Raw genomic sequence first — 232,937 nt, forward strand, 5'->3', positions numbered from 1 at the left:
TTGCCAATGATGCCACAGGATTTGGGGCCATGGTGTTGGAGACTGTGGGAGCTGAGGCTGTGGGGCAGGAGACCACAGGAACTGGTCTCCACAGGAGACCACTGGAGACCACAGGAACTGACAGCAGGAGACCAGAGGGCATTGGAGCAGATTCCACAGGAGGGAGCAGAGGCCATGGAAGATGCTGCTGTGGAGGTGGAGGGGAAGCTGTTGATGTGAGAGGGGAGGCCAAGAGGGTCCCCAGGTTTACTGGGATGTAGGGAAGGTTTGGAAGTTGGGAGACCCATCCACTGTGGAAGCTGGAAGAGTGGGAGGTGACCAGAGTGAGAGGCTCAACCTCCCAGATGATGCCTTTTAATGATAAGAAAGTATTTACATTTAAAGAGATATATAATGTAGAAGGGACAGAATCTGTTAGAACTCTGCTTGTGTTTTCTCCAGCTGTCTGCTTTCCCAGCACAAATTTGTGCATGTATTGACTTATGTTTATTCTTCCAAGTTTGAAGCTCTAGTCTGAGACAGTAGAGGGGATGGGCTCCTACCAGGAGCAATTCCTTACCAAACAAAAAATTCCTACAGTCTCCTTTAGTGGAAATGAGAACCTCAAGTTACACATTGAAACCCCTATTTTTCCATGGTAGCTTTCAAAGCCAGGTCAGATAAAAATATACTCTCAAAGCAGCTTTATCTCCAGCTGATTCCTCACTTTTACCAGCTCTTCAGGATAACCCAGGTCAGATATACATAAATCCAGTTTTGTAGAAAGATCGCAGCCTTGGATGAGTTTTCATATTTAAACCCAATTCCATTGAGGATTTTGGTGCCTGTCCCAGCTCCTCGTGTGCAGCATCATGCCCTGTCATGAGGCAAAGCCTCACCATCACCCCTGGCTGTGCTGGAAGCTGACAGTGGAGCTTCCCACACTGGGTCCTTATAAGTTTCACCAGTGAATCCTTGGGTCCAGTTCCATGTTTGAGATGTTTACAGAGCTGCTGCAACTTGTTCTGGTATGCAATGGAATCTCCAAGCAGGGAGAGGTGAGCTCTCCATGGGGACCAGTGAGCAGCAGGCACCACAGCCTGTTCCTTTGCAGGGATGCTGGGGGTGGAACCAGGATGAAAAGCCCCCATGAGACGTCCCCGATGGCTGGGATGCACTGAGGTCAAGTTGGAGGATGAAGTCAGATGCTGCTACATGGGAAGAGACTTCTTTCACTGGGAGTGCACAAGAACAATGGGAATTTAATTTCCTGAGTGGAAGCAAACAGCTCTGTGCAACCTCCAGCCCTGTCTGTATCCTACAGCCCTTGGCACAGCCGGGGCTGGGTAGAGGCTGTTCCAGTCACTGGCAACAAGAGGGTGAAGCAGCTTTGGTTTGGAGGCAGAGGGAGCATCCCTCCATTGTGATCCCGTGCTGGAACATCCACTGTGGTCACACCATGGGTGTCTTCTCCTGGGAAGGAGAACAGATGATTTTGAAGTGGCCGTCGTCAGGGCTGGGAATGGCCCCAGCGCTTCCCGTGCTGCAGATGCCGGTAAAGGAGGGAGCAGCCCTTTCCCCAGCTTGACAGGAGGTGCTGTGACAGGACTTGGTCTCTTGTACAGCAGAGCTGTGTCCAAGGAAGCAGAAGCCACAGGTTTCCACTGGCTCTGGGATTCTGATGCTGGTGAATCCATCACCAACGCTGCCAGCTTCCACCAGCCGATCTGCAAATAAACAGTGCGGCAGCTGAGGGGGTTTAGAGCAGCTTTTACCTGAGGAATGCTCTGAAGTGCTGCACTAGAGCCTGTGAAAAGCTGGTCCTGGAACAGGAGAGGACATCCAGCTCCCAGCATGGATTTGCTGCATCACCTAGAACACCCAGAAAATCTCTCCAAACCTGGTGGCTTCCCTTAAAAATGACCCTTTGATCCCCATGTCCTTCAGCAAAGCAGACAGGAATGGCTTGAGTGACAGTCCTGGGAGTGACTCCAGGTGTGACATGGCTCATGGGCTCTTCCTCTGTGATTTTTGATATTCATGGCTTTGAGGTGGATGTATGTAAACAAGGATGTGTGTGATGTGTGTGCAGAAATAGGTAAGTAGGCAATTTTTCTTTGGAAAGGCAGGAGAGAATAAAAGGAGGAAGAATAAAAACACCTTTTCCATGTTGAATTTCTCCACATTATCCTTTCTCCTTTTCTCCTTAACACATGGACTTGTGAAGCTCCTCCGGCTCCAGAACTAAAACTGGGGTTTTCTGGGACAGGTGTTTATTTTGGAGGAGGATTGGCTTTTTGCCCCTCAGCCTCTGGATGGAGACTGGAGAGGTGCTGGCTATAGAGCCTTGCCTGGCAGCGGGAAGCTGTGCCTGGGGCTTTGCAAGGAGTGACTGAGGAGGGGGTTATGGTGGAGAATCGGGCACAAGGGTCCAGTCCTGCCCCTCTTCCAGGCTCAGACTGAACCACATCATTGTCTTTGCTTTTCCTCCCTCCCCTGTTCAGACCTGGCTTTGCTTTCTGCCCCTCCAGCAGTGCCTGCCAGCATGAGCCTGCCCCCCACAAGCTCCCCACCCTCTCCCAGTGCCCCCAGTGCTGCCAGCACCCACCTTTGGCAGGGTCCTCCTTGCAGTGGCAGGTCCCAGCGCTGGCTTGGCAGGAGACCCCCTCTCCCTTCCTGCGCAGGTGAGTCCAGCCCAGGAGCAGGGAGCAGATGAGGGTGCAGAGGCAGAGCCCCAGCAGCAGGTACAGCACCAGCCACGGGTCCTGCTCCGCACACGCCTTCTGCTCCAGCACGGCCGCCGGCCCCGGAGGGGTGGCTGTGGGGCAGGAGAGATGGGGGAGCTCAGACACCTCCGGGGTGGCTTTCTGATAGGGAAAGAGCTGATAGCACCTGTGCCCTCCCCTGGGAAAGAATTTCACAGCAGCTCTGTATCCCTTCTGTTCACCTGCACTTCTCTTCCGTGGTGAGGTAGAGGAGATCCCTTCCCACACCCCATTCACACCCTCCCCTATCTCCAGGGATCGTCTCAACCCCAGTGTAGGACTTGTAGATCTTGAGGATCTACCTGTCCCCTTGTATTCCCCCTCCCCGAGGGCTGGGGGCAGCTCAGCCAGGTGGGATCCACAGCTGCCAATTCTGCCCTGGCTGGGGGAGCTGCCCAACCTGTAAAACACCAGCACACAACAGGGAAAAGCCACTCTAGGATGGAGAAAATGGGAAAGAGATGCCCTAGCTGCTTTTCCCCAGCCCCAGTGAAATGGCAGCCTTCAAAAGTGCAGGCCCCTGGGACGAAGGGGTTGGGTTTGGTGGCCCTTCCCCAACTCACGCTCGCAGGACAGGGCGCATTCCTTGGGGTGCTGCCCACACACCGAGCTGCACTTGATGCAGTTCTTCACAAGATCATCGTAGTAAAATCCGGGTCTCTTGTTGCAATCCATGGACTCTGCAGGAGGTGAGGGAGATGAACACGGTGTCCTCAGCACATCCCTCCACCACCCCAGCGCCCGGATTCATGAGAGGATGAGCCCAGCTCTCTGCTCTGACAGGCAGAGGGTGAGACCTGCCCACTGCTGTAGGCACTGACAGCCTCTGCAGGGCTGGCAGGATGACAGATCCACGGGATTTGGGGTGGCGTTTGGCTGGAGAGCTGGGAAAAGGCATCTGCTGGCAGCTGCTCAGGGAGGGGACGGTCTCTGCCAGCCAGAGGCAGCTGTACTCACCTGGGAGCTCCTGGCTGCTGCTCTCAGAGCTGCTGCTGCCGCCCTGGGGCTTGCACGGCTCTTTGCGACACACCAAAACCTGCCTCAGCAGCAGCTCGGGATGCCAGGAATGGCATCGCCTGTCCTCAAGGAGGAGATGCTCCCTTGTGGCTACTGAATGAACCCTGGGACGGCGTTAAGTCAACCTCAGCCTGTGACTCATGGCAGGGCACTAGCACGGGGTTTGGGTGCAAAGTTTCTCTCTCCCTTTTCCTTTTCCCCACCTGTTTTCAGGACATCTCAGTGCCTGTCCCACGTCGGGGGTTTATCATTACCCACATCCACTGAACGTGGTGGCTCCCCAGCCCTGCCTTTGGAGGGTGGGGTGGCCCCAACAGGGGACGTGAGTGCTGGTGTAGCCTTGTGACCCCAGAAGGGAGCACTGCAGAGATGCAAGCGCTTGATCCTGGTCTCGCTCCTGAGCTGTTCCCAGCCCCAGCCTATCCATGGGAAGCTGTCAGGAATCCCCCTGTGTTTTTTGCTTGAAGCTCTGCAAAGCTGAGCTGGCTCAGAGCCTGCCCTTGGGCTCATCCCGGGGTCTGATCCTCCCTCCCAGCTTTGCCCCATCCCTGACTCTTCCGTCCAGGGACACCCCAGCACTCACCACACACAGCATCACACCTCCTGGCCGGGCGCTGGCTGCACACGAGGCTGCAGGGGATGCACTGGGAAACGAGGGTGTCCCAGTACTCCTGGTCGGTGCAGTTGTTCATGGCATCCTGCCCCACACGTGTCCCATCCATGGCTGCAGAGCAGAGGCACAGGTAGGTACGGGGTGGCCACCACGGGGCTGCTCTGCAGCCGCCTCATCCCTTTCTAGGGCTGGGACCCCTTGCAGGGAGATCCCAGCTGTGCCTCAGCCCCCTCTGATCCCAGGCTTGGGCAAGAGCCCAGGGCCAAATCTGCTCTTCAAACTGTGTGTGTGTCCTGTGCCACTCTCAGGGGACACACGGGGAGCCCACCCTGGCTTAGAGGTGCCCCGAGGGCATCCCTGCACCTGCCAGTGGGAGCACAAGCACCGGGGACCAGTCCTGTCTTTACAGTCTTTTCTGAAAATACCAGAAACACGACCTTGTGTGTCATTCCTGACATCTCTCTTGGGTGTTCTGGTGTCATAGTGAAACCCGAGCTGATGTATAAGACACGTCAAAGCAACAGAAGGAGGGAAATCTCCCCGGGAGACTTTAGGCACCAGTTTAACCAGTGCCAGCTGGAGGTGGACGTGCTCTTGTCCCTGTCATGGGCTGCTTGTCCCATCCTCTGCTGCCCCAGCGCTCCCAGTGCCCGTGTGCACAGGAGCAGTCCTCAGCAGCACAAAAATCTGCTCCAAAACTACAGTTTGAAGAATTAGCTGGCTAATAAGAGCTCCTGTGTTGTGCCACACGTGGTGTCTGCGGCCAGCGCGACGGAGCAGCTGCAGGAGGCTGTAACCCAGCACGAGGGTGGCCGTGGTGGAAACGTGCCCTTTGCTGCCTGAGAAGGCTCCCGGGAGCCACATCCCTCCCCAGAGCCGTGCCTGGAGCCGCAGCTGTTTCCTGCACGGGTGGGAGATGCTGGTGCTGACGGGAACCAAAGGTTTAAAACTCCCTGAAGCCGCAGCGCCGGCCTCTGTGTGCCCAAAGGCTGAGCTGCTGCTTTGGCAAAGCCAAACCCTTGATTTTTATCCAGAATATCCCCTGCACTCTGCCAGGATCTCTCCTCTCTCTCCAGGACTTGGGAGTGTGCAGAGATTGGGTACTTTGCACGTTGGTCGTGCCACTGCCCACCCAGCACCTTCCCTGCAGAGCGGCTGAGGATGGGCTGGGTCCTACCTGGGGCAGCACACGTGAAACTCTCCCATTCCCGGGGAAAAATCCTCTCTGCACTGGGATGCTGGCCTGACACTCCCAGTTGTTCAATGAACATTGCTGTAAAATTAAATAATTACTTTCTGTCGAGCTGACTGGAGACATCCCCAGGGCAGAGCGAGGCTCAGGCCATCGCTCTCCTCAAACGCTCTTGGAAGAATCTTTGTACCCAGAGAAGCCCCCCGGGGGGGGGCAGGAAGCCCCTGGGGGTTACTGCAAGCCCTGGGGGTGGCAGGGAGCTGAGCCATCCTTGACCAGGGTGGGGTTTCCCATGGGATAATTGTATGGGAAGCAGAGATCTGGGGCTGTGTTAAAGCCAAGGCTGCAGCCTAGGGACCTCCTTCCCTGATGCTGTGAGGGCACGTCCAAGGAAATGTTTGGCCTCATCTAGGCCAGATCCTCCCCTCCTCGGGGAGCCCAAGGTACGTGTGGTGCTCCCAGCACAGGGCAGCCGGACTTCCCAGCCGAGGGTTTTCCAGCAGAAACAGGTGAGTCTTCCTCTGCCTCTCACCCACCAGGACCAGCACCCCGAATTCCCCCACTGACCCCTCACACCAAGCTTTAAGTGACCATAGGACAAGGGAGGATGGCTTTAAGCTGGAGGAGAGTAGATTTAGATTAGTTATCAGGAAAAAATCCTTTCCTGTGAGGGTGGGGAGGCCCTGGCACAGGTTGCCCTGAGAAGCTGTGGCTGCCTCATCCCGGGAAGTGTCCAAGGCCAGGTTGGATGAGGCTTGGACCAACCTGGTCCAGTGGAAGGTGTCTCTGCCCATGGCAGGGGGTTGGAACTGGATGAGAATTAAGCTCCCTACCAACCCAAACCATTCTGTAATTCCCTCTCCAGTCCCACAGCACTGACCACCAGCAACAGGGTGGGAGCCCTGAGCAGACCCTCCACTCCCTGCTGGCACTGGGAGAGTGACCAAGCCCCAAGCCCTTGCACAGACAAGCCCCTCACCCCATCTCCCCCTGCAGCCTCTCCATGGGGTAACTCACGTCTGACTCTCCGTCGGTGTCTACTCCCCCTCAGCTCCTGCCATGGCCCCACGAGCTGTGGCCCCGAGCCCCTGCATGGCTCAGGGGTTTATTATTAGAGAGATTTGATTAATGCCTGAGCTGTGCATTTCCTGGGGTTTCCCCTTGTCCCTTCTATGCAAATCAGCTGCACACTCAGCACCTTGCATTGGCTCATGGGTCCCTGGGCTGCTGGGGACAGGGTGGGAGGGACACTGCAGGGTGATGTGTCACCGGGACCAGGGACAGGTGTCCTGGGCAAGGCGGCCACATTTGAGAGGTTCTTGCTGGAGTGGAGGCTCTGCAGCACCTGCCCTTGCATCACAGGACTGCAGCAGAATCCCAGAATCATAAAGGTTGGACAAGCCCTCTAAGATCATTGAGTCCAACCATTCCTGCAGCACTGCCATGTTCACTGCTGAACCACGTCCCCAAGTGCCACACCTAAACGCCTTTTAAATCCCTCCAGGGATGGTGATTCCACCACTGCTCTGGGCAGCCTGTGCCAGTGGGATGTTTTCTTCTGCAGAGAAAGATGTTTCACTCTGTACTGGAACCAGCTGCCAGGACCAAGCATCACTCAGAGCACCCATCCTTTCCCTGTTCTCAGGACGGTCGGCACAAGCCGCTGTCCTGTCTCCTGCTCACAACTCATAGAACCTCTCGTGGAGCGCAATAAGGTGCCTTAAACACTGACTTTCTCTGGTGCATCCATGTCTGGGAGGCAGGAGGGCTGTGCTATGTCCTGCGTGGGCGACTGAGTCCCGGCTGGGCTCAGGGCACGAAGCATTAATAACACATTAATAGCACAGTCATAACGCAGCTTGTTTTCACAGAGGGAAAGAGCCACCTCTGAGCTGCTGGCTCATCATGCAGAGATGCTGGGCATGGCTGTGGCCATGGTGCCAGGAAGAGGCACGAGGTGCTGGGAGCATGGCAGAACAGTGACTCAGCTCAGTCCAGAGGGACCTTTCTGCAGAAACAGCTGAAGGAGGAAGGAAGCAGCAATACCTGATACTAAAAACCTCAGTGGAGCAGCGTCAAGGGTTTTTCTGTTTGGTTCAAAAACTCCTGTTTTGTGCTTGCCATGTGGAGCTGGAATGGAGAGACCAGAGGATGTTTTGTTACTGTGTCCATTGCAGGGATACTGGAGGCTGATCCTGATCGTGGGGAGCAGAGCCCAAAGCAGAGGAACCCAGAATCTTGTGATTGGATGTGGCCCATCACATCCCAGATCCTGAAGGAGAGTGGGAAGCAGCACTGGTACCATCCAATGGACCACAGGGCTTGGTTCAAAGACCAGGAGAGGAGGCACCATGGCCACAGGGACACTGCAACTGCAGCACTGTGCCACGTGTCGTGTATCTGGTACAAAGGATGGGATCAGTGCTGTGCTTGAGGCTCCCGTTGGGAAGGAAATCATGATTTTGGCATTGCCAGAGCTCTTGAGTGTGGCAGAGTGGAGCGATGGCCCTGGAGAGATGGCCCCAGCCCTCTGGCTCTTGGGGTTTTGCAGGGGAAACTCACCTCTGTAAATAGCACCAGAGACTTGCAGTTTCCACCCTGCTGAACCCTCAAGAGGGAAGTGAGAAGCACTTGGGGGTGGTTTGTCCCTCCTCGCTGAGCAGGGATCAGGCAGTGTGGTTTCGGCTGTAAAATTCTGGGGCTGTGTGGATTGGAGCCCGATTTCCTTGGCTGTGTGGCCTCACCCTCTGTGCCCCAAACCTCATCACCCCTCTGACAGCTTCCAAGGATGCTCTGTGCCTCTCCAACACCTCCAGACGTGGTCCCCCGTGAGCTCCTGTCTCACAGCCAAGGCAGTGGCTGCCACCCTGCCCTGCCTGGGGTTGTTCCTGTGGTTTTGGCAGCTGCCACCAGCCCCCTGTTCTGGATTTCTGGATCAAACCCTTCCTTTGCTGTGTTCACTGGTTCCCCAGAGCATCAACCAGCAGCTCCCCACGCATCCTCCCAGTGCAATCCATCCCTCTGCATGGCTTTGCATCCATCTGCATCCCCCCCATATAGTTTTGCATCCTTCAGTGCCCATCTGCACCTAGCTCCAGAGGTGCCATGCTCTATTTGGGTGACAGAGCCCGGCTTTGTCCTGACAATAAAATCTATTTTTCTGCTGGACTCTTGCCCCAGTGGCCTTGCTGCAAGGAGAGCTGCAGGTAACAGGCAGACAGGGTGGATAATGTTTGGCTCTGAAAACCTTTAGGGGGTGCTTTGCCTTCCCCTTGAGCGGCTTTCCTGGGATATTTTCCTCCCCTCAGCCCATCTGCTTTGTGCAGTCCCTGAGCCTTGGCCAGGACATTTGCTCACACATGTGTTCCCTTTAGGACCTGAGGAAAGGGGCCTTGGTGGTGATGCCTTTTCTTGGTCTTAAAATTAACACGGTTAGAAGGGAAAAGGGGATTTTACTTTGGTATTTATTTTAAGGATCTTTAGGTGCACTACATCTAGGTTGAATGTACTGAAATGCCCCCCACAATGCCCCTGCAATGCACACCCCCAAAAGACCTGGTATAACATTATAGGTCTTACTAATTAGCATATCTATCCAAAAATCCCCAATGAGAGGCTTGAATGAGCCCCCCTCCCCAAGGAACTTTCCCCTGGATGGTTCTATTTTAGTTTGCAGAATGTGTTCTGGAGAGGACCTTGGGGTCTGGGGCACACTAACCCCTCCCTATGAAGCTTCTAAAATGTTTAGTCTCCTAACTTAACAAACAAGTCCAAGAATGTAGGCAAAAAGCACTAAGAATACAGAAGTTGTAAAAAGGTATAACAGGGGTACAAAAGAAAAGGCAAAAAATCTTCATGGCGCCAGTGGGAGGAAGGGGCAGGGGAGCCCTTTTGGGTCGAAACTGCCAACTGCGGAGCCGGGCTGAGCGCAGACGGCTCCGAGCGCGGCTGCCGAGGGCTCATTTCTGTCACCCCAATTCCCTGCGGAGGCGCTGGGGCCAGGATGTGCCTGTCCCCTGCCTGGGCGTCCGCCTGGCAAACCACAGAGTCACCGCAGGCTGAACCCCAGGGCTGCGGCCGCACAGCGCCCACCGCCGCCGCCTGGCTTTGGGTGCGCGGCCCTGGGGACCCTGCGAGGCTGCAGAGCCGCGGCCACGCCGGGGCGATCCCACTCGTGAAGAGCCATCACCGTGTGCCTGTGGCCGCGTCCCCATCCGCCCGGGCTGGCCCCCCGGGGCCGGGGAGCCTCGGCGCGCAGCTCCTGCTCCCCGCTGCTGCCCCGGAGCGGCGGGGCCCGGCTGGGCCCGGCGGGGCCCGGCTGTGTGGATGTGTCCCCAGGAGATGGCACCCTCGGCCAGCCCAGCCCGGCTCCCGCTGCGCCCCGGGGCTCCGGCTGCCTCCGCAGCCCGAAAATCCTCCAAACCGCCCGCTCCAGCCCTGTTTTCGCCAGACGGGCCAAGGCGGGGGGTAACAACGTATGGAATGGTTCGGGTTGGAGGGACCTTAAAGCTCATCCAGTTCCACCCCGTGACGGGGGCAGGGACACCTTCCACTATCCCAGGTTGCTCCAAGCCCCGTCCAGCCTGGCCTGGGACACTTCCATGTGGGGATCCAGCCCCCCAGGCTGGCTCCTGCCCCTCCCTGGCACCTCCGTTTGCACCAGCCCCCAGAGCCTGGTGGGTTCAGGGCTCCCCGTACACCCCGCACTGCTCCATTCCTCCCTTTGCTCCTCATCCTGTCACCATCTTGTCACCCGGGGCTGCAGTGGGGCATCATCCATGGATGTCCAGCACGCACCGGTGTCTGAGCACTGTGACAGCCCCTGTGCCGAGGGTCTGTCCCTCACAGAGGCTGTGCCAGGGCTGTGGGTGAGCCCTGAGTGGTCCAGGCATCATCAGGGTGATGCTGCAACAGCCTCCTTGCCAAAACCTGGCACAGATCAGGAAAAGGAAAGCTTTTTACCAAAACCCAGGCTGTGCTCAGGGCTGGCTCCCCAAACCCAGCAGCCAGCTGGAGACCGAGGATGGCCAGATGGGAAAAGACCTGGGTTGGCTGTGGTCTGGCATGGAAATGAGCAAAAAGCCCTAGAAATGCGTAGGGAAGGAGCAGGGAAAGGAGGGTTCAGTGCCAGGGCTGTGAGCTGAGGTGTAAAGCGTGGGTGGCAGATAAGGGAGATGAGTCAAAGAACAATCTTTGGCCAGAACAGCTGATCTGATTACGTGGAGTTTTGACCTGGTGGGAACAACTCCTTGTCCTCATCGCTGAATTCTCTCAGGAGAGGCATTTTCCTGGCAGGACCCTCATGGGAAGGGCTTTGCAGCCTGCCCAGGAGCTCTGCTGTTAATTTTTAACACTAAAACCCTGGGGAAATTCCAGAGGACTGGAGGTTGGCCAGTGGGAGTCAATTTAATATTTAAAAGGGATAAAAGGGCTGATCCTGGGAATTACAGGCCAGGTGAGGCTGATCGCCCTCCCTGCACAAATTATGGGCTGGGTAATTGAGGATACTGTCAGCCAAAAATTAGAAGCTAAAAATATAATTAAGGTCGTTAGCTTGGTTTCATGGATGGCAGCTCCTGTCAAGTGAGTCGGCTTTGGTTTTTGGCATGACTCTGGGCTGGCTGATAAAGCTAATTGTGCTGCTGCTTTATAATGGGTTTCTCCAAAGTATTTAATTTAGGGCCATGTGACAATTTCATTTGTAAAACTTGCATTATACGGAGTCAGCAGAGCAGACATCCGACGGCTGCGCTGGCAGCTCTGGGGCGGTGGCCAAGGGGGCGAGTGATGGAGGAGGCTGAGAGCACTGGCTTTTGCACAGGGTGACGTTTTTAGGCAGGGATGCTGAGGAGAGATGGGGTTGGCAGGGCAGGCAGCCTCACAGGGGGATCCCCTCTGCTCTGCCCAGCAGCCAAAATGAGGGGAAATACAGGTGGGGACGAAAGATATGGATTTTCCTGCTAAAGCAGAGTGAGATCCCATTGCAGCAGCAGCCATGGGACTCAGCTACTGATAACCCATCCAGCAGTGTAATTAATCAATTTTAGGAGAAAGGTATGAACTTGCAGACATTTGGCATCTCTGGACAAGAGGAAGGCTCTGCTTGGTGGGACAGGATTTATTGTGGCTTCTGGGACAAGCTCAAGCCTCTGCATGCGTGTGCAGCCTGCTCTGGACCATCCTTGTGGGCTTTTCCACACCATGGAAGCTGCAGCCTCCTCTTTGGGCTGCATCAGCTGCAGCTGAGTGCTGTGGATTTCATCCAGGGGATAATTTGGGCCCTTTTATTTCTCCCAGTGGGAAAAATGGGTTTGAATGGAGCTTGGAGCAACCTGGTCTAGTGGAAGGTGTCCCTGCCCATGGCAAGGGGTGGAACAAGATGGTCTTTAAGGTCTCTTGCCACTTAAACCACTCTCTGATTCTGCGAAAATTTGGCACAGGCAGGGCAGGGCACAGAGACAGTTCCCAGAGCAGCCTAGGAGCCTTTCTCTCCATCCAGGAGGGTGTTTTTCACCCCATATGGATTTCCAGCCTGGGGGTCTCACCCCTGTAAGACACACGGTGGCACGAGGGGCATCCAAGCCTCCCTCGGTCAGTGTTTCCCCAGCCAGATGTTCCCCAGGCAGGGCTGTGGGGGGCTCTGGATCCCTTCACAGCCAGGGACTGCATCCAGCATCCCACACTGGGACTCCACTTGGAGCAGGGCACAAGGAGGGGAGCCCTCACAGGCGCCACTCAGTCCAAGCCTGGATCCAGTGTGGATCCCAGGGCTTGCCAGCTTCGAGCCATGACTCCTGCCCTCTCCCCTGGGCATCCATCTGTCTGGCTCCACGGTAATGACGGCGAGCTGGCGGCACAGAAGGATTAAATGACTTGCCCAAGGTCCTGTGGGGAGTGATGGCCACCCGGGAGGAGCACCCGGCTGTCCTGCTCCTGCTCTGGCAGCACCCGGCCCTGTGAAAAAATGTGCTGCATCAGAGCCGGAAAAACATGGCACAGCCACACGGCACAGCCACACGGAGCACGTCACATCCCGGTGACATCCTGGCGGGCAGAGCCGATGGATGGTCCTGGTGGGATCTCCACACCATGACAGAAGCAGGTGCTGCTCTCCTGTCACCGGTGGGGTTTGATGCCACTGAACCCTTTCCCAGAGCTGGAGGGTTTTGCCGATGCCCTCCCCAGGCTGGGCCAGCGCAGCCCAAGCCAGTGACTAACACCTCCTGGTTTGCAGCTTGTTTACCTGGCGCTGGGGCTTCTTTGGAAGGCTGACTCACCACAGCACCTTCCCCCTCTGCCACTGCAGCTCCCTGACAAAAACTTTCCATTTTCCCATTGTTTTAATTGCCCTCATTTAAGAAAACTGCTCCAGCAAAAACTGGCTCTGGGTTGAAGAGACCTGTGTTACACATGGCAGCCCCAACTGGTCATTCCCACAGCGGTGGCAATGGCGGGATGATGGGGTGGGACATCCACTCCCATGGCACATGTTGGGGACCTCAGTGCTATGGCTGCGCCAGCATCTGGGGCATGCAGGGAATATCATGGGCAGTGAGCTTCCAGCAGCCACCGAACGTGGCACACGGACAGCCGGCAGCAGGCAAACGCCGGCTCCATGTGGCTGAATGCGGCCCGACAGGTTTGTGGAGAAGCCTGTCCCGTTCAGCTGGATTTTTGGAGAGGCTGGAGCCAGCCCCGGCACCAGCCACTTCCCGCGAGCTGCTGCCGGCTCCGGCAGAGCCGTGCGTGGCGCCAGGTCGTGGCCCCCAGCTCACGGGGCAGGCACAGCCCGCAGATGGGACACGCAGGGCCTGCTCCCTGCTCCATGCTCTGTGCCAACACCGTGGCCTTTTTTGGGGGAACGGTGCCCCGTGAACTAGGGAAAGAGCAGCCCCTTCTCTCCTGGAGGGATCCTCTAGTCTGTGGGGTCCATGACCTGAGGAAGTGGAGAAGGGACCATGAGGACAACACTCAGAGGTGTCCATGGAACTGCAGAGGGGCTTTTTGCTGGAAAAAAAAGCTGGGCATCTGTAGGAACTGTGGGGTGCAGTGCACACCAGGTCCTCAGCAAGCAGTGTGGCAGGGAGTAATCCAACACTGGGGATGGAAGCAGGGAGGAAGGAAAGGGAATCAGGGAAGGACAAGAGCTGGTTGAGAAAATCATCCACCCTTCTCCAAGGAGCAGGATTTCTGCAGTCGTGTGCCAGGTGAACCCTGGACCCGCGGTGAGGGTGGCAGGGTCTGTAAATTCCAGAGGGAAAATCATCTCTTCCTGGGGTAGGGTCATGCTGCATTTATAGGATCAAGGAAAAGGTGGGAAATACCAAAATGGTGATGAGTGGGGGTCTGGTGGCCGCTCTCAGCCTGGGAGCATCGTGTGGGCTCAGGGCCAGGTGAGGATGTACTGGGGTCACTGGTGCCCAATCCATGGCACACGGTGTGCGCTGTGAGTGGCCCTGGCGGGAGGGAGAGAGATGATTAAAGCTGCCTTTGATGAAGCAAAAATTAATAAACAAGCAGGCAATTGTGCTGGGCTTTATTTACTTGGGATGACAGCGTGGAGCCAGCGTGGCGGGGCCGCTGAGGCCGGGTCCCACATCAAACAGCGGGACAGCGCCGGGCACAAGGGGACCACGCCGTCGCCTCCTCTCTGACGGGTTTTTCCTGGTCCCAAAAATCCAGGAAGGTCCATGCATCTGTTCCTCATAGCAGGGCCCCATCCCACGCCGGCAGGGAACACTGGAATGAGCAGGAGATGCTCTGTGCTGTGGTGATATCTGACTGTGGTAGGATGTGCCAGTCTTGGGTGCATTTTGGAGGTGCTACTTGGCACCTTGCCCTGCCCCCCTGCTCCAGGGTCAGCATTCCCACCTCTCTCCTGACCCAGTGATGCTCCACAAGCACTGAGGTCCCTTCCCTGGTGCTTCTGTGCAGAACTGGGGCTCCCAAGGGCACAGCTGGGAGGCCAAACCCATGGCCTCACACCGGGTCCTTATCAGCTGGTCAGGAATATTTACCTGCCGGTTTCCACCGGATAAAAATTTGCTGGACAAACAGGAGTCCCCAGCTGGCCCCAGGGCGGTGGCACAGCAGGGACATGGCTGAGGTGGGACATGCACCCCTGTCCCTGCTTCATCCCCACTCGGTCCCACGCGCTGCAGGTCACCGAGGTGTGACAGGAGTGTGAGGGACATTATCCCCACCAAATCTGTGTGTCCAGGGGCTGGTGACCCTCAAGCCCAGCTGTGCCAAGCTAAGCCGAGCCCAGCTTATCTGTGCCAGGCTGAGCCAAGTCAGGTTGAACTGACTTGGGCTGAAGGAAGCTGGGCTGGGCTGAGCAAAGCCGAGCTGAGCCAAAACACGCCAAGTTGCGGTGGGCTGAGCTGAGCCAATCTGCGCCAAGCTGGGCTGAGCCAAACCGGGCCGAGCCAGGCCGAACCGAGCCGAGCCCAGCCGAACCGAGCCGAGCCCAGCCGAACCGAGCCGAGCCCAGCCGATCCCGCCCCAGCTGTCAGCGCACCGCCCCTCCCCCGCGGCCGAGGCGGCCCCGCCGCGCCCGCCCCTTTCCTTGCCCTCCCATTGGTCAGCGCGGCCACTCGGTCGCGGCGGAGGCGCGTCCCCATTGGCGGGCGGGCCCGTCCGTCCGCGCCGCGGCCTCGCCCCTTTTCTGCCTGGCTCCGCGGCGTTGGAAAGTTTGCGGGCGGCGCAGTCGGGAGCGGCTCCCGCAGCGTCCGCACGCCCGGCCCGCCCTGCGCCGGTCCCCGGTCCCGCACCGCACCGACCCCCGCGCCGCCCCTCACCGTCCGGCCCGGCCCCGCAGGGCGCGGGCAGCGCCGCCCCTCCGCGCTCCGCCGCCGCCCGGCCATGCGCGCCCGCTGAGCCGCAGTGGAGGCGGCCGCCCTGCGCTTCGCTCCCTCTTTTGATTTTTTCTGCTGTATTCGTTGGGGTTCTGTGTTGGTTTTTGCGTTCGCGTGACGCCCCCCGCGGGCGCGGGGCGGCGGCGATGGGCGCGGCGGCGGGCGGGCGCTCCGCGGGGCGCTGAGCGGGCGCTGAGCGGGCGCGGGCCGCGCCATGGCCGCCAAGGACAATCCCTGCAGGAAGTTCCAGGCCAACATCTTCAACAAGAGCAAGTGCCAGAACTGCTTCAAGCCCCGCGAGTCCCACCTGCTCAACGACGAGGATCTCAACCAGGTGGGATCTTACCCCAAAACCCGCTGTTTTCCCCCCCAAAATCCGCTCCGGGGTCCCGCCCCCTGCCCGCCCCCAGGGTGCCCTGGGTCTCCGCGGGGTGTTCGCTGGCCCCGTGGGTAGCCTGGCGTCGCACAGGTATCTTGGGAGTCCCCTGCGTAGCTTAGAGTCCCGTGGGTGTCCCCATGGATAGCTCAGGATCCGATGGGTAGTGTAGGGTCCCATGGATGTCCTGGGGTCCCACGGGTAGAACAGGTTGCCATGGGTGCCTGCTGTCCCCATGGTTCGCACAGGATCCCATGGGATCCCCAGGAGTCCCACAGAGTGCGTGCTGGACACAGATACTGTAGGGTCCTGTGGGTGCCTGCTGCTCCCACAGATACCGTGGGCTGTCAGGGATGCTGTGGGGTCCCATGGATAGCACAGGGACCTATAGGTATCCCTGTATTCCATAGGGTGTTTTGGAGCTCCAAGGATACTCCCTGGTCCCATAGGGTATCTAGGGGCCCCATGGGGTGTTCGCTGATCCTACAAATAGCACAGGGACCCACAGGTATCCATGGATCCTATGGGGTGTTCAGGAGCCTCACGCATGCACTCTGGTCCCATAGAGTGTGCAGGAGTCCCATGGGGTGCCTGCTGACCCCATGGGTGATGTGTGGTCCCATGGGGTGCCTGCTGACCCTACGGATAGCACAGGGATCCACATATATTTGTGGATCCTATGGGGTGTTCAGGAGCCCCATGGTTGCTCTCTGGTGCCATACAGTATCCAGTGATTCTAGCGGGTGCCTGCTGGTCCCGTGTGTGTGGTCCCTTGGGGTGCCTGCTGACCCCACAGACAGCACAGGGAATCACAGGTATTTGTGAAGCTCGTGGGATGTCCAGGAGCGCATTGGGTGCTCTCTGGTCCCACAGGGTGTCCAGCGATCCCATGGGATACCTGCTGGCCCCACCGATTTCCAGGTGTCTCACGGGGCACCCACAGTGCCCACTGGTCCCTTAGGCCATGGCTCACCCCACTGCCACCTCCCCTGGGGCCCCACCCCCTGAGGCCGTGTGGGGCCCCGCACCAGCACTTGGGGTGATCCTGTCCCCTCTTGGGGTGCACAGCAGCAGGTGGGAGATACCCTGTGAGCTCCATCAGACGATCCTGAAAGTCTTGGAAAAAACTCAGTTGAAAACAAAACGTCCCCTCCTGGACGTGCCGGACATGACCCCCCTGCCTTACAGCCCCCCGCTTTTCCGGGGACATGGGAAGGGGACCCCAGCCCCTTTCTGGAGAGGGTTCAGCGCTGGGGGGCTGCCAGGGCTGGGCCTTCCTCCTCTTCCTCCTCTTCCTCCCAGGCCTGACGCAGGCCCAAGGCAGCCCTGACGCGCTCCCATGGCAGGGGGTGTTTGGGGCATGGGGGGCGTTTTTGGGGTGCGGGAGCCCGTCCGTGGTATTTGGGTGAGGGGAACAGGGCCGCCCTCCCTCCTCCCACACCTTTCTGGGACAGGGCTGCCATCCCCGCTCCCGATCCTATTATGGCAATGAGATCAGACATATTGCTGCGCTCGCTGGGGGGGCGGCGGGGGGGGGGGGGGGGGGCATAATGAAATCTGAGGGCTAATATGGAAAAAATGTCACTGGAAAAAATGCCGTGGTGTGTGCGGGAAAGGGGCGGGCGGCGCGGAGCGTCGCGGCCGTGCCCAGACAAAGGAGCCGTCCCGGAGGGGGCTCGGGAAGAGCCCCCTGCTCCCGGCCGGCCCCTTCCCGCTGCCCGGGGGTTGCGCTGCCTCCTGGTACAAAGCTTATTTGCTTTTGTTGGGGGGCTCAAAGCATGGTATGCAGCCCGCCATAGTGCCTGCCTGCCCTGCCACGGGGGCCACCCACCTCCCTGGGGACCCAGGGCCGTGTTTCGGGCAGCCCCTCGTTGGCTTTGTTCCCGTCAGGGTGGTGGGTGGCCCTGGGGGGCTGCCCCTGCGTCCGGTTCCCATGGGGTCGGGGTCAGCCCCGTGGCCGGATCCAGGCCCTGCGCGGGGGGCTCCGGTTGGGAAAACGGCGCAGTCCTGCTCGGCTTCTCCCTTGCAGCTGGGGTGAAGTAATCCCGCTTCCCAGATAAGATGGTGGCTGTGGTAGCGTGTGATGCACGCACGCACCTCCCGCCCTGCCCGCAGCTCCCTGTGCCTAGGAGCCCCCCGGCCGTGGCCACCCCGGCGCTTCCCCGCCACCCTGCCTACCTCCCCTCCCAGGCTGTGCCCCGTATCGCAGCCTGGATGGATGTGGGGGTGTGCTCACTCCGAAGCACACCCAGGAATAACGGTTCATTTAACAGCTCTGAATGTCTCTGCCTTTTGAACTCATTCTTTTTAAGCTTGGGTTGGTTTGGGGGGTCCCACTCCGCAGCGTGGGGGCTCTGTGCCCAGCACGTCCTGCTCACCCTGTGGACAGGGACAGTGTTGGTGATTACCTAGAGTCAGGCTAGAAAAGTCTTTTGGAGTCATCTGACCTTTGTACTTGGCTTGACGGAAAGGTGAAGGTACTTCACGCTTACGCACTTGTGTCTCTTTTGGATTTTTATTAGATAAAAATACCTGTGTGGGTGTCAGGAGCTGCCCCTGCTGCTTCCCGGGGTGCTGCAGGGTGCTGGAGCCGCTCAGGGCAGAGACCCAGAGTATGTTTGCAAAGAGTTACAAATATTTAGTGGTAGTAGTGGATTTCCATCGTACTCGGGAACCGGCTTAGGAATGGGGCTGGGAGGGGGGAAATCCAGCCCCAAACATCAGGATTAATGAGCTGGAGCTCTCTAATAATAATCAGACTTAGCGCTTCCAACTTCAAAGGGCTGTGCGGACGCTAAGTCCCTAATCCTGGGAGCGCTGCCTTCACGAGTTGTTTTTGTGCGTGACTGTGCTGCTGGACAGGGCTCAGTGTGATTTGGGGCAGCTACATGCAGTCCCAGCACCTGCTGGAGATGTGACTGTCCCCTCCCAGGGCTGCAGGTGAGAGGTGATGTGCCTTTGCCCCCCCGCCCCAAATCCGTGTTTGACCTTCTGGGGTGCCCACACAGCATGGGAAAAACTGGGTCAGTCAGTGTGGCTGTTCTCCCTTCGGGAAAATCTGTTGCTGTGGGTCGTGGGCTGTCAGATCCCTTGATCCTGTGTGGTGGCAGGATCTGGTTGCTGGCAGACACAATGCTGTTGGTGGCTCTGTCCTGGCTGTGCCACCCACCCGTTGCCAGCTCGTCTTACGCTGCTCCTTTCCCATCCAGGGAGAAATTCCCTTTTTGTGGGAATTTCCACTTTCCTGGCGAGATGTGCCTATGCTGGCACTGCACAGTCCCCTGTAACCACCTGCAAATCTCATACGGAACTCAGCTTTCCAGAACCTGCCCTGAGAAGATGGATGGTTCCCAGGGACCCCTGGCCTTCTGTCTCCAAGAAAAAGTCAGCCTGTACAGTGGGACCCTTACCCCAAGCAGCCACCCAAGGTTCTCGTGGCGTTGTCCCCGTCGGGTCCCTGTTCTCCACGCTGGCTGCTCCGGGTCAGTCCATGTCTGCACACACATGCCTTTGGTCTGTAAGATAAAGCCCCCAACAACGTGGGACAAGCTGGGAATTAACCTAAAAATTTCGTCTGGCCTGAATTGGAAGAAGAGCAGAGTGTAAAGCAGTTGCTTTTAATTTTCTCCATGCATTTGCTCTCTTGGGGCGTGGGGACTGGCACAGATAGAGGAATTTGAGGACGTCTTTCCAGCTACCAGTGTCTTTTTTTTTTCCTTTTTTTCTTTTTATTTGAGATCATGGCATAGATGCCCAGAGGACCACCCAGTTAGAAAACAGAGCTTGCAGACTTTTCCCACTGCCTCTTCCCGTGACACCCCTGCTCAGACAGGGGGTGGTTATTTCCATCTCTTCTCCATTGGACATTATCACTTTCCTACTGTTCTGGATGCTGAGCAGCTGGTGGCCAGCAGCCCTGAGGCTGGAGTGTGTCAGCGTTGGGTCACAGGCTTGGCTTTGCTCTCGGACATTGCATCCAGGCGCTGGGATGCCCTGTGCTGCAGGGGTCTTGTCCTGACTCTTTGCATTGTCCAAAGGGTGACAGGGTGAGGGATCATGTCCCGGCCACACTTTTCCCTCCAGCCCTGCTCTTTTCAGGAGGAAAAGCCCCCATTTTCCTGGAAAGCAGCCCCTGCGCTTGCATTCCCTGCTCCCTGCTGCTTGTATCATGCTGCAAAAATCCGCCTCTACTTGACTAATTATTAGCACTGAACAGGGGGAGATTTCTTTGCAAATGTCAAATTTGCCTCTGTCAGTGGCTGTGGAGGGCAGGGACTTCGGGGGCACAGCCAGAAGGGCTGGGGGGGCAGGGTCATGGTGGCTCTGTCCCATGGGCAGCATCCCATCCTTGGAGAGTGATGTGCAGGCAGGGAGGGCAGTGGGCACTCGGAAGCTGTGTTGGATGCTGGGGTTGATTTGGGGTGCACTTGAACCTCTGCCTGGCCCAAGGGAAGGGACATGGCGGCGCCTTTGGGTGCTGGAGAACCGTCCCGTTTGCTCACTGACTTGCTGCTGGGTTTTTGCATGGCGCCGCACCTTATCTGCGCTGGCACCCGACGAAGTGATAAATCCCCTCTACAGCACTGTGGAGAGATGTTGTGGCTTCTCCCAGGCGCTGAGGAAGGCCAGTGGTGGGAAGTGGTTAGATACGCCTGCTCGCTGCCAGGTACACCAGCTTTGGGGCTGCTCAAGGAGGAGCTGGAATTGCAAAGTCCATTCTGTCCCGCTTCATTTTGCTGCTGCTTGACAAATTCCCCATGCATGCCGCAGCCGGCCTCAGCCAGCTCTTGCTCCGACTGCCCCAGGCAATGGCAGCACTCGGACCCAAGCACAGCCCTGAGACCAGGGGTATTTGCAGAAGGAGGCCGGCTGTTTGCATGAAGGGTGAATTCAGCCTTTCCCCTTCCTGTTCCTCTGGTTGGTTGGTCACTCCCAGTGCCCACACAGCAAACTGTCCAGGCAGCTCCGTCCTTTGGGGTTTGCCGATGCCTGGGTCAGTGCTAGCGATGTGCAAGGAGGGCTGTGCCATGCACAGTGCCCAACAGCTGGCCCATGGCAGCGGCACCTGGTGCTTCTCGTGCTCCAAGTCCAGTTTGTCCAGTCTGATTTGGCCTCGTACTGCATGTGGAGATGTGTTGGTGGTGAAATCCTGGCTGGGGATTTGCAGCTCTGGCAGTGGCCGACTCATGCCTGCCTTGTGCGAATGTGTTTTGGCAGAAGAGCAGGATATGGATGGAGAGGGGACTCTCCTCATCATCCAGGGTGGCCCCCAGGAGTTGCCCAGGTCTTGTCCTGGAAAAAGCCCTGTTTGGGCTGAACCCAGGAGCAGTGAGCAGCCACTTGGATGAGGAACTGGGGGATAGGAGAGTGTTTGTGCTCTGGGAATGGTTGTGGATGCTCAGAGGCAGCACTGTAGCCTCCGTGCTGGGGTTTGGCGTCGCCAGGTGACAGACAGCAGAGGGGAAATGCTGTACAGGCAGGGAAACAGGGATGTAAGCAGCTTAACTGCTGAGGCTGGGCTTCATCCTGGCTCTTGGGATTGCTGCCGGAGCGCAGGTTTGCACAGCAGTGTTTGTGGAGCCTCCTGACAGCCATGGTCACGGGTCTCCAGTGGGTCTCCATCTGCCATCCCACTGGGAGCGCACAGAATGTCAAGTGACGCCTGTCTCAGTTCCTAGAAGCCGTGCTGTGGGCAGGAACGCCTGCTTGGGTATCACATCCCATGCCCTCCCCGAACACCGTGTCACCTTCCCCATTCCTGCTGAGTGACGGCTGCTCCGACTCATCCATCAGCGATGTTCTCTTGGCTCCAAGGTGTGCAAAACTGAGAGCAGAGCGGAGCTGAAACCACCCATATTTCCTATTTTGAGGTTGCAACCAGTGTTTGTGGTGACTTTCTCCTTGAAATGTGCCAGAAAAGGGTCCCTGCCTCTGGGGAGCTCTGAGTGGATCAGGAGACAGGGGATGATGACCTTACTCTCCCCTCTCTCTGGATCTGGATGACAGCTGTGACCCCGTTGTGTTCCCATGGGTGTGGAGAGCAGCAGGCACTGCTGTCAGAGAGGCTCCTTTGGTGAATATTGGGCTGACCCATAAAGGTGATGAAACAAGTTCCACCATAGATTCAGCCACAGCCTGGGTCAAGCTGGGTACATTGTTCTTTTGTGGGGCTGCTGGAAGCCCTGGCATCACTTCTGTGGTGCACAGGGCTCCCTGCTTCCAGTGCTGGAGGCAGAGCCTAAAGCTCCAATGCAACAATCCATTTTTCTTCCCCTTCCCGCTCAGTTGCCAAGCCTGAACAAAACAAGCCCTGCCTCCACCCGAGACAGGCTGATTACGTCTGCCGGCAGCCTAAACAGATTATCCCTCCCACCACGCGCTTGGAGCCAGGAGTCTCTCCCGGCGATGGATTCGGACTTCCCTCAGAACGTGTGGGGGTGGGTGGGCAGGCACTGGCTGTGGGGGCATCCCACTCCACTTGGCTGTCCAGCACCCCAGCAGGGATGTGGGTACTCTGCTGTGGGGTTGAGTCTACACCCTAAGAGGGGGATGTGGATGTTGGTACAGCTCTTCTGTTCTACCTTGTGCAATGAGCTCCTGCAGCATTGTGGGGCCAGCACAGTGTGGCTCTGCTGGGTCCTGCATGCCTGGCTGGTTTGCATGGGGAGGGAAGAGGTGAAGGTACCAAAACCACAGGAGGTGTGAAAGCCTGTCCAACAGGCAGCTGGTTGGTGTCACAGCCCACCTCCAACCCCGTGACCTGGTGCTCCATGTGCTGCCACAATCCTGTGACCCATCCTGCCCTCCGGAAGTGGGTGCCCTGCAGCCCTGGGGGTGTGCAAGGGTTCCTGTATCACCCTAGGCTTCGGGTAGTGCTGAGTGGCTCTGCACGTCCTTCAAGCCCAGTTCCCCATCTGCTGGGAATCATGTTGCCAGTGCTGGTGGAGCTGGTTGGGGTGGTTTGTCCATGCCTGGGCAGCATCAGCACAGCAGCCTGACAGCTTTGTGTAAACCCAGCTGGGGCCACTTCCTTCTCCGCTTCCTCCCACCCGCTGTGCTGCCGGCGCTGGGCTGGAGGCAGCGTCCTCCCCCTGGATGCATTGTGGGCCTGTGGGCTGAGGGGATGGATGCAGTAGCTGGAACAGCGACCTCAGAGGCAGGTGAGGTGCTGCAGGTGCCCCACAGCCCAGCTCCAGTGTCGGATCAAAGGTGGGATGTGATACCTGGACACTCCCAGAGGTGTGACAGGAAGGGGAGTGGTGACGTGGGGGTGTTTCTGCCTGAGTCAGCCTCCAGCAGTCCCACGGGATCGGATGGAACTGGGCTCTGTGGGCCTGCAAACCGGCCTCACCTCCCACGCAGTGGTGGGGTGAGCATCACCCCACCCCACCCCAGCTCCATCAGCAGCCACTCTCCACTCTGCTTTCCACGGCATTTTGTGGCTAACCCTCCAGCCAGGTACCTTCTGGATAAAAGCAAAGCCACCCACCCAGTGCCTGAGCACCCAATGTGGCTGCTACCTGTGTAGAAACTACGTGGAACTGCCCTTTGGATATCACCGGAGCTGCCAGGAAGCGGACAGAGCCCTGCATCAGAAGGCATCCTGGGAACTCTGGGGTTGCTTTAACACCATCCCTGCATGTGAATTTGGACAAATCTGCTTGGAAGAGGGAATTTTTGGTCTGAGCTCTTGCTCAGTGCTGGTTGTTGCATTTTCCTCCTCTTGACGAGCTCTCCAGAGGAAGCCGAGCCAGTGGAAACGACGTGTGATTCCAGCTCCATCCTGGTGCTCCAACACCCTCCTGGACCTGCCTCCCACATCGGGTTTATTTTAAACCTTGCTTCAGCAGGGCTATTCCGATGCAGGTGTGATGAGTTTATTTCAGACACTTTGTGTGCTAATTCATATCCCTTTCATTTAGGCTTGTACCTCTCTGGGCATTTGCTTGGTTTTAGCAGGAGCTTGTTTTGGTTTGTCTTTAAAAAGCGCTGCTGCGTGTTTATTTGTTGATGGGTGGAACCAGGCTGCCCATGCTGCCTGGCTCTAATTCGTACCTTTCAGCTATTTTGGTTTCAATATCTGAAATTGGATGCTTCTGCCAAAACGAGTGTAGCCCACTGGTGGTTTTTTGTGATGCCGCTACAGAAATGACCATGCTCTATGTTAAGGGTGTGTATTTCAGGTGCTCAGTGTTTATTTACAGACAGTTTGAACTAAAATTGGAGTAGCTGAGGGCAAAATAATGTCTGCTGGGGGTTGTGAGCCAGACTGAGATAGGGCAGGACTTCATGCCTGTAATGCTGGGTTAAGGCTGCTCGCTGCTGGCCCTGGTGATGATGTCCCCTGTTGGTTCCATTATTACTCTGTCCCTGATGTGGCCCTGGGACCTGCCTGCTGCCTGTCACATGGGCTGGGTGCTGTGGGTTGCTCAGAGTGGGTTGGGATAGTGCTCTGGGATGGCTGCAGTGCTGTGGCTTGTGTCAGGGGAGTTTTTGCTCATAGGGCTTTGCTGGGTTGAGCAGTCGGTCTTATTCAGGAGCTGTGCTGGGGCACGGAGGGGAGAATTGAGGTATGGAAAAATTGGGGGGTGGAGGAGGGCTGAGCCCTGCAAGCAGCTTGGCTGTCCAGAGGATCACCAGGGTGCTGCCTTGGTGGGATGGTGCCAATTGTTGGGATGTCACATTCTGTTGTCACTGTCATCCTCTTGTTCTTGTATGGTGGAGGCCACTCGTAAGACCTTCTCAAGCCCCGGCTGCTCAGCGCTCACCCCAGCTTCTCTCATGGGAATTTGGGGACCCCATTTCCTGTCACAGTGACCCATTGAAGGATTTCTGACGGGTCATCATTAGTCATTTGCAATTCTACTTTTCCCCTGTAAAACACGACAGAAATTTGGGACGTTTGGCCCTTCCCAGGCCATGCAGGTAGTCGTGGCCACATCCCAGCGTGGCGGGGAGCAGCGTGATCCCCTGCTCTGGAGTCCTCCCATCGCGTGGGCATGGATGCGTCACGGGCGGCTTTGGGTGGGGGCGCGGGGCGGGGTGTGCCGGGGGAGTGGCAGAGTGTGGCTCACCTGCGGGGCGCTGGCAGCGTGGGTGGCACTGAGCCGGGCACGGAGCGGTGCTGGGCGGCTGGAGGTGGCATGGGGGCCACAGGCGAGCAGGGCACCAGCATCCAGGTGAGCTGGACGGGGGTGACGGGGGCTCTGGGCCCTTTGCCAAGCTCAGGGAGGGTTGTGGTGTCCATAGGTGCCTTTCTGTGCCCCCACTGTGGTCATGGGAATAGGTGTAGGGGTGCCCTGGGCCCCCTTATCTCCCCCAAATTGGATCCCAGTCCCAGCGCTTCATTTTCATTGGTTTAAATCTCATTTAAAGGGGGAAGGAAGGAAGGTCTTCTCAAATCATGTTTTCCCAGCTGCTGGGAGAGCAACACCTCGAGCTGGTATGTCATATTTTGGAGGGGATAAGAGATTTTGTTATTTCTTTTCACTTTATAAACAGTAAAAGGTCTCCTCCGGCGTGTTTCCAGTTTGCTTACTCAGTGCTTCATGCATTTGACAGTTTCTGGTGCATAGGCAGTTTCTTCTATTGTTTGCAGGGATTTTTCCAGAGGGGAAACTTTTTTTTAACATTACAAAACCATAGAAACTGGCAGGAGGAATCTAGAGGAGGTACTGAACTGGATACAGTTTTAAACTTTAAGGAACAGAAAAGAATGAAAGCAACAAGATAAATCGAATCAGTTAGAGGGGAGCTGGGAAAGTGTGTCCTTGTCACTTTTTGACTGGGCTGGGATGGACATGCAAGGGTGTTCTGTGGTGGAAAGCAGTGTTCCCAGACCCAGGGTCTCCTGGAGCTGGATCTGCTCTGGGTTTCCTCCCTCCTGGTTTGTCCTGGTATCTGTGGAGCCGCCTTGCTGGTGTGGCAATGCCTTGCCACTCTTGCAGCAGAATTTGGCCCCAGCCCTTGCCAGGTGTTGGCTCATCGTTTACAGCTTGACAGGCAGCAGGAGCGGTGCCCACAGGACTTTGTGTGGGAGGACATGCCCAGTGCCCATCCCCATCGCACTGCTTGCCGTGGCATGGGTCAGCTTCACCCTGGCTACTTCTGCATCCAAGCCAGCGGTGGAAAGAGCCTGGATTTTTTTTTTCCACTGACATGCAGCAGTGCTGCAGGGTTCTTTCTGAGTATTCTTTCCCTTTCTCTTCCCGGCTGGCTGAATGAGCTGTTTTCCCTCCTCCCGGCTCTGACCTTCCTGTGTGCTCGGCCGTGGGCTGCTGGACACCGCTGGCGGGGGGAGTGGGCTGGCAGGGGCTGCCCCTGCAGGAAAGCGGGAGTTGGATGTGCGCGGCACGGGAAGCGGCTGGGAGCTGGAGAACTGCCAGCGCTGGGTAGTTTTTCCTCTCTTAATTAACGAACGGAAAACATCGAGCTCTCCTTTGGAGTGTGTTTTTGCTTTGGAGTAGAGGCACGCTGCCGATGCCGATGGGAAGAGCCGTTGGTGGGGATGGGCTCTGCTGCTCGGCAGTACCCGGGAGGTTGGTGCTCTGGGCACGGTGCCATGCAAGAGCAGCTGTGTTTGGAGTTTGTGGCTGGGGTTTTGCCTCCTCCTGCGTCCTCGTCTTAGTCCCATTGGCACACAGTGTGTGTCACACCACGGGTTGCCATCAGACACCATGTTTTCTGCACTGGGAAGGCTGAGTTTGCCTGCATGCAGGACGCTGAGCTCACACAACTGCCTTTGTGCTGGGGCTGCTGCAGTTTCCCGTGGTTCCTGACCATCGATTCCCCATGGTGCTGATCCATGTTAAGCCATTTTCCACTGTGCCTGAGTGTTTCTCTGCTGTTTCTTTGCAGGCCAAACCCATTTATGGTGGCTGGCTGCTGCTGGCCCCGGAAGGAACGGACTTTGACAACCCCGTCCACCGCTCCCGGGTAAGTGAAGCTGAGACATCCCCTCCCTGTGACATGGGTGGGGGTGGCAGGAGGAGCAGCAAGGGCCTGTCCCTGCCCATGGGGGTGGCTGTGACCCTGGGAGTGCCACAGGCACCTCCATGCCTCATCCCCTTGTGCAAACCAGGAAGCTGGGAGATGTTTCCTGCAGCAAGGCTGGAATGCCTTCTCTGCGATACAAGGTTTCCCATGCTGGGCAGCAGCCTGGGGCACTGCAGGTGTGGGTCAGGCTTAGTCTGTGCAATTTTACTGCTTGTTGCTTTTGCGTTTTGATGCTGCTCTGGTTTGCCTGACACGTGCTGTGCTGTCAGGAAGGCCAGTGGAGTGTGGGCTCTGTGACTCTGAGATGTGCTGCGACCATCAGAAAGGCTCCCAGTTTTCCTTCAGGGCTTGGAAACAACTACTTTATTTTCTGCAGCTCGTCATGAGTGTGCCCAGAGCTCTAGAGGGAGGCTGCATCCCATCCCCTAGTGTGGATATGCCAATGTCAGGCAATTCCTGCAGCAAGGAAGGGACTGAGAGGTGGTTCCCATCTGCTATAACCCTGCAGAGCCCTGAAGCCAAGTGTTGGCAGTGGAGACCTACAGACAGAACAGGACACACTCAGCTCCTTCTCAAAGGGGTTTGCTTATGCCTGGCAGAAACAGCAGCATTGTGTGGGGTTGGAGCATCCCCCACTTTCCTGTCCTGGGGGGTGTGAAGCTCAGAAGGATGTGGCCAGGCGACGTCCTTTCACTGCTGGCTTGTGATGAGGACTTTCAGCCTGTCCCCAAGCTTGTCTTGCAGGGAACTTGCTGCTGAGGCTGCCAGGATGGGGCTGTTCTGTGTGTGGGAGGGATGGCAGTGGTCCATGAACCCCCTGTCATGGCGCCAAAATGCTCTCAGAGCTGTTTGTAATAAAAAAATCACTCCCGAGTGAGCAAGAATTGGGTTCTGAGTTCGGCTTGGGGTATATGGATCATTATTTGGAGTCACAGCTCATCATAGGCTTGCTGGCCTGACATAAAGGGGACATGGGACCTGTGTCTCGTCAGAACCCAGGCTTGCTGCTAAGCTGGGGCTTGTGGAGTCCTCTGTAGTTCTGCTTGTCCCTGAGTACCCTGGACTTTGCCCGAAGGGTTGAGAAAAGTGAGATAAGAATTGCTGCACTGGGGCTATGAATCCAGGACCTTTTTTATTTCAGCCTGTTCAACCAGTTTTTGCTCTTGGCTGAAAACAACCTGGCACACATGAAAAAAAAAGGCAGTTTTCCAGCCAGATCAGTTCTCCAATCTGATTTGCCGTGCAGCTGCAGAGGCAGCAGTGCCAGTGTGGTGCCAGGATTGCCTGAGCAGTGCCATGCCAGAAGTGCAGCCACCATCCAGACTGAGCTCATGTGCTGCTGGGGGACATCTGACATGACATCCTGTCACCCTCCACCACTGGATGCTGGAGTAGATGATGTAGGATGAAGCTGAGGGCTCAGAGCATTTAGTTTGGGGATCCTTCTGGTGTCCCCAGTATTTGTGGCATGAACCTGAGTCAGGAGAGGTTTAGTTTGGATATTAGGAAAAGGTTCTTCCCCCAGAGGATGGTCAGGCACTGAACAGGCTCCCCAGGGAATGGTCATGGTCCCAAGGCTGCCAGAGCTCAGGGCACTCAGCACTGGGCAATGTGGGCTGGTGCACACAGATCCTCGGCAGAGCCCTGCCAGCTGATGTGCAGCTCTAGTGCTCCCAGCCAGGCCCAGGGACTGGTGGGCACTGCCATGACCTACCTCGATGTCTTCTCTTGCAGAAATGGCAACGTCGGTTCTTCATCCTCTACGAGCACGGGCTGCTGCGCTACGCCCTCGACGAGATGGTGAGTGGCCCAGCTGTGTCCAGGCAGGGGATCAGCTGGGTTATCTGCTGCCCTTGGAATGCTCTGCCAAGCTGGAGGAGAGTTGTGCTGTCTGGGTTTGACTGCGTGCCAGGCTGGGTTTGTGTGGGAGCTCTGTGGACACTCTGCAGAGGATGGTGGGTGTTCTGGAGGCGTGTGGGTCCCACCTGGCATGGGATTCATCAGTTGCTGACAGATCCCACACTGGCAGGAAGTGCTGAAATGGGTCCCCAAGGTCATTCCCCCTCCTTTTTGCCCAGTTTCCCAGTGCCAGCTGGGTTTTGGTTGTGGTGAATCACCTTGGCAGTGTCCAAGAAGGAGGCCCTGCCTAGCGATGCCCGTGGAAAGTAGGTCAGCTGGAATGCCTTCCCACTGCTTGCCTGCCCTGGAGCTGCAGCTTGTCACCAGCACTGTTCCCATTGGTAAAAGGGGATCAAAGGAAGGGAAACCCATCTGCTGTGAGCTGCAGAGTGGGGCTGAAGAGCCCAGTAGGTCAATCCCAGGAGCACCCAGGACTGCTGATTTATCCTGCTGGCTACAGCAAGCTCATGGGAGGGTGCCCAAGGCTGAGCAGGCCGGCACAGTGGACACCTACGTGCTGGGATCTGCCTGGGCAGGAAGCTCAGGAAGCCAGCGGGGGACAGCACACCTGTGGGACAGGGACACACGGGGACCTGTGTCTGTGGCAGGGAGGCTCCCTGTGAGGTCAGTGTGCCTTGGTCCTCCTCCAGTGCCTCCTATGAGAGCACTGTGGGATGAGGCACTGTTAGTGTGGCTCAGATTTCATGCTGTGTTTGTTTGTATTTTTACTTGGGGTTGGTCCAAGTGCCCTAAGTAATTTAAATGTCTTCGGTAGGAGCAGTGGAGTCTTTAATACATTTTCAGTGTCAGCAGCCTGGCTCTGCACTGGGCTGGTGTTTCCTGTCCTACACTGACAGGAGGGTGGTTTGTGTCTGTGTGGAGCAGGGAGATTCCCCAGTCTGAGGTAGAGGTGCAAGAATAGTGGGGAACACAATCTGGATTTTTTTTTTGCATCCTGAGGAGGTTGACATGCCCCAGCTTCTGCTGCATCTGGGCAGAAGCTGACAGGCAGTGCCCCAGCCCCGTGCCACAGGGGCCGTTTCCAGAGAACACCCAGACAACAGCAGGAGCATCCCGCATTCTTCAGGCACCTGTTGGGCTTTTTCCCCTTGAGAAGGGAGAAGGTGGAAACATACAAACAAAAAGGGAAGGTACACATGTGCAGCGCGGGATGGTGTCCCAGGCAGTGTGACACCACTGTGCTGGCTCCTGGACTTGCTGCCCCATGGCCACTTGTGGTGTGATGGATCCCAGGAGGGTCTGGCCTTGTCACAGTCATAGATAGAGGAGACTGTCATGGATCCATCCTCCTCACTGGGGTTTGACACATGGTGTAGAAATACCCTCCTGACCTTTCCACCCCTCCAGCTGTGCCGGCCCCTTGCCCTGTCCCCACCACCTCCGTGGCCTGGTGAGGAGTAACAGGGCTGGGGCCTCATCCAGGGGGTGCCAGCAGAGACACTGTTTTTATAATGTGGGATCCACTTTGCAGTCCACTCAGGGATGATCTACCCCCAGTGTGCCCCAGTTTCTCCCCAGGAGCTGGATGGAGGTCCTGTGGGAGACTCAGTGCAGAGCAGCCTCTGGAGTGTGCGGGAGCCGGGTGGCAGCTGCCCAGAGACCTCCCAGGCAGTTACAGTCTGGGATTGAATGGCTCTGCCTGAACCTTTCAGACAATAATTTTGTGGGTTTGGCGATTTTTACTCTTATTAAAAGAGGAATTGGAGGGAGGGGTGAGCCTGGGAGGGGAGTCCTGGGCTGGTGATGGTGATGGAGACATTCCTGTGCCTGGCCAGGGAGGCTCTGCTCCTGGCTCCCAGCAGGTTGGAGAGCAGTGGGGTGTGGAGGGGCAGCTCAAAGCCCAACCCCAGGTTGGGGAGACCTCAGGGAGTCCCCAGAGATGTTGCTGCTCAGAGGCTGTGGGATGGGGCAGCATTGGGCACAGGAGCCTTTTACCATGCGATGGGTCAAGTTTGGTGTTGGATTGGAGCATGTTACTAATGGAAGGTGGAACAAGCAGGCACCAGCTGCCCTGCTGGCATCCAGCTCTCTCCTGAGACCTGCCCAGAGATATCCCAGAGCTGATCCTGAGTCTGTACTCCTGCTTGGTCACCTTCTTTCTGTGTGTCCATTGTTCTGTCTATCCTTTCTCTGCCATAGTTCCAGTCTGAAAACAAAATGAGTTCAGCACGATGGCTGCGGTGGGGAGAATTTGCACAGGCTATGGACCTTCACCCCCTCAGACCAGGCTGAGCTGCCAGACTCTCTCCCTGGTGTCTCCCTCTTTCACACTGGCTGCAGCTGGTGGCATCCAGAACCAGCCTGGCCACTGGGAATGCCCAGCAGATCCCACCCCCTTCCCCTCTGTGGGGATCATGCCAGCAGCCGTTCCCAGCTCTGCCGAGCCCTGGCTAAGCTGAGCCTGCTCAGACGTGCAGAAATTCCTGCCTCCCAACTGTGGGTGGATGTGAAGGTTGTGTTATCACTTGGGGTTGCCTTCCCATGCTGAACATCCATGACTGCACCCCAATGGTGGCTTGCTCCTGCTGTTTGATAAACCTTCGTGCTGGAACTGATGATGACAGGGGTTGATGCTTCTCTGCAGCAGCTGGAGGATGACAAAGCCACTCTTACTGAGGGAAGGCAGGAAAGAAGTTGGGGACAGGCTTGGGACTGAGCTGCTGTGTTGTCAGTGTCCAAGGAGAAGTTTCAGTTCTCCTGGTAAAACACCCTGTGGTCTCCAGTGAAACCACTGCTGTGAGAGAGCAGCCCAGCACCGTGGTGCTGGGGCAGTCCAAGAGGTTTTGGTTGGGATATGGGAGCTGCCACAAGAACAGTGCCGGGCTCAGGGGCCAGAGCCAGCGAGTGGCAAGTGCAGAGCTTTTGCCTCCTTTGTTTTGATTGCTGTGATCTATAATTAGCGGCTGAGGTCTCTATAAATAGAGCCCGTCTGCGTGGGAATGGAAAGGCAGGAGGGGTTTTGTAGGGATGGAGAGCGCTGCCATGTCCCTCCCTGGGCCTGCAGGTGGGCCCACGGCCTCAAGCAGTGCCTGGGGATGGATCCAGCCCTGTGGCTGGGGCAGGTCAGAGGAGAGGGTCTGGATCTCCAGGCCAGCTTCGTAATGACTCACTGCATGTTCAGGGCCAGGCCTTGTCTCCGTGCCTCAGTTTACCCCTCTGCCACTTCTCTTGAGCTGAGATTTATACTAGGTTGGCATTTTGCATCTTCCCTGGGGGTATTCTCGTGTCACATCAGGCTTCCTTTTGATAGCTGAGACTATTAATTTAAGAGGTTTTTTTTCTTTGTGCATATGCTGGTTTGAAAACAGGACAAAATTCAGGCTTGTCTGGGAGCATCTCAAACTCGCTGATGCTGTGAATGAGAGCCAAGGTGAGAGCATCTTCTGGATGGGCTCTTTTAGTTTCCTTGCAGGGATTCAGGAGGAGCATCCCTGGGCATGACATGCCCTTTTCCCAGCAAACTGACTTCAGTGTGTCTGGCACTTCTCAGCTTGATGAAGTGTGAGGGTGGGCTGTGAGCCCTAACTCTACCCTACCTCTTACTTGCTGGAGTCAAATTGCTTTCTGAATTTGGGAAAGGGTCTAAGAGGATGCTTAAAGCAATAGTCAGCCACCTCAATACCAGAGTTTGCTGGGGTGGTCCTGCTCCTAAATCAGGAACTCTGATGGATCATAGTATCATTAACCTCAGTACAATGGAGCAGACATCCCTGCTCCAGCTTGTGAGGGCAGAGAGGGAGGTCAAGAGGGAGCTGGGAGCTGATGGGACTGGGGTGGGATGAAGAGCGAGGCCAGCCTGGCATCTGGGAATGGTTAAGGGAGCAGTGGGACCCCTGGGCTGGGTGTATAAATAGGAGAAGAGAGGCCAGCTCAGAGGTGGGAGGTCTGGCACTGCACAGCAGGGCTGCGGTGTCACATCTGGAGACCTGCTTGGCCCCAGGCCCCACTCCTGGCCACAGAAACCTGAAGAACTGATAAATGGGTAAAAAGGAGAATGGAGGGGGATCAGAGGGAGGGATGCGTGCTCAGTGATGTTGTGATCCACAAACCTGTGTTAATTATTGTTTCCTAATTCACCCCCCTCCAAAATCCTCTTTATTTGAAGGAAAGGAGCATCTTAAAGTGTCACTGTCAGCAGAGCTGCGCCACGTTAATTTTCATTGTAGTTCCCTCCTTTGTCATCTGTATTGTTTTAAGAAGCCAAGAACCCGTGTGTGTGTTTTTCTTCCTTTTCAGATCAAAGCAGTTTACTTCAGTTTTGGCACAGAATTGAAATTCATTGGCAGGGATTAAAACAAACCTTAAACATCCTGGCCTCTCTGTCCTTACTTTTTCCACACGTTTTGCCACTTAAGTGTTTCCAAGCTCTCCCTGCCCCCTCGTCCATGGGAGCACCAGGCTTTACAAACCCCATTCCCCTCATCCCCTGTGGTTTCCCCTCATGGACACAATTTTGCCAGTGCCTCTGTTTGCCAGATCAAGACTTTCAGTTTCTGTTTAGCATAAAAAGCTTTTGGCTTGAATCAAAGCGTGTTTGAAATTTAAAGCAAGCAGAGACAGGAAGGCTGGGTGGAAGTGACTGTGTGAGGCTCAGATGGTGACAGGGACCCCCATCACAGTTTTTTTTCCAAGACTGGATGTAGTCAAGTCAGGGTGGACAATGATCTGTAAGGAGGTTTTATGTGGGATGTTTGGTGCATATCTCAAAGACGGTGCAGTAGCAATAAGGAAATGATGGGAAAATTGGGAAGCAGAGATCCTTTCTCCTCCAGGGAGGCTGGGCAGGAAAGGGACATCCAAAGAGAGAGGGGACAAGCACATCCTTGTGACTGCTCTAGAGGAGATGCAGAGACAGCACAAGTGCTGGTGACTCTGAACAGAGCTTAGAGATCTTTGATGAATTTGTTGTGTTTAATTTTCAGTACTGATTTGGGGGAAAAAAAAATACATGAACCTGCAGGGAGCCCCGGGAACTCATTCCCTGGGACATTGCTGAAGCCAGGACCAAGCAGACTTGAAGGGGTTGAAAGGAGGATGCACAGCTCTTCACTTGTGGTTTTATATTAATGTCTGTCTTGATGCTTATCCAAGTGTCATTACTGGGATTGGGTGTGGGGATCCCATAATGGTGACTTTGGGGGATTCATGTCTTCCCATTTCTCTCTGCTCCAAGTGTCTGGCCCCAGTTGCTGCTGGAGGTGGGTCCTGCTTTCAGGACACCTGTGGGCTTCTCCAGGAATGATTCCCTACACTGCTGACCCCTCTGTTTTATGTCTTTTAGTTTGGCTTAGTGTGTTCGGGAAGGTAAAACTGCTGAGCTGCAGAAGGGCAGTTTGGGGGAACAGGGAGGTCTCCTCCAGGGATGGCTCCCACATGAGTCCTGGTGACTGACAATGGCCAGGGACCATCACTGGGGCCCCAAAATGGCCTGTGTTTATTGTGAGCTTTGGAGAACACTTGTCCACATCCAAGCCCCCTGAGAAGGACGTTTTGTGGCTGCAGGACCCTCTCAGGAGAGGCCCCAGTGTGAAACAGTCCGTGGTGGGAGGTTTGGGAGTTAACAGGCAGAGAGAGGATGAAAGCAGAGTTGGGAAAGCTTGATGCAGCCAGCGACCTCCTAACACAAGCTGCTTTGATGACCTGGCCCAGGTGCTTCCTTCCTGGAAACAACACAGCCCCTATTGTCTTCTGCAGGGCGAGCCACAAAGCTGGAATTGCTCTTAGGCTGAGCGGCCTAAGTGCAAGGACAGGTTCAAGTGGCTCCATCCTTCTGCTTTTTCCCCACTCCTCATCCCTCGGGACCTAACAAAGACATTTGTGTAGAAGATGTGTGCCAGAGCAGTGAGGGAAGTGAGCTGGAGTTTAGATTGCATTTGTCTTGTTCATGGGGGGCAGAGTGAAGCAGGCACTTGTAGCAGCTGGAGTTCCTTTGTGACTCCTGGACCTGTGGCTTCCAGCCTGGCTGCGGGCTCTTGGTGAAGGAAAAGTTGTATCTACTGTAAAAGGTTAATGTGGAAATCAAGCTCTGATGGCATTTAGGAGGGAAGATGTCAGGCATGGCAGTGAAATGACACAGCTAAGGCTGAGCAGTTACCCTCACTCAGGCCCCCTGATCCCCCCAGGCACCCGGGGAAGGGGCTGCAGCAGTGGGTGCCTGATCCCAGCTCTTTCCAAGCCAGGACAGTGCTGGGCTCCCAAGCATCCCCCAGCCCCTGGGTGGCCGTGCCAGTCCACAGACACATGAATGACTAAACCATCCAAGGAACCAACAAAACCACCATTTTTTTCTGTTGCCTGGTGCTGGGGAGGGGGGTGTGAAACGAGGTGCCTGCAGAACAACCCTGAGCCCCCCAGCTGCAGCCATGTGGTGGGGATGGGGTTGGGTTTAATTCTTTCCAGCCCTGTTGTAGGCCACTGGATCAGGTCAGTGAGGACCACCAGTGGGCTGTGGGCTACAGGTTGGGTGACACTGGGCAGCATCCCTTTCCCTGCTCCTAGAAGAAGCAGCATCCCAGCAGCTGGCACATCCCTGTTCCTGCTGAGGGTCATGAGGTATCCTGGTGTTGACTGGTGGGATTCAGTGCTGCATACCCCTCAGTGACAGCTCAGAGAGGAGGACAAGGATGTGAATGGAACAAGGCAACAAAGCTGCTCCAAAAATCAAAGCGCATTCCCCCTTTTTTCCCCCGGCAGAGATCCTGCATTCATTGATTGTTGACATGACATATGTGGGTTGGAGAAAGGCAGCGGCAGCTTCTGGCAGGGGAGGAAGGGGCTGGGGGGGCCGGAGGGGCTCTGCAAGCTGAGATGCTGATTACCAGGGGCAGCAAATAGCTTGCAGCTGCCTCCGCTCAACACGCTCTTTGTGGCGCTTGCAGCCACTCTTTGGACGCAGCTATTTTTAATTTCCCCAAGCGCGCACAAAGCAAAGGGGGTGGGCGATGCCGCCGGCGTCCCCCCTTTCTGCCCCCGCTCCCACCCCTTTCCCAGCCAGCCCTGCGCTTCCCGGCTTCCTCCCACCCTCCGGGGAATGTGGGGAGCTGCACTCCCTCTTTTTTGGTTTTCTTTTTTTTTGGGTCCGCGTTGGGAGCCGGCCTTGGCTTCCCCCCCACCCTGCACCAGTGTGTGCGGGGAGCTGGGAAAATGCAGAAATAAATAAATACGCAATTAGGCAGGCGTCCAGCCATGGAGGGGGGTGTGCTGCAAAAAGAGACTCTGGCCAAATTTTGGAATGCCTGAGAAAGCGGCTGGAGCCGTGGGCGAGTGCGGGGTTGTGGGCTTCCCACCGCCGCTCCCCTCCCGACGGAGAAGGGGCGGCTGCAACCCCTGAAGAGGAGGAGGAGGAGGGAGGGTGGCAGCTCCCAGCCTTGCTCTCGGGGGGCTTTCCACCCGCTGGCATCTCACTGAGTCCAGGACAAGGCGTGTTTGTGCTGGAGCTGTGATGAGAGTGGGGGGTCTCAGCCCCCAGTGCCTTGGCTCAGGAGCGATTTTTCCACCGAAAGCCGAGGTGTGCCCTCTGTTCAAGCAGCAGCACAGTTTGGGGTTAATAAGTTACTTATTTGCAGCCCTTGTTTCTCTGTTAGGTAAGCATTGGTGAATATGATATTTCTGCTTTATCCCAGGCATGAATTATTCATCAGGTTTGGAGGCTGTAAAAGGGATGTCAGGTTAAAACTTGCGTGGAGACAAGCAGAGGTCTTCAGTGAGGTTTTGTAAACAGCTTTTCTCAGGGTTACCAAATGCAGGGTTTTTGCAGGAACCTTCCCCCTTTTGCCTTTGCTGTTTTGAGGCATTTCTGGTGAAGTATGAGAATTTCCAGGCAGGTTTGATTATTTGTCTTGCTTATTGAGTTATCATGAGCTGCAAGATACAAAAGTAGGAAAAAAAAAATGCTGTAGAAATACTGTTTTTCCTTTATGATGGACCAGGTAACAGCATGTGAATGCTCTCTTGGCAATACGTATTTTGTAAGACCTTTTTATTTTGCCCTGTTTCTTCAAAGCTTCAGAGGAGGCTCTTCCCTGGAGTCACTGAAGTCTGACTGCAAGTAGGTAATGAGATAAAACAGCCAGACAGCCTTGCTGAAAGTTGAAATTACCATAGGTAAATCACGTGTGCGGCAACTTCGCTTACCCTTCACCTCCTTCCTGCAGGATCTGATCCAGGAGCTGGTTTGTGGGAGTGTGTTAACAGGCTTGTGCTCTGCCGCCTGCCGCAGGCAGCTCAGCTCCTCTTGTGCTGCTATAGGAGAGCAGGTCTGGGGACAGAGGTGCTGGGAGGGGGGATTGGGTGCTCCAGGAGCTGGGGAAAGCTGGGAAGGTCCCGCCTTCCATGGAGGTTTTCCCCTCCATGTTTTCCTGGCATGCACCCCACCGCCATGCCCTGTCTCTGCTGTTCTGGCACCCCTAGCCACGGGGCTGCAGGGAGGAAATCCTTCCCTGTGAGGGTGGGGAGGCCCTGGCACAGGGTGCCCAGAGAAGCTGTGGCTGTCCCTGGATCCCTGGAAGCATCCAAGGCCAGGTTGGATGGGGCTTGGAGCAACCTGGGAGAGTGGAAGGTGTCCCTGCCCATGGCAGGGGATGGTACAGGATGGGCTTTAAGGTCTCTTCCAACCCAATCCATTTTGGGATTTTGTGACGTGATTCAGGGGGTCTTGGCTTTTGCACTCTCCAAGCCTTGGGCGCTGTGGCTTCAGGTGCCGTAGCTGTGGCTCTCCATGATTTTGTGGCCAAACAGAGCCCTGGTAACCTGCAGTGAGGCTGTGGGCTGCTCTCTCACTGTGACCCATGGCTGTCACCACTCTCCTCCCAGTTCCCTTTGCTCTGGGTGACAGTCCTTGGGCGGAGGAGACACAGGGAACAGGCACACAGGATCATTTTAGCAGTGTCCTGAGCTCGTACGGGATTTCCACCTGTTGTGATGGTGTGACTGGGGAGAAAAGGTGGGGTTTTGAAGCACACTCAGCCTTGGCCCTTTCCTCCATATTTCATCAGCCCTGTTGTGATGGCATTGATAAAGTCACAGGGATCACCAGGGCGCTGGGGAGCTACTGGGATATAATTAGGGTTTTGGTTCACTTTCCTGGCTGCTTTCCCGTTAGGGGAGGGACAGCAGGGATTATGGATGGAGCAGATGTGTGGAGGGAGGGGACATTTGGCTTGCATGGGTGGTTAATGTCATGTACAGTCCAATGCTGGGGGGGGGGTGAAGTCTGTCATTCCAGGCATGAGGGATGGAGAAACCTCTTGGGCTCATCCCCCTCACATGCACTAGCACCAGATTGCTCCTCTCTGCTGGGATTGCACAGCTGCTCCCAAAGGAGGGGTTGGGAGCAGCTCATGGCTGTGAACTCCCTCCTCTCCCTGTACACCTCTAGAGGAGCCAGATGTGAGCAGCAGGTTTAGGGAGAAAATGCTGCTACCCTGGGACAGTTCCAGCAGCCTCGTGTGTTGTTCCTGATTTTTTTCCAGGCATTTAAAGCACTTTTTACCCCAGGTGCCACTTGCCTGTGAACCTGGTGGTGCCTGCCTGGCCAAGACAGCTCTTTGCCATCAGTGTTGGTGCCTCCACCACATCATGCCTGTGGCACCAAAGCCCAGCTCGAGGTGCTGCTGGGTGGTCTCCTTGCCCTACAACAACCGTGTGAGCCTGTTGGGAACTTTTTTCCTTGGAACTGGCCAAAAAGCTCACATTTTGTGCCATTTGGTGGGATGGTCAGTGGTCAAAATTTGGAAAACCCTCTCCAGCCATCACCTTGGCTTTTGGGAAGGTCTGCAGGGTCCAAGCTTGTCTGGAAGCTTCTGGAAGGAATGCAGAGTGGGTGTGGGGTTTTCTGTAGGGGTGTGGGGTGCAGGATGTGGATGCTGCTTGGTTGGCCAAGCCAACCTCTTTGGCTTGGGTTGGCCCTCACACCTCCAGCTGCAGACCCCCGAGTGCCCTGGGAGCCCGGCCTCCTGGTATTCCCAGCCCGGCAGGAAGCTCTGCAAAGCTCATAAGACGGGTGCTGGGGAATAATGAGATTTCCAGACTAATTTGGCCGGATTCAAGAACTTCCACTGAAGCATCTGCACCCGTGGGAGTTGGCTGAGCCTCTGGCGGATCTGGTGCTGCTGATCCCCAAGGTTGTCCTCTCCTCCTCTGCAGTCACTGAGTGCCAGTACAAGACCCTGTATTGACAGTCCTGGGGAGTGAAGCTGGGAAACCCCACCACAGTGGCCACAGGGCAGTGCAGGGCCTGAAATTATCCAGAGCTCCAGACGATGGCTGTTGGAGGTGGCTCTTCATGGCTGTGATGGTGCTCACGGCTTGGTCTGTCTTTGCACTGGTTCCTCTGCTCAGCTGCATTTGCAGGAGAGGTTGTGGGATAGCTGGGGACAAGGACACCTGCCCCTGCTTCCCCTCTAGGCTGGAAGGGAAATGGGTTTACTTAGTGGGAGGTACAGGGATTTGATTGATCTAATTTGCTGCTTTGCTTGGATGACAATTACCTTGGTCATGTTCCCTCACCCAGGGAGGTGAGGGAAGCAGAAGATTTCTGAAGCAGAAATCCAGGTCTAGCTGTGATGAAACAGGGCTGGCCAACATGGGTAGAGGTCATCCTGCCTCTATCCAAGCTTTGCTCTTCCTGAGCTGTGTCCAAAACTGGCATCACTGTGTGTATGACCATCTCACCTGTGTGGGTGGTTGCTGGTGTTTGGTGAAGCCCCTTGCTGCTAGGGAGGGCCGTGCGAGCCAGTGTGCACAGAGGTGGTGGTGAGCTCCTGCACATGTGTGCCTGGCACGCAGTGCAGGGACCACCTGGGACTCATCTCCTACACTGAGGGGGTGGAGGATAAAGTTGACAAGGCCAATTTGGAGCAGTGCAATTTAAGATTCAAGTATCAAGATGCAAATGAAGCCCGTTTTTCCTTCCCACCGCCAAGTGACTGCGGTTCCCTCTCCAGGAGACTCCTGCCATGATCCCTGCACAAAGCTCTGGTCCCTCCGTGGTCTTGCTGGGTTTTTGCCATTGGGCTGATTACCATGACAACTTGCTGCAAGGCTGCAGATATTTGCTTCCCCTTTGGTTGTCGTGCCTGTGCATCAGGGAGCAGGGAAGATGCCACGCTGGCAGCTGTGAGCAGATGGGGTCGGATCTGTTATCATGTATTCCTCCCACCCCCCTCCTCAGAGGGGAGGAGGACATTTTGCATTTTAAATGCATCTAAATCCTGTAGAGCAAGGGGAAGGAATAACTATTGGGTTTGCAGGGCTGCAAGGTGGTGCCTTTGGTACTGCAGGGCTGGCAAGTGCCTGTGCATTGCTGGGCTTCTGCTTTGGTCCCCAGAGAGTTGGGATAGGGGTTGAGCGGATGCTCCAAACTCTTTGTGCAACGTTTGGCTTTTGCTTTGGTCTGCAAACAGCTGGGATGGCAGCTCAGAGCACCCTCTGGATCCCCCATCCTGGTGGGACCTTGCTGTCCTTCCCGTCATGGTACCGATGTTTTCTGCATCTCTCTCCCTCTTCCTCTCCAGTGGCATTGGAAGTGGAATGCGTGTATCCATGGGTGCAAGCTTCTCTGAAAGGCTCCCTGGATTTGTTGATGCTGCTGTGGACCTAGAGGGTCAGATACCAGTGCTGAGGGTGGTTGAACCCACTTGGTGACCACCACTGGATTTGCTGACCCTCCCTGCCCAGCATGAGTGGTTGTGCCAGGACTGGATACGGCTGTTCCCACCATGCACAGACCCCTCGGAGGCCGTTCAGCAGGAAAGAGGTTAACAGGAAGGAGGAAGGCTAGGCTCTGGCTGCCAGCTCCGACCCTGCTTTGGAGTGGGGAGCAGCTGGGAGCTGCAAGAGCAGTGTGAAAATAGCCTTATAAGGCCAAGACACGCCGGCTCCAGCCTCCGCACAGCCCCGGCTGGGCTCGCTCCGCTCCAGCACCCGCTCACCGGATGGGTGCCCATGGGGACGGGGCTATACATGGGATGTGTGGCCCCAAACTTGCTGCCTGGGCTCCCCTGGGGTGGGTGCTGCCCATGTCCAGGTGAGGTGGCACTGGGTGGGAGAGGAGCCCGAGGGTGCTCCCAGCCAGTTTGCAGGCAGCTCCCAGCCTCGCTCAGTGTTTAGACTCGCTGTCTGTGGACATAAACACCGACTCTGCTGAAAAGTGGCCCCTGGCTGAACTCTCCTGCACTTCACCCCCTTCTCAAACTGCTCCTGGGGAAGAAAATTCCTTCCCACTGGCAAAAGGGGAGCTGATCTTGTTTTATGTCCTGGTGGAGGCTCAGGAGGGCTCTTCAGGGGCTGGCATGCAAGGACAGGTGTGTGTGGCACTTGCTAACCCATCCCACCTCCTTGGGGTGGGTGACCCGGGGCTGTGGAGAATTCCTTCAGCAAAACAAATCTCAGGAGCTGACTGTCGGCACCTGTGATGAACTAGCCAGGGTCAACAGTGGGGAAATCTGTAGTGGGGCAGGGGGAAGTGGCATTTGTGGCATTTATCCATCTGGGGGATGTTTTGCATTGCTGGCTGGATTACACCAGGGCAAGTGTCGTGTCCTGTCCTCTCCTTGTGCTGGCACAGGTTTGTTGCCAGTACAGAGGCACATTGGCATGTGCCAAGGCCACAGCTGCAGAGCACTGCTTGTGCCTCCATTTGTGAAAGGCATAATGGCTTCTGGCAGGCTGGTGAATCCAGGCAGTGGTGACATATGGGGGCATCTTCCCCAGTTTCTTGCACAGGGCCACAAGGTGTGAGTACTGAAGTGCAGGGGACGTGTTGCTTGATACTTCAATGTGAATGTGGCACTTGAGGACATGGTTTAATGGTGAACATGGTGGTGATGCTGGGTTGGTGGTTGGACGGGATGATAAAGGTCTTTTCCAACCTTTATGATTCTGTGATTCCCCTGCCAGTGGTAAAAAGCTGTTTTTCCATTCCCTGGTGCATGGCCAGAGGTTTCTCAGTAGCTTTCACTGAGCAATGGATGCTGATACAGGAGGTTTGCAGGTGGGAAAGGTGTGCTCAGGTGGCCAAGAAAAGATACCTCCCTCTTGCCTGGATGGCACAGGGAAAGCAGTGCTGCCATGGGCGTGTGGGAGCACAACCTTCTGCTGCCCTTTGGTGGATGACTGCTCCAGTTCATCCTTTTGCAGAGCCTGCAGAGGTTGTTTTCAAGAGCCTTTGTCTAATTTAATAAATCCAGGATGCTCAGCCTGCCAGCTGATCTATAAGTGTAATAAGATCCGCCCACCGCAGCGCTCCGGCCCCATTGTGGCCCTATCGATAGCCTCGTGCCTGGTGGCAGGAAGCCCAAAAGGCTCATTAAAGCCCTGCTGCCACGCCAGCCTTACTTGCCTGGCGCCTGGGCAGCTCGGGGCAGGCTGAGCCAGCCCTGTGTGTGTGCACAGAGCATCCCCAGCTGGGATTTGGGAGCTGTATCCCCAGCTGGGATTTAGGAGGTCATGCCTCCCCTTGCATGGCTGAAAAGGGGTGGCTCTACATCTGAAAAAGGATCCTCTGCAACCACCTGAAGGGTGGTAGCCGGCTGTGGGTCAGTCTCTTCTCACAGCTAACAAGTGATAGGAAAAGAGGAAACAGCCTCAAGTTGCTCCAGAGGAGGTTTAGATTGGATATTAGGAGAAATTTCTTTACTGAAAGGGTGGTCAGGCATTGGAATAGGCTGCCCAGAAAAGTGGTGGAGTCACCATCCCTGGAAGTGTTCAAAAAACATGTACATGTGGTGCTTAGGAACATGGTTTAGTGGAGGATTTGGTAGTGCCCTGGGTTAATGATTGGAGGTGTTTCTATGATTCTGTAACTTTTCAAGGAGTTGGTGCTTTCTTGATGGCCTCCAGGTGGGAATGGTGGATGTGGCTGTGGTTTGGGCTCCCAGTGCCGTGCTGGTGCTGGGAGCTGCGTGTCCAAGCTGTGTCTGTGCCCTTGCTCAAGCTGTGGTTGTCTCCACGTTGCCCTGATGTGCCCGTGACAATGCGACAGCGGGGTCTTGCTCCCTTCTGTTTGCATCCTGCCTGGAGCACCGTGATCAGCTGAGCCTGGGCACTGGGACAGGGGAAGCTTTTAGCAAGCACAGGAGCTGCCTTTGCAGAGCACTCGGGAGTGCTGTGAGTGAGCTGCGCTCGGCAGCCACCCTCATGAATATTTTAGCTGGGAGAATTAACATTTGTCAAGACAGATTTAAGGAGGCAGCGTGGATGTCTCTTCCCCAGGCGCTGCAGGCTTGCTGCTGCTCAGGGCAGTGCTGGGAGCCAGGGCAGAGCCAGCCAGATCCTGGATGCTGAGCCCAGAGTGGGACAGCAGAGCCATGATCTCCCCTGGGACAGCCAGGCCCGGGTGCCAAGGCAACCAGCCCGCCATGCGAGATAGACAAATGGTTGTGGGTTTTTTTTTTTTTCTCTTCCCCTCCTGGTTCTTGGCAGAAAGTAAAATGTCCCTTTTGTTTGGTTTCCTCCTCCCCCTGCCCCATCGCCTTTCTTTAAAGGTTGTGTTCCAGATTTCATCAACCCACGTTGTGTAATAGCCCCGGAGAACGGGTTGGGCATTGGCCATGTCCCATGGAGGCCGTGGCAGAGCCTCTCCTCGGGAGCTTGACCATGGGGTTACCTGCTCCAAAACATACTGTGTACAGCTCCTGAGCAAAGCTCCCTTGTATTTTGTATCAAGCTGCCATGATTCCCACGTGTTAGAAATGACAGGGAAGGTCCTTGGAAAAAAATTCAGAAATTTTTGAATCTAAATAATCCTGTTTTTCTACCTCAAATAATCCTGTTTTTCTTCCTCAGCCCTGCAATGCCTTATGGAAATGAGGGACTTTGCAGATAAACCCTTTTGATTTACAGCATCAACTCCTGTACCTGGGAGTTCATCACCCGTGGAGCATCCAGCACTGTGCAGGAGGATGCAGTAATGCCCTGCTTGGGATTCTTCCTTCAAACTTCTAAGAGGTCCCCGTTCTTTCTGTCCCTCCTTTCCACTGCCCAAGTAGGGGGCTGCTGCAGTTGCTAAGCTCTGCATCCTAGGAGCATCCATCCAAAGATCCCTGCATCTCATCCAGAGGCTGCTGGTATTGTTGATGTGGAGGGCATGGCATGACTCACGCCCTGGGCACCCAGGGAGGGAGAGGAGGAGGAGGAGGAGGAGGAGGAGAGCACTCTATAGGCTTTGTGTGTTATGGAGAGGGATGCTGTGAGCACGTGTGTGTGTCAGTAGGGATCTGTCATTCCAGAGGGAAACAGCAATGCAATTGTTTCTTGTCTCCGGTTCCTCTGCTGGCACTGGCAGCGTGGAGAGCTGGAGCTGCTCCTGTGATGCAAGTGCTCCCTTTCCTGGGAGCTGGTGAGGGGCAGGGACTGCTCAAGTGACTGGGCTGGAGGCACCTGGTGGCCTCAAGGAGAGCTGGTGATGGTGGCCATAATGGTGTCCTCTGCTTCCACAGAGGTGCACCTTGCGGCACTTCCACTCCTACCCCCAGTTAAATGACACACCCAGCCACCAGATCCAGTTCTGGGATAGCTATGGGCTCCATCCCATTTGCAGCAACATGGGAGATGGCAAAGGCAGGGCCAGTGCCTGGGGATGGGGCTGTCCCTGAGCTGGGGACTGGCAGCAACCAGCAGCTGGAGCAGGAGCTGAGCCTGAGCATCCACTCCTGCCTCACCCAGACACGAAGCCACCCTGGGGCCTGATGCTGGGTTCAGCCCTGTACCAAAGCATCTGCTCTTCCAAGGGCTGGTTGAAATCCCAGCCTTGTTTTGGTGTCTCTGCCATGCAACACCTCTCTGCTTCTGCATTTATTTATTCCCTTCCAACTGCTGGAGCCACAAAGTCCTCACTTGGCCAGTGACCAGCTTTGCTCATCCTTCTCCAAGGTTCCCCAGCCTTGAGAAATCCCCCAGCCCAGAAACAGGTGCTCAGAGGCAGAGAAGGGGTCCAAGCCATCTCCTTTACCTTGGTGGAGTTTGTGTGCACACACGCGTTCCACCAGGCACCATTTGCATTTTGATTCACTTCAAAGTGCCTGCACTGCCTCCAAGGAAGGAAACAAATGGTGTAAAGGAATTTACATCCCAAGCAAGCGAGGCTGCTGGTCTGTCAGGTTTCATCTACTGCTGAGGGGTGCAGGGGTGCAGGGGAGCTGCTGTGGGATGGAGGGTTCATCCCTGGGGCCGCAGGTGGAAGAGGGTCATTCCCAGCTTTGCTCCTAGCCCGTTCGTGGTGTCTGGCTCAGAGATGCAGTGCTGGATGGAGACCCATGTGTCAGGCTGTGCAAGATGCCAGCATTCACCCTTCACAGGGAGGGCTGAGCGGCAAAACCACTTTGCAGGGCCAGCCTGGCTGTGGGGGGGCCCCAAACCGGCTCCTCTGCTCCTGGCATGCTTTGGTCAGGGCTGGGTGTGAGCAGCAGGAGCAGCTGCCCTGAACTGCCATGGGGTTGGAGGATGTTGGTTCTTCCTCTCCTCCTGCGTGCCAGCTCCCTGCCAAATCCCTCAGGGGCCTTACAGGGAGTCAAGGGACTGAGTGGCCCAGGATCTCCCTATGGGACTGGGGCTCCCTCCCTGCTCACCCCTCTGTCCTTGTTGAATTCCCTGGTGCAAAACTGCTCTGGGAGGTGAAGGAGGTTGGACCCAGACCTTACAGTCCTGGAGGCCTTGGCTGTGCCGGAGGCCAGCGAGACAAAAACTTTTCTGAGATTGCACTTGGAACAGGAGAAAGTTTTTCCGTTGGGTTTTTATAGCTCCCGGAAAGCGGGGTTTTATTTTTGTTGTCTAAGACAAAAAATCCTCTTAGGAGCTGACTACCCGCGGCGGTGCAGGGCGGGAGGCTGGACATGTGCCATGCTGGGGGTCTGGGCTGGGCTTTGCTTTCCCTCCCTCCATCCTGGGGGTTGTCTGGATGCTGATTTCCACAAGGAAAAGAGGAGGGTTTGTTGTCCCTGATGTACAGCTGGTCCCGTTCATGTACCCAGTGCTGCAGCCCCTGTGACAGCTCCTTGCCACCCCTGGGCTGCCATAGGATGCTCCCACCCAGGGAGACAGCTGCAGGGAAAGCCCTTTCCTGGGGAAAGGGGCTATTTCCTACTGCCTGCAGTTGGTAAAACTTGGAGCTGTGGCGGTCTGATATGAATTCTCTGGGTTTATAGGCTGGGGCCATTGAGCTCTCCCAGTCACCCTTTCTTTGCATGGCACAGGCTGCTTTTGGAGGGGTTTTGCTGGCAGGGGAGCTGGTTTCCATGGTAAAAACCTTAACAGCATCTGCCAGAAATCCGTCTCCTTGTTGGCCCGGCCATCTGGAGGGCACAAGGAGGCTTTGGCAGGTTGGGGAGGTGTCCGCAGGCTGCTTTAGGTCCTTCTTTGGTGCCACTGGCAGCTTGGAGGGATCTCTCCTTGGTCGTTTATGTCCCAGGTGCAGGTTTGCCCTGGGATGCTGGAAGGACCCCGGTGTCACCGAGCCTGGTGGGGACAGGCAGGCTGGGAGCCATGGAATTGCACGGGGGGGAGGGCTGCGGGCACTGGGAAGGAGTGGATACACTGTAATCGGATGAGCCAGCGCTGCTCCAGATGGACCTGTCAGCTCTTGTCAGTGCTGACACCCCTCTGGGTGTCCGTCAATGTCCCCTTGGGCCACAGGGGCCACCACCTGTCCCACTTCACCAGCTCTGCTTGTAGCAAAGGGGCCGAGAGGTGACACTGTTCACAAAACCCACCAAGCAAGGTCCTTTCCATGCTGTAGTCCCTTCCTAGCAAACTTCATGGGTTTTTTTAATTTTAATGAGGAAAACCTGGCACTTGTGTCTGTCTGTTTGTCCCTGAGCCATCCTGTGCTGAGGGCAGTGGGACTTGCTGCTTTGCCACTCTCGTCCCCAGGTGCCACCCCACCAGCCCAGATGGTTTGCAGCTGCAGACCCAAAGCTGGCCACTCAGTGCCTTTCCTTGGTGTCTGGGTGCCACAGCAGGGCAGCCATCCTTCTCTGGATACTTGGCATAGGAGAAGCACCTTACTGGCAGCAGTGGGCCAGACTGGTATGGCAGGAGTTTAGCTGTTGGTCTGTGTCCCCAGATGTGCGGCACAGAGCTTTGGATGGATCTGGATACTGGGGGGCAAAGCATCCTGGTGTCCACCAGGAGAGGTTTTAGGGCTCAGCTCTGCACTCCTCTGCTCTTCTCTCCTTAATGTTGCTCCTTTCTCCTTTCCCTCGCAGCCAACCACCCTTCCGCAGGGCACCATCAACATGAACCAGTGCACGGATGTGGTGGATGGGGAGAGCCGGACAGGGCAGAAATTCTCCTTGTGCATCCTGACACCAGAGAAGGAGCATTTCATCCGGGCCGAGAACAAGGAGATCATCAGTGGGTGAGTGCAGATCTGGGGCTGAGCCACTCCCAGGCTCTTCCATTAGCCAGGAGGAAGAGGAGGGTGCCCAAGGCTGGGTGCTATGGCTGTGCATACCCAGGCTGATCCTGGGTGCTGGGGATCCTGATGGGTGCTGCGGAGACCCTACAGTGCTTTTAGGGATCCCATTAGGTACCCGGCCCATTGGCACAGGTCCTGTCCCCACACCAGTGGCAGGTCCCATAATTCTGGGGCTGGCATGTCCGACCCTGAGTGCCGTACACCGTCTGGTCCTCATCCATCCCTGGGCAGACATGGAATCCTAGGGTGGATGCTTCTCCCCAGGGATGGAAGCTCCTTTGTCCCAGGGGAGCATCTGACCTCCAAGGATGATTAAAGTATCGCAGGTATGCAGTGGTTCGCTGACACCAAAGATTAGACTGCTAAAACGAGCAAATCGGGGTGAATTTCCCAACTCCAGGTGTTGGATGGTGACCTAGAAACATCCTCTTCCATCACTCACATACCAGCTGGGATTGAAGCCAGCACTGGTGAAGGTGCAGAGCTCTGGGAGAGCCGAGCTGCCAGCACACAGTGACAGAGTGTGGCTGTGCTGCTGCTCACCTGAGAGCCTTTCCCACATGGAGTGCCCAGAGCTCAATGCCTCCCTCCCAAAATGTGTTGACATTTGAAGCTTGAGCAGGAAGCTGAAGGGATGAGCACTTGCTGTTTCCCACTGTTCCTGAGGCACGGCATCTCCTGCCTCCCCCAGCCCTGGCAGCAGCAGAGTCAGCACTTTCTGCTGAGATTTCTGTTTCCAAGCCTTATCTTTGGTTGTGACTCCCCTCATTTTGTAAATACTTGTTGAAATAGACATTTTTCTACCAAGAGCTTGGAATTTTGACCAGATGAGTGTTTCCATGCATTGAAATTTCCCTGCCCTACTGAGACAAATGAGCACAGGTGAACCTGGGGTTGGCAAACGTGTCCCCCCAGCCCCGTTCACGGCAACGCGTTGCAGTGGCTGCAGGTCTGAGATGCAGAGCCATGTGGGAATCACGGCACACGGGAGCCAGCTCTTTTCCTCCCTGGCAGGAGCAGTGACTATGCCCCAAGTCGTGGCCAGCCCCCATGCCCTGCTCTCTCCACCCTGTCCACACGCTCCAGTTCCCAGCTCAGCCTTTGTTGCTGGTCCTGCCTGCTGCGGGAGGGAGAGGCATTGCGGAGCGAGGTGGGGCTGATTTATTGCTCATCGGCCCAGCGATGGGTTTTGAAGCAGTGCGTTTGCTCCTGACTGCAGGCATTAATCATCCCCGAGCAGTCCCACTCTGGGGCTGAGCCAGGCTGGTTTCGTTTGCAGTTGCAGCACGACAGGAAGATTTCCCTGGCTGGGGGGGAATTTGTTTTACATTCATTCTGTGCTTCTGGCATTTATTGCTTAACCAAACCCCATTTGATGTGGTCATCTCCGAACGCTTTACAGCAGCACCATGCAAAGTGGGGGGAGAAGGAAACGGGAGCAGGGACATTTGAAGCAGGAATGTTTCCCAGTGGTCCAGGGATCCCTGTGGAGTTCTCAGAGATGCGGGGGCAGGTTGTCAGGCCACGGTGGGAGGACACAGGACTTCTCAATGCCGAGTTCACGCTGCTCTTCCTAGGACAAAAGCGCTTTGTCTGCAGTATGAGGGTGTTGGCATCACTCAAGGGGGATGGTCCTGCTGAAGGCTCTGTCCCTCTCCACTGTCTTTCAGAATCCTTGAATCCCTGCCCTGTGTCAGCCCTGGCCGTAGCTTCACTTTAGCAGAGAGCAGGGTTTGAGCCAAAAAACCCTGGGGTCATCCCTCTTCTCCTGCCCTATTTTCCCCGCGGGACTTGGGTAGGATGGTTTCTGGGTATTATTCACCAAGCTGACCCTGACCAAGTCAGTGTCACTCCTGTCCCTGTGGCACAGACCTCACCTTCTGCTTTCTCTGCCTGCAGGTGGCTGGAGATGCTGATTGTCTATCCCAGGACAAACAAGCAGAATCAGAAGAAGAAGAGGAAGGTAGAGCCCCCAACTCCCCAGGTAACCCAGGGGGACACACACGCTGTTACCCAGTCCCTTGCCTCCTTCTCAGGGCCATGGCCTTGCTCTGCTCCCTGGAGAGATCCCCCCAAACCATTGGGATCAGCAGCCCTCTGATGCTGCCTGTGTGGAGGGTGAGAGCTGGGGCAAACCAAGGCAGCAGATCGGTGCAAATTAATTCCTGGTCATCACTTCCAGGGTCACACACTCCTGCTTTCCTGGCTGCTTTGGGACCATGTTTTGCCCCCTGGGTGCTGTTTTGTGGTGCCACCCCTGCACACAGTCCTGGGAGTGACCACAAAGCCACATGGTCCCCATGGGGGACCGGGGAGAGGTGCTGTTCATGGGCCATTTCGTCAGAAGCAGGATGAAATTCCATCGGGCTCCAGTTACTCCCTGTGAGATGACCCCAGAGATAATGGGAATGAAAGGAAAATACTAAAGGCCAGGGCCAGGCTGGGAGCTCCGGGGGCCGGAGCCGGGCTCTCCAGGGACCCAGCAGTGGCTTCGTGCTCACTTTGACTATAAATGGTAAAAAGTGGGGCCGGCTGTGACTCACTTGTTCCTGCCGGGCTCCCATGTGGCCAGAATGGGGGAGAATCCCACAGATGGGGAACGTGACCCCAAGGCCACCCTCATCTCTCGCCGGGGCTGAGAACAGCCGTGTCCCTGAGGCCGCCTGACCTCCAGGCACACGTCCCACTGCCACAGGGGACTGGCTGGGAGGGCTCCTCCGGCCCTGCTGGGGCACCAAAACCAGCATCAGGGTTCCCCTGAGCCTTGGTCAGGGCTCCCCTGAGCCTTGGTTTTCAGGTCCTCTTTAATGAAGTTCCAAGGATGGCCCTGGTGCAAACTGGGCCATGGGTGGGTTTTGTACAGTGTTTGTTTGAGTAAGTTTTCATCACTCCACTGGATAAAGATGTTCTGGGCAATGGGAAAGAAGTTAGTGGGGAGACAATCCTTTTTTGAACACCAAGCTATAAGTCTGAGCCACCCCTTGTCAAGGTCTAGGGTCCTCGCAGCCTGAACAACCCCTCAAGTGCTGGCTCCGGTGATGCTCCAGGGAAGATGCCTCCTCCCTCTGTGTTACGAGCTGTCAATCCTCAATTCCCAAGAAGAGGACTGCTGCATTTGGGGCACCGCAGGGAGTGGATGTAGCAGGGCAGGGATGCTCACCTTGGCTGGGGTGCAACACTAAACCCAGGCTGGCTTCAAGAGGGGGACGGGGTGGAGATGAGAAGAGGCACAGAGCCAGAAGAACATCATTCTGGGTTACATTTCGTCACCATGGCAACTTCTTGGAAACTGTACAGGATCCGAGCTCCTGAGCACCAAATAAGGGAAGCGGCTGTGGGAAGGATGCCGGCTCCCTGTGGGCAGATGGGCTCCCCAGGTGCATGGGGATGGGGAGCACGGACCCTTGTGGCACATTATCCCCTTGTCTTGGGACAGACCACCCTGTCTTGCTTGCTACCCTCCTTCCACTCTCTCCATTACGTGGCTTCCAGCCCCATAGTGCTGGAAAAAGGCTCAAATTCACTTTGCAAAGCCAACCTCCATGTGGGAACTGCTGCTGGACGGAGGCTGTGCTGTGTCAGGCGCTTAGGAGCAACCTGCAAAGGCAGAAGCAGCATTTTTCCTCTGCCTCCCAAATCCTGCTGATGCAGGTGGCTGGTCCAGAGAAGGAAAGAGGATGCTGAGGAGAAAATCAGCATGAAATTCTCCTCTGTGAAATGGCCTCTCCTGAAATTGGCTGCTGTTCAGCTTGTTCTCCGTGTGCTGGTGGAGAAAGCTTGCGCTCTTCTTAAAGATGGCCACACACTAATCAGGCAGTAGATCATGTCTTAGAGCTGCTTAGGGAGGGGTGGACACCTTTGTGATATAAAAAATGAATTTTATATTCTTGGTTTTTCTCACTCTCACAAAGTTCTTGCTTGTCTGTGGCAGAGCAGAGCTTGGTTACAGCTGGATGCTCTTGGAGCATCAAGGTCATTTCCAACTCTCCCCATCATTTTGCATCATCCCTCTGCAAAATCACCAGGGTAGGAGCAATGCAGGGAATACCACTCCTGCTGCAGATTTTGACAGGGAGTGTTAGGTGTTTTCACTTCGCTTTGCAAGTAGGTTGCAGTTTTAGGAGGAAAAAGGCAGGTTTCTCCTGCAGCTTTTGCCGTGCTCTGGTGAAGTGCAGGCAGCAGGAGAGACTGCGATGTCCATGCCTGCCTGCTGCCCATGGGAACTCGAGGCAGGGTTTGGGGCTGAAATGTGGGATTTGAGGCTCTGCCCTGGGTTTGCACAGGGGTGTGGCAGGCTCGGGTAAGCAGAGCATGCCCAGACACACCTCATGCAACTGGAGGCCGGTTTTGCCGATTTTGGTGCATTCTGCCTTTTGGAGTTGTTCATACCCCTGAGCAGCAAAGAGTTAATGTCTCTGCTCCCTCTCAGACTTCTTTTTGGCCCACATCTCTACCTCATTAAATACATGTCTACAAATAATTACGTGGGGGTGTGTGTAGGAGATACATAAAGATATATATCCTGAGCTGGTGATTAGCTTTGGGCTTGGATCAATGAAGGAGAGCGTTTGGTGGACCTTGGAGGTTGGCCCGATCCTCTGCTTGAGCAGGGTCCCCTTGAGCAGATGCCCGTGAACTCTGGATCATTTACCTCCAACACTGCATTCCTTTAGTGTGAAATTCCCCAGGGGTATTTTTTTTTAAACTGAGGTCATTTGCTGCTTGTCATGTCTGTGCATGGAGCCAGGACCCACTCCCTGGGAGATCCCTGGTGGCTCCAGCACAGCCCTGCAACTGCCAATGGAGATGCAGGGCTAAAGCCCACCTGATGTGGGAGGAGGGGATGGAGAGGATGCTCTTTGCAGCCCTTGTTCCCAGCTTTCAGTTGCCGGTTCGTGCACTCCTGTATTCCCCCCTGCTCCGTGGAAAGGGAACAAGCAGCTGGAAAACGTCCCACAATCGGAAGGGCAGTTAATTGTCATTGATTTATTGGTGGCTTTAAGAAGAATAATCTGTGAATGCAGAAGCTTAATAGGACAACAGCAAAACATCTGCTAATGAACAAAGCCAAGGAAGGAGTTGGAAAAGCTGCTGCCTCTTCTGGGTCACACTCTGAACGTGGGCTGGCCGGGCTGTGGCCACCAAAGTGGCATCATCCATCATCTGATGGACTCCAGAGCTCCTTGTTAGCAGAGAAGCACTGAAGATGATGGGGAATGTTTAAAAAAGTGTAAAGCACTGACACATGTCACTGTCTCATCCCTGTCCCATTGTGATGTGTCATTGGCAGCACCAATGTGGAACTGACACCTTGGGGTCAAGCCCTTGGGGACCCTGAATGTGGAGTTGGGGCAAAGTCTCTAAAAAAAACTTCCTGTGTCTCCTGTTTTTTTTAGGAGCCTGGTCCTGCTAAGATGGCTGTGACCAGCAGCAACATTCCCAGTGCTGAGAAGGTCCCTGCCACCAAGTCCACACTCTGGCAGGAAGAAATGAGAGGCAAAGACCAAGCAGATGGGGGCAGTGGCATTGGCCCAGCCCAGAGCCCCATGCAAGGCCAGGCTGGGGCTGCCAGCTCCATGAAGGATCCTGTGCTGGACAGCAAGGAAGGTGAGGGATGAGGATGCCAGCACTGGTTGTGATGGTTGTGCCATTGTTCTCCGTGGAACAATGGGGGCTGGGGACAGGTCGCAGTGCTGGGGACATTTCCCTTATCTTCCCACTCAGCTGGGGAATGTTTTCTGCAGTGAGGCGTCCCTTGCCTTGCACCCATGGAGCTGTGGTTGCTGCCGGACTGGGAAGGACAGGGATGGAAATGGATGCAGAGCAGTGACTGCAGTTGCCTATTTGTTGGTTTGAAAGTTCAGATCTTTAACCTGTACAAACCTGACCCAAGGGTTGGATGGGCATCCCCAGTTCCCTGCAGACTATCCCACCATCTCCATGGGCATTTGGGCTGGTCAGGGTGGAAAAGCCAAGGGTGCAGGAGGTAGCACAGCATGGGACTGGTGCCCAGACCAACTTTGCTCTCATACCTGCCCCTGTCCTGGGTGGAAAAAGGGTGTTTCTTAAAAGCAGAACTTGGACTTGAAACCAAGCACGGTGACTTCTCTGTCCCTTAGAGGAGAGCTCCATGAACGGAGACCGGATAGACTGCGGGCGGAAGACACGTGTGGAGAGCGGGTACTTCTCCTTGGAGAAGACCAAACAAGACTCAAAGCTGGAAGAGCAGCAACTGCCACCCCCGCCAAGCCCGCCCAGCCCCAGCACCCCAAACAACAGGTACAGTTATCCCAAATCGCCCTCACAGGAGCATGCCCAGCCCTTTCCTTCCCCAGGTATCCGATCAGGCGACCGAATGATTCACAGCTTCTCTCTGAACTCCTTGGACTCGAAGAGCAGTTGCCCCATGCACAAGGACTCCAGCAACAGAGATGTAGGAAGGGGAGCTGAAAAATCGGGGCGTCCCCTTTCTTTTAAAGCCAGCCGGCAGTACACCACCCTGGCCGACGTTCCCAAGGCCATTAGGATCAGTAATCGTGAGGCCTTCCAGGTGGAGAGGAAGCGGCTAGAGCGGAGAACCCGGGCTCGTAGCCCTGGGAGAGAAGAAGTGGCCCGGCTCTTTGGGAATGAGAGAAGGTAAGGGATGAGTGGCTCATCTGCTTGCATGCTTCCAGCAGCAGTGAGGTTGCGTCCCCAGCACAGCCTGGATGGAGCAGGTGGAGTTTGCTGGGTAGAGCCTCTTTGTTTTTCAGTGCTCCTGGGTTTAAGGGTGCCCATCCACGCTGACCAGGTGGTGGGATGTCTTTGATAGTGGTAGTGGGCAGGTGTCATCCTGCTGGGCTGCTCTGGGGATATAGAATGATTTGGGTTGGATCAGTTCCATCCTCTGCCATGTGCAGGGACACCTTCCACTATCCCAGGTTGCTCCAAGCCCTGTCCAACCTGGCCTGGGACACTTCCAGAGATGGGGCAGCCTCAGCTTCTCTGGGCAACGCCTGCCGGTGCCTCACCACCCTCACAGGGAAGAATTTCTTCCTGCTATCTAATCTAAACCTACCCTGGTGTTGGGTGGTGGTGGATGCCCACACTGCCATCAAGCCCACCCTGCCGGCCCCTCCCGGCGCGGCACACGCTGGCAGCCGGCACCATTAATTAGGTTAGCTCTCCTAATGGCGTTAGTGCCAGGTGCCTTACGCAGCTGCCTAATGAGCTGAGAGAGGTTTCAAAATGTCACAGCATTAATCTGGGAGAGGAGGGAGAGGCGGGTGCAGTGCCAAGGCAGGGCTCAGCAGGCTGCAAAACAGCTTAGTGCGGAGGAGGACAGGGAGGGCGTCGGCAGCGCGCGCCGGGTGCGCTCCCTGCGAGGCCAAGGACGGGCCACTCACCCTGGGAGAGACATATTTGTGCAGTGAGGGCAGTGGAGCAAACTGGGAGACAGGCTCCAGGCGAGAGGGCCGCCTGCCAGTCTGATTTTCCTGCCCTGGTTCTCCTCCGGGCATGTTCTCTCTCGCACAGTTTCAGTAGGAGCTTCTCCTCTGTTTCTTCCCAGCCCCTAAAGGACTGTTTTCCAGACCGGCTTCCGAGAGCTGGGAGCAGGTCTGGGATGTGCAGCACAGCCTTGTGCTGGTGCCATCAGTCGGCAGGAGGATCCCAAGCCTGGCCCAGAGCGTGTGCAGGGAGTGCTGGACTGGGAATAAACGAGGAGAGCTTGGGTTTGGCTTTGTCTGCCTTGGGAATTGGCTTTTCCCCAGGATGGAGGAGGAGAATCCCACCTTGGCCACCCTAGCTGAGAAAAGGCTGGTGGCTCTGGTTTTCAGGCTGAGCTGGTGCTGCCTGTGGGTGACATTGTGTCCCTGCTGTGTTCGCTTGCACAGGATGCCTTGGCCAGTGCCTGTCCCCAGTGTGACAGGACAGTGCATTTCTCCAGTGCCAACAGTCCCTTGCTCCAACCCTGGGGTATCCTGCAACACTGGGATCATCCTGCACGGAGCTGGGAAACAGATTTATAACAGATAACAGGGCCTGGGAGAGGACATTGCTGCCAGAGTCTGTCCTTTTTTAATGTCAGCCCCCCTCACTGCCTGCTGGTGGGTGCCTTTTCCCAGGGAAAGTCTGTTTTTCCCAGCCTAGCTGGGGCTGTTAACAGTTTTCTTTGCTTTATCAGTATTGGCAGCAGTTCCCCTGTATCAGCCCAGGGCTTTTATCAGAGCAGAACGGGTGTAGGGAGGGGAGCAGGAGCTGCACCAGGCACTGGGATCTTGCTGCCCGTGGGGCTGAGCCTGGTCCAGCTTTTGGGAGGCAGGTGATGGCAGAGAGCAGGGGGAGGGGTCCCCACCTGCCAGAGGGTTTGGCCATGGATCACAGCCCCATGGTGCTGAAGGAATGTGCCATGAGTAGGGATGGCTCAGTGGGTGTTTAAGGATGGGCACATTTTCTCCTCCAGTAACCTGGGAATTGGCCAGTGCAGATGGTGTGGGCAGAGAGGCCGTGTGTCTTGGAGCTGGGACAGCCATGTTGGAGCTCAGTGGACTCAACAGGGCACAGAGATACTGTCCAGTGTCGCACCAGAGAATTAACATTCCTCAGCACCCTGCACAGCTTGGCTTGGCTGCTTTTTAAACTTGAGTTTACTTAGTCCCCATATCCCTCTCATTTTTCTCCTCTGAGCTCAGACTGTGCTGTTTGAGGTTGGGCAGATACAATAACTCACTTCCATGCTGTGGGGTTGGCTTTTTCCCCCTGGTATAACACCATTTGTAACAATCCTTCTCAGTAACCCACTAACATGTCTGGGAACACTTGTCCCATGCCAACCCCACAGGCACCAGCTGAGCATCGTGCAGATCTGCTCTTCAGTTATTTTCAGCTCTTCCTCCCATTTTTTTGTGTAAATCAGTGCGAGTGTCAGAGCTGTGGATGGAAAAGAATTATTTTAGGTACCCAGTGTTGCATCCTGAGTGCCACACCTGATGGCTTAGCTCCAGATAAAGCAGTTTGTCAAGGCTTCTTGCCCTGTTTCCTTATCGTGAGAAATATTACGTGATTTAAGTCCAGGAATTTTCCGTGTTGACCATTTGTACCTGGTGCTACCTCCATGCCCCATGCAGACGTCTGAGCTCGCAGCCACTCAGAACCAGGAGTCAGGAAACAGGAGATAATCTCCACGATTTTGGCGGAGCGGCAGAGTGCGAGTTCCCTCTGCTGGCATGTGGCAGGATGGGGCTATGGCACCCACCAGCATGTCCCACTGGGCTGGGGGGCAGGGATTGAGGCCAGAGAGGTCGAGCCATCTCCAATCTCCCCTCTTAGACCCATCCCTAGGGCAGAAGGGCAGGGGCAGCTCTTTGGAAACCCCATGGATGAATCTCGAAGTGTTGCACACAAAATCACAGCTGAAAAGAGCTGCAGGAATGTCCTTAGACAGCAGTCCGCATGTCCCAGAGGATCTCTACAGCTGCAGGGATAAATCCCTGCACATCTCAGGATTTCTGTTTGACAAACTTGGCTTTTTGTGCACAGTTCCAGGGGTGCCTGTAAAACCACAGCATTCCCAGTTGACCCCATGTTCTTCTCACACTGGAAAGAGTTCACTGTGGTGTCAGCCAGTTCTGCTGTAGGAGTGTGGTATGGGGCTGAGGTGTATTTCTAGCAGCAATTAAAAGCAGAAGTGCCTGAAATTGCTTAAAAGACTTTTCTCACTCAAATTCCTTCTCTGGAGTTTCTTGAGGTGTAAAGCTCTGCTCTGAATTCTGCTTCTCCCCATACAGAGGAGTGCCTGCTCTCCCAAATACAGGTTTTCCTTGTAAAACTATCCTCATCATTCTTGTGGACCTCTTGGGAAATTCCTCTTCCTTTTCCTGACACTCACTATCTTTCTTGATGCTAAATAATGAATGAATCCAATAAAAACAAAGCCCTTTCTTCCAATCAGAGAAAATGACTTTAATGACAGCTCGTGCTGGTCTTTTGAGCTTTCCTTCCCACTGCACACCCCCTCCACTAACAGCTGAGATCTGCAGCCCGGGTTTAGTGGCCTGGAAAAGATTAACAGCCTGCATGGCCGAGGAATTCCTTGGGATGAGCTTTTGTAGTTGAAAAGCACTAAATAGCACCGCAGCTTTTAAAAAGCATCTTCATACCTGTCCCAGCCTTGTTTTGTCCACACAGAGCTGCTGTGCGGAGGGAGCAGCTCTATCCAACACGTGTGGAGGGGAGGAGAGCCCTTCCCTCCCCGTCCCTCCAGGATCTCTGGCAGTAACTTCTCTGAAATGTTGATCTAATGGGAAAAAAAAAAAGATTCTTTCCTGTAATCCAGATGATATTAACCCTTGGGGCTGTGATTTGGTTGCAGTGATTTATTTTTCTCCTTCCTTTTTCGATGACGAATGACTGGAATGATTTTGATTTTGTTTTGAATGTAGATGCAGATATATAATTTCCTCTTCTGTTCATTCATTTTCCAGCCTTGTTTTCTTCCAGGTCTTGTTGCTCTCCACCTTCTCCTGCTGTGTTGCTGTGTGACGTGTCCACCTTTACTTCGCCTGCTTCGCTACCATCTCATCTCAATCTCAAGCCGTAGAACAACCTGGTGGTGCAGCCCCTTTCATGAGAAATCAACCTGCTTTTGATTTTGTTTTTATGTTTTTTTGGTTGGGTTTTTGTTCTTTTTTTTTCTCTTGATTTGTTTTTCTTCAGACCTTCACCTAACAGGGCACAGATAATGTTAATTCATGGACCTTTTCCTCCCTCCTGAATGAGACTCAGAGAAGGCTGGGCCAGTATAAAAAGGGTTAAAAAAATGTGACTCCAAAAAATTCCCTATCTGTCAGTGAACACAGAACATGGATTTATGCTTCACAGCCTGGCTCATGTCGGGCATCTCATGTGCAGAACATCCCAGGGAAATTGAGAGCTCTGCATGAGCCCAGGATCTGCCCACTCCCAGTTTGCAAACTGGGAGGCAGCAGAGTCTGAACAGATGTCCCCTAAAAGCATCAAAAATCTTTAAATTTACATAGCAAAGTCTTCCCCACCGATTTTGTCCTTTCCTCTTTGGTTGTGTCCTGGCAGCCTGACTCTGAGCAGCAGTGGGGGGCCCCAGCCCCCCCAGGGGATGGGATGTGCTCAGACTGGTTGTCTCATTTATGGAATTTGGTGCAAATGTTGGTTGAAAACTGAACATGTCATGGTTTTTGAACCCTTAAGCTGCTGTTCCTCTTCGTGGGAAGTGTTAAAAATGTTTTTATTTTGGATAACCTGTTCCCCCTCATGTGGTTGCCATTGTGATTTTCATGCACATCAGAGGCTCACACAGAGCAGGCAGCCCCAAGTTTGGATGTGGCACACATGGGTCCAAATTTTGTGTCAAGAAACCACCTGGATAGAGCTTTTTTGGGGGAGGTTTGAAACGGAACTTTGAGCCTCACAGCTTGGAGCACAGCTGGCATGTGCTGGTGGCGGGTTATTGCTTTATATTCCCAGGTTGTGATTAAAGACATGAGACTGATACTTGCCCGAACCCCCAGGAATGCACACTTACACACCAGCAGGTTCTTTGGAAATGCCTCTCCTGTGGGTCAGCGAGCAGCTTTTCATGCTGAAGCAGCATTTCTAATTCCACCTGTTTGCTCATCCTTAGGAGAATTGGCTCCTGCTCCATCCACATTTCTTCATAGTTCTCTGTCCTCAGAGACACAAGTGCCATGGTGCAATGGGCCACCAAGGCAGTGTCTGAGAGCCCAGGTTGTGCCCCCTGATGTCCAGACTGGATTTTCAGCCCAATTAAGAGGAGAGGAAGGCCCCAGGTTCTTCAAGGAGTGCCCTGCCATGGCACAGGGTGCTCCTCATCTCCTCACGCCCCTTCAGCTGGTGCATCCTGTGAGCCAGAACCGTGGTCTGGGGGCACCTATGGACACCCCTTGCTCCATGCAGTCCTGTGGCTGTTCCCTGTGTGAGGCTGAGTTGTCAGAGGGTTCCTGTTGCAGTGAACACACTGGGGGACCCAGAGCCACCCGTTACCTCTGCACCCCAGCTTGGTCTGATGTGTCAGTGCTCTGGGTGGCCATTGACAGCCCCAGTGCTAAAGGGTAGAGGCAAAGCTTAAGCCAAAGCTGCTCCATAATCCCTGCTTCCCAAGGAGTTGTAAAATTCACAAATAAAAAATGATTGCTGGTTTTGTGAGGGGTTTCTAGTTACTGAAGAAGATGCTACCTGCAGAGCTGAATAATGTGAGGTCTTTCCCCACTTTGTGGGTAAAATGATGTCAGATCGGGGTTTTTACCCTGGATTTGGCCATGCTGGAGCTCACAGAGAAACAGGGACCAAAAGCCAGGTGTGCATGAACTCTGGGTTGAGTAATTCTGCAACCTTAAATTTGTGGGGTTGTACAGCTCTGCACAGTTCCTGCTCTTGTGTTTAAACCATCTCTGGTTTCCCTTTTGTCTGTTTTCCAGGAGATCCCAGGTAATTGAGAAATTTGAGGCACTAGATATTGAGAATGCAGAGCACATGGAAACGAACATGTCGGGAGGCGCCGCCCTTTCCAGTGAGACGCGGCAGGGCAGGAGCGAGAAGAGGCTTTTCCCACGGAAACGGGTAAGATGCTCACCCAAGGTCTCCTGGAAGATGAAACCTGGAGTCCTGCAGCCCAGAATAGAGGGTTTAGCTCCAGGGTTTGTCCCTGGGTGTGAATCTGGAGTCGTAGGCAGCTCCTGTAGGAGCTGAGCTGTTGTGTGTGCTTTGTGCAAATTTTCCTGCTCTGCTCCTTTGGCCCAGGTGTAGATCAGAGTGGAAAATAAGGCTGTCTCTTCTCCTTTCTCCAAAATACAAAGGGAAGCTTCAGATCTGGCATGGCAGGATACATCAGGATAGGGTGAAGTTACAAAAGAAACAGGTTTGAGAGTCCCAGATATGCTTGGATATAATGGGAACAAATTAATGCCTGAAAGGACAAAAAAATGTATTGCCAAGGAAATGACACTTGTTCTGAGCCTGAGATGCCCCTTAAAGCAGATTTTTATGCCGTGAGCCAAGAGAGCAGGACTCTGTCCTAGTTCCTGCACTGATCTGGGCTAATGCTGTTCACACAGGACTTCACTTGTGAAGGAGCAGCTGTGGGCTCCATCCTGGACGTGTCTGCATCACCTCTGTCTCCACACCGCCGGGCAAAGTCGCTGGACAGAAGGTCCACAGAGTCGTCTATGACGGTGAGCCACCAGGGCCATGTCCCCTGCCTTGGGGGAGGACGTGAGAGGCCCTTCCCAGCAGGTCCCATGGAAACGGGACTGTTGCTGCTTTCCTCGCAGCCAGCACATAGGATATGAGATACACCCAGATCTGCAGCAGGTTCAGGAACCTGAATCAGTTGTGACCAGGTGCTTAGTTGGAGAAGGGCCACACTTTTTGCCTGCTGCAGGAGTTAAAACTCAGAGTCTTGCAAGGAGCACTTTTCCTTAAAGCACAGCAGCAGCTGGGGAAGCAGACCCCATTTTGCTGGTTATTTTCCCCTGGAATACCCCATTTCCTCGGTGCTTTGTGTGATGTGTCAGATACTCATGCTGTAGGTCATCCTAGAAGTGCTGGAGTCACCTCACCTGACCAGAGCTGCTCTTTGCCCCATGGTGTCCCCCAGCAGAGGCTGCAGCAGGGCATTTCCAACTCAGCAGGGAGTCGGTCCAGTTTCTGGACTGGGACCAGCCTCATGACTGAGGTATTTTCATAGGATCACAGAATCCCAGAATGGTTTGGGATGGAAGGGACCTTAAAGATCATCTTGTTCCAACTCCCCTGCTAGGGGCAGGGACACTATCCACTAGACCAGGCTGAGCAAGCACATGTCCCAGTTTTCTAATGCCATTGCCTTGATGTTTATGCAGTTGGAAGTGGGTGTGAGTGGGATGAAGGTTGCAAGGAGGAGCTGAACCTTCCCTCCTGGGTTTTCCTCCCTTTGCATATTTCAAATGCTCACCAGACCTGGAGGCAAACAATACAGAACAAACACAAAGTGCTCTCCTCTCCCTCACCACCCTTCTGTAGGGACAAAATAAATACACTTGCTAATCTCTCAAATAGATTACAGAGCTACTGTAAATACAGTTTGCATTTTATGTGGATAGACAGCTTCTATTCAAGGACTTAACAGAAAAATGCAGTAGTTGGTGTTTCTGGAGCTTTTCCTGTAGACTTGTACAGCCACAAGAGGGATTTTTAAATTCTTGGTGGGAATAAAAAGTGCAAGAAGTGCATATGAAGTGGCAATGCACATTATCTAGTGAGGGGAAGAAAGTCATGGAGGTTTAGATTAGATATTAGGAAGAAATTCTTCCCTGTGAGGGTGCTGAGGCCCTGGCACAGGGTGCCCAGAGAAGCTGTGGCTGCCCCATTCCTGGAAGTGTCCAAGGCCAGGTTGGATGGGGTTTGGAGCAACCTGGGATAGTGGAAGGTGTTCTTGCCCATGGCAGGGGCTGGGACTGGATGATTTTACAGTTCCTTCCTACCCAAAACATTCTATAATTCAATGTTTTACTTTCCCCTGTGTTTTTTGTGGAGCAGGACTGGGTTCCCACCACCATGGGATCACTCAAGTGTGGGATGTGCTGCCCCACAGGTTTGACTGAATAGGCTTCCAGACCCAGTTTCCATTGCTGCCCTTGCTGTAGCCCATTTCAGATGCTGCAGCTGGATTTCACACACTGCTGTCCTTTCCTCCTCCACTCTGCAGCGCGTGGAGCAGCTGGAGGAGCTCAGCCTCGGGGGAGTGAAAGCATTTCCACCACATCCTTCCCTGCACACGGGCAGGGCTGGGAGGAAGGGCTGGCAGCAGTTATCCCACGCTGTCTTGCTTGCTTTTTTCAGGAATTCAACATCCCCATGCACCCACATTGGAGGAAAAAGCAGGTGTCGTTTGGGTGGTGAAGGGCTCGGATTCCCTGTATTTCCAGCCTTGGGAACTCAGCCTGTTTTGAACCCTGCAGCCTTGCATCAATAGCACATAGTTTTTCTTTCATAATATATAATAGAGGGTAAAACTGCCTGAAGTCTTGCTAATTCCTTGTTTATCCTTTCTCTGGAATGCTGGTGTAGCAGTAGGAAATTGCAGGAGAAATGGTAGGAAGGGAACAGCCTGAATAAACCGTGCAGCAGGTCTCTGCTCCTCCTGGGAGCAAACATTTAGCCACCACGCAGTGTAATGATTCAGTTTGGGCTAGATGACCTTTAAAGGTCCATTCCAGCCCAAACTGGTCTATGATTCTATGAATTTAACTGTTGATGGTCTCTTTTATTGCTCTGCTGGGTTTTATCAAGTCGCTGCTGTTGCCTTCTGGGTGCAGACACTTCTTTCTTCTCCTGATCCCTCTCTCCTTTCTTCCAGCCCGACCTGCTGAACTTCAAGAAGGGCTGGTTGACAAAACAATATGAGGATGGGCAGGTGAGTCAGGAGAAAGCTCTGCCCTTCGTGTCAGTGTTTGGTGCTGTGGTTAGTCCTGGTTTCTGGCAGCTCACTTCAACATCCTGGCTGTACTGGCTGCGCATGGAGTAGCTCTTGGTGCTGATGGAGCCCCAATGTCCTGGGTGGATCAGTACTGGGCTATCTTGAAGTGGGAGTTCCCGCTGCTGTGTCTGGGGGAGGTTTCAAAGGTGGATATCATATAATGGGTTTCTAGGGATCCAGGGCAGCTTGAATGGCAGCACAGGTTTCATGTTCCTGTTCCCTATTTATTAGTCTCATCTCCCTTGTGACCCAGCGACCTCTTTGGTGTCAGAAATGAGGCTCAGGTAAAGTCTCCTGAGTGCCAGGGAAATGGCAAGGCCAATAAATAAATAAATGGCACTGAGAGAAGCAGCTGGTGCCACTTTCCTGCTGCCAGTTGCCAAAGGGATGCAGGATGTTCTGCCCTATTGGAGCCTTAGGAGTGGGCACTGGTGCCGAGGCAGCATGGATAGCCCTGGCTGTTAGCAAACCACCCCTTCCCTGGATTTCCTTCCCTCCTGCTCAGCTGTCAAGGGCAACTGAGGGCAATTTGCCTGTGGCTGTGGGTGGCCCAGGCTCTACTGTGGGTACCCCTGGTCCAAGGACACATCCATAGACAGCCAAAGGGGAGCTGGCAGCTGGAGCGAGTGCTGTATTGACTGAAAGCTGCCTTGGGTGAGCCTGTGCTGGAAGCATGCAGGAGGCAGATTTGTATAGAGCAAGGGCCAGGAATAGACTCCCAGCTCAATTTCTAGGTACTGCAGATAAAACATGAATGTTTTACTGCTTTTTTTTTGTGCTAAAAAGGCTTTAAGTGCAATCCCTAAAAGCCTCATCTTGCAGTGGAGCTAATGGGGAGGCTGTGACTGCCCTGTGGCTCTCACCGTGTCGCTGTCACGTGCAGGGTCTGGTGCTCTGCACCGGGGAATTCGGGGTCCTGGTGGTGCAAACCATCACTGTCCCCTGCCTTGCTGCCTGTTTGGGTCTCCCCTTTCTCATGGAGGGGCCTTGATGAAGTCAGGTGTGGAGCTGGGAGGGACGGGCATCAAGCTGCCTCCTGCAGGGTGACTCTGCCGGGTGACCTGTGACGAGCAGCCATGAATACAGTGGTGGGGAAGGAGCAGGATTGTAACTGCTCCATCTTGGTTGTTTCCTAGTGGAAGAAGCACTGGTTTGTGCTGACTGACCAGAGCCTGAGATACTACCGGGATTCAGTGGCAGAGGAGGTAAGTGTCTTCTGTCAGTGTTCAACCCATTACAGGGCAGCTCCTGGTGCTCCCAAACAGACCCTGGGCAGGTCACTGCTTCCCTCAGGGCCCCCATTGCCAGATACCGAAGTCCTGGAGCCCCTTCAGGCCCTTTGTGCTTCTCAGGGACCTGCTGTGTCTCGCTGCGAGCCCACCATGCTTTGGGGCTGCAAAGCTTTGTGGCTTATTTTACCTCTTCCCTCTGCAGGCAGCTGACCTGGATGGAGAAATTGATTTATCCACGTGCTATGATGTCACTGAGTACCCAGTTCAGCGGAACTACGGCTTCCAGATCCATGTAAGGAAAACATGGGGAGGAGGATGAGTCCAGCTGGTGGGGATGCTTGTCCGTGACAAGGGGAACATCTCCCCAAACACCCAAGAGAGGCCGCTCAGCACCCCCCACAGTGCTCCAGAGAGCTCTGGCCTTGGGTTTGAGAGCCAGTTTTTTGGCTGTCAGAAAAGGAAGGAGGGGAAAGGGAAGGTTTTGTCACAGCCTTAGGGTCTCACCTGTGGCAGAATCAGTCTGATTGCTGAGAAATGCTAATTCCTACTGGGAGTGTGCTAGGGGACAGAGGGGCTGGGTTTGACCTCTGTGTGGCCAGCAAGCAGTACCCCAGCACTGGGGGCTTGGGGATAGGTGCAGGGTGGTCTTGGGGAGTTGGGAAGCTGCTGCTAGGTGCAGTCACCTGCTCTGAGCTGTTCCTTCTCTCTCTGTAGACAAAGGAAGGGGAGTTCACCCTCTCTGCCATGACGTCGGGCATTCGCCGCAACTGGATCCAGACCATCATGAAGCACGTTCGCCCCACCACTGCTCCCGATGTAACAAGGTAAGGGGGGACTGCAGCAGCCCCTGCAGTTGTGTGGTTTGCAGGAGTAACTCGTCCCTTATCCCTTTTCTTTCCTCTTTCTGAGCCTGTCTGTTCCTGGAAGCTGCAGCTCTTTCTCACGTCTCTCTGAGCTTAATTTGGATACACTTTGTGGGGACACTGAGTTACTCTTATGCGTGCAGATTTCAAAGAGGGTTGAAAATGTGGTTTTAATTTGTGCATAGGAATATGAAATACTGTTCCTATATCAAGGCTCCTCTGGATTCCCACCAGGTATTGTGAAAACACTTGGATTTAGTTGTGCTGGGTTCACCCTTTCCTCTGGCTACTGTTCAGCACGAGCTGCCCAGCCTCTCTATGGGTCACAGCAGCAGGAGCCCAGGGTTCAGTTTAGAAGCTGTTTGGCTCTGATCTGTTTTAAACTTCAGCCAGCAAATCGTCTTCCCTCCTCTTTTGATCTTCCAGAAAGCTGCTGCTGGTCTCTCCTTGTGCATCAGTGCCAGAGGAAGGGAACCCCCTGCGTCACAGAGTACTTTCTGTAGGCGCTTTTGGCTGTGGGTACAGGGTGTTTGGCCTCCTCACAGCTGTCTGTGCTGGCCACACTTGTACAGGCCACCTCTTACAGGCTGTGTGGACACGGCCTCACCACTAACTCCATCTCCTGTCCTTACTGTAGCTGCAGCCAGCAGGTTTTTGCCAGGTTTGTCCCTGTGTTGATGGAATGGCTCTTCTCACCCAGTGCCGTTGACCTGGAGGTGCTCCAGCCTCTCCTTCCCTATCCTGCTTAGCCCTCAGCCACTTGTTTCCCAGCCCTGCCCGAGCTCTGCTGGATCTCGCGGGGGTCTCGGGGAAGTCGCCTCTCTCCTCACTCCTATGTATGTTTGATTTCCATGCAATCCCAGGAAAAACTTCTCTTTGAAACTATCCGTGCTGAAGCCCAGGTTGGAAAACTGTGTTCTCTCCTGTATTAACGTTCTGTGGTTTGTATATCTCGTGATTCACTGCATGCTCCTCCTTTTCTGCACCTCAGATGGGAAGTCCTGCAGTTTCCATTTATTTTTCTTTCTTTTCTTCCCCCCTTTCCTTTTTTTTTTTCCTTTAAATAAAAGCCAGAGAGAAGGAAAGAAGCAACCTGGTCTTGACCCTTGATTTCCCCACACTGGTATCTTCCGATGTGACTAGATATGAAGATGAAGACCAAGGATATTTGAGGGGACCTCTCTGCCTTTAAAGAGCCAGATGTATTTATGGTTGCTCACAGGTTACTGCAGCACGATAGCCCTGTGCTCACTGTCTGCACCTGCTCCAAGCCCACACAAAGTGGTTTCACTTGGCTTTCCCTCTGCGAGGGTCCAGGCGCAGGTCCCGGTTGGGCAGTCACTTGTTACGCTGCACAAACAGACCATGAATCAATCCTGAGCTGGGGAAAGGGAATGATGTGTGTGCTTCTGTTGTTTCCCACCGAGCTGGTGTCGGCCGGGGTCGAGGCTGGTGTGGGTTAGTCACGTTGCTGAGGAGTCCTGTGCTGTGTGTGGAGCAGGGCTGTGTTCACTGGTGCCTGCCTGGCAGCCCTTTGCAGCAGCGTGGGGTATCCCAGCCCATCCCACCTGGCTTTGGGATGTCCTTACATTCTGCACCCGGGGAGCAGCTGGTGAAGGGGGCTGCTGGAAGGCCAAAGGACAGACTGCCCAAGGCTCAGCATGAAGGGGTGCGCCAAGCATTGGCACAATGTGGCCAGGGGGCAGGCAGGACGTTGTGCTCGGTGTGCTGGGATGGCAGCAGTGCTCACCCATCCCCAGGGATGGTCCCACCCCGCACACTCCTGCAGCCCTGGCCATGTCTCATGAGCCTGCTGCCGTGGCTCCACCCAGCCAAACACACCTTGTCTTGGTTTCTTGAGCCCTAGTGATGGTTTACATTGCTGCATGTGTCAGCAGCCGGCATGGGGAGCAGATGCTGCACTGCTCCCTGCCCTCAGCAGTGCCCTGCAATCTGCAGAGGCACTAATTGTAGGCTGCTAATGATGATGGGGCAAATAGAAAATACCCCCATGAATGAAGTTGCTGCTTCAGAACTGGATCCATGTTCAGCTCACAGCCCTTATGAGGCTGGGTTCTCCAGTGCTCCCCAGTTCCCTGCAACCTTTGTGCGCTTCTTGCCACAGTGTGCTCAGCTCGCAGCTTGCACCACTCCCACACCCATCCCTATTAGAAAAAACCCTTTTTATTTTGACCTATAAATATCATTGGGAGGCAAAGACCCCCCCCACCCCCCCTTTCCTGTGTGATATGAATTAATTTCTCTGTGGTGGAGGAGATGTGAAATGTTTGAGCAGAGTTAATAGCCATGGGGCACTTGCAGGAGATGAAACGAGAGACTTTGGGTCAACGTTCTGAGTGTCTTCACTTCATTCCCAGCAGCCGTCCCTCCGCTCCCTGACACACATCCTGTGCCCTTTGGAAAGCAGCAGAGGAGAAATGAGCTCGTGAGAGATGTCACCTCTAGAAATGCCAAGATTCTTCCACGTGGGATTTAGAGCAGTATAATTTTTGTGTCCCAACACCATCTGGGGGGCCCCAGGACCCCCATTTTTTTCCTAACACTCTTCTCCATTTTAAGACTCAATCTCATCCTCTCTTTACTTTAAAATGCAGCTGTAATCACTAACTGACTCCAGATTGAGAGCCTGGCTTTGGAATTGTGCAGTATCATGGATGAGGAGCAGTGACATTTCATCGTCGTGCTTTCTGGGTTTATTTTATTAGCTGCAAGTGACAGCACTGAAGAAGGAATTATCTTTGAGCTGGTTTTAGCCTGTAACTGCCAGAGTCTCTCGAAACCCAGCTCTACTGAGCCTGTGGTTTTCTGGTGGATGACAGTGCATCGGAAGATACTAGCCCACGCAGAGCCATCTCTTCTGCTCCATCCTTTTTTTGGGCGTATGCACATCCATGAGGTTCTTGGCTGGGGGCTGGGGTGTGTTTCTGAGGTGGGAGAAGCCGTGATGCTGCTGTTGCTGCTGGTGCTGCTGCTGCTCCTCCCAGTCACAGTGGTCCCCATGCATGTGGTCCCATGGGTCAGAGCCTGCAGTGAAGGGCCCAGTGAGCTGCTTTCCAGCTCTTCCAGGAAGCTTGTTGAGTCCCTGCTGGAAGCTGGGGATGCTATGGTTGTACTGGAAGCAGGGAGAGCCAGGAGTCAGCCTGAGCAGCAGGACTGTGCCTCGGGAGGCAGCTCGGGAGCTTTGGGTAGGAAAGAGGGTTCAGCAAGTGCCCGCCACTCCCTTGGGACAGGCTTCCTCCACAGACTTAGCATACTGCTGTTTTCTGGTTTAATTTTGATCTGCATGTTGCAGGGCTGGCATGTCTGTATTTAATAAGCTAATATTGCATTATGGATTATCTGTAGGTTGGAAATGGTATTGCCTTCCCTGCTTGATGAGTATGTCTCCCCCCTCAACCTACCACCCTCTAACTCAGCACTAAAAATCATTCCTTGCTTGAGAAATTGGCGTTTTCAGTGATTTCCATGATGTGTTGAATTACTCACTCCCCTTGCTGCACTGACCTGCCCAAACTGGGGACTGCCCAGTGCCAGGGGGGGTGCCCGTGCTGCCTGTGGGGCTGGGTGCCCCGGGGACATCTGTGCCTTCAGTGCAGATAGTGGCACAGAGAAGTTTTCGACCCATTAATACTTTCCCAAGCTGAAGGGAAACCTTCCCCTTGTTGCCCAAGACTCTTAGAGCTGCTTTGTGCTTCTCCACCCCACAGCTCCAAAGCCAGCCAGGCTTTGGTGGGATTGGTGGCATCCTTCCGACTAGCACGTGACTATGGCCGTGCCAGCCAGGGTGTGCATGGAGCCCCACAGCCAGGGGGCTGGAGGAGCTGTTGGAACCTCTCACAGCACAGTTTGGGGTTGCTGCTTCAGCCGTAGGTTGCTGCTTGGTCATTGTGACTGGCCCCAGTGTGGCAGCCAAGGAGGAACGAGGTTGGGATCAGCCGCTCTCCAGGTGCCAGAGTGTCCCAGGAGCAGCCGGGGCCGCTTGCACCAAGGCTTTGCACACCAGCACAACCTGGGGAAGGGCAGCAGCAGCTCCTGTGCCCGAGAGGCAAGGGGAGATGGAGGGATGGGGGCACCCACGTGGCATTGGCTTGGGCTTCCAGCAGCCCTTTTCCACCTGGCTCTTCGAGGCATGCATGGGAGCGCCCAGCCATATCCAGCACCCACTGACACTTCCCTTCACCCTCTCTCTGTCCTCGCAGCTCACTGCCGGAAGAGAAAAGCAAAACAAGCTCTTCCTTCGAGACTGGTCCAAAGCCGAGCGAGAAGCTGGATGCGGAACAAGCCGAGCTGGACACAGAGCAGAAGCGGAGCCGTGCCCGGGAACGCCGACGAGAGGGACGGTCCAAGACCTTTGACTGGGCTGAATTTCGCCCCATCCAGCAGGCCCTGGTGCAGGAGCGTGCAAACGCTTCAGACTCCTCCAGTAGTGGCTCGGCCGCCTTCCCCAGGGACAGCGGAGCCGCCGACGCCGACCCGGGAGAGCTGGAGCGGGAGCGGGCCCGGCGGCGGGAGGAGCGGCGCAAGCGCTTCGAGATGATCGATGCCGTGGATGGGGCAGGGTCGGAAGAGGCACTGAGGATGGAGGTGGACCGGATCCTGCCTGTCCCTGCAGACATCAAATCACAGAACGTCCACGTGGAGATTGAGCAGCGCTGGCACCAGGTGGAGACCACCCCGCTGCGGGAGGAGAAGCAGATCCCCATCACACCCCTGCACCTCGCCCACGCCGAGGACCGGGAAGAGGGGCTGACGAAGCAGCACCTGACCACACTGCTGGAGAAGGAGGTAAAGGGGTGTGTAGGGTACAGGCTGCCTGCCAGAAAGGCTTTCAGGCCACTGGGGTGACTGTAGGAAGCCTGAAATAGGCTTAAAAATAGCTATATTTATTCCTCCTTCATAATAGCGACTAGTAGGGATGCTGTAGGCTCCTTGAGGAGCTGGCAGGGCACAGATCTGCTGAACATTCCTGTTTGGCCCTGCCAACAGCTTTCATGTTTCCCACAGCTACAGAAAGGGCTGTTCTTATGGCCTGGTACTTCCTTACCTCTCCCAGCCAGTGCAGCCTGATTTATGTTGGTTGTAGCCAGCCTGTCTCTGATGAAATGGGTACAATCGAGGTGTATCAACCAGACTACAAATTCAAGCTCCTAATCCTCTGTGCCTCTGCAGCTGTAGAGATTTGTGTCTGCAGTTATAAACTGCCTTGAGTTGCAGCACACACCACAAAGGTTCCCTTTTTGTGGAGCCTACCTCAAATAGTCTTAAGATATTTGGAAAAGAATGGAGGAGACTCAGCTTACTTGGAAGAGTTCCGTGCCTGGGATAACAAAGGTTGTTGCTAGCTGGGATTAAGGTGAATTAGTGGGAATGAAAGGGGTAACCTTTTCTCATGGAGTAACCAGGAATATCACCAAGCTGAACTGGGCTGGGATTTGCCAGGGTCGTGCCTGGCACGAGCTGGTGCCATTCATCCTTTGCCACAGTGAGCTTTACGAATTACACTATTGCATAAATAAGTTCTTTCAGAGGGGAGGGATTTTCCTGGCAAAATGAAATCCAGGTCCCAGAGCAGAGCAGGGCAGTGGTGCCATCAAAAGCTCCGTTCATTCTGCTCTGTGCCCTGTCCAAGCCACTTGTTCCTCATGGCTGACCCCCTTCCCACTCCCTGGACGCTGTGTCTGTTCGTGTCTCTCCAGCTGGAGCAGAAGCAGAAGGAGGCCCTGGAGCTCCTGGAGCAGAACCGGCACCTGCAGGATCAGCTGAAAGTGGCTCTGGGCCGGGAGCAGAGCGCCCGGGAGGGCTACGTGTTGCAGGTAGGAGAGCAGGGAGGAGAGGGAGCTCCATCTTCCCTGTGCCCGGGGGGGTCCCTGGTGGGCTTCTGTCTGCGGTGTTCATGGGGACATCCTGGGTGACCACCACTGAGCTCCCAGAGATTTGACCTTCTTGCAGACATGGCTAATTCTGTAGCATTAGATGACCAGAGTCATCTGTTTACGGAAACCTCTGATCCGGGATGGAATAGAAGGTATTCTATTAGCATTCCCAAGGGAAAACAAAACAGAGCCAGACAGATGGGACCTCAGCAAAGTCCACCTCTGATCCATCCCATACTGTGTTTGCCTTTGCAACAGCTGTTTCCCCCTTTCTGTGCCCGAGATGTTCCCCATAGACAGTGGGGTGCACACAAGGCTTTCCAAGCATCCTATAGCCCACCAGTTGCTCCTGGCTGGGGATTTTGTGTGCCCGTTACATGGGCAAACACAGGACACTCAGATGTATTTCCCAGGCACGTTTCCCTCCAGCCAGAGTGGGATTTGCACTGGGATGACCTGTTAACTTGGATCACTTTGGTGGTTTCTGCTGTCACAAGATGCCATTCCTAGCAAAGCCTAGAAATGAGTTTTGGAGGATCTAGCAGAAGAGACAGGATGGTCTTGGGGAAACCTTTCCTCCCCTCCTCCAAACAAAGTGAGTTTTTCCTAGTCCTTCCTCTGGGAATGTCCATGCCTGGAGAAAGTCGTGGCACTGGCAGGGCAGCTTCTGGCTACTCTCATGGGTCCATAGTCTTGTTCTGTGCAGGGGCAGCTTTTTGATCTGCTCAAATTTACTTGACCAAACCGGCTGTGGATCAAGGTGGCCGTGCATGGCATGCTGCGCTCCTGTGGCAGCAAACCCAGTGTCAATGCCAAACCTTGCATCCTTATTTCTCACAGGAAGATTTTCCCTGAAGAAGTTGCAAAGGCAGTGGAGCCAGCCCAGGGAAGGGGACATCTTGCCTTCCTTGCCCATGATCTCCCAGGAGGAGTAATTAATTCATTTCTGGAGTCTCCGAGCTGACAGTGCCTGCTTGGAGGAGTTTCATTTTCACTTGGCAGTGCTGGAAGAGTAACTTAACTCCCACTTCCCTGGGGCAGAGGCGTCCGACCTCCCTTTGCCTGGAGCCTGGAAAAATCAGGGAATGGGGATAAAAACTGGATGCTGAATCCACCATCAGATTGAAGTTGGCCACAGTGCCTCAATATGCGGAGGGGTGGCAGGAGGGGAAGCCTGCAGAGAGGCTGAGCTGCAGTGAGCAGTGACCCAAACTTGGACCTCGAAGTTGGAGAGAGTTTTTGGAAAGGTTGGAGGCTTTTGCCTGCTCCAGTCTGATTGTTCTGGGGATTTCCCTTGTGTTTCCTGAGAGCCAGAGGGATTAAAGTCCTATTGTAGAAGGGAGTAACCCCACCAAACCCTGCTGGGGTGGAGGGAGTGGAGCCGCTGGGGAAATTCTGCAGCCCCAGACTGCAGACAAACATCACAGCATTTTTTTCGACAAATCCTCTGAATTCCATGTGCCCCCCCACCTCCATCATGCCTAATTTTGGGGAGGTTCCTGCATTGTCTATGGAAAGAGCTGATGGAGAAGCCTGACTGCCGCCAAGCCCATCCCTCCTGAGCTGCCTGGGAGGCACCAACCCCTCCTTGGCAGCCTGACCAGCCCTGCATGGACACCCAGGCACTGCCTGTTCCGTGAGGCAGCGCTGAGCCACCCCTCCGATGCATGTGCCATGCACCGAAGCCTCTCTGGCCTCGTGTAACCCCTCTCTTGCTCTGAGCTTCCTCGGGATGGGGCATCCTAACCTTGATCCCTACTGGGAGAAAAATCCAGGAGCTCCTGCTCCTGGCCGATGGGCTGGAGACATCCCCCAGCTCCAGCCACTGTGGGTGGGAGGGGGCACATACTAACCTGTCCCGGGCGGATGTTCTTGCATGTTTTTGGTGTAAAGCATGAAATTTAACTTAACATAACTGAGTGTCACATCTGTGGGCTTTCCTTAATCAGCAACCAGAGTACAGCAAGGCAGGCCAAATTCCTAGGCTTAACACTGTGCTTCTCTCGCCTCTTCCTGTCTGTGTATTTTTTGTTTTTGAAGATACATAATTTCTGTCGCCTTTTGCATGACGCTTTCTGTGAGTTTTCTCTTTGCATGCTCCATTGCTTTGGTTTGAATCTCAAAAAGGTTGGTTTCCTTCATTTTTACATTCTCATCACACCTTTTCCCTCCCTCCACTTGTCGGGCTTTTTATTTTTTCTTTTGTTGGTTTATTTTATTTTGCAGGTAGAGAAATTAGATCCTCCCTAGCCCTAAGCTTTAGCATAACAGCGTCTCTCTAATGCGATGAGCAGCCACTCAGTCCTGTTTGGCAGGCACAGAAATGACATCGCCACCACGGCTGGCCCGTCGCCCTGCGTTTGGGTGGGATATGATGTCATTTGCTGTCACCTTGCTTTCTGTTGTTGCTTTTGGTCGGTAGGACTGTGTTACCTGAACTGTGCACTTTTTGTTTCACAACCAAACAAACAAACTCGCTAAAAAAAAACCAGTTCCTTCCTCCTTCACCTTGTTCCATCTCCTCCTCCTCCTCATCCTTCGCATTTTTATCTTGTCTGTCTGTCTCCGTTTTACTGCTGGTGTTTCTTTTTCATTGTTTTTTTTTGGTTCTGTTTGAGTTTGGGTTTATTTTTTTTTCCATTTAGCCTGTTACTGTACAGCTGTTTTGATGTTGTGGTCAGTGTTTTCTGTTACTGGAAAGCAGTTGTCGCTCATTTAAAAAAAAAAAAAGTTGGTTAAACAAACCAAATTGTGCCAAGAACAAATCATCCCAATTGGAGCAGTGGGTAGCAGCCAAGTCGCTGCGAGGAGCTTTTCTGTGGCCTGCCTGGCCAGAGGTGTGACACTCAGAAGGGAGAGCCAAGAGTGTTACTAATCTAGTATTTAATCAATTTTTTTAAGACCGAGGTGGCCGCCTCGCCATCAGGTGCCTGGCAGAGGCTCCACAAAGTCAACCAAGACCTCCAAAGCGAGCTGGAAGCCCAATGCCAGCGTCAAGAGGTGATCAATCAGCAGATTCAGTCGCTGAAGCGCAGCTACGCCGAGGCCAAGGACGTGATCCGGCACCATGAGGCCGAGATTCAGAGCCTGCAGGCGAGGCTCAGTAATGCGGCAGCCGAGCTTGCCATCAAGGAGCAGACCCTGGCCAAGCTCAAGAGCGACCTGAGGAGTGAGAAGGAGAAAGCCAAAGAGCAGCTGGAGGAGTGGCAGCACGGCGAGGCCACGCTCAGCTCCCAGCTGAAGGCCAGCGAGCAGAAGCTGAAGAGTGCGGAGGCTCTGCTGCTGGAGAAGACCCAGGAGCTGCGGGACCTGGAGATGCAGCAGGCTCTGCAGCGGGACCACCAGAAGGAAGTGCAGCGGCTCCAGGACAGGATCGCAGACCTCAGCGGGCAGCTGAATGCCAGCGAGCAGGCGCGGGTCCTCATGGAGGAGAAGCTGCAGAAGAACTACGAGGCTTTGCTGGAGAGCTGTGAGAGGGAAAAGCAGGTTTTGATACGGAGCCTGAAGGAGGTGGAGGACAAGGCCAATGAGTACGAGAACCAGCTGCAGAACAGCGAGCAGCAAATGGAGATTCTGCAGAAGGAGAAGCTGAGTGCCAAGTTTGAAGGCAGCGAGCTCGTCCACCAGCTGGAGGAGCAGCTGGCCATGAAGGAGGCCAGCATCCAGAAGCTCGCTGAGCACATTAGGGAGCTCGAAAGAGAGAGGGATCAGATCAAGTGCCGGTTCCATGAGCTCATGAATCAGGTGGCCGAGTCAGATAATGAAGTTGCAAAGCTACAAGCAAAGTTGAAAATGGAAGAGACCAACTACCACAATCTGGAGCAGTCGTTTGAGGAGGTGTCGGATCAGTTCCGGGGGGTGCAGGAGGTGCTGAAAGAGAAAGAAGAAGAGCTGAGACACGTTAAGGAAATGCACTTGAGAATTGTGGAGAAGAAAGATCAAGATCTCAGTGAGGCTTTGGTTAAAATGGTTGCTTTAGATAGCAGTTTAGAGGAGACTAAAGTAAAGCTAAAGGCCAAGGAGGAGGCTTTAAAGAAATTAGCTAGTGTGGGCACAGGTCCATGTGCTGAGGAGGCAGAAGACCTTGGCCCCAGTCTTGAGGCTGACGAAAGTCAACCATCCCAACTGGGGCAGGCTCTGCAAACTCAGGATGTCCTCCCAGCTCTGACTTATGCACTGAAGGAGGAGGAGGATGAGGTTCTTGAGACCACCCGGAAGCAAGTGGAGGAATTTGGCTCCCCATCTAAAGTTGTAGAGCTCCAGGACCAAGAGTTAGTTCAGAAAGCCTTAGCAAAGCCTGATGTAGGAATCATGGGGGCCAAGAGGCAAAGGATCCGTTTCTCGAGCATCCAGTGTCAAAAATACATCCATCCAGACGGATCAGAGAAAAACTGGACAAGCAGTACCTCTTCAGACACAAGCCAGGACAGATCTCTGTCTGAAGAAAGCATGTCCTCAGAGCCAGCTCTGGGTTACCCCTCATCGGGGACGAGCGATTCTGAGACTTACCTCTCCATCATCCATTCCCTGGAAACCAAACTGTACATCACAGAGGAAAAGCTCAAAGATGTGACGATGAAGCTTGAAAGCCAGCACGGCCATAACCAGGAGACGCTCATTGCCCTTCATCATCAGTGGGCCAGCACGGAGTCCCAGCTGCGGGAACAGCTTCAGACCAGCCTGTCCCAAGTCAATGCTTTGATCTCGCAGCTGGAGAGCGAGAGGCAGGAAAAGTTCAAGCTCGTAGAAAGTCACGTCAGCGAGCTGGGTGGTTTCCAGATGAAAAACGATCAAGCGCTGACTTGCTTGGAGAAGTGCAGGGAGCAGCTAAGATCCTTGCCCAAATCAGACAAGGAAAAAGAGGGTGATTTGTTCCTTGTTACTCTGTCCAGCATGGAAACAACCTTATCAAACGCAATCCAAGCCTTGAGCGGGGCGCCAGTCCCATCGGAGTATCAGCAGAGTGAAAGCCTCACCACGGAAAGCCCCACTCCAGAAGGAGGGGATTTTGGAGAAGAGGAGTACATCTCAAAGGAGCAGCGAGTGGATGTGTTTGACGCCAGCCAGCTGAGGTGGCTTTCTGAGAAGGTGGCATTTGAGGCCTCTCTCATCAACCAAATAGCAGAGTCTTTGAAAAATGCAAGCTCTGAGATAGCCCAGCTTCTGAGAGAGATCCAGGGAACGGCCAAGGTGGTTTTGTTGGAGCCAACAAGTGTTTCTCACACAGCCAATGATTTGGCCAGCGTCCTATCTAAAAAGCTGCTGCTGGAAGGGGAGTTCTGGAGCCAGGTGGAGGAGCTGAGAGCACACTTGAACACTAGAGAAGGAGAAGCTGAGGGTAAAACAGAAACAAGTTTGGGCTTTTCCCCATGTTTTCTCAGTGCTGTAGCAGATGCTACATTGATCAAGGCAGAACTTGGGTTTGTTGCAGAGAAAATGAGAGAATCTTTTCATCAGAGGTTAAAAACAATTGAAGAAGAGCTCCATAATACCAAAACAGCTCTCCAGCAGCACAAATGCATGTTGGAGGAGATCATCAAAGCGTACGGGACTCCTGAGTTTGACAGCGTTATGCACCAGATTTCTGAAGCACTTGAAATACAAAAAGATGCTTCAGAAAGAACCCAGATCTCCTGGGATGGGAGCCGTCTCCAAATGATGCCATGCCAGGAATTAGCCAAGGTGGAGGAGACTGGCAGCACACCAGACCATAGTAGTGAAGCTCTTGTTTCCATTCAGGAAGATCTTGCCCAGCAACTAAAGGACAAATCCAGTGTTCTGAAGGAGATATCTGTTGCCTTACTCTCTCTGCCTCCTGAGGAGGCCATGAGAGACTGTCAGAAGCTCCTGAAGATATCCCAGAGTCTTTCCTACCATTCGTGCATGGGAGACCTGGAGCGGTATTCGTCTTTGTTAGTCCACGATGCCATTGTTCAGGCTCAGGTTTGTTACGCCGCTTGCAAAGTCCAGCTGGAGCACGAGAGGGAGATGAAGTCCTACAAGGAATCCTTGCAGAGCATGGATGCGCTGTGCCAGGAGCGCGTGAAGACGGTGTCTCTCCTGCGGGACGAGTACGAGGAGCTGCTCAGGAAGCAGCAGGGCGAGTACAGCGAGGTGATCGCCGTGCTGGAGAGGGAGAACGCCGACCTCAAGGCAAAAGTGTCCCAGCTGGACAACCAGCGGAGGCTCTTGGAGGAGGAAGGGCATAAACACAGCAAGAGCCTGAGTGAGCTGCAGGGGCGGTACGAGGAGGAGATCCGGAATGTGATCGAGCAGCTCAACAGGACAGAGGACGCCCTGAAGGCTGAGAGGACAGAGGGGCTCAACCAGCTGGATGCCATTGTCCGCGACAAGCAGAACATGGAGCGGTATCACCTGGAGCAGATGCAAACGCTGGAGGAAAAGTTCCAGGCCAAGATCAAGGAGCTGCAGGTCATCCACAGCGAGGAGCTGCAGGCGCTGCAGGAGCACTACAGCCAGAACCTGCAGCGCCTGCAAGAGACCCTCGACGAGTACCAGAGGCAGCACCCGGAGGTGTCACCCACGGTGGCCCCGGGCACTGGGGACACCTGGGCGGCCGGCGAGGTGGGTGGCACCGGGCAGGACCCCGGCAGTGACCCGGACTCCATGCACGGCCTGAGGGAACGCATCCAGGAGCTGGAGGCCCAGATGAACGTCATGAGGGATGAGCTGGAGAACAAACATCTGGAGGGGAATGCTTCCACTTTGAGGGAAAAATACCAGAAAGACTTTGAAAACCTAAAGGTCTTGATATGTTTAACACTTCCTGCTTTCTGCTGCTGAGTGTGTGGGAGGGCGTGTGTAGTCCCGGAGTTCGCTTGCCGAACCAAGGGACATACTCTAGAAGAGCCAGCGTGCCAAAACAAGTCCCAAAGTATTAGCCAGGCCTCTGTAAAGCATGGTGTTCCTTTTTCTCCATGCTGGGGTATTCTAAATGCATTGCTGAGGGCTTGGGAGGGTGGATTTCTGAAGGTGGTCTTTGCGTGGAGAGGGAAAGAGTTTCAAAGTAGCTCGATAACATCACTCTCTCCTTCAACACGAAGACCTCAGTGTTCCTCCTTGTACCCAACACGTACATTTTGTTTGTGACTTCCCTTTAAAAGCATTCCTCAACTCTGCCTATCCCAGTCTGATCAAATCTCCAGTCTGTCTCTACTGCCTTCAAAAATGCAGGATGAAGTGGAAACTTGATGCTCTCAAAATGTACGTTCCTAGGGAAAGTAGCTGCAAACAGATGCCAAATTCCATAGCAAAGCAGAGCTCCTCTGCAGGAGGCTGCAAGGACCACGCTGGTGTTGGACACAGTAATTCTGTATACAAAAAAGAGTGCACAGTTGTGGAACACCCAGGTGAGGTGCAGAGAAACCCACTGGCAATGAAATGCCACTGATCAAATTGCCCCACCAGTCAAACTGGCTGTAACACTGGTTTGAGATCATCCAGCATCTAAAAAAAAAAGGGGGTTGGTGGTTTGCTTTTCCTAGGAGAGCATTCCCAGTCCAGAAGTGAGTTTAGGGTGGTAGAGGACTCTGGCAACACCTAGGGAGGCTGCCAGGTTGAAAAGGAAGCCAGAAGGGCAGCGATGCAGAGACTGTGTTGGTGAGGCTTTCACAGACCAGTTGCTCTTAAGAATCAGCAAAAATGTGGGAGAGCTTGCTTCCAGCCACAAGATCCACACACATTTCAGCTGGGGGTGAAGTGTGGCTCAACTCCAGCCGAAAGAAAACCGGTTTTAGGTTGGGGAGAGCAGTAGTTTTGCTGAATCCCATTGGAATTAAGCAGTGGTGGTCAGAAAGCCATCCAGGTGATTGGAAACCTGCCCAAATTAGAGGCTTAAATGTGCTCCATTCTTCCCTTAAGAACTTGATGGAGAATGTAACATCAGTAGCATGAGAGTAACAACCTGGAGAAGAGAAGGCTCCACGAAGACCTTGGAGCTCTTTCCAGTGCCTCCAGTGCCAGAGGGACTCCCAAGAGAGCTGGAAGGGACTTTTGACAAAGGCATGGAGTGACAGGACAAGGGGGAACGGTCTTAAGATGAAGGATGGTAGATTGAGATTTAATACTAGGAAGGAATTCTTCCCTGTGAGGGTGGGGAGGCCCTGGAACAGGGTGCCCAGAGAAGCTGTGGCTGCCCCTGGATCCCTGGAAGTGTTCAAGGCCAGGTTCAAGGCTTGGAGCAACCAGGGAAAGTGGAAGGTGTCCCTGCCCATGGCAGGGGGTTGGAACAGGATGGGCTTTAAGGTCCCTTCCAGCCCAAACCATTCTGGGATTCTGTGAGATACGGGTTTGTACACGTGGATTTGTGGCAATGCATTTACAATACATTAAATAGAGCATCTACAGCCTCCCACGGAGGAGTGTAATTCCAAAATTAGAGGTGTTTCAGGAGTGGGACTTGATGATCCTTGCGGATCCCTTCCAACTCGGCATATTCTATGATTCTGGGTGTAATGAAGAATCCTGCAGGGCTGCTCTGTGCCACAGCCAAGTCCAGGCAGGTACTGGCACTGAGTTAGGAGTTTAAAAACAAACAAACAAACAAACAAACAAGGCTGGGAAAGTGAAGAATGCCTTGGGATTAAAAATTAAATGGGAGGGGAAAAAAACCACCAAAGCTGAAAATTGGAAATGAGGATTAGGCGTAGGTAACAGAGCATTAGCCAACAAAGTGATGCTGAGGGGTGTATGTTAGTGAGGGTCAGTGGTGTTGGACTGTCTTGAGCACTTTTGCCACTGGTGGAGTGAATTTGTCCCCCTAAAATTTCCCATGGGGTCCCAGAGGTCCCTAGGGGACAGTTCTCACTTTCCACAGAAAACACTGGTGTTAATCAAGGGGAGCTCCACTGAAATCAGGGAATAAAGCCAGCCTGTGTCGTTAAGAGGAAAAGCCCTGTGCAGTGCTTGGCATCAGGTTTGTCCCAAGCTGCCTGACGGGGCTCAGCACTTTGTCCCCAGTGTGTGCCCCTTCTTCCCTCGTGGCTTGGGCCTGCCTGTGGCTTTGCTGGTCCTGTCTGTGTCCCGCAGGCGTGTGTCCATCCGGGATCCCAATGTGCTTGGGCTGGCAGCTGAGCTGGGAACAGGCGTTTGCATTTGTCTGCTGCAAAGGCAGGAGTGGGGGCTGTGCCAGGGGCAGAAGGATCAGGCAGGAATTCAGGACCTCACCCCTGATGAATCCCAACTCCCCAAATTGCTGCTCCTGTGTCCTGGCCGGAGTTCTTTCCTAGTAATTCAGTTAGCAAGTAATCGTCCCTGCAGCATTTGTAGCAATACTCGGTTGGGAATTAAGGTCCTCTTGCTGTCACGTCATCTTCCTTCCACCCAGAGGTTGAAAAAAACAGGCATTGAAAAGAGCAGGAGGGGTGCAGAAGGTGCACAAAAGGGTTTTTTTGGTTATTTTTTTGACATATATTTGCATTCCCCAACCGGGTCTGCCCCTAAACCAGGTCTGCCCCTAAACCAGGTCTGCTCCTGTGTGTCCCTTTCCCTGGAGCTGTCAGGGGTCAAGTGACTGCAGGACAAGCCTTGACCTTTGCAAGGTCCATCCTGCTCCATGGCTGGGGAAGCAGAAGATCCATGCTGGACCTGGGGAGCTGAGCTGCCCGCTGGCGTGTGGCTCCTGGTGGGCTCCCCACTGCCGTGGCACCGGCCCTGTGCTCCTGGGCCAACCCTTTCCCCTCCTCCCTTCGCAGGCAACATGTGAGAGGGGCTTTGCAGCCATGGAGGAGACGCACCAGAAGAAGATCGAGGACCTGCAGCGGCAGCACCAGCGGGAGCTGGAGAAGCTGCGGGAGGAGAAGGATCGCCTGCTGGCAGAGGAGACGGCTGCCACCATCTCAGGTACCAGAGGGGTCCCCCATGGTGGGGCAGCTCTGTGGTGATGGGGATGTGGGGGTGGCGTTGGCTTCACTGAGGAGCAGGGCAGGGATGGGATGAGGGTTGGGTAGGCTGCACAGGGAATGGGAAAGGGCTTTTGGGAAAGATGTTTTGGATGGAGGACCATCTGGTCCTCCAAGTTTGGTGCCCATCTCCTGGTCTTTCTCCAGGCTTGGTACCCCTATCTTTGGGTGTTACATAGTTTGATTTGTTTTCCATTCCAAGTCAGAAAGGCATTAGTCATTCCTGTGGTTAAATTATTGTCAATTCCACATTGAATTCATTCTTCAGTGCTCCAGGAAATGTTAAAACACTGCACTTCAGGGGCTCTGCCTTAGGAGTCTCACAGTCCAGGAAACAATGTTTGAAGTGGACAATCATTTGGACTTGTTAAAAAGCGGGATTTGCAGAAGCCCCTTTGCAGCTGGGGCACAGACTGAAGGGGCTGTGAAGCAGTGTGAGGTTTGCAGGGGTGACTTCGGTTTTGTTCCTTTAAGAAATGAACAAAAACTCAAAAGAACCACCCATGGGTGGAGCATGCTGGGTGCTAACACTGTGCTGCCCCTCACAGCCATCGAAGCCATGAAGAACGCACACAGGGAGGAGCTGGAGCGGGAGCTGGAGAAGTCCCAGCGCTCCCAGATCAGCAGCGTCAACGCCGACATCGAGGCCCTCCGAAGGCAGTACCTGTAAGACCATTACCATTCTCTGTCTCCTGCCATCTTGCAGGGAAATCATGTGTGGGAGACCCCTCTCTCCCATTTGATTTTGGCGTTGAGTTCGGGGCAAACCTGTTGTTGCAGGGGCCTTTTCCCTTGGTCCCGACCCAGCTGCATCCATCAGAGCCTCCTGGTTGCCCATAATCTTTCAGGCTCCAGGTCAATGTCCCCACATTACCCAAAATAGCTGCTTTTTGGTCTCCAGAAGTAGCAGATGTGCAGCCAGTGCTGCCTTTCATGCAGCTGCAGCAACGGGGTTGTTCAAAAGGCGAGGAGGAAGCGCTGAGCTTTTTCCATGTCCTCCTGTGGGAACTGAGCAGAGCTGCCTGCCAGCTTTATCAACCTTGATACATCTATATAAGATGGGGAGGTGTGCAAATACACCTGGTCCCGAGTGCCCAGAGCAAACTTAGAATCCTGGAATGGTTTGGTTGGAAGGGACCTTAAAGCTCACCTCATTCCAGGGTACCTTCCACTATCCCAGGTTGCCCCAAGTCCTGTCCAACGTGGCCCTGGACACTTCCAGGGATGGAGCAGCCACAGCTTCCCTGTGAAACCTGTGCCAAAGCCTCACCACCCTCACAGGGAAGAATTTCTCATAGGTAGATTTTGATAGATCTCAGCTCAGTTTTTGGAAACCTGAGAAAGTTCTGCTACTTAACCTCTGAGAGAATGGCTTCCTGTCCCCTTTGGTGCCCAAGCATTGGCTCTGCCAGGAGAGGGAAGAGTTGACTTGCTCTGGGCTTGAGTTTTTCCCCAAAAGGAATATGCACTCCTCATCCTTAGCTCCCTGTTGGGTTTTCCTGGGATGCTGAAGGAAGGATGGGCATGGGGGGGGGGGGGGTGTGGAGAGGGCACTACCCCGGTGTGTGTTCCGCAGGGAGGAGCTGCAGTCGGTGCAGCGGGAGCTGGAGGTGCTTTCGGAGCAGTATTCCCAGAAGTGTTTGGAGAATGCCCACCTGGCGCAGGCGCTGGAGGCTGAGAGGCAGGCCCTCCGCCAGTGCCAGCGGGAGAACCAGGAGCTCAACGCCCACAACCAGGTGAGGGTCCCTGCCCAGGTGATGGTGGGCTCCGTGCTGAGCCGTGGCTGTGCTCCCCCTTCCCACAACGGCTCTCCCCCTCTTCCCAGGAGCTGAATAACCGCCTGGCTGCGGAGATCACGCGATTGCGGACCCTGCTGACCGGGGAGGGCGGGGGAGAGGCTGCTGGGTCGCCTCTCACGCAGGGCAAGGACGCCTACGAGCTGGAGGTGAGTTCTGCAGAGGGGCATGTGGGTGGGCACAAGTGCTGTGTACCCCAGGAGTGTGTCACAGCTGGGAGGTGTCACAGCCATCTGTCCCCCAGTCAGCTCTCATGGCTGGTCAGCGCTGTCATCATGGGCTGCGTGAGGCCAGGAGATTCTGGGGTCCTAATCTTCCCTTCTCACCATGTCGAGCCAGACACTCAACTCTTCCTTCTGCAGTCCCTGCTTGTCCCCAGGATCCAATCCATGCAGAGCAGTGGGGACAGAAACTGGGGTGTGCAGGGAGCGCATCAGCACTGCAAGCTTGGGCAAGTTCCCAAGAGATTCAGGAGGACTTTTCCTGTGAGAAGCAGAAGACGGGTGGACCAGAGACTTTGTGGTGCTGGCATGGGGCTGAGTGTCTAGCCCTTGGCTTGATTGTCACTGGGTACAGCAGGTGTCACACTGTGTCTGCTCAGGTGCAAAGATGCTGGTTTTTGTTCCCACAGGTCCTGCTCCGGGTCAAAGAATCCGAAATCCAGTACCTGAAGCAGGAGATCAGCTCCCTCAAAGACGAGCTGCAGACAGCACTAAGGGTAATGCCAGGGGTGGTTCTGCAAATCCTCTTACTGTGCTCTGCTCCTGAGTGTCTGTGCTTAGATTTCAGCCCATTTACACCCAGATTTGAAACCATATTTAATTTTTCCCCTGAATGTAATTCAATACCCATTTTGGTGTCATCAGTAAAACACTCCATGTATCAATTTAAGACTTACCCCACAAAGGACACAGTGTGGGAAAACATTCCTTTCAGCATGATTTCCCCATTTTCTGTCACATCAGATCAGATTTAAATGGCACAAACAATCAGTGTTAGAGATCTGCCCAGCCTCACAGCAGTGGAACTGGTTTGCTCTGGACAAGCCAAGGCCATTTCTGGGAATTCTGCTTGAATTCTGTGTCTTGGCTAAAACGAAAAGCCACAAACAGCCCTGTAGCCGAGGGGCTGCACGCACGGGCAGCACTGTGTGCTCGCCCTTGGCTCTCAGCTCTCCGCCTGTCTCCGTTCCCGCAGTCCCATATCGCTGTTGGAAGCAGCTCCGAGGGTGTGTGTTGCCCTGGCCAAGCCTTTCTCCTGCTGCCGGCTCTTCTTCCGCCGGCATTTGCCAAGCTCCTCTTCAGTGCATCCACAAACCCCTCGGCTCCAGCTGTCTGTCTGGCTCCATCGGGTTGTTCTTGTTCCCTTGCCAGGATAAGAAATACGCCAGCGACAAGTACAAAGACATCTACACGGAGCTGAGCATCGTGAAGGCCAAGGCAGACTGTGATATCAGCAGGTTGAAAGAGCAGCTGAAAGCAGCCACAGAAGCTCAGGGAGAGAAATCCCCTGTGAACACCACTGTATCGGGATATGGTCAGTCCTCCTCCAGCAGCTCTAAGCAGTCCTGGGTGTCCTGAGCTAACAGGGAATCCCAGAGTACAAACCCTTGTGCAGTAATGGGTCTGAGTGTAGGACTTGGCCTTCCAACCCAAAGCTGATGGGCTTTGAAAGCCTTCTGGCATTTTGCATCAGGAAAACCTTGTGATGCGGGGATGCCCAAAAGCCCTCTCTGCCCTTAGGGCAGCACTAAGAGTCGGGTTCATCGGGGCACTTTCCTGGGCTGGGAGGGCAGAGCCCCAGCCCTGTCCTTGCAGGAAGGCAGTGGGCACCAGGCTAATCCCACTTCTTTTGCTTCTTCCCAGATATTATGAAATCAAAAAGCAACCCTGATTTCTTGAAGAAAGACAGATCCAGTGTTAGCCGGCAACTAAGGAATATCAGGTCAAAGGTGAGCTCAGATGTCCTGCCCCGTGGGATGGGAGTGAGGAATGCCCAGCATTTCTCTTCGGTGGGGATCCCAAGTGGGAAGAAGTGGGCAGGGGAAGAAAACTAAGAATTTCCCAGCCACTAGTGCTAGCTTGGATGGCTTTTTACTGCAAAAGGACAGACTGTGCAGCCAGGCAGGGCCCACTCCCTCACTCTGACCCTGCTCAGATGGAGGCATGAAGCTGCTCCCTGGTTGGAAAAAAGGCTGGAGTTTACCCTGTTCTTTGGTCTTTCACAGGAGGACTATCCCAGTATCTGCTCCCTCTTTTCAGCTGAAATTTAGGTGGAAATGTGCACATCATTCTAGTTTTAATGTTCATCACTGCAAGATTTTTGTCTTCCTGTGTATCAGCAGTGCCTGAGTCCTGGGCATATTTAACACACACTTTGCATGTGTGTTAACATGGTGCAGATGGCCCTGTGCTTCTGTGGTCCTTCTGTGCTTGCTGTTGATCCCGAAGCCCAGTGATGCTGTGCCAAGCTCTCCTTGGCAGCCAGTTACATCACGTGTGACCACAAGGGATAAGGAAGGGCAAATATTGCTGATCAGGAGTCAGCATTAAACACAGGGCAGTTGGGAGGAAGCTCAGCATGAGCAAAGCTGCTTTGCCTCTCACCTGGTGTCTCATGCTGATGTTTGAAGTGGTTGGGCCCTTGCAGGGCAGGCAGAATGCTTCGAGCTCGCTGCCCATGTGGGGAAACACTCGGAGCTCTGCGAGCAGCAGCTCCTCAGCGTGGGGTGTCTGCGCTGCACCCAGTGAACACAGAGAGCCCAGACCTGCTGGGCCACTCCAGTGTTGAGTTTCCCTTCACCACTTCAACTCAGATCACTTTCTGTGTGGTCCCCATGTGTGTTGCTTGGTGAGGAAGGAGAGGAGAGGAAGCAGGGGCTGTGCCAGTGCATCACTGTGGGTCGGGGGGCTGGGGCGGCGCCAGCGCCAATTCATTTGGGATTTATGAGCTTCTTCTTTTGTTTTTGTTTTTTTGTTTTATTTTGCTTTTTCCTTCAACAGTCCGTTATTGAGCAGGTCTCATGGGATAACTGAAATGAACCCGAGTCCAGGTTCCCTGCCACATAGGTAAACACACCGGCACCCGCCCAGCGCCGCAGCCGCCTCCAGAGCGGCCCAACCTCTGCATGCACTGCTCACACCTCCCTGCCAAACCAGAGCCCTCCTTCTCTTAATGACTGACTGACGGGTTTATTCACTGCTAATTCTTTTCCTGGGGGAAGGGAAGGGAAGGGGAGAAGTCGGTGCACCCAAGATCTGTGTGAAACGCAGTTTCTCTGCCTCTTCCCTGGGGAATATGGCTTTTTCCTGCTCTTCCCACCCTCACCAACACAGCTCATCGTGACGGAGAGGATTTGGACGTGGTGGGGCATGTTTTCCTGTTTGCTGTGTTGGGAGTGTGGGACACTGAGTGTGCATGCCTGAATGACTCTGCATGCCTCAGACTAAACTCAGCACCGTCCAGGTCTCGTAGGAAAACACCTGTTTTGCTGTTAGCCAGATGCAGGAATAGTCAGAGATGCCTTTAAGTATACTTCCCATGACAGCCTGGAGCATGGAAAATGGTCTCAGCCACCTCAGCTGCAGAGGGGATGTCCTGGACTGCCCTAATTTCCTTTATCCACAAGTGCTGCTTCTTCAGGTTGATCCATGCCTGAGCAAGAGTCTTCCCTGCCCAGTAACCTTCTCGTCCTGTTCTCCATCCCTGAGCCTCCAAGGCTTCCAAACTCATCCAGCAAAAGGAGGGAGATGATGAGAAATGAGGCTGACCCTAATGAGCCAGGTATCTCCATTAATTGGAGCAATAGTGAATTTCCTGGCCCATGGCAAAGACTGAGGTGGGAGCACCTGCAGAGGCAGATTAGGAGAGGGGAGCTCCCAGCACGATGGCTGGAGAGCCCCAGGAAGTCTGTAGGAAGATCCCTTTATCACAGATATCATCCTACATTAGTCTCACTTCATCAGGCTCTCCTCATCAGCAACTGAAATGGGTTGTGGGACTGCCCTGGGGCTGACTTTGCTGGAATTTGTGCCATCAGGCAGAACAGTCTGATGATTCCTGGTGTCTCCTTCCATCCACTGAGAAATCAGATGCGAGAACTGGAATGCACGAGCTGCTCCCATTTAAAGAGGCCCAAAGTAAACTTCCCTTAGGAAGTGTGTGCTCAGAGACTCACATCCCAGGTGACTCTGCTGCCTGTTGGAAGGAGAGCGCACGGCGTTTGGAAATTCAATCCAATTTAGTGCTTTCATTTCCGTGCTGCCTGGCAAAGCCCTTCTGTGTTTGTGGGCCTGTGGGAGGAAAAACATTTCCAGAAATACAGTAACCATAGGAATCTGCACAGCCTTGGGGCAAGTTTATCATGGAGTCCTGCCTTGATAAACACATGGGAAGGAAAACTCAGCCCAGAAGTCCAGCCTGCTGCTGTGATAGAACAGTCCTCTGGCACCATGGCTGGGGAAGGGAAATGAAAAGGGGAGGTGGCTGCCTGATAGTAGGATCATGGAATCAAAGAATGGGTTGGGTTGGGTTGGAAGGGACCTTAAAAATCATCTTGTTTCCAACCCCCTGCCATGAGCAGGGACACCTTCCACTGGATCAAGTTGCTCCAAGCCCCATCCAGCCTGGCCTTGGACACTTCCAAGGAAAGGGCAGCCACAGCTTCTCTGGGCACCTGTGCCAGGGCCTCCCCACCCTCACAGGGAAGAATTTCTTCCCAGTATCCCATCTAACCCTGCTCTCTGTCAGTGTGAAGCCATTCCCCCTTGTCCTGTCACTCCATGCCTTGTCCAAAGTCCCTCTCCATCTCTCTTGGAGCCCCTTTAGGCACTGGAAGGTGTTCTAAGGTCTCCTTGAGCCTTCTCTTCTCCAGGCTGAATCCCAGTTCCCTCAGACTTTCCTCACAGGAGCTGATTTCCATCCCTCCAGTCTATGCCTTTGAAGGTGCCAAGTCTTATTTGTAAAGCATTTGTTGCTATTTGTAAAGCAAATAATGTTCCAGCTGCAGCATAAATTCCTTGCAAGTTCCAAGGAGTGGGCTGGCAGACAGAGCTGTGGGGTGGGGACGGGCAGTGGGGCACAGAGGGGCAGAGCCCTGGCTATGGGGGCTGTTTTAGGGTTGGGAGGTGGCTGTGCCTCCTCATCCACAGGGACAACTCACCACCCAATGCTTTGCTCTCCTCAGTCTCTCACACCACAGGTTTGGGGCTGCAGGAACGAGGGAGGCTGGCATTAGGCTAGTGCATCCCCTCAGGCTGGTTTCAGTTTAAATCTGTCCTGCAGGAGGCAGGCAATTTATTTCTGGGTTTCTGCCCCTCTCAGTGCTGTGCTGCTGAGTCCCCATGTGTAGGTAATGGATTTCACAATTCCAAATGCCAGGGGGCTGCTGTCCAGCTGAGAGTTGTGCCTTGAAATCTGGATGCTGCATCTGAAATGGATCAGCCATCAGGGCCTGCCAGACCTGAACAGCATTTAGGAGTCCTATGTCTAACCGTGGGCAGTCGAGGCAGCTTTGGTTTGGGAGAGTCCCAGAGTGGGGTGAGAGAAGGGGTGTGATGGTTGCTGGCAGCAAACACCACTTTCCAGGGTTTCTTGAGCGAATCCTGCATGGAGTGGAGCCAGGACTGTCCCCACGAGTGCCACAGCTGTGCAGGAGGCAGGGGGGGAACCAGCCTGCAGGTCCTGCTCAGCATCCTGGGGCTTCAGCGTAGCAGATCCGAGATGGCCTGCCCAGGGCTCCCTCCGCTGGAATTGCCCCATCCAGCAGTGTCCTGTGAGCTCCGGGGGTCATTCCCAAGTCAGCTAATCCCGCTTGCAGCATGATGTGCCTCTCATTTGCTTCTGGTTCGTCGCCTGGTTCATTGCAATCTCACCCTGTCTCAAGGCAGTAACCACCCTCCATAACCGTGTGTTCTCTCTCAGCATGTCCCACTAATCCTCCGCCAAGGAGCCCATTCCTCGCTGCCACGTCTCCTTTGCCTGAGCATCGCTGCCTCTCCGCACGCCAGGCGCCCGCCCGTGCCCCAACGCTCTCTGTCTTTTGTCTCTCCCAGAGTCTGAAGGAAGGCCTGACTGTGCAAGAACGCCTGAAGCTTTTTGAATCCAGGGACTTGAAGAAAGACTAGTTCTCCCCGCTCCGCTTGACCACGCGCACCTCCCAGCTTGAGGCAGCACAGCACCAGCACCGTTTGTCTCTCGTTCCTTACGATGTCCTCGCTGTCGTTCGTCCTGATGCCCCAACGGGACCCAGCGCCGCGGTGGCGGTGCCCCCCCCTCGCCTCCCTGGCTCCTTTCCCTGCTTGTGAGATGCTCCAGAGACTCTGAGAGGGAGAGGAAGGGATTGGAGTGGGGTTTTTCCCCCCCTCTCTTTGGCGCTTTGTAGGAGAATCCTTTCTTTACTGTAAACCATTACACTAAGTGTCAGTATTAAGGCTCAGTAGCCTGTTAATAAGCTATAGCTCTGTCGGGAAGAGCGAGCAGGGCCTGGGTGGTGTCAGCCAGACCGAGCTCTTACTGCTGTCTAGAGACCCCGTGCTCAGAGCACACCAGGAGCCTGATCTAACCATTGATCTCGACTGCATTACTTGCACCTACAAGGGGGAAGGCCCGGGGGAAGCTGCTGGGGAGCGTGAGTCCGTGCCAGCATCCGCAGCCTGGAGGTACAACACTGACATCTCGCTGGAGAAGGATGCAAGAAGTGATTCTCCTGCCCCGTGACTGTGCCGTATCCTGAATGTAGGTGCCACTGAAGCTCACTGGGCTTCGGTGGCTGCCCAGGTGGTTATGGATGGGGAGCTGCAGCTACTGAAGTGCACCATCGACTCGGCCCTGTCGGCGCGTCCTCGCTCCCGTCTCGCTGGTGGTCGGAGTTGGTGTTCCAGGGGCCGAGCTGTAAGATCACTTTCTTGCCTCTGTTAGATCAAGCCCAGCACTCTTTTTTTTTTTGCTGTTACTCCCTTCCTCTCATTGAATCCCGTGTATCCCAGGGTCTGTGCGCATGTGAAACTCCCTTTTCCTAGTCAAAGGAAAGTAGAGTAGAAAGTAGAGCCAATATTGACTGAAAATGCACAGTGCTCAATGCATATAATGCTCCTTTTTTACCAGCTTCTTGAATTCAACTCTTCTTGTCAGCAGGGCAGCTCCTATTTTAATTCTTTAATCTTTTCCTGAAATAAAAATCTCAAAACCAGTATGTGCTTCAGACCTTCTCAGTCCTAATAGCTTTTGTATTTAAAACATACAGTTGAGCACCATGAGGCTGATAAATGGATACAAACGAAGGGATGAGGAGCTGGTAGCACTTAGATGGTAACAGCCAGCTGAGCAGAGGCTTCTTAGCAGAAGCCTGTGCTGCTTTGCAGGTGTGGGCTTCATCCCAGGCTAAATCTCAAGATGCCACTTGGAAAGATCCCAAGTCCTGCCTCTCCAGTCACCAGGGCTGAAGGAGACTCCGGCACATTGGCTTCCCAGTCTGGTTGGGTGCTGAGTGACCACATGGCTTCAGGCTGGGATGTGGAAGATACCGTGGCCTTCATGTGGAGCAGAGCTTCCTCTTCCTTCGGGCACTCAGCTGAGGTTGAGGCCAGCAGCCCCCAGTACTTCCCTGCTGGTTTTGGGTCAGGTGGGTGGCACAGGCGCAGCTCTCAGAGCCCTGCGGGGCTGGTGAAGCCACCCCCAGTTGTACCAGGCTGGACTATGGCAGCTGCCAGAGTTACCTTCATCCTCCTGGGAGCAGCATCTCTGTTCCAGCCACCAGACCCTCAGCAGGACACGGTGTCATTGAACCACAGTGTGAATCAGCTCGTCCAGCTTGTGTGGCCTTGCCGTGGCCAAGTGTCCGGCTTGGCACCTCCTGGGGCACTCATGGCAGCACTTGGCAGCCGGTCCTGCCCAGAGGAGCCCCGCTTGTCCCCAGCCAGGATGCCAGCACCTTGCAGGGGGCAGAACACCTGTTCCTGCTGGAAAGCTCTGCGTGCCTCGGTGTGCATGGAAGTCCTGGAGATGGGAGCAGGGTAGGAAAGAGGCTCAACCTGTTGGATACAAAGCCTTTCCCTCGTCAGCAGCACATGCCCTCGGATGTGTGGATGTGCAGCCAGTCACTGCATCCAAGCTCACCACAGCACTTCCATAATCTGGGCACTGGAGAACCTGGGAACCTTCCTACCCTGACCTGCCTGGATCACTTCTCCGACCAGTTCATCCCTGGCTGCTCCAGGTCCGTGGTGAGCTCTGATCTCCTGGCAGAGGCCATGGGAGGCAGCATGGATTTTGGATGGCACGTAGGCCTTATTGTCATTGCTTTTCCCTTGCAAAATGTCACTGCCTCTAGAACACCCTCCTCCTCCTCTTCTCTTTAGACTTACGATGGCACTTTGTTCTTTTTAGCCAACCAAGCAGAACGTTCTGGTCTCCTTCTTGCCATGTGGACCTTACCTTTCTTAGATTCCCCAGCAAATCCTGTTCACATGCTCTAGCTTGTAGGAGCAGACATTTTCCATGGGGAAGTTGGGCTCCTCTGGAAAAATGAATGGAAGATCTTGGTCTTCTGTACAGACAGGGCTGAGCAGTGGCCTTGACATTGTTGGGATCAGCTGCAACCTCTGTGGCAGTGTGTGGGAAGGATGTTTTGGGGTGTCTTTAGGGTGGGAGCTCTGGGTTCTGGGGGTCACCAAGAGGAAGAGGAGGAGGGAAGGTGCCTTATGCAGCCAGATGTTCTTGAACCACTGCCGAGGGTTCTGGGCTCACTGTGGTGACTCTGAGCATCTCTCCAAGGCAAGAAGGCAGCACTTTACCTGCCTTTACAGTAAAGAGAAAGAACCTGCAGCACCAATAAACAGCTCCAAACTGAAATATTCCTGCAGAGCACAGTGCTTGAGAATAAAGGGAGAAGTCCTTTTACTCATAGCAGTGGTCCTTAGTTATCCTCCTGCTTCTTCCTGCTCCAGGCTTCATCCACCTTTTGGGATTAATCAGTGGCTATTTAAATTAGAAAGTGTGTGGGCAAGCTGCTGCATTCTGCATCACTCCACACTATTGATAGCAACCAAAAAGGGAGGTTTAGGAAAACTCAAGTGCAATGAAGGCACAGGTGTCTTCTTGTCGGCTCCAAGTAATCTTATTTTTCCTGAGTAAAATTTTCCTCCCATTTGCACCATCTCCCCTGAGCCAGACTGAATCCTTCTTTAAATGTCACCTTTTCTTTGCCCACATATTAAAAAAAGAAGCAAATTGTGTTCATTTGCTTCAAAAATACAATTGCTTAGAATTGGTGCTGACTTGCAAACCAGAAAATTCCTTTTTTTTTTTGGTACCAGAGAACTGGGCTGCAGAAAAAGTGCTCACACTGCAAAATATGTCACTTTGGTACCAACTCTATTTGATGGCACTTCCACATGACCTCTGCATTTTTGTCCTGGTTTGGATACTCAGTTTGTTGTGGACACTCAAGCACACACACACTCGCTGTGGTTTGCCTTTGCTCTGTAATTTTTTCCATTTTTTTAGGTAAAAAAGCTTTCTTATTCCTTTTTTTTTAAAAACAAAAGTAATTTAAAGCCTGTATAGTATTCCAAGCACGCAGTGTAAATATTTATTCCTCAGCATTTTGCAGAGGGTTCTCTTTTGTGACTGAGTTGTGGGTTTGATTTTTAAGTCTCATTGTAGCACAGAGGCCCCACGTGTGGGTTGGGAGAGGAGCAACAAGTGTGATGTGTCCAACCCACCCCATCTGCCCTGATAAACTGCTTTTTGGGGGTTTGAGGACTGTTACAAATATCTTTTCAAACCTCTTCTGCTGATCTATGCCTTTAGCTTTGAAGGTGCCTGTCCAAAGATTGTGTACAGTCTGTTTGACCACTGTAACCGACTTTGCTATAAATTTGGGATATTTTTTTCCAGTCAGAGGACCCAATAATCTTGTGTTTGATAGTGGCATCAACGCTGTGCATGTGCAAACTGTGACCTGTTGTTACAAAGAACAGCAACAGCTCCCTGCTGAGCCACAGCTCTCCTTGCACAGCCACCTGGGGCTGTCGCAGTGAGCACAGCGAGCCCCCGGATTTGGGAGGCACCAGGAACGCTGTGCAGCACATTTGGGATGCTCTTGGGCTGCCCAAGGGAGCCACAGCCCCCACGGCACAGACACCCCTCCCACAGCAGCGCAGCCACGAGCTGTAACTCACTGTGTAACTTCAAATGCAGTGTAACTACAACAAGGAGATCCAAGGAACTGCTGCAGGCACAGGGAGCACCAGGCTGGGAACAACCTCAGTGTGAGGCTGCTGAGGAAACAGGGTGTGGGATTTACTAGAGAAACGTGACAAGTTGGTACCAATTGAACTAACCCAGCTGGCCCTGAACTCATAAATAATGGGTGCAATTAGCATTATTTTCTTCATGCTTTCTTCACCCTGTGTGCAGGACAAGAACACTCACTGTTCTCACCTAGAGAGCGCAAAGCATGTAAAATACTAGAGACTGTGGTAAGTAGAAAGCAGGAATGCTCTGGCTTGGCCTGTGACCACCCCCCTGGAGTTTGGGATGACTTGAGAGTTTAATCATTTGGAAGGATGGAGGTTTGGTTTAGGGGGAGGGAAGGAAGCTCTGCGAGGCTGTGGGTGGTGTCTGATGTGGCTGTTCAGGTATTGTTAATGGTCAGTCTTCCTCCAGTGCCCTCAGAACAGCTTGGCCTTGGTTTGGCTCTGAGCAGAGCTTCACCCGACTGACTAATGATGGGGACTTGTTCTGGGTCAAATCTGGGCACTGTGCTCTGCCACGTGTGTCTGGGAACAACCATGGGGGACTGTGAGCACTGAGGGTGAAGGAGTCATTTCCCAGGGTCGTTTCTGTGATGATGTGACACAGCAGCCAGTCCTCAGCTCCAGCTGTGGCGTGGCCGAGCAGCATCGGAGCGGGGCCAGTGGGACCCGGGCAGCGCTGGGATGCTGCAGCCTCAGGTCTCTCACACATCATTTTTTTCCCCCTGCAAAGGGGAAGGGCGTGGGAGGCTCCTGTTTCTCCATGTGTGTGAGTTCCTGTCTCCTTCCCTTCTCCCTTCCACTCCCAGTTTATTCCAGTGCTTTTTTAAGAGCCGCCGTTCCTGATCAACTGCTCGCTGTAATAGAAATGTCACTTTTTCTCACTGTATTGATTCCTTACAAACCTTGTGTGACATGCTAGGCTCCCCTGGATGTAGCTGATCATTTTTACTTTGTAAATATAATTACCTAACTTTACATTAACTATATGGTAATAAACTATTTTTGCACCACCCTTTGCATGCCGTGTGTGACAGGTTTACTTCTAAAAAGAAGGAAGAACAGGGCAGAGGTCAGAGCCTGAAAAGGGAGATGTTTGCCTTTAGTCTCACTTCACAAAGGACATGCAACAGGCAGCATTTTGACAGCAATAATATATTTTAAGTAGTTTAAATCTAGTGCTGCTGAATGGGATTTACTGGAGAATGACCTTCCCCAGGTGCTTCCACAGAGGCAATATAATTTTCTTTCCCCCATGCAACCTTTCTCAGAACTGAACAAATCTAAAATCTGGGGATGTCCATGTATCATAAATATCTCAGTAAGGATCTATAGGAATTGGAATGCCAAAGTCAGATGAGGATATTGATGTTTTCTGTGAAAATGCTTTATTTAACAGTGCCAATCGCAGCACTACTAGTAACAAAACTGGTAACAGAATATCAATTTGGAGAACTATTAAGGCACTTTCTATTTAGTATAAAACAATTATTACACAGACATTATTTAGAGTTTGAAATACTCAGGTTTACATCATCTTTGTTCCACCCTGAGTTGCAGGGATGGAGATGCCGCCTCCCTCCCCTCACTGTCCCCAGCCTGGTGCTGCCAGGAGAGGGCACAGACCATGGCATGGCATCCCAACACCTGAAAGAACCAGGGTTTCCAGACCTCTCCTGAAGTGGATGACCCAACTGCAGCCATGTCTGCTCTCCAGACAAACACTTATCCCAAAGAACTGTTTCTCTCATTTTCTTCCAGACTTCCCTACACTTCCTTGCTGGAAGAGAAGCTGTCATTACTATCTGTGCTCATGCTTTTACACTGGAGCTCTGCTAGCCTTTAACCAAAGGAAACATGCACAATCAAAACTTTAACATTTTTGCTATTTCCCACAAATTTCCTTTGACAAACTTTCAACAATTAATGCCAACAGGGAATATAACTGAGGCACTTAATCTATAGAAGCTCGTAACTGCTGTAGCCCTTTTATCTCTCCTTTAGTTACTGGTGTAGAGGAGCCCTTGGGCTACAATTCCATTTGGCATTGGCTACAATTCCATTCCATATCCCACGCTGGAAAACTTTCCTTTTACCACTGAAACACGTGCCCAGCACTGTGTGAACACACCTGGTCTGCACCAGGACTCAGCAACGAGCCTGCCCAAAGTTTTAATGCCTGTGAATGCAGCTCTATGCCTGTAACCCTCACAACCAAACAGTTGTGTCATTCCCTCTAGCACAGGAATGACCCACAGCAAGGGATCTGTGGCATTTTAGGGCAGAGAACACTTCTCTGGAGATGTTTACCAAAGTTACACCCAGATGGACAAAACAATGATGTCTATACATAATAATAAAATCTGTGGGTGTTACCATGCTCCACTAGCCCTGTAAGGCAGCTCAATCATTTATTGCCTTTGAGAAAAAAACTGTAATTGGTGGGATTGTACTCTTCCCAAATCCTTTCAAACTCATCCTGAAAAGCCTTGACATACTCGGCGTCCTCCACGACCAGCACATTCTCCCGGTTGCTCTGGATGGCCTGCGTGGTCCAGTTGAGGGAGCCTGTGATGAGCATCCTCCGGTCCACGATGGCGAACTTGTGGTGCATGTACCCGCTGTGCTGGTCGTGGCGCACCTGGATCCCTGCAGAGACAGACACCTTCTCAGGGGTCACCGAGCCCCGCAGTGGGCCCCGGCCACGCCGGGTGCCGGGCTCCATGCCCGTGCCGCGATCGATGCCCGGCTGCACCGCGCTCACCCGCGTGGCGCAGGCGGCCGATCTGGGAGCCGTGCAGCCCCATGTACTGCGCGTCCGTGACGAGGCGGACGCGGACCCCGCGGCGGTGCAGCAGCTGCACGGCGCGGGCGAGCTGCGGGCAGGAGAAGCAGAAGAGGCAGAGGTCGAGCGAGCGGCGGGCGGAGAGGAGGCGGCGCACGAGGCGGCTCAGGGCGGTGTCGCCGCTCGGCAGCGGGCACGGGCAGGGCCGGGCGGGCGCCCCGGGCTCGGCCGCCTCGGCCAGCAGCGCCTCGATGCAGCAGGGCCGCGAAGGGAAGAACAACACCTCCCGCACGGGCCGGGCCCGCCGCCAGGCCAACACCGCCAGCGCCACCGCGGTCACCGCCACCGCCGCCGCCGCCGCCAGCGCCGCGCCCCGCGCACCCCCCACAGCCCCCAGAGCCCACATGGCCCGGCCCGGCCCGGCCCGGCCCGCGCAGCCGCGGCAGAGGCGGGAGCGGCCTGTGGGGAGGAGTGGCCGCCACAAGGGGCTGGGCCGGGCTGCGAAATCCCGGCACCGACCCTGCCCTCCCTTCCCCAAACGCCGACCCCTTCCCAGGCAGCGAAACCCTGACACCGAATCCTTCACCACACACCGACCGTGGACGCTGCAGACACACAACACATCCTTTAATCCGAGAATGGCTTGGGTTCGAAGGGATCTCAAACTCTCATCCAGTTCCAACCCCCTGCCATGGGCAGGGACACCTTCCACTATCCCAGGGTGCTCCAAGCCCCATCCGGCCTGGCCTTGGACACTTCCAGGGATGGGGCAGCCACAGCTTCTCTGGGCACCCTGTGCCAGGGGCTCAGCACCCTCAGGGTGGAATTCCTTCCCAATATCCCATCCATCCCTGCCCTCTGGCACTGGGAAGCCATTCCCTGTGTCCTGTCACCCCAGTCCCTCTCCAGCTCTCCTGGCGCCCTTTTAGGCCCTGGAAGGGGCTCTTAGGTCTCCCTGGAGCCTTCTCTTCTCCAAGTGAACACCCCCAGCTCTCCCAGCCTCTCTCCAGAGCAGAGGGGCTCCATCCCTTGGAGCATCTTTGTGGCCTCCTCAGGACTCGCTCCAGCAGCTCCACATCCTTGTGATGTTGTTGGCCCCAGAGCTGGAGGCAGCTCTGCAGGTGGGAGTCTCATGAGGGCAGAATAGAGGGGGACAATGACCTGCTGGACCCTGCCTGGCTGAGGAGACAGGGGTGGCAAAACCAGTACAAAAAGGCTTTGTCTGTAACTGCAGCCAGCAGTCACCCAGCACTGGGTCCATCACCCGGCAGCTGCAGCACTCACCGCTCCCACCTCGCTCCCAGGTACACGCTGCTCAGCCAGGCAGAAATCACACTGGAATATTTATCCAGCATCAATCAGTTTGTCTCTAAGGCGTATCATTTGGAGGGAAGGAGGGTGGTGAAAGATGTCTGCAGACATGATGCTTTTGTTAATTAAGTTGTGCACATTCCAGCTCTTGTTGATGGCAAAGGGAGCACCCGCGGCCTCACCTGCGAGCTGCAGGAACCTGCCCAGGCAATCATTTGGTAATCCCACATATAGATGTGTTTTGGCAGGCAAGCACAGCTGGGGTGTAGGTTCACTCACTTGGCAGCTCTCCCCCTTCTTTCCTGTGGGCATTTTATAAGTGTTAAGTTAGTGGTTTCCTTGCCCTGGCTCAAAACTGAGTCTGGTTGTCCATGACAGCCTTGGTTCAGGTCAGGATGGAGAGGGATCAACATCGTGCACGACTCACCAAGAGCAAGGGAGAAGCAGCAGCCTCGGGCTCGATCTCGTGACCAACCAACCTTTTGTTGTTTTGGAACAAACCACTGGAGTAGGTTTGTTGGATTGCTTGGGAGAGCTGAATTTTTTAAAAGACAAAACCAGTTCAGCAATCAAAAAGGTCTCAATGTCAAATGATGCCAAACTCACCTGCTCTGTTACGCAGCTCTGGACTGGACCAGAATAGTTTTAAAATAAAGAGTACTAGGTCAGTCTACAAGAAACTAATACAAAGATAAGCAGAAAAGAACTATATTAAATCCTCTACATTAGATTTTGGCTATGGATGCAGGAATTTTGTGGATCAATTGCTGCTTCCCCCCCCACAACACACACACACATTGAAAATGAACATAAAACCAGGCTTTGTTCATTTTACAAAAATAGCTCTTATGAGATTTAATGCCTGTCTCCATTTTACAGATGTTCCAGACAAAAATCAACCTGCATATTTTATATATAAGAACAGAACTTGTGACAAGCTGGAACATCCTCTCTGAGCTTGAGTGAGTGTAGAAGGTCACCTGGGTAAAACCTGCCTTTAGCTTGTTCAAAATATCTGTGGTAATGTCAAGTGTTCCCAATAATGATCCAGAAAAACAAAAAAAAGACATAAATCCCAGACTTCACAACAGAAACAGTGATTCCTTACAGTACAGATAAGGAATATCTGGTTAGGTAATTAAAAAATGCACCAAGGTTTTCATCAACTATTAAGCAAAAATGGCTACTATAGAGTTATATAAGGGAGCACCTACAGGTTGAATCTCTTCTGCTTAACTTAATTAGGAAGCTAAAAAAGACAGAAGAGAACCTTATCCTGGCGAGGTTATCTTAATTACCTGGAAGTTCTGCAACCACAGGCAAAACAAGGCGAGTATTTTCCCCTCTGAGAGGCAAGCAGGCTGCATTTTGAGACTTGTTATTTTACAATTCACCCTCCCAGACAAGATTTCCAAAGCAAATGCTAAAACCGTCTCAAGTTAAGATATAAATAAATAAAGAGGAGTGACAGGACTCCCGTGGGATATCCTGACTTATGCTACAGCAGAAAATAGTCTCTTAAATCTGAGCACAAAGTCGTTTGAAATAATTTACATGTGATCCATACCCTGTGACGTGTCTCTTATTTTTGGTTCTTGTTCTCTCAGGCATTTAGGAGATTTATGAGGGATTTCAGTGAGATTAACCATATGCACTCCCAGGAGTTCTGGATGTTGTCACAGGCCTGCCAAGGAATCCAAAGGTGAGGCCTGCTGCCACACCATGATGCTTAATGAGGACAGGATGGGATTTTAATTAATTTAGCTGGTTCTTTGAGCATTGCTGTGTTTTAGTCTCGAGTGTGCACATCTAGATTGAGCTGAGTTCCAGGAGAGACAGAAGCACTGTGGATTAGCACTTATTAGTCCAGTCTCACAGCAAGTAGAAAAGACTCAAGTCACTCTTCAAGTTGGTTTGAGGACGAGGAGAATAGTGATGAAGCCTCACTATCCACCTAAAGCACATGCTGCAGGCTCAGCAGAGGTAACCAGGGTTCCCTGCTCTTCTCTGAAGGCAGCAGGGGAGGTTGGGCACCCTTTAATTCCGGGACTCTGAGGACGTTGGGCTGCGAACTGTTGACATCAGGTGGGACTTGTACGTCTTGCTCAGGCCGGTCATCCAGAACTTGAGAAGCTTGACATTGTCCTCCTCTGCAGCTCCCAGAATGCTCAGCAGTTTTTGGGTATCCTCCTTGGGTCTGCTGTCCACTTTAGTGAATTTAAAGAGGACTTTCACTTTACTGCAGGAACAAGAGATTCCTGTCATTATCAAATGGACTCGCACGCATCAAACAGGGAACAAGGAGGAACTGGAGCTTCTCTTGGGACCTACTGCAACTAAATGTTAATAAATCCTTCAACCAGTGTTTCATGGAAACTATTCTCATGCTTTGATGAAGGAGGGGGATTAGTTAGGGAGATGACTCATTTGCAGTAATAATGGGCATATTTCTAGTTTGGTTTTTTCACTCTAGCAGAAAGTAGAACAATTAATAGTGACAACTGGGAATCTTCCCTGGGAGACAAATCCAGGGCCCATCTGGCCTTCAGGTAAATTCACAAACTCGTGATATTCCATCAATTATTTCACATGACTGACTGGTCTTCCTTTACAGCTACCTGCACCTCTGAAATGCAGTGCCTGAAGGCAGAACCTGGGCATGTGTTTGGGTGTTACCTGTGCTGGGGTATGGCCACGCTGACAGGCAGAGAGGGATTTGCACATTTAATCCTCCTAACCAAGGTGAGGCAGACAGGTGTTGTCATGCAGGTAACCTACAGATGTGTGTACTGAAGCATAAAGGTTAAGAACTGCTGAAAGCCAAAAAGAGATTTAGGACTAGAGTAGAAAATTCTTAACTCCTGACTTAATTTGTTCTGTAAATCCAACTACTGCTGAACTGCAGCAGAAGTCACCTGACTTAAGTGTGTCCTGCACTCTGCTGTAACTGTTCCAGGAGCAGTGCCAAAGCTGCTCCCCTGAAAGCAAGGTAGCTCTACTTACTTCATCCACTCCTCCTTCAGGCAAACAAGGCACTGATCCACAACATCCACGGAGAGGTTCTGGTTGGTCAGGGCAGCTTCGATCTTGTTCAAGATTGTTGGGCCAACTGCAGGAGCAGAAAAAGGGGGAAAGGGTGAGAAAGAGGACACACAAGCCAAAGGTTACTGCTTACACCCTTACTACTACTTCTTAAATATATCCCCCAGTGACCTGCTGGGATTTCATTTCCATGGAAGAGGAGCTGAAGATCATCCCATTAGAAAACCATCTGATCCAAGATGCAACATGGAATTCAGTGAAGGACCCTGGGACATCAAAACAGGTTCAGGGGCCTTTGTTTTCTTCAGCCCCACTTCTTAACTGCTGCTTATCTTTTGTTGTGCCCTTATCAAAAGATCCTTAAAAACAAAAGGTTATGAAAAAGCCTTCATGCTTTGTACATACATATAAAAATATGAACCCTCAACTTACTCTTGATTTAATGTTCCTCTTGTTAAGGGCAGTTCCAGGATACTTAGAGAAAAAATAAACCAGCAACCAACCCAAGGCATTCCTGGACCACTTTTTGGAAGTCCCTAGGAGACTTTTTTCCCTAGTAAGTTTGATGGTGTGGTGGAGAAAAGACCTTCCAGTGATTATTTTTGTCCAGAAGTTTCTGGACATGCCACTGATTGGATGGAAAATAGACTGGTGTATTCATACATGTGCAATAGGAAGAGCACTACGTAGAGAGAAGTCTCTGCTTTGCTTCTCTATCTTCAGGGACAGAGAGGAAGGATGAGTCATCTGCCATGTCTTTTGAGACACTCAGTGAGGCCAATTCATCTAAATTAAGACTTCACAGAAAACATGAGACTGATGGACCTTACTCAAATCACACCTTAAGTGCACATGTTCAACTGCTGGAAGGAAGTAGGTAAAATTACATAAAAAAGTCTGGGTATTTCTGTATCAGTCATATTTGGCTATCAAGTGGAATGTGGAAAATTAGTGATGTTGTGGTCCTTACAAGTTAGTCTTACTCAAAATAAATACTCAAGTATTCCAGGATTGAAAGTGTAGGCTACAGAATTTCCCTACAATTTTTCTTACACGTATGTTACCGAATCCATTTCTCATTTATGAAAATTAATAGGCAAAATGCTGATCTGGTAGAACAAATCTTTTATAATTGAACAATCTGTGGTGAACCTCACCTCAAACAGCTAAACCCCAGCTGAATATTGACCCAGCTTCTACTCCAACCTCCTTAAGGGCCAGTACATGAAAACCAGTTAAAGATCAAGATGCTCTTTGAATCTCAGTGACAGAGGTTCTTTCTGCTTTCAAATCACCCACCTCGATCTGCTGCAACAGGGCTCCCACTGGTGACAATGAACTCATACTTGTTGAGGGACTGCTCATCATCAAACAGGGTTGGGTAGAGGCTGGAGCGGGTGGCAGCGCGGACTTCCACGAGGACAGCAAACTCTGGAGCAACAAGAGTCCAAAAGAACGTGAGCTGTGCTAGGGCAGATTCCAAAACACAGCTACAGACCCTGCTATGGTCAGTGCCTAGAGAAGGTGTCACATCTTTTAGTCACTGACCAGGCAAAGACATGGGGAAAACAAAATGAAGCAGTTCAGGCTTTATTTCATGCAGGCAATACTTATTTAAAAAAAATTAAAAATCTGGTGTCCTTTAACATGAGATGACAGCGAGAGGAGAAGGTTCTGCAAGAGGTTCTTACCAGATGACAGGATGTGGGGTGGGATTTGGACATGTGGGCTCAGGCCTAGGAAGTTGCACCGATAGGCCTCCTCATACTGGTCACTGTAGGGGATGATCCGCACACACCCGATGGGCAGCATCGTCTGCAGGGGGAAGGAAACCAGTCAAGAGAAACTCTGGAAGTAAAACTAAAGGACAATTGTCTCCCTGACTTCAGGGCTGACCAAGAGCTGGAGCACTGCTTAGGCAGATGCTCCTGATTTGGAGGATCGAAGTAACCTACTCAGCTTGAGAGCCCATGCAGTCGCTGAGGACAAGCAAGACACCCAAAGGTTGTGCATGTTTTTTTGGGCCTTTTAATTGTTGTTTTTCTCAAAAACCACATAATTTAGAACACACTCTTCACAAGATTACATATCAGGGGCAGATCATTATAAAGGCTGGAGCAGTAGAGAAATACATGTAAAAATATGCAGCCAAGAAATAAATGTTTCTACCCGTAGCACATCAAAGGCAGACTGGACAAGATCCATATCTTGAGCTTTCCAGATGACCTGGTTCCCCATCAGAACATGCCAAGCTAGCATTCGGAATGCTGATGCCCCAAGAACCTGGAAAAAAAAAAACCCAAAGCATTCTGCATTGGTTACAAAAATGAGTGAAATGTCCAGTTTGCCCCGTTAAAAACATGAGTGACAGGTAGGAAAATGGCTAGAACTGAACAGCAGGAACAAACATGGAAATTTAGCACATGAACCTTCCCCCTCAGCCAGGTCACTGGGAGCACTGGAGAAAAGCAAGATCTGCACAGAGTAATTTATTCTATTTGTAAATTATTTTTCCTCTCTGAAACACTTTTTTTAAAGGCAAATATTACTTGGCTTTAAAGATGCTGCACAACCTCTGTATTAAATTACTGCTCTTGGGAAGAAGAGAAGTGCAGAATTTGAGAGAAATCATCTGACTCCACCCCACATGACTGATGATCACCAGAGGCCCACATGAGGAAGGGAGCATGCCTGGAGATGCAGTTCACATCATGTTCCTGGCTGGGCAGGCACTGTGCTGAACACAGCACCAGGACATGTGCAGATTGCAGGAAATAAATGTATCTTTTAAAAAAAAAGACATTATCAGGAGAAAAGAGCTTGTGGATTCAGCACCCTTTCTTACCTGTCTCATGTGCCTGAGAGAGCGAAAGACAGACAACCTTCTGTGAGCTATGTTCCAGCTGTTGCAATCTGGCATCAGAGATGTTTCAGGGGAGCTTTTGGACAGCTCCTGCCCTTCTACAACATCTGGCTGGGAAGAAGGCTTCTCTTCTTCCTCAGAACCATCCCAGCCTTCTGACTCTTCTTTCAGATCTAGCGGAAAAAAAAAAAAAGCCAGAGTGGTCATAAAAATTGCTGCTGTCTAGGAATGGAAACTGGAAAGTGCCCACATGGGTGTATGTGGGAAGAGAGAGCTCAGAACACAGTAACTGAAAGTACTGGCAGCAGCACAGACACACCGAAGTGTTAATGACGTGTTAATTCAGATAAAAATAACTATTCAAGGGTCAAGAAGGAATTTTTCATCTTCTACAGAACAGAAAGTCATATTTTTTTATCAGCTATGTTCTCTATTCTTGTTTTAAAAGTTATAGCCAAAGCTTTGTAGACTCTAGTCTAAATGGGTTGATAAAATAATTCAATGCAGGAAAAAAAACCCTATGATCCTTTACTTTTAGAAAGTTTGTAGAAAAAGAAGCAAGAAATGCATATGTTGTGACTGCAAATCCTCCTGGCTATAGAGATTCATTGGGAGGGCCAGCCCAGCCAGAGAGAACAATCTTGATGATGCAACACTGCTACTCAAGTGACAAACACCACGTGCAGAGAGCCTCTGAGGTGCCTGGATTTCACATTCCTGTCAGAGCCATCTCCAGATGGGAGAGTGGATCAGCTGCTTCAGGGACTACCATGAAGGTAAAGGAGATGAGCAATGTTTGTGCTTAAGATGCTGATCAAAGGACCCAGGGTTTCACCATCTAAAGCATTCTCAGAGGGTCTTTGCAGCTCTGGAAACTTCTAGCTCACCTGCAAGTTTCTCCATCTGAACAAGGGTGTCTTCTGTGGGTGCTCCCTCCAGAAGCTTCTCTGTAAGCCGGCTACCACAAGCTTTCAGAAGCCTGGAGACATTGAAAGGAAGAGTAGCAGGGTTCATGCAGCTTGCCAGGTGCAAAAATCCAGTAAGACACTTGGTGCCATGATGTCAATAAAAAATCCAGCACTAACCAGCACATCCCTGTGCTTTCATCAGTGTGGGACTATCGGCCCATCTTACAATCCCTGCCATGCAAAGTCACCCACATCCCACTGCTCTGCAATTTCTTTGTGCAGCATGCTTATCCCCCATCCAAATCACATGCCAGTGTTGCAACCCTCCCTGTGGCATCTTTCCAGGGAAGTTTAATGAACCAGTCAGGCACTGGAGCAACTGGACTCTCTCAGAGCCCAATGGCTGCATGTCCCACGCTGCTGATCCCAACACAGAGGCACTCCCAGGTGAACCACCACGGTCTGTCACATGTGAATTCGGGGTGCAACACACTGGGGGTAGGAGCATCTTTTATCCTTCTTCCACACTTCCACACTGCAAAACCTTTCCATCTGCACAGCCATGGCCTCTATTAGCTGCCACATTAGTTTTACTTCACAGTAAAAAGACATTTATTTGTCCTAAAGGCATCAGTGTTGGCTCTTTCCAGTTCAGATGCTACTCAGCAAAGTCTAAGTATTACCTCAAAAAAAAAAAAAATACCCAAACACTCAAATCACATTCCCAGTCTTTCAGGATATGGCAATATCCTCCTCAGGAAGGAGCTGTACAAGCTGAGAACAGCAGCGCATTACCAAGCAAAGGAGGTGTGCAGACAGGCCCAGAGGTTCTCGTCGTTGGTCAGGGATGTCAGGGAGCGGGCGGCGTTCCCGTTGCGCTGGTGCAGGAAGGGGGTGAAGGCTGTGTTCATGCGCTGGGCACGCTGGGGGCACCCAAACTGCTCTGCTTCAAACACCTGCACACACAACAAGGGCAGCGTCACAGACTGAAAGAGATTCAGTGTTTGCACAGAGCTCAGCCAAATAATCACAACAAAAATACCAAGTGAAAAGGGTGCGTCACACAGACCCATCCAGTTACAGGAAAACAGAGAGAAGGGACATCTTATTCTTAGATGGACTAAAATTATCACTAGGTAACATCTGTGCTCCAAAATCACTGTCCTCCCCAGATTTACTTACTTGCATTTGTAACAGAGCTGTTGTCTACCAGGCCTGTAAAAAGCATCAAGTGTTTCAAGTGACAAAAATACCCTGTTCCTTCCCTCCTACATGCCAAACACAGAATCCTGGAATGGTTTGGGTTGGAAAGGACCTTAAAATTCAACTTGTTCCAACCACCCTGCCACATGCAGGGACATCTTCCACTAGACCAGGTTGCTCCAAGCCCTGTCCAACCTGGCTGTGAAGACTTCCAGGGATGGGGATACACACCATTCTCCTTGTGTCAATCTTAACAATTACCCTGGCATGAGCTGGATCAGCTTTTTGACTCAGCTGTCAATCAGGGATCGTGATGCTGCACTAACATTGAGCCACAGGAACTCTGCACTGACCCACCTTCAGCGCTTTGCCCTGGAGCTCATCAATGATGCCTCGGATTTTCCCCAGCAAGAAAGGCCAGGAGTTGATGAGGTAAATCCGGTCCATCATGATGGTGATGATGCTGTACCAGCGCTGGAAACCTCGAGCCAGGCTGTCTTTGATAAAGAAGGTGTGGCTGAACACAAAACCATGCTGTTCATCTCCGAAAAAAATTGGGCCTTCACGTCCTGGGCAGACCTGAAGGGAAGGGACACACACCAAAGTCATTAAATACATCACAGAGTAACCAACTAAACAGCTTCCTGCACTTTAACACCCACTTGGTAAATAAATGAAGCCTTTTTACGCTACTACCCCAAAAGTGTGGTCCAACAGCCCTCCAGAGGTATCCTACAAACACTCCAAATCCTTACATTTAACTGTATTTTAAGAATTCAGCTCCATTCAACTACAATACTGAGAATCCAGAAGGAATTTTGCTGATCCTGACACACAATTGCTCATTAATCTGTAAGGTTTTTCCTTCATATCTGTTAGAGGATGAATATTAATGGTCTACAAAGGGCACTCAACAACAGATTCGGAGGTTTTTACAAGAATAGGTTATCTTACAATGAAAATTAATAAGCACAAGGAATGAAACCAAGAAGGGGATATTTTTAGCCTCACAACATGAGAGGAAGGAACCCTCAAGGTTATCAAAGATCAAGCTTAAAAAATACCACCAATTCTGGAATAAACAGACTTCTGCGCCTGTCTTTCCACCTCGTTCCCTCAGTGTTTCAGTCCGCACAGAGCAGCCAGGATCAGCTAAGGAATATCTTGGATCTGAAGTGATACAGGAGCCATAAATAGTGTTTCCCTGTCCTCCAAGGCAGGTACCTCACAGCTGAGGCTGCGGACGCAGGCCTGGCGCACGATGCTGAACAGCTGGGGGTGGTTTGGGTGCTGGTGGCTGACGTACTTGATCGAGGTCTCTTTGTCATGGCTGACGTACCCCGGGTGTCCTCCTGCAAGAGAGCGGCAGCCCTGAAGGCAGAAAAGCACATCCAGCCATAAATGAGAGTGCAGTTATCTCAGGTTTCCAAAGAGTTCTGAAGCTTTGTTCCCTCCAAAACACCGTAAAATGTTATTCACACACACAGACAGGAACACAAAGACTCAGAACACAAGGAATGTGAATCAGGGTCAGGATTTGAGCTCAGCTCCTCACACAAAACTCTGATATACTTCCTCTGTTCTTATGCTCATTTTCCACTATTTAATTTCATTGTGAACTTGGTGCTGGCTCTACAGCTGGTAAAGTTCAGTTACAGCAGCTGTGAAACCAACTGGCCAAACAAAACTGGCTCTACAGCTGAAGGGAAAGTAAATAATAAATATGTCAGAGCAAGTACTGATAGAAGACAAGTATGAGAATCATAGAATCATGGAATGGTTTGGGTTGGAAGGGACCTTAAAGATCACCTCGTTCCACCCCCTGCCATGGGCAGGGACACCTCCCACTGTCCCAGGTTGCCCTAAGCCCGGTCCAACCTGGCCTTGGACACTTCCAGGGATGGGGCAACCTGTGCCAGGGCCTCACCACCCTGACAGGGAAAAATTTCTTTAGTATATCCAACCTAAATTCCCCCTCTTTCAGTTTCAACACACTGCTCCTTGTCCTATCACTGCAGTTTCTGATGAAGAGTCCCTCTCTGGATTCCCTACAGGCCCCTTCAGACACTGGAAGGTTGCTGTGAGGTCTCCACACAAACTTCTGTTCTCCAGGCTGAACAGCCCTGAACGACTGAGAATATACATTTTTCCTATTGTTTTAATTGATTTTGCTTTTTATATGTTTCCTAACCAATACTGCTCTTAAAATTATTATTAATAAATGATCTGACCTAATCTAACAAAGTAAATGCTCTTTGAGGATTAGGAAAGCATTTCTTATCCACAAGAGAATCACAGAATCACAGAGCTTAAAGACCTCAAGGTCCTGTCAAGGTGTATGTATTCAACAACAGCTCCTCCATCCTCTTGTGATGGATCATTAGGATTAGACTTAGGGCTAGCTTGCAGTTCATGAGGACTTGGAGATCTTCTGGCACTGACACATACAAAACAAGTTCTGTTCACATTTTTTTCTCTCTAAACAATTGAATTTACATCAGAGAATCCCAGAGCCCTTTAGCCAAGCCAAGGACACCAATGCCCATACACAGATTTTCACACTTGCCTCACACATGTCTGATTTCTTTGGCCCTGGGCTGCTGGAGTCGGCGCTGGCCCCTTCAGCCGGGCTGTGTGAGCGGATCCGGCTGCTCATCTGAATCCCACCTTCCTCCTCTTCTGCCTGTTCATTCTGCCCGGAGATGTCCCCGCTGCCGGCGCCCTGCGGGAGTGGTGAATGCAGGACCTCGGTGCAGAACAGGGTGCGAGGGCCGTGGAGCTCACAGAAATGGCACAGAGCAACGATAGCGTTCATAGTGAGGGCTCAGCACACCTGCCAGGCTTCCTGCAGCCAGGGAGAGAGCACACGGTCAGCACACGGGGTATCATAGCATCTCTCAGGCCTCACTGGTGCCAGTCCTGTTCTGCATCCCTCCAGGAACAGCTGGCCTTAAGCTCAGCCTGAGCCTGGGAACTCCAAGACCATCGAGTCCAACTTGAGATCCCCACCTTGACACCCAGACCAGAACACTGAGTGACACATCCAGTCTTTCCTTAAACCCCTCCAGGGATGGTGACTCCAACACCCTCCTGGGCATTCCACTAATCCAGGACCAACCTTCTGTGTACTGATGGGACGGGCTCGAGCAACCCAACCTGTTGTGCCCATATCCTGGACACTGAGCCAGGACACCTCAAGCCCCACGGGGGTGAATGAGGCTGGACCAACCCCTCATGCCCAGACACCTCCAGTCTTACAGGGACAGGTTCAGGGAGTCCCGGAATGGTTTGGGTTGGAAGGGACCTTGAAAATCATCCAGTACAACCTCCTGCCATGGGCAGGGACACGTTCCATTATCCCAGGTTGCTCCAAGCCCTGTCCAACCTGGCTTGAACACTTCCAGGGATGGGGTAGCCACAGGTTCTCCGGCCAACCTGTGCCAGGGCCTCACCACCCTCACAGCGCAAATTTCTTCCCAATATCCCATCTAGCCCCGCTGTCAGTTTGAAGCTTGTCCTGTCACTCCAGACCCCTGTAAAGTCTTGCCCCATCTTTCCTGTAAGTTCCTTTAGGTACTGGAAGGCCACAATTAGGTCACCCCCAAGGCTTCTGTTTTCTAGGCTGAACAATCCTTATTCTTCCAGCCTTTCCTCAAAGGAGAGGTGCTCCTCTCCTCTGACCAACTTGGTGGCCTCCTCTGGATCAAGGCTGAGGTCACACAGACCCGACCCCCGTGCCCGGAGCCTCAGGCCGGAACGGTCCGGCCCTGCTGAGCGCCCGCGGATCCGAACGCCTCAGGCCCTGCCGGACCTGCCGGCCCCGTGTCCGGTTCCCCGTGCCCCGTCACCCCCGGCCCAGTCCCGGCTCCCCGTGCCCGGAGACCCCGCTCACCGCGGCTCCCCCGGCCCGTCCCGTGTCCGCGGGCTCCTGACACCGACTGACCCACCGGCCGTACCACCCTCACTGCCAGCTGAGGGGGGGGACAGGGGCAGACAGCTCCTCGCCCGCGCGCCCGTCGACGCCGCGGAGAAGCGCGAAGATGGAGAAAAAAGTAGGAGAGAGAGAGATGAGAAGCCCGTTCGTACCGTGGGACTGAGCTGGCCGTCCCGCCGTTCTCCTGGGGAACAGCTACCTCCCCGGCTGCAGCAGTGGCTCGGCCCAGGGCCGCACTGTCCGCATGGGCCGGGCGGAGCCATTACCTCAAGGGAGAGGGGACATGAGGAGGTATAGAAGGCGCCTCCTCCCCTCGCGCCGCTACACCCGTCCAGCTGTCACAGCGCAGAGTGGGAACAGTGGTGTTTGATCACCGGGAACACGAGAAGGGACGAGCGGCAGCCTGCGACCCGCGGGGGCCGCCCCGGGAGCGGGCCGCGCTCCCCCCGCGGGGTGGTACGGTCCTCACTGTGGGTCACGTGAGCAGCGGGCGCTGGGAGGGAACCCCGGGCGGCCGCGGGCGGAGCCCCCAAAGGAGCCGGGACGGGAACCGGGAGCGGGGGGACGCGGCGGGGCCGGGGCCGGGGGCAGAGGCTGCCGCGTTAGCGAGCTTCGCCATCGGCTGCCGCAGGGCCTCTTTCCGGCACTGCCCCCCGCCTCAGGGCGGTGCCGTGTTCTCCGCAGGCTCGGCGCGACTTCTCCACTGGAGACTCAGCACCCACTGTCTGTCTTAATTCTTTAAAGTGCTTAGAATGTAAGATTATGGCAGATGAAGGCTTCGAAGTATTGTCGTTTCCCGATTTATAAAGCAGCTCTATGGTGTTTACTCAGGTACAGCCCGGGAAGACCAGGGAGCAAATGCCAAAGTTAAATCTGTTCAGGCTCTTCATTTCCATTAAACTACTACAGTTTCTCTTCAGGGTATCAAGTTTAAGTATTAAAAGATTATATACCTCTAGGAATCTATGACAGAAAGCTAAACCAAATTCCATGTGAACTATTAGGCTTCAAAATAACAAAGTACCGGATTCTTCCCTGCCCCTTGGAGTTGCCCCTTACAGAGTTTTAAATACCCGAATCTGAATGAAAATAGTAAATTTTCAAGAATATAACAGCATAGATTATTTAACTGAGTAAAACTTGTACTTCAATCCCAAGAAAAGAGCAGCTGATACCACTATAAGACATGCCTCTGGATCCAAGCAGCCACACATGGACTAATAATTACAGCTCTGATAAAAACAATACCCAGATGGCCTGCAAGATGGATTATTACAGAAACACAGAGGTCAGACATGAATCCCAGAATGGTTTGGGTTGGAAAGACCTTATGGACCATCCCATTCCAACCCCCTGCCATGGGCAGGGACATCTTCACTAGACCAGATTGCTCAGAGTAAGTGTTCCATCCAAAATCCCAAAGCCCATCTAGACAAGGACCTGCAGCAGCACTTCTCAAGAAAGACACAAAAGAAAGACTATTTCTACTCAGAATTGCTCAGGAGAGCACCGAGGAGTCACCAGCAGGGCTTGAACACCTCCGGAGCAGAGGGCACTGCCACACAGAGCAGGCAACCAGCAGCCTCCCCAGTCAGCCAAAATCATCTCCTGAAAAGCAACCAGAACAAGAGATCCCCCCCAAAAATCTAAGGAAAACCCAAATACAGAAGACCTACAATCTCATTTAAGACAAACTAAGAATGCCTCGTTTGTTATCTTTATTTTCCAATAGTACATTTAAACAACTTCTCAGGACTAACCTCCTGGGCCAGCAGGGCCACGCAGAGAACATTTCCTAGGTTATACAGATTGCCTATGACAACACAAACACGGGGCTGTGGCTGTGCTGTGGGACACAGAGGGAAGTTGTGGAGAGGAGGCAGCTGGAGTTACTCAGTGGAGCGATGGTTCAGCGGAGGTCACACACTGGGGCTCCTTGGTGGCACAAAAACAGGAGTGGGGGTTGTACACAAACAGCTTCCAAACATTCCTTCTTAGAAACATTTCAAAATCTCACAGTAACTGGCCTAGAGACCCCTCCTGTGGCTATGAACTGCAGTTGCACATCTAACGCTGCCTTCAGAAGTGTATTTTGCATCTTTGCTAATTAAAATGTATCAAAATCAGAGTCAGATATCAAAGCATGCACTCAGTATTCCCTGGACACATCTTGTGACCATGCACGATGGGAAGAAACAGCCACGGGACCTCTGAGAGTCCAAGTTGGGAGCAGCACAGCACGCAGTGTTCCTAGATTTGAGCAGAAGTCCTTCCTTGCAGTAAATACAAATTAAAACCAGAAAGCCCAAGTGTTCTCAAAGCCTCTCGGTTGACCACAGCCCATGCCATTAGTTCCAAGACTTGGAAGGAGCTGCTTCATTAAAAATCTGACTTAATTTCAGTGCTATCTCAAGACATGCAGATGCCAGACCATGTGTGTTTATCAAACTAGGACTTAAAAGCCCTTCCCTGGAGCACTTTTGGTGAATGCTTTATCTACTGATACTACAGGTAAGACCTGACTTTGAATTTCTAACAGAATTCAGACATTAACAGCACAACTATCCACGCCAGAAAAAGAACCTCAGCCGTTTTCTAACTTTAAAAGCATTTGCCCTCTTAAAAATCAGATATATAATGGAATATATCACTTGAAACTATTACACAGCTATTTTTGCCATCCTGTTGACGTGAGCATGGATTTGTTTTATCTACTTTAGGCAAGAAAAAAGAGAAAAATCTAGAGCTATTTGCCAGCTGCATAGATTAGTTTGCTTCCAATTTCACAGCTGGGAAACCATCCTGCAGCTCTCAGCAGGTAAATCCACGCTCATTACTAGGAACTAGTAGTGTAAAAGTGGATATTCCTGTTTTTTCTCCAACTCTATGACAGCATCCTGAATACATTCTCCTCTGACAAGGGAGCCACTGGCAAGGAGAGTTGAGCCAGGCACATTTCTGGATGGGTGGGGTTTGGGGTCAGTTGTTTGCAGCCCCTTCTGGGAGTGCCACCCGTGGTTGTAACAATCACCCTGCTTTGGGCTCCAGCATCACTAATTACTCATTTAACACTTCCATGGGACCAGAGAGGAAAATGGTGTATGTTCAGCATTGAAATGACTGCAGGATTAATTAGGATAAAAACCTTCAAAATCATAAATCTCTTCTAGTTCCAAGGTTGGTAATGCAAGTTATGAAAAACCCAGGATTTTGCTTAAAGATCAGGTATAAAAGTTGTCCCAATGGAATTCTCTCTGTTAGGAAGTGATGAGCTGCTCACACTGTGGACCTCCACTGTGTTCAATAGTGAACTGCTATTTTATACTTTCAGAAACATCCTTCACCACCAACCACAATCTGGGACACCTCTTCACCAGAAAGCAGCACCCTGCTGTCACAGAGGCTCTGCTAGACATGGGACACCAGTTTTAAGTGAAAACCCCAACACTTCTGTATCAGCACTGGAAGCACAAATGGAGCATTTTCAACCACAGGTGACCTCAATACATACAAACTTCACACAGCAAGAGCCAGGAATGCTCAGCTCCTGCCTGGAAACAAGCTGGCAGGGTAGCAGGAGCAAGCAGCTCCTGGTCAGGTGTTTCAGTAGGAAGCAGTGGCTTCTCATTTTCTGACTTGATGACGGGTTTGTATCTGCCTGACAGGAAGGTGTTGGAACAGTGAGAATCTTCAGATACACGAGAACAACAGAAAATTAAACAGCTCAATGATTTAAGGGGTGAAGCACTTTAAAGAATCCAGTAACAAAGTTTTAAAGTCTAAAATAGTAAATTAAAAACCAGGTATCATTCCAACATGTTATCTCAGAAAAAATCCTGCATTTTGAGAGCTGTATAGAATTCTATTTATATTCCATGCAGAAATACTGGTTTCCACCAAAGAAACTATCAGCCTGTTGAAAACCTTCATGCCAGTTGCACAGGAACAAACATTTAAATTTCTTTCAGTGTAAACAACTTCCTACCTAGAATCCTCCAGGACACCAACGTTTTCCAAATATCCTTTTGTTTAGGTCTAGTAAGTTTCATCTAAGAGCAAATAATATTAGCAGATATTTTGTACCAGAAACTTAAAATCATAAACAGCTGTCATGTATGTTTTCCATATATGATTCCTACTTTGCAGCAAACTTCCTTACAAGGACACGTTGACATCCTCATCCTTTGGGGAAGAACAGTTCTCATTTCCTCCTTTACAGACAGCACCAGCTACATTGGGCATATGCAAATTCTCTACATTATGATTTGCTTCAACTCTACCCCTCTGCCCCCACCACACATACGATAAATCTGCACTTCGAGCCAACTTTAAATACAGAATAATGAACCAGTAATTATCTTGTTAGTGAACCAACACTAGTTTGTATTCTTCCCTGAATAACACTTTTTTTTTTGCAGAAGAGAAGGACTGCTACAGAAACACGGCAACATTCAAACCCTTTAAAACAAAAGGTAGATTATTTAATGCATTAACGATGTTAATCTGAAGATAAATAAATCCACAACAGACTTTTAAGTTTCTTTTGAGATTTCCTTTTTCTTTGCAGAGAATATTTCTGATATTATACAGTACTGAGAGGGTGTTCTTTTATTTTCTTAATGTCCAGGTGAAAAGCAAAGCTCAGTTCTCTCTGCTCTCTTTGTGGAACTCCTCAATGCCCTGTTCCAGGCGTGATTCTTTCATAAGCTTTTACTTGAAAGCGGAGTGGTGAGCAACATTAATTTCAAGAATAACTGGATGGTTTGGTCCCTGAGTCATCTTCTTGAGAGCCCATACTCTGAAAGGGAGAGAGTTAGTTCTGTTCAGAAACAGGTCTGCAGGCTTGAGAAAGACAGTTCTTTGAAGTGAACAGGCAGGAAAATAAAGTGCCTATGAAATAACATGCACTTCATTTTCTGGTTGAAATCACTACAGGATTAATTAGGAAAAAACACCTTCAAAAATAATAAATTATCTTTCTGATGTGTCATGATGTTTATGCACATATTATTAATAAAGTATAATAACAACACTGTAAATACTGACATTCAGTACAACACAGTCACTGCACTGAATGAATCTCTCACATACCCTTACTAGACATTGTATCAATTACCTTCTGCACAAACTGAGGGTTCACAGTGATCTCTTGATCCATGGCTTTCAGTCGTTCATCAAGCTCTATACATTTCAGCATCTTAAAAATATGTACGAAATTGATTACTTTGACCAGCTTGCACCTGATCTTCAAGACGTTTCATGGCTGTGCCATGTAGAACCAATAACTTTTGCCATCACTGAAGTTCCACATCAAATTGTTCTCATCCCTCACCTCCCAAACAGAAGTGTCAGACCATTTTTTATTCCCTTCATTTGATCCATGTCTTCCTAACAGCCCTTTTTAAGGCCATTGATAAGACAGTCCCATAAGGGTCAAACACCTTAACCTACAGGCAGGTTATTGAGAGCCAATGGAAGTGATCCTTGAAGATTAAAACTCTAAAAACAATCTTTCTAATCCATTCAAGAATCTTCCCATCACCAACAGCAAGCAGTCAGTCTCCTGAAACAGCTCAAGCTGTGCAGGACACAATGGGGAACACGTTGACAGAGAGTATTAATCTAAAATCTGTGAAAATACTGTAAAGCAGTCAAATAATGATTCACAGTCCTCACTCTCTGTATCTAAGTTACTACACTGGCCTCTGCCAGCAGCTCTCTGATTACAGACTAAGGTTCTTTGGTAAGAATTCCAAAAGCAGTTGAGATTTACCTCCTGATCAATGTTATGAAGCATAGCTGGATTGTTATATTTTTCAGGATTATCATGGAAACAGACCATACCATCTTTCTGATTAATACTTGCAAAGATTTCACCATCTTCTATCTGAAATGACAGAGGGTTTAATAGAAGTTACCACCAAGAACAGAATTTCAGGTAACTGCAACACACAGACTCTTTGTGGAATTGTCTTAACTTGGTTGCTTTTATTTCCCACAGGTTCCCAAAAACACATGATTCCTGCCTTATCCTACGAGGAGAACAGCTTTTGACATTTTTTGAGAACAGTCTAAACACCACAGCAGACTGACAGCATTTCCTCCACCACGAAAAAGAACTGTTCAGAATGTGCACTGCCAATCCAAACACTAATTATGGGGTAGTTTAACCAAGTCAGAGGTCTTACCATGTGGAGGACGTATTTTTCTGCTTCTTGGGGCCCTGACAGCTGCACTCGACTTGCCATGTCTTGTAATGACAATGTTAAAAACGTCTGAAATTTAGAAAGTATCAAAGTGTTAAAACTGGATGTTAAGGATTTTCCCTGTTGATGCTTCATGGCCTGTGTAACCTGACTGTGGAAGTCTGATGGGAAGAAACAAGTGGAACACACAGTTATTAAAGGGATCATGAGAGTGAGTCAGTTCTTTCTCCTGACATTAATTTGTTACACTGAGCACGTATGGAGTCATTACTCATTCCTGCAATTTCATTTCATGTCCAACCTCTTCTTTCACCTTTCTACCCAAAAAACATGACTCTCCATCCCTTGAATTTCCTTCAAGAGATGAATATAAAAACCTCATTATGAGATTTCTTTTCTACTGCAACAAATATCATATAAGCTTGCCAAAAACCAGCTTTCCCCAATCACCTTTCAGAATTAATCTGATCTCTCAGCTGATGGGGTAAATCACTTCAGTGCTTCTGTTTTTCCTTTTATTTCAAGCACTTCCAAAATCTGTCCTATTCACTAACTCTTTTCTAATGAAGTGGCCTGTAAAGTTCAGTTTTTCTATTTTTTGAATAGGGATGAAGGTCACTGGGTTAAAGTGCTCACTTTTTTGATTATCTACGAAAACCTCGTGGGCAAACCCCCTTGACAGACAGACTGAATCACCTTTTAAGTAATGCATAAGCAGGCAACTGAATTGTTTTCCTATACAGGGCATTTTAGTCTCCTTTGTTTCAGACACCAATCTCAGTTATAGTAATTTCTGTCACATCACTGTGTTATCATTTAGCTCTAAATTGAATATATTTCAGAAATACACTCTTAGAGGAAAACTGCTCACAGTTTCTCTTACCTTGGTTAGCCTCTGAATATTCTTTTTGTAGAGAGATGACAAGCACTGCTTAACCAGCCCCATATTGTTATCCCTTGTGAAAGTTTCACTGTGTTTGTTCACCAGATTACGAAGCTCCGAGGGTTTATTGGTTGAATAAACTTGTGCTAATTCATGGTAAGCATTGCTAAGAGGCTGCAATTAGAAAAATGAGAACCCTTCTTAAAGAACACAGTGTTCAACCAGCCTCACAAAATCTGTTCAGTGCTCCAACATTAGAAGCCATGCAGGCATGGAAGTAAATTTAAGTAGCTCAGGCGTTTCTCATAAAAGGACAAGATACCCATACATGGCTTTATGGCAAGGACAGACCCTCATACACTAAATCTGTGTTACTGCAGTGTAACATTTAATCAACATCATTCCAGGACCTCTGTGTGACAGTTTTACTTACAGCAGTGTGAAAAAACTCTCTCAGTTGACCAGCTGAGTTGGAGGTAAGTAGGGTAAGTAGGGTATTGCCTGGTCATTGTATTTGTTCTGCCCTCTAAGACAGCCATCCCTGACCACATCGGGTCACAGCATCAACAGCAGAGACTCAGAGGGGGAAATCAGTTCACCTAAATTACCTTAACATGTTTTGAGCTTGTTTATTAGTCTCTGAAGCTAGAAGAATTTTGGAACTCTCTGGTCACAAATCAACAAACTCAGTGTTAAATAGGAACTAACCTTTAAAATTATGTTACTTAGCATCAGACCTCTCTCAGCAGCAGTTTTGTCTCCCACTCTACACCTCCTATCTGAATGCTTACAGACTCCAAACTTGGCCTTTTTTTCAGAAGCTTTTATTCTTAAAAAACCCTGGGGTTTGGGAATAAACTGTTTAGCATTTTGTACTTCAATCAGATGAAGTTACAGGTCAAATCTTTTCACAAGGACACTGCAGCTTGAAAGCCAAGTGAAATCTGAATATTTTTTAAATTCTAACATAAAAAGCTGTAAAAGAATGTGCAGTATCAGCAAAAGGAATATTGATTGGTATTACTCAACCCTGAAGTTTTCCCAAATTTTAAAAACCTTTATCACCAATATCATACAATCATAGAATGGTTTGGGTTGGAAAGGACCTTCATCTCACTCCAAACCCCTGCCATGGACAGGGACACCTTCCATTTTTACACATTTACAAATTCAGATTTGTTGATCTATTATTTAGATGTATTTGCAATACTTACCTTAATGAATCTACCAACTATCTGGGAAGTGTATTTTGGTAGCTGCTGAACTTTGCCAAGTAGTATCAAAGAAACTAGGATATACTTTTTATATGATTCCAACATAATATGACTGACTGCCATGGCTGGAGTAGTTATTGCCTAAGCAAGAGAGAAAGAAATGGAACAGAAATTTAGTCTGCTTACTGGTAGATCCTGGTAGCTACTCCATGAACAAAAAACTCAATTTCCAGCTGCATGCAAAAAGGATACAGTGACATATGAAATTCTCCTTTGAGCGCTGAAGCTTAACTAACTTCTGTCAAAATTAATTATCCAGAAATACACGGAAAAAGGAAATTTTATACAAGCTACTCAAAACATATCACGTTACAGCAGTGCCTGTCTTAAAACAGCCCTGCTCAGATACAATCAGAACTTCCTTCCTTGGAATATATCTAAAGTACCAGAAGTCACCTGTAGCTACTTGTGAACCTGGATTTACACGGACCCTCAAAGAGGTTTTATAAAGCTGTTACATTATCAGATGTCTGCAGAATAGGGAAAAAGGAATTTAGTTTACTGTGATACTGGAATTACTCAAGAGCTGACCCTTGTTTACAAAAAGGAAAAATGCTGCACCAATTTGTTTGGCACATTTCACAGCATTTCCCTCACATACAAAGTTTTCCCAGTTTTGCTATTTCCTTTTCTTTCCCAGATAAAGCAAAACCAGAAAATATTGTAACAGCCTTGAAGAAGCATAACTCCTCTCATAAAAGTAGCCAAGGCCTTAGCAAAATCACTGGCCTATTTATTAAGGACGCACAACCGTGTGTCAGCCTGTGACCTGTTTCTGTGCTGCAGTTTCAAGCAGGCAACTGAAAAATATTTATAGTGAGATAAATTTAACATCACCCTTTGAGCTGCACAGCTTTACAGTGCAATAAGGCTGTAAGAGACTTTCTTAAAGGAAAACACCTCCAAAGACAGTTTGCTTGTGACAGTTCAAAGGTGCTGTGTTTTCTCAGCACTGTTACACATCTACTTTTGCCTTTCCAGAGATCACACTACGGACTTATAATTTCATTTCATGTTACCTGTTCATAAAAGTAGAGTGCTCTTTCAAAGTTCTTTAGCCCAGTGTATATCATCCCACCATAGTAGTAGTAACATAAAAAGTGCTTCGCATCATATGCCCCATTCTCTTTACAAATATCCATCATGTCCACATCTAGATACGGGAGGGCAGGTTTAAAGCATTTTGCTAACAAACAGAGCTACAAGAAAATAAATCAAGTTTTCATAAATTAGCCATTTCCATTCAAATTTCCATGAGAAGGAATTAAAACTACATTAATTAATACTACTGCATAAATATCACTCTCCCACAAGTAAAAAAACCAGAGCATGTCAGTAGTGGAGTAACACAGGCTGAAAACCCTTAACAGAGATTATGAACTGTTATAAAATTATCTGACTCGTAGAAATTAAACTTTGACAAAGCTGTTTGAAACTCCAGGCCTGTCAGCACTAAATATTCCTCTGAACGTTCCTGTCAACTAAATCCCAGGAGCCATGAGACAGAAGCACAAACCCAGGCCAAAGACACTGAGACAAACATGTCTTTTGTCAGACTTGAGCAGACAGTAGCTGGATATTACACTGATATCACCCCAGATAAGCTTTGTGTGACTTTCAGCCCACAGAGAAGGGATGTCAAAGGACTTTCTGAAGTCATAAACAAAATCAAAGACCTGAGGACATGCACTGAACATTTAAAATTAGTAATTAATCTGTATATCAGATTCAGATTTTATTTCAGTATATCATCTTATTTACTACTGGGAAAAAAACCAAACAAAACAAAAAACCAATTGAAAATCCATTCTTACACTGCAATATGTGAACACGCATTTCCTTGAAGGTTTATCGGTATTTTATAAGCTTTTATTCTCACAAAAAAAGCCCTTCTGACCCCCTTACCTGGCAGAGATCTGCGTGTATTGAGGTCAGCTGGTTTGTGTTCATCTGCATCTTGTCTATGGCTTGTCTGAGAATGCTAATTCCTCGCAGGGGCTGTCAGAAATTACATCTCTTTCAGATAATTTCTCATAGATGGCAGCACATTGGATCTTATGTTGACACTTACAAATGAAAAATAACACTAATTGACAGGTTCCATTAAGTAATAGTTAACTTGAGGTTCCCTTTTTGTAGGATATCGCAGTCTCTTGGAAAATAAAATTAACCTTGGCTACACAACTTCTCCTGATAAAGTCATCAATTCTGCTCCACAAAGCCAAGCTCATCAGGAATACAGTAATCTCTATCAATAAGAAAACCGTTCTTGACTGCATGACTCCATCTAAACTCCCACCAAATACTAAAGACAAGGCTCTCACTTCACTCCACTTTGAAGTAGAGATCAAATCTTGTCTATCTCAAGCTAGATTTCACCAAAGTGGCCTGAAAAGTCAGGATTTTAGCAACAAAACCACTGGGCAAATATTTCTTAATCAAGTTTCCTGCACACTGTAAGGCATTTCATATAAGAACATGATATAACACCAGTGAGAATAACACTGAAACTAAAATCACTGGCTCAGCAGTGCTAATAACCTTTGCAGCTCTCTCCTCTATTCATGTACACATTGTCTGAAGAACATTCTTGGTACTGCATATTTCCTACTTTGTGTGGGAGAGCATGTTTTTAGGTGACTCTTTTCCCCAAAAAATTATCTTCCTTAGGTTTTCCCTAAAGAAATCTTAGGATTTTGAATTTGGTTCATTACCTTTCAGTAAGCTTAACAACTAAGGAGCTGCACAGAAACACCGCATGTGAAGTTAGTGGCAAATCTTTATGGAGTAAGAGGCTGGTAACATCCCCTTTAAGCCTTGGGTATGTAATGGCTTATTTGTACTAGATGATACTTGCTCACCTGTTTTCTCTCCACAAGGGCATTTGTTAACTGGTGGCACAGGCCAGCAACTAAACATAGTAAAAAACAAACAAGAAAACACCCCAGTGAAAAAGCAGTATTACCAAACTATCCAAAAATATATCAAGTCTGAAATTAAGCTTAACTTACAAGTGTCTGTTGCATATCTAATGTGTTCTCCATTACAAGTGCTGATAAAAAGCTGCACCTGTGAGAATAACGTTTCGAAGTCAGGGATGCTGGGCATAGAAAACTTCACAAACCTGAAACAAAGAAACAAAAGGTTTAGCATTTATTGCTTGGGGTTCATAAAAAAGATTAATCTTCACTCGTAAGTCTTTACATGCAGGTGCTTGCAAACAAATCCAGAGTGTTTATGAGACATGGCATAGGATTTCCCCAGTAGCTGCACAACAACATTTGAAAATACCTTTCTCTGCACAACGTAATTCTCAATTTAGTGCAAACTACAATGGCAAACAAATATCATTTTCAGTACTATCAGTATTTTGTTTCAAAAGTGTAGTAGAATCAGCACTAGAATTCTGGTCTTTCCCTTAAAAGATAATTTTAAAATAGCTGTGGAACCTGCAGATAGTTCCCTTGAAATCAGATACAGCCAGTTTGAACTTCAAGACTAAGTATCTTAACCTTAGTTCAGCATCCCCAAGGCAACTCAGGTTTTATCTTAAACTCCAGACAGCAGCAAGAGCCTCAGTGCTGTCTAAAGACAAACACCCAAGACCCACGATAAAAGACCATTTTTTAGTGGAACAAAACGTCTTGCTCCATGCTTACAGTTCAGTGCATTAACGGCCTGAAAATAAAGTTTAAAAAGCTCATTTTATATGTTTTTGCTGAACACATATGGAAAAACACTTATCATGGAATCCCAGAATGGGCTGGGTTGGAAGGGACCTTCAAGCCCATCCAGTTCCAATCCCTGCCACGTGCAGGGACACCTTCCACTATCCCAGGTTGCTCCAAGCCCCGTCCAACCTGGGCTTGGACACTTCCAGGGATGGGGCAGACACAGATTCTTCAGGCAACTTGTGCCAGTGCCAGAACGAAACACGTTTCTTGGCTGACAGTTCGGCTCATTGCCTGAAGTTTTAATATTTAGTTAAAAGCAAGCAACACTTACAAGACAGCAAGAACACCTAGTGAGTGTTCCTGTACATCCAGGGCACCGAGCACTGTATCCAGATGGGAAAGATTTTTTGCTAGCAGCTCTCCACTTTTATTGATCAGTTCACAAAGCTGGGTCATTTGCCCTGAAAAACAAAAAGCATTGTTGTCAAAGCCTAATTAGAGAACATTCACCCATTCCCATACCTCATTATAACCTGCTTCCCTATGTAACCTCAGGAAATAGTAGTATCACCCCAAGTTTTAATTTTCTTTAATAAAATAGGCATTCATTTTCTACCCACCACATGGTTTTTTTTTTTATAAAACAAATACCAGAGCTTCTTCCTTGCTGGTCCTCAAGCCCTACCCACCCTTCAGGTCTGCTCATAAGCATTTTTTTGAAGTAGACATTAAAGTTACAACTAAGTACCTACAACAAAAGTATTTAAAAACCTGTCCTTAAATTTACTTTGTACAATTAAAACGACAATGTTATTCTATATGGTGTGAGCTATGAACACAGCATGAAAAGTGACTCCTTTGATTTAGGAAGGTATGGTAAGCCCCAAAACCCTTATAAAGAAAGCAGATCCATTCCCATGAACTGCTTTCAAGCTCTTCCTCCCCCACAATTAATTGAATTAATTAAAACTACGCCCTTCTGAAGCAGAGTATTGTTTCAATGTTCAATCCTTGCAGATTAGAGAGAAAAAACAGAGGTTCTCTCACCCTTAACAAAAGTCTCCATAAAATGAGGAATAGTGCCTCCATTCAGAGAGATTTACACTACCCTCAGGTCTCTGGCCTTTTCCTTTGAGAAAGGAAAACTTTGGAAGTTCTAGCAATGAAATGTTAGTTTTGAAGTGACAGAGGGATCAAAAATTCCAGATGGGGGACCAGAGCCCAGAAACTCCAGAAACTCTCCTCCAAAACTGCTCTCCTCCATATGGAGTTAAAAAAAAGATATAATACATGGGAAGGAATGGGCTTGTAAAACTCTCTGTGTTTTGATAATGGAGTTCAGGCACTGCAAAACCCTAGTTCTGGTGTCCTCCTTATTCCAGAAATCCACCCCTTCTACAGTTCTATCACCTAGCATTCCCCTGAAAAAACAAAGCCAACTCCCCAAACAGACTCTGAGCAAAGTGGTCTAGTGGAGGGTGCCCCTGCCCATGGCACAGGCTGGAAAGAGATGACCTTTAAGGTTCCTTCCAACCCAAACCATTCTGGGATTCTGTGATCTAACCCTCTACCCACACCCATACACTGAACAACTTATAGTCTAAGTAGAAACTCCCATACCAGGCCCAGCTAAATGTCCCTTTATGTCACCTCCCAGGCAGCCAAATGACAGTCAGAAACCACCAGAAGTACACCCATTTCTCCTGAGTGCTCTCACGTCCAGCTGCCCGTCTGGCTCTGGATTAACTTTCACAGAATCCCAGAATGGTTTGGATAAGAAGGGACTTTAAGGATCATCACATCCCAAACCTCGGCCATGGGCAGGGACACCTTCCACTAGACCAGGGTGCTCCAAGCCCTGTCCAACCCGGCTTGAACACTTCCAGGGATGGAGCAGCCACAGCTTCCCTGGGCAACCTGTGCCAGGGCCTCAGCACCCTCACAGGGAAGAATTCTTTCCTAATATCCAATCTAGCCCTACCCTCTTGTCAGTTTGAAGCCATTCCCCTTTTCCTGTCCCTCCAGGCCCTTAAAAATAGTCTCTCTTCCATCTTTTTTGCAGCTCCCTTCAGATACTGGAAGGCCACAATTAAGCCACCCCAGAACCTTCCCTTTTCCAGAACAATCCAGATCATCTCAGCCTTTCCTCATAGCTCCATCCCTCCAATGATCTTGGTGGCCTCATCCGGACTTGCTCCAACAGGTCCATGTCCTTATTGTGCTGGGGACTTTCTCACAGAGAACATCTCCCTAGCTCATGCCTCATGGAGAACTTCCATAAAGCCAACCAGTCTCCCCCTTGAGCCTTCTGCACCCCCAAAAACTTGTGATAGAAAGTTCTCCAGCTCAACTACAGGAGAACAAAGATCCATCTTCTATCTGGTTTGCACCCACACCTTGCAGGTATAAACTGTCTCTAGAGTAAAAATACTTTGTGTTTAATAAGCGAAACCAGAGTAAGAGAAAGCTGGAGCTCAACCCAAGGACTGCCAGAGATAAAACCTGGGGCCACGTTGGGAAACACCAATTTTTGATCAGCTTCTGGAGGAAACATCTTAGGCAGAGACCAGTCAGAACACATTTCACAGAGCATCAGCACAGAGGGAAAGTTCAAGAACCAGGAAACGCTGCGCCCACACACAGTAAAATTAGGAGTTTGGCAGGGAAACTAAGAAATTCGAACCGTGATTATTAAAACCCTTTGTGAACACGTGTTTACAGTCTCAGATCTGTCACAGAGTTCGGTGGCGGGGCAGGACTCTCTGACCCTCTGTCCATGCTCTGCTTGGAAATGTAGAGCACGGAAACTTGGACAGTTCAGAAATATATTTTAAACCACACTTATCACAACCGGCCCGTTCATTACAGAAGTGACAGGCTGGACCACACAATCCCAGTTAAAGCCCTAGCGATGCTCGCTCCTCCATTTCAAAGGCTCATATTTTGTCAGGATCACTGGTGCGGGCTCCGCTACCGAAACCACCCCACGGGAGAATCACGGAGCTCCGTGAGAGCACCGCCGGCCTCTCGTGCCCTGTCACACCGCTGGGATCCCGCCGGGGCCGCCCCAAATTGACCCGGGCACGGGGCCCGCAGCCCCCGAATTAACCCGGGTTGGGCCCCGCAGCCCCGGGGGTGCAGCAGCCCGGACCCGCGCCTGAAGGAGCGGCGTGCGAACGGGCAGGCCCCGGCCCGCCCCCCCGTCACCCGCGCGGTTTGACGAACTCCTTCGGTATTCGCCGTCCTCCCTCGGCCCCGCGGGCTCGCCCCGTCCTCCCGGTCGCCCCGGCCGGCCCCGTCCCCCTCACCCTGGGCCGAGAGCTGCCGGACGCTGTTGACGAACTGCTCCAGGGCCGACGCCATCTTGGCGGCTCGCGCCGCGGCCGCGCGCGCTGAGGGGCGGGGCGGGGGAACGGCGCGCGCCGGGAGCCGCCGCCCGCCGTCCGCCAATGAGGGGCCGCCGCGGGGTCCGCGCGACGCCCGCCGCCGCGCGCCACTTCCGCCGCCTCTCGCGAGAAGCGCGGTCGCTATGGCAACCGCCGGCCCCGCGTCAGGCGCGCGGGAGGGGCCGTGACTCAGCAGCGCTGGGGGGGGGGGGGCAGTTGTGACGTCATGGCGCGTCACCACTCCGCGACATGAGGTGTTCCGCGACACCGGGACCCCCGCGACACGAGGGCCCACGTGATAAGGGACCCCTGCGACATGGAGACCCCAGCCGCACCGCGCCATCCGTGACAGCGGGCCCTCCCCAAAACGGGTGGCCGGTCCCTCCCGCTGCCCGCGGGGCGGGGGGTAAAGCCCCCCCGAATGGCTGCACTGCACCAGCAGAGGTTTAATCCCTTTTGTCCCCTCTGACGGAGACCGAATGTGGTGCTTGTCGTCTGATTGCGTGCAATATTCGCCTTGGTATCAGGGAATAGGGTTTGAATGCCTCAGGTTAATACATGGATGTGTATTTTCCATCCGTGGGGAGCTGAAGCAACGTGTCCCTAAGCTGTTGCAAGCAGGGAATGTGTCTGTCGTTCAGTATCCATGAAGATGATGGAAGCCTGAGTGGAGATCACAGAATCGTAAAATATCCAGAGCTGAAAGGGACCCACAGGGATCATCCAGTCCAACTCCTGGCCCTGCACAGGACAGCTCCGAAATCCCACCGTGTGCCTGAGAGCGTTATCCCAATGCTCCTTGAACTCTTGACAGGCTCGGTGCCCTGACCACTGCCCTGGAGAGCCATAAATTTGCATGTATTCCCTCCCTGCTTAGTCAGGAACATCCAGCTGTGTTGAAATCTCATTCCTTGCAGGAAGCAAAACGCCTTCGGTACAAGTGAAAGCACAACACAGACCTGAACTTCACACATTCCTCTCCCAGCCTCAGCTGAGATCACCATCGTGTCCCGCCAGTTCTTCCTTCCTTCCCTCCGTGACCTTCCCCAGGTCACCGGATCCCAGCAGTGAATTTGCCCTTTCTAGGACACAAGGACACTGCATTCCACTGGGAAACATTCTGGACTTGAAAAATTAAGTATTTTGGAACCTTGTTATTGCTGTCGAGGGAAATCTTTTATTTCTCAGCTCAGTGGTTGCCTAATCCTGTCAATACCACTCGGAGAACTCCCTCTTCTTCATCAGTCTTAACTCCCAAAGTGTTTTTTGAACAGATCTTTGGTCTCTCTGGTCAGAACATCGAGCCCTTCGTGGTGCAGTGGGTGCTTCTTTGGGGTCCTGAGGTTGGCTTTTAAGGGTTCCTGTCACGCGTGGGGACAGAGTTGTCACACGGAGCAAGAACTGGCAGAAACGGCTGCATTCTATGCAAAAAAACCACCACCTTACGTGTGCCTCCAAATGTACCCACCACCCCTGCAGGCAGGGACGGGCATGGGGAGGGAGTGGGAGGGGGACTGGGCATCCCGAAGACTGAGGGCGAAGGAAACTGAGGCAGGGAGGGACGCAGGGGAAGAGCGGCGGGGCTGGGGCAGCCTTAAGGCGGCCGGGCGGCGCGGAGCCACCGCGCTGTCGCAGGGCGCTTGTGCCGCTTTAAGGCGGTGCCGGCGCTCCGGGCTCGGCAAGCACTGGGAAGAGGAACTGGGCTTTGCACTGCCGGGTCGAGGCGAGCTCCGCGCCGGGCGCCGGGCACCGGGCACCGGCCCCGCTGCCGCCGCTCCCCTCCCGCCGCCGCCGCCGCCGCTCCACGCTCGCTGCCAGGGAGGGATGGGGCGGGGAGGGAGAGGACGCGCTGGGGGCCAGGACGGGCCTTTGCATTCCCCCCGCGCCCCCCGATATCCCCTCTGCTCCCCCTTGCACCCCCCCGCCGCTCCTTGCTCCTGCTGCAAAGGGATGCTCTTGACAGGGCTGCCCGCTGGCTTGGTGCGGGCTTGAAATAGCGGCCCCCCCCCTTTGCTTGGAGAGCCCCCCATCCCCTGCTCTGAGCCCCCTATCCCCTGCCTCAAGCCTCCCATCCCCTGCCTCAAGCCCCCATCCCCTTCCCTGCGCCCCTTTCTCTGAGCCCCCCATCCCCTTCTTCAAGCCCCCTATTCCTTTCCTCTAACCCCCATCTGCTTCCTCAAGCTCCCCACTCCCTTTCTCAAGCCTCTCCTCAACCCCTGCCCCAAAGCCCCTTCCCCGAGCCCCCATTCCCTGCCCCGAGCCCCCTCCACCATGATTTTGCTGAGCTGCTTCCTGCACCTGCGGCCCCGGCGCTGCGGCCCCTTGGCCGGGCTGGGCAGGGGGCTCGGCCCCACGGCGGGGTCCCGCAGGGCTCTGCGGGTGCTGGTGGACATGGACGGGGTGCTGGCCGACTTCGAGGGAGGCTTCCTCAAGAAATTCAGGGCCAGGTACCCCGACAAGCCCTACATTGCCCTGGAGGACCGGAGGGGCTTCTGGGTGTCGGAGCAGTACGGGCGCCTGGAACCCGAGCTGAGTGTGAGTTGTGCTTCCCCCGGCTCCGCGTGTGGGTTACTTGTGGCCAGAGCTTGGCCCTGAGGGACCCTCTGACCCCCAGGTTGTGGGTGCAGTGCTTGGGAGGGCTGTGGAGGCCACCACAGAGCTCCCAGCAAAACACAGGAACACAGGAAAGCTTCTAGCAGTGCCTTTTTTCCCCCAGAAATCTTTTTTCGTGCACATCTGTGTCTTTCGTGGAATCCCAGAATGGTTTGGGATGGAAGGGACCTTAAAGACCGCCTCGTTCCAACCCCCTGCCATGGGGAGGGACATCTTCCACTAGACCAGGCTGATCAGATGGTCTAGTGGGCTTTTTCCCTGCATGTCTGGATAGAGACAGGTGCAAAGAAAGGGAGTATTTCAGAACATCTGTCTTAAAATACCCCAGATTGTATAGCTCGGGTTTTCTAGCTCTGATTTGGCCATGTGGATTGGTAGCATTCCTAAATGGATTATTTAGCTCCTCAAGAGCAATGTGAGGGGTGGGATGCAGCAGAGAAGTTCAGAGCCAGCCATGCAATTGACGCTTCATTTGAGGGCTTACTTAAAATTAAAACAACCCAAGCCCTCCCATGCCAGAATAATTATATTCAATTTATAATTAAAGCTTAAAAGCAGAAGCTCTCTCTACATTGTAATTTATCATTCAGCAACAGGCTGACTGCTGCAGAGAGTTGGTTTCTGCCTCTACAAGTTTCCCATCCCAGTGGATATCTGTGGTCTCATCCATGGATTGCAGTTGCACTGGTTGAAACGTGTTACGGTAAACAAAAGTGTTCCTGTTGTTAGGAGTATGATGGTTACAGGGAAAGGAATGGGAATAAGGTCCAGGGCTCTCCCATGGGCAAAGTCCTAAAAAGGTTGATGAGCTGAAGGAATAAAGTGTCCTTTCTGGCTGGGAGCAGTGAAAGGGAAGTGCAGGATGTCATTCGTGAGTAAAGCAGCTGTTCAAAGTTTGGCAGGGGTGACATGTGATAACAGTTTTTTTCTTTCTTGATTGTGACTACTTTGGATGTGTTAAATGAAGTGAGCTCATCTTGTGTCTGCTGTGATCATGTAAAACCACCAAAACCTTGGGTTGAACAAGTAGCAAAACTTGCACAGACCAACCTCAGGGCAGCCCTGGTTTTCCCTGTGGTTTCAAAGCAGGGCTGAAGTGACTAGGAGCTGCTCTATGGCTACAGACACATGGGCCATTCCAGTCTCTGATCAGAGAGCACCACTGACCTGCTGCAGGGACCAGAAAATAGGAGCCAAAGAGTCCAACGAGCTCCAGGTTCCAGCTCTGAATGGGAGAAAGCTCAGGAATGCACCAAGCACGCAGACCTGGAAGGATGGGGAGCCCTGGACAGGCAGGGAAATTCCTTATGGGGATTGAGGGTCTGTCCTGGCACATGTTGGGATTCCCAGCCCAGGGGACTTTTCCATCTGCTGGGCAGCATGCTGGTCGTGGTGTCACAGGGAATTATTCTGGCTCTGGAAGTGGAGTGGGTCTTTCCTCAAGGTAAGCTTAGTTCTTCCCTTCTCAAGTCTGATTGCAAAATGCTTTTTGACATAATTGGAAGTGGGATAGCTGCGGAAGTGCTGCTGTAAGAAAACACTTCAGTGCAGTTTGAAGTGCTCTGCTGCATCACCCTGCGTTTCTCAGGTGTCTCTTGTGCAACTACAGACAATATCTTATAAATAGAACATCACTGCTCCCCAGTCTGAGGCAGAGCAACTGGAGTTTGAATGTTTGCATGGCTCCCTGGCATGCTTTTTGGCTGGTTGTTCTTGCCATGGAGCCTGGAGGCATTTCTGCTCTGAGCCAAACTAGTGTGTTCAGTTTTGGACAGGTGTGAAGAAGGCTTTTCTTCCCTCCTCTGAACCACTGATGTCTTCTGCTGCTCGGGCAGAAGGGAAGAATGCAACATTCTCTCCTTTTAAATTGAGTGTCTGGTCTCATGTTAACTGTGATTTTTTTGAGAAATACAGGGTTTGATTCTGGCATGTCATGTTAAAAGCTCAGTGCCCAAATTTGTAATGGGTGATGCATTCACCTCCCTGAGGGCAGGTGAGGTGTGCAGACAACATCCTGCATGAAGCAGGGTGTGACTCCCCACGTGGACCTGTGTTTTCCCTGCGGTGCTGCTGCCCTGAGCTCTGGAGTTCCCAGTAAAGGCCCAGTTGCTCACTGTTGCCAACTGCTGTTGTTTTCCCCCAGTAGAGGTGTAAAGGCAAAATGTGTTGGTTGCCCATTAGATTCCCGCTCATCGGGCAGCAGGGAGCGGCCAGCTGCTGCTGTGTCCAACCAGCCTATTTATTGCTATAAGCTGTTCTCACACACATACGTATTTATATATATAATACAAGAAGGCTGGGATGGGCCTAAAGTCCCTTTTGTTCTTATTCCCCTTATCTCAAATTTAGAAACAGAGATGCTCAAAAATGAAAATCAATCCTTCAGGGCTGAGCTTCCTTCAAAACTCCTCCTGGCTGCATCTGCAGCTCCTCAGCTGCATCACAGCACTGGGGCTGGGTTGCTTCTGTTTCTTCCCGGCTCTCCTCCCTGAGGACACAGTGTTTGTGCAAAATAATTGCTTTCCTTGGCACCTGACAAGCTGTTAACGTGTTTGAGGCAGTGCAGGGGCTGCTGTTCCTTAGAGCTGTGCTGAACCCATTGCAGGCAGCCCCTGGACTCTGCCCTCACCCCAAGGTTTTGCTCTCTGGTCTCCTCTCTGTTCTCCCTGTGCCATAACAGTGCACCCAGGCTGCTGTCCTAGATGTTGTGCTTCAAATCCTTGCCTGGAGATGCTCTATTTGCCTGCTAGACCTTGTCCAGGCTTCCCTGAGGGAGAGCCTCTGCATTCATCCTGACATGTGGTTCATCCTGTAATGTACTTTCTCCTGGGAGAGTAGCCTGGCTGCTATTTTAAGTGATCTCATGGAGACAAATAGGCCAGACAGCATCTGTGCCTGAACAGCATCATGGTACAGCAGGGCTACCAGGCCATGGATCTGTCCCTCTGGATGGGTTTGGTTTGGATCTGGATAATCTCTGGTGTTTGGCCTTACAGGAACGTGCTGCTCCCTTTGTGTCTGGGGCTGCAGGGGCAAACCAAGCCTGTTCCAGAGCATTTCCAATCTGAATTGTTTGGGATGGGTGCAAGTTGGCAGGTGGGGAGCAGATGCACCCACAGACGCAAAGGGGGTGAGCAGGAGGGGACTGGAGCTGGTGCTCCCACTGTTCTCCGTGTCCCGTCCTCTGTCCTAGCAAAGGGTGAGGAGGATGCACATGGAGGAAGAATAGCAAGAAGTGCAGTAACTGCTCTCTTTCCCCTCACAGGAGAAAGCCATCAGCATCTGGGAATCCAAGAACTTCTTCATCGAGCTGGACCCTCTCCCTGGGGCTGTGGAAGCTGTGAAGCAAATGGCAAATTTGGCAGAGTGAGTAGGAACCTGCCCATGGTGTGTGGGTGTGGACACTGGTTCCCCATGGCCATTCAGGCCATCAGGCAAGGGAGGGGAGAAAGGGCTTTGACTCCTGGAGCAGTCACCTAGAACATCAGCCATGTGCAGCCCCTTCCTTTCAGCTCTCTGCTCCCAGCAGAGGTTGTGAAAAGGGGAACACAATTGTGCTGTGGGATTCTGTGAGATGGGGGATTAATGTCTTAAATCTGTTTGATCTGTGTGTGGTGGGGGGTTGGCTTTGGGCTGCTGCCTGCTCTGGCCCAGAATGACACTCTGCCCATCTTTCTCCTCGTGGCAGCACTGACGTGTTCATCTGCACTAGTCCCATCAAGAAGTACCGGTACTGCCCTTACGAAAAGGTGAGCAGGCCCAAATCTCAGCTCCCCCTCCTATCCACGCTGCCCAGTGAAAGGTGTCTGATTCCTCCATGCCTCTGGCTGTAAAATTTCCCTCTTCCATCCATTTGCATGAATTGAGGCTCTTGGTCTTAGTCTTTCATCATGACATCAAAAGCTGCTTGGCTTTAAAAGAACTTTTGCTCCAGCAGCATCCAAATCCATCCCACTAATGAACTTATTAAGAGAGATATCTTCCCTTTGTGGGGGCCAGGGCTGCTTCCACTCCACCAAGCACCCCCTGCCCCATCCATCAGCCTTCCCTGAGCTCACCAGCCATCTCTTGCCTTCCAGTATGCCTGGGTGGAGAAGCACTTTGGCCCTGAGTTTCTTGAGCAGATTGTTTTGACACGAGATAAGACAGTGGTTTCTGCTGACCTGCTTATAGATGACAGACCTGATATAACAGGTAAGAGGTGAGGGGTGCAAGAGTGACTGGAGGCAGCCAGGGATGGGTGTTGGTCTTTCCATGCTGTTGCAGTTTTGTAACTTCGGGCTCTTCATGTTGGAGTAGAATCATCTTCAGTGTTTCGCAGAGTTGTCCAGAGCACTGACCTCTCTCCTTCCTTTGCAGGGGCCGAGCAGAACCCCACTTGGGAGCACGTGCTCTTCACTGCCTGCCACAACAAACACCTGCAGCTGAAGCCCCCCAGCCGCCGGCTGCACTCCTGGGCCGACGACTGGAAGGCCATTCTGGACAGCAAACGCCTCCTGCCTGGCCACGCCACCTAAACACTGGCCACTACGGCCACCTGGGGCTGCAGCCACCTGCCTGTGTCCCTGTGGAGTCCTGCTGAAAGCCAGAACCACTGATGGACAGACAGACAGATGCTGTCCCTGCTGCAGAGAGGAAGAGGAGGGTGAGCTGAAGTGCCACAGTCACCTGGACTTGAAAAAAAGACCCCAGCCCAGCCATGCCACAAGGGACCAAGAGCAGGATTGTGCCTGTGGACCTGACAGCCTGGGTGGGGAGCATTTCCCACTGGCTCCTGGGTCTCTGTGCTGCATCTGCACCCCCCATGAGCCCAGCCTGGTGCTTCTGATGGACAAGGTCACCCTCAGCGTGTCACTGCCCTTGCCTGGTGCACTGCGTGGCACAGACCAGCTCTCCATCCTCCCCTCTGCGTTATGGTCAGGGATCATGCGTGGGGTTTGTTTAGTCCTTGCAGGGTTTCATCCCAAGGGGCTGCCTCGGGAGGTCTTTCTGCCTGGCAGTGCCTGGATCTGGGGAGAGGGGTGGCTGGGAGGGCAGGGAGAGCAGGCAGATGCTGTCCAGGCTCCCTGCACTGGGGTTGTGGTGGTGGAGGATTGTCACAAGCACATCCATGGATGCTGTTTGCAGTTCTCACACTCTGCAGGGGAAGATGTTGGAGGGATGTTGCTGTTAAAGGCTGGGGAGCTGTGCTGGTTTCAGCCAGGGTAGAGTTAATTTTCTTCACAGAAAATATAGCCCCATACAAGCCACTGTGAACAAAATTAACTCTGCCCTGGTCGAAACCAGCACAGGAGCCCATGAGAGGTGCCCACGAGCTGTATCACAGGGTCAGTTTGTTCTGCAGCTCCACCACAGTCCCAGTGCTGGATGTCTGGGGACAGAGCATGCTGCCAGCCCCACTCCCCTGGTTCTGGGCTGCTGCAGAGAGGTGTTCAGTGCCTGGCTGGTGCAAAGGGCTCACAGCACACGCAGCTGTACCAGCCACCTCTGCCAGGGGACAGTGCCGGCGCTGCTGAGCTCTGGGAGCAGCCAGCGCTGCTGGGAAGCTTCAGCTGGCCGCCAGAAAGGGAGGGTTTGGACCAAGGGGCAGCTCCAGGAGGGATGCTTTTGGCATAGCTGTGCCCACAGCCTCTTCCTCTCTTGTTTGTCTCATCCCTGCTTCGCCGAGCCTGCACCAGTCCGGTCTTGAACTTCAGCGACCTGTCTGGCACCAGAAAGCAGCTGCTGCTGCTGCTGGTCTCAGAGAGATATCCCAGCTGATGGGAGAGCCAGCAGCTGGCTGGTATCCCCTCCCTTCCTGTGGCACTGCCGCAGGGCAGCCACAGCCCGGCTGTCCCGAGTGGGAGCTGGTGCTGGCCCACGCCAGGCAAAGCCCCAGGGATGATCCGGGTGCATCACTGCTGACACCACAGAGGCCATTGGCCCCTGCTGCTGTGTGTCCCCACGCTGTCCAGGATCCCACTGCCCTCCTGGCCCAAGGACTTGCTGGCTGCAGGAATAAAATTCCCCACCTGGACACATAACCCTACAGGCAGAGGAAGTAGCCAGGGCTTGGCTGGGCTTTGCCACCCTGCGCTCCTTGCTCACACCTTTGGTTTGTCTCTCCCCTCTCCTGTGGGCCTCCGTGAGCAAAAGTACATGAACTTAAAGCTACATAACCAACAAATAACCTAATTCAGCAGTGGCAGCCAGACCCCTCCCGTATGCAGGACCTGGAGGGGTTCTGGAGTTGGTGCTTTGGAACCTGTGCCTTCCCTGGATGCTGCAGGGCCAGGGATGGGGCCTGTGTCGATGTGGGGCTTGCCCTGTTTTTTGGGATGGGGGGAGCGTAAAAGCTGGCATGGTTGGCCCAGGGCAGTGGGACTTACATACCACAATCATCTTTTTTTGTTTCTTTTTTTCATTTTTCTTTCCTGTTTAAACCACTGTGTGCTTCTGTGGGTGATGGGTTTGGTTTGGGGGGGTCTGTTTGGGATGTGCAGCTGCCTGAGGTGCAGGCTTCTGGCCAAGAGCTGTCTCAGCTGGAGGGTTTGCAAGCTGGGAACTGGGACAGCACAGGAGCACCATGAGCAGCAGCTGCTGAACATCAGGAACCCCTTGGCTCCACCAGACCCCCCCTGCCTGTTGGCCCCTGTGTGCAGCTGGGGTGACTTCATGAGGTCCCTGCTGGTATTTTCCCAATGGTACCATGTAAATATGAGCTGCCTGAGCTCCCCAGAGTCTTCTCCCTGCTCATTGAGCCAAAACAAGCTGGCACATCGCTCCAGCAGCTGCCCAAACCTATCATCTTCCCCTGAAGCTGGGGCAGACCCGAGGGATGTGGCTCTCTGGGGCCAGCAGGTCTTTTCCTCGTGGTGAGATGTGATGCCAGAGAAACCACATGTGTGCACACCAAATATACTTGAAAGCAGAGCTGGAGTTTCTCATGCCTGAGGCTCCAACTCGATGCACAGAGATCCTGAGCTGGTAGCTGGACTGTTTGCTCCCACACTTGGGACTGGGAGGTGACTCCATCGTCGACGGATTGGCCTATTCATTGTTCAAGCCTGTCTGTGTCCAGCTGAGATACACAGAGCTTTTATTTTTGAATGTACATCTATAAACTCGAGGCAAATGAGGAGCACTGCAATAAACACTGGGTTGTTTGGCATCCAGCTGCCTAGAAATGGAGTTTGGGGTTTGCAGTTTCCCAGCTGTCGCTCTGTGTGGGGATAGGGTGTTCACCTCCAGGTTTGGGAATGTCCTCTTGTCCAGAAAACCTGGAACCAGCCCTGCTGCCCTGGCAGTGCCATCACACTGTTAGACACAGTCCCTGTGGGCAGAAATAAAGCCAAGGGGTGGTTTGGGGTAGAGTTCATCTTCCTAAAGATCTTTTATAATAAATAAAGCTGTGAAGTGTGTGTCCTGTTGGGCCACAGAGCAGAAGCTATAAAAGGGGCTGGGACTGTCACGGCCTGGCTCTCTCCGGGATTTTATGCCTTATCCATCACTGCTGGCTGCTCCACATCCACACACCCAGCCTGTGAGGTGTCTGTGGACTCCCCTGCTTGCTGTGGGGCTGTGCCATGAGAATCCTTGTGCATGACCAGAAACTGCATGCTGTGAGCAATGCCATAGCCCAGCTGGACACACAGGACCAGAGGCAGGGAGGAAGGACTGTGGGACCATCCCAGGAGGGCTGGGAAAATCAGAATCAAAGGACAGAAGCGGATCGTGTGCTCCTTGCACTGGTGTGACTCCAGGACATGACACAAGGTGTTACCAGAATCACATCTGTGAGGTGGAGATGCAGTTCTGCTGGAGCTGGGACACCAAAGGCCTCCTGGCCAGCATGGGGTCAAGGTGATTCAGCTGCCTGCTCAAACAGCATGGCCTGAACTGGGTGTACATCTCCCCAGGATGCTCCTGCGAGGCCCACAAAGCTGTCCCAGGGCTGGTTTGAGCAACAGGCACCTCTCTGACCTTCCTGCTGCTTTTTGGGGCTTCTGGGCAGCAAGTGCTGGGCCACAGCTCCTTCTCCATCCCCACTGCCCTCGCCCTGCACTGGAGGTCCCAGCTCCCCAGAGGAGACACCATCCTTCCCTGGCCCAGGGATGGAGGCAGAGGGTTTGACATCAGCTCTGCCCTGAGCTGGGGCTGCTGGATGGTGGCACTGGGACCAGGGGCACGTGTTTGCAGTAGAAGATGGAACAAGTGGGAGGGACTGCATCCTGATGGAGCATGATGAACTCCTGGTCTGCAGCTGTGTCTGTTCTTCCACGCTCTCCTACGTGGCTTTTTTCCCTTGAAAAGCCTCAGGTTGCAGATTATCACATTTATTCCAGGTGATAAGCAGTTTCCAAAGCAGGCAGAGGCAGAGAGGAGGGGTAAGGAGGTGGCAGTGCCCCGGCCCTGGCCCTGAGCACAGGGCAGTGCTCCAGGCCTGTGCAAGTGGGAGCCTTTGCACCCTTGCCAGGGGCAGGAGCTGCTGGACAAAGGTGCAAACACCCACCCCCCCTCAGGGGATTCCCACCTGAGAGCATCCCACTTCTCCCGAGTCCAAGCTGGACCAAGGTAGCAGGCCCTAGCAGGGCGGGAGCAAGTGGTGCTCACCCCTGGATCCCTGGAAGCAGTCGCCACGCGGGTGCTCATTAGCTCGTTCTCATGTTGGCCACTGCCCAAATAACTCCGAGCAGTGTGAAATCCCAGCGGAGAGGGAGAACCAGGAATGCAGGGGCCAACCAGGGCCAGCCCTGACGCAAGGGCAGCGGGTGGTGTGGGACAAAGCCAGGGCAGGGGACGGGGCGGGGGAAGGATGAGTCACCCAAATACGCAGGAGGGGAAGGAACGGAGGAAGGGATGGACCAGCTGGAGGCAGCTGGATGGGGCTTTGCTCCTGCCACCGTGCCCCGTTTCAGGAGAGGAGCAGGATGGTGCCCCAGGGTCACTGCTGGGGCCAGGCTTCGGAGCCCGGTGGTGCCAACGCAGCGTGGGCAGGACATCCATGTGGATGGAAGAGGAATATCCACTAGAGGGGACTGTGTGATCGCGTGTGGGAGCGCGCTGCTGCCAGCCTGCGCTCAGCACGGTGTGCCAGCCCTCCTTCCAGCCCCTCAGCCCTCCCGGTTATCCCAGCCCAGGCTCCAATGCCCTCTGCATCCCTCCCGCTGGGCACTGCAGCCCGGAGGCACAGCTTACCGGGACCAGCCGGACCACCTGGGGGTACCGAGAGGCAGCCGCCGCTGCAGGTGCCAGGAGAATCCCAGAATCATAGAATGGTTTGGGCTGGAAGGGATCTTAAAGATCATCTCATTGCAACCCCCTGCCATGGGCAGGGACACCTTGCACTAGACCAGGTTGCTCCAAGCCCTGTCCGACCTGGCCTTGGACACTTCCAGGGATGAGGAAATGAGCTGGGCTGGCCCCCACCAGGTGCTGAGCCCCCTCCCAGCCACTTGTTCTCTCTCCAGCTGGATGGGGCAGAGAATGGGATGGGCAAAAACATGAATAATTTGTGGGTTAGAAGATGAACTAGGCATCTATAGGGTCCATATAGAAAATATCCCTGGAAAAATCTCAGGCTGAAGACCCCTGACAGCCCAGGGCATCCCCTGTCCCCCTCCATGCCTCCCTGCTTGGCTGTGCCCCTGCTTCCCCATGGGACCCTACAGCCCTCCCAGGACTGAGATTGCTCATCCTGCCCCTGAAAGCCTGAAATCCCCCAAGGAGCTGGGACATGACTTTGCTTTTTCCTTTTGCTCACTCTGAAGCCGGAGCCCATTTTGGGGAGCAGAGTGGGGGCACAGCTGCTGGTGGGGAGGACAGAGGAACTGGGGTGGTTCCTGGTGGGTATTGCTTGCCCTTCCCTTCTCCTCCAGCACCACAATATTGTTTCCCTCCTGGTTGGATTAATGGGATTTGCTTCTCAATTTGTGCACAGGGACTTGAGTAATGCACTCCCCAGAGAGGAATCAACTTCCCTTGCCCCAGCAGTGCTGGGGAGGCCAGACCAGAGCCCACATGATAGGCTGCACTGGCTTTCTCCTGTCCTTCAGGGCTCCACACACATTAAGCCCGTCCTCCTGGCAAAAATCTTGCAAAATGTTTATTTGTGACTATGTTAACAAACATGTTTGGGGAACATGTTGTATTCAGACGTGAGCATGCCACCTTCTCCCTGCCTCCTTGGGGCCAGGACTGTGGGCAGTGAGGGGCCAGGGCTCACAGCTGCCAAAATCCAGCTGATGCTGCACTCAGAGCACCGCCGGGACCAGCAACCCCGAGCACGAGGCCACCTCGCCTGCTGTTTCCACCAACCACCAAACGTGCCAGCAACATCCCACCAGTGCCTTTTTCCTGGAGGTTCCCAGCTCATGGCTTTTTCCTGGAGATCCCCAGCTCTTGGATGCAGCTGCAGGAAGGGTCTGACCACGACCTCATAGAACCCTGGTGTCCTGCAGCCAGAGGGACATGGACACAAGGGCTCCAGGGATCCTGTCCAGCTCTGTAAACACCCGTCATAGGGGAGGGCACTGGTGTCAGGCCACACCATGGGCAGAGACCAGTGGAGCTGAGCTTGAACACCCCACAACCCCCCTCAGCAGGTCTGAGCCCATCCCCATCCCTCACTTGCCCAGTCCTCCTGGGCTGGAGGGTGCCAGCAGTGATCCTGGTGCTGCTCCTCTCCCAGAACAGACCCACCCTATATATTATTTTAAACTCTAACTTGCCAGATTTGGGGTGAACTTGCCTTGGCTGTGTCTGGGTCTTATTATACCCCATGCCCCAGAATCTGCATTCAGCATCTCCAGGTAACCAGGGCTGGAGCTGGGTCTGTTTTCCTGAGATCCAGGGGAGGGAGATGAACAGCAGTTACTGAAGGGCTGTAGTTCACGTACTGGGTGAGAGCTCTTGAGGGTCTATGAAGATGTAACCAAGCCTGTGAGCCTTGTGTGCCCATGGCATTTTTCCTTTGTGCCATCCCAATGGGAGCCCCAGCTGGGCAGCACCTGTGCTGCCTTCACATCTGTCTGGTGAGTCACCCAACAGCTCCTGGGGATGGCTTCAAAACACCAGAGGGCTCAGGGAAACTCCCAAAAGTGCTGGGAGGTGCACTAGAAGCAGCTATGGAGGCTGGGAGTTGGCTTCTGTTTAGTAAAAGTCAGGCAAGAGGGCTCCATTGTGAGCGCCAGGGGACGTGTGAGGACGAGGAGCAGCTCCTGCTGCATGGGTTGAGCCCTTCCCAGGAAAAGGGATGGGAAAGGCAGGGAGCTGCTGCACTTGGTGCTTCAAAGAGCCTGCACACAGCACTGCTGCCACCCAGGCAAGGCTCAGTGCTGTCACCAGCTGGAACTGGGTGGTCTTTAAAGTTCCAACCCAGATCATTTTGTGATATCACTGCTGAAGGCACCATCCAGGAGTGGGCAGCAGATGGTCACAGCTCTCCATCTCAGTGGGATTGGGATCCCTGGTGCCTGTGTTACCCTTTCTGTGCCCACCTGCATGAGGCTTTTGGCCAGGTGCCAGCTGGGAACCCCCTGGCTCAACGCCCCTGCCCTGCTTCCTTCCCCTCCCAGTCACAGCCGTGCCAGGTAATGACTCCATGAGCCCTGAGGAACCATCTCTGAAGCTTTCCAAGTGTTACCACCCCTCCCATTGCAGGCATCTCCTTTGCTCTCAGTCCCAGACCCTCGGGCTCCCACAGCCTCTGGAAAAGCAAACTCACGCCTCGGGTGCCTGTTTTATAACAGATTTTCCTTTCCCAGTCTAGCAGAGCACTCTCACAGCTGTGCTTCCTGCTCATTCATCTTGTGCACATCCTTTTTATCTCAGAGAAAGTGCTCCTGAGTGGCTGCTGGGGACAGGCACTGGTGCCAGTGGCAGCCTCAGCTGCCCAGACAGATCCTCTCAGTGCATCTTAGAGCACAGGGGATGTGTTTTGGGACTGATTCCCTGCACTGAGGCCAGTTTATTCTCTGCAGGACATACCAGTCTGCAGGGAAACATGTCTGACTATAAACATCACTGGCATCTCCTCACTCCAAAATTGATCTCTGGGTTACCCACGAACCTTCCGATTATGAAAATGGAGGCACAGAACATGTTCTAGTTCCTTCCCATACAGTGGGGTTGGGGCTGCCCACACCCATGGGAGACCAGAAAACAGGGTGTCCCACCCTGCCTGGCATGGGCAGAGCCCAGCTTTTTGATGGGAATTCATAAAAAGAGACCACAAAGAGCCCACAAAAAAGGGCAAAGCTTCATTTCTACTCCTCCTGGTATGGCCACAGGGCAGAGACCCCGATGCACGGGGCTTTTGCCACAGTCTTTTTTAGCAAAAAGGGTTTCAGAAATGCCAGGACCATTAGGACTGTGTGTTCCCAAGAAGCCATAAACCCTCCTGCATCTGTCCCCCAAATTTGCAGCACTGCAGCCCCAGCCATGACCCAGAACCCACCCAGCCCTAGGGACCCCCCTGTTTTCCACCCTGCCCCGCTTTGCAGTGTGCCTGTGGAACATATCAAACGTGCCTGGAGGAGTGTTTCTGGCCCTGCACCTGCTTTCATCACGCAGCATTGTTTCCCCAAAGCCCAGCAGAACAGCAGCAGCTCCACACAGTCTGACTGCTGTCAGACCCAGCCAGCTCTGTCCTGCTCCAAGGTGGTTGTTTCATCCCAAACTAGCTAATACTTGCTGCTTTTTTCACTCTTGTGTTTGAAGGAGGGAGGGGAGAACAAAACAGCCCTTGGGGTGAAGTTACCTTCTTAATTAACAAGGCTGAGAGCTTTGCAGAGATTGTGCAGAGGGAGAGAAAAATAAGGAAAACTGGGCAAAACCGGAAAGGATTGGGTTCAGTTGTCAGACCAATTAACCTAGATCCACACTCTCCCCCTGGATGAATTGCTCGTTACGACGTAATTGCTCGGGCCCAGCTTCTGATTGAGAGAAATTAAAATCAGGCACTTAACAAGGCAACCTGGTGTGGAGACGGAATGCAGGAGCTGCCTGGGGATGCCATCCACAAGACAAAACTGAGAGAGAGCCCAAGCTTAGAGGATCTTGCTGAAATCAGCATTATCTGCACCATTTGCACCATCCTGGACTTCAAAACATGGCTGGGCTGGGGGTTAATTTGAAAAGGCCCTGGGAGATGGTGAGAGGAGGAAGGCCCTGATCTAGCCAAGCATTTCAGCATCTGCAAATTTGAAATGTAGCTGCAGGTCCAGCTCAGCTCAGTGCAGGATTTAAATGAAATACGAGGTGTGCTCAGTCAGGGACAAAGTGATCCAGGAGCTCTTTTGTCTAAAGAAAAAATAAAATTCGTTGCAAACCCTTCTTGGCTCTGTGTTAGAACCCATCTGCCCTGAGAAGAGGGAAAATTCCACCATTATAGACTTTCGAATCTATACCTAGTGAAAAAAAGCCACTAATCCTAATAAATCAGCCTAGGAAAACCAGCCTGTGCTGGAGCTGAGCACGTTCTTCCATGTGTAGGGCTGATGAGTTCACGTGCAGTGGGAAATTCAGACGCAGTGTTTGGGAAGGGACCGTGGTTTCAATATTAGCTTAAGAGTAGGCAAACATGTTTTCCTGCTACTGAAGGAGAAGGGGATCTCCTTGTGGAAGTGTTGGCCTTTCCCATCCCCTGTGGTTCCATCTGCCTCTTTTCCTGCCTAGGCATTATCCATGGAGCAAGGGAGGGCTGCAGAAAGCCCCAGGCATGGCTGCACCCCCAGCACCGCTGCGCTGCTGTGCTGAGGCAGGATCACAGCTCTGCTTCCAGCTGCTCGCCCTCCCAGCTCACCCTCCTGCAGCATCTGCTGTTCCTCCATTCTGGGGGGGATTTTTGGGGTGCTGCTCCTGTGTCTGGCTCATACTGGGGTTCAACTTCCAGCCCCATGGCCAAGCCCCGAGTGCTGACTCCCATCCTTGGCCAAACCGCACTGCAGTATGTGCTTGCTGTGCAATACAGAACAGTATCCTTAAAGAGAAAAAGCCGTGGGTACCCTAATTGCAGCAGTTTTAGCTTATCCTGGTGTCCAGTGCCTCATGGTGTCTCAGTCTCAGCCACACATGTCCCTGGAGCCAGCAGAGCCACCCCAAAGGGCTGAACCCCAGTTATAGCTTATCCCATCTGACTCATCCCAGTCATTCTTGACATCTGCTTTAATTTTTATGAATGAACCAGCTGTCCCAACAGGTCATAAAACTGCCACAGGTAGAGCAGCAGAGGATGAGAATAGCCCAAACTAGCTCTACATCTCCAACTGGAAAACCCCAAAGACTCCAGCAACACGTGTCTAAAGGAAAACCAGCGGTGCTCTGGCTACACCACGTGTATGTATTGACATAGAAAACAGCCACGGTGTGTTTTCCAGCTCCAGGCTCAGCCCACAGCCACCAACACCCTTCAAACATCCCGTGGTGGGATCCAGGAGAGTCTGAAGGGCCCATCCACTCTCAGCCGGTTTCATCTGAGGCTGAAATGGGCTCAGGATTTTCCTGTGAAGGCCCCGGGATTAAATTAAAGAGGATTTAAGCAGATGGTCGGTTCTCTCCTCATCATAGTTGGCAAAATGGGAACCATATCGCTGAATTGTCTGCCTGCACTAATTAATGTTTGTACAGTGCTCTGCGCTGCAAACCACTGCCGACGTGCTAACTGCTATCATTAGTATTATTACTAAGCTGTTTATGCCTGTTCCAGTGCTTTCTCTCCTCATCCCCAAGGGCTTTGCCTCTTTCCTGTGCAGATGTATGGGAAGAGGAATCAGCCCTCTCAGGCTCTGGCTGGCTCTACCCCAGGCTGAGATCCCTGGTTTTCAGGCAAAACCCTCTGGCTGTGCTCACAGCACCGGCTCCATGGTGAGGGCAGGAGCAGCCAGGGACCAGGAGGTTCTGCCCAGAGATGGGGTTTAGTGTCATCCTGCCCAGCCCTGGCTGAGGTGATTGTCTCAGTGCCCCTCCTGATTGCAAAATGGATGGGATGTTGCTTCCCTGCCTCCTTCGTGCCCCTGCAGGGAAAAGCTTTTTTGTGCTCTTAGGGGCTCTTTGCATCCTTCTCTGTCACTGCATGGCAAAGGGTTTTGTAGGGGAAGGGAGGGATCACTCATCCTTCCTAATGACCTGAGAGGAGACTGAGGAGCAGAGGAGCTCAGTGATGGATGAGCTCAGCCATGCTCCACGACAGGCGCTTGTCCCTGTGCAGTAACCGAGCAGTGACGTCTGCTGCCACAGACTGGGCAGAAGGGACGCTGCATTCCCTACAAATAACCATCCTGCAAGACACTGTTCTGCACAGCTGAAGGATGGCTTCTCCCTTTCGTGCCCAGTGAAGCTTTTAGCAGAGAAGCAAATCACCAGAAATCATGGATGCTGCCTCTGGAAAGCAGTGAAAGGGCAACCATCTGCTCATGGGTGCACGGAGCAGCAAATGCTCCCCACAGACACACTGAAACCTCAGAGCTCAAAATCATGGAATCATGGAATGGCCTGGGTTGGAAGGGACCTTAAAGGTCATGGAGTTCCAATCCCCTGCCATGGCAGGGGCACCTTGCACTAGACCAGGGTGCTCCAAGCCCTGTTCAACCTGGCCTTGGACACTCCCAGGGATGGGGCAGCCACAGCTGCTCTGGGCTGTTCCAGTTCCAGTCCCTCACCACCCCAGGCACAGATCTTTGACCTGATCAATGTTTCCAAGACCCTGCTTTGAAATCCTTTGCTCAATTAACCTGACCAGACAGAACATTCCTGTCCATCCCCACTGGCATCTTCCAGATACCGGAGAGTTTTTTGTGACTTGGTCAGGAAAGAAACTGCCCAAAACAAGAAACTGGGGGAGTCCCTGAGAGGAACCAAATGAAATACAGGATGCAGGGAGCCAAGTATCCAAAATGCTACAGGGCAGGCAGCATTCCCAGCCTTGTTCCCTCAGGGTGAGGAAGGCACCCTCACTGCCCAAACAGTGAGACGACTTGACCCAGGACTGATGCGATGCTTCCAACGGGAAGTTTAGGGTGTGAATCATCCTTCAATTTCCCCCATGGCAAATGCATGAGATGGAACGAGACTCAGAAAACTGGATGTGGGATTCAGGCAGAGCAGACAGCTCCTGGAGCGGGAACAGGGATCACTCCGGCCAGGACTGGCCCCCCTCTTGCCCTGGGCCAGGCTGCATTTGCTTTGCAGAGGTTGTTTAGCCCAAACAAAGAATCACAGAGAAAAACAGCTCCGGCAAGCAGGCGATCAACATTTTCTGTGTGGTTTGAATTATCCATGACTTTTGACCCAAGATTAAATCTAGTGTGTAACTGGTGGTTATATATTGAGTCATATGAGCAGCCTAATCGCAGAAACCCCATGTTCTCCAAACAGCCTGAGCCCTGTCGGGGCCAACTGTGAGCCGCTCACGTTTCCCAGCCAAAGCACCCTGCAGCTTTTGCATCATCCTTTTAATTCAACACTCACAAAGCATTTTTTTCATCCCACCGGTATCTCAAGCCCAGAACAAAACAAACCCTGTGATGCCATGAGCAGCCAGCCCAAGGAAGCCAGATTTCCCAGGAAGTTTGGCCTCCGGGTGGCCGCTCCGGTGTCTGGTAGAGGGCTGGGCTCACGCTGCAGCATTTTTCTCAGCAGGAGTTGTCTCTCCTCTGTATCCTCCATCAGCAGTTCTCCTGATGTGCATGGAAATTGCCTTTTGACTTCTACCTCTAGTGTAATTTGGGTGAAAATGAGCACAGGAGTTGGAAAGTGTTAGTGGGGGGTACGTGGCACGAAAAAGGGCTCTCCTGGGGTGCGGTGCTGGCTTTGATACCTACTGTGAATGCAGCAGGGCTTGGCACAGCATGGCCCTGGCTCTCCCCAAACTAATTTTTAGCTGTTTGCACCTATCTTCCCTCTCCTTAGGGCTGTGGGAGGCTGAACTGCTTCACCTCTCCCAGAGAGCCTGGCTAAGAGCCGTGAAAGGCTGCTATCAGCCACAGAGATCGGGTATTACTCCTGCCAGTACAGCCCTGCAGGCTCACGGAGTATTTCCCAGAACTGGTGGCCGGGACGGGGCTGTCACAGCCCATGTGTGCTGGAACTCTTTGCCATTCCTCTGCTCGGTCAGGCTGGGCAGCAAGGCCATCCTGGGGACCTGGGGAGGACCCAAAATAGGGATGATACAGGATCTGCCCAAACTCTGGTGAGTGGGAAGTGTGTTGGAAGACGTTTGCATTCCTCAGGGAGTTCCCATGAGCTCACACACACGGAGTTGGCAGTGGGGACCTTGCAGGAACAGGGCAGTGAGGGATGCATGGGAGCCATAGAGGGAGCAGGGTGAGGGTCTCACAGCCTCAGATCCATGCTCAGGGCTGGGGGAGAGACACCCAGCTTTTTACAGCAAGGATAAACTAAGGATAAATCCTCTCTGTCCTCCTACAATAACTCACTGGCTGGTGGAAACCCAGATGGAAGAGCATGACCTCAGCACAGGCTGGTTGTCAGTCTGCTATGGAGCTGCTCAAGAGGCATTTCATCACCAAAGGCTCTTTGTCTGGAAGGCCAGCCACTGTCTCAAACTGTCCCAGGAGGCATGCTGGTGATGCTGTCCCAGGTTTAGAAGGGAGACAACTCCATCCTGACAGCCCCAGAACCCACCTGGGGTCCCATGAGGAAAGGGATCCCCAGCAGTCCCCCAGGCAGCGCTGGCTTTGGTGTGACCCCACATGTCCCAGCACTTCAGTGTCACTCAGCTCACGGCAGACCCCAAATTTGCACACCTGATCCCACTGCAGGGACCTCTCCAAGTCTCCTCATGTTGATCCCATCCCCCAGGAGAATGCCCAGCTCCTTGCTGGTCTGAACTGGTGCAGGCATCAGCACTGGGCTTTCACTTGCTCTCAGTCAAGGTGGTTCTGCATCGCTTTGCAGTGAAAATAAAGAAACTGCTGGAGGGGAAAAATTCCTGGTTAATAAACAGAGCTGAGCAACCACAGACCTCTCACCCAGGAGAGGAGGAGGAGGGCAGGGACAGCCTGGGAGCACCCAGGGTTGGATTTCAACACTGCAGAAGACAAGATGCTTGTATTGAATGTATTTAATTGTCTGGGTCACAGCCCTGCATGCAGTGGGAGCAGCTGTTTGGTCCGGCCACAGAGCCCTGCATGGATAAGGAGGAGCTGGATGGGAAGGGAGCAGTGACAGTCAAAGGATGAGGAGAAGAGGTTGGGATTTGGGGTTGGCACTTGGTGCTGGCTTTCCCCTCTCCCCTCCCTGCCTCCCTGCAGAGGAGGGTAGTGGTGTAAGGAGAAGAGGTGCCTGGGGGACCGGGGGTGTTCCAGATCCCAGTTACTCGGGAGCTCTGTATTTCCACAGCTCCTCTGCTTTGTGTTATTGCTCGGTGACTTCTCTGAGTCCAACACCACATCTGCTGCCACTCCCCATGATTTGCTCTGTCTTTGGGTCAGCTGGTGTCCCCCGCTGGCAGTGCCAGCTCCTACCATGTCCCTTCTGGATGTGGCAGATGAGCAAGCCTCTGAACTGGAGGCAAAAATTTGCATTTTAAATTCTCATGTCTGGTTTTTTCCATGAGAGAAACAGGTGACTGAACACATGCACACTGTCACCCGTCCTGTGGATGCCACCGCTGTCCTCAGGGGACACTTCTCTGACCTCAGAGCTTTGTCCTGCATGGCCAGGTAAGGTCATGCTGGGACAGTCCTAATGCCAGGGTTCCTTTGGTGCTGGCTGTGACAGCTCTGTCCTGCTCCACCTCCACCATAAATCATGGCAGGCTATAAATCCCTGCCAGCACTCAGGGACCCGTCCCCGGGGAGGGCAATGGTTCAGCCCTGAGGCAGCAAAAACAAGGATCATGTTTTTCACAGGAACAATATCACCCAGAGGCACAAACCAGACCCTGGAGCAGGGGATTCTGGCCCTGCGGCACCTCGGGCCAGCACCGATCCAGCCAGACCCGTGCAGGGACAACTCAGGGCACAAACCTTTGGCAGGGCAGATATTCCCAGCTGAATTTGGTCCCTGACCTGACTTCTGCATGAATCCTCATGTCAGCACAAGGAAAATGGACTGAGCAGGGCAATGGGGACACAGGGCAGGAATACATAGCGTTAGGGGGTTCAAGGAAATGCTGGGTATTCCTGCCCTGCAGAGGGACTGTGGCCAAAGGGGACAGGGATGGAGCTGCCCTGGGTCTCCCTACTCCTTCCCTAGCCCCTTTCCCAGCCCTGTGCTTCACCAACCCCACTGTTCCCAGCCCCATAGCAACTCCTGGCCTGCGGGGACCTGTCTTCACCCAGCCTTGGCTGAGTTCAGCCAGGAGAAGGATTTGGGGAGATTTGGGGACATTTCGGACCAAACACCACAGGACACACAAACAGCCTCAGCCTTGCTTTCCATTCTACAGGCAGTTGAGATGAGGTTTAATTTTCCTAGTAAACTCCTGAGGTCCCCACAGCAGAAATTACATGGGAATCTTGATTTTCTTAAAAAAAAACCCTATTTCCTTGCTGTGACAACTGCTACTGCAAAAGGTGGTATGAATTTGTCACTGAAGAGATTAAATGGGATCTCAGCACACAAAAGGGGCAGAAGACCATGGAGGGCGAGCATGAGTGGCTCACAGGAGTTACTGGCACAATCCAGGGATTTGCCGGGAAATGCTGCAGGAGCCTCTGTGCACCCACACGTGCACCAACGTGGCAGGACCCGTGCGATTTCCCATCATTGGCCGCTCACAATCTCTTCCACAGGAACCGGGTAGATTATTTCTCCATTTGTGGGTGTGGGAGGTTGATAAGGAGCGGGGCCAGGAAGCAGAGAGACTGAGGTTTTTGTCCTTGGAGTTGTCCCAGGCCAGGTGGTCAGTGACAACAAAGTGCCAGATCCCCACCTGCCATCGGGGGTTGTAGTGCTTCACTTTTTCTTTTAGAAATTTCCGTTTCCACACCAGAGGAACAAAATATCCTTATCATCTGTTGCCTGCCCACCTCATGGCTGATATATCGAGCAGTGAACCACTGCCAACCCTGTGCAGGGAGAGACTGCCCAGAGTTCTTCCTAATTTTGGTACAGGGTCACATTGTCCCTTATTTCTGTGACTCAGAGTCCTCTGGTCCCTGAGTAAGGATCAGCTGACCCTGCTCATGGCAGGATGTGGGATTCAATCCCATTTCCCTCCATTTTGTGAGCATAAGCATGGCCTTGCTGCAAGCCCCAGCTGCTCCCTGCCCTCCTGTCCCCAGCCTTGGACCCACAGCACAGTCCAGGGTCGCTGCCAGCAGCTCCTTGGTGGCCATGAGCTGGGTTTTAGAGGTGACACAAAGTGCAGGCACCTGGATTCCTTGTATGCTGGTTTTCTAGTTCAGTGCCCAGTGCTACCCAGGGCAACAGTCACATTTTTCATGGAGCAGCACCACAAACTCCCCGACCTCCCTGGGCTCCCCAGCACGTGAGCCATGGTGAGAGTCAGGGGTGTTTCCAGCTGAAGGCTGAGTGAGAGCCGCTCATCCCTGCTGGTGCTCCCAGGGGAGCTTCCCCAGCCAGCCTGGCTGCAGGAGAGGATGGGGAGAGCTTTGGGATCTGCTGATGAAAGACAAAATGCAAAGGAGCAATGAGGCTGCCCAGGGTACCAGAGCGTGGTCCCTGCCCCCGCAGCAGCCAGGAGGCCGTAACATCCCAGGAACAGCCAGAAGGTCCCGTTCCAGCTCCCAAACTGAAAACAAAAGTGCGTCTTGTTCCTATCCTGTTTTCAAAGCCAGAAAGGTCGGGGCTGCGAGAGCCCTGCCAGGCTGGGCAGCACTGCCAGCTCCCGTCACCTGCCCCGGCCTCGGCTCCGGCAGGGACAGACGTGTCCCACTGCTCCTCCTGGACACAGCCTCTCGTCGGCAGCGCTGGGATGACGACAATGGGGATGTCCCAAAAGTCTGTGTTTGGAGAATCTTGCACCCACGGTCATGTTCTTGTTCCTGCTCCCTGCACTGCACCAGGAGAGGGAAGGGAAGAAAGATGTGGAGCTGCTGGAGCAGGTCCAGAGAAGGCCACAAAGATGCTCCAAGGGCTGGAGCAGCTCTGCTATGGGGACAGCTCAGGCTGAGAGAGAGCTGGGGGTGTTCAGCCTGGAGAAGAAAAGGTGACAGGGAAATCTTCTAACCCCTTCCAGTGCCTAAAGAGGCTCCAAAAGAGATGGAGAGGGACTTTGGACAAGGGCCTGGAGTGACAGGACAAGGGGAAATGGCTTCCCACTGACAGAGGGCAGGGTTAGATGGGATATTGGGAAGAAATTCTTCCCTGTGAGGGTGCTGAGGCCCTGGCACAGGTTGCCCAGAGAAGCTGTGGCTGCTCCATCCCTGGAAGTGTCCAAGGCAAGGTTGCACAGGGCTTGGACCAACCTGGTCTAGTGGAAGGTGTCCCTGCCCATGGCAGGGGGTTGGAACTGGATGACCTTTAAAGTCCTTTCTAATCCAGGCCATTCCATAGTTCTGTGTGTGGGAACGCTGTGTCCAGGAGGATCACACTATGGAACCCCTGCACTTAGCACAGCTCCAAAGCCTTCAAAGCCCTCCAGCAAAACACTGTCAGCTCCTGGGAGTTTCCCTGCCACTGTGAAGGGAGTTTCTAATTCACCTCCAAATTCCCCAAGCCCTGAGAAGGCTTTGTTCTCGTTAGATGAGGCCATCATTAGAGGGGCTGGTGCTGCTGGTGTTGAGGGCTCTGTGGGCAGCCCTCCTGCTGGGATGGGCTGGGGAGAGGAATGAAAAGGATCCATATGTCAGGAAGAGCAGCATGGACCTGCCATTGCCATGTCAGGCTCTGAATGATCCCACTCATCCCCGTGCCCTGTGCCTGCACCACTGCTGCCTGCTCAGCGGAGATTATTAGCAGAGAAAATCATTAGGCACAGGGCCGGGAGCTCAAGGGACACGCGAGTGCCTCTGTCACTTGGAAATCAATCCCAGCCATCCGCCCAAGCTGAGCTTCCTCCAGCCCAGCTTGAAATGACAGCAGTTTCACTCCATCTGGGAAGAGAAGGAGGGGTGGTTTCTCCCGGTCCAGCGCTCAGTGGGACGTGCTGCCTTCCGGAGCTGCCTTACAGCTGTGTTTTGCCCATGGACTCACCCAGCATCCACAGCTGAGCCCTGGGAAGAAAATTCTGCATCAGAGCCCTGTGGAGGAGGCAGAATTTTGGGCTTTAGAGCCAGAAACTGGAGGAGACTGGGAGGACATTTTGAAGGGGCATTGTGACCTGTTCACCCCCTCACTTTCCAGGAGTGGAAAGGGGGTACGGGGAACTGCAGGCTGAGCAGGCAAAGCTGTTTGCACACCATGGAATTCTTATTTTTAGGGATAGTTGCCCTGCCTGACCCTGCAGCAAGCAGAGGGTTTTCAGGCACCCCATGTCTGTTGTTAGGGAGCAGCACACCCGACAGCCGGGTCCCTCCGAGCACCCTGTGTCCCCAAGGCGGATTTGGCATTCTTGCTCACAGCATATTGACATTCATTTTGACCTTTTGAATCACAAGGATGTTCTGTCCTTCCCAGCCAAGTACTGCCTGGATACCCCGTGGGTGGATTATACTGTATATACAGTGCTGCAAATAGGGAGCTGGCAAAAGAGAAGCCTTTGTGTGCTCACAGGGGTGCAGCGGTGCTCAGATGAGGACAGGGAGCTGCTGCCAGTGCTTGGTTTTCCTCCCAGGATGCCCAAGTGGATGTGGCACCACAGGAGGAGGATGGTGATGGTGGCAGGAGAAATGCCAGCAGCTGGTTTGGTGGGGGAGAAGGGATCCTGCAAAAGCAGGAGCCGCCCCCTCGCCACCAGCTCCCGACTGCTGCCGGATCCCCGCACTTCCCGTTCTCCAACTAATTACGCCTTTTGCTTTGAGGGAACATGAAGAACTGCGATTAGGAGACAACATGTAAAATCGGCCACGAGCACCCAGCTGGCTCCCAAGGACGCTGCTTTGGGTGCTCTTGGCCACCCAAATCCCCCTCTGGGCAGCAGCAGAAGCTGTTTCAGTACAAAACCTACCCCAGCCCCATAAGCTCGAGCTCGTATATGACAGGCAGCGTGTTCCCAAAGGTGAAAAATTAACATCTAACCCATGCCCTGGCATAGACCACATCCTGTGCCCTGCGATGGCAGCACTGGCAGGGAATGGAGCAGAGAGTGGTGTGGAGGTGAATGAATTTGGGGGGCATCATCCCCCTCACCCCTTCCCTGCACAGCCTTTAGGAGCTGGAGCCAGTCCCTGGCTGGGGCTGCCTCTTCCCTGCCCTCTGCAGTTTTGGCATAGGGCTCCCAAGCTTGGCCAACAAGCAGGCCTTGCCACAGGGCTGGCTCCATCCAAGGCTGTCACAGCCCAGATTCAGCCACCCTGCAGCCCCATGGCGCCAGGAAGGCCGTTGGCTTCATGCTCCCAGCCCAGATGAGTCACTTACCTCTCCCCTTTCTTGCCCTGACGCATTTCTTCCTCTCTCTCCTTTCCCAGCCAGCTCGTAGAACTCTTATCTCAATCCCCAAACCACCCTTTCCCAAGGTAAACTCAGCACCATCTTTTGCAAACCCATTTCTAGGGGGTTGTGTATTACATGAGGGGCATAAGTGACAACCTGGCAGCCAAATCCTTTTGCCTGACATCTTTATGCCACATGGATGTCCTCAAACCCTTTCCAGCCACCAAGGCAGGTGAGTTAATTGAAGGGGTGCTGCTCTGAGAACAAGGTTTGCACCTGACAGCCGGCTGCAGCCGGTTTGTGGAGAAGAAAGGAAAAGCAAGTGAGGTGCAGAGTCCAGGGTTGAGCTGGGAGCTGTGGGATGGGACGGATGGAATGCACAACCTCTGCTGATGCTGCCTCAAACCCACATGTTTGGGAGCCTGAGCAGAGCAGGAATGCCGCAGCTGGCTGCTCAATACATCCTGCAGCACTGAGCAATTACCAGCAGCCGTTCCAGGTGCCGGATGGGGTGCAGGGAGAGAAGCACTGCACTCCTGCCTTGTTCAAATGCTGTCCCTGCTGCAAGGCCGGCCTTGTGCACTCGAGCAGCCCTGACCAGAGGTGGTGGATCCTCGGGTCTTGCAGAGTGTTTGTTGGTGGAGGAGAAATCAATGCCCAGTCAGGAGTTCCTGCCACATGCTTTATCTAACCCATCATGTGGGGGGAGAGGGTGACACTTGCTGTGGTCCTGGCTGGCTGCGTGTGCTGGCAGCACGAAGCAGGTCTGCCTGATGGAACAGCGTGGGGAGGCTGTGACAAGCTCTGCTGTCTGCAATGGCATTGCCCAAAACCAGGGGCACTACCAGGACACACAGAGCTCATCACACACTGAGTAGTGACTGCACAGTACCAGTGATTCCTTGGGTTCTGAGGGGAAGAGGTTTCTGTCTGCTCATCTTCCCACTCCACCTTGTGACTGCCGGTTTTACAACCCTGTTACAGAGCTTAAAACATTACAAAACTTAGCAAAAGGAACAAAAGAGGCACCTCAGAGATCCCCCATCCTCTGGGGCACATGGACCGCCTGGGCAAAGGAGTGGTTCAAGCCTCTCTGGATTCCTCTGTCTGGGGAAAGGCTGGAACAGGAGCCCACCGGGTTGGCAGGGAAACAGGCCCATGGGTTTTCATGGAATAACTCTGTGTACACACAAGTGTTCATGTGGATGTGCATGCCTGCATGTGTGTATGTTTGTGTGCATCCGTGTGCATACACATCCATGCATGTGCACACACCTTTCCAGCCCTCTGCATCCACAGGGACAATGGCATGTCCAGCTGGAAGAAGCCCATTTGGAGACAAAACTGCCTGGGGATTTGCCTGTTTCATCAACACACTGAATATCCTATGTTTTCATGTCTTTGTATCCAGGTTGCCTCTTGGGAACAGTCCCTGTCTCACGCCTTGTCCCAAAGCAGGGTAGCAAACCAGCACTGTGGTCAGCAGAGCCTCAGCGTGGGGGCTTTGCTTCAGGTGCCCAGATCCAGCCTGGTTCAGCCTTTCCTGGCTCAGAGGAGCTGCTTTCCGGCCCTGAAATAGCAACTTAGATGGTGCTCTCAGCAGCTGGGGATGATGATGCAAAATACTCGTTATCCAGCAGGAACAATTAGACTTATTGCAATTATCTCTGCAGTTGCTGAGAGATGCTGGAACGGGCCGGCCAGCAGCCAGGTCCCAGTGTAATCCCTGAGTGGGAGAGATGCGGTCCCCAGCCTTGCCAGGAGCTGCCATTGCCGTGGAGGGCAGTGGGAGCATCCCAAGAGCTTCCTGCAGTGCCAGGAGGGCTGGTTTTGCACGGGAGTGAGGGCAAGGATAGGTCAGTGTTTATCTAAGTGCCAAATGTCCCTCTCTAATGACATTTGTTTGCATTTGGATCAATGATGAATGGGCTGAGCCACACTGGGGTTAGAGGATGGTGTTAGGGATTGAAATGCTTTGAGTGATTCTCTGGCCTCTCTCTCTGCTGGATGCCCTCACAAGAGAAGCCAGGATGGGCTCAGCTAATCCACAAAGTAGAAATGGGCAAAAGCTGGCTCCAGGCTGGATAGAGCCATAGGCACCTGATGGTCACTGAGCTGGGCAGCAGCTGCTGAGCTGGGCTTTAGGGCATATTCCTTTGGGGGAAAAAGTCAGGGTTTTTGCTGAGAAATGCCCATGGGGTAAAGGCAGGAAGGACAAGTTCATTCATTTCTCAAGTCAGAACAAGAAGGAGGATTTTTCTTTTCCCCCTTGACATTGTTTGAAAACCTTATTTGATTCCCCTACAGGTGCTTGAAGCGAAACCCCCAAACCAATCCAACCCTGATAAACAACTCCTCCTTGGACAAATCAGTGTGCAGCCAGAATGGAGAGAAAGCTTTTGGGCAGGATGGGACATGGCTGAGCATTGGATCACCAACTCAAGGAATGCCCAGGAGCAAGGGAGTAGGAGCTGGAGCAATGCTGGAAGCCTGCTCTGGGAAACTTCTAATGAAAACTTTATCTGAAACAAGAATGTCACCACATCCTGGCCTTGTTTGTGGCACAAGAGCCAGCAAACATCCCAGGAAAGTTTAGCTAGCTGGTCATCAAAACCGCCCCGATATGCCTTGTTATTAGCAGCTAAACATTAAGCCCTTGGCAAACAGGGATCCTTGAGGCCAGGGACACGTGACTATGACAAGCCACCCATGGGTGCCAGTGCCAGAACCGGGTGGGAGCTGCTGGTGTGGCTGAGGAGGGGCACAGGCTGCTCCAGGTGGGGGATGGCAGCATCCTGGGGATGCCCAGGGCCCAGGGAGCTCAGGGTCAGGAGGAGGAAGGCTCACTAAAACTGCTCCTGCCATAGCCCTGCAGAGATGCACCATTCCCCAGGTCAGGAGAAGGATTAAATGGTTTCTCACTGGAGCTGGAGGAAAACTTCTCCACTTCCCAAGATGTGTCTCCCACAGTGTCAGTGCTGCCCCAGAAACCCACTGTTCTGCCATGTAAAATTATTCTTTAAGGACACCTGACTGATCTTGCAAAGCTCATATAAATTTTGTCTCATTTCAGTAATTAGGCCAATTACAGCAAAATGGTGTTTGCAATTCAAGTGAAGGATGGCCTAAAATCTTAACCAGATGCTTTTTCTGGGGTGCCAAAACAAAGTCTGAACAAAGCTCCTTTCCTCTCCCTCTGTGTTAAGTAAACCAAGAGAAGCATTTTGAAGGGCTCCAGCATCAGGTAATGGCTTTTTCTGCCACACTTGAAGGGGCCCAGATAAACACACAAACAAAGCCTGACCCACTTTCGGGGAATTAGGACTGACTCCAAGAAAGGGAGCTGGGATTTCATTTATGTCCTTAATGTGTCCCCATCAGTGAGTGTCTGCTACGTGCATCCAGGTAAATTTATCTGTCCTCTGTGACACCCACGCTGTGTGCATGTGCAGGACAGTGGTGCACTGGGATCCATGGATGCACAAGCACAGGGATACAAGAGCACAAGGATGCACCCAGGGATGTACCCAGGAATGTACAAACACACAGGGATGTGTGTGCACAGGGAGGCACACATATGTGCTGTCCCACTCCAACACCTTCCCAACATGCGGGGTATGCATCCAGGAGGTCAGGACAGAAATCCTCACCTGAGCTGAGCCCTGGCCTCCCGTGCAGGCTCCTGCAGCATTGCTTCAAGGCCATGATTGCATATTGAGAGTGAAACTGCTGCTGCCTCATGTTTTTGGTGGCACGTGTTCGGAGCCTCACTCATTATTTGTAAATAATGGCAGGGACGTTGCTGACTCACCACACTACGGCGGGAGCCAGCAGGGATCCAGGGCTGCTTTTGCCCAGTGGTAACAAGGGCACCTTCCTCTGCAGGCAAAGGTTTCCTCAGGGACACCCCAAATTCACACTCCATATTCCTGTCTCGCTCCTGCTAGGTGACTTTTGCCCCTTTGCCCTGGGTGGAAAACAGCCTGGAGTGTTCAAGCCTGGCTGTGAAATGATCTTGTGGGATTCTGCAGGGACTGGCAGCTCCCAGGACTCATCACCGGAATGCCCCACAGGCACAGAGCTGCCCAACGGAGACAGTGAGCTCCAGAGCCACCTGCACCTGGAGCTGGGCCAGGCTGGGGGCTGCAGCCTCTCCGGCTGTGTGTTTTCCTGGATCCATGCTTCTGTGTAGCTGATCTTGTGCAAGGAGCCCTCGGTGCTCCCTTTGCCCACGCAGTGGTCAGGGTGCCTCCCCCGGGGTGGCCTGGGCCAGCCTCCGTGTTTGCTCAGCAGTGGGGTGGCATTGGAGAACACGGTGAGGTCACTGGACACTCCCTGTGCCCTTGAATCATCCCCACTCACCTCCTGAGGCTCGTAGCACCGAAGCACTGGCCTTCATGGCTAGGCCAATGCCCTGCAGTGACACCCAACCTGGTGCTACAGGCAGCCTGGCCAAGCCTGCTGTGCCACCTCTTGTCCCAAGCTCCGTCCTCCATGCTGGGCTCTCCCTGAGGGTGGCATCTCCTGGGCCATGGGATGACAGCCCTCTTCCCACGGCAGCCCAGTTTCCCCAGCAGCCAGCTGCTCCAGGAGGCACTGAGGTGCTGTGGATGTCTTTGGTGCTGCTTGTTTGGATCTTAAATCTCAATGGCACCTGGGGCACCAGCAGCTCTGGGAGCATGTGGGGGTGAAGGGCTGAGTGTTTGGGGCAGACAGATCTGCAGGGCCTAAATCCCTCTAGTAAAACACAGTTTCAAAGAATGAAGCGTGGCTAATGACCCCTCACTCCCATCAGCACCCCCAGGAGTGAAAACAAGGCAGAGTCCGAGACTGAATTCCCATCTGGTCAAAATTAGGGAGATCTTGGCCACGAACCTGAGCAGTTGCACGATCATAGTAATGACCTAACAAAAAGGTGCCCTGACCACCAGCCCTGGCCAAGGCTGGAGCTGTAACTTCTTGTTCCTATCACCCCCTCCCAGGTGGTCACAACCCTGACAACACCTCCCTGACTGAGCAATACACACTTATCCCACCACAGCAGCTTAGCAAGACTGAAATAGAAAATTCAGTTGATGATGCAGTGCAGGAGCAGGAGGAAGAGATAAAGTTCAACCTGGTGATAGCCACATAGTAAAAAACGATAACAGAGCTGGTGGCAACAGCACAACAAGCTCCAGATGGTCCAACAGCAAAAAGCGGAGCCCAGTGAAATGTCAGACCATCAATATAAAAACATCAAGTCATTGTAAGGAAATAGTGAAAGGCACAGAGTCACCTGGTGCTGAATTAAATAACTGGTGGTAAATACCTCAAAAGTTCCCTTTGGAAGAGGACAAGAGGTACAATCTGTACAGAAATGACAGGAGAAGAAAGAATAACATTGGTATCATAAAGAAACAGGCAATAACAAAAGCGAACCTGGATATGGATTATTTGATCAGCTGGGTTTTAGGATAATGCGTTAATGAAATGTCTGGGTGAGCAATGAATGTACATAGAAAATCAGATGGTTTGGAAACATTTACACATTTCAGAAACTGCCTGTCCAGCAAGTGAATTATACAAAAAGCCACAATTAAATTGAGGAACAGGTCGATCATTTGCACTTCAAGTTTATTACCAAATCCAGGGGGAAATTATTCATTTCATTCATCACTAAGTGTCTTTGTTCATGCTTTAGCTGCCTCACATGCAGTTTTCACAGGTTGCTCATTCAAACCCTTCTGCTGAGGAACTGATAGTGGGTGAAAGAATCCAGAATGAAAATTAGGGAGAACTGCAACCCACCACCAGCTCCTCCTGAGAACAGTGGATGGGCTGACACAGCCTTCCCATCCAAGATGGAGACCCCAACACAACTGCAAAGGGATTTGGAAGGAACTGTGCTACAAGGACATAACAAAGGTCACCAAAGTCACCCTCTTGGGACAAAGGTCTCACAGCTCGGAGCTCCATAAGGACTGGTGAAGATTTGGGCACACCACCACTGCCCCTCACCTGAGGTCAACACTCTCTGCACACCCACAACACCAAAAACCTTCTCTTCCCTGCCAGACCTGTCAGCTGCTCTCACCTCTCCCCACAGCCCTCACCAGGGATATGAACACACTGTCATGCCACAGACCACAGTTCTACTGTGACCTAGTCCAGGCTGATACTCACATGGTGACCACACAGTCTCATCCGACCAGCAGCATCTCCAGTGGTGTAGGAGCCTGTTGAACCCCACCCAGATGGCAAAACACCTTTGCTCTCCCCTGGACTTGCCACGAGACACAACAAGCCCCAAAGGACAGAGGTGGGTCACCTGGGGGAGCTGGAGGAGCTGTTACCACAAGGAAGATAAGGCAAGAGGCAGGGACACACCCCAACTAGATAAAGCTGTGTCCCAGTGCTTTGGGAACATGAGACTCCAAATGGGAATGGAAAGGCAAAAAGAAATGCTGATTGACAGCACTTTAGGTACTGAATGATGTCTGCATGTTGTCACCTGCTGGAACGACTGCCTGACTCAACCATCACAGGCAGGCATCCAGCAGCCCAGCAATTATTGCTGCCCTCCTCCAGAAAGCCAAGGGGAGAATAAAACCAGCACAATACTGAGGGAAATGAGCCCCATGGAGCCTGAATCAACTCTTGCTTTAGAAACAGCCCTTAAAAAGAGGCAGAAATTAACCTCTTGGCTCAGCCCCATCTGAAGGACACAGCATCCTGTGCCTCCTGCTTGACTCAGTCAAGGGCCATAAATACCACCAGCCTTCCCACAGGGATCTGTTCAGCGGAACCTGGGCTCCCCCAGGCTCCTTTGCACATTCCAGCATCAGTTCCTGAATCTATTCCTGACAGTAGGAACAAAGTGAGCGATTGCATCTGCTATATTTAGAGCAAACAGCCAATACCCCCCATTTAAATGGTTACCAGCGTTCTCATTAGATGTATAAATAGCCTCTGTTTGTTTTCAGAAAGAAATTGGTTTAAAAAAGGAAATTGCCTTCCCAGTCCTCCTCAGCCTATAACTGTTGAGCAGGGAGGCCTATTTCAAATGAAAAATTAAATTACGCATTTTGTCTAAGCCAAATCAGGAATAAAAGCTCTCAACTGTGGCTGGTATTATCCATGCTGCGATGCTTTGTGTGGGTACAGTGGTTTGAGCACAGGGGCAGCACTTCACTGAAGCAAACTGAAGCTGCTTGGTGCAGAGGGGCATCACCGTCCCTCTCCCAGTCTTGACCAGTCACCATCCTGAGTCACCTCTTCCCCCTGCAGGTAAGTCACACCAGAGCTCCATTTCTTCACAGAATCATAGAATGGTTTGGGTTGGAAAGGACTGTAAAGATCACCTGCTTCCAACCCCCCTGCCATGAGCAGGGACACCGTCTGCTAGACTAGGTTGCTTCAAACCTTGTCTAACTTGGCCTTGGACACTTCCAGGGATGGGGCAGCCACAGCTTCTCTGGGCAACCTGTGCCAGGGCCTCACCCTCAGAGGGAAGAATTCTTTCTCAATATCCCATCTAACCCTGCCCTCTGTCAGTGGGAAGCCATTCCCCCTTGTCCTGTCACTCCAGGCCCTTGTCCAAAGTCCATCTCCGGCTCTCTTGGAGCCCCTTTAGGCAGTGGAAGGGGCTCTAAGATCTCCCTGTCACCTTCTCCTCTCCAGGTGAACATCCCCTGCTCTCTCAGCCTTTTCCCCCCTTCTTCTCCCTCTCCCAGCTCCACAGCAGTCCCAGCCCTGACATCACACTTCTGTTCTTCCTACGAATTCCTCCAGTCTCCAGCCCAGACTCCCATCCAACACTCCAGCTTGCTTTCCCTCCAACTGATGCTGGCCATGCTTCCTCCCTTGAGCAGAAAGTCTGGTCCCACGTAAACATCCGTCCCTATGGCATTTCAAGGACCACATCCCCATCATCCAGCCCATATCGTCCCTATTTGCATTAAAGTCAAACTGAAGACACCAAATAACAAAACAACATAGTGGGAAGCTGGGATGTGAGACAGCGAAACCCTGCTGTGGTTTTTTACACAGAATAATGCAATTTTCCCCTCAGATTTGGCTTGAAAGAGAAGGATGTATAGAGAGTTGGGACACCAATTCAAGTGTGCTGAGGGGCTGGGAGCCACGGCCAGCCCACAGATGGCTCCTGGGACCCCTGGGTGGTTCCTAGGATCCCTGGATGGCTCCTGTGATCCCTGGATGGTTACTGGGACTTCTGGGTGGTTCGTATGGTCCCTGGATGCTTCCTGGCACCCCTTCTCCTCACTCTGTCCTTGGGGTGCGGGACCCCACGATCTCTCCTTCCTCCAACCCCCACCTCCTGTGTGGGGCTCGGATGGGAGGTGGAATCACAGGGGGGATCACTGGGGGGGTGTAAGGGGAGGATCCCTGGGGATCGCAGGCAGATCACTGAGGGGTGCAGGGGGATCACTGAGGCGGTGTAGAGGGAATCAATAGGGGGGCATGGGGAGGGAACACCGGGGGTGTCAGGGAGGATCACTGGCGGGGTGCAGGGGGATCACTGCGGGCACGGGCGGGATCACTGCGGAGGGCATTTGGGGGGATCACTGGAAGTTTCAGCGGGATCACTGGGGGTGTCAGCGGGATCACAGTGCGGGTGCAGCGCACTGCCCCACTCCCCAGCCCCGACCGCTGCCCAGCCGGCTCCCGGCTCGGTGAGCGCCGCTGCCGCGGGCTCGGGCGGCCGTGAGGCGGAGCCAGGCCGGGCCCGCCCCGCTCCGTCACTGCCGGGCCCGCCATGGCGTCCGGGCCCGCGGGCCGCGCCGCCGAGGAGCCGCCGCCGCCAGAGCCGCCCGCCGAGCAGAAGTCGCCGCCGCTGCCGCCCGCGCAGGAGGAGTTCTCCTTCCTGCCGCTCGTCCACGACATCATCAAATGGTAACGGCGGGCACCGCCACCCCCCGCCCCGCCGGGCACCGCGGCCCTGCCGCAGCCGCCCCACTCGGACGGTGCTGCCTCACACCAGAGCCCTCGGGAGGAGGAGGGCTAAGGGGTCCCCTCGCCAGTGATGTTCTCCAAGTCACAGCATCCTCGGGGATGCCCTGCATAGGGAGTGAGGCAATGGGATGCCCTCTCTAGTGATGCTCACCCGGCTGCCAGCATCCCCAGGATGCTCTGAATGGGGAGCAGGACAATGGGGTTCCCCCCCCCAGTGATGTTCTGCCAGCCGCAGCATCCGTAGGATGCCCTGGACAGGGAGCAGAGTTATGGGTTTCCCTCTTTAACTTGTTTTCACATCCTTAACATTCTCAGCATCTTCATCATGCCTTGAACAGGGAGCTGGGCTATTGGATCCTCCCTCGAGTGATGCTCTCCCAGCTCCCACTTCCCCAGGATGTCCTGAACAGGAAGCAGGGCAATGGGGTCACCCTTCTGGCAATGCTCTCCAACCTCCCAGAATCTCCTTTGCCCTTTTTATCTCAGTTGGAGTTCCTGGGAAGAGTGTTGGAGAGAGCTGGCACAGCCCCAAGTGCATCTTTGCTCTGAGTTGTGCCAGTACCTGGGTGGTGTTGGGGTCACCTGAGCAGTGCCGGTGCTCCCATGGCCCAGGTACACTGCCCTGTACAGTGTGTGTCTGGAGCAGGAGCACTGTTTGTCCGCTGGGTTATTGCTCCAGAGAACTGTACTCTTTGACTGATAACAGCCTCAGAAAGTACAGGCTGTGCGTCAGGAATGCAGCCCATTTCTGGGCAGTTTTAAAAAGGAGGACAGCTTCCCCAGTGGGACGTACACTGTTTTCTTCCCAACTCGAGATAAGCCCTGTACCGGTGAAAGGTGCTGTACAAGTATCCTGAGAACTGATGTGTTTCTGGCCCAGGATAACCCCTCCAGAGATGCTCATCTGAGTTCCCAGAAAGGGAATGGCTCTGCCATGGAAATTCATCCAGGCAGACTCACCTGGGCACTCTGCAGGGTGAGGCAGTGAGCATGGGAAGCATGAATTGCCTTCATCTTACCCTTTTCCCTGGGCACTCATTTAGGAGCCGCTTTGTGTCCTGCTGATGTTTCACTTGGACCAAGCATGTCTGAAAGGTGAGGGAGGTTCATCCTTAATGGCTCTGCAGCCCAGTCCATGGGAATGGACACCCTTGACACACCAGTCCAGAATGGGCATGAGAACACAAACCCTGTGATTTCATTCAGTTTCCCCATTGTGCTAGGTGAGGGCCATCAAGTTGCCCCCTGACCTTGATTCTACTGATGTGTGCAGACCACAGAGTGAGGCTAAATCCCCTGGCAGGTGCGTGTGTGTAAATCAGCGAAGTGGGCAGTAGCCATGGGCTGAGACCTCGCAGATTCTGGTGTGTCACTGATCAGGTCATAGTGACTCACAAATGACAGTCCCAGGGATATCTTGAGCCCTGTCCCACCAAGCCACCCACTCCTGCTGCCAAGCTACCTCCCTTGGCTTCATGTGTGGCATTTCCCTGGCAGCTCGAGCCAACATAGGTGCTGAACGATGTGGCAGAAGGGTGGCACCACAGCGGCCAGCGGTGGGATGTTGTGCCTCCTGTCCCTGACAGATGGCAAACGGGCTGTCCTCTAACACTGCCTCAAGTGGCAGAGCCCAGCCCTGCCGCTCTGACACTGACTCAGCCATGAAGACACATCTCCAAGGTGACTCTGTGCTCCAGAGCGAGGATGTATCGCGTAAATTTGCTGACATTCAAGGACGGGTGCTGTTTCCTGTTGTTTCGGTCTGGAGAAAGTTTTCCTAAACAGGGTCTGCTGATATTTTCAGCCTTGTACAGTCAATGGCATCACTGCTGAGGTCTCACTGTGTGGCTCCACCGATGGTGGTTTGTGCTGGTGTGGTGAAGAGCACTGTGCCTTAAGGCAGGTTTTGTGCCCAGTCTGTAGTTGGATGTTGTGTTGAATCCTGTGTTAGTGCAGGCAGCCGCAGGCTCTTCCCACACCTCATCACTCCCACCTCTCCATGCCACCAAACAGGGAATTGCTTCATTGATTGATCCAGCAGGAAAACCACCCATCAGGAAAAAAACCCCACCAAGCCTAAAATATTTATGCCTTTGGATCAACCAGGCAACAGGCAGCTGTCAGTTCTCTTTGCATGGAGAAGGGAATGAGATGTGGGGAGGACATCCCTGTCAAAGCCAGCTTGCAGCTGTGGTGGATTAAAGGCAGTGTCACCCCATCCTTCCCCAGATGTGTCGTGGGGCTGGTTGTGTGTGTGTGTGCCTGTATTTTTCCACTGCCGACCTGGCCCTGAGTGCCTGCATAATGGGGAGACATTATGGTACCAGCTGCAGTTTTATTTAGAAGGGAGTAATGAATATTTTGTTCCAACAGGCTTTTGAAACAAGCGGCAGCCATCTGCTTAGAAGTTTTGCTCTCAGCCATGTCACGATTCCCCAAAGTTATAATCGAGCACCTCTCTGCCCTGGTCATGCCAAGCAGATTTATTTTTAGGTCTGGCTATTGAACAGGCTCCCAGTTTTTCAAAGACCATTAGAATCCCACTCTCCCTATTAACAGGCGGCCTGGAAGCGGGGACTTGCTTTTGCCTGGAATCAGTAAAAGTTCTTGCTGGTGCTAACAAAGCTGAGTCAGATACTAATGAGGGTTCAAGGGCAGACGCTGCCTCAGACAACACTGAGCCTTGAAAAGCACAGAGCTGGCTGCAGAGCCAATTCTGCTGCTCTTAAAAAAAAAAACCCAGACCAACCCAAAAACCCCCCACCGCTTCTCTTTTATTAAGTATAAATCCCCAAGGACTCGTTTTAAAGTTCCAAAGTACCATTTTCTCTGCCTTTGGACACTCTCTGACACTTTGGGGAACAGTTTCTGTTTTTTGCTGTCAAGCTGTTTGACTGCATTGATTTTTTTGTATTACAGTGTGGAACAGCAACAGGTCACGGGTGAGACTGAGATCTTTTTTTCCAGGTGACTACACACGACACACATGCAATCTTACCTTCCCCAAAGAGAGGTACAGGAGTTCAGAGGAAGAATTTAGCCTGCTCCAGGGTGATGTTTGAAAGCTGCAGAGCAGCTCCTAACCTGTTTAATGCATCCTGAGATGACAGCCTTGTGTGCTGGAAATTTGCAGGAAACCAGTTTGCCCATAAGCTACCCAGTCTGTATATCCATCTGTGTCCTTTTATTGGGATAGGTGAATCAGGTGTGTGCAGCTAGATACCAAGAGCAATTTTCCTAGTGAATTCCAGTTTAAACCCTGGCTGTATTGGAAATTGCAGCATTTTCAGTAGGAGAATTCACAGTGTCTTGATTTTCTCTCCTCTGCAGCATGGACAAGGACAGCCAGGATGTTCACCAGGTACTGAATGAGCTCAAGAACAAGTTCCAGGAGATGAGGAAGCTGATCAGCTCCATGCCTGGCATCGGGGTGAGCCCAGAGCAGCAGCAGCAGCAGCTGCAGAACCTGCGGGAGCAGGTCCGGACCAAAAACGAGCTACTGCAGAAGTACAAGAGCCTTTGCATGTTTGAAATCCCCAAGGAGTAGGAAAGGCACAGCTCCACTCTCCGGGTCTGAGATACCTCCTCTTCAGGCTGAACAGGGTGGCAGAAGTTGACTTTTCTTAGGTTTTGGTTACAGTGCTGTGGCGTTGTGCCTGTGTGGACCGTGGGTGTGTGACACTGAGCCAGGACCGTGTGCTCTCCTGGGACAATGGCAGTGGCACATTCCCTTGATCTGCTGCAGGACTCTGCACTTATATATCCCATCTCCTGTTTTCTCATGGGGTGGGGTTCTTCTTTTTTATGTTCAAACGAGTAGGAGACATTTTGCTTTCTCCTCACTTAGGGTCAAAGTACCTGCTGGTGAAAAAGGGGGCATTTCTGCAATTTTTTTTTTGTACTTAAAAATGGCCACACATCAGAAGGGAACATAAGAGGGAAGCATGAACTGTTTGGCGCTGCTCCTGGAAAGAGTCTCTGGTACACTTTCCATTCCCTGTGTGTTGGAAGAGGAATGATTGCTTTCAATTACTTCTGTATTTTTCTTTATAAACAATTGGTGGTTGTGTCTGAGATGAGTCAAATAAAGATTTATAAATTCTGAACTGCCCCTCTTGTGTGTTCGCTGAGTGGTTGTGGGCAGAGCAGGGGCAGGATGTTGGCAGCATGTGGGATCCTGGGCCCAGCTCCAATGTCTTTCCCTCTTAAAACAGAGGAAGGGCAAGAATCAAAACAAAGGGCATAAGTGAGAAAAGCTTTTAGTTTTCCCATGCTAAAGTCAGGCTCAACAGGACAGGTGAGTTCCGCATCCTGGGGCTTCCCACAACCACAAACATTTGAGCAGCTTGAACAGGTTAATTCTGCTCAGTGGGAGTTGGGATGGTTGCAACTCACCTGTAGCTCAGAGATTTACTCTGTCCCCACTGGGACACTGTACTAGTACTTTCTTTGGGAAGGTGCCAGTGTGTAAACTCTGAGTAAAGCAGAACACCGAGATAAACAAAGCACAATGTACACATTTTTTATTGCTGAAATTGCCTTTCCACCAGCCATTGCCTGTCCCAGCTCAATAAATTCCTGTGTCTCATGCCTGGACGATGTTTTCCATTCTTTTGCCAGTGGCTGTTCCTGTGAAATCAGACATAGGCAGAGCTGGAAGAAACAACTTGTTGCCAAAGAAATGTCTGGCACTTAGTTCAGGAACAAGTTAACTCTGTCAACTTGAATCCAAGTTTCAAGCGAAACTGAGGTGGTTTGCTTTGCAGTCTCACTCCCTCACCATTGTTTCGTGGCTTCAATATGATTTTTTTTGCCATTAATATGTGCTAAACACAGGTTTGTGCTGCTGCATGAGGGGGGAGCGGAGGTTGAAAATGAGCTGGAGGAGAAGCTGGAGCTGGGAAAAGCTTTCTTTGAAGAATGATCCTGTTTCGCTTCTAGCAATGATTACTGCAACTTGCTATTGGGAAGAGATTAAAAACCATCAGATGTAAAGGTGACCTTTTGAGCAAAGTACTTCCTTTACTCATATTGCAAAGTAAAAACAATATCCCAGCTGGGGTGCCAATGAATCAGTCTGTGTTGACATCATTAAAATGTGCTTAGTTAATCGGGAAAGAGCATGAAACACAATCAGCTCTTTATAACCAAGTGATGTCAGTTTGCTGGGTGACTGCAGGCAGTGACATCCCACTGCCCGGCGTGTCACGGGGCTGGCAGCACCGTCACTCAGCGTAGTGGAGTGAGGAAAGAGTGCTGGCTCAGTGACCCTTTGGAGTGAGTAACTCCCTGCATGGCCCCTCGTTACCCTGGGTGGCAAAAACCCAGCGGCTTGCAGAGGCGGGAACCTTTGCACTGGGAGACGGAGAAAATGGGGTAATACAGGGCTTGAGTGAGAGGCTGGTGTTGCCACCTCACAGCTCAGGCCTTTTGTTTAGCAGGCTTTGCTATGGGATAGGGCAAGGAAGCAAAGACAAACCCACAAGTGTCATTTTTTAAAATATTTTATTAATTTGTAGAAAAAATAAAACATCAAGTTTCACCCACGGTAGAAACACTTGAAGATTCTTTGTTTTGTTCATGTCAATGACAAACAATACCTACATAAAGTGCCTATTATTATTTTTTTCTTGTAAAACCCTTCCCTCTCCCCCCACCCTCCCCAAATCTTGCAAATCAAACAAGACAAATGTAAACAAGAGTCAGTTTTTTGGTCCATCGGGGCTGCAACTCTGCAATGTCTTTGCAACAGCTTAGGAGTGTCTTCTGCATGTGTTTTGCAGACACAGATGAACACACAACACAGAGTCAGAGTCCGTGCACAGCTTCTCAAGTTGAAAAAAAAAAAAACAAGAACCAACCCCAAAGCCCCAGGCAGGTGCTGGCAGGCCCCTGCCCTCCCTCCTGAGGGCAGTGCCCGAGGCTGGGTGGTTTGGGAGGGAAAGAAACACCAAGGTCTGTGCCCTCCACACTCATCCTCCCACCTGGCTGCCCAGCAGCTCACCCTTTCCCCGTCTCTTTGCCCAGAGGAGGAGGCTGTTCCCAGTGACATCCCCTCCTGCCCTCCAAAGCCTCCCCCTTCGCATCCCTCGCTCCCAAAATGCACCCCCAGGGAGGGACATGATGAAAGCGGGAGGAGGGAAGCTGGGGGAGAGGCGACACCCTCTCTGCCCGGGTGGGCACCTGCCCAAAGTCAATTCGGAAACGAGCATCTTTCCCCCTCCTTTCCTTCTTTCTTTCCTTCCTTCCTTCCCGTGGCAAGCGGGGGCTCCTAGCTGATCACGCAGCGATCCTTCTCCTTGCCGTGCCCGCCGCCGATGGCTTTCTCCCGGATGTACATGAGGTCGCTGTGCACGCTGGGCCGCCGGGCGAAGGGGGCCACGATGCCGTACGCCTCCTCCGTGCTGCCCCGGCCCCCCTCCTTCAGCAGCTTTTTGCCTTTCAGCGCTTTCTTGTGCAGGATGTCGCAGTACTGCACCGAGACCTTGCGGTGCAGGTCAGGGCTCATCTCGCTCGGCAGCTTGGCCATGGCGAAGAGCGCCTGGAACATCTGGTCCAGGCTGCTGTTCCTCTTGGCCGAGATCTCGAAGTAGGCACATTTTTTGGGGTCCCCTCCCACCAGCTGCTCGATCTCCCGGGGCTGCACCTCCCGGTAAAAGTCCCGGTCGCCCTTGTTGCCGCAGATGACCAGGGGCACCTCTATGTTCTCCTTGGTTTTATTCTTCAGGCACGACTTAGTCTCCAGGATTTGCTGCTTCAGGCGCTGCACCTCCTCAAAGGAGTCTCGGTTGTCCAGGCTGAACACGAGGATGAACACATCTCCTGGGGACAAAGAGGGAACATGAGATCGTTCCAGGGATAGGAACACACAGAGACCCACTCCTAAGCCAAACAGACTTGGAGAAGGAAGGACCAGGCAGCACCTGGGTCCTGCATCCTCCAGTCCACCAAGAAGAGCTGCCCATCCACTTGAAAACACAAAATCCCATCTCCCTCCTCCCAGGACTGGAAAAACATCCCCAAACTGAGCAGGAGTCTGGCAGAGGGACCCTCTGACAAGTACCTGTGAGGATGGAGAGGCGGCGCATGGCTGGGAAGGGGTGGTTGCCCGACGTGTCCAGGATGTCGAGCTGGTACACTTCACCGCGGATGCTGTAGAACTTGCGGTGGAAATCCTCGATGGTGGGCGTGTATTGCTCCTCGAAGCGGCCGGTGAGGAAGCGCGAGACGATGGCCGTCTTGCCCACCTTGGAGGAGCCCAGGATGACCATGCGGTAGCAGTTCTTGGCGGGGATGCTCAGCTCGGCCTCGCTGGGACACATCTTCTTGATCATCGCTGCCAGTTTCATTGACGCCGGCAAAAGTGCAGCTTGCGCCGAAAAGGAGAGGTGAAGAAGGAGGAAGGCGCTGCCTGCCCGGCTGCTCAGCCCCTCTTCCCTCTCAGGAAGGGTCGGTGTGAGCTCTGCACGGCGGCCGCCGCGTTATATGGAGCCGGCAGCGACCGCCCCTCGGCGCGTCACGGCCCGGGGCGGCGGCGGCTGAGTCAGCGCCCGGCTCCGCGCCCGGCTCGGCCCGCGCCCCCCGCCGGGCTCCGGGCTGCGCGCTCCGCTCCCGTCCGCAGCCTCGTTCGCGCTCCCGGGGCTCGGTTGCCTGGCCCCGTTCACAGCCCGGTTGGGACTCCGGGTGTTTGACACCCCTGTCCCGTTCGCAGTCCCGTTCCCAGTCCGGCTGCTGCGCAGCCCGGTCCCGTTCCCATCCCAGTTCGCACTCCCAGTGCTGCCCAGCCCGGTCCCGTTCCCACCCCGGTTGTCACTCCCGGAGATGCACGGCCAGATCCCGTTTCCATCCCGGTTCGCGCTCCCGGAGTTGCACAGCCCGGTCCAGCTCGCAGCCCGACTGGAACTGCCGGTGCTTCGAAGTCCCGCTCGCAGACCTGCTCACACTCCCGGTCCCTTTCACAGTCCCGTTTGTAAACAGATCTCTTTGCATCTCAGCACGGGGTCCCTGTGCTTTGTATCCGTCCCGTTCTCAGCCCGGTGCGGGCTCCCGGCGCCCCGCAGCCGGCTCGGGGCTCTCGGGGCTCGGGGAGTGGGGTCACCCCGAGATGCAGGAACCGGGGACGGGGGTGCAGAGGGTCCCAAGCCGCTCCCTGAGGTGTTTTTGCTCCGGTTTACACTTGCCAGGTGCAAATGCCCGAAACACAGGAGAAAAGACCCCGTTCCGTGCCAGCTCCAGTGCGCGGGGCCGGGAGCAGAGCGAAGTCTCGGTCCTACCGGGGGCTGCGGCGCGGGCTGGGGGCTGCCCCCTTGACGGAGGCTCTTAGGAGGGCGGCTTTCCCTTGACCCCGACCTCGACCCTGATCCCGGACCCTGATCCCGGTCCCTGTCCCGGTGCCGGGGCGCCGAGCGGTGCCGCTGCAGCGCCGGTTCTCCCCGCTAGGGGACAGGCGAGAGTCCGGCCGGCGGCAGCGCGCACAGGGCCGGGAAGGGGAATGGGAACGTGGACGGTGCCGTACTGGGAGAACTGGGAGAACTGGGAATGGTTAGCCTGGGGAAGAGAAGGCTCCAGGAAGACCTTAGAGCCCCTTCCAGTGCCTAAAGGAGCTACAAGAGAGATGGAGAGGGACTTTGGGCGAGGGCTGGAGTGACAGGACAACAGGGAATGACTTCACACTAACAGATGGCAGAACTAGATGGGTATACTGGGAAAAAATTCTTCCCTCTGAGAGTGGTGAGGTACTGGAACAGGTTGCCCAGAGTGGCTGCACCCATCGCTGGAAGTGTCCAAGGCCAAGTTGGATGGGATGTGGAGCAACCTGGTCGAGTGGAAGGTGTCCCTGCCCATGGCAGGGGGTGGAACAAGATGAGCTTTAAGGTCCTTCCAACCCAGACTGTTCTATGATAAAAATAATTTTTTAAAAAATAGATGTTAAAAAACCCCACCAACCAAAAAAAGACTTAGCAAAAGGTGATGCTTTAATAAGGTTCGGGGCAGCAGAAGCCTCCCTACAACACAGAGAGGGACCTCAGGGACAGCCAGAACACACAGACTGGGGCAGAGTGGTGCCTTTCATCAGCACCACTTAGGAAATGGATGGTGCTGAGCTTCTCCTTTCCCCTGAGTGTGGTCTCATGCTTGGATATTAATTTAAACACTCTTGGAAGGCTTACGGAGGAATTGTGGTTGTCTGTGGGGTGGAAGGGAGCAGCAATTTAAACAGCCCTGTACAGCCCCATCCCTGCCCGCAGGGAAACATCCTGCCCAGAGGCACAAGGACACTTGGAGGAGAGAAAGTGGGACAGTTTCCTGTGTTTATTCATCTGTGTGCGAGACAGCAAAGAAGTTTAATAGCCTAACACAAAACCCAAATGTATCACCCCAAATAACAAAAAGATCATTTAATTGAAGCGGTTGATGGAAAACAACAGGGAGAATAGGAAATGGCAACCTCTGGAGGACAGACAAATCAAATATCTCAATCAGCATTTATTGTTGGCCGTACAACTATTAATAGAGTCAGGAACAGGTAAAAATAGCCCACTCGAAACCTGCTCCTGGCTGACAGGAAAAAAATCCATTTGCGCCTTCTAAACAGTTCTTTGGGCAGAGCATGCCAGGAGACAGATGTGCACTGGGATCCTGTGGGTTTTGTGGAGTGGGACCAGAGCCAGGGACCCCCTGACAGCGAGGGCAGGACATCAGGGACCCAGGGTGGGTGGAGGAGAGCCAGTGGTGGTTGGAACTCCCAGGAAAGAGGATGTGGGCACTTTCTGTGCCATCCCAGAGCGCAGCTCCTCACGGAGTCACGCAGAGCCCAAGCAGGGAGCATTACACAGCATTAGCTGAGTCCTCCCAGGCTCATCTAGAAACTCATCTCCTGTAGGAGCAAAGCACATTTGCTGGGAGCCGCTGCCAGTGATTGATGATAAAGGATCCACCTTGCTGCGAGGCAAAACCTTCCCACGGTTATGACTCTTTTACAAATCACCACCTATTTCTGACCTGACTGCAAATAGCCCAAGGCTTAAGCAGAGGCAGGTAAAAGGGCATTTCCCCCATGGCTGCCAGAGTTCACCCCTGCTATTTGTGGGATGTTTGGCTCCTTGCCTGGTTTTGGAGGATAGAGGCTCTTTCATGCATCAGCTCAGCACAGCCAGAGCCGCAGGCAGGATGCTCTGCACAAACCCCAGTGACACCTTTAATGGAATCACCTTCAACACAGATCAATCCTTGTTTTCTTGCTATTTCCCTCCCTATTTTCACCCTCCTTGGTTTACCAGCCACCTGCCAACCAGCAAAACCTACCCTGTGTCTGCGAGCAAGTGGCTGAGGAAAGGAAATTCCACAAAAGTCACACAAACATCCCAGCGACAGAACATGTGGCTCCCAAGGGCCTGGCTTGGACGAACTGTGCAGCAGCAAAACAGAGCTCACAGCAGCAGCACCGCGGCAAAAATGTAGGAAGCAAAATGTTCCAGGAAGCAGGAGCGGCAGCGGGGTGCCCAGCACAGGGACAGGAGAGCAGGGGATACTCGGAAAAGGACAATTACATCAGAACATGAGTTTGGTTTCTGAGTGTGCTGCAGAGCTGGGAAGGATCATCCCCCCGGGGCAGGGCTGGCCTCGGTTCAGGGCCGGGTCCTGCGGGTCCAAGCAGTGAAACAGGACTGGAAGAGCCATTTGTGCCGTTCCCAGCTGGCACATGCAGACCCTGCAGCTCTCCCAGGCCATGGAGAGGAGCACATCCCGCATGAGCTCCTTGTCATTGCCGTTAAGATGCTTCACATCCTACCAAGGGCTCATCCCCTCTGCAGCAGCACACAGCATTCCCTGGCTCTGGAGCAACCACACACGGAGCCAAGCCCGCTGCCCAGCCCGGCTCTCCTGGCTCCCCAGTTCTTGCTTTTCTCCCTCAGGACTGTCCTTTTGACAGGGTCCCTCTCCCGGGGGGGGGGGGGGGTGTACAGCAAGCCAGTGTCCAGCTCCTTACCCCGCTCCCAAAGAACCAGTGTGGGCTGTACATTTCCCAGCAGCTGCTGGTGAACAGCAGGGACTTGTGGGACCCCAAATCCTGCCCTGGCTGCTCCCCTGGGGTGGGAGATGAAGTGAATGGCCAGAGGAAGAGGGGAGCAGCTGGGTAGGGAAGGGGAGGGAGGCTTTAGCCATAGTTCTTGCTTGTCCCCCTGAGGAAAAGCATCTGATTAAATCAAGATGCAGCATCCAGGGTTGCTATTCATTCCCTATATTATTAGCTTGTCTCATTTTATTAAATCTCTTTAAGGCTTTTCAGAAGAAGCACGTAATTCCCACCATATAATTTTTCCCAGATGAGATATGATGCAGAAGCTGCTCCTTCTCTGGGGACCGGGGGGTGGCTTTATTTGTTTCCTTCCCCCAACCCCTGCTTCTTTAGCAACACTTCTCATGTCTCTTGATTCCTTTTAACACTTGGGATTTGATTAAGAGAGAATCTGAAAGCCTGAGACATGTTCCAAATCCCCAGATCCCCTGGAGTTATCCAGGCAAGGGGTGGCAAGAGGTCCCTTGGAGACAACATCCCTCTGCCCGGCGTGATGCAGCTCCGAGCCAGGAAATCCCCCACTCCCAGTTTCCATCTCCTTTCATCCCATCCTCTCACCCACAGTTCACTGAGATGCAGCAGCATCCTGCCAGCCTGAACAAAGGTGTCTCCATGTTTTGGATGTGTCCCCAAACTCCAGCCTCTTCTGCTCCCTTCCGAAGAGCAGAGTTTCCTTCAGCTTCTCTGAGATTAGAGAGAAATGTCACCTGTAACTGGAGATAGGCAGCAACTGGGCTTGGAGTACAAGGCACAGGGGAGAGGGAGGCTTGGTGACCCCAGTGGATGCATTGCTGTGGATTTCAGGCAGGTTCCCATGGAAATAGCGATGGTTGGCAGGGTTGGTAGGACAGAAATTAAAGCCCAGGAGGAGGCAGGGAGCCAGGTGGGCAGTGCCAGGCAGGAGCTGGCAGAGGGAAGGGTAGTGATGCTGAGGGCTCAGAGCCTGGAGATGCTTCCTGTCAGGTCCCACATCTGCTCGGGTGGGTCCAGAGGGGCTGAGGCCAGAGCAGGGGTGGAGAGGTTGGGATTTGGGGGAGTTGAGCTGGGCAAAGGCTGAGCCCGTGCCCAAATCCAAGACCCTTGAGGCTCCCATCCCAGCAGGCAGAGCCCAGCCCCGGCATCTTCCCAGGACTCTGGCGGCTCTGAGCCCTCCTGCGACCCAGGCTGGGAAAGGAGCCGCGCTCCGTAAACAGTTCCTCCACGAAGAAAAGGCAACATGGAAAAAGCAGCACATTCCTACCATTTTTTCCCTTTGAAACAGGAGCCAAGGAGGATGTGGCTCACCGGGCTGTCTCGGGGTGGCTTTGGAGTGTGAAAATTAAAGAAAACAGCCTCGTAACTTGTCCTCTGCCTCATGGCGGGAGCTCCGTGCGTAAGGACCCCCGAGTGAGGGTGGAAATGGGCTGGGCTGGGTTGGATGGAGTCTTCTCCACTCTGTCCTCGATGGGGGTGATGCCGTGGGCAGGGGGACAATGGGCATGGGGTGCTGCTGCTGCTGCTGCTCTCTGGGCACTGCGGGAAATTTCAAAGCTTTCCCTGGACACCCATGAGTTGGGAACTGCCTGTATCCCAGATCCCGAGCATGGGCCTGCCAGAGTGCCCATGTGGCTCAGCCCTGGGATTTGTTTGGGCTCCAGCACTGGGAGTTTCCCACATGGGAATAGTTTCCCACCACGGTGTTCTTCCCATTTCTTTGTGACCATTTTTTCCCTACACAACAGGGATAGAACAGACTGGTTTATTCCCCTGTAAAGATAAATTCTGTCATGTCCCCTGTCCACCTTCTCTGGATTAAGGGACTCCCAATAAAGCAGTGCCCAAACTGCCCCCAAAGCTCAAAGCTCATCTTGGCTTTTACATCAAATCCCAACCGCTGGCAAAAAAACCAAGGTTCTGCCTCAGCTTTGGGATGGGTTTGGGAGCCCCCACCAGAGCCCTGAGCACCCCATTTCCTGCCATCTTCCCAAACAGCCAAAGGGCAGACTCAGCAAGCAGGAGCCCGGCGGGAATGGCGAATTCCCAATGCCGCCAGTGCCGCACGTGCTGCCCGGATTGTGCCACGTGTTTACTCTCTGTGTTTGTTTGCCACGTAAGGGCTGGTGGCCGTCCCTCCCCTGGGGCAAGGCAGCGCAGCTTCCCTGGACGAAAGCAAACACGGGCACAGGGTTATGGGCAGTCACAACGGAGGGAAGGGCCTTTGGAATGTGTCCCTGCTTCTGCATGTCACCCCATCAGGGAAAGGACCACAGGATGCAGCCTCCATCTCCTGAAGTGCTCCTGGATGAAGCATCCTGTGAGCGTGGAGCTGGCACATCCCCTTTGCTGGGGCGTTTATTGCACAGATGATCCCCTCATCCCAAGGAATTACCATGTGCAGTTCCATGGAAGGGAGGTGTGTGGGGGGAGCCATGCAAGCAACCACGCAGAGAAACCCTCTGTAAGGCTGGGCACAGAGGTTGTGTGGTGGGATGGGGGACCTGAGGCAGCACAGAGCAATGGCCTCGGTGACCCAGCTGTCCCTGCCAGGTAGGAGTTGAGATTTAACTAGTTTCTCCTTTCCTGGTGTTTGCTCTGGAGAAATATCTCAAACTTCAAAGGAAGTGTTATCTTTGGTGTCAGCACACAGCATCACGTGAGACAATTCCCAAGGCTGCAAACAACCCCCCTGCCAAGCTCCAGTGGGCCCAGAAAGCTCCACGCTGGATTTTGAAGGCATGAAGTTACGAAAATGGCCCCATGACCCCATTTCCAGGGACCCCATTTGGTCCTTGATGTCTCTGTAAAAGCCAGAGGGATGTGCCTGCCTGTGGCAGCATGGAGCTGGGGCTGCTGGGGCTGGTCCTGGGGGTCCCACAGTGCAGGTCCTGCCTTTGGAAGCAGCAGGATTCATGTTCTGACCCAGGGGCCATGAGATCCATCCCTGCATTCATGCAGGATATGTCCCAGCTGCAGCCAGGAAGAGGAGAAACAGCTGCAACACCACTAGCACTTCATGCTCAGCCTGAAGGTTTCACCCTCTCCCTGTGTAATCTCAAATTCTTGGAAATATTAGGCAATTGGAGAGGAATCACATTTTTTTCCTTATAACCGAGGAGAGTCCCCTAATCCCTTGTTGTTAAACACTGTAAAACAACACCAATAATGGTGTCTCTGTGTTTCCCTCCCTGCAGCCCCGGGGAATAGCACAGCACCACCTGGGACTGGTCCTGGCGAGGGCCACCCCCTGCCCCAGGGAGAAACGTGGGCTCAGACCCCTTGAGATGGGCTGGAACATCACCTTCCAGCTCCTCACATTCCCTCTTCAGGGAGAGAGCAGACGCCTCTAAAATGTCAAACTCCAACTTTATGGCAGCCAGAACCAGTTCTGTGAAGGCAGAGACATTTAATCCATTCTGGCTGCTGTGGGAAGAACTACTAAAACCAGGGATGTGTCTGGCATAACCCCAGAAAAAAACCCTTGTGCAATGCAATGCGAAACTGCCACAGAATGTCTGGGAAGTGGGAAGGGCTGGAAATGGCAGAAGGGCGAAGGAGTCCATGAAGCCAGTCCCAGCACAGCACAAATCCCTGTGCTCATGGGATGCTGTGGGCATGGGATGGCAAACAGCTCCGCCACTGGGGTTTACAGTGACAGACACACATTTTAGGAGGCTGATATTGGCTGGGGAGGGGAATGGTACAACTGGGGTCCCCTCTGGCCTTGCAGAAGGGACTGGGAACAGCACACATGGTCCCCAGACCGGGAATGAGACAGCACAAATACAGCCCTTGCTGTGTTCTCATTAGGAGTAATTCTTCCCGTATGAGCACGTGCTTCTTCAGTAAATACTGATTTCACTTATCAACAAATCCAAGTTTATTGACATCAGAGACTTTGAGCCAGGACTGGCAACTCTGACATAAATTGTCTGAATAATGCAATGTATCCTCTCCTCGATGGTTGCTATGGGTACTGGGCCAGTTTAGCCTCCGTCTATAAACATTAACTGTGAAGGGGATGTGGAAACTTATCTAAAAATAAAATACTATGCCCAAATCTTTGAGAGGAAGGTTGTGGAGATGGCAATAAAAAAAGAAATCTATGTGTAATGGTTCTGAAGTGATGAAACACAAACACAGCATTTGTGAGCCCTTCCGGAGGAAATGGAGGCTGGACTGAAAAGAGACCAACACTTTTAATTCTGCTGAGCAATGCCCAGAGGGTGAATTAATTACAATGTGCAAAGCAAAAGGAAATGGAACCGTTTCATGGAGGTGACACTGAGAAGAGGGAGGACCCTCTGTGCAGGGGACGATGTGATGCTGAGATGTGGCCCCGTGCTCCAGTGCCCGTGTGGGAGCCGGCAGCAGCACAGCTCCCTTCTCCAGCACCTGCTCACTTGGTCATTTACAGTTTATTTCTCAAACTGTTCTGGGAATCTGTAAAAACAGAGCCTGAGGCCGCAGCATCACCTCTGGAGTCTTTCTGTTCAAGGCAGGATCCAGTGGGGGGAAATTCTGGGATGTGCCGAGGCTGGTAGCAGGGGCAGAGGGGCACATCCGTACCCGGCTGCTGCATGGTGTGGAAGGCAGAAACAAACCTTTCCCTTCCTCCCTCCCTCCCACCCACTGCCCCTGCAAGGCAGTGAAAAACAGCTGGAAGGCACTGGGTGGTGGGAAAGGCAGCAGGACCCTCATGTGGACCCAGGGAAAAGGAGGGGCCAGGGCATCAACATGGCCAGGGGTGGGATATCTGTGAGGTGCAGATATGGATTGACTTCCCCTGGGTCTTCTCCGTGCTGGGATTTCCCCATGGAACAGCTGCCATCCCTCCATCACCCTGGGCTGTGGTTTAGGTCATACATTCACATCCCTGTGCTTTTCAATCACTTTTCTCGGAGCCTTTGCAATAGTGCAGAGACGCTGCAGGGCTCTGCACGGGTGCGAAACTGCAGATCTGGACGGGGAGGTTCCTTTCCCAAAAAAGAGGGGCTTGGTTGTTGGGTTTGCAGCAGGTTTTGCTGTTGTTGAGCTCACACCAGATTCCTCTGTTCCCTCCCCAGCTGCATTTGAATCCTCAGGGGCTCCCGAGCCCTCTCCATTGCTGCTCCCGAGCCCTCTCCATTGCTGCACCCGAGCTTTGTCTGCTTCTCATAGCTCTTAGGCAGCACCTTCAGATGATCTTCAGGGTCAGCTGGAGCTGGTGCTTCCATATGCTCAGAGCTCACTTATGAAAGGCCCCCAGTGTCTCCATCATTACTCTGCTTTCCCTCCAGTCCAAAGGAAATTCCTTTTTCCCTGCAGATCTCCAATAATCGGTGAGGGAGAAGAGGTGGGGAGGTCTCTCACTGTGTCACTCCCAGGAGAGCATCAGGAGCTTCAGTGACCTGGACAGAGACCTGGGGAGAGGGACCTCCATCTCCCATGGGCTGTGGCAAGGAGTTGCCACCACACTCAGGCTATTCCTCTGGTCACTTCCAGTGCTGCAGGGAGCTCAGTCAGCTCATTAAGGGTTGCTGGGCTAATTACTAGGATACATCTCAGTAGGAAAATGGGCAAATCAGACAGTGTGGGGACCGGAGAGGCACGAGGTACCTGAGAGAGTGCTCTGCAAAAGGCAAAGGGACAAGAGTCCATTGGGGACCTCACTGGTGCCACAGCAGCTCTGTCAGCAGCAGTTACGGTGCTGCCAAAACCTCAGCAGTGCTGTGGGATCATCCCAACTCTCCAACAACCAGCAGGCAAATGCACTGGGAGTTCCAGGATGGCAATGAACCCCCAGGAAAGGAGCCTGGCCAGGAGCTTGTGCTTTTGCAGAAGCCTTTGATCCCCCAAACAAGCCTGGGCTGAGGTTTTAGGGTGAGCCCACCGGCAGAAATGTTCCTGGCTCAGGCAAGGAGCAGCTGGATCAGAGATGCCTGATTTCCCTGAGGGATGAGGAGGCACACATGCCCTCTCACACCATCCTTGCCACTCTCTGGAGCACCTGCCACGGCCAATAGCTGTTTTTTTCTGCCTGATTCAGATTAAGCCTGGAGCCTTGAAGCTTCCCAGCAATTTTCCCTCACACTGATTCTCAAGTGTATAATCAAAACAATTTGGGGGCTGCTGGTCGGGTGCCAAGAGGCGGACACAACTGCTGCTGTGAAAAGCCTCTCTGCCTGGGATTTTGCAGAAGCTTGAAGCTCAAATGCTTTGAGAAGTGTGGAAAGGACTCTGGAGGAGCTGGGGAAGGCAGGACTGGGCAGGGGTGCTCGTTGGTGGGGGAGCCCAGCAAAGCAGCCCCTGAAATGCCCATCAGCAAACGTACCTGGGGCTACTTGCTCTTCACTCCCTTCTGCTTCCGCCGATAGATTTCCTCTGTGAAAGGCCTGTAGTTGGGAGGATGGGAGAGAGGGGGCAGAGACAAAAGACAGGGGCAAAAGAAGGGAGGAAGAATTAAAATCAAGACTAGTGAGTGCTCTCCTTTGGGCCTACAAAATCTGTCCTTCACAGGCTGGCACAGCCTGACTATTCCTGTGCTGTGGCAATCCTGGTCTCAGCCTCTCTGGGTTGTGGAGCAGCTACAGGACCATCCCTGGATTGTGGAGCAGCTACAGGACCATCCCCGTGCGGAGCAGAACGAGGCTCAGCACACACCCAGACTCCCCCTCATGCAGACCGTGGCTCTCTGCATCTCCTCCTCCCTTGCAAATACAAAAGACCTTTCACCAGTACAACTGCTACTTCTGGGAATTACTCTGTGCTGCTCCATCCTGTGCTGCTGGCTGGGCTATTGTGGTGCAAAACAGCAGAGAAGCCCATCCAAGGAACTACAAAATTCAAGTGCTTCTTGTAGGGGCTCTTCTGAAGACACAATGAGTCCTCTCACTGCCTTCCTTATTGTTCTTCTATAAACAGAATCTGGCACCCAAAAGGAAAAAAAGGTCTCATTTTGCTAAAAATAAAATATGCACAAACGTTCATAGAACTCAGCAAATAGTTTCAGAGTGGAATCTGCCCATTATCAAAACAATTGAAAAATAATCCTCTGTTTTCCTTCTTCCCTGCTGAATTAATTGGAAAAAACCATCTCTACTTGTGCAGTTCTCTGAAACCTCGGGAGTTAAAGCTGGTAGAAATAATTAGAAGCTCTCCAGTTCTGCACAGCTACTCACCCCTCGTACAGCACAGCGATTGTGTAGGAAATTGCCACTACAGCTGTCAGCAAAAGGCCAGCTGGGCTGGCATGCCTGTTTTGAAAGAGAAGGGAAGGATCAGGTAAGTACATGGGCTTATGCAAGACCTGGTTGAGAAAGCGAAATGAGACACTGGGCTGCACAGAGCTCTCGCTCGCTCATTAAACAGAAGCGAACAAAAGGGTTGGGGTTTTTTCTGTGCGTAATGTTAACTGTCTTAGACAGATGTTCCTTGGCAAAGACTTCCCCAGCCTACTTCAGCGACTTCTTTTAAGTCTGATCCCTGCTATGAGAGCTCCTGCTTTGATGCTAAATCCTGAGATTATAGGGATGTTTAAGGGCTGAGCAGCTGCTGACATACGGCTGCAGCTCCCAGCCCATGCTCTGAGGGAAATGCCTGATGTCCCAAAAAGATGGGCCACCCAGGGCACAGGGGACACCAGGCAGACAGAGCAGCGTATGGCACCGCACACATCCAAGTGGCGCCTCAGCCAGTGCAGGGATGGGAATGGGAATGGAAAGGGATGGGAAGGTCCATTCCTGCCCTGGGAAGGGTGCTGGGCTGGGTGCTGCATCAGGGCTGGGTGCTGCACTGGGGCCTGGTTCACTTTTAAACCCATTTCAAGGTGTTTCAGGAATGTGTCCTCCAGCGAGATGTCACCAGGCACAGCATGGGGGACCAATGCCACCCACCGCTCCTCACTGTCTGGTTATGGGGAGAGATGATCAAGAACTGTGGATACAATGGAGATGGCTGTTCCTTTTAGCAGAGGCCAAAGCTTCGGGACCAAAAATCCTCATCACCTCCTGCTCTAAAGAGAGACGTCATAGAATCACAGAATGGTTTTGATTGGAAAGGATCTCAAAGGTCATCTCATCCCGCCCCCTGCCATAGGCAGGGACACCTTCCACAATCCCAGCCTGCTCCAAACCCTGTCCAGCCTGGCCTTGCACATTTCCTCACCAAGGGCCAGATAAATACTTTATTTGCTGACAGCGTCCCCCTCAGAGCTGAGCTGCCACCAGCAGTTAAAGGCAATCACCAGAGTCCTAATTAAGGGGGATAATTAAGATAAGCTTTAAAGTTTCTTCCAACCCAAACCATTCTGTGATTTTATGAGGACAAACATCCCACAAGCCTGGTACCAAGGTGACTTGTGCTGCTGGGAAAACACACCTGCAGAGAGAGACTGAACTACCTAAACCTTGTACTGGAGCCACTTTCAGGTACCACCCAGCCTCCTCAGTTCCTGAAGAGGCACCCACAAATCTCCACCTTTTCACTGTTTTCATTCTATAATAACTTTTTCCCTCATTAGGAAGCTTCGGGCAACTTCTTTCTCTCCCAACCCCCTGCTATTACATGCTTAGTCATGTCTCCTTCTTGATTCCTATCAGAGAGAACAAATTTACATGATTGTTTGTTGACAGCAAGACCTCTAATTGCATCATTTGGCTGCAGCTCCAGCTCTGATTTACATAGTCTGCTGCTGTGAGTTAGAACACTTCCCTACCAGAGGCACACAAAACTGTCCCCACACAGTGAATGCTCCATTTGTCTCGCAGGAGAAACGAGGCTGCTCGACACAGGTGATGACCAGAATTTGGGTGAACTGTTCCTGTCCTCTTATGAGTTTGACCTACATATTAGGCCACATCTGATTGTAGCAGTGATGATGAATCAGTCAGGAAGGTTTTGTTGTCCTAGAAGGACTTTTTCTTTGGGTAGAAAGTCTGTCTGTCCCCAGCCTTGCTGCAGCTCCCCATGGCTGTGGGTTGTCACCCCATTTGATGCTTTTAAGGCTGGACTGGAGTCAGAGGACAGAATGATTTATGTGATGTGTTTTCACCCCTTATGGATGAAAAGGGATCAATCCTTTGGGTTCTGATGCCAGGATAAGGAGTGATGCATCACCAATGGAGGACAAATGTGCTTTGTGTTCCAGGTCTGGCCAGAACCAGACAGCAAACACATTCCTCCAGCATCCTTCCTGCTGCCACAGAGATGGGACATCAGCTCTGGCCTCTGAGGGCAGACACCTGACATCTTCTGAAAGCCCTGGGACCTCAGGAGACAGCGTGGACCCCCACAAAAATTCAGCCAGTGGAGGGTGTCCAGAGAAGGGAATGGAGCTGGAGATGGGTCTGGAGCATGAGGAGCAGCTGAGGAGGCTGGGGGGGCTCAACCTGGAGAAAAGGAGGCTCGGGGGGAACTTTCTCAATCTCTCCAACTCCCAGACAGAAGGGTGGAGCCAGGGATACAAGCGACAGGAAAAGAGGGAATGGCCTCAGGAGGCCCCACAGGAGGTTTAGGTTGGATATTGGGAAAATTTCTTCCCCAGAAGGGTTGTCAAGCCCTGGCACAGGCTGCCCAGGGCAGTGGTGGAGTCACCATCCCTGGAGGGATTTAAAGCCAGGTAAATGTGGCATTTGGGGACATGTTTTAGTGGTGATCATGGCAGTGCTGGGTTAATGCTTGGACTCGATGACTTTAGAATCCTTTTCCAACCTAAATGACTGTGTGATTATATGAACCGAGATCCCAGGGAAGACAAACAGCCAAAACCACCGAGAGAAGGGCTGTGCTGAGCTCCCCCCAGGCAGGTGGGCGGTGTCTTGGTGCCACTTTGCACAGCTCCAGCCATTTGTTCACAGCAATTATTTGTCACGCCTCGCTGGCCTTAATGGTGGCAGCCTTTTAACGAGAAAAAGCAGGCAATCACTGCTATCCTGAGCTGCTTCGAGCTGCTCTTGCTCGGAATTGTGGTGGAAGACCACAATGAGAGGGGTGATGAAGGGATTCTGTGACAGAAACAGCTCAGGAGAGTTCAGTGGATTTTGCAAAGGTTTTAGGAAGTAGTTTGATGCTAATTTTAAAACAAATTAAGATCTCCTTACAATTCCTCCTGGTCAAATTCCTCCTTCTGTGCTGCTGTGGGGGGACTCATCCTGCCCCAGCTCCGCCCCACTTCCCACAGCAATATCCATGTTTCCATGGTGCTGCTGCAGACCCTGTGGCCAACTCTCGTGTCCAGCATTGCCTCCCTCTGGCTCTCCTGCGCCATTTCCCAGGATTTAAACCCCATCCAGTGCTGTGGCTGTGCCAGGAAGGGAAACAGCCTCACGCAGCCAACCCTGACAGCACCGGGGGGGATTTCAAGCGCAGAACTAACAGCAACAAGGCTCAGTGGAGACAGGAGAGAAACCATCAGCTTTACTTATTACCAGGGGCTGCACACATGGCTGAAAAAATGACCAGAAAGTGGCAAAGCACTTCATTTTTCCACCCAAGCAGAGGAGAAGTGGTCACAGTCAGGAGCACCAGTGCAAAATACCCAGTGGTAATGGCCTGCAACACTCCACGGGTTCCTGAAGTAACACAGCCAGGGTTTTTTTTTTCTCCTGGGCAAATAAATAAAATGTGATATTAAATGAAAACCACATCAAACTTGTTACACTGAATAGAGTATATTGCTCATTTGCTGCTAAATTACAGCCTATTCATTTCCTCCTAGGCAGGCTATTAAGCTGTGTTGTATCACACAAGGAGTGTTTCGGAAGTGTTATCACTGTGGGCTGGGGGAAAGGGTGGCTTGGCTTGTTTTGTTTTTGTCAGAGTAATTGCAGGGTCACACTGCTCCCCAGTCCCAGTGCCCTGCCCCTGCCGAGTGACACCCTGCATGAAATTTGGCCCTGACTGTTGATTTTTCCACGTGCAGAGTCTGCCAAGGACCTCATTCAGCTGCAGAGCATTTGCTGATGCCTCTTCTCCCCCAGCACTTGGCTGCTATTTATTTTTCTACAACAAATGCTGCGAGTGTTTTGAGACAGCACAAGATTTTCCACGCACAAAAATAGCCAGGGAGACAGAAGTCAAGGGATGCTGCACTTTCTCTGCCATCACAGCATGTTTTTTTGGCCCCCAATGCAGCCTGGCACCTCATGCCCTGCCAAGAAACCCCACACTTGCCCTACAACCAGAGGTGTTTGTAGGGGCACGTACTCACATGAGGGACCAGCCCAGGTAGATGGCTGTGCTGCCCCAGTACATGGGATTATCCAGGACGCTGAAGGGGAAGCTGGTCACTTTTTCCTCCATCAGGATGCCAAAGTAATCACCTAAGAGCAAGCAGAGAGCTTCTGGTTAGGCTCCATGAAACTGGGAGTCATGGGGGGCTTTGGCACTGATACCCTCCCTGTGCCACAGGGCATCCCTGCCAGGGACACACAGCAAAGGATTTTAGCACTGACTTCCAGGCTGAGAAAACAGCAACAAATAAGTTGTTTGTTTACTTTGTGTCTATCAGCTTTTCCAGGAATGGCTCTTTGCCCATGAGGAAGATTCCTGCATTGCAATGAGGTTATGGCAGCCACGTCCCTCATCAGGACCAGGACGCAGCTCTCGAGGTCCCAACTGGTTAATTCTGGTTTTCTCACTTGTAAAATTGCCTGTCAGATGCCACTCCACAAGGAAGCAAGTGCACAGGAGCAAATCCATTTAATGTGAAAATAAGCCCAGTGCCGTGTAATGGCGCTTGGAGCTGTTATAATCATGACCACCACGACCAAATGCCCTCATCCATAATGTCACCCTTATCTCATAGTTCAGAGAATTTCTCAGAATTTCAGAAAATAGCACCTCTGCCTACAAAACACGCAGTTATTGGCACAATGATGATGATGATAATGGGTGATTGTCATCTGTAATGAGGAAAGCTTTCAGAACTGTCAGTATCCAACCAGCTTCCCATCTACCTCGGAGTAATCCTTCCACCCTCTTGAAAGGAGCTTGGAAAAGAAATGACAAGGAGGTGTGCAGCTCGTGAGCAACATTTCGGGGGGGGTAAAGGGCCAGGATGCAGATCTCTGATTCTGCTGGTCTTACAAGTGAGACCAAAAAGGGCCACATCTACACGGCTTTTAAATCCCTCCTGGGATGGTGACTCCACCACTGCCCTGGGCAGCCTATGCCAGGGCTTGACAACCCTTCTGGGGAAGAAATTTTCCCAATATCCAAACTAAACCTCCCATGGTGCAACTTGAGGTCATCTCCTCTTGTCCTGCCCCTTGTTCCCTGGGAGCAGAGCCTGACCCCCCACCCCGGCTGCCCCCTCCTGTCAGGGAGTTGTGGAGACCCAAAAGGTTCCCCCTGAGCCTCCTTTTCTCCAGGCTGAGCCCCCCACAGCTCCTTCAGCTTCTCCAGGTGCTCCAGACCCTTCCCCAGCTCTGTTCCCTTCTGTCCACTGTACCATCCATGCTCCATGTCCACTGCACAAGACAAGCATGGATCCGTGAGGAGCAGCCGGTCCCTCAGCCCAGAGCACTGCCACCACCTCAGGTTGTGTCCCCAGCTTTGCTGCCAGCCCCTTCCCTGACCTTGGGCAAGTCTCCTCCGTCCCTCCCGGTGCTATTGTGCACCGATCATAACATCAGTCTTTCTTAGAGCACAGCGGGTGGTGAGGATTAATGTATGGTGAGAAAGTGCTCACAAATCCAGATGAAAGGCATTACAGGAGTGCAAACTATTCAAGGTTATTATTATTACCTGGATCGTAGCGTAATTTCTTTGACCTCACATGGTGCTAAAACATTTCTTTCTAAGGATAAACAGCCCCTGCCCAATTACACAATGCTTTTGGGCTTTAACTACAGGCCACTAAGTGAGATAATTGCCTCGTATTCATACTATATGTTCTCACAGTTACTTGGCAATACATCTCTGAGATTGTTCTGGTAGAAAGAACACATCACCCCCTGCCACAGCCCGTTTCTGTGCTTTCTTATGTGTCAAAATGCTTCATTATCCCCTGCCCGCCCTCGCCTTTGAGCTGAACGCCTCACTCCCCAAATGGCACTGGCACTGAGGAGGTTGACACAAAGCCCTGGGTTTGTGGGGCTGGCAGGGGCTTATCTGTACCCAGCACTGGTGGGGCTGTGGAACCCTCCAGGCAGGCTCCCCACGAGCAGGAGCACACAGGCAGCTCCCCAGGAGCTTTTCCAACGTAATCTCTGCCTCTAAACCTGCACAGGTCAATGAACATGAGCACCAGAGAGGTGGTTTATATGTGTTTTATGTTCAGAGAGGTGCTTAGGGAAAGGACTGTGTGTTGTGTTGCACAGCATCACCCTGGGCATCTCCTGTGCCTTCACTGAGCCCTCAAATCAGGAATCAGCTCCTTGCCAAGCTGAGGGGCTTTGGCATCTAATTTGAGCTGGTTTTTGCTGGAGGTCTGTGCAGCCATCTCACTGCACACAGTGGGATCACAGCATCAAAAAGCCATTCAGTGCACTCTGCAAGGCTCCCCAGAATCCCTGGAGCCTGACCTGGGCTGAAGCACCACCTCTGCTTCACCCTGGAGAGTTGCTGCCTTCTCCAGGCCCAGCAACAGACTTCGGTCAAGTCAGATTGACTTGAAATCTTGGTCAGTGCTGGAAGAAATGTCACTGGGGTATGAGGCAGATGGGCTCAGACAGGCAAAGCAGCCTCTCCATGTCCTCAGCCTCGGGAAGCCAAGCCCTCATCACTGTGTTTTTTGGGAAGCAGGGGAAACAGTGAGGGTGCTGAAGTGATGCCTGAATCCCAGTGAGGGCACAGCATGGAGACAGGGCACTAGGGATGGCTCTGCCAGGGAGAGGGGCCACATCCAGCTGCTGCAAACAGCATCTGGAGCTGGTGCTGCCGTGCTGGAGATGGGGTGGCACAGCCAGGCTTGCTGGAGAAGGGTGACTCACACGGCTCCCACTGCACTGTTTAGCCCACACTAGAGACACAAAGTGTTCTGCACCTGCTCCAGAGCCTAAATGTGCTGTAAGGAAGGAATTCAACAGGCAGCCCTGTGCCCTGCCTAGTTCAGCCCTCACTGCTGTAGGAAAACCCACAAAGGAAGGGTCACATCCAGCTCCAGTAATTTTTGAAGCGCCTGTGTGTCAGAGGCTCTCTCAAAACTTCTCTTGAGCTCAGATGCCAACAGTGAGAAGAAGCTGGACGCCCAAGCAGTGCACCCTTTGCTACCTGAAGTCCTTGCTCCTCCAGCAGTGCCAGTGCAGCATGAAAATCCTGCACGGATGTTGGAAGTACCCATCCTGAGAGAGTCTTGAGCAAGAGATCCTCAGAGACCTGCAGACTCAGTGTCTTTTCCATGGCTGGGTAACAAACCACACTGAGGGGCATTCTCCATTAAGAGTTTGCTGACTTGGACTCACGGGGCTTATGTGAAGCGGAAAAGCTCTTACCAGTCCAAGGATGGATCCTCCGTGGGGCTCCAGCTGGGCCATGCCTCAGTGCTGCAGAGGTCCTGAGCCAGCCTGGCTGCATTAGCACGTGCTCCTGGCATGTCCCTGGCCTGACTCAGCTCCGCCCTGGTGCCCCTCATGCCCCGCTAGCAGAGAGAGCTGGTCCTGCTGTGTCAGTCCAGGGCAGTGGTGGCAGGGAGAGCCTCCCCAGCAGAGAGGATGGCGCAGAAATGCCTTATATGGACCACTGACACCCACCTCTTCCCTGCCTCGGGGGATACAGATCCGAGGGACAGGGCCCCCTCACCCCTTATGCTGAGCCTGACTCACTTGTTTGCTTTTTCCCAGCGGTTCAAGTCCAGTGGATCCTCCTGGTCGGATGAATCAGGCTTTACGTAAACAACTCCAGATCTGGCTGAACTTCAGGAGCGTTCAAGCAGTTCTTGGTGACGGGTACTCCTGTGCCTGGCCTTTCTGGACATGTCTCCACAGGCACAGCATCACTCCAGGGGGCTACTGGTGATTTTGGAGGATGCTGGTGCCCGGTAGCTGAGGAACAGGGGTGTGACAGGGGGCCAGGAGTGAGGCTGCACATGGAGGGTGCAGGCACATGTTCAGGAGTGCTGAGCTCTATTTCTGGCAGCAGGATTTTGGCCAACTCAACACATTTCTTTGCAACTCCACTTGAAACCAGGAAAGCTTATTACGTCCCTCTCTTCTTCCTAGCGACGCCACAGGATCTAATTGAATTTGGTTTGTAAAGCACTTGCAAAAGCACAGCCTAAATGAGGTGTCAAAGCTGGGGCTGTGATTATTTCAGCCAGTAGGAGCTGCCCCTTTCCTTGGATATTTATTGTTCCTGTCTCTACTTTATTTTTGTGAATTCCACACATACTGGCATGTTTTTAAAGTCAACAATGCCAACAGAATTACGCTCTAAATGTTAAAGCAGGCGCAGTGGAAAATGCCTTCTGCCATAAAGCGGCAGATAAAAGGATCTGTCAACGAACATCAGGTTTATTGCAGAGGGGAGAGCAAACAACATCCTGCCTCAGCACGTGTGACGAGCAGGTGGGTGCTCGGAGCAGGGCTGCTGGACAGCTCACAACCGCTGCGCCGGTGCCACTTGTGGGGTCTTGAACTTGGAGTCCCTTTTCTGAAGGGTGTTTGGGCTGGCAGATGAGCAGCTGTGCTCCAAACCTCCAGGCTTGATGCTGGAGGTGATGGGATTTGCTGTATAAAACCACTGTGCTGTCCTCTCAGCGCGAGGTAACTGAGGTAACAGCAGGGTTGGACCATGCTTTGGTATCATAATGACAAAGCTAACAGCCCTGAAGGCAAGGACGAGGAAATTCCCACAGGACTCTGCCCCAGCAAGAGATCCCTGCAAGGATTAAATGCACTTTCTGGTAAAGCTGTTGGATTTTCAGTGCTTACCTAGGAACGTCCCAGTGAAACCCAGTGCTAAGAAGCTGGAGATGACAAACAAGGTCCCTACAGCCGAGATGGCCAAGCCTGAGTAGTAGGTCCAGTGTAAGTCCCAGCCCTCCAGCTTCGGCTGGCTCTTCATGGCTTCTGTGAAGCTGTCAAGGAGACAACAAGGGCTGTTAAAAACAGCAACTCATTATTAACATCACCCACGTCTCCCTGGGAGATGTGGAGCTTTGGGAGTGGAAGCTGCTGAGGAAGTCCCTTCTCCAGATCCCTTTTCCACCCAGGCCTACTCAACCACCCAATGGAAAAAGCAATCAGCTGAAGGCTGTGAGCAGCCAGGGCTTGACTGGGGGCTGGTATTTCTACCCACAACCCTTGCTAGCTCCTGGAAATACCAGCCCCACTGACCTGTGATATCAAAAGCTTTGCCTTATTGACCAAATCCCAGTTTTCAGCATTACTGAGAGCTCTGGGACACACACCCTTGCAAATGCTGGAGGCTGCAATGCCTCGGCACAGGACTCGAAGAGTTGGGAACAACTGGCTGGATTATCTCGTGCTCCCACCCCCGTTTCCCTCCATCAAAATATTTTGCAGCATTCATGCGTTAGCCACGTGCCCAGGAGTGATTCACGGCTGGAGCCTGACAGTCAGGGGGAGGATTGGAACGGCAAAAGGAAAATACGAGAGAAGAGGGAGTGTGAACACAGCTCCTCCATTCCAGGCTGGGTCAGGCATTTCGGGTCTGACCTTCCAAATACTCGTTTGTGATCGGAATAATGCTGACCACTCCCTTCAGCCCCCTGAACTCTGCCCAGAGCCAGGGCTTGGCAGGCTCAGCATCGCACACGGCTCCGACACAAACGCATGGTGACAAAAGAGACAACGCTGTGATTAAAAAAACACCATTAATAACACAAGAGGAGATAATAGACCTACAGAGCTCTACACAGTGTTTCCCCACATGTTGACACATGAGGTAAGAAACTTTGAGCCTTTTTTTAATGAGCACCCTGGAGGCTAAAATTCAAGTAGAATAACAGCTCTCCTGCACCTCCAGCCACCACTGTCTGTCAGGGCCAGGAGAGTTATTCCTGCCCACAGTCCTGGGCTCCTCAGCTGGAAAGTCCTTCCTTAGTGCAGGGCTTGGGATAGTTTCTTCCCCTGGTGTCCATCTTCCCTAAGCCCTGCAAACCCCTGGATTTTCTCTGTTGCCCAAATAAAGGCTGAGACAGAAAGTCCTGCCTGCATGGCTGAAGGCCAGGAAGCTGGAAACACACCTTTCAAAGGCTTGATGGCAAGTTCATGCATCAAGCAAGTCCAGGATAATACTTGAACTCCATGGTTTAGGAATCTGGCTGATATCTTTTGTTCACTTTGGAGCTTGCTCCCACTAGGTTTTCTATTGTTGAGGAGTTTTTAGGACCTCAGAGCAAGACATTTAACCATTAGTTTGGACTGGAGCAAGGAAATAAAACACGGAATAAATGTAACACGCTCAGAAGTGAGCAGAAACACAGCATCTGGGTGATTTACACTCTGGAAATTACAGGGAAATTCCTTTTCCTGGGAGCCAAGCACAGACAGAGGAACAACGGCGTGGCCCCAGGCGATGTAAGCACAGTCCCCAGGGCTGGCCCTCCTCCAGTGCCCAGCACAGCTCCCTGTGCTCACCAGGCACACACTGGCTTAGCTTAAAGTCATTTCCGATGGGAAGACGCAAATCTGGCTGCACTGTGAAGCAGCAGCAGCTGCACAACCCTTTGCATCATCTCCGTGGCGTTTATTTTTAAATGACACAAGTCTCCTCTACGAGGAAGCCAAAAAATCCACGTTCCTGCTACCAGCACTACCTGGGTTTGGGAGGAAAGCAATCTCCCTGCAGGGATGTGCCTTTCTGTCTGAGGAATTCTGGCCTGGCTGTGCACTCAGAACACACCCTGACATCCCTGGGGATGCTCTGGAGCTCTTTACTCACACAGAGCAGGATGTGCCTTTCACAGCATTAGGGTTTGGCTCCACATCTGGCCAGGATCTATCCAGAGGGCACCAGCACCAGGAAGGATTTTACAGGAATTTGCTGATCCCCAGGGAGGCAAATCTGGGACAGCAGCACTGAGCTGGAACCCACTTGGATCTCAGGCCTTGGCAAAGAGATGGCAAAGCAGAAAGAGGCACAGCAAGACCAAAGCCCTCAGAGCCTGCTTCTTGCTCTGGATAAGCTGGATCCACACTCTCCCACATCCTTGGGGCTCCTCTATCCGATGCTGGTGATCCGACCTGGTCTTGGAACATGGAACAAAGGTGCACGAACTGGCTGGCTGGGAATCAGCACAGCAAGTTTTGCTACCAGCACATGGTATGGTTTGTTTTGGCAAAGCTGTCTGTCCTGCTCCAGATGATCCCATCCCTCCTTTCCATGGTCGGATAGGCCTGCATTAGTTATTCTCATCAGCATGTCTTGCTCAGTTCCCTGCTGTTTGGCTTACAGCTAGAGAGGGAGGTGTTTGCACAGAGATAATGGACTGCCTTTCCCTCTAGGAATGGTTTATATCTTCCTAAACACACTCTCTATTTGCATTAAACATGATGCGCTCAGGAGTTTTCAGAATTGGTAAATAAACCTTTTAAGCATTTATGACACTGGGCCATGACAAGCAGCATGGAGCCATCAATTATTTCAGCATCCACGATGGTGAGGGAGCCTCCCTGGCCGTGTTTTGCCCTCCCTGGCAGGGAAGGACAAGGTTTTGGGCATTTCCCTTGCTAGTGAGCCAGTCTCCCGAAATACCACATATTTCAGTCTGTCATGAAACCAGTCCCTTCCTTCATGCGCCTCTGAGTCACGTTGGTGACAGCGTTTATTTCAGGCTCGTGACAAGGCAGTGGCGCAGCTCAGCACCCAAGAGGACATCAGTTAGAGCCAGGCTTTGTCCCAGTACCTGGAATTGCCTTCTGTGCTGAGCGGAGCGATTGCCATGGTGAGCAGCATCCATCCCTTTTCCAGCACAGGGGAGGGTGGGGAGGCTGCGACCTACTTTGATCACATCCCTGGCTGCTGTCATGAGGAGGGCTGTCCCCATAGCGGGGCTTGGAAGGTGCCCCCAGCTTTGGCAAAGGGAAAATGGGGCTTCCCCTGAAATCTCCCCATATTTGCCAGTTTGAAGCATGATGCCAGAGGCACACATTCTCCATCAGCTGGGAAAAGCCCAAATCCTTCAACTCTGCTCTGGCCAAACTGGCAGATTTGGCTAATTCCTGTCAGGATGGAGCAGCCAAGGCAGCAGGCACTGTTCTGCCCACCCTTCCCAAAAACAGAGAGGCACTTGCTCAGACACTCAGAAGTCTTATCAGTGCTCCATGGAAATCCCAGAATGGCTTGGGTTGGAAGGGACCTTAAAGCTCATCAAGTTCCAGCCCCTGCCGTGGGCAGGGACACCTTCCACTATCCCAGGTTGCTCCAAGTCCCATCCAACCTGGCCTTGGACACTTCCAGGGATGGGGCAGCCACAGCTTCTCTGGGCAACCTGTGTTTCCACATAAAAAATTTTCTCATAAAAAATGTCTTCCTTCTATCTAGTCTGAATCTCTCCTCTTTCCATCTACCACATAATAAACCACACGAACTGGAAAACCACTCAAAGTGGTTCTGCACTATGGGGATGGACATGTCACACCAGTGGGTTCACAGGAAAAAAGTGGGAGTAAGGGAAATCGGCAGCAGATCCTCTGGTTGGGACATGGACAGGACATGCAGCCAGGTTTACACATCAGGTGCTGATTTATTCAACCAGAAAACTTAACAAGTCACAGCCCGAAATGCATCCCCAAAGGCCACATGGAGCAGGAAGAAAACCTGGAAATATTGTACTAAAAGAAAAGTTGAGCTTTCTAGGTCTTGCTGGGGGCATCTCTCAGTAGCCCCCACCAAGTGTATTTTGTCATCCCTCTCCTCCAGAGGAGGACAAAGACCTCGTCCAGCAAACTGGGTCGCTGCAGGGAGCAGCCCAGCAGTGCTCCCTTTGAATGATCCCAAAAACCAGCCTGGAAACTGGGGCTGATAAGCACAATTGGAGCAGAATTGGGACAGGGGCCAGCAGGCAGCAAGGAAGCAGCAGTGGTACAGGCAACCAGGGTTTTGGTGACAACAGCCACCACTGCAAGGTGCCACAGTCACTGTGTGGGATGTCGGTCCGTGCCCTATGCCTGAGGTTTTGTTCCTTTTGGCTAAAGGAAGCCATGGGGATAAAAACCATCCGGTGGTGCCCAGCAGCACACGATGCAACAAAAGATCTTGTTAATTTGAAAACAGCAACCTCAACGACACTGAAATCATCCTGCCGATACCACTGGCAATTGTCAGTCCTGTCATCATCCTCACAGCTTCTTTTGCCAATAATGACTCTGCTTTTCAGACAGCACTGGGGTGTGTGTGTTATTTAGGTCAGCTGGGGGCTGTGGCAGCTTCTCCCCCTGCCCCACATCTGTGCTGTGAGGTTTCCTCATCTGGATGCCGTGGGCAGGAGGTGCTGTTGGCTCCCTGGGGCTTTTCCTGAACAGCCATCAGATATTTCTGGCACTGTGGCTCAGAGGGGGCATCAGCTCCATCAGGCCACACTCGATTCCCATCATCAAACTCGGTCACTTCTGCACACAGGGCCATGTGGTTCTGGGATCGATGCCATTTACAGCACACTCATTTAGGGTGCCAGCTCACAAAATTAAACAGGACTGAGCATAAGGTGAGAGGCACTACCTGGCAATGACAAACAACCCCTTTTCCGTGCAAAATCCTGTCCCAGGACAGATTTATTTTCCTGGAAAATAAATCAGCTCCAAGTGAGAAATCCACACTGGAGGCAATACCCAGAGTGTGGCATCAATGCAGGACTTGATGCCAGCCTGCAGCACGATGCCACTGAGCCATTGCCAATGGCACTGCCTGGCACAGCCTCTGCAGGACTCACTCACACGGAGACAACACGGGTACCCCAGTGGATGACCTGCAGTGCCCCCAGTCAAGGTGTGCACGTGGGTGTTGTGTTTAAGCTGAGTCAAACATCCTGAGACCTGTCAGGTAGGAGGCTCAGAAGCTCCCTGTGTACCTGCTCAGGGGTGGGGAGTGTGCCAGGGTGTGCCAAAGGCAGTGCAGGAGGGTTTGGAGGCAGTGCTAGTGGCTAATTGTGAATAAACTCATGTGGGGAAAGATGCCAACAACATGGTGAGGGAGGAGAGAGCGACACCGGATGTGAGTCTGGAGGACAGTGAAGGTTGTCACGTCCCCTGTCACACAGATAACAGTCACAAACTGCACACAGTGCAGATAGTTCAAAAGTTCAGGAATTGTTTTCACAGATAGGAGCCTCGGTGATGGAAGTTCCTTCCTTCTTGTTTCTCTCAGAAAGAAACTGCTGTAACGAAAATAATTATTGCACCAAAGCAATTAAGGATGCTTGTCTTGTGCACTTGACTAAGCAGGTCCCCCCTGGTCACAGGTCAGTCTGGATTGCGAGCCAAGGCTGATAATGAAGCTGAGAGCTGGGAAGCATCTAATTGCTTAATTGAGCACAAAGACATCCCTCTTCTTACACGCAAGGTATCCTTTTGGAGCCAAACTGGCACGATAGCATCAGGGTGCTGGGCTGAGGAAGGACCACAGCACAGACCCTGCGTGGTGAAGCAGCCACACATCCTGGCTCCCAGCTGCTGTCAGCCAAAATGCCAACCCACTCCCAAAGTTCTGTCTGCTCTGCCCTCCCCTCCTCCGCCCCCAGCTCAGAGCCTTTCAAAAATTCAGCTGGAAAAAGGAAGCAGGCTTTTAAAACCCAAAGAAACATCCCCATGGCTCCTCATCGCTCCCTGGCAGCCCCCACCCACATAACAAGTCCCCAGAGCAGGAAGAGAGGAGTTTAAAGGCTGGATTACAGCACTGGGGGTGGAGGGACCCCTGAGGCTGCCTTTTTGCTCACTATCAGCAGCTCTCACGCTCTGCACAAGCAACCCTGGCCACTGTGTCAGGCACAGCCCGCGCCAAGCGACTGTCTCTGTGGGGCTGAGGAGCAGAAAACCTGCTCCAGTACAAGTGACTCAGAGAATAAAATAAAGGAAAAAGCAAAATAGCAAGAGCAGGTGAGAAGTGTCTCTCCCAGCATCACTGGCCACTGAGATGACAGGGACTGTGTCATATGAAGCCCCTCTGGTCAGTAGAACCTCAGGCTGGACCTGGCTGGTATCATCATGCAAGGGGTAAGGGGCAGGATGAATCCTTCCCAAGCAGCAAAAGCTCTCCAGGCTGGAGCAATAAGCCTTGGGCAGCCCTGGAGGGCTCACTGAGCTGGGAATGGAGGCAGTGAGTCTCCCAGGTGTGTTTTGGGATAACTCCAGCAGTTGCTGCTCTGATGATCACCCTGGAGCCATCCCATCCCTCCCACAGTTAAAGGCTTGCCTTGCCTGAAGAGCCTCCAAAGCCTGCTAGCCATCACTCAGGCCAACTTCAGCACCAAGGAAAGGGGAGGGAATAAACCAAACACCTGGAAACATCTGGGCAAAATAAACTTCCCATTGCAGTAATTTGAAGGCTTTGGCCCATCGGGACGGGCTGGCATCTCGTCTGTGTTCTGGTGGGGCTGAGCTGCCCCGTCTTCTAGAGCCTCTCCTCCAAACCCAAGGTCCTGATGGGGCTTTTCCAGCCCCCTGGATCGACCTTGCTGTTTCCTTCAGGGCCTGACTGCTGGGCTGCACAGGCACAGCCAAACTCAGTGAGTCCCACAGCCCTCATGACACAGAGCAGAGCCAGCCCTGGTAGGGTTCTGAGGGCTCTGCGGGGGCAAAGCGTGAAGCAGTGCCAGGACACACGAGGCCACTTTGGCTCTCCCAGCAGTTCCCCCTCAGCACCTCGCTGTGACCCGCGAGCCTCGCTGACCCAGGAGCCAGCAGGACCACTGGGAATGGAGATTGTCCCTCCACCAGCCATGTTTTTAATTAAAGGCAAGGACAAGGCTTTGCATTGCTTCCCAGACAACAAGTAACTGTGTAATTTGTGCAAGAGACTGTCGAGACATTCCCCAGCAAAATCCAAGCCCGCTGTGTCACTAAGACATCAGCAGCACACACACATGCCCTCTGCATTTGATTATAGCCTTGTTCACTGCAAGCTTTCTTTCTGTTTTTGCCATCAGCAGTAGCTGGGACAAACACAGAGGGGCAAGGGCAGGTCCTGGTGTCATTTCCAGGAAAGCAGAGCTCTTAAATACATGTGCAAATTCCGACCTGAGAACTCTTCGCCTGGGAAATTACCCAGAGTACTAAACAACCCATTAGCTCTGACCCTGGTATAATTGAATCTGGGAATTTAGTGAGTCTGTCTCTCCTAACTGCAGTGGAGATAAAGCCTACCAGATCGCAGATAAATTGCTGGCATTGAGGAAATCTTCTGCAGTAAAACCTCTCTGCTGCACTGGGAATGTTAAAGGACATATTCCCATGGAGTTTGGTTTATCAGTCATGCAATACTATTAGCTAGCACAGGTAGTGTTTAGAGATAGCAGATAAGAATTTCAAGAGACTGTTTGTGAAGTGCACAGGTAATCCTGCTCTTCTGCACAGGAAACTGCGGCTTCTTAAAAGCAGCTTTAATTTTGTTTATGATTTTTACAAGAAAATTTAAAAATTCTGCTGTTACATATGATCCATCCTGGGTAAACAGCCCTCCTGCCACCTGAGCTGCTCATAGGAGAGGGGAAACATCCCCAGGGAGCAGAGCAAGGTAACCTGTGACACTTAACAACTGGTCAAACTGATGGGTTTGGCCATGATGCTGCATCCCTCATCTTTATTACAAACCTTGGAATAAATCTGCTGCTGGCTGAAGTTATCCAGCCATGGAAAAGCAATACGCTGGGGCTGGATTTAACACTGCTGAGCAAATGTCCCTCTTTCCCCCCACTCTACAGGGGCATTTCTTTCCATGGATATATAGCAGCAGGATGAGCTCCTTACCAGTGGCTCCGCACACAGTTCAGCACCAGGATCACAGCACCCAGGCAGTAACAGGCAGCATGTGGAGAGCCGAAGACTTGGCTGAGCGCTCGTGTTTTGTGCTCCCATCTGGCTACCTGGAGAGACAAGGGAAAACAAAGTGGGTGGTTCGGGTGCTTGGAACAGGCTGCCCTAGGAGCACAAATCCCACAGCCTTGGCCTCACATGTTCAGGACACTTTGTCTGTGTGGCTTTGTGCAAGAAACAAGCGGAGGCCACTGATGAAACATGGCTGAACCAAGCCTGGGGATGGAAGCTCCTTCTCCCATCCATGCCAGACCCTGCTTGTATTGCATACGCCCTTGCACACAAGGACAGCCAGCAGGAACAAGGCACAGGCTCATGAAAAAAAAAAAAAACACCAAAACATCAGTTTTGGGGAATATGAGGCTTGGGCATGTGTCCAACAAGGCTGAGAGCATTGCTAAGGCTGTCTCCTGGCCACCAAAAACAAGAGGCCCCTGCCACGGATCCTAATATTGCTCTCCTGAAAGGAAAACAGATCCCTGAGCAGGGGATGCAACACAGGGACGCTCAACTCTCATTTTCTGGTCTGTGGCATCTCCCACATCCAATCACAGGGATCACACCTGCCAGGAACAACCCCTCCCTGCACACATCCAGGAAAGTTTGCAAGCCCTCCCTCAAGCTTCCCCAAGACAAGATCTGCCAGCCTTGCCCAGAGAAGTGCTTCCACTTGTACCAGCTGAACCAGCTTAGCCTTCATCAGCACTCAGCAATTGTAGCCAGTAAGGTTTAGTCTGCCCTCCTCACCCATCCCAGCCCAGGACTCACACATCCACATGCACCATCCCTGGGGAGGCGTTAGCATCCTTCACAGCACACTTTTCACTGGCTCCCATGTTCAGCTCCCTGTTCTGCAGATGCTGATGGGCCCCTGCCCAAACTGCCTCATGGATGAGGAGGTGCCCTCTCACCCTGGGAGGCTGCTGCATGCAGGTGGTTGGAGCTGCTCCCAAAGAGCAGGACCAGATCCACCCCAGTCACCAAATCCAGGCCCGGCACTCCCAGGTGATAAAAATCCTTACAGCTACTTTACTCTCTACCTTTCCTGCATCCCTCGGAAAGCTGTCGCTATATTTATCGCCCCTCTTAGGCTCCATTTTCAAGTGCCAAGCTGGAGGTTTGGATCAGACATCAGACCTGAAATTCCAGCCAAGGAGAGAGAGCACACCTGGGCAATGAAGCAGGAAGTGGGAGTCGGCAGAACATCTCGGCACCAATTTGCTTCTCAGACATGGCTGGCACTTGATTAGCTTCAAATGCACTTCACTCCCTCGCACAGAGCCTGGGCAGCTTTTGGGGGCACCTGCAACTCAGCTCTTCATCTACTCTGAATGTATCTGGTAATTTATTGGCTCAATTTGAGCAGAAAAAGGCAGCTTTGCAGGTCTCGCTTTCTTCCCAGGCTGATGCAGGAGCACAAAGTGCTGCTGGTGGAGGGGGACTGCTGGCTTCAGGAGGGGGGAACGATGAAAACCTCTGATAAGCAGGGGCACTGATTTCACATGCTGAGAGCTGATTCAATTAGTTATGCAATGATTGCTCTGAAATTACAAATCCACTCATGACAGAGAGAGCTGCTTCACTGCCTTTTTCTGGCTGGTATAAATAGTTTGTATTCTAAATTGAATTTAAAACACCGTGCGTCACGCTGCTGCTAAAATCGGAGCTGCTGTTTGAGTGCTGAGAGAGTGGAAAAAGAAATATAAGGTGTATTACCACCTTTGGAAAGTAAAAAGAAGTGACCATACAGGTGACTGAGTCACAGATGGAAAAATGCAGCCAAGTGCCAGTTATCTGTACCAGCTTCCTAATTCCCTGGAAATTATTCTGGCAGCGTTTGCATGGATGGCAGCTCCTGGCTCACTCAGGGAGCTTTGAAGAGCATCTCAGTGGCGGCAGAGCTGAAGGAGAAGGCAGAGCCACTGGGATCAGAGGGAAGAGCTGGTGTGCTGCTGGGAGCCATGGAGGCAGTCACTGTAACGACCCTCACCTTTAGAAAGGCACATTTGGGCAGCGAGGCCGGGATGAGGGGCTGCGTTTCTGAGCCCTTCAGGCAGCAGCTGCCACGGCTGCGATGGGATCACTCCCGCACAGCCCAGTTCGTGCTGCATCACACAGCTGGGACTGAGATGCCAACTCTTATTTAGCTGTCACAGCCTTCAGATAGGACCCCAGGCTCCTTTTCAAGCCCACACAGGAGCCATTCCGAGCAAAGCGGAGCAGGAGCCGGCGCGGGGCTAGAAGCAGCGGCACCCACCGGGCCCCGCGGCGATATTTCAGTAACAATTAATTAGTTCCGGTTCTGGTTCTATTCCTTGAACAACTAATTAGTTCTGGCTTGGTTCTAATTTTCTAATTTTAGTCATTTTGAGCTAATATTAGCACTCGATCGACCCACAGCTAAGCAGCTGCCTTAATAGTTTTATAAAATCGTGAGCCGACGCGTTATTGTTTACTGTGTGATGGATGCAAGATGCTTCCAGCATCCTCAATGGCCGTGTGTGGGACACCAGCAGCTTCCCAGGAGGCTGCACCCATTCCTGGTGCACTGTTTGCCCTCCCAGCTGAGGCTGGCAGTGTGCTGACCACGGGCAGCATCAGGGAGAAAAGTTTCATGTCAGGGCTGTGTGTCCTGGAAAGGGAGCAAGAGGAGCATTTTTATTTTTCTTCCAGTTCCAAGTTTGGAAATGGAGTTAATACAAAGTTTCCTGACTTACCCAAGGGTCAAAGCAATAGAAAAAATTCCTTTTCCAAAGCTCCCAGCACTCTGCTTTCACTTTAGGATACTTGGTGAGGTAATTACTTGCAAGTATTTTTTTTAATGTTTCTCCCAATGCTCGTTATTGAAATAAATCAACAAGCGGATGTGGCTGCAAAGCCAGGGATGCTCTTGGGTCCCATGTTCTGCCTTTGGCAGGCCGTTCCAGGGGCAGGCTCAGCTGGCTGATGTTCCCAGGGAATTGCTTCCTTCTCGACGTAAATTTGGGGCTGATTTCTACGTAACCGATCCAAGACATTTCCTCAACCACCCGGGCAATTGCGTAAACAAAAATGAAAGCACCGGCACACATCCCCAGTGCCTGCCCTGATGGAAAATGGAAATGCTCTCAGTTTCCTTTTCTTTTTTTGGGCAGGCAAACCATGAGCCACCTTGAGAAAGGCCACAAATAACCATTCAAAAAGCAATTTCATCTCACGAACCTGCCTCTGCAGTCATCAACGGGAAATGCTCTTTCCAGCTCTGTGTGCATGGCAGACCATGGCCTTTCATTAATATTTAGTATTTGTTTGAAGGAAATGGATTCTTTTTGTCTGCCATCCAGGGAAGCTGCCTTCTGAACATGCTACATTTTAATTGCTCAGTCCCAGCTCTGAATTAGAGTCTTTGTGCTGTTTCATGTGACTCCATTGCTGTATCTGGCTCGCCCCAGAGATGGACAACGAAACCAGATAGCCCAAAGGCTCAGGACAAAGGGACACCTTGCATCTCGATGCAAATCAGTAATTTTATGTCCTCACATTGCCCCATCACCATGGTACCCAAAGAAAAACATTCAGGAACTGGTGCATTTAGTCTTGTAGCACTCCTGGAAGGCTGGGATAGATTAGCAGCTCCCCTCAAACCAAGGGAAACTGAGGCACTGGAGGGTTGAAGTGAGTGGCTGTTTCCCAGCTCTCCAGGGAGCAGGGCAGAGGGGCTGGATCCACATCCTGCAAAATCCTGGACCCATCATCCACCTGGGGAGATGCTCTGCACATTTCTGGGGATGCCCTTGCCCTTGACAAACTGTTGGCATGAAAATATTCAGTGTCCAAGTCTGGGCTGGAGAAAAGATGACAAAGAACAGGATGTCCTCCCTTCATATACCCACCTCACAGTATTTGACAGCATGAAGAATTTTTCCCCATCCCATGGGGTCTAGGAAGCCTGCTGAGGGGTCCCAAAGTCAGAAATTCCATGAAAAGTCCAGAGGAAGAACAATCAGCTCTCCAGGGTACATTTGAGCCCCAGTCCCAAGAGGATGCAAGTGCATAGGGAGAGCCCTGGATATATGGATGATCCAGTCCCAACTCAATAAAAACCTTCAGACAAAACCAAACTGAGCAAATTTCTTTTCATAGAGTCAGGGAGTGGTTTGCGTTGGAAGGGACCTTAAACTTGGCTCATTCCATCCCCTGCCATGTGCACAGACATCTTCCACTTAACCAGGTTGCTCCAAGCCCCATCCAATCTGGCCCTGGACACTCCCAGGGATGGGGCAGCCACATCTTCTCTGGTCAACCTGTGCCATGGCCTCACCATCCTTATAGTAAGGAGTTTCTTCCAACAGAACAAATTTCTCCTTCAGTCTGACCTCTCCTAGGCCAGCCATGGGGTAAGTTCTCCCATGGGATGCTACAGCAAGAGAATCCCTGACTCTGGGCTTAGGTGGCTCCACGTGAACATCTCCCACTGGGAAAGACGTGCCCCAGCTGGTTCATGACCTGCTGAAAGAGCAGGAAACCTGATATTACCCTTATTTCACCCACAGAGACCAGAGGTATCGACCTGTTCCTGTTATGAAAAATCCATTTTTCCTTTCTGATTCCCTGTAATCCCTCATTAAAGCATAAGGACATTCCCTGCTCTCTGTCACTGAATGCCGGAAAACGACCCTGCTCACAGCCATTACAGTTACCTAAAGACAGGGAGGAAGAAGATAGACCTGAGCACCCAGACCTTGGTTGTGGTACTCCCAGGAGCAGGCAGGGAAGCAGAGCTGGCTGGAATGGAAATGCGAGCACTGGGGCTGGCTGACCTTTGCCAAATGCCAGAGGAGCCAGTCTTTCTGGCTGTCCCAAGTGGCTGTGGAAGAAATGAGTATGGCCTGACCTTATCCATCCTAACAATGCTCAAGCCCTGCTGCAGCCAGCAGCACTCAGTGCAGACAGTCCAGTGCCAAAGGGAAGCACCAACAGCACCAGGTGAACATTGTGGCCAGGCTGAAAGCCTGCATCACTTTGTCTGAGTGTGTCCCTCCCAGGTGAGAAAAATTCTGTGTTTCCAGGAGGCTGCAAACCTTAGGAAAGACAGGAGGGGAAACTGCAGGGCTGGTCCTGGGGAGGATCATGCATGGTAGCCCCAAGGGATGTGTGGTGGCTGTTCCTGCAGCTCACCAGGACAGCATTGAGCCCCTGGCACGGGAATGACACCACCTGAGGCTGGCATGTGCCCATGTGCAGCCACATCAGCCCACCCCAGCACCAGGCACAGGCTTTCCAAAGGCATGTGCAGAAAATGCCCCGGGGACCTGCGTGCCACTGGCAGCGGGAACATGATTAGCAGGAGCTCTGGGCAGTGAAGGCAGGAGAAAAAGAACAGAACAAACCACAGTTTTAATTTGTACAAGCTGGTAATTATAGTTGCTATCTGTCTGAAATCTCTATTGAGTTTATTTAAATATGTTCTCCGTGAAGGCCATTCAGACAGGAATTATCAAGGTGTTGCAGCAGAGGAGATAATGCCATGCAGTTTTCAACAGATCAAGGGCTGATTAGGAGGAATTAATTAGCTGCTTAAACAGTCCTTGACTCGCTGCAGCAATTAGCCGTCACCTCCCTGCAGTCACGTTCCCAGCACAGCGGTGCTGCCAATATGAAGCACAGAACTCCTTCCCCGTGTGCTGGTGTGAGCACCAGGCCAGCCCCGGCTGGGCACATGGCCCTGGGAAGGGGTCCTAAACCCACGAGGGCTCCAAAGCCACCCCGTGGGCAGGGCCTGGCAAACAGGCAGGGTGAGCTGGGCTGTGGGGACTCCCGTGTGCCCACTCCAGTGCCCATCGCTGGTGGGTGATTCCCAACACAGGGCAGACAACGGGTGTCTTCCCTCTTCCAGCCTTTAGCAGGCCAGTCCCTCAGGCACTCCCCATCCACCACCTTTTCTGTGCTATGAACCATCAGTTCTCAGCTGTGCTCCATCACTGGGGCCAGCAGATCATCCAGCAGCCTTTATCCCACATGCCATCACTTGCTGTCCCTTTGGTAGGGTGGGAGCATCACCCCTCACCTCTGCAAGCTCTAAACCATGGAAAGCTGACATTGCACAGCTGGAGGCTGAGCCATCCCCACTGGACACTCTCCAGAAGGAGAAGCCAGCACTTGGGGTGACCAGGAGACCACCATGAGGCTCTGAGCCCCTCCTGCCAGCACAGTGCCTTGTGGGAGCTGGTCACAGCTGCCAAGCTCCTGCCAGCATCCCAGTGGGCTCCGCTTTGCTTAGCTGCTTCCTGCCTGCACTGGGAAAAACCATGATGCAGCGACTGAGTTACTTCTCTGAAGGTTTCTCAGCTCACAGTCTCTCCATTACAGAGAGCCATGAGATGGTAGTGCAGCCTGAAAGCTTTTTAGCAAACGATTAAAGCCTTGTGAAGTTCCCCCACCAAGTACTGGAGCAGCAGCTTCCAGTTCGTGCAATTAAAACACTGAAGTGGTATGAGAAGAGATAAGCACCATCTTAATGGTTTCATGTGAGCTGTGAGGCAAAGCAGGCCAGGGACTGTGTCCATGGAGCTTGTAAAGGCTTTTTCATGGTAATGCCCCAAGAAAAGATGCACCCAGAGATGGTTTGATGGTGAGCAGCAGGTGCTGGGGACTACAGGTGACAGTCCGTGCCCACGCACATGGAGCCAGAGCATGGCAGCAACTCCTGGCAGAGCCTGGAGGCTCCAAGCACCCTGGTTTGAGGGCTGGCAAGTATCCCAAGAGATGGGGATGCACTGGCTCATCCAGGTCTCCCCAGCAAGCTATACCAGTTAAGTTTTCCTCCTTTCCCATTCCCTCACTGGTGTGATGGCAGTAACAGCTGTCAGCAAGCCACAGCGGAGCAGCACAACTCAGCTCCTCCATGGCTGCCAAGGGCTTTCAGTTTGGAAAGGAAGGCGTCAATTTGACGCAAGGAAGATTTTTCCATTGCCTTTAATGGGCTCTGGATGGGGGGGGGGGTTGTTTTTTATTCCAGCCAAAAGAAACGGGAGCGGGATTTTGGAGAGACAAGGTGATGTGTGGACTGGCTTTACAAGGACACTGAGGTGTGGAACAGCCAGCTGGAATGCTGGGGCTGCACACCCAGCTGACAAAGAGCTGCACAGAGGGAAAAACCACGTTTGCAGGCTCTCAGAGTGGAACAGGAGGTTTGGAACACACAAAGGGCTTCAAAAAAAAGGAGAACATCCAAGGGGCTGAAGAAGAGAACTACCTACAGGCAAAGAGGAGGGTGGGCTGCTCTCCAAAACCAAAAAGCTGCAGTGAGACGAGACAGTGTGACAAACCTCGCTGCCTACAGGGCCCATCACCCAAACCAGCAAGAGGATGAAACACAAGCTGGAGTGCCTCTTCTAGTGAATCTTTCCTCATGAATGCTGCCAGTGAGGAGGTCAACAGGGTCCAGTCTGAGCACTTTGACACAGGGAGAAGAGTAAAGTGACTCCACTTCTTTAGAAATGGAAGGATACTAAAGAAACCCAGCCTGCCTCCACCACGTTTAGCCTAAAAAATAACCTTCCCTGCACCCATGTCTAGTGAAAGTAACTGGACTGAAACAGCACAGGTCACCTCAGCTAACAGCCTTGAGCTGGGGAAACAAAATAAGCCTGCAGCTAAACAGATAAGGGTTTCATAAAGACTGGGTATGCTTTACCTCAAAGTTATCCCTCGAGATTACCTCCATATGAGCTGTTACCTTGAATCCACTCATGATAAACAGTGAGATAAAAAATTTCATTTCTCTAATAGTGTTTATGTGATTTGTCAAAGTGGGATCTCATTAGCTGGCTGCAATGAAAACAAGCCCTTGCTTAGTGTACACCAAGGCAGCCTGGGTTCATCGATGTTCCATGAGCCACATCCTCTCCTCTTCAATAAAAACAAAAATGACACAGAACATGGGCTATATTTGCTAGCAATTTCCAACACAAAATCCGAACAGTTTCTCCTCAAAGCAAAGAGCTCATGATTTATGTCCAAAGAGCTGGAAGCTGAAGGCAGGTGATTTCAATAACTCAGAACGAGCTGCGTTAATTAATTTTGAGAGTGGGCATGGGGAGCCCTTATGAGCAGCTCCCCGAGAGTGAAAGGGAAGGGCTATGTGCTCCTGCCACAGGGAATCAGGCTGCACAGCCCAACCCGACTTTCCCAGCCAGCAAATCCCATGGAAAAAGTATCTGTGAAATAATGATTTCTCCAGAGTGCAGCACAGGATGGGGAAGGACCTTTCCAGTCCCAGCCTGGGACGTGGAAGGGATGGCAAACAGTGGGAGGGACATGGGCTGCTTGAGGGAATGGGGAGCAGCTGGGACACACCCAGCTCCTCTAAACCATGAATACAACCAAATAAAATAATCTTCTGAGATTAGGGAAAGGCAAAAGCTGCCTCCACGCAAATACGTGGGGCTCTGCTGGAGCTCAGAGGGAAGGTAAGTACTGCCAGATGAGTATCTCGTGAGCAGGACGGTGAAGCATTTTGCTGGATTTCTTTTCATCTTCCATGCCCAGATGACTTGGCCCACACTCAGCTTCCCATTGCACAGAGCTCCCATCCAGAAAACCACAAGCCTCGTATTTTCACACATTTCTCTGAATATGAGTGTTTTCCTTGGGGCAAACAGATTGGATTTTGCTCAGGCAGCCCATAGCAGGCACTTTCACAAACAAACCAGAAGCAAAGGTGTGTGCCAGTCTCTTGAGTGACTGAGAACATTCTGCCCACCTCACGGCCTGTGTTTGCTTGGGTTTTTTTCCTGCTGCTCGTACTCATACAGCCCTAAATAAAGCAAAGCTGAGGAAGTGCCTGAAGTGTTCTACACAGCTGCTTTCATCGAACAAGCCGTCTACCCAACAGACCCATTTTCAAACAAAGCGATCCAACAATAGCACTGACGATGTTTGAACTGGCACAGATTTAGGAAGACAAGCTCTTTGCTGCACCACACTGTCAGCAAGCACTCAGTACAAATGCCACGTTACATGATAAACATCTCTCCTTTTTTTTTTTAAGACTCCCCTTTTATTTTCGCGCCTCTGTTCGGTTGCGTTATTTCCAAATGAGGCCCTGGATCCCAACGAATCACAGTGCTGAGGTCAAGTCCCTCTGAATTCGCTTCAGCGCCTTGGGTTTGGTTTTAAATGTGGGGATAAAGCTTTATCTGCGTCACGAAGCGTCTATTCTGCTCTTCAAAGCTTTCCAACGCTGCTGCAAACCTCTAGTTCCAATTGCTATTGCTGTTGCAAATAAGGTCAGCCTGATTAAAAAACAGTTATTCTAGGTGGAATGAAAATGGTCAGTCTTCAGCCAGTGCATGCTATATAAGAAATATCCTGTTCCTGAACTGAAACAAGCCTTCACAAGCTCCAAGTAAAAGGGGATTGAGGTCACCTAACACCTGACATTACTTGCAGCCTCTGATTCATTGCAGAGACCATGTAAAGCTATACCAGAGATGTCAGCTGCATCAGGTGCTTTTTTCTCTCCTGTACGACTTGTATTCAATTGCAGATACAGGTTCAGGTACCACTGTGAGCAGCCAGTGTCCCCAGCCAGCCCAACCTGCAGATGTGACACTGCCTGCAACCGAAAACTGGGGCTGGATGCTGCAATATTTCAATTCAAGCAATTACTCCAGGAGCTGTGGCCCCTGGGAGTGAAAAATACTCTGGCTCTGCTGTCTTAAAGACTAAGTCAGAAGCTCCAATTCACCCAATGTATGAGTAAGAAGGAGCTGGCAGGAGAGAAACGGATGGAGAAATGCTGTGGGTGACATCAAGCAGCAACCTCTCGAGACACAAACACATCAGTACACAAGCACCCGGCCCCATGCAGAGGAAGATAAAGGAACCGAGACATCCCAGCACTGCCTGGATTCTGTGTTTGATGTGCAGGTTTTCAGGCCTGGGCATCATCTTTGCAGTTTGCTCTCGTTAATAGGTTTGCTTGGATTCCAGCTCAGCCCAGCTCATTAGCCACACCGCCGAATCCCACACTAATTCTGCATCCCTTCTACTGCTACAGATAAATAATAAAATTGCCTCCACGCAGGGGTTGTTTTCTTCCTCTCTCCCCCTAATGCAGGTCTGGTAGCATCTCATGTATCTGTTAATGAAGTCCATAATATCGAGAGTTTCTCAGCAAGTAAAAATTACAATCATTAGGCAGTGAGTGATGAAAGACAGAAACACCATTTCTGCCCGGGCTGGCAGAAACAGTACAGCAAGTACACATCCCGGAGAGTCAAGTCTTGCTCTCCTGTAATGTGGTACCCAATGTTCTTCATTAGTACCTGTCTTTAATAAGAGCAAGGCAGCATCCTGCAGCAGGTCACAATTACACACAACAATTAATTCAGGGAGAAACAATGACAGGCATCGCAGAGGAACACTGGCAGCGGGGTGGTAAAATGATGAAGTGGAAGAGGAATAGGAACATTTTAAAGCCCTGCCTGAAACCAAAAACAAGTGGAGGCAGAAGTGACAGCATGGTAGAGGAGCCAAGGCTGGTTTCCTTGTACACACCTTTGTAATTTTTGTTTTAAATAGAAAAGAAACACAACAATTACTCTTTTGGTCACAATACCCCAGTGACCAGGACCAGCAGGCTCAGACCAGGACTTCTTGTGCCATTTACAAACAACACACAAAGCCAACTCAGCTTCTCCCAGAGCTGCAGCCGCTTTCTTGCTGCCCTTTTGTGAAACTAGGGTTTAATTCTCTGGAATAAGTCTGCTAATAAGGACTCCCAACACACCCATCCTCTGGACAGTATGTACCCGCTCATCATTCCCCCAGGAGCTGTGATGGGAGGGGGACAGGGAAGGGGGGAGAAAAAAATAAATCCACCTCAGGAGCACAAAATGCAGGAGAAATTCAATACTCCTTCACAGAGGAGTGAGAGGTCGTTGGAATAGAGGTACTGGTTGCACTGGCCATGCTCAGCAAAGCACCAATTTCGTCTGGGAGGGCCTCTTGTCCTCTCCCTGCTGGACAGATCATGTTCCAGGCTCTGTGTTAAGCCTCCCCTGGGAACATTTCCCATGGCACTGAGGACACGCATGTTTGTGATGCTGCCGTCGTGGCAGCAGCAATAGAGAGGGACAGTGTGATCTTTATGTAACATGGGCTCTGTTCCCCTCTGCCTGGGGATGAGATGTTCAACACATGGGCACAACAGGTAATAACAACCTGAAGGGTTAAACACAACCACCAGACCCCTCGGCCCTGCTGGTGTCAGCACTGGGGTTCCTCTGGGTGTGGACAGGTGTAACCACGTGCCCCACAGTATTTCTTCATCTGTTCAATGCAAGAAATGTAACCCAAAAGCCAAGTGAACACTCAGTTATCCTCAGATCCTGGGATCTACATCCCAGGGGAGGTCCTTCCCCATCCTGCAGCCTCAAAGCCCAGTGCTGGGATACAGATACCAGCCCTGCATCCAGTGCTCAAAGATTCTCACAGCCTTTTGCTCCACAAATTTCTACTACAGGCCTGCACAGAGGTAGAGGAGGGAGGCTGAGAAAGTCCTTCCAGACATGGATCTACTCACATTCACACCGGTGACCAAAGCTTAATGGATACAGGAAGAAAAGTAATGTTCCTCTGTTGGGCAATGCACTCGCTTTGGCTTCCAAGTACATCAGTCTCTGGAAAATGACTGTACAACAAAATCTCAAAATGAAACTAATTCATTGCTGCTCTCCAGCCTTGGGAATGAAATGAGTAAGTCTGCAGTCATTACAACAATGTCCTGGTAAAAATAAACAGGAAAGGGCACTTAGTAGGATTGCTTCATAGTTAAAAATACAGTATCTCGTCTGAGGTCATTCCGTTTTTTATAGGAACAGGCATGCATGCCTCAAAGTGATCAGATTTGTTATTACTTCCTGTTATGGATGTACACCTCAGTCACAGACAGACAGACAAGGTTCTTTTCCCCAGTCCAAAATCCTTCCCGGGATGATGCAGATTGAGCATCTGCTATTGGGCCAACAGCTCTGAGGAAAGAGGCAGGAATCTGAACACCTGACTACACGGGGGGATTTGGGGTCTGTCTTCTTTTCTCTCAACAAGACTGACAAGGAGGATGCCCACTTCTTCTATCTAAAAGGTGCAAAGGTGCTCATGCTGCAGACCATGCAGCGGGGGGTTGTTTATCTGTTTTATCCAGAGATGATGCTGGATAAAGGGCAGGAGGCGAGAAAAGTGGGCAGAAGAAGTACTGTAAAGGATCATAAAAGCTGCATGTACACTTTCCTTCACAGAAAATGTCTTTGTGCTTTTATGGCAAGGAGCTGCTACAATTACAGCTTCTTTTATAAGCGAAGCAGAAACCAGATAATGAGCAAACCTCCCACCGCACAAAGGAGGTGACGAAGGCGTTCTGGGAGCCCTGATGGACAGGCTTCCCCGCAACAGCCAAAAGCACAGAAAATTGCTAAAACCCATCTCCATTTCACCCTCTTCAAGGCTGTGAGCTGTTCATAGCCTTTTTCTTCCCCAAAGTACAAAAAAGATCACACCAAAAATGATTGTGCCTACACAGATAGCAAGCGAAAACCTTTCAGCCGGACAAAGCAGAGCTTGCACATGCTGACCTGCAGAACGAGCCCATGGCTGCATCATCCCTGGTCTGGGGGAGTAAAGAGAGGGAACAAAAAAAGATTTCACAAAGAAAAAAACCAAGTAAGATATTGTCCAATCCAGGTGAGTTTGTACTTCACCACAGAGGTTCATGATTTCAGTGACACACAGGAAAATCAAGAGCTCCCACCAGTCTTCCTCTCCTTGACCTCAAGATCCACTGGGAGAGCAAGACAGCTTGATGAAGCCATGTGCAGGTGTAAAAGCCTGGGGCATCCAGCTTTTCTGGAAACCAAGTTTTTAATTTCCTAAGAAGGTTGCCCCTCATTCCTGCATGGGAGCAAGCACAGAAGTTCAGGTGGCTTGGTAGGGAAAAGGAAAATTTAGGCAGCAGCTCCACAGCCCTTCCCCTGGCTTGGGGTCACCCTCCAAAATCAAAACCCCTTGTTCTGTACAGTCAGTGCACTGCTGCTCCCATCCCTCTGCCACATATCAACCAACAGCACGGTGCAGGCCCACTCTTGTGTCCACAGCTCATGTCCTCCATCAACAAAACACATCAGCACCAGCTTCCAAAAATCAACTGCTTCTCCCTGGGTTTGAGTTACAGGGGAGTTAAAACTTTGTCAGGATTCCTTAGGAAGGGGAATGACAGGGACCTGATGCAGGCAGGCAGCCTGGCAGGCTGCACATAGTTGCTTGCTCTAACTAAGATGAGGATCCTAGTATTTACAAGGAACCAATGTCCGACAAGCACTGCTGTGATTGGGCTGCTGAACTATCTGGTGCCACCCTCAGGAGAGCAGGGATGTGGGATGCTCCTGCCAAGAACCATTTCTTGCACATGTCACTGGGGTCATTATACAGGTGGAAAACACATGGAGGGTTTTGCTTTCTTGATTTACTAATCTACTTTCCCATCCATGTGCTGCTGCCACGTGAGCAACTGGAGATAAATGTCCCCTCGGAGTTCATCCAGGGGGAAAAAAATAGGGAAAATAAGGTGGCATTTTCTTTGGGGTGCTACCAGCCTGCCACAAGCCAGATTCAGCACCCCCACCATGAAACCCCAAGGCCTCCCTCCCCACCACAGATCTCCAGACACACAGAAGATGCAACTGCATCGTGATGGAAGTGTGGCAGCAGGGCTTACGGAAATAACCTCCCAAGAGTACCCAGCACACTGTGTGTCTGCATTTCTCCATCAAAACAGCCTATTTTGGGAAATCCCATCCTTCTGAGAACTGGGCAGGCTTCTCCTAAACAGTCTGTGCCACAGCACAGCTGGAATACACCTGGCTCATGTCTGTGACTGTGGCAGGCACACAGCACGAGAAGGTCCCGTCCAGCCCCTGGATCACTGACATTCCAGGGGTGGCAGTGGGTTTCTCCCCTCAGGGCTCCAGCAGCTCCCAGTCCCCAGGCTATGCACAAACACTGCCAAAGCCCAGGGCCATGAAGGAGGAGCCACCTCTTCCACACCTTCCAGTCTGGGTAGATAAAACCACTTTCTTTTTTGTTTCCAGCTGCACTTTTTCCCTTGTCCTGTGAGACACAGGTGGTCACAGACTTGCCATTTCATGAGCAGCACCTCATCAGCACGTGAGAGGGTTTAGCAGCAGGATGGCAGGAGAGGGATGGAGTGGGATGGAGAAGAAAGAGCCTCTTCCAGCTTCCAGGGTCTACAGATAATCCTCTGATCCATATGGAAACAAGACTCTTGGCTTAAATATAATTTTTTTCATCTTTTGTGTGTGTGCTGATTTACTCCATCAGGGCTGCCAGCAGCCTGCAGTTTATTTTTAAAACACTAAACAAGAGAAGTCCAGTATATACAACAAAGACCCTGGGTTTTCAGAGAAGCACTCTGCAGATGCTAAAAAAAGGAGGTTGCTTTTCGGGTCAGCTGTGAGGGGAGAGGCAGATTCTGACCTTGGTTTTGAGAAACGCTGAGCAGGCACGTCGCACACCAGCTGGATCCCAAATTCACTCTCAGAAAAGGCACAGAAATGGCTCAGCTTCCCAAGCACAGCCTGCCTTGGCAGGTACCCATGCACGGTGGGTGAGCAGCTGCTGGAATGACTGTCACCACCTCGCCCGGAGCCCTGAGCACTGAGACCGTGCCCAGCTCGACACACAGACAAAGCATCTCAGCTCACAGCTGAGGCTCCACAATCCCCCCACCACAGGCAGCTCAGCCTGCAAACACACCATAAAAATATATTGCACAGCTTCTTCAAGAGGATTTAGATGAAAACACCACCACCTCCAGCTGTGAGGCTGTGGGAAGCAGTGCTGGGACAAAGGATGTGGCTCTCCCTCAAGGTGACAGCGCTCCTAATTGTGCCACTCCAGCCGGCACGCCAGAGGGTGCGACCCAGTTTTGGTGCTTGTTATGTGGCTCGCAGTGGTGCCGACACGCTGGAAAAGCTAAATTTAGGAGACAAACAAGCCTGGTGTTACACACCTGGGCAGGACTGGCTCTGTTATGAGAGCTGGAGAATCGATGCCCTCCACTTCCACACGCTACAGTGGCGCTGCAAAGCCCCCGCTGCCGGAGTGAAAGCGTTACCAAGTCACTTGGAATAAAATTGCCACTAAATGCTATTTGGGAGATGGGGGAAAAAAAAAAAAGGCAAATCCTCACTCTTTCTCAGCTATTGTAGGAAATGAAAACGGCTATTGCTGCCTGGTAGAGAGTCCAATTATGAATAATGTGCGTTCTCTCCCTGCACAAAGGATGAAAGGCATCAGAGCTGGTGGTGACATTTTAAGACCGGAGATGTAAGAGCGGATCTGAGCCTCATTGCAAGCCCAGCTTTACCCCAATAAAGAAACACTTTCTGCAGTCAATTGCCTTGCAGCGTAGCTTGAAGCCCCGCTATTGATCTAGCATCTGTTATAAGCAGATAATCATCGCCACTGTGCCATGGCTTCTATGATGGGGTCTAAAAGCACTTTCCAGAAGCTGGTTGAGGGCTGTTTTCTTCTCTCCCCCGTGGCTGCAGGCAGGCAGAGGTTTGTGGGGGAGCCTACAAAAGTCTTGCAGCTTGACAGAATCTGAAGGCCAGAAAAAAATATTGAATCACCCTGACTCATTCATCTCCCAGTCCTGTAAACTTCAGGTAACTGAGGTGCACTCCCTGCAAGGCTCTGCTGCCATCCCAGCCCTCACACAGCTATTTTATACCCTACAATTTCCTTTCCCCAGCGAGGTGCTGACACAACACCATCAAGCCATGGCTCAATCCTTTCCTTCTCTAAGACAGGCAGTGAGAGCTGTTGAAATCTCCCAGCATCAGGCTTTTTTCTCCTGTCCCCAAAAGGTTTCTTGGACTTTGGCTCACTGAGGTCTGAATCCCGACAACTCCCAAGCTTCCATCTGCTTCCCAGCAGCGTGGGGGTGTTTTAGGCCAGGCACCTTCCTCCGAGTTTAGCAAGAAGTGGTCAGATGTAGGTGAAGTCGGGCTGCCAGTGCCTGCAATCTTCCCCCTCCCTTCCAGTGCAAGCACTTCTTACCCACTTGGCAGATTCCTCCAGTCTCCAAAGAAGGAGAAAAGGATGGGAAATTAAAAATAAATGAACCAAGAGATACACATCCATCAGGAGCCAGGCGTTGTCAGCCCAGGTCCCTGTGCAACTACTTCTTTAATCAAAACCTCATGCAGCTTAAACACTTGACAGAAGTCTAGAACAGAGACGTTACCCTGAACAGGAAAAGCTGCAACCTTGAAGAATAAAATCACTGTCTGATGGGGTCTATTTCCTTTAAAATCACGCTAAATTACGCCAAGCCTGTTCCCAGCTCTGACATTTGAGGTTTCACCCTGCAGATTCCTGTGAGACACACGGGTGTCTCGAGGGGGTGACCGAGGTGATGGGAGGAGTGAGCTCTGGGGCGCCAGCTGAAGATGAGCCATTTCTAAATCAGTCCATGACGCCAGACCTAAATTTTTAAGAGGCTCAAATCAAGAAAAGATTGCTGATGGATGCACTCCCCACTTAAAACTCACTTGCGTGGTGATGGACGTCAGACTACTGGCCTCACGGCTATGCCTGGTTGCAACTGAGAGTGACAGAAACCTTCCAGCTTTCTAGAAAGTCCTCATGTGCCAAGGCTCAGCCACCTCTTTAGAGCCTCCTGCATGCAGGTTATCTACCTCTCTTGGCTTGAAAATGTTTGTCCCTGAGGAGTTTTTATTTAATGCCTTCCTTAGTTACCAAGGGATGAGAAGTTTCTCCCATCGTTCTGCGGCTTTCCAAACACAGATGGGATTTATTGAAGTTCCTGCTGCTCTGGCCTCATTAACATTTTATGGCACAGCTCCAGAGATGTGCCTGCTCCTTGCCAGGTGCCCCTCTACAGCCCCATGGTGGCTCAGGTCTCCTGGCTGCATTGAACATCCTTGGGGAGTTTAAAGTGATTTCATTCCCAAAACAGCTCCGCAGCTTCCTTTTGGGACCTCACCTGCACCCTGCCTCCTGTGGGACCACAGTTCCCAGCAGCTCCTCTCATAACAGACACAGTGGGTGGGAAAGCAAAGACAGCATGATCAGGAGAGAGGAAAAAATATGGGAAAAATTAGAGAATAATGCAGGAACACATTCAAGCTGTGCCATGGACAACATGACCTGAGGGCTGTCCAGGGACAGGAGGGATTCTAACTGGCATGAAGGGGGTGGAAGCAGAAGAGGGGGTGCAAGCCCACGGTTTGGTGAGGAAATGCAGCAGGTGGCCCTGGGGAGACATTCCTGGTACCCCCCTGCACATGCCTGCAGGGAGGAAGATGGGAATTGAAAGTCGTGAGGCCTTTCTGGAAGAGCTTTTCTCCCCTGTGGAGAACAGGAGGGAACATCAGCACAGCCCAGCTGGAGTCTGCAAATTGCCCCACTTAGGCTCTGGTCCTCAAAATTGCTCTTACCCAAAGTACATCCATCAACCTGACAAGCATCACGTTTTTCTCTGGAGGACACACTCCTCCGCAGCCTCCAGAGTCTGTGCTTCGTCCCCAAACTCCACAGGTTTTGTCCCAGAGAAACAAGCCCAGTGCTCACCAGGGCACCTTGCTATGATCAAGGCCTTGGGATATACCTCTCCATGATCCAAGCACTGCATGGAGCCGGGGTTTCCCCACCACATATTTATTCAGAGGCACTGCACAGCAAGGACAACCCAATGCCAAACCTTGGAAGAGGCAGAACTGGCTGGAGTTCAGCAGAAACAGGGAATTAAGACACTGAACTAAATCAATGCATCCCCACCCAATCTCTATCCAAATCAGGAATTTCATGCACAGGAGGGATTTTGACCAGCGTCCCACATTACTTATTGAGCAGAGAGAGCAAAGAGTGCTTTGGCACTGTGCAGAATTCCAGTCTTTGCACTGAAGCTCTTGGAAACCCAGAGCAATTCAGATGCAGAAGCAATCTCAGCTGCTGGGAAGGAACTCAAATAGCCAAGGACAGAGAGAGTCTGTGCAGGGATATAGGGAAAGAAAGAAGAGCTGCTGGCTGGATGCAGGGAGGCGACAATGATCCCATGGATAAAAGGATGGGGAGGAGGTAAAGGAACCAGGTCAGGAAAAATCCAAGGATAGCCAGGGCCACTCTTGCTGAAATGTATCCAACAGTGGGGGCTTGCTTAGGGCTGCAGGGCCCACAGGCCCCCTGCAAGAGCCTTCCAGCATTGCCTGGTGTGAGCCACACACCAGGACTGAAAACACCAGGGAGATGCTTGGGGGCCTGGGCAGAGCGAGGACGGAGGCATACGGACTGCAAGATCCACCCGGCCCATTCCAGCCGGGAAAACACGGAATGCCACGCTCAGAGCTTTCCCCAATACCCAGCTCAGGCTGCTCACTCAAACCTCCTGCTCCCAGGCGCAGCCCTGCACGTCTGGCTTGGAGTGCCACCTGCTGCCAACGGCGCCGCTCCTCAGTCCCTGCCAGGGGACAACAGCAGCACAGAGCAACAAACTTCCTGCTCTTACATCAGCTTTCCCCGTCCTTTAACAGCAGCCAAACTCCTGATCCAAAAAGCAACGCTATTTCCCAAGCTGCAGGCGTCCCACGAGTCCCAGGCATAGCAGCAGATGCTAATAAAGTACTTTTTTCTTTGCCTTTCATGCAGTTTCTCGCTGGAGCCAGCCTCTCCCCCAAGAGACCACATCCTGAATCTTCTTGTTCATTGATTCTTTATGCTAAATGATGACTCCGCAGTCGAAATAATGTGGCATATTCCAGCTCGCATTTCAGACACCGTGAGACTTTTTAATAACGAGTTGCATGAAAAATTAGGGAGGCTGCAACAAAGAGCTCCGACAGAGGTTTCCAAAGTGACTCACAGCCAGCAGAGCCTCGCTTTTCCAAAGCCCAGCGTGAGACAATCTCAAGAGCCCCCGCACTCAGAGAGAGAGGAGTTCTCCCCCTCTGGAAAAATAAGGCCTCTTTGAAGAGTATTCTCCAGGGAGAGAATCCCTGCAGGGAGGTTTGGCGGGCAGATTTGGGAATCATGGCTGAGATGGCATCCCATTCCCAGGAGTGCCCGCAGGGACATTTCACCCACACCTCAGCTGTGCTGCTGAGGGTGCTGCAGGGTGGGAGTCACCTCGTCCTGCAGCCAACTTGGGCTTCCTGCTTGTCACATGGGCTCTGGAATGCTCCAAAACTGGGCCAGCAATGATTTCTGCTGGTTTCTTAAGGAGGCAGCAAACCACAGCAGTAACAGGCAGTGGAGGTTGCTCCAGCCTTGGCTCCCAAAGCACTGTGGCACCCACAGCCATAGCAAACATCACCCATGCACAGGTATCCTGCTCCTCCTAGGGCTGGCTTGCTGCCAACCCTGCAGCTCTCTGTCAGGCTTTGCAGCATGATGGAGGACCAGTTTTTTCAGGCCAACTTTTGGCTGACTGTTTTTGCTTCCTGCCATCCACACAAACAGCTGCCAACATATTTCAAGGAGAAGCAGCAGGCAACATATCCAGTGCAGCCACCCTGATGGGGATTAATGCCATTCATGCTCAGTCCCAGTAGTGAGCAGTGCCTGGCTGCTGGGTGGGACACGTGGCTGAAGGATAGGTTTGATTGCTCTGCTCCCTCTCCCAAGCTCAGCACCCAATTCTTTCTGTATCCTGTGCTGGTTCCCACCTTCACGTCCTATGTGACAGCCCTCAGGGTAACTCCCAGCCCCAGGAGCTGCAGCACAGCTCCCTGCTCACCCACTCCTAAAGGCTAACTGAGCACAGTTCCCCCCACTCAGCCCAGCAGACTTCCCAAAAGAGGTTTTTCCTCCCAAAGGAAGCTGGGAAAGGAAGGCTGAAAGTAAAGGAGCAGCTGGCACACAGGCAGCTCTTACCACATTCCAGAAGAGAGGGTTGAAGGCGATTGAGAGGACGGCCACTATGAAGTCAGTGTCAGTCACATCCACGTAGCCAAAGAGCCGCACCATGGCTGCCACATCCACCTGTGGAGGAAGGGATGGAGTGCAGGATCCCACAGGGACACTTCACCTCAAACCAAACCCATCAGCTGCCCCAAGGGGAGATGAACCTTTTGATAGCCCCAAGGAATGTGTTGTCACAGCTTGCAAAGTGCTATGTCAGGGTGCAAAGCCCAGAAGAAGGATGGCAGCTTCTCCAAGCTGTCTCCCCAAACCTCAGGAGCACTGGGCTCTCTGGGAGCCCCACGCTCACAGCAGTGCCCAGAAGGACACAGGCACTGAGGTGATGCTGCTGCTCTGAGGACGAGCAGCAGTCCTCAGTTTCCAACTCATGAGTGTTTTAGGACAGGCAGCACCATTCCACAGCATCTCAGCGTCCCTGGAGACAGAGGACAGTCCCAGGGACGCTGGTCTGCACGGAACCCCCTAGCAATGAACTGTGTCAGCTTCAAACTTGTCTCCCATAAAGTAAGAGAGATGCAAACTCCCTCCATTGCAAGGGGTTTTGTTGTTTTTTTTTTTTTTTTTTTTTGCACTGTAAGGAGCTGCAAAAGAATTTCCTGTCTTAATGACAACAATAAAAACTTCTTAAAACTTGATGTTCTCCTTTTAAGAGAGAGATATTTTTCCCAAGACGGCTCCCTGACATTGTCAGCATTTTTACGTGCAGTAAGCCATGCTACTTCTCCCTCCTCACTCCCTCTCCCTGGTATTTGGATGAAAAACAGCCAGTGTCTTTTTTTTTTCTTTTGGTCAAAACCTTTGAAAGCAAACAACAAAATAGCCCAGCCCAAGCCCTTCCCTCACTTGAAGCAAAACCAAGACAACATTGAGACATGGAAGGTTTTTGCTTCCCCAACACAGCTGTATTTGCAAGTCCTTTAGATGCCAGGGGACAAGAATGGCTCAAAAAGGTATCAGTTCCGGCTCACTCGTACGGGAGATAAATTCCCACTGGCTCCTCACATGCTCTTGGAAAGAACCAGAGCCACAGTGTCACCATGGAAAGGGGCTGTAAACCCAGCACCTCTCCTAGCCCAGACAAAAGGCCATGGGAATAGCTCCCGTGCTAGCCCAGGGCACATCCAGTCGCTCCAAGCACCTCCTGCCCAGCCATGACTGCCCACAGTGCAAAGTGCAGGAGTAAAGACCGTACAGCCCTGGGGAAAGGGGGGATCCTCACGGGGGTCCACAGCTGCCTTTAAACCACCACTGCCCCAGATCCCCCATGCTCCTACATCTGAGCCCTGGGGACACAGGTGCTGGCACGGAACAATGGGAGCAGCCCCACGGCCTGATCCAAACTGGTCTCCCCCTACTCCCATCGTCCACAGCCTCTCCTCCCCTCCCTTCACTCCCAAGCAGCTCTTCCCCATCAGACCTCGTCCCTTCACACTGTCAAGGCATAACACAAGCAGCTGCTGGCACGGGGGCCGAACTGTCTAATCCGGCTTCAATTGCGATTCCGTGGGACCAGGACAGCTTCTTTCCTCTCGTTTTGTACGGTGCTGAGCACAGTGCTAGCACGGGCTGAACAAAAGCTTCTTGACCTACTAACTCCTGGCAGGCAACATCGTTAACATTGCACTCACCTTCTTTTCTCCTGCTCAACAACCAAATTCGCGGCTGCCAGGGGAGGCAGATTGGCCTGTGCCTGGCGTGTGCTTTTCGGGATAAAAGGGGAGCCCTAATGGGATGAGCTGTCTCTTCGAGCTGCTGGGACAGCCACGTAACAGGCACAGAACATTCAACTTTGCCCTCTCCTCCACGGTGGGGGATCAATGACCGTGGCAAGCGCTGCCCGCGTGATCACAGCCCCAAAGTCAGGGAGGGTGGGAACAGCATGAGCAGCTGGGTGGGAGCTGTACAGGCACCCAGGTGACAGCTGCATGGGCGCCTTGGTGAGACATAAACGGGCACACGGGTGAGAGCCATACAGGCACTTGGGGGACAGCAATACAGGCACCTAGATGAGAGCTGCATGAGCAGCTCTCTCTTGGGTGAGAGCTGTATCGGCACCTGAGTGAGAGATAAATGGATACCTGGGTGAGAGCTGCACGGGCACCTCCACAAGAGCTGCAGGGGCACCTGGGTGAGCCGGTGGCAGCACCCCCGGGCCTCCCGCGCAGTGCCAGAGCAGCCCCTGCTTCCCGGTCAGACCGTGCCATCCCGGCTGGGGTGGAACCGGGCTGGGAGGGCGCTGGGTGCACCTGGGGAACCGGGGACCGAGCATCCCGAGGCCTGCTGCACCTGCGGGCACAACCCGGGGGCGATTCCCAGCGGATCTGCCGAGCCCTGCGGCGGCACCGGGGGGGCGGGGGATCCATCCCCGGGCTCCCCTCGCTGCCCCAGGCCGGGCCCTCCCCGGGGCCGCCCTCCCGCCCGCGCCCGGCCCGCCGGTACCTGGCCGTAGTCCAGGCCGCCCAGCCCCTCGCAGCACTCCCGCGGAAAGCGCCGGGCCCCGCCCGCCGCCGCCTCCCGCCGCCCCGCGCCCGGCCCGGGCCGCCCCGCCATGGCCGGGTGCCCCCGCCGCGCCCCTGGCCCGGGCCGAGCGCCGAGCCCGCGGTGGCGCTGCCGGGAGCCGCGGTCCCGCCTCCCCGGGAGGAGCCGGGCCTGGAGCCGCAGCGAGCCCGGGGCCTGCGGGCCGGGGACAGCACTGACCTCGCCGCCGGCCCGGCCGCCTCCGCTGCGGGTGTGAGATCGTGTCGGGCCGCGGCGGGAGGGAGAGCGGCCCCGCGGTCGGGGCTGGACTTCGACCCTGCCCTCTGGAGCAGCGGGAGCGGGCGGGACGGACTCCCCGGGGCCGCACCGGGAGCTGGAGTGCGGCTGGGAGTGGGACGGCCCCGGTGGGAGAGGGGGCGAGAACCGACTGGGTACCGCAGCTGCAGGGGCAGAGACAGGCACTGCCAGCCCCCGCCTGTCCCCTGCCAGCCCCTGCCCGTTCCCTGCCAACTCCCGTGGCTCTCCCCTGCCTGATCCCTGCCCATTCCCTTTTACCCAGGGAAGCTGTGACTGCCCCATCCCTGGAAGTGTTCCAGGCCAGGCTGGACGGGGCTAGGAGTGACCTGGTGTAGTGCAAGGTGTCCCAGCCCATGGCTCGGGGTGGAATGAGATGATCTTTAAGGTCCCTTCCAACCGAAGGGAATCATTCTATCATTCAATGATTCTGTAATCCCTGCCCATCCCGTGCCCTGTCCCAGTTCAGTGCTCACACCAGGGCCAGGAGCTGGGAAGCAGCTTCAGTGGCTCTCTGGCACAGGAAATTAAATGTCTCTTGACCAACATTACTCATTCAAGGGCAAAACGTAAAGCCACCAAGTCTCCATGTATTTTTAGGACAATTCATTGCAGCCTTCTCCCTTCAGCCAGTGCAGTATATTTTTTTATTGCTGTTATTATTACTATTCATGTTATTTCTCTTCTTCAATCCTGTCTAGGATGTTTCTGGTTGGTGCACCTCATGGGCTGCAGTCCTGGACCTGCCTGGAAAATTGGGTAGTATCATCCCTGTAGACCCCCAAGGGTCTCTACTTTTGAAGATCCTGCTTTGCAAGGAAATAAATCTTCCTCAAAAAGGAATTTGGTGTCAATGAGCTGCAAGTGTCCCTCCCAGAGGTCTCATGAGAGCAGGGAAGGGACAGGATATCCGAGTACTTGTGTTCTGGCAGGCACCAAAAGTGTGCATGAGTGATGGCTCACTTGAAGCCCTCCCCAAGAAAATGGCATCCTTGGAGGATACGCTTCAGCAGACCCCAGGGATCCCAGTTTGGCTCCATGGGAAGCCAGCTTTCCATAGCTCTGGTCCGAACCCCTCGGTGCACCAGGACATCCCCACATCCCCACCTGCACCGTCAGCTCCGGCACTCGGGGTGCTCGCACAGGGCCCAAGAAGCACGTTCACGGTATAAACTGGGCTGGTTGGGGGTGAGGCACACACCGAGGCACTGTGGGTGGGAGCAGCATTCCCTGTGGATGATCTCCAGCTGCTTCCGGCCTCTTCTCCCCCATGCTGGATAATTTCGCTGTGCCAAGTGTGTAATTATCGCCTCTGCCATCTCCCGGGCTGGGCCGCGGGAGCAGGTGGGAGGATGTTTGTTCTGAGTCCCACCAGCTGGGTGCTGGGAGCCGCAGGAAGGGTGATGGGGAAGCAAGCGGTGGGGGAAGTGATGGTGGTTGGGATGTGTGAGGTGCTAATGTCCCTCTCCAGGAGGGAATTAGCAGGGAGAAACCTCCAAACTGTCCTCCTGGCTGCAAGGGGAGGGTGTCCTGGTGATGCCAGCGCTGCCAGCTGGGAAAAGACAGGGATGTCATGGCACAGTGGGAGGAGGAATGGGTCTGACTGAAGGATGGATGGTGAGGAGGTGCAGAGGGATGAACTGTCTTGCTGGCTCCTCATTCAAGGTCAGCAGAGCTGGGCTGTCATGGACATGTCTCTTGTCACCCCAGTGAAGGCACGTGCTGCAGGATCCAGTGTCCTGCCACCAGCTCAGTTTAGGGTAGCAAATCACACTTGAGCCTCCATGCCATTTCCACTGCCAAATTCCCTGTCCATGGAAGTTTTTCCATGTGAGAGGGAAAGAAGATGTTTTGGGGCCCCTCTGTGCTGGCCTTCATCCCACCTTGAACACATCCCTGCAGCTGTGAAGGAGACAAAGAGGGCTTTCTGCAAAGGCAGGATTTTGTGTCCCCATCCCTCCCCTTCTCCCCATGACATGCCTTTTATCCAGCTCTCCCTTTCTGAGCGCTGAGCTCAGGAAGAGGACATTGCCCTCAGCTTTCTCAAGTCCCTTTTCAGCATGAACTCCCTCAGTGTCCTTTGCAATCCCACCACAGTCCCAAGAGGCCCCTGATGGATATGGAGTTGCATCATGGTGAAGGATGCTGAATGTGTGTTAGCAGGACACTGTGGCTTGGCAAGATGCACTTTGTTCAGGAGCATTTCAAATTTCAAACACAACCCGGGAAATTCCCAACATGTGGAAATCTGGGGCAGGGAGTGCTGTTGGGTGGTTTTCCCTTAGAAATGGGACATTGGTTGGGAAATGGCAGTCTGGTAACTTCAGCACAGAGGAACAGCTCTCCTTGCAAGACCAGGAAAAAGTTTCCAGGCCAAATGATTGGTTTCCTTGCTGGGAAAATAAAAATCTTGTTCAGATTCCTTTTTGTCCATGTCCCTGTGTCGTGGTCTCCATGTTCAAACATGCCCTGAATTAAAGCTGATTCTTGTGGGTTTAGCCCTTGCAAACCTGCAAGGGCCTGTACGGATGGGTTGTGGAGATCAAGGACAGAGCGTTGAAACGTGTGGTGAAGAACAACAAATAATGCTGGAGCACAGAGCCAAAACCCTGGGGAGAAGCAGCAAAATTGCAGCTACTTCTGTGTCCTCCATCAGATAATGCGCTGTCACCAGCGGTGTGATGCTGCAATCCAGACCTACAATCCTGGTGAAAATCCTCTAGTGTTTGTGCTGGAGGTTAGTTCTATTTATTTTCTGATGAATGATTTACTCGAGTAATTGGCACACAGCTCCCCTATTACAGATCATAAAGAATTAATCACGAGATTTTCAATGCTCCCCTATCAATTTTATTAGGCTTGATTGAGCGTGGTGGATTGGGAGCATATGGTATGTGAGGCAGACTCTGCTCCTAGTTACACCCTGGTTATGCTGAGGACTCGCTCAGCTGCTGATCCCTGTAAATCCAGAGAGACAGCTGCTCCTTTCCTCCTTTCCATGCCCTCACTGTTCCTTGAGTTCCCTTAAATACCCAGGGATACAGAGAACAACCAACACCACCTCCACGTACCTAAATTCTCCAAAAGCCTGAGATGCTCCCAAACTGGAAGCCAAGCTGGGTAGAGGATGCTTTGCTTCCAGCTCGTCCATGTATCAGCATGAGCCAGAAACTGGAGCCAAATGCTTGGGAGCTTAGGATCTGCCCCTGCGAAGGGGACGTGTCACGGCGTGGGAGGCTTGTCACTGGTGAAAGCTGAGGATGCCTGTGTTGGCGTCAGGGAGTCCTGCCAGCCAGGTTTGCCCACGGGAGATGCTTTCTTGGAAGAATTGGCAAAAAGAAGTCCTAACACCTGCAGGAGCAGAATGACACATCCCTGCCCCAAACCAGCAGCACAGCATGACTCCCTGGAGCAGAAACCTTTTTAAAAGCCACATCCCCTGCATGGTTTTCCTCATGCAGAGAACCAGGAAAACCTTCCATGGGGAGGGCTCACAGTCCTTCCCTTGCTTTTTGCCTGTGGGTGTTGTTACCATGATTTCAGGGAAAGGGACGGTGCGGGGCCCTGCTCCAGCCTGTGGGCAATGCTCACCTCGGTGAAACTGCTCCCAGTAACTACACCAGTATCTCCATAGGTATTACAGGAGAGAATGGGAACTTCGGGAGTAGATGGAGCTACTTGCATAAGCCCAGCTTATCCTGAACTAGGCTTGCAAAGCAGCCAGTCTGGCTCAGCTTCAACCCCCATCCCCATCTGCTGCCTCGAGCAGCTGCGTTGAAGGGCACCGAGAAGTTATTGCCAGTAACTGCTGGCAGGAGCCAGTGAGGAAACCTCCCTCTGGGAGAGCTGACCTGGGGAGGGAAAATCAGGAATGCAGCAGAGGACAGAGCAGAATCTGGCTGTTACAGTCAGAACGTTTTGTATACACACGGTCGTGGTTCAGGAGCAGTGTGAGCAGGACTTTGCACAGGGATCTTGCCCAGTTTCAATGTGCTTAATCGATGGGGCTGCCTCTTCTCTGCCCTGCCCCTGCTGCCTGCACCTGAACCAGCTCTGCAAGGCCTTGGTGTGTCCATGCTTCTGGGTGAACACCCCTCACAAACCCCCCAGGCTCTAGGAATTCCACGCTGACACCAGGTGCACCTTATGTCGAAGCTGGGTCTCACCCAGGTGCTCTGCCCTGGCACAGCCACAGCTTGCATTTCTTTGAGCCAGGGCACTGTGCCCTCGTCACGCATCGGTGGGGAGAAGCACAGAGGGAAGAGGCAGACACAGAGGCATAAAGGTGCATTTTTCCAGCCTCAGCATTTCCAGGGAGCTCCAGTGCCCCTCAGAACCACGCGTGATGGGCACAGTAGGAAGGAGCAGCTCCCTCCAGAGGAAGCCATCCTGTTGGAGGAGCTTCCCAACATCTGCGCTCTGAGCCTTGTGGAGATAACATTTAGGGAAGGATTCACACAGCTTCCCCGCTCCCCGAGGCCACGTTCATCACCAGCATGTCTCTAATGAAGCGGAGGCTTTGCTTTCTGGGATCAATGAATCCACCGATCGTGACCTGTCTGCTAAATGGGAAATCAGGTCTCTCCCTCCCCAAACTCGTCCGAGCTGGGCTCAAACAGCAGGTTCTGTCCCCAGGGTTACTGTGTCGCTTAATTGCAAACCCCGTGTCTGATTAGAGAGCAGCAGCGAGGGTGTGCAGAGTTACCACAGAGCAGTGGCTGCTTCCCCAGCCGGGGAGATGGCTGCAAAGAAGGAGGACATTTTGAGGCTCCAGGTGGGTGGAAATCCCCCAGATTTCCCTTTTCCAAAAGGTCCTGACTCTGCACAGCTGGCTGGAGAGTTTACTGCCAATCTGCTCTCCCCCAAAGCCCTATACCCCTCCAAAGCACTTTTCATGGGGAGAGATGCTGTAAGAGAAGCTGAGGCTTCCCAAAGCAGAAGGCAGCTGAAAAGGTCACTGCTACCATGTTCCCTGGCCACAGGCACGTCCCATGACAGAGGTAGAAACAACCTCCGTTGCCCCAGGGTCCATCCAAAGAGGCTGAGCAGCTTTCTCTGATTCTTCCTGCACCTCCAGGTCCTTTCTGCACCTACAAAACACCCTGTGCACCCCCAGTGCCTTTGCCTGTTAGGTGCAAAAGGCTGAAGCAGCCTCCAAAAAAATTCCCTGCACACCAGCAGCCCAGGCTAAGGTGCATTGATCCAGACACATCTAATTAGGGTGCCCCCATTTAGCCGAACCATCCAGATGCCCAATGCTCGCTGTAGCATTGAGGAGGGATGGGATGTGTCCATCGTGTGGAGGGGGCTGAGTCACAGCACTGAGCATTCCCTTCGTGGCTATCTCTCATCCCTCGCTCTGCTGGTGCCTGGCTTTTCCCAGGCAATCAGTCTTGCTCTCAAATGTGACCCCCAGGAGGGCTGTAGGGACAAAAAGCTCTCATTGAGTACTTGGTGGGGAAAAAAAGCCTGAAAGTTGAGGCTGCTTCATGCCAAGTGTGATGGCCCCTACAGCAGGTGTCTGATCCCAGTGCTCAGTGCCACAGAGGGCTGGGCTCAGAGCCTTTTCAGAGCATCAGCCTTTCCCTGAGTGGTCTCTAAAAGCTGTGGGGATGTACTCTGCCTCCAGGCTGAATCCACATGGAAGACTCCTGGGGAAGGGCTGACTGCAAGTCAGGGACACAAACATATGCTTGTGGGGGCCAGGAAGAGGCTCCATGGGGACACACAGGTCTATCCTGAGGAACCACAGAGCCAGCTATAAATACCTCCTCAGAGCATCACTCCCCCTCCACTTTGATGTTTTCCTGTTATTTACTTCAAACCCACTCCTGCTGCTGTTATTTTTATCTTATCTCTTCTTTCCCCCCTGCTTTTGTGTCTGTTTACAAGCTACATCACAGAAGTGTTTCAAAAGGAAGATGGAAAGATGGTCAGAGACCCTGGGAAGAAGGTCAGGGACCCCAGGAAGAAGGTTGGGGACCCTAGAAAGAAGGTTGGGGACCTCAGGAGGGCAGAGGCTCTCCAGCTGCCAGCACACTACTCTCCAGCAGCACATGATGGAGTGTGGAACAAGTGGAGCAAGGCAGAATGTCCCTATGGGACTGATGTGGTGGGTGACCCAAAGTACTCCCCACTGTGGGGATGGGGTAAATGGGGTCTCCTGCTGCTCTCCAGCAGCCCACATCTGTCAAATTTGCAGGAAATGGGTCTCCCTGTGATGCCAAACCCCTGCCAGAGCCAGAGGAATCCAGGCAAGCGGCTCAGAAATTAATGAAAGCGGAGGCCGTGTGAGTAGTCAGACTGATGAGCTTAATTCCCTTAAACGAATTAAAAATACATCACTCCTCACCACTGTGAGCCCAGAGCCACAGCAGCAGGAGGGGAGTGTGAGCTGCGAGTGCCTTGGCCCTTGAACCCCCACAAACTGAGTATCCAGGATTTCTGCCATGATCCTCCTGTAGGCAGACTGGGAGCTGGGTGCCGTTACTGGGTGATGATCCAACTCATTTCAACAAAAAGAACTTTTTGCTTCTCTTCTTTCACCTTTTCAGCCCAAACTGATCTTTGATTGTATAAAATGGCATGAAGCAGAAGTTCTGGGGTTTCCCCACCTAAGGCAAAGCAGACTGTTTACCTTGTTTCAGGTTTAAGATGTTTAATCCCTTTAGTGCTAAAGAAAGATGCTGTCCCCGTTCCCTCCTTCATGCATCTCCCCTTCCCACACCCTCCTGGAAGCACCAAACTCCAGACATTCCCTTTGCCAGGGTGCCTGCCTGTAGCATTGCCCACTTGCCAAGAATTGGGGTGTTTTTGCAGATTCCCATAAAAAAGGGAAGCGGCTGGGATATGGGTCACTGCCCAGGCAGGGGTGCGGGGGCTCCCTGCCAGCCCTGTCTGTTGGGATGAATGTTTTCTGCTGTAGTTTGTTTCTGCTGGTGGAGAGCCCCTGGGACCCTGTTTGGACATCAGCTAACAGGGAGAAATTGAATCCAAAGGTCAGAGAGGGAAGGGGGAGAGGCTGGAGGGAAGCTGGGAGCATGGGGTGGACCCAGCACCCACTGGCCACAACCCCACAGCAGAGTGTGGGATGTGGGAGGAGGACAGCCCAACTGGAAGTGTGGCTGGAGCAGGAATGAGGAGGCTTTAGCAGCAGATGGGTTTAGTGGGGGCTGCCATAAATTCTACAATATGGGGAAAAATTTAAATCCCAACAGGCTGCTCCTCTCCAAGGTCTGCTCCAACCCAGACAGGCAGGCATCCAGGGCAGCCTCCTGGCCTGGATTGCATGGGAGGTCATGGGTATCCCTGTGGGATCTGTGAGCTGGAGTGCAGCGAGGGTGGATGCCGGGTGATGGGAAACCACATTGGGGGCTGCCAGTGGCTCCAAGCCAGGGCATGGCAATCCTCCATGGGGGCCCCCTCCCCACTGCCAAGAATGCTCCAATGGAAAGCAGCTGCCCTGTGCTGGGAAGGACCTGAGTCACTCTCCAGATGGGCTGCCCCTGTAGCACCAGAGACCCCACTGCTGGCACTGACCCTGGTATTCAGCTGCCTCTCCTCATACCTTGGTGCTGGACTGTGTCCGTCTCTGGGGTCAATGTTGGGCTGAAAACAAACCTTAGCTGCAAGGAGAGCAGCCATGTCCCAAAGCTGGTAGGGACACACAGGACAACCCTACTTGGGGAGAGAAATTCCCTCCATCCCCTTGAGCTCTTCTTAAAGCCAGGCCTGGCAGCGTGTCCTGCCAAGTGGGTGCTCAGTGGGGATGGGTGCTCCCCTGACCAGCGGGGGCAGAGACAGGATCCAGCCACTTTGCAGCACATCAGTGCAGGACCTAAGAGTGCAGAGGGTGCAGAGATGGGGCTCGGGGCTGCAGTAGCTGTCAAGGAGAATCTTGGGGTTCCATGATCAGCCCCAAACCTGTCCCTGCTGAGTACTGGTGCAGGGAAGCTGCCTGCAATCCATCACCTCTCGTGGAGAGGAAAATAGGCTTGGGGGCATGCAGTATGGATCCAGGGCACGCTCTCTCTGCTTGGCTAAAATGACACTAATTAAGCCCCTTGCAGTGTGTAAGAGCTATTCCTACAGGGCAGACAATTAACCTTGAAACTTGGCTTTTAGTGCTTGGAGGGGAGCGAATTTTTCATCCTGTTATTTCCCCGTGCTATTAAGCTAATCCTGGAGACTGTGAGGGAGAAGCCATGTGACACGTCTGCAGCTCCCAGCCTTGCCAGGAGCACAGTGTGTGGCCAGCAGCCTCCTGCTCCATCCCTCCATCATGCTCATATTTTCACCCACAGTCTCCAACAGCATCATCAGTGCTGGGGAACGCCGGAAACGAGGGATGTGACCAAGGGCACACGGCACATGTGGCATTACATGATTATTATGGTCAGAAGTAAATCCAGCCTCTTCAGAGTGTGCTAGACACAGTGCCAGCCTGGCCTTGACTTTTCAGGGAGCTCCCTCAGAGGGACAGCATGTCCCTGGCTCTCCAAGGCTGTGGCTGCTGGCATGGCATTTCCCTGGCCCAAGCTCTGTGTGAGACGAACCACTGAAGTTTTGTTTTCCTGGAGGAGAAAGGGAAGGATGAGAGAGGTGAAAAAAGGGGGAAGACTTCATCTGTGAAGGTCAAACCCTGCTGTGGGGCTGGGGATGTCCCCGGGATGCCCTGTGTCCTCTCCAGAGTTCACAGTTTCTCTCCCCACAAGCTCCCCTCTCGCCCCCCAAATGCAGACAGTTACAGTGCTGAGCTTCGGGACACTGGGGAGAGGAGCTGGTGGCTTCATCTGATCCTGCTATCAGCAGAGGGGAGGGAAAGGGGAGGATGGATAACCCACAAAACCCCCTCCATGGGCTGCCAAACAAGCACCAGCACACATAAAGTATTTAAGCACTAAAAAACCAGTCTCAGGACATTTGTTACAACAAGCTGCAAAAAGGAACTGAAGTGTTAAAAAATCCCCCAGGAAGAGAGCACTGGATGGGCCCTGCAAGGTGAGTGGTGGTGGGAACAGGGGGCTTGTGGGTCCCCCCACTCCAGGAATAAGGATGGAACATCCTGGTGATGCTGCTGCCAAGAAGCAAGGGGAGGTGTAGTAGCAATGGTGCCATGAATGCATAAACCAGCCTTTGGGTGCCCAGAAAATATGGGAGAGGCATCCTCCAAAGAGGTTTTCCCTGTATTCAGCAACCCCTTCCCACTGGTGGGATCTGCCGACCCTCACACCAAGCTGAGCGTTGGCTGCTCTGAGCCTCACCCCAAAAGAGCAGCAAACCTCCTACCTGAGCACTCCCCTGAGAGCTTTTTCCAGCTCTAATTGGCCTTTCCATGGCAGCAGGGGAGGCTGCAGCACCCCTCGAGGAGCCATTTTCCATGTGGGAGCTGTTTCTCTGCAATGGCCTGGTTTTAAACTGCTTTCCTCTTTTTTTTCTTGAGGGGGTGGTACATTATGGAGGCTGGATAAAGTGACGGAAGGGAGAGCTGTGCTGTAAAAGCCAGTCTGCTGCTAAAGCTGGTGAAAAAAATGATGCTGCAAAGTGCCTTTGCAGTTGTTTAGCCATTTGTTAGCCTGGCTGAGGGGTGATTTGTGTGGCCAAGCACCAGCTGCAGAACATCATGTAGGGCAAAATGTCCTGAGTGTGTACAGAGACCAAAGGAAGGATCAGGGAAGGAGGATGAGAGAGTACTGAGAGATTCTTTTCTTTCTAGGTGATGTTTTTGGCTTGTCTGCCTCACTCTCCCTTTTACAAAATGATGCTCATCTTCTCCAGGGCTCCCATGGAGGTAAATTCAGCTCCCGTTGCCTCTCAGCTCTTCCCTCCCCAGGAGCCATGCCCATGGAAGTCACTCTTCCTGCAGCCCTGTTGTTTCTCACATTAGCTTTAATAAAAAAAGAGGGTAGGTGCCTGGGGTAGCAGATGTGACTGGCTTTTCCTGCCTGCTGTAAATCACAGAGGAGGTTTTGCCTTCCCAGGATGAAGCCGTGCTCTCGGAGCACTGATCCTGCCAGAGTCAGCCATGGAACGACAGCACAGACAGCTGCCAGTGCCGCCACTGCTCCTCACTGCATCCCTCTCTCCAGGAGGAGAAGACAAACCAACCTCCTGCCCCTCTCCTGCAGAAGTGGCCAGGTCCTAATGGGATTTCTAAATCACGGCTGAGCTTTGGAGCATCTTTCTGCCAGCATAAATCAGCCCGGCTGGAATCGCCGGTGCTGTGCTGATTTACACCAGGGAGGTGCGGGGGGAGATGCTGGAGGGTTCATCTGAGTGTCCCTGTCCTCTGAGTGGTGGCAGGAGGCCACAAATCATCTGGCAGCCATGGAAATAACTCAGCAGCCTGAGACTGGGCATGGAGGTGAGGCATGTGAGCCCAAAGGGGTTTCAAAGTGGATGTGGGAATGAGTTTCAAAATATAGACTAGAATAGAATAGGACAGGACTATGTCAGCTGGAAAGGACCTACAGTGATCCTCTGCCTGACCACTTCAGGGTCCCACTACCTGACCACTTCAGGGCTGACCAAATGCTAAAACATATTATTAAAAGCATTTTCCAAATGCTTCTTGATCACCGACAGACTTGGGACATTGAAGGAAGGAAATCTGTTCCAAGGTTTGACCACTCCAGAAAGAATTTCAAATATCCAGTCTAACACCTCCCCAACACAACTTTGCACCATTCAGAGGCTGGACTTGATAATCTTGGAGGTCTTTTCCGGCCTTAATGATTCTATGATTCATTCCCGCACATCCCATCACTTGGTCCCAGGGAGAAGAGCACTCCTTGGAGACCTCCCAGGCCTGCTGGAGGCTGGGTTTCTCCAGGATTTTGGGGTGTTTTAGCACATATCTTGTTTATCTAACAGGAGAAGGAGCCTTCCGGAGCGTGGGCGGTGCAGGACGGGGTGGGCAGGCACCGCGCTCAGCCCGGGGCTGTTTGCACCGGGCGGATGGTTCCGAGCGGCTGGTTGTTCCAAAATTGGAAGGGATAAATGTGGAGTGGAACGCGTGCCAGCCGACTCAGCTGTGATAAACCCGGCGTGAGCGCTGGGCTGTGACAAAGCAGCGGCACCGAGGGGCTCACACGTGAGCTGGCGGCCGGCGAGCCGGGACGGGCTTTATCGGGATTCGCAGCTGCGGAGCGGCCGCGCCAGCTCCGGGGAGCGGGGCTGGATGGGACCTGAGGTGCTGCCAAGAGCCACCGCGTCCTTGGCTGACCATCAGCTGTACCTGTCCCCAGCCCGGGGGAAAAAAAGCACCTGCGGCCCTTCAGGTTGCACGTACCCCTGTTGAGGTGCGCATAAATTACAGCCTGCGGTGTTTCACTGAAAGAGGGCTGGGTTAGATTCGATAAAAGGGAGATGTTTTTACAGTGAGGGTGATAGAACACTGGCATAGGTTGCCCAGAGAATCTGTGGGTGCCCCAACCCTGCAAACATTCATGGTCAGGTAGGACGGGGCTCTGAGCAACCTTATCTACTTAGAGATGTCCCTGCTCATTGCAGGGGGTTGGACTATGTGACCTTTTAAAGGTCCTTTCCAGCCCAAACTAGTCTAGAATTCTATTTTTTAAAGTCCATGCAGGACTGTACTGCCTGCTTGTGCTGAAGTGGATTGGGACTGGGGAGATCCTCACACACACAGCATTTTGTGCCCTGATGGTGCAGGGCAGGCTGTGGGACCAGCTCAGTGTGGGACCGAGCGTTCCTGCTCTGCACAGGGATATCTTGGCAAACTGGGTGAGATTCCCAAGGTTAAAATTTGTCATCGTGCCAAGGACAATGCCTGGGAGGGAGCAGGGGCTGCCCTGTGTCATGCTGCCTGTCTCTTTGATCTCCCACGCTGGTTTGAACAGCTGCCTTCCACCAGGAACACCCAGGATGCTCATTTGACCTATTTTTATTTTACTTTCCCTCTATCCTGTGCTGCAGAAAATCCAGACCAGCCTTTCCCCGAAGTGTCAGCACTTTATCCAGCACAAGTCCCAACGTGCTTCCATAATCACGGACACACTGACATGAACACAAGCAGGATTCAGCTCCCAGGACTCATTTCTATCCCTCAGCTTCTTGATAGCACTGCAAATACTCACGGTGGGTTCCTGGGTCATAGCAATACCTGCAGCAGAAATACCTCCTTGCCTTAAGCAGCACGTTTTTATCCTGAGACAGTGTTTGTTTAGTGGATTGTGATTCTAATTCAGCAGATGGTACCAACAGCTGCCAACCTCGAGCCTTATCTCCCTCCTAGCAGGCGGCACTGACCCGATCTGACCCTCCGCAGGGCTCAGCCTGGCACCCAGGGCTGTGGGGGTGAGGATGTCCCCTGGCAGGACCCTCAGCATGGTTTGCACCAGGCAGGTCTCAGCCAGGTTGGGAGTCCTGGGAACCACAGACTGCTGAACCCCCTCCCCGAGGATGCTGTAGCCTTCCACGAGGACGCTGAAAGCCCCCCTGAGGATGCTGAAGCCCCCTCTGAAGATGCTGAAGCCCCCCCTGAGGATGCTGAAGCCCCCCCTGAGGATGCTGAAGCCAGCTCTGAGGATGCTGCTGCCCAGACTCCCCTGCCCAGGCGCTGCCAGGGGCTGCCCCAAAGCCGGGCAGAGGCTGCCACTTAGTGTTGGAAGGGAGCACGGCTGCTGCAGGGAGCTGGCAGAGCGATGCGGTTGGGGACAGGCCACTCCTATGCTCCTTGGAAGGTCCCCAGGCTCCTGCTCAGCCCCCGGCGTGCCTGAGCATCCCTGGGTGCGGGTGGTCCCATCTAATGATGGCTCTGCTGATAACTGCTAATGGGGCTGAAGGGGCTCATGCTCAGCTATCCCCTGTTCGTTCCCTTGGGGTGCTGGCAGAGGTCAGCCAGCACCAGCCTGCACCAGCCCTGCACTCCCAGACAGCTGATGAAGGTCCTCACCCCTGCCCAGGCACTGCCCAAATCAGCCACACTGCAATATCCAACGCAGAATCACAGAATGGTTTGGGTTGGAAGTCCACCCAGTTCCACCCCCCTTCCACTAGATGAGAGTGCTCCAAGCCCTGTCCATTCTGGCCTTGGAAACTTCCAGGGATAGAACAGCCACAGCTCCTCTGGGCAACCTGTGTTCTAAGGTCTCCCTGGAGCCTTCTGCTCCAGCTGCCCTCCTGGATGTGTTACCATTTAAACAATATGACTTAGACACCTTTTTCCTAGAGAATATGGCACCAAGGCACCCAGGGGATGCAGGATCCTACTGTTGTCCCCTGGCTTTATAGTGGTTCAATGAGAAACGAGCCCTTCAACCAGCTCCTGGCATCTTCTGGTTGCCAGAGCAGAGCTCAAGGTCCCTTGGCCATCTGGGGAAACTGAGGCAGGGTACAGCCAAACAGGGCTGGGTGGTCCTAAGCAGCTCCCACCACCCCAGGCATTCCAGCTGCTGTCATCTCCTGCTCCTTCCCCTCATTACAGCCTGAATCCCTGGAGACGGCGGCGGCAGAGCGTCCTTCCCGGTGATGTTATATTAGCTTAATAGCATTTTTCCACTCCATTTGAGAGGGGAATTTACAATGATCTCCGATTAGGACTGCCTTAGGAATGTCTCTGATTAGCACCATCCTCTCACCGGCCACCCGGGCTCACCCTGCCCCACTCTGCGTCCAAGGGCTGCAGGTGCCAGCTGGTCTCTGGCCACTCATCACCCCACAGTGCAAAAAGCTTCTCTGGGCAACCTGTGCCAGGGCCTCAGCACCCTCACAGGGAGGAATTTCTTCCCAATATCCCATCTAACCTCGTCCTCTGTCAGTTTGAAGCCATCCTCCCTTGTCCTGTCACTTCAGGCCCTTGTCCAAAGTCTCTCTCCAGCTCTCCTGGAGCCCCTTTAGGCCCCGGAAGGGGCTCTGAGCTCTCCCTGTCACCTTCTCTTCTCCAGCTCTCTCATCCCATTTGCAGAGCAGAGATGCTCCAGCCTTTGGAGCACCTCCATGGTCTCCTCTGGACTTGCTCCAGCAGCTCCACATCCTTCTGATGTTGGAGGCCCCAGAGCTGGAGGCAGCACCACAGGTGGAGTCTCACCTGAGCAGAGCAGAGGGGGACAATCCCTCTGCTTGACCTGCTGGCCACACTGCTGCATCCCAGGACACAGATGGGCACCCAGGAACAGATCCTGCAATCTCTCTCACAGTCCTGCTTGCAGGCCACTGGCAGCCCCGGGGGAAGTCCCTGTGGGGGCAAGCAGTCCCTCACTGCCAGTAGCCTCATCCCTGGCAGCCCCTGCACTCTGGAGCACCAGGGACTGCTCAGCCCTGGCCCCCTGCAGCTCACCCTGAGCTGCCACTGCTCTTCCTTCGCCTCTGCCACAGACGGTTCTGGGATCACTTACCAATTAGTGTGGCCTGCTCATTAAAGCTCATTATCTGCCAGTGTGAACTTGGATGGGATTGTGTGGGCTTGGCGGGGGATCAAAATCTTCCTTTTTTCCAATTGCATCCCGCTCAGCCCCCACGCTCCAGGAACAGCCCCGCGGCTGCTCCAGAAGGCTGGGGGATACGGTGCTGCCTTTTAGAGGGAAAAAAAAGTGCCCAACAAATTAAGTCGAGTTCTCCACACAGCAGAGAATGGTTGCTGCTCCACACAGATGCTGGGATGAAGCAGGATGACGCCTGGATCACTGTCTTCCATGGCTTTCCAGGAATCTGGGGATGCATGGAGGGGGAAATGGCAGGACTTTTTGTCCACTGTGGGATAACGAGCTCAGCCCGGCTCCAGGATACAGAGCTGGCAGTGACAGGAAGTATCAGCTGCCAACCACAGAAATTAGGTTTCTTCTCCATGTGGTACATTGCTGGGAGGGGCTGGTCGCAGAGGTGTCTTGGCTGTTTCCTGCTTTTAAGTGCAAGGATAGAGGGGGAACCGCAAGTCTGACAAAACCAGTCTTCTCCCAGTGCCTCGGTGGGTGTTTGAGTTTAACAGGTGCCAGAAAACCCAACAGATTTCACGGCTTGGATGGAATCACCTCCACTCATGGAAGGAGATTTTGCTTCCTGGCTGTGGTCCGAGCTGGAGGGCAAAACCCTGCACCCCCATTGCATCCCGAGCTATCTATGTGGGACTGGCTCTGCCACCACCACACACACCCCAGCCTCTGCCTGGCTCTGGGACACTGGTGCCTGGGGGGCTGACATGGACCCAGATCCTTGGGCAGGGATGGGAACATTGCTTTGCAGACACAGGGGCTGGTCCTGGGCGTCCTGCAGCTACAAGGCAAACGAGCCAAAGTCTTTCTTTGCTGGGAAAATCAATCCCAAATGCAGCCTGGTTTCATAAGAACCAGGAGCATGGGAGTGGGAGCTGTGTCTTTCCCAGTGCCTCCTTCCCCTCTTTCCCAAAGCTGTCCTTCCCCAGGGACACACCAGGTCTGGCTTTCATTAGCGTATGAGCCTGTTTTGGTGAATGGCTCTTGTCAATATTGATTAAATTCCATCTTCCCATGTGCAGACAAATCCTCCTGCAGTCCCTTCAGCGCTACCATCCTAAAATAACTCAGTAACAAGGCATGGTTTAACCCTTCCCTTCTCCTCCAAAAAAAAGCCCCTAAGGTGAAATCACCCGCTAACTATTCCTTTGTTCACCTCCCCGCATGGAACCACCCAGTAACAAGACAAAAATCCACCAGCCAGTGGAAAGCAGCTGGTCTAAGTTCAAGCCAAAGAGCCTCAGCTTGCGCGAGCCAGGGTTTTAGCACAGGCCAAGCTGGGAAGGCTGCGCCTACATCATTAACAAAATCCCCAGCAAATGCTCCCCGTGGCATCCAACCAGCTCTCCAGGGCTGAAAATTGTGCCCAGGAGCGTATTCTTCCTCAGCTCCTCCTTGCCAGGGTGCCTTTCACCGCAGACATCCCTCTGCCTGCATCCCACGCTGCCCTGGATTAACCGCCTCTTTTATTGCTGCCAATTACTGGCAGCAAAGCTGCCTCGGGGATGGAGGATGTGAGATGGGTTACACCTTCCCGGCCTTAATGACGTGAGGATTTGCAGGCTGGAGCAGCAACCTCGGCTCCCCATGGAGCAGGAGATCAGCACACAGCCCCCCACACTGCTTCCCTGCATGTCCTCTGCGCCCCACGGCTGGAAGCTGCACAGGGTATTGTGGGGACAGCTGTATC

At 52.6% G+C, this 232,937-nt stretch overlaps 9 protein-coding genes and 2 long non-coding RNA genes across 27 annotated transcripts; 4 read left to right on the plus strand and 7 right to left on the minus strand.

The window, feature by feature from the left end:
- Positions 1-338: 338 nt before the first annotated feature.
- TNFRSF13B (TNF receptor superfamily member 13B) lies at positions 339-6,872 on the minus strand. Of its 3 annotated transcripts, XM_048321397.1 has the most exons (6): positions 4,345-4,435; positions 3,965-4,194; positions 3,702-3,865; positions 3,308-3,424; positions 2,588-2,797; positions 339-1,706 (listed from the first exon to the last, which is right to left on the minus strand). In XM_048321397.1, the coding sequence occupies exons 4-6, from the start codon at positions 3,417-3,419 to the stop codon at positions 1,432-1,434; spliced, it is 597 nt and encodes a 198-aa protein (XP_048177354.1). In that variant the 5' UTR covers positions 3,420-3,424; positions 3,702-3,865; positions 3,965-4,194; positions 4,345-4,435; the 3' UTR covers positions 339-1,431. The 3 variants fall into 3 exon arrangements, with proteins under 3 accessions (XP_048177354.1, XP_048177352.1, XP_048177353.1); XM_048321395.1 differs by lacking the exons at positions 3,702-3,865; positions 3,965-4,194 and adding an exon at positions 6,584-6,872 and having other exon boundaries at positions 4,345-4,485; XM_048321396.1 differs by having other exon boundaries at positions 3,702-4,194.
- A 7,216-nt stretch (positions 6,873-14,088) lies between these two features.
- On the minus strand, positions 14,089-15,425 carry LOC125334227. Its single transcript, XR_007207102.1, has 2 exons — positions 15,367-15,425; positions 14,089-14,305 (listed from the first exon to the last, which is right to left on the minus strand). It is a non-coding gene; the product is annotated as an uncharacterized LOC125334227 (long non-coding RNA).
- A 133-nt stretch (positions 15,426-15,558) lies between these two features.
- LOC125334226 (myosin phosphatase Rho interacting protein) lies at positions 15,559-89,510 on the plus strand. Of its 9 annotated transcripts, XM_048320870.1 has the most exons (27): positions 15,559-15,757; positions 26,657-26,734; positions 28,529-28,594; positions 46,915-47,066; positions 49,026-49,110; positions 52,523-52,733; positions 53,246-53,405; positions 53,493-53,762; positions 59,579-59,720; positions 60,215-60,331; positions 62,497-62,553; positions 63,753-63,821; positions 64,051-64,140; positions 64,563-64,672; positions 65,575-65,613; positions 68,932-69,517; positions 70,429-70,545; positions 73,507-77,370; positions 80,319-80,466; positions 81,074-81,191; positions 82,102-82,261; positions 82,351-82,470; positions 82,953-83,039; positions 83,695-83,857; positions 84,187-84,272; positions 85,324-85,389; positions 88,375-89,510. In XM_048320870.1, the coding sequence occupies exons 1-26, from the start codon at positions 15,638-15,640 to the stop codon at positions 85,354-85,356; spliced, it is 7,248 nt and encodes a 2,415-aa protein (XP_048176827.1). In that variant the 5' UTR covers positions 15,559-15,637; the 3' UTR covers positions 85,357-85,389; positions 88,375-89,510. The 9 variants fall into 9 exon arrangements, with proteins under 9 accessions (XP_048176827.1, XP_048176824.1, XP_048176826.1 ...); XM_048320867.1 differs by lacking the exon at positions 85,324-85,389; XM_048320869.1 differs by lacking the exon at positions 85,324-85,389 and having other exon boundaries at positions 53,526-53,762.
- Positions 89,511-93,942: 4,432 nt separating this feature from the next.
- PLD6 (phospholipase D family member 6) lies at positions 93,943-95,720 on the minus strand (the record flags this gene model as incomplete). The annotated part of the gene is made up of 2 exons (XM_048321231.1): positions 93,943-95,226; positions 95,342-95,720. Coding segments are annotated over 2 exons (621 nt in total), but the record flags the coding sequence as incomplete, so codon positions are not given.
- A 1,645-nt stretch (positions 95,721-97,365) lies between these two features.
- FLCN (folliculin) lies at positions 97,366-109,009 on the minus strand. 2 transcript variants are annotated; one of them, XM_048321177.1, is made up of 12 exons: positions 108,776-109,009; positions 107,256-107,534; positions 105,914-106,060; positions 105,047-105,268; positions 104,282-104,442; positions 103,466-103,557; positions 102,561-102,751; positions 101,885-101,998; positions 101,407-101,530; positions 101,015-101,146; positions 99,677-99,782; positions 97,366-98,912 (listed from the first exon to the last, which is right to left on the minus strand). In XM_048321177.1, exons 2-12 carry the CDS (start codon positions 107,502-107,504, stop codon positions 98,711-98,713), a joined length of 1,740 nt encoding a protein of 579 aa, XP_048177134.1. In that variant the 5' UTR covers positions 107,505-107,534; positions 108,776-109,009; the 3' UTR covers positions 97,366-98,710. The 2 variants fall into 2 exon arrangements, with proteins under 2 accessions (XP_048177134.1, XP_048177133.1); XM_048321176.1 differs by lacking the exon at positions 108,776-109,009 and adding an exon at positions 108,582-108,665.
- Positions 109,010-110,326: 1,317 nt separating this feature from the next.
- COPS3 (COP9 signalosome subunit 3) lies at positions 110,327-124,073 on the minus strand. Of its 4 annotated transcripts, none has more exons than XM_048320862.1 (12): positions 123,969-124,073; positions 120,992-121,121; positions 119,998-120,110; positions 119,848-119,897; positions 118,892-118,984; positions 118,006-118,185; positions 116,927-117,067; positions 115,713-115,886; positions 114,812-114,898; positions 114,397-114,510; positions 113,740-113,820; positions 110,327-113,421 (listed from the first exon to the last, which is right to left on the minus strand). In XM_048320862.1, exons 1-12 carry the CDS (start codon positions 124,021-124,023, stop codon positions 113,368-113,370), a joined length of 1,272 nt encoding a protein of 423 aa, XP_048176819.1. In that variant the 5' UTR covers positions 124,024-124,073; the 3' UTR covers positions 110,327-113,367. The 4 variants fall into 4 exon arrangements, with proteins under 4 accessions (XP_048176819.1, XP_048176820.1, XP_048176821.1 ...); XM_048320863.1 differs by lacking the exon at positions 123,969-124,073 and adding an exon at positions 123,886-123,908; XM_048320864.1 differs by lacking the exon at positions 118,006-118,185.
- A 1,750-nt stretch (positions 124,074-125,823) lies between these two features.
- On the plus strand, positions 125,824-133,813 carry NT5M (5',3'-nucleotidase, mitochondrial). The gene is made up of 5 exons (XM_048321138.1): positions 125,824-126,581; positions 129,925-130,025; positions 130,348-130,408; positions 130,739-130,853; positions 131,019-133,813. The coding sequence occupies exons 1-5, from the start codon at positions 126,318-126,320 to the stop codon at positions 131,174-131,176; spliced, it is 699 nt and encodes a 232-aa protein (XP_048177095.1). The 5' UTR covers positions 125,824-126,317; the 3' UTR covers positions 131,177-133,813.
- A 25,043-nt stretch (positions 133,814-158,856) lies between these two features.
- MED9 (mediator complex subunit 9) lies at positions 158,857-163,159 on the plus strand. The gene is made up of 2 exons (XM_048321166.1): positions 158,857-158,993; positions 162,384-163,159. The coding sequence occupies exons 1-2, from the start codon at positions 158,857-158,859 to the stop codon at positions 162,598-162,600; spliced, it is 354 nt and encodes a 117-aa protein (XP_048177123.1). The 3' UTR covers positions 162,601-163,159.
- A 1,382-nt stretch (positions 163,160-164,541) lies between these two features.
- On the minus strand, positions 164,542-166,520 carry RASD1 (ras related dexamethasone induced 1). Its single transcript, XM_048321164.1, has 2 exons — positions 166,117-166,520; positions 164,542-165,875 (listed from the first exon to the last, which is right to left on the minus strand). The coding sequence occupies exons 1-2, from the start codon at positions 166,400-166,402 to the stop codon at positions 165,325-165,327; spliced, it is 837 nt and encodes a 278-aa protein (XP_048177121.1). The 5' UTR covers positions 166,403-166,520; the 3' UTR covers positions 164,542-165,324.
- A 7,769-nt stretch (positions 166,521-174,289) lies between these two features.
- Positions 174,290-216,891, minus strand: PEMT (phosphatidylethanolamine N-methyltransferase). 3 transcript variants are annotated; one of them, XM_048320805.1, is made up of 8 exons: positions 216,723-216,891; positions 213,978-214,085; positions 193,956-194,071; positions 185,961-186,106; positions 181,298-181,409; positions 177,270-177,344; positions 176,423-176,483; positions 174,290-175,720 (listed from the first exon to the last, which is right to left on the minus strand). In XM_048320805.1, the coding sequence occupies exons 2-7, from the start codon at positions 214,068-214,070 to the stop codon at positions 176,429-176,431; spliced, it is 597 nt and encodes a 198-aa protein (XP_048176762.1). In that variant the 5' UTR covers positions 214,071-214,085; positions 216,723-216,891; the 3' UTR covers positions 174,290-175,720; positions 176,423-176,428. The 3 variants fall into 3 exon arrangements, with proteins under 3 accessions (XP_048176762.1, XP_048176760.1, XP_048176761.1); XM_048320803.1 differs by lacking the exon at positions 216,723-216,891 and adding an exon at positions 216,465-216,559; XM_048320804.1 differs by lacking the exon at positions 216,723-216,891 and adding an exon at positions 215,654-216,345.
- LOC125334192 lies at positions 216,639-219,216 on the plus strand. The gene is made up of 2 exons (XR_007207098.1): positions 216,639-216,753; positions 217,499-219,216. It is a non-coding gene; the product is annotated as an uncharacterized LOC125334192 (long non-coding RNA).
- Positions 219,217-232,937: the final 13,721 nt, after the last annotated feature.

This window comes from Corvus hawaiiensis, chromosome 16 (assembly GCF_020740725.1).
Source record: "Corvus hawaiiensis isolate bCorHaw1 chromosome 16, bCorHaw1.pri.cur, whole genome shotgun sequence".
Classification (NCBI taxonomy): Eukaryota; Metazoa; Chordata; class Aves; order Passeriformes; family Corvidae; genus Corvus; species Corvus hawaiiensis.

Excerpts from the sequence above, each read along its gene's own strand:
- LOC125334226 (XM_048320866.1), top strand. The coding sequence starts at position 15,638 with ATGGCCGCCAAGGACAATCCCTGCAGGAAGTTCCAGGCCAACATCTTC. Across the intron at positions 28,595-46,914 it reads GCTACGCCCTCGACGAGATG|CCAACCACCCTTCCGCAGGG; the intron begins GTGAGTGGCCCA and ends TTTCCCTCGCAG. Across the intron at positions 60,332-62,496 it reads CCACAGAGTCGTCTATGACG|CCCGACCTGCTGAACTTCAA; the intron begins GTGAGCCACCAG and ends CCTTTCTTCCAG.
- TNFRSF13B (XM_048321395.1), bottom strand. The coding sequence starts at position 4,483 with ATGGATGGGACACGTGTGGGGCAGGATGCCATGAACAACTGCACCGAC. Across the intron at positions 3,425-4,344 it reads GAGGTGTGATGCTGTGTGTG|AGTCCATGGATTGCAACAAG; the intron begins GTGAGTGCTGGG and ends CACCTCCTGCAG. Across the intron at positions 1,707-2,587 it reads CAAGGAGGACCCTGCCAAAG|ATCGGCTGGTGGAAGCTGGC; the intron begins GTGGGTGCTGGC and ends GTTTATTTGCAG.
- FLCN (XM_048321177.1), bottom strand. The coding sequence starts at position 107,504 with ATGAACGCTATCGTTGCTCTGTGCCATTTCTGTGAGCTCCACGGCCCT. Across the intron at positions 101,531-101,884 it reads CTGCCTTTGATGTGCTACGG|ACGATGCTGCCCATCGGGTG; the intron begins GTAGAAACATTT and ends TTCCCCCTGCAG. Across the intron at positions 99,783-101,014 it reads CCCTGTTGCAGCAGATCGAG|TTGGCCCAACAATCTTGAAC; the intron begins GTGGGTGATTTG and ends CTGCTCCTGCAG.
- PEMT (XM_048320805.1), bottom strand. The coding sequence starts at position 214,070 with ATGGTGCGGCTCTTTGGCTACGTGGATGTGACTGACACTGACTTCATA. Across the intron at positions 194,072-213,977 it reads ACCCTCTCTTCTGGAATGTG|GTAGCCAGATGGGAGCACAA; the intron begins GTAAGAGCTGCC and ends TTGTCTCTCCAG. Across the intron at positions 181,410-185,960 it reads TTTCACTGGGACGTTCCTAG|GTGATTACTTTGGCATCCTG; the intron begins GTAAGCACTGAA and ends GCTTGCTCTTAG.
- MED9 (XM_048321166.1), top strand. The coding sequence starts at position 158,857 with ATGGCGTCCGGGCCCGCGGGCCGCGCCGCCGAGGAGCCGCCGCCGCCA. Across the intron at positions 158,994-162,383 it reads GTCCACGACATCATCAAATG|CATGGACAAGGACAGCCAGG; the intron begins GTAACGGCGGGC and ends TCTCCTCTGCAG.
- COPS3 (XM_048320862.1), bottom strand. The coding sequence starts at position 124,023 with ATGGCGTCGGCCCTGGAGCAGTTCGTCAACAGCGTCCGGCAGCTCTCG. Across the intron at positions 120,111-120,991 it reads CTAGGTGTTCTTGCTGTCTT|GTTTGTGAAGTTTTCTATGC; the intron begins GTAAGTGTTGCT and ends TCTTTGTTTCAG. Across the intron at positions 113,422-113,739 it reads ACCCTCAGTTTGTGCAGAAG|AGTATGGGCTCTCAAGAAGA; the intron begins GTAATTGATACA and ends TCTCCCTTTCAG.
- RASD1 (XM_048321164.1), bottom strand. The coding sequence starts at position 166,402 with ATGAAACTGGCAGCGATGATCAAGAAGATGTGTCCCAGCGAGGCCGAG. Across the intron at positions 165,876-166,116 it reads CCGCCTCTCCATCCTCACAG|GAGATGTGTTCATCCTCGTG; the intron begins GTACTTGTCAGA and ends CTTTGTCCCCAG.
- NT5M (XM_048321138.1), top strand. The coding sequence starts at position 126,318 with ATGATTTTGCTGAGCTGCTTCCTGCACCTGCGGCCCCGGCGCTGCGGC. Across the intron at positions 126,582-129,924 it reads GCCTGGAACCCGAGCTGAGT|GAGAAAGCCATCAGCATCTG; the intron begins GTGAGTTGTGCT and ends TTCCCCTCACAG. Across the intron at positions 130,854-131,018 it reads TGACAGACCTGATATAACAG|GGGCCGAGCAGAACCCCACT; the intron begins GTAAGAGGTGAG and ends CTTCCTTTGCAG.